Source organism: Phasianus colchicus, chromosome 1, assembly GCF_987193195.1.
Source record: "Phasianus colchicus chromosome 1, bPhaCol1.hap1.1, whole genome shotgun sequence".
Taxonomy (NCBI): Eukaryota; Metazoa; Chordata; class Aves; order Galliformes; family Phasianidae; genus Phasianus; species Phasianus colchicus.
In genome coordinates, this window is record NC_143436.1 from 78378985 (window position 1) to 78604443 (window position 225459).

Sequence of the window (225459 nt, forward strand, 5' to 3'; positions counted from 1 at the left end):
CAATGCGGAGGAAATCATTAATGGTGTTAAGGTTGGAGGCAGCCTGGGTTGCAGTGACCACGGTCTGGTCAAGTTCATGATCTCGAGGGATGTGGACCTGGTGGAGAGTGGCGTCGGGATCCTGAACTTTGGAAGAGCGAACTTTAAGCTGTTCAATGGACTGTTGGCTGAGATCCCCTGGGATGCTTTCTTTAAAAACAAAAATGTTGAGGAGAGCTGGTTACTCTTCAAGGATGCCTTCCTGAGAGCGCAAGAACTCTCCGTCCCTCTGAACAAGAAAGTGGGCAGAGGAGGGAGGAAGCTGGCGTGGCTTGGTAAGGACCTGCTGAGAGTGCTGGGGGCAAAGAAAGGTATGTACAAGCTCTGGAAACAAGGGCGTGCCACCTGGGAAGAATACAGGGATGCTGTCTGGACTTGCAGATGTGGGAGCCTAGATACCCCTTCCAACAGTTTAGAACAGGTGCAAGAGAGTGGAAGAGTATGTTAACGAGTTCCCAGAAACTCAATACATATGTAACACATTTTGGGGAAATCTGATGACTATGTATGTACTTTGCCTTTATATGTACAGCTGTGTACCCCTAAGCATGCATGTTTGACGGGGCAACCCCCCATGCACACAGTGCTGTATTAAAGAAACCTTCTTCACATAATTCATTGGCATGCCAAGTTATTCTACTGAGTTTCTCAATTTCAAGTGCCAGAAAAGAACCTCTGGTATGTGTAAATGAAGTGAAGCATGAGTAGCTGGCAGATGGCCAGGTGACTTACTCCCATCATAGCAGCTTTCAAGATTTGGTTTCCCAGATGGCCTGGAAGAAATGGAGAAACTTCCTGTTAGGAAAATTTCTGCTCCAGTAAGTTTGCTCAATCATCTTCATCCCAAAAAAGAGACAGGGGAGAGTCTTAAACTTTCTTTATTCAAATAAAGGGAGACTACACCGGGGCATAACCCTGTAGGGTTTCTCAAAGTACTGAGGGGCACAGCCCCTCTTTTATCCTTGTACTCCGACACCAGGGAGCCCTTCCCCCTTTCCCCATTGGGTGAGGTACTCAGGGTTCACATTCTTCTCAATTTGCCTATCAGACATCCCCCCCTCTGCAGTAGGTATTCCCTTTTATTTCCTTTGTTTATACATACTTTGTAATCTGGGTTCAGAGTTTGTTGTTTTGCCCAACTACAACTATCTTTGTATCCTGTAAAGTCAATCACTATTTGTTCTGCCCAGCAAACAAGACTCACCTGCAGATGCCAAGCTAGCATCTCCTGGCATATACTTGCAAAATAAGTTGGTTTGATCAGATTGTTGTGATTGAAAATCTTTTTTTCAGCTTTTTCTTATTTTGCAGGAAACCTGTTATCCTTCCCTTGTTCTTCCCAGATTTTATTTTGCAAGGACGCTTTATCCTTTTTTCTCCTTTACTTCCTATAAAATTTTAACACAGTACAGAAAGCAGCTAAAGGCAATCTGGTAAGTAGCATCTCAGCTACAAAAGGATTTTTCTGGGGAAAAAAAAAAAAAAAAAAAAAAAGTCCTAAAAGGAATGAGAAAGAAGCCCCTTAAAAAGGAGGATTTTAGCATGCTAGATTGCCTCAAATGAGTTCTGACATTTTTAGGGAGCTGTTATCAAAAATAAGTAGCATATTTAAAGTCTATGCATGTAGAAGATGAACAGATAGGGGTCAGTTGAAGCATAATGATTTTATGAGTATGGCTTACTTGGGTCTTTATGAATACATGCCAAGATTGTGCAAACAAGATTGAAAGATCACACTACTTCTAGTGAGTCAGAAGTGATCAATTTCCTAGGCTTTCACAGAGTGTTATCACAGGGTTTATTTTCACTGAAATAAACCCTAATACACAGAAAAGTTAGAACACAGGACAGGTGTATGTATACTGAACACATATCTAAGCTTGCAAAAAACCTCTGTGTATACCCTTACTAGAATATTCAGTAGGTATCTGCCTAGATTTTGGGCTTCTTGTACAGCCACAAAATCAAAAACACTAAGCTGTGACAGAAAACAACCCTCCCTCCCTTTCTGTAAAGGAGAACCCTCAGTGTCTCTTTAGGGCTCAGGGGTTCCTGGTCACTCCAATTCTCTTGCTCAATTACTTGGCAACCTCTTCTGAAAGCATGCTTACTTTAAGGGACTGCTGTGTATTAGTCTATATTCAACTAACATTGTTCAGTTTGGAGACAGGGTAACATGCAATAAATCTGCCTTTCTTATTTCTCTCATTTTTAGCCCCTCAAACAGCAAAGAAATACAAAACTTTTGAATAATAAGGCTTATTATTGTGAAACGTTGTACAATATACAGATTCTAAAGTTTATTCCAAGACTTTCTTCTCCTTTTTGAAGTAACAGTAACAGGCTTTTAAAATAGCTACTATTAAGAACTACATGAGACTCCATGGATTCATCTCATCATCTGTACTTTCTCCATGCAAGGTAAGCATGCTTTTAGACTCGCATGCAGTGGCTTGCTAACTTTAAATCTTATTCCACAGGTTATATTTCTGCTACACTCAAAGAGTTACATCAATCTGTATCAACTGACAGGTAAAGCCAAGACATCTGATACATGAATAATTTTTAAGCTTGAAGAGATTTTTTTAAGAATGCCTGACTTTCTTTTGTTAACCTCATCGGATTTATTTTAAGGGTAAAGGATCTTGGTTTATCTTTGACATTCAGAGGCTCCTTTCCAGACAACGGTCTACAATTTGTGACTTCTTGTGTTGTATAGTTTGACAGATAACATCTCAAAGTGGGCTTATTCCCACTCTGCCTGGAGAATCATGCAGTTGAAATGGATGATATGTTGATAAGAAATCTAGTTTATACTGTCCTGACAGCCAGACCCAGTAACACCTGGAAGTTTATTCATATGTATCAGCTTTTGTTTGTTGATCTACTTTTCCTTTCATATGCAGTTCACGTTTTAAAGTAAGTCGAGAGAAGGGTGCCTTCAGGGTACTGCAAGTTCCTGGCGTTAGCTCCTTGGACATAGGCAAAGCATTCTGATAATTCCTTTATGTTTTTTAGCGTCCCAGTTAATGTAGGGAATAGAAAGGTGAATTGGCACGCATTGGCCTGTTTTCTTTTGTAGAATGGGAAACAAAGATGAGGGGATTTGTGGTTGCGGCCTCTCTAGTATCTCTGCTTGCATGCAAGGACAGCCCTAGTTATGGTAGGATGCAGATTCTTAACAGGATCAGTTATGCAGGAAATAAAATATACGGCGAGGAATGGAGGGATAGTGGTTTATAAAGACTTATAAGAAATGCAGGGCTAAAAAGGTCAGAGGAAGACCTACAAAACAGAACAGTCATATGAGTTTCTTCTCAGAAATAGGACCAAATGACTTGCAGAAAGCCTGCTTTGTAATAAAGAGAAAATTGCCTCAGCTTCCTCAGAAACTTACTTGCATTTTTCCAGAAGAGAATATTATAGAAACTGGCTGACATTCAGGCCACATCTTGTAGGAAGGCAGTATTATCTGGAACTGTCAAACTGTCTTCCTTAAACATCAACAGCCCTGTGTAGGAGGATGAATTCAGTTATTCCTTAAGTTCACATTTAAAGAGTTGTGGGAATCAAATGTTGTTTCTGCATTAGAATTGGATAATATATTTTTTTTTTATTTCACGATCTCCACTGTCACATTTCTTTTTGGGAGTCTTTCTACTTTACTTGGGGAAGATCTCTGATAGTTTCTTATCTTCTAGACGAACCTTGAAAACAACAGGACGCCCGGCACTGCAATCGCGAATAAAATCTGCTTTTGTCAGAGATACCGTCCTGACATAAATGTTTCCAACACATTTGAGTAGATGTGAAAAGTGCTTGTAGTGAACTGGTTGGCCAGACACTATGATTCCCACATGTAAGCCATGTTTTATAAGAAATCCTAGGCTCAAAGGTCAGTCTGCTTCAGACTTCTGGCTCCCGCAGCTTTAAGGATTAGCTCTGGATGGCTGAGGCTAACTACCATTACAAGCTGTCATGTTCCTTGGAAGCATGCGTGAAGAATCCAGACTTCTCCATCACAACAGAAAGAATTTTCCACCTGTGATATGTGATGTTGATTATATCACTGCCAGCCTGAAGTGAGTAAATGAGCATGGGTAAGGGAGAGAAGGTGAATGAGATACGCATTTATATGTTTGTACTATGTGAACATGTACAGCACAGTTTGCACTGATCCTTATGCTAAGCAGCACTGCTTACTTATCTATATATGAGGTTCATTTGCAGCCACTGCTTACCTAGCAGCTTCAGAAAAAAAGCCAAAACCAAAGCAAAAACTTGAAAAGTTGCACTTTTCCTGTAGAGCCACTAAGTGTCACTATCACTCTCTAGCTTTTCCTAAAAGCTTTAGTTTCTTTAACAAAACTTATTTGCTGAAAGACGTTGGAATATCTTAGCTTCCTGAAAAGCCTGGAGCTGGGAAAGTCTGCACCTAAAATGTGAGCAAGTGATTGAATGTGGGCTATTGATGAAATGAATTCCGGATTACATTTAAACATAGTGTTAGAAAGATTTCCAGACAGTTTCATGAAGTATAGCATGAGACTTACTGAAAATGATTACAGGATGGAATAAGTGCTTCATGAGGAGATGTAAGAAAGGCTGAATTTCTACCACCTGGTGAGCAATTTGGAGAGCAGTTGAGGAGCTGAGATTTACAAAAATAATGAAAGAAGTGGATAGAGCAAATGGAAAATTGTCCTGTAACAAACGACTACTTTCTTCAGTTCTACCCAAGATAGAATTGAGGACATGTAATATGGTAGGGACTCATTTGAAAAATAAACAAACAAATAAATAAAAATTAAAAAAACCCACAAGAACCTGCTGCTATGAGAGTTTTAGGAACAGGTATCAACAGATTCACAATGCCTGTAGACAAACTAATGGAAAACCAGTTTGTAAAGATAAAAAAGGGGACAGGTAGTAGCAGTGAGTTCATTAAGGTCCCTACTCCCATGCTTTGATGAGGGAATAGAACAACGGAAATGGATTACAGATATCGGCCAGGTGAACCTGCTGTCCCTATAAAGCATTAAGTGTAGCGGAATCTGGTGGACTGAAAGATTCAGAGGCTTCCTTCTGTTCTTAGGCCAATGGAGATGAGCAGGAGCTTCTTACCCATTTCAATTCCTATTAGTAGCAGAGTCGTCAAATTCACAGTATGCATACAAATACAGCCTGATACAGACAGGAGACAGTACTTTAAAGACACTCATATAAACAAAGCACGAGTAGCATGTTTCTAAGGGCAGACTTAGTTCTCTCTTGAATTTTTGACTCCCAAAGCGTTCATCCTACTTACTAACTAGAAAGACTTTAAAGTTTGTTAGTGTGTCTCGTGTGCACACAACAGAACACAGTCAGACAGGATTGAAATAGTTTATTAAGAATACAGTACAGTCTGGTGATCAGGCGCAAAACTTGTCTGCATAAGTGTACTGACAAGAACCTTCTCTCATTAGCAGATTAGTTTAGCCCTCTTCTCATTTTTCATATTTGTTCATCTTGATATCATTTCCCTTTCTGTGATTATTAGCCCAAACTATAGTCCTGCAAATACTCAAGTTCTCTTGTTCTGTCTAAAATCCTCCTCCTCAGTCCATACTAAGTACTGATGCCTCTTTATTGTTTCCTTTTTTTTTTTTTTTTTTTTTTTTTTTTTGCATGGATTCCAGAATGAGTTTAGTGAATTTTGCAGCGGGGACAAATAGCTTAGTCGTTCATGCAGCAGTTGAGTGTTGTAAGAGAAGTTTATTTACAGGGATTAAGTCGGCTGAGTTTCAAGCCTTCCTGTCTTTGTTCCTTTGATCACTCTCAGACTTAAAAAAGAAAAGAAAAAAAAAAGAGAGAGAGAGAGAGAGAAACAGACAGCCAAACACTTTTCCATCTGAATTTAAAACAAAACAAAACCAAGCATTTGGAGCCTCGTTGTATGGTGTTTTTAGTTTTTCAAGCAGCAGCAAATGTTACTGATTCTAAGTCATCTCCTGTGAAATTATATTACTGAATCTGATCAAGTCTTCTTTCCAACGTTATCTGAAATCCGGGAATAAATTCACTAACTCCGAGGTGGTGTTAGTAAGTAGGCATTCTTTGTTTACGACGTCCGACGTGCCAGGGGATTTCTCCGCCCTAACCGCGCGTGTTCTGCTTTTACAAAAGACGTTCAGCTTATATACAATACTTGTGTTACATATGCACATATGCCCTGTTTTCCCGGGCAGTATATGCATATTCAATACTCCCCCCTAAAATCATTAGCATTGGCTCCTGCTTCTTTACACATGCTCAGTGATTTTGGTTGGTAGTCTCATGACCCTCGGGGAATGAAGTTAGCTGTCTTCATGATCGCATTCCTCTTGTTTTTGCAAGTTGGAAGTTTTCCATGGCTCTCTTGCAACAATGAGCAACTTTTTATCACTTAGATGATAGGAAGAGTTCTTTTGGAGTGATGTACTGGAGAGGGCACCCACAGCCACCTAGATAACAGCGATATACTGGGCTCCTTGAGTAGGTAAAGGATGTTATGCAAATGTGGTTTGCTTAGCATCAAACAATTAAGGCAAGTATGTTTCTCTTAGCAAAAGCTAGTTTTGTGAAAGCAAGTATTGTTCAGTTAAGGGTATCACCAACACCAAGCTCAAACTTTAACTTAGTTCCCTAAGCTGGGTAACTGACATAAGTGATGTTCAGCAGAACCAATCAAGGCAAGGGTGACACGCCCGTGCAGATAGCTTCTCTCCTTATTTCTAAATGTGGTGGTTAACCTCTGGCACTTTCTTAATGCACTTGATGCAGATTTCTGCTGTGCATCTGAATCCAGGCAGAGAACGCTCCAGTGATTTGAAGAATTACACAAAATGTTCTGTTAATATATCCTTATAAGCATAGCCAGTGAATTGTTGTATAACATGAAAAACACTTGCCTGAAGCACCATAGTAGCCTTTAGATGTTACGGATGATATTTGTGAGGTAGCATTGTAAATGGGGAGACATGTTGTAAGACTGTTCTGCTTTAACATGATACAAGTTATAACAATATAGTTAAGTTTGCTAGTGTTCATTGATGGATACTCCTGCTCTGCAGTTTGTTTAAATAACAGAAAGAACCCTGCCTCTGAACTAAGGAAATAAGGAAGCTCTGCTGAGTCTTTGTACCAAGGAAATAGGAGGTACAGCTTAGTATCAGTCACTGAATATGCAACATACTTCTGGGAAAACTTGTAACAAAAAAATGTAACATGACTCCTAGAAACTTCTGCATATGTGACATATCTCTTGGAAAATTTCTGCATCAGTAACACCAGTTACGTGTATAACTGAAGATCTTTTGTGTAAGCTACTGTGTAAGATTGGAGGAGCACCTCCTGTAACCAGCACTGTCGGTAAGAATACCTGTTTAACCGTAATAAAACTTTAACCTGTTTAATCTTTACACTGTTAAATCTTTTTGCGTCAATATCTTCAATTCACCAGGCACGGCTCTTTCTGCTGCATCACGCTCATTCATCAGTGTTTTCCTAGGTATCAAGACTTTACCTACATAAAATTGCTGGTGTTTAGTAAGGTTGTTGGAAACATCCAAATAATTTTTGTCAGGACGGTATCTCTGACAAAAGCAGATTTTATTCGCGATTGCAATGGCGGGCGTCCAGCAAGCAGGAGCGCGCCTGTGGACATAGCATGACAGTCTTTATACCCTGTTTTTCCCTTTACCCATCCCCCTGCCCTGTTTCCCCATTGGCTGGGTACTCCAGGTTCACAATCTTATCAGTTTACATTTGTTGGTTATCTGGTGTCAGTCAGTAGCCATCCTGTTGTTTCCAAGATGTCTCAGTGCTCTTCTTGTCGTATTGATATGGTGATTGTCTCCGAAGTCTTCGTTAAACAAAGAGCACCGGGGGGGATGATACCAGGCCTTCCGATGTCTCTTCAGGCGCTTCCTCGGGCATACCATGCCTTGTTCTCTGGTTTGATCTCCTGCAGGATCTTCTTGCAAGGTGTATGACAAAATATACATATATACACCTATATACAGAGCGTGCATTCCTGGGAAGGTTTGGCTAGAGGATAAGCGATGTAAACTATCAGAGATCTTCCCCAAGTTAAGTAGAAAGACTTCCAAAAGGAACTATGACAACAGAGATCGTGAAATAAAAACTATTATCCAATTCTAATGCAGAAACAACATTTGATTCCCACAAGGTTAACCATTCTCCAGAAGAGCTGATTGCAAATTTTCTCAGCAGAGAGCATGCTGTTTAAGCCGAGTGCTGTGCCTGCCCTGCAAAGCTCGGTTCTGGTGGTTATAAAGCTAGAGCTATCCGGCCATTGGCTCTCTTCCCAGAGCCGGTAGAGGATACAGGACGCCGACGCGTGCCCCTCACCCGCTCTGATTGTTGGGACCTGACAGGGCGTAGAGGCGAGAACCACAGGCGAGCGCTGCCGGAAAGACAGCTCTCATACGAGGTTCTCAAACGCCGCCACCAGGCTGCAGCTGCCGTCGCCCAGGCAACAGAAAGCGGCGCTCGAGAAGGGATCATGTGCCCGGAAGTGCCTGCAGGGAGGAAGTGACGAGCCTGGGTGCCCCGGAGGCCAACATTATTAAAAAAAAAAAAAAAAAAAAAAAAAAGGCGGGATAGGCGTGGTGGGAGCGCGCGGAGCATTTACCATCCCCGCCCTACCGTTCCGCTCCGCCAACCCACAACGGCCGCGCAGCGCGCCGAGGCTGCACCGCCGGGACGGGCTGGGCCGCGGCTGTCTGGAGCCGCCTCGAGGTAACGCCCCCGTCCCGCCCTCCCTGAACAACGGCGCTCGTGCCCCGCCCCGCCCGGCCCGGCCCGGCCCGGCCCGGCCTGGCTGCCCGCGCACGGGGGCGTGTCAGGCGGCGGCGGCGTGGGACTTCGGTGGCGCCGGGCCCTCAGGGGTGGCGCGGGGCTAACGCCGGGCGGGAGCGGCGCCGCTGCTACGGGAGCGGCGGCTGCAGGTGAGGCTGGGCCCGGGCGGCCGCGGCTAATTCCTCGGGGCCGGCGAGGGTGCGCCGCAAGTTGACAGCGCCCGCGGAGCGGCCATTGTCTGTCCTACGCCGAGCAACGGGAGCGGTGGTCGGCAGTAACTTCGTCTCGCAGCGGCGATCCCGCCCGCTCGGCAGCTGCCGGCCTCGCCGAGCTTCGCGCCACCAGTTTCGCAGGGATGGGGTCGCGGTCGCGCCTCGTCCCCTGTCCTCCTCCGCCAGCATCCTGCGGCGGGTTCCCCCATCCTTCCCTCCCTCGCGTTCCTTTCCTCTTCCCTGCCGGCGAGGCTGTGTTGTATTGTATCTGTGTGTTGCGATGAAGAGTCTGCAGGCAGCGCACGGGCGCTCTGTATTGGGCGCTCAGCCCACCCTCTGTTGGATGTAACTCGAACTTCGCTCCCTGGGCTGCAAGCCACGCGGGGACTATGGCCGCGCTCGTGCCCCCCTCAGCCTTGGTGGGGAACTGGGCGGGTGGGCTGCGGGGCAAGGTGCTCACAGTGCTTTACTGTCGCACCCGCTGCTGCCGGAACATCTGGAAACCAAGTTACGGGTCCCTACGGTTTCCTCTCTCTGCCTGAGTAGTTCACAGAACGTGCTGCAGGAAACGATGGTAACAGGGTGAGGGGGGATGTCTGGGTAGTTGGCTGTTCTGTCCATATCTTCTGGTCAAATCTGCACAAATCTTGTTGGTTAACTTAGACTCCCAACGACGAGGCTACAAAACCAATTATAAGATTAGAAGATATTCTGCAGGTAGCACCTGTGTGCCAGGATGGGGTAAGCAAGTAAAATTTTTCTAAATCTGATATCGTGTTCAGTGGCTAGAGTAGATGCTTGCTCTAATCTGCTGCACTTGAGAAGGGCCAGGGGCCTGTCGACAGGCCACCTCTGTGTGCTGTTACCAGCAGTGCAGGTTAGACTCTAGGCTGGCTCGTGTTCTCATATTTGCTTGCCTTGTTCTATAAACTAGTTCTGTGCCTTTCTTTCACCTTCCTCTCTGCTGTGTTGTCGTTCTTGTCATGGTGTTAATAGGTCTTTGTATTCTTTCTTGTCTGCCTTTCAGGGTGCAGTTCTGTGCTAGGCATGATATAATTCAGCTATCTAGCTGTTGTTTCAAGGTTAATTTCCAGTGAGGCCACATTTTTACTGCCTTTTTTTTCTTTTTTCTTTTTTTCTTTTTCTTGGGATCTATCAGTTATGCTTGTATAATGGTTTGCATGACTGTTTGGAGTATCATTTAATAATTTTTGGTAGATTATTAATCTCATGGAGCAGATAGTTGAGTCATCTGATAGCTCACTAGACTGACATAAAATAAAGAGGAATGTGACTGGATGATGTGTGTGGAGAGGGGAGAGAGGGTGAAGTCTGGGCTATTTTGTGTGGAAATAGCATGTGTCTGAATTGGATTTACACTAGCATGGAGCTGCCTCCTTATATGTACTTGCCTGTTGGAAATGGAACTTACCTTTTCATTTTTGTGTTTGGAAAGGGTTTTGTCGGCTAATCTTGTTCGTTAAATTCTTACCTCCCTTCTGCAAAGGGAGAGCATGCTTCTCTAGCCATGCCTCCAAAGGCCTTTTGCCTACAGAGTTTTTTGATGCTTCTCTTTCCAGAGGTACTAGTGTTTCAGGAGGATTCTCCTTCCAGGTCTTGATTGTTCGTAGATCTAGATCAGTGTGAATCTCAAAAATGTGTGAAATCTTACAGATTGATGATGTCGTATATGAGGAAACATGAGCTGATGGAATGGAGCACCAGGTTTGAAGCTAGGTTTCTCTTTCTAGTGCAGCTTTTGAGACTAAAGCCATGTGCTACAGCTAGACTGAATCAACATCTTATAGTTACCTTCTCTTCCACACGTGATTGACAGCTGTAGGGTCACAACTGAGCTATGTCAACTCACTGATCTAGTCAACGCTTACGTTTAAAGTGTTTCTTCTTCAAAGTTAACAAGTTGTTTCAACTGATGGTAAGATCTAGTGAGCATCAGAAGTGAAGTAAATGCTGGGAGGAACCTGTGAGGGCAGATTGAGAGTAGGCAAGAGATCAGTGTCTCCTATGGAGAAGTACTTGGTGGTGTCCCGATGAATGAAAAGTTGGACATGAGCCAGAAGTGTGTGCTTGCAGCCTGAAAGGTCAACTGTATCCTGGTGTGCACTGAAAGAGGGTGGCCAGCAGGACAAGGAGGGTGATTGCATCAGTTTGCTCTGCCCATGTGAGGCCCCACCTGCAGTAGTGCATCCAGGCCTGGGGCCTCCAGCACAAGAAAGATGCAGAGCAGTTGGGGTATGTCCAGAGGAGGGCCACAAAGGTGATATGCAGGCTTGTGCACCTCTCTCATGACGAAAGGCTTGAGGGTGTTGGGCTTGTTCAGTCTTGAGAAGAGAAGGCTCTGGGGAGACCTCATTGTGGCCTTCCATTACTTGGGAAAAGCTTATAAGCAGGAAGGGGAGCAACTTTTTGCACAGACAGATAGTGGTGATAGGACAAGAGAGAAAAACTTTAAACTAAAGAAGGGGAGACTTTGGTTAGATGTTAGGAAAAAAATTTTTTATTCAGAGGATGGTGAGGCACTGCAACAGATTGCTCGGAGAAGTTGTGGGGGCCCCATCTCTGAAGGTTCAGAGCCAGGTTGAATGGGGCAATGGGCAACCTTATTAATAGGATGGCTTAGGTTGGAGGGGATTTCAAAGATCACCTAGTTCCAATGCTCCTGCTGTGGGCAGAGTTGCAAGCCACTCACAGCCTGATCTAGTGGTTAGCAAAGAAGGGGGGGGTGGGAGATTGAAATGAAATGATCTATAAGTTAGGGTCCCTGCCAAGCTGAGCCATTCTGTGATACTGTTAGCTGCGCTATAATGTGTGTGGTTTCTCTTTGATTGGCATATTTGTCCTATTCTATGTAGTACTTCTTTGTCCCACAGTCCTTTGAAAATGTCTGTATTCTCTCTCCTCAATCTTTTTTCAGTTGTCTCCTCCAGAGCTTTTATCTTCTAGGTAGGCTTATTGACCAACTGTTTCTATCTGTTGCAGAGTTGTGGATGAGGGCAGTAGTGGCCAGCTAGGAGGGTGTTTCAGCTGAAAAGAGGGTGGCTGCATGGTTGAGTTGGTTGCCTATGGTCAATGCTGAAGCAGATACAGGAGGCTAGTGTTGGACTAGCAGGGAGACACCTAGGCAGTACTTGAAGGCAGAGGTGAAGATGCGCGGGGTGCCAGGATTAAAGCAACATCTACATGTTGGTCGATTAGAGAATTTTACAGATTTCAAGGAGCTAGTCTGGAGCAGCAGTTCCCCTGATTTTGTCAGTTGTTCGGAGTACTGTCAGTGCTATTGTTTTGCTTTAAAGATATCTGCTGCTCTTAACACCATTCTGGAATTTAAAAAACTAATGGAGAATATTGTTTCACCTCCTTTTATGCTTTGCTTACTGACCTGGAAAAAGTTGAGTATGGTGAATGCTAAAAAGCTTGAAATGTTTGGTTTTAAAGAGCTGTAGATACAGGGGCTGTGCTGGTGCTGTGGGATCCTGGAAGCCTAGGGGTCTTATTTAGAGGTCTCAGAGGTAGGCTGTTGGGGAGCCAGCTGGTGGTTTAGTCAGTAATACAGAGACTATCAACAACTTTTTTTTTTTTTAAATCTTATGCAAATGATATTCTTCTAAAAGATTTTTTTTCCAGAGTTCTGTTCCCAGTTTATCATTTTTGTCTTCCTTCTTCTGACTTTAATGGCCCCCCATCTTCCTATATAGTGTATGTTTCTTGATACAAGAAAACCCCGCAACCATCTCCATGTATTACTTTTCTGCTAAGTACTTTTTTTTCAGTTTCACTTCTCTTCCTCTTGGCTGATGAATGCCTTCTTCAGGCTTTTCTCAGTCCTGCAGGCCACTGCAACTCATCTTTCTGCTGCTGGAAAATCTGTCCCTGCATGACTCCTTTAGCAGTTTTCATCTCATAAGCATGGCTAGAGATCCCTTCATCTATTCTGCTTGTGGCTCCATCTATACTTAAAGCAACGCACCACCCCAGATACCAGGTTCCAAACTAATATTTGAGTTATGATCTGTCAGGAACAATGAGTAGCTGGAAATGCATGTTTTCAGAAAAGAAGGAAACAATTGAGAGGGCTAAACTGGAAGAAGAAATTATCCGCAGGGCAGCAGAGTTGTAGGATAATAGTACTTGTGAGACTAGAAGAAGAGGTGATAAGAAGATGCAAAACTGCAGGGGCAGACCAGAAGCACTAATTTTCCTCAGTTCCCTAATCTTGAGGTAGAAGTAATCAGGTCTGTACCCAAATTGTTTCTGAAGGACCTGCAGCTGCTAGTTCACTCTGCTACCTGTTTAAGAATTCAGTATGCTGTAGCTTCCAATTGCAACACGTCAATAAAAATATGAGAATGTGTGTATTACGTTTCAGACTGGTAATGAAAAATATAAACTGTGAGCATAATTTCTGGGTTGTTTCAGCCTCTGGCATCCCTTTACCTTTATGATGTATCAAAGCTGTGGAAGAAGCCTGGTAATGGGACATTCAAGTAAAAAGACTGTGTAACACAGTGCAGTACAGTTTGGCTCTTTCTTTAACCTGACATAGTTCTGAATTCTCTCAATTTAGAGCCAGAGTCAATCTCAGCCAAGCTCTTGGGATTCTGTCACCATGGAGACTGAGAGTGAGCAGAACTCCGGCTCCGCCAGTGGGAGCTCCAGCTCTGGGGGAAGCAACCGTCCTCAGATATCACAGATGTCTCTGTATGAGCGGCAGGCTGTTCAGGTGAGGCGCTACTATGTGCTAGGAATAAATGTGCATCAGTGAAAGGGTGGTGAGCCCTTTTGTATGTACCTGAGTCGTCATGTCAGAGTGGGACCTTGAAGGGGTGTCTTGTTTCTGGATTTAGGATTTTTTGTGCTAGGCTTGACTTTTACTTCATTCTTTTATAAGTTAATTCTCCAGCCTCTTAGTTTTAATCTACTATGATCTAACAGACTCATTTTAGTTCCATTGTTCTAGAGCAAGTTGTTCAGTTTGTCACACCATTTCCTCTACACAGACTTTACCCCGTGAGTGTCCAACCTTTTGGCTTGTCTCAGACACACTGAGTGAATGGGATTTGTCTTGGGCCAAAATGCATAAGTTGCTTTGAAAGTAATGGCTCCTATTTATTTCCATAGAAACAACAACAGATACAAAAAGCACAATAATACTGTTTGATGGAATAAATTCTCAGCTACAGAACACTATTTTTCAATATAATCACTACCAGAAGCAATGTGTTTTTTGCCAGTGATGATATGAGCCTGCATGTTGCGCTCATTAAAAAAAATATTCTTCAGCTGAAGGGAGCCACTGTCACTGCCGCTGAAACACACCACCAGCCACCTCACTGTGCTAACATCCACTGTTTGGTCTCCATAATTGTTCAGCAAGTATTGGTGAATGTCAGTGGGTGCAATTTTTTCCAAATTGAGCAATTCAGTTCCACAGCATTTCTTCATACACACTTCCACATCAGACAGCAGCATACAATTATTTGCCATCACTTGAGTCAGCACTGCGCACTGCACAGCGCTGCCCTCCCCACGTCTCAGCTTCAGTTGACACAGTGTTAATAGTGTTTAGCCATTGCTGAGTGATGAGTGCATGTCTGGGACCACTCTGTGGGGACGCTGCTTTTGTAGCGTGGGGTGGGCTGTGTTGCAGACTGTGCTGGGCTGCATGCAGCCCATGGGTTGGACATGCATGCTTTATCCTATATATTCATGCTGTACTGGAACACTTGTCTGCCTGCTGAACCATGAACACTGCCAGATTCCTGGAGTTTATTAAAATTTTGCGAATGTGCTTTCTGCTATCTTAGAATATATTTGTGATTCAGTTTATCAATTTTGTAGCTTAATACTTATTTTGATGTTCTAATGTGGTGGCCTTGCTTTTTTCCTGGGAACTAGAAATTGTCTCAAGGCTGTTACTTATTTCTTCATTTATCTCTCTAATCATGTTTCAAGGACACGCTATTTTTCACAATTGGGTTTTACTCTTTCTTCAGGCTCTTCAGGCACTCCAGAGACAGCCCAATGCAGCCCAGTACTTTCACCAATTTATGCTCCAGCAACAGCTTAACAGTGCCCAGCTTCACAGCTTGGCTGCTGTCCAGCAGGTGAGTTGTACTGGATCATTTTCTGAGGAAGATGTGGAGGTTCTCTGCTTGTACGCTGAGGTCCTTATCTGCAATTCCCTGAACGGGAATTTGGGGTTAATACAAACAGCTAGTAAACTGTGAGGGTTGATGAAAAGATTTGTTTGCTTTTCAGGGAAAGATAAAAATTCACATCGCCAAATGGGAACCTGCACTTTGGAGGCATGTGACTTGCCATTCCACCTCCTTGAAATAAAAGATAGGTGGTTAAATCACCAGGGAATGTTTTAAAACAATCTTAAAGTGGACTGTGGATGGTTATTTCTCTAAGAATGACTGTGGTTTTGTGTGTGTGAAATTTAATGTGAGATCCTCAGAATAGTTTCAAGATAGAAAATTCAGTTTTCATTACTAGTTATTAGCAAGAAGGATCTGGGGTAGATCTTATCCATCAGTAAGGGTGTTTCCTTAATTGAGTTTTGCTTATTGAGATTATGCTTAATTGTTGAGCAGGTTTTTTTTATTTAGCAACTTTGCTCACCTGTCAGACTTTATTGTCAGTTGAAGATAAATTAAATGTGATGTGACAGTACAGTTCTGTCCCTGTCATTAGCTTTGCCTCTTGGCTGTTAGTCCAAGATTTAATTGTTTTCAAATCCTTACCTGTGGTTCTATAGCATGGAGTGAATAGAATCCTCTCGCAAGTATCATACTAAACTTTTCTGTAAAACCAACTAGACACATATAGTATACTTGCTGTGGGATCACATAGGAAAGGAAGAAAGCATTTAACAGTATTTACTTTCCTCCACTAACCATATGTGCTTCAATTTGAAATTTGTTACTTGCAGTGCTACCATTATATTGTTAATAACTTGCATGACTAGCCCAGCAAATTGCTAATATTGGCAGGGACTATCTGGGTGTTAACAGAGTGGACTGGAGCATCATCAGAGTTGCACCATGTAGCATGACAAACTGAGGCAACAACAGGATATGTACTTAATTGTGGAGGAATGGAGGTCGTGCACTTTCAGTGTTTATTTCCATTGCCTGTGTTGTACAGGACTGAACTGGTTTGGTGAAAAGGAGATGCCTTGCTGAGTTGTTGCACTTGATTTGTTGAGCATGACAGGGATTTGTAGTAGTTTGACTGTTCTCCAATTCTTGAAAATGGGAGAAGATGCTGATGGTGAGATGGTGTTTATACAGAGTCAAATATTTGGACCTTTCTTTCAAATTCTCTTTTCTCTGTCAATCTTTCTTACAGGCTACTATTGCAGCTAGTAGACAGGCCAGCTCACCAAACACCAGCACCCCACAACAGACTACCACCACCCAGGCCTCTGTAAGTTATCACATATCAAAGCCTTTCTCTGCCCCCTACTCTCCTCTGCCCTTGTTCTTTCTCCTCTTTGTCTTTTAGGAAGGCAGTCAGCCAGGGAAACACAGCTTCTAAGAATGCTGGGAGTCCACAAGATACAGACAACTTTGAGGACTTGGGGTGCTGTCATAATTGGTGGGGGTTGAGGAGCCCAGAGAAGGTTTCTGAGTGGGAGAGGCCTCTTAGCTGGAAAGGTAGTCACTGATCTCTTTTTCCTGAGGCTTTGGGGATATGTTGTCATGGTTTAGAAGAGTATCAGGACTTCTTAGAAAGAAGAGTTTTGAGCAGCTTGGAAGGGAATATTCTTTTCTTTGGCAGAGCTCACTGAATGAGTGAAAGTATGATTTTGTAGTGCATATTGGGAAACTACAATTTGTTCAGGGAGTAGGTGAGTTGATAAGGTAGATTACTTTGGTTTTGCTGGTTTGATTTTATTTTTCCTTTACTTGAGAGGCAGGAGAAAATGTATTTTTAGATCTCTTATTGAAGTTACAAACTATCAGAGATACTTGGGCTTAGCTTACAAATGAGTTTAGCATCCAGGGCTTTTTCTAATTTAGATTGCATAACTCATTAAGGCAAGAATTTCTTTCTTCTTGGTCCCCTGCATGATACAGGGAGAATCTATGAAATATTTCTTCTATGCCCCAGTAAGTGGATTTGTTCTTATTTCTTTTGCCCCCATCTCTTCCTGTATGATTTGGGACTTTTCTCTGTTTTAAGATCAACCTAGCCACCACATCAGCTGCTCAGCTGATCAGTCGTTCACAGAGCGTGAGTTCTCCCACTGCCACAACTCTGACGCAGTCTGTGCTCCTTGGGAATACCACTTCACCACCTCTCAACCAGTCACAGGCCCAGATGTATCTCCGGGTAAGAGATATGTACACACAACTTGTCCTGTCTATAAACCGCACTTCCTAGACACTCTTGTTTCAGTTTTTGGAGCTACCAACACTTCTGGACTAACTCCAGAGTTGACTAACTCAAAATTTAAGAGTGTTATGTTCCCAATTCAGATGGGGAAGGTCTTGTCACAGTTTGACTCTGGGCTCAGCTTAAGATTAGTTTTGTATTGTGTACTGAGATACTTAGGAACCATATTTGTCTCTGCTCTGCATAGATGTTAAAGATCCCATGGCACTTCTCACTAGAGTACAAGTGTGAAATACGTTTACTAGACTTGACTATGGCTCACAAAAATAAAACTACTTGTTCGTTGTTGGAACAGATAGATAGTAAATTACGCCCTTCAGCCACTCCACACAGGGACACAAGCCAAGATTCAAGCACGTCTAGGAACATAAATCAATATGAACAAATCATCTTTTTAATCAGTTTGAAGTGCTGCTATATAAAAAACATTAGACTTCACTATTATCAATCTCAGGTTTGGTTACTTACTTGAAAAATATGTTTTTTGTTTTTGTTGGCATTAGATAAAGACTGTAATCTCCTTTTCAAGTAACCCTAGTCTTGGATATGTCTTTTATCTCTGCTGGTCAACCAGTCCCAGATACACGCCTCAAAATTAAATTACATGCAAGTCTTTTAGCTAGTCCTGGACAGTCTGTGGGAGTTGACTCAGGCCCTTTTTTTAATACCAGATTGTTTGTCTCCATAAGGAAATTGCTTCCAGTTTCCTATTCTTGAGGGTTATATTTACTGTTACATTGCAGGGAATGCTGGGATTTTTTTCCAAGCGCAACATTACAGCCCTTTGTTGCTCTCTAATCTGGTTGTGGTTCACTGTCTTTCTTTCTGTATTCTCCTCCGTTCCTTTCATTTTACATCACGTGACCCTTCCCCCAACAGCCGCAGCTGGGAAACCTGTTGCAGGTAAACCGGACCTTGGGCCGCAATGTCCCTCTTGCTTCCCAACTCATCCTGATGCCTAATGGGGCCGTGGCTGCTGTCCAGCAGGAGGTACCACCCACCCAGTCTCCTGGGGTCCATGCAGACACAGACCAGGTCAGTGACACCTCCTTCCTAGAGTCCTTCCCTTCCCCCGCACTCTGCCACCTGCTCTCTGGTCCTTTGCTCCAGCCACCAATGCTTATAAAGAAGGTTGGCTCTGTTTTATCCCCATTCTGTGTCCCTGTAACTAGTGCAGGTAAGACATGTTCTCTTGCCATCATTTCTCAATGTTTGCTTTTTGCCTCCAGAAACAGGATTCATTCCAGCTTAAAATTTCTGAGATGAGACATAACCTGAATCACATCTTCACAGTTACTCGATTATCCTTGTGTGAAAAGCATTGCTGAGATCTATGTCCATTTTTTTTTTTAGTTGGACATTCACTTTGCAAGAAAGAGTCTTTGCCAGCAGTAGCATTCCTTTGCCCAGTTGGTTTGTTGTAAAAATACCTAAGACTGAACAGGTCACAAGATCTTAGCTCCTGCATTCACCTGCAAATGTTTCTACAGGTTGCTGTGGCTTCCCATTTTCCTGGTCCTGTCCCAGTCATGCTTGAGATTTCCAGTAACTTCATATTTGTCTTGTCTGAACCACTTTTTCTGGCCAAGTTAGCCCCAGTTAGACTTGAAGCTAACACTGCATGTGGAGGGGGAGTAAATACAGAAGATGGCAATGCCAAAATACAGAGGAAATAGAGAAAGGCTGCAGAATAGCTGCAGGCATCATAAATGGAAGGCCCTGCATAGGAAAAGAGGCAAGCGGCACAGAAGTTGAAAAGGAATTACTGGTCTTTAAAGGAGTATCAGCACTTTTAACAACTGTGCAAAAGTGGATCATAGCAATGCAACGGTGAGGCAGCTCTGAAGGCTGTTGCGTGCCTCAGAGAGAATGGTGGTGTTCTTACGTGGTGTTCAGAAAGTGCCACGAGATCTTTAACTTCCATCAGAGATGGAGCAAAAAGGAGTTCAGGTTTATATATTTTCTGGAAATAGTTGCAGCTGAGCTTTATCCTGCAGTGTAGGCCAGCTCCACATGTGAGACTTAAAGCATCAAATCAGCCTGCATCCCAGTAGAGTTTATTGCTTATGCATTCTCTTGTTCTCTGCTGTTCTTAGACTTTTAGGAAGTAACGTGCGTAAAACAGACTGTATTTTGTATGTGTTTCTAGGTTCAGAACTTGGCTGTGAGGAGCCAACAGACCTCAGCCACTAATGCCCAGCTCCAAGGCTCTGCTCAGAAGGCAGCTCTGCCAGGAAACTCCCAGGCTTCAGGCCTACCACAGGCCACAAGTACAGGCCAGACTGTGGCAGTGGCTCCAGCCTCTTCTGGCAGCATGGGCCAGTCTCTCAACTTGAGCCAAGGAGCAGCAGGCAGTAATGGTGTCTCTGGGGGTGTGGTTGCAAGTAGTGGGAACCAGAATTCTACAACGTTGAGCCAGACAGCCTCTGCAGGTGCCGCTGGCAGCTGCCAACGGAAAGGAACAGGAGTGGTTCAGCCATTACCAGTAGCATCTGCCCAAGCAGTGACTGTCAGCCAAGGAAGCCAAACAGAGTCAGAGAATGCAGCCACAAAGAAGGGTGAAACGGACAGTGGTGGACAGCAGACTGTGGGCATGAACCTTACCAGAACAGCCACACCAGCACCCAGCCAGACATTGATTAGCTCAGGTAAGTGGTGCTCTCTTCCTTTTCTTTGAATTACCTGGGCTTTTGTGAGAATGCCATTTGAAAGTCCAGCAGTGAGAGGTCCCCCTTGGTGCCTTCCAGCTTCAGTGCTCACACAGACTGTTCTCCTGGGATTATCCTGCTCTGTTAATGACAGAAGTTGATCTCAGCCCATTTAGTCCCCATAGTCTTTGACCTATAGTCAATTTGGAGTCGTTTTGGAGTCATTTTACTGAACCAGACCAGTACAGTGGCTACTTGCTTTTTCTTGTTCCCAGCTGTGCTATTGGTAACCTTTGTTCTCTCTTCTTGTTTGGCTCTGTGTTTGTATATAGCTACATATACACAGATTCAGCCACACTCACTGATCCAGCAGCAGCAGCAGATCCACCTGCAGAAGCAGGTGGTAATCCAGCAGCAGATTGCCATTCATCACCAGCAGCAGTTCCAGCACCGCCAGTCCCAGCTCCTCCACACAGCCACCCATCTCCAGCTGGCCCAGCAACAGCAACAATCATCATCTCTGACCCAGCAGCAGCAAGCTCAACCTCCACAGCAGCAGGCTCCACCTCAAAACCAGCAGCAGACTCAGACCCTTGTGGTACAACCTATGTTACAGTCCCAGCCACAGTCTGTTCAACTCCAGCATGACAGTCCTAGCCAGCCAGCCACCAAGTCACCTGTTCCAATTCAGTCAAAGTCTATGGTCACCATCAAACCACCTCAGCTTGGGCCTGCCAAAATGTCAGCGGCACAGCAGCCTCCACCACACATCCCTGTGCAGGTGGTGGGTACTCGGCAGCAGGGCTCAGGCCAAGCCCAAGCACTGGGTATAGCTCAGATTGCTGCAGCAGTACCGACTTCCCGGGGAATGCCAGCTGTGGTCCAATCTGTTTCCCAAGCCCATGCTCCTTCCCCATCTTCTTCAGCTCCAGTATCCTCACAGGAAGCTCCTCCTCTCACTACAGGGGTGAATTTGGCACAAGTTCAAGGTACAACCCACATGGTGAAGAATCCTACCTCCTCTCCAGTTGTGGCTCAGATGCCAACAGCATTCTACATGCAGTCTCTCCAGTTGCCGGTAAGTCAAGAGATAGAATACCATATGGATTCTCTTTGTTCAGTTCAAGGACATTGTGTCTGGGTCAGTGGGATGGAAGTAATAAGAAGTTTGAATTAGGGAATATGTACGGAGACTTTACTTTCAAAAATGCAAATTTCAGTCCAGCTCTTGGGGTTACTGAGCACAAGCATTTCTCTTTCACATGATCATTTATTCAAAGACTTGCATGAAACAAATGGGGGAGACTCGGACCCTCACTGAAACAGGGTAGGTGTCCACATTACATACTAAATATCCTATTTAACAACAATTGGCCTCTTCATTGTTTCTCTCAGGAGAGAGAAGGCGGCTGTGTGGGCCATGAAGACTGAACTTCCCTCTCCCTACTAGGTGTGGATATCTCCAGGTCAGAGAAACCTTGATGTGTGGTGTCAGCCACGCAGGTAGAGCTGGCCCTAGGCCTCAGAGGATTCTCTAGCAACAGGCTATGCAGAGGTAAACAAAGATGGCTCCTGTTCCACAGGCCTCTCTCATGCTGCTCTGAATTGTCCAACTAGGACCTACCTGACTAAATCCTTGATACATCAACACTTTCCCAGCTCAGATACCCTCAGCTGGTTGCTGTGACTGTACTTTTTAGTGGGGCTTCACTTGTATAGTCAGGGACAGAATGTGCCAGTTTGTTTCTAAACTCTGACTGTTTCTTCAGGAAGTTACCACTGGATTTGTCTGATTTTAAGAATTGGGGGGATGATTCTGCCATCATCCAACATGTTTCCCCAACTGTTTTGACAGATTTTCATTGGATATTATCTGATGTAGACAAAAGCTTATTAGGAAACTTCTGAATGACTGCCATTCCATTTCTTTCTTAGTGGAATAATACCTCGATGTTCTCGGCAGTTTCTTGGTATTACATAAATGTATCAGTATGTCGACTAAGATTCTAGATCTTAATTGCAATAGTCTGACAGTGAGTCTTTTGATGTTTGGCTTCGGCTGACAGTCTTTTAGAAGTTTGGCTCTGTTCTAGACAAACACTCCTAAATAAAGATATGTACTCTGAGGGAGCTGGAGGCATTTCCAGGGTTGGAACCAGACTGGAGATAAGTACGATGGACCAGGGTCTATCTTTGCATTGCCTTCAATCTGTGTTGTTTTCTGCTTTGTGATTTTTCTCTTTGCTTACGTGTTCTACTTTGTTCATGCAGGGCAAGTCTCAGAGCTTAGCAATAAAGCGCAAGGCAGAGTCAGAGGAGGAGAAGGAGGTATCAGCCAGTGTCACTGCACTAATGCCTGCCAGGTCCTCTCCTGTGACAGATAGCCCCAAAAATGTGGAGGAAAAGAATGGCCTTGGAGGTGAGGTACAAAGAAGAGCTCCATCTTATGTGTGCTAATAATCTGATCTCACATTCCACGTAAAGTAGATCAAGCAATAGTAACACTGACTCTTGGGCTGTTAACATTCCAGATAAATCTGATCCTGCTGCTACTGCAACCTCAAATGCCACCTCAAGTGAAGGAGCATCAGTCACCTCCACCTCTGTTCCCGCTGCAAACCTGGCAATGGTGTCACGTCAGACAGGAGACTCCAAGCCTCCACAAGCCATTGTTAAGCCCCAGATCCTCACGCACATAATAGAGGGCTTTGTCATCCAGGAAGGAGCAGAGCCCTTTCCGGTAAGAATTTACTGCTGCAAGGGAAAGACATCTCTTGGAAGGGTGGCGGGCATCCATCTTTCAACAGGTGAACAGATTTTATTTCTCCATGTTCCGAGTCAGCTTTCTTAGCTTGAAACATGGAAGTGAGGAAGGCAAAGGAAGCTGTTTTCATGCATGAAGCTAGGTATCAAGAGTTGTTATTAGAGAACAGATTGGAGAGAGTAACATAAAGAGTGATGGGAACTGTCTTCTCCAGTAGTTCCCAAAGCAATAAATTCTTTGGGAATTGTAAGAAGGTTCTTCTGCCTGGGTTTTAGTGAGGGAAGGATGCACTGCATTGCATTTTGAACAAGCAGCAAGTTTAAGCAAATGAGGGGCAATAAGTCACATGGATAGGATATTCAAGGAAGACTGTACTTGTTGAAAGAACTGCCACATCAGGAAGGAGTAATAACTTTGTTCAGTATCTCCTTTACTGTAGGCAGAGGGATTCTTTCGAGTCATAAAGTGTGAGGGACTTATGCCTTGAAAGGGGGTGGTGAACACAGGGACTCCTTTATTGATGGGCCCAATGCTTTCTCTTCCTGCCCAGGTGGGTTGTTCTCAGCTGCTAAAAGAATCTGAGAAACCTTTGCAGGGAGGGGCTCCTTCTGGCCAGGGTGAAAACCTGTCCAGCAATTCTCCAGGAGGGAACAGTGCTTCTATGGGTGAGTTTCAGCACCAGAACACATAGGTAGTGGTATTGAAAATTTCTTCTAATACTTCATTATTTACTTTATATGGTATGGACTTGTCTTTCTTCCTGCTCTCCTGCTAACTCCTTACAGACTCAAGCTACAGACCCAGGGTCTCTTTTTCTCAAGTGCCAGAAAATATTACTTGTTTTTAATACAATCTAGCACATGTTAGTAGTAAGCAGAATTGGACTGTAATGACTTAAGGCTGTAAAGGATGTTTGGACACAGAAGAGAGTGCAGTGGTGGAGACTCCTTTGCAGCCTTATAAGGTATGAGGGATATGTCATTTCTTGTTAAGTGAAAAGATACTGACAAGGAGAAGTGCACAACTTTGTTCAATATCTTGGGGTCCTAATTAGTGAAGCTTCTGCCTCTCCCAAGCTAATTGCTTTGTAGTTTTGAAAGAGTGCTTGGAATCTGCTCTGAGAAGAGCAGCAGAACGAGGAATCTTTGTATGTGATTTGTTTCAGTTCAAATAATCAAATGGTGTGCATTTCTGTGTCTCACTAGAGCTTGATAAGAAAGCAAACTTGCTGAAGTGTGAATACTGTGGGAAGTATGCCCCAGCGACCCAGTTCCGTGGCTCCAAAAGGTTTTGTTCCATGACCTGTGCTAAAAGGTAATAGCAAGACATCACTTCCTTTTCTTGTGAGTATACATTCTCTGGAATTGGGCATTTGCCCTTTTCCAGGTAGTGTACAGTATTTAAGTACATCTGATTCTCCCTTCATGGGATGCACTGACCACACAGATCCTTTAGGACTGGGTGTGTTTATGTCTTCTGAGTGCTTCTAGGAGGCATATGTGGTGTTGAGTATTAACAGGATTTTTTACTTGCTCAGAAAATCAGATGGGAAGGGAAAAGTTCTTGGGCTCCAGAGAACCTCTGTTCAGTTGAACGTACATTTGGCTGACTAAATTAATGCATACTGATAGCTGTCTTGATACTACACAAAGACACAAGGGAGCACTGGGAGAAAAACCTGGGAAGACATTAACTAATCATTGTTGCTTCCTATCAATAGCAGAGTACTTGTTACGGATTTTCTTTTCCATTAAGGGAATGACTTAATTGACCTTCAGATGTTAGAGCAATACTTTGGTATACAAATATTGCTTGTGTCAGAAGTCTGGACTGGTTTCTTCTAGGGAGAATTCTTAGGAGGAAGAACAGAATTTGTTGGTAAAGATGAATTTCATCCCCATCTAGAGGAAGGAGAAGCAGTAATTTAGTTAATTGCTATTTCCTAATTGCTGCTCTGCTTCTACTTATTTGAGGTACAATGTCAGCTGCAGCCATCAGTTTCGACTGCAGAGAAAGAAGATGAAAGAACTCCAGGAAGCTAACTATGCTCGAGTGCGCCGACGGGGATCACGGCGCAGCAGCTCTGAAATTACTCGAACAAAGATCCAGGGCAAGCGTCACAGGGTAAGGCCATAGTCCTGTCTGCTTCTGTCAGAGCAGCTAATGTAAAAGTTGCTGCTGCTAGACGAACTGGGTTCGCATAGTGTATGTAGTGGTACAGTAAGTGCCAAGTGGATGTTTTGACACAGTTTTTACACAAGGCACTGTAAGCAACTCCAATTGCTTGCTCATCAGCTGCAAAAAGTAGATTCACATTTGTACTTCTGTTTACTCTGTATTTATTCCAACATATGTCACAGATGTCTGAGTGAGTGTGATCAGCTGACAGGCTGATCTGCTTTTTCTGAATGGTTAACTTTATTTCAGAGAAATAATTTGAATCAGATTATAGAAGGATTGAATGATCTTCCTGGACTTATGCAAAGCCTTTGACGTGGTCCCTCACCACATCCTTCTCTCTAAATTGGAGAGGTATGGATTTGAAGGATGCACTGTTCAGTGGATTAAGAATTGGTTGGCTGGTTGCAGCCAAAGGGTTGTGATCAGTGGTTCTATATCAGAGTGGAGGCCAGTCACCAGCAGCTTTCCTTAGGGGTCAGTCTTGGGACCAGTGCTCTTTAACATCTTCATCAGTGACAAAGAAGATGGTACTGAGTGCACCCTCAGCAAGTTTGCAGATGACACCAAGCTGAACAAGCAGTTGATACATTGGAGAGAAGGGAAGCCATCCAGAGGGACCTTGACAAGCTAGAGAAGTGGGTCCATGTGAACCTAATGAGATTCAGCTAGGCCAAGTGAAAGGTGCTGCAGTTGGGCTGGGGCAATCCCAGGTATTTATACAAACTGGGGGAAGATCTCCTTGAGAGCAGCCCTGTGGAGATGGACGTGGGGGTCCTGGTGGTTGAGTAACTGGACATAAGCCAGCAGTATGTGCTTGCAGCCAAGAAGGCCAACTATGTTCTGGGCTACATTAAAAGAGGAGTGGCTAGCAGGGAGAGGGAGGTGATTGTTCCCCTCTACTCAGCTCTTGTGAGGCCCCATCTGGAGTACTGTGTCCAGGCCTGGGGCCCCAAGCACAAGAAAAATGTGGAACTCTTGGAATGAATCCAGAGGAGGACCACTAAGATGATCAGAGGGCTGCAGCATCTCTGCTATGAGGAGAGGTTGAGGGTAGTGAGATTGTTTAGCTTGGAGAGAAGGCTCCAGGGAGACCTCATTGTGGCCTTCCAGTATTTGAAGGGAGAATATAAACAGGAAGGGTAACGACCGTTTATATGGGAGGGTAGTGGTAGGACAAGGGGGAATGGTTTTAAACTAAGAGAGGGGAGATTTAGGTTAAATATTAGGAAGAAGTTTTTCACTCAGAGGATGGTGTCACACTGGAATAGTTGCCCAAGGAGGTTGTGGATGCCCCATTCCTGGAGCCATTCAAGGCCAGGCTGGATGTGGCTCTGGGCAGCCTGGTCTAGTGGTTAGTGACCCTGTACATAGCAGGGTGATTTGAAACCAGATGATCTTTGAGGTCCTTTTCAACCTAGGTCATTTTATAATTCTATTATTCAGAGCTGTCATGAGGAAGAGGAATGGACTGTGGAAGGATAGTGAGGAAAAGGAAGGGAATTTAGAGTCAAGTCTCCCTTTTGTGGCATCGAGCTCTTGTGGCAGCTGCCCCTAGACCAACAGCCTGAAACAGCTGTCACAGTCTGGGAAAACTGCTGCTGTTCCTAGTTGTCTGACTTTTACAGTTAGTAACTGTGAATGTATTTGTTCTTTATTAAAACAAAACAAAAACAGCAAAAAACAAAAAACCTTTTGTTTTCTTTCTTTTTCATGGGCTTATAGGGCCAGGAGGATTCAAGTCGAGGTTCTGATAACTCTAGCTACGATGAGGCTTTGTCCCCTACATCTCCAGGACCTCTGTCAGTAAGGTCTGGCCATGGAGACAGAGACCTGGCAAACTCTAGTATGGCCCCACCTACCCCAGATCTACATGGCATCAACCCTGTATTCCTGTCCAGCAATCCCAGTCGTTGGAGCGTGGAGGAAGTGTATGAGTTCATTGCATCATTGCAAGGTGAATCTATGGTCCATTCCTGCAGTTCTGTGATCCAATAGCATGGGGAAATTTGTTGACTCTCTTTTTGGAAATCTTTGAGAGTGATACCTCATGCTTTCAAACTGCATATGTTTCTGGAGTAGGTCGTGCAAATGGATGAGTTGTACTCCTCTGCAAGTGAGATGGGCAATTGGGACTGTCCATGGCTGTTTCTTAGTGCTGTTTCCTTGCTTTCACAGGATGCCAGGAGATTGCTGAAGAGTTTCGGTCACAGGAAATAGATGGCCAGGCCCTGTTGCTTTTGAAGGAGGAACACCTCATGAGTGCTATGAACATCAAGCTAGGACCTGCTCTCAAGATATGTGCCAAGATCAATGTCCTCAAGGAGACCTAACAGCTCTGAAGCCAGCAGTTTCAATTTTGCTGTGACCCCAGAGCAGCTGCCAGCTTTAAAACATTCTGTTGGAGCAAGGAATGGGACAATCCCATGTGGTCCTGTATTCAAGAATGAAACTCTGAATGAAATTTAACTGCCTGAAACTGCCACGCACAAGCCCATGTCTTGATCTTTGGTGCTGTAACAAGGAAGGAAAATTCCCACCTGGGGACTTTGAAACTTCCTTCCTTCTTTGAATATGCATCTCCTATATACCACATTAAGAAGAGAAGGAGACCTCCTTCTGTTTTAGCAACCTTGTAAAGGGGAAGTGCCCTTGCCCCTTTTTGCTGCAGGTTTGCTGGATCTTGGTTATGCTGGAACCTGAGGTACAGGAAATTCCTGCCCTGCATGGTTTTGGGAGCAGCTATGTTTGGAGTATTTAAAAAAGTCCAAGTGGCAGAGGTGGGTATACAAGAACTAAAGCAAAAGCGGCTGCTTCTGTTATAGCCTAGGTATTTTTTGAACTGTGTTTAATAGCCATTCCAGCACACATATCAAACTCAAAGGCCCATGGCATTAGGAGCTACCTTACCTTAGCTTTACTGTCTCCGGTAAAGACGCAGATTGAAGACTAGGTATTTTGGCAGCTATTTGCTCCAGGTGCCCGTCTTTGAAGCAGAAGAGGATTTATCGTGAGTACTTATGACCAGGTGATGAGAAAATCTAAGTGGGAGGAGAAGTTGTCTTACATTAGAAAACCCTTCACCACTTGGTGTCATCAGTGTGATGGGGTATAATTTACAGATCCAAAGCAGTCTCCAGAAGTGCCAAGGCTCTTCATATAAAAAAAAAAAAACTTGGAATTTTTGTTCGCATTTTTTGTTAAGTTTGTTTTCTGTTCTTCTATCAGTTTGTATTATTTTTGTTTTCATTATCCTCAGGAGAGCTTACAAGACAAAGTTTAAGCTGGCAGGATTGTATCACCTGCCTCGGACTTTTTAAAATTGATGTTGTAAAACAAATACTTCTCTTCCTCAGTATATATATAAAAACAAAACAAAACACTGCAACAACTGATTTTTGATTTTTTTAATACAATTTCTTCCTAAGGGGTACAGTTATGTTTAAAGGCTAATCCCCTGCCACTCAGCTCTCACAGTTTTGTAAAGACCAAGTTCTGACGTTTTTTAGCAGTTTGCCAAAGATGAAAGCATGCAGTTCTCTTCCAGAAGCACCTTCACTTTTAAAAAAGCAAAATGAAAATGAAAACCAAACTCTGGAAGAAATTATACAAAGCATGAAGAGGTAAGTGTCCCCTACAGCTGAATACCTGAAAGCAAGACTTTTTCCTAGGCCAACTCTTTCTTAGGCCATTTGTCTCAGCTTTTTTATTTTCAGAAGTTTCAAATGCGTATTTTAGTAAAACATTAGACTGTTCTATGTGGAAGGCACCTACTGTTGCAGGAGTGTTGTGGCATGAGTGGAGGCTTAATGGCATAAATAAGAAACCATCAGAGATCTCTATAACAGTCTCTGTATTGACCCACCTCATAAGAAGAGGGGAAGTGTTTAGGAGATGCTAAAGTGTAGTATCAACTTTCCAGTTCTAATTGAAGTGTTCAGTCTGAATTTATTTATGACATCTTCATTCTTGTGAGAAAAGGATTCTAAGCCTTCTTGAATCAAAACAGACCCAAAGGAAGCCACCATCTCTTGCACCTTGAAAACACTATTCAGTCCAATGAAAGCTGAGGGGACAAAAAAGGCAGAGGTGAGCACCTCTAATGGCAAAGGAGGGCAGCCTTTAAACTATTTTATTAGCAGGCTGGGTATGGCAAAACTTGTTTACTTTAGCTCTTGGCAGGGTAGGCAGGCAGTATTTGCTGCTTTTGAGGCCTAGATTAACTTCAGTTCATATTGAAAAGTTTCACTTCCTCATGTTATGTTCAGCGTTCTTAATAAAAATTGTTTGTTCAGGTTTTAAAGGTCTGGCCACTCTTTAAACTGTCTGAATCTGACTATTCCTATCAGTCAGATCTTTGAGAAGCAACAACTTTGATTTTCATTCTTACAGAAGAATATAGGGAACTTTTCTCCTTTGTACATGCCTGAACTTTGAAAAGTGTGCATATTCTGCCCTTTCAAGGCCCTACACTAACAGAAGAGAGTCCTGGCAGAACTATGAAGATAGTGCATAATAAGGACCCTTGAATAAGAAGGGTAGTCTAGCACCAAAGAATGCTGTTAAGTTACATCAGCACAACACTTCAGCAGGGTGTTCGGTCATTTTATTTTTGAAAGTTGTTTTGTACAAAAAACAAGTTACCTTAAACATCACCATGAAAAACAGTACCAACTGGCTTAACTTCATTTTTTCCCATGTTATGAGAGAGACTGAAACCATAATTCCTGCTCTGACTTTTGTTGTTTGCCCACTCATCCCCCAGCAAGAAAACAGGGTAATCTCTTCGCCCCTACAGTCATTGGTTATACTGCTTTGTCAGTATAAAAATCCACAAACCTTATCTGTACCATGCCATTAGCAGTATTCAGCAGTCTGTGCCCTCAGGACCAAAGACTAATTTCTTCCCATTCAGCCATATTGTAGATTGGAGTAAGGAGCTAGACTCTAAGCAAAAAGCAATTATGAATCAAAATACCATGTTCCTAAAGGTTCCAATTAAGTCTTGTAACTCAGCTGTACCTGCTTTTCACAAGTGCCTGAGTGGAAGCTATCGCTTGCTCCAAGCAGTATTCAAGTACCATCTGCACAGGGCAAGTGCAGCAAGTAAGACTGGTATACATCATATTGAAGGGGACAGCAACTGGGGTCTCTCAATACAGTTCTGAGTGTGTTAGCATTCTTACTCTTTTTAATAAAAATTTTAGTAGCTTCCCAGGAAAACATTCTGCCAGACAAGGAAGCTTCAGGAAGCATGAGATCACAATTCTGACTATGACTGAGCTGTGTGGGCATAAAGCTTCAAGTGAGGCTTGTTAAAGAACTCAAGTGATAGTTGTCTTCAATTTCCTGATTTTGCCTTGATGTCACTTACGCATTCAGAAAGCATCCCCTTCATTTAGGAGACCATAATTTTTTTTTTTTCTCTTCTGTGATGAAGACAGTATTTTGACTGAATTCAAGAGTAGTGAAACAGCATTTAACTCAGTTCTTTTTAGCATTGCCCCTCTCCCATCTGAGAGGATGGCATGTATCCCTTTACACGTCTTGAAGGAAACAGGTGCTACTTTTCAACACATTGGCATTAGAAAAAAGACTAGAGGGGTGCTAATGCCTCTTCCAACTCCAGTGAGTCCAGCACAGAGCTTTTCATGCAAGTTATGCTGACAAAGACTGTGCAACAGTGCAGGAGCTGGAAAAGCCAAAAATGCATTCAAAGGAAAAAAAAAGTGTCTAACAGATTCTGTAAATCCTAGGAAAAAAAATACACTAGAGACCCCTCTGCTACAGTCTCAGTTTTTTAAACAGAGACTTCCCTTTCTGCATCCATTCGTAGCCCTTTCTTCCTCTCAATGAAGAAACTCCCTTTCCTGCTCAGTGCTGAACACTCACATTGCTTTCTTGCTGTCTTATCAACTCTCAGCACTTGCTCCCTGTAGCTTTGCTGCTTTACTGCATTTTTTTTTTTTTGGAAAAAAAACTGAACAGCATTACAGTAATGAGGCATGCCATTGGGGACCAGTGCTGTTCACACCTAGAGGCATCCATGAGACTTGACACACCAGAGACAGGCAAAGCGTATCATGTAAAGAAAAATCAGAAGAGAGAAGAACTGGCTGGGGGGAGATGGGGAGAAAAGAAGTGTTGAAAGCCTATCACATTGGTAGCAAGTGGTCATCCCGTTCCTCTGATTCATCACCCAGCTGGTCATCACCCACACCACGGTATGCAGCTGGTACGTTTCGAGGCTTAGATCGGCAGACAAAGTCACAGCCATCCTACAAGCACAAGTTGTTAACACTAGAATCAGACTGTATGCAGAAACAGCAGCCATATGAAGCAAAGCATATTCCATTTTTTTACAGGAACATGCCCACCCCAGTGCTATCTGAGGGCAAGTCCACAGAAGTTAGGCTGATAAGAGGAGCATAAAAAGGGATATCCTAGCTTATCTTGAAACTTAAGTCAGGTCTGGGATAGAATGTGGTACTGATTAAGAATATGCAGCAATACAGACAGAATAAACAACACTACTTAAGATGATCAAGCAAGGGTTTCACATAATCAGACCTGAACATTCCACAGTTCCCAGCTGAACATTCCTACCTGAAAAGTCTTAATCATAATGAGCAGTAGGGAACCAGCTGCATGAAGGAATTAAAAAGTGTTCCCCTTACCTAGGGTAAGATAGATACCTTCTTTTCCCACAGGTACACTGTGGCAGGTCTATCCAAGAAACAGTCTATGAAGACAATGCAGGTGCCTTTTTATTATGTCTTAACGCATGGGCTTAGATTGGGAATATACAAGGGTTTTCACTCACCGCCACCAAATTGCCCAAATCTTGCCAGAAGGCAAAGTGAGGGAACTGCTCCATGCCCTTTGCTCCCACTATAAGGCGCTGGTAGAGAAACCCACCAATGATATAGACTGCAATTACTGAAGAAAACCTAGAGGGCAGAATTAAAAATCAGAACAGCAAAATTATACAAGTACTCTCTTATAACCCAGTTATACTTGCCTCAGTTTGACACCAGAGCAAGTAGCTGAACATCACCTAAGAAAAGAGTTGAAGAGAGACCATACCAGAAAAGGTCAAAAACATATAGATCTGCTAGTAAAAATTTTTCAGGACAACTGCGTGAAATAGAGCTCCAAAGCACAGACACAGAAAATGAGAAGTCAAGACCCCTAGTCTGAATTTCCAACTGTGGCAAAGAGCTGTTGTACAATTCCAAGAAGTCACACATTCCGTGTTTAAGTGATCTGTAAGCTACGAAAGGAACAGAGCAGCTTTGCAGCATCATACCTTAACCTAGAATTTGTCTACAAAGCTTGGAGCCACAGTAACATCTAACAGTAACCGAATACAATTATCTAGACTAGTATAACATCTTCCAATAACTCACGTGATTAGTAGAATGGAGCCAGTGCTGAGGTGAGTATCCTCAGCTGGACAAGCCACACTGCTGTCCATCTCAAAGAGGTAGAAACAGTCCTGCTCCTTTTCCCTCTCTTCTGAAATAATGCTGAATGAACTCTGCAATTTGGGAAAAGTTATGTGAAAATACACCCAGACTTATACTAAGCTTCACCAGAAGATAGTTTTAGCGCTATTGGTACAGGTGAACAACTCACTAGAGAATGTAAGAAAACATTACTGCACCATCAAGGCCTTTCCACTTATAAACAAGCTTTGTCTGACAGCCTCCTGTTCCTTTCCTACCTCATATTGTCACTCACCGCTGTAATTCCTCGCTTGCAAGAAATCATTATCACAGCTCTTCTCTTCTCACCACTGCAGTGCCTACCATATGAATCACCTCCTTTATAAATCAGCATGATCCAGTCACCTGTGAAGAGAGAAAGAATATAGGCTGCAAATCCAGATCAGGAAGCAAAAGCTAGATAAGAAGTAAGAGAGATATTGAGTAGTCTTACTTCCATTGAAGACCTGGGTTTCATTGATTCTTCCTATCACTGTAGTCTTTCCAGACTGCCTATCCATTTGTACTACGCCAGCAAAATCATGCAAGCTGCTGTTGACCTCTCTGCATACCCTGAAATGGTAGGCATAGTTTTCAGTTGTTCCAATCTCCACAGTCGTGTTAAATCTGCAGCAGAGAGAGAATAGAAGATAAGCAACAGAATTACAAAGAGCTGAGTTCAAAGCAATTGACATTCAAGACCTGGGAAGCCAGGTCACAGCTCGTGCTAATGACAGAGCCCACCCTAAAGCCTGGCCCTAAATTCTTCCACCCCCTTGACCTATTAGGTGTAAACACTGTATAGCCCTAAGGTCCATAGCAAGTTGATACTGCTGGTACCATACCTTATTTGGCTCAGTGGTTCTAGTTTCTTCAGCAGGGCTTTTTCCATTTGCGACTCAGTACTCTCATCACCAATCACATCACAGCTCTTCTCGGCCAGCGGTTCAGCCCCCACACCAACAGCAAGGGCCATAAAGACTACCAGCACAGCAGAGATATGGGAATGTGATGACATCCTGGATACATATCACAAAGAACACATGGGATTAACTATCTCAGCCTGCTACAAACTAACTACATGAAGTCACTTGATCATTCCCTCAATCTTGACTACAAAAAGAAGTAAAAAACCTACGAGCACCTCTCAGTTCTCTACAGACACTACAATCTCTTGTATCGAAAAACAAACCAGGCCTCTTTGGGATTCTTTTATGAATTTTGACTTAGAACCACAAAAAGTTTTGCTGCTGAGCATGTTAACCAATATTGATTCAGCCACAACAGAGCCTAGCAGGCTGAATGCTGGTGTAAGTATCAGGTACAAACTACTGTTCATTATCACATCCCACTGAGAAGCCAGTCAGCAAATAATAATTTATCAGGCCTCTAATCAAGCCTCTGCAGCTTTTGTGTAAAGAGTCACTGTGACTTGTCAGGCTCTGTCTGCTCAAGCTCCTTAACCCTAATAATTACATTATCCTCCAGTACTACTTCAGCTGAGAATCTGAAAGCATTCAGTAGTACTCAGTTGCAATGCCACAAAACAGTTTTCATCAACTGAAAAAGGAAATTGAAACATCCTATGATTAATTCAAGAGAAGGGGAGTAACAAAGACAAGTGGGCATGGTGGCAATGGGTTGATGGTTGGACTAGATGATTTTAGTCATCTTTTCCAATCTTAATAATTTCATGAAGTCTTGAACTTTCAGCCTTCAGGCTTATGCTAAAATAGCACATGAAGCACTCTGCAGCTGTACCAGGATAACAGTGAGACAGATTTCCCCTTTGCCCTCCCACTGAGGATGTCAGTTTCAGATGCTGGGAACAAACGAACCACAGTTTTGTAAGTACCTCACTGCAACCAGACTAGCAGGCTATTTGGTGAAACATCATTTTTGCCCCTCAGTTCATCCTGTCAAGCAACATCTTCTGAGTTAGTTGTAACCACCATAGAGATAAACGTGAGTATGGAGAGACTAGATACACCACGCTGCTAAGGCCCAGGACACAAGAACTCGTGATTCTCTCCTCACGAGACAAAAGAAGAACTTGCTACTAGAACAGACTTCCTCGGGCAACCTCTCTGCAAACGCCTCCTTTGCACAGACGCAGGAGGAAGAAACTGCACGGCACTGCTGTCGGCTTCTGCCAACTAGTCACCGCTCGGGCTGACGAACCAGGCCTGAGTGGCAGCTGCCCGAAACCACCTGCTCACAGCTGGGCAGTCAGCCCGGCCGCCTCGTCCCCACCGCCCCATGCCCACTACATAGGTACGCGGTAAAAAGCCGGACTCGCTTTTACCGCCACACCCACCTGCTGCCGCGCAGGATCCTCTCTGTCCGCACCGCGGCTCGATGGAGAAGCGGGGGCTGCTCAGGAACAGGCCGTGGTCAGCGGGCAGAGGCAGAGCCCAAGGGCCACAGCGACGGCCATGTCCGCCTCACTACCCTCGCCCGCCCCATGAACCGGAAATAGGAAGAGCATGACAAAACTAATGCGCCGCGCCGCCCGAGAAAACCTCAGCCACGAGCCATAGGCATGCCTATAGCCGCTCTTCAGCCAATCAGAAGCGGAGACAGAAAGGGGTGGCTTTCAAACCCCGTCCCAGCCTATAAGTGGAGCTATTCTGGAGCCCGCCTCCTTTCTCCTCTCCGTTCAATAGACAGGAGAAAAAGGTTCCGGCGTTACTGCCTCCTTCGCTTCCCTTCTAACGAACGTAGAAGGAAGTCTGCCTGGTAGTACCCTGTGGCTGCCCTCTCTCCGTGAACGGCGGCGGAAAAGCGCGGCTGGAGGCGGGAGTGACTCGTCCAGCGGTAGCGAAGCACGCACGGTGGGCCGTCACGGGGCCGTGCCGCGGGGTGCACAGGACGGTGTTGGGATCGCGGGCAGTGGCCGCCTGGGTCCAGGTGGTCAGTACTCGGCAGGTTCGCCCCGTAGCAGCTCTCATCCTCTGGAGCTGAACATCTTCGACGTTCTTCGTATGGGCTGTGCTTCTGAATAAGAGCGTCTCTTACAGCCTCTCCGTGTTCTGTGTCATTGTAGAGGAGTTCCAGTGCTCACAGGTGAGGTTGGTATGCTTGAACATCTTGAATGCGATTAATAAAGCTTTACTTGATCTGAGACTGGCCTATTTAAGTGACGTTTACCCTAACTGTGATGGTGACCGCCCGATTTCTAGTGCTCTGTGTTTTTCTTTTTTAGAAGAGGTGGGACAGCTGTGCCTTGTGTGTCTTTTAGTAAGAAGGAAATGCAGGGTCTGATGACTGTAAGCATGCTAGAGAAGTCACTGGTTTGGGAGGAAGCTTCTGTATGATACACTTGTTGAGCAGAGAAGGACTGGGTAGGAGCATTGCATGTGTCCTGGAAAGCTGATTGATTGAGTCTGACAGTTTGTCAGACTGCTGATTCTACTGGGAGAGTGACACAGGCATCTGCATAAGCTGCATGAAATTTATTTACACATACAGTTAGCTATTAACTGTCTTGTCTGTGTATCTGTCAGTTTTCTGTGTCCAAACTAAGGACTCTACTTTACTGCCGATATTTGAGAGAAAATTAAAAAAAAAAAAATCAAACGAACTCTTAATTCTTCCCCACCAACCTTCACTCTTCCACAGATAACATCTTCCTTTTCCTAATTCCTTTTCAACTGTTGGTCATAGCCTTCCCTCCTTAGTCTGGGTATTTAAGCAGTATCTGAATTTTGTTGATTTCTTTCCAGCCACACTTTATGTTCCCAGCTAAGCTCTCAAAATGACTATAGCAATTTTTTCTCTTACTGAGTTTGACAGCCATTCCTACACTTCTCTATTTCCACTGAAATCATTCAGGAAAGACATCCCTTCTCCTGTGTTGCTCTGATGTCTGAAAGACTGAGGTTGACTGGGACCCTTGGAGGTTACCTGATCACTCTGCTGAGGCAAGGGCCACCTAGAGTGGGTTCACTAGGACCACATCCAGGTGGCTTTTGAAGATCTCCAAGGAGGAGACCCCACAGTATCTCTGCCTATGCTCCATCACTCCCACAGCTCAGAAGTGCTTCCTACTGTTCAGAGAGAACCTCCTGTGCTCCAGCTTGTGCCAGTTTCCTCTGATCGTGGTACTGAGCACCATTGAGAAGAGTCTGGCTCCATTTTCTCTGTATCCTCTTCTCAGGTGTTTATATACTGTAATGAGATCCTTCTGAGCCTTTTCTTTACCAGCCTGAACAGTCCCAGCCCTCTCACCCTCTCATCATGTGTGAGATGCTTCTTAGTCATTGTGCTTAATGGTCCTTTGCTGAACTCTCTTCACTAGCTCAATTTCTCTCTTGTTACTGATGCTGTTGAGAAGTTGACTGTTGGGGATCTTGAGAGATGCCAGCTCTCAGTGCCTATCTGTTTCTCAAGCATGTTTGTACTGGGTGTTGAATATAGAAAGAGATTTCTGTAAAAGTGTCCAAAGTTCACAAGGCTTTTTTCTCCAAACCTACGCTGTACACCTCTATTGAAAACTAACTCTGAAAACTGATCTAACATTGTAATAGGCATCAGAACAATGAACTCTGTGCTAGTGGTGTATTTAGGTATCAGAAGAATAAACAATTAGTATCCTTTAACCAGGGACATCACAAAAACAGCAGACCATGAGAAAGACATTAATCAGGATGGTTTGATGATGTTGCCAACTTGGAAAGAAAAATCAAGGTCCATGTATGCCCAGCTGAATTACTTTCATTATAATGTTAAAAGTCACACTCATAGGTTGAAAAGACCCCTGCCCAGGTGCATGCATAGTAGAGGAAGTAAATGGTCAACAATATTATAATTGTATAAAAATTACTAACCAGTCATCACAAGGAGGATGGGCTGGAAAAATTTCTAGCTTTGCAAGTTTTGTGTATAACTATCATGGTGGGTTGTTCTGTTTGGTGTGCTTGATTTGTGGGAAACCACCGAGCATCTATGCTTGCACAAATCTGGAATAAACAAGTAATGTCTCTCCTGAATGTGTGATTATTGACCTCACACATCAGGCTATTAATCTGTTTTTTGAACAACACCACTGCTTCCCTTTTGACAGCACTTGGGCTTTTGTCCCAGTGGTCTTTTTAGTCTTGTACTATACCTATCCATCTGCTTCTGTCTTGAGAGGGAGCACTTCAGATCTGCACACTCACAATTACTGCTGCAATGCAATTAAGGCCTGTTGCATTGGCATGCAATGAACATGAATTTTGCAAATAACAACATCTTCCACTCAGTGCTGCTTTTAAGATATTCCTTGTCAGCATAAGAAATGTTCTATCTCTAATACTCCCCATGTTGGTATAAATTGAGTTATTTTGCACAGCTTTCCAACTTCACATTTTTTGTCTTCTGAATGTAACCTCAAGTTTCCTGTTTCACAGGCATTATACCCTAGCACTTAGCAGCCTGATTGAAACATCTTGTCATGTACTCTCTTTGCATTGGTGTACGGGAAAGCAGATTAGAGACTTCTTCAGCAGAAACAAGTGTAGAAATAATCTATACTTCTGTCAAATTCTCCCCTACTACTTCTCCAAGAGACAAAGCTAGACAGGAAAGGAGAGGTAAGGAAGCTGGGTTTTACTTCTAGCAAAAGTGAGATCTAATTAAAACATTAAAGCGGATGAGTCAATGACCTGGTGATGTTCCCCTCCCTCCCTTCCTACTTCCACTACTCCTTCTCTCCCTTTATTCCCCACTCTGTCAAGCCCCTTTCAGTGTCTACTATTGAGCATTCAATCTAGACACCCCTTTCTTCAGAACAGGCTTGCACTTTTCAAGTTGTCAGCTTGGCAGCAGTAAGAAATTGTCATCAATAACTCTTTGAATGGCAGATGAGATGTGAGTAAGTAATAAATTAGAGGCATTTACTAATCAGAAATCAGAGACAGAAGAGGTGTCCGTTGTGTGTCTGCGTAATTCTTCTGATAAGCTTCTTTCTGTGTTGTCTCTCTTCTAGTTTTACATACTTCCCAATAAGCAAGTTTCCAGCTTGAGACAGTCCTGTAAAGTAGTTTACTATCAGGAAGATTTTCTTAGTGCTTTCCTTAAATTTCTGCTCCATTCTCTCTGTTTAGGCCTAGCAAATGTCACACTGAACAATTTCTCTTAGTTGAGAAATATCACCTTGAAAGAGTGAGATTTTGCATTGATGGTCATTTTTTTTTTTTTATAAACGTTTCCTTCTCCTGAGCTGATTGTTTTTCCTGTTTATGTGTTTAAGCAAACTACTAGCTGATCTTTGCTGTAACGGCTCTGAAAAAATAGCTAAGGGGACTATTTGGGATAGTAGATGTCTGTTCTCTGCTCAGAATATTTGTGTATATATGTGGTTGGCACAGAACCCCCAGAATTTGTATCCGATAATCTCACTCCATTGGCTTGATAGGCAGTCTTGTTTTTGCAGACACTTTCATCAGAAAACACATCTTAGAATGCATCAGAAAATACAGGGGCATCATTTAATTCCCCATTGTTTGTGTTCACCCCAATCCTGTTAGAGATGGAAATTTCAGGATGCTGTGTTGGAATGCTTGCAGTTTTGCTTTTAATATTCCTCCTATCCAAATTGCTTAAGCATTTGTGTGTGTGTGTGCTAAAATCCAAGAGCCTGAAAGAGCTGATGTTTTAACAGAATTTCTATGCCTATTATTTATTTCTCAGCTCTCTTATGCATGCAGGAAGTCCCCAAGGAGAGCAGTTTAAGTAACTTTCTTTAGAAGACCTTTGTTTTCAACATGCTCCACTCCTCCCTCTCCCTGCCCCCATCACTTTTGAGAGATGTGCTCTCAGTTTTTTATTTCTGTTTTCAAATGCACTAAATCATCTCTGTGACCAGTATAATAGGTGTATCACAGGTGCATAGATCAGTCCTCTGGTCAACCAGCTGGGATTGTCTCATGTGGGCTCCCCAAAAATGAGTAGCTATGCTAGCTGTGTCCTTTCTGGCTTCTGGAGAGCCTGTAATATTCTACACTACCAAAATATCAGTCCTGTGGTCACTTAAAACTGTGTTAGACTGTATGACATGCTTGTAGTAATAGCGAGTTACCAGGTTTGTGCCATAGGGTGGGATTCTTGTTTCTCCCATCCTCTTCTCCCCCCAGTTTCACATAGATACATTGCCCCCATACTGACACAGGCACCAGCTGAGGAAATTTATCTGGGACAGTGCAATTACACTCTTCAGATGGTCCTAGAAGACTTGAATTATAAAATGCTAGCAACTTTCAGTTGCCTCCTTCACTTTCTTTTTTTCCTCCACAAAATTATTTAATGGTATAATTTTTTTTCTGTTTTAAAAACTGAAGAGAACTCTCCTGCTCTGGTTTGTAGAGGTGCTCTGAGATTTTTAGTGCTGATTTGCTGAATAAAGTTTGTTTCTTTTTTTCTGCAGTTGGTTTGAAGCAATAGAGTGAACTGCTCTACTTCTTGCCAGTAGGTACCAGCTCAGACAGCATTTAAGAATTAACTTTTTCACTGACATTCCTATAGCCTTCTCCGGGAGCAGTTTCCCCTAAAATCAGGAATCTGGAGAATGCAAGGGATGCCTTCTTTGAGAGGCAACAGAAGAATAAAAACAGAGGTGCAAATGCTCAATTTTTTCTGAGCATGTAGTTGGTTTCAACAGATACTTATCCTCTTTTGTTTATTTTTCAGTTGTAAAATTGCTCAGAGAAGTTGTGAAGTCTCTCTTCTTGGAGATCTTCAAAAGCTGCCTGGATATGGTCCTGGGCAAACTGCTTTGAATGTCCCTGCTTGAGCAAGGGTTGGACCAGATGGACTCATGTCTTTACCTGTCTTGGATTCTGTGATCTGCAGAGAACCTCTACACCACCTTTAAGTTCAGTTGATTCTATTCTCTTGAGGCTTAATTTGATTATTTGATTGATTAAAAGTATGTCACCTGAGATGCAAAGCTGACTTTACAAGTCAGACACAGAGAACAGCTACCAAGTTCAAGTTCTTCAGTTCTCCCACTGTTCTCCCATGTGCAAAGGTGAGAGTCATTCTATATGACGTAACAGGAAATATATATGGTTTTAAAACAAATACCTTTTAATCTATGAGTGAGGCAGCTAGAAGATCCTGCAAGTCCATGTAATCAAAAATAGGATAGAATAGCTCAGTTGGAAGGTAACTTCAAAGATCGCCTAGTTCAACTGTTCCAGACTGACTAGCTTCTAGAAATGCTACAGAACCTTTGCCTTAGGAAAGATCTTTTTATCAGAAAGATAGTGCTTAGAATTAAACTCCGTCACATTGTACCTTGTTTCTCTTGAAGTTTTTTAAGCCAAAACCAAAGATCTAAATGTAATGCTATAAAACAGAAACAAGTTTTAAAACAACTGACTCTGAAAATCTCTCTAAGAATAAAAATAAATTAATAGAAACAGATCACCTCAGATGGTTCTGAGTACGAAACGTTGGAATGTACTGTCATGAGTGGTAACATTTCCCCGAGTGGTAACATTTCCCTGCCAGTAGCTAACTTCCAGGGAAAGATCTTAGTAGCAGGCTAAATATGGAGTGATAGGTCCCTACAATAATCTCTTTTTCTTCCTGAAATTTCACATTAATTTGCCAAAGTTCATGATTTGGTCTATTTTCTTTATTTGAACTGAGCTTTCAATTCTCAAAGCTGGTATTCTTGTTTTTAAGTTAAGTCCCTTCCCCTTCTGTTATAGCACTGACTTTCTTTTGTGCCTTCATAGTATTTTTGATATCATATGTATTTGTTCTCATCCTCTAGCAAGGGATCCTAAAAATAGTCTCTCCTAATGAAGTTTTCCCTAAAGAACAAATATTTTGTTCTTTTAGCCATGCCTTTTGATTTCTCTTTGACAAACTTCCTCATTTGCCCGTAGCTTCCTCTTTTGAAGTTGTTACATCATCGTGCTTCCATCACCCACCCTCCCACTCCCCCCTTTCTGTTGAAACTCTGTGCATTTGTGGTCACTATGACAGAGAAGCTGCTGGATTGAACTGTGCTAAGCCAGGGCCTGTACACAGTTCACTGCAGTTACAAGCTGATCCTATTTCTGTGTTTCCTGACTTGCCACTCTTGAGCTGGTTTGCTAATACATGACTGCTTTCACCATCCTCGTCTTACAGTCTGTAATATAATTCTGTTCCTGTGTATTTAGTAGTATTTGCCCAATCTGTGAGGTCCCTGTTACTACCGTATATTAATGCAGTTCATTTAATAACCTACTTTGACTTTAATTTTAATTGGATGGAGAACTGCCTTCTCTGTCTTCCCTATGTATTTTGTATTCCATTGTTCTGACATCATAGCCCTTCTCCAACCAAGTCTCTGATGTGCTCGTTGTGGTAGTGTATTTGGTATTCTCCTTCCATTTTATTCCCTAGACTTCTAGCATCTTTTATATATATATAGTATATCTTTTATAATATATTTCTTTGGGTGTTTTGTGACACAATCAATAGAGAAGCACCTGAGATTTCATGAATTCTACTGGAGACTTTGCAGTTCCAGGAGGATCTGCTCCATGATATTCCCAAGCACAGAGGTGAGGCTCACCGGCCTGTAGTTTCCTGGGTCTTCCTTTCTTCCTTTCTTAAAAATGGGAGTAATGTTTCCCTTTTTCCAGTCACTGAGGATTTCACCCAGCAGACATGATTTTTCAAATATGATGGAGAGCTGCTCAGCAATCACATCAGCTATCTCTTTCAGAACCCTAGGATGGACATCATCTGGCCTCATGGACTTACATTCCACGTACATTCCAACATTCAATTGCATGAGGAGGTTTTGGACATGTTCCACTGTTACAGTGGGATGGAATCCTCTCCCTGCACCTTCACCTAGAGGTTCAGGGTCCTGGCAGATGTGGGAAACCTGACCACCAGTGAAGACTGAGGCAAAGCAGTCATTGAATACCTCAGCTTTTTCTTTGTCTGAGGAAGCCAGCTCTCCATTGCCTTTTATCAGAGGGGGGATTTGCTTTCAGATTGGCAAATGTTACTTCAGTGAAAGGATGTTTTCAAGTAATAAACTACACTGCACCACAGCATAACCTCACTAACACTGACATGCAGAATAATCATACAAGCAATGCTTCCTTTAACCACGTCCACATGATTCTCCCTTGGGGATGGTTTTTTGTGGAACGGAATAGCATATTCATACTTATCTATAAATACCACTGCTACATATCAATGAAGGGGAAGAAGCTAATTTTTTTTTTTTTTTTTAGATGGTCTGTAAAATATAGAATGCCCTGGAAAAAAAAATTGCTAAAGAAATAAAAACACTATACTCATTATGTAGGAAAGGTATGTAGATAGAAGGGAAACACTGTAAGTAGCTCAGAGAGATAGATGATTTAAGTTCTGTAGCAGAACAAACATGGAGGAGGGCTCCAAGGGCTGCCTTTTAAGGCAGACAGTAGGACCCAGTAATTGTGAAAGTGCTATTTTGGTGACAGATTTGTGATCATGGAAAGGATTGGCTGGAGCATATACAGAGGATCTAGATGAGGTAGCTAAGGTAATGGTAAGTATTATTAGGACTCAGTATCCTGACTGGAATGATTTAAAACAAATGTAATTTTAGCAAATGCAAAGGAAGAAGCAGAAAGGACCCCTGTCACTGGGACAGCTGTGAACATACCATACCAAGAACCATAGCTCTTCCTTCCCACAATCATACCGAATAGTAATCATGTTGAAATGCCTTTGTGTCAGATGACTGTAATGATAAGGTTAACCACTTGTAGTGTGTGAAAGCAGCAGTACTTGCAACCTCAATAGTAGGTGTACCCATGATGAGCACCTGTAACCATAAACAGCTCAGCACTTTGGCCTGTGTGCTTACCAAAACCATTAATGTTAGTTTGCAAGCTAGTGTTTCCATTGATCACTGCCTGTTAATAGCACAGTATTAGTAATGTAGCACAGTAATAGCACATAGTTGATTAGTTTCTGGAAAGCTACCTGTACATTTAGCAACTCACATGACTCCTTACAGGGTGTGAAGGAGCATAAACCTTCAAATCTGAAGAACTTGGGGTTACTGGTTGATGGGGGAAGCTAAATGTAAGCCAGCAATGTGCTCCCACATTGCCCAGAAAGCCAACAGTATCCTGAGCTGCATTAATAGAAGCGTGGCCAGTAGGTTGAGGGAGGTGATCCTGTTCCTCTATTCTGTGCTGGTGAGGCCTCACCTGGAGTACTGCGTCCAGATGTGGAGTCCTCAGGAGAGACATAGACCCATTGGAGCATGTGCTGAGGAGCATCACAAAAATGGTCCAAGGATGGAACACTTCTCCTACGAGGTCAGGCTGAAAGAGCTGGGGCTGTTCTGCCTGGAGAAGAGAAGGCTCTGAGATGACCTGATAGCAGCCTTTCAATGTCTAAAGGGAAGCTACAGGAAAGAAGGGGGCTGACTCTTTAGTAAGGTGTGTGGTGATAGGACAAGGGGAAATGGTTTCAAACTTAAGAAGAAAGAAGAAGGACAAATCCTCAGAGCATCACAGAATCCACAGTGATGACTTGCTTTTTTTTTTTTCTCTCTCTCTCTATCCCCTTCTCTTTTTCCTCACTCACTCATCGTTTAATAAATAAAGGTACATTTTTGATCAATCAACATTTTGACTCGATTCTGAGTCTTAATTCAGAGGCTTTGGGATCAACGTGACAAACCGCAAGCCACTTCAGCTTACAAAAACCAGCATGAGTGCATGTGACTCATGTACAGAGGTTTGGAAATTGCATGGAGTGTCTGAAGTCCTGTGTTCATGCATTTGTGTTTTTAGATGCTTATCTTGTAATTTCTTCATTCCATCTATCCAGGAGAACTGTGCACGTGCTCTTCTGTTGATTAATAGTAGAGAAATCTGGTATTTTTACAGATGACTTCCACCCACACTGTCCTGAGCAATGGATAGTCTACAGAGGGAGCTGTTACTTCTTCTTCAAGAAGAAGCAGGACTTAATGCAAGCCAGGAATCCTGCTGAGCACAGGGAGCTCATCTGTTTATCAGCAATACCAGCTAAATGGTAATGGTTTTTATGTTCTTTGAGGACCTTCTGTTACCTTGCAGTTATTTTAGTGATAAACATACAGGCAGTGCTCTTTTACTTCAAAGGAGTGCGAGGATAGGCAACTGATATCATCTACCTGGACTTCTGCAAGGTCTTTGACATGGTCTCCCAGGTAATCCCCAGATATTTATACAAACTGGGAGAACAACTTGAGAGTAGCCCTGCTGAGAAGGGCTCTCTCATCTGGCTGATGAAAAACTTAATATCAGCCAGAAGTGTGTGCTTGCAGCCCAGAAGGCCACTGTTATCCTGGGTTCCATCAGAAGAAGGGTGGCCAGCAGGTCAAGGAAAGTGACTGTTCCTCCTGAGGTGCTAACAGGAGTACCGCATCCAAGTCTGGGGCCCTCAACGCAGGAAAGATGTGGAGATTTTGGAGATGGTCCAGAGGATGGCCATGAAGATGATCCAAGAGCTGGAGCACCTCTGCTATGAAGATAGGCTGAAGGAACCAGACTTGTTCAGTGGGGAGACCTCATCACGGTCTTCCAGTATTTCAAGGGAGTTTATAAACGTGAGGGAAATCACCTTTTTTACATGGGTAGGTAGTGATAGGACAAGGGGGAATGGTTTTAAACTCTAGGAAGGGAGATTTAGATTAGATGTCATGGGGATGTTATTTTTCTGAGGGTGGCAAGGTGCTGAAACAGGCTGCTCAGAAAGGCTGTGGATGCCCTGTCCCTGGAGCTGTTTAAGGCCAGGTTGGATGGGACCCTGGGCAATCTAATCTAGTACTTGACCTAGTGACTGGCAACCCTGTTTATGGCAGGGGGGTTGTTACTTGTTGATCTTTGAGGTTTCTTCCAGCCCTAGCTGTTCTGTGATTCTGTGATTCTATAACTTATGACTGCAACACTGTATTGCACCTGCAGTTTCCCAGTGGTCAAATAAGCAGAAGGGAGAAGGCAAGAGAAGTCAAAGAAATACAATTACTTGTATTATTATTGAGTCAGCCAAGAATGCTTTTCCCTCTACACCTTTGGAGTTTTGCACTGCAAAGATAGGAAACAGTGGACTAATACCTGCTACTAGATTTCAGGTGAAATAGAATAGATATGCTAAGACAGGGTAGCATAGAAACAGCAAACCACAAAGTTTGGGACAACAGGCTGTATTTCCATGCACCTGGAAAACTTTTCTCACCCAGAGATTTTGTTCCAATATGGGAAGAGAAATTTTATTAATTTCCAGATTATCATATTTCTCCTAGTATACTCGTGTCAGACTCCAATATCAGTTTATCCCTTAGTCTGGGATTGTAGTTTATATATAGTCAGAGCAGTTACTCGCAGTTACAAGTGTGGAGGAGTGGTAGAAATGAAAAGATAATAAAAGCAAAGAACCAGACAGCATGGTGCTTAGCAGGAAGGTCTGGAAAGAAAGTAATTGACCCAAGTACCGGGGGTTTCATCTGAAAATATTAGATCAAGTGTTCTGTAGGTTGACGGCAAATAAGTTGGCAGTGATTGTTAATGGGATTGTTACTGCTGTGCTACATGTAAATAAGCACTACAAAAAACTTTGATATACAGAAAATGGAAACAAGATCTTGCTTCCAAAAAGAAAGTTACTATGTCCTTCCAATAATTTTATTTTAAAATAATTGAAATTGTTTTTCTATCACCTGGTTGAAAGAAGCAGCTTAATGCAGTTTTAAGGAATCCAGTTGCAGTTTCAACACAGCAGGAAATCTCTGATGCTGTCATTTACAGAATGACTTCAATTACATATCTCTGAGTATGTGAGGCTTGACATTCATAGAGGATGCTACACATGGAGAATGAAGGGCAAATTAAGATGAAAATATAGACCTTAACATACCCAGCTAAGGGGATGTCTGCCAAGACATGTATAGAGTACAGAGAAGAGGAAATTAAGTTGGGATTGTTCCCAACAAGAGTAGGTCTGCTTTTCTTTACCATGCCTGTAACAGTCAGACCTAGGGAAAATGGAGGAAAACAGTAGTATTTTAAGTAGTGTAGTATAGTAAAACGTAAAAACCTTGAGTTTTCATCTTGGATTTTCCAGGTTACTTCGGGTGAATGATTTTGTCAATACTAGAGACTGTTCAACTATCAAAAGAAGATGCTGTTAGTGGCTCACAGAAAGTTGATAAGACTTAAGAAATAATGCCAGACACTTTGCCAGCATTGTCAAAATCTTGTAGCCTTTATGGAAGAAAATCTAACAGTTTACCAGAGAACCCTGGTAAAGAATTAGGTATTCATATTAGAGTAGGCGAGGTTAGCATGCCTCTGAGTTTGACTAGTTTACCATGTGAAGAGTGCAAGAGCTTTGCCTTCCCTAGGATTTTGCAGTGCAGCGCATGCTAGACTGTTTTATTTACCAGCTCTTCAAACACAGCCTCTCGATCTTATCCCAGATAAATGCTTAGGAAATGTAAAACAAATAAATGCATAAGGTTGCTTCAAAGGTGGACCATTCTTCTAAAGGAAGGGATTTTCTATTGGGGGTTTTACTTTTAACAATGTACTTGTGTCTGGGTTCAGATTTTCCCAATACTGAAAGGATTTGAAGCAAGTAATTTATTTTCATGAAATGCATCTTTGCAAGATCCTTTTATCTTCTGTCTAGAGCATGTTTATATAACTGATATGTCAGTCACATATGCTAATTTTCTTGGAGTAAGTTATTGTATGGACACTGTAAGCAGTAATGAATGACTGCTGGAGGACCATGGCCAGCAGATGAAGATTCCCCATTCTTCATGATGTTGCCAAAGCTCCACTTGGACCGTGCTTGGTCTGCAGACTCCTGGGTATGTAAGCATCTACATGACACACCTTTATGGCCAAATTCTCTACCTGGCTAGCAGTATCTTTCCACAGGTCAGCAGCTCAAATAGGGTTACTTCTGCATTGCCAATTGCTTTGTAGCCCCCAGAGGGCATTTGCCACTATCCATGTGTCAGCATAAAGATAAAGCAATGACCATTTTTCTTGTTTGGCATTATCTAAGGCCAGTTGGACAGCATTTACCTCTGCAAACTGGTTTGATTCACTTTCTCCTTCAATAGCTTCTGCAGCTCGTATAAGACTCCACACAGCAGCTTTCCATCTTCGATACTTTCCCACAGTATCAGTACAGCAAGACCCGTTAGAGAATAAGGCATATTTCTTTTCACTCTCTGGTAATTTGTTGTATGGCAGGGCCTCTTCCACATGCATACTGCTTCCCCTGATGATATTCTAAAGTTTTTACCTTCAGGCTAGTCCATGATTACTTCCAAGATTCCTGGATGACTGGGTTTCCCCACCCAAGCCCACTGTGTCATCAACTTACTCCAAGCAGCACCAGAAGCATGGTGTGTAGGGGGCCTTCCCTTAAAACATCCAATTTAGTACCGGTAGTTCAGGTACTAAAATAAGTTGTGCTTCAGTACCAATCACTTCCAAAACAGCCTGAACCCTCTCATATGCTGCTAATATCTCCTTTTCAGTTGGAGCACACTCCTTTTCAGCACTCTTTGGACCCTCTATATCCTCAACTCCAAAACCCAAGGAGATCATCTTGGGTCTCCACTGAGGCTTTTCATCAAAGTCTGCAAGTGGGGCTGTTCTCGACAGCTGTAGTGTAGAGCATGTTTTTGACATCATGTCCCATCCAGTCTGGTCCCAGGGCTATTGCAAAGGCTATCTCTCAGTCTGCTCAAAGGCCTGTTGTTGTTCAGGGCCCCAAATAAAATCATTCTTCTTCCGCGTCAGTTGATGGAAATGACTTACAATAAAGCTGTCGTCTGGAATATGCATCCTCCAAAAACCCGCTGCACCTAGGAAGGACTGTGTTTCCTTCTTAGTAGTTGGCAGAGACATGGCAGTGACTATATTGATTACATTCATTAGAATGTGGCAATGTGTATCCTGCCATTTTATTCCTAGGAATTGAATTTCCTATGCTGGTCCTTTGCTTAATAGTTATACTGAATACCCAGCTAGCTCAGTCAGTAGAGCACGGGACTCTTAATCACAGAATCATAGAATCTCAGGGATTGGAAGGGACCGCGAAATATCATCTAGTCCAATACCACTGCTGGAGTAGGAACACCTAGATTAGGTCACACAGGAATGTGTCCAGGTGGGTTTAGAATGCCTCCAGAGAAGGAGACACCACAGCCTCTCCAGGCAGCCTGTTCCAGTGTTCCATTATCCTTATCATGAAGAAATTTTTTCTCATATTTATGTGGAACCTCCTATGTTCCAGCTTGCACACATAGCCCCTTGTCCTATCATTGGATGTCACTGAGAAGAGCCTAGCTCCATCCTCCTCACACTCACCCTTTACATATTTATAAACATTAATGAGGTCACCTCTCAGTCTCCTCCAAGCTAAAGAGATCCATCTTCCTCAGCCTTTCCATATAAGGGAGATGCTCCATTCCCTTTATCATCTTTGTGGCTCTGCACCGGACTTTCAAGCAGTTCCTTGTCCGTCTTGAATTGAGGGGCCAAGAACTGGACAGAATATTTCAGATGAGATCTCACCAAGGCAGAGTAGAGGGGGAGGAGAACCTCTCAACTACTAATCACACCCCTCCTTATACACTGGAGGATGCCATTGGCCTTCTTGGCCACAAGGGCACAGTGTTGGCTCATGTTCATGCCCAGGTCTCTTTCCCTATGCTGCTCTCCAGCAGGTCAGTCCCCAACCTATACTGTAGACTCTCCTCTTCCACTTGAGTTTACCCAGCAGTTCTCTGTTTAACCATGCAGGTCTCCTGGCTTTCTCAACTTCCTACCTGTTGGGATGCTCTGTTGTTGAGCTTGGAAGAAACACTCCTTGAATGCTAACCAACTATCTTGGGCCCCTTTTCCTTCAAGTACCCTGTTCCATCGGATTTTCCCTAGCAATTGATTGAAAAGGCCAAAGTTGGTCCCACTGAAGTCCAGGGTTGTGATTCTGTTTGGTATTCTATTTCTGCCACATGAAAGCCTGAACTACACCATCTCATGGTCGCTGCAACGAAGGCTGCCCCCAGCCTTCACTGCTTCAGCCAGACCTCCGTTGTTAGTGAAGTTGTCCTTGATAGTGTTAATTCCAGGGTCACGGGTTTGAGCCCTACATTGAGTGCCAAAATAGTGTTGCATTTTGAAGAGTTAATCATGTGACACTCTTCCCTCCCCACTGAGGAGAAAGGAAGAGGGAAAATCCTGATTGAGATAGGAGAATCTAATTTTTGAGGCCTCTGTAGATCAACAAGGAACTCCTGGACTTACTTAAGCATGAAAAGAAAGTCTGTAGGGAGTTGAAAGCAGGAAGGGAATGGGTTACCTGGGAGGCAGACTTACAAAGAAGTTGTCTGAGCAACCAGAGGTCAGGCTAGGAAAGCTAAAACCCAGATAAAGTTAAATCTACCCAGGGATGTAAAGGGGGAACAAGAAGAAACTTTACAGGTATATCAGTGATAAAATGAAGGCCAGGGAAGATATTCCTCTCTGTAAGGAAACTGGAGCCCTGGTCAGGAGGGATATGGAGAAAGAAAGCTGAGGTACTCCATGACTTCTTTGCCTCAGTCTTCACAAGCGAGGGCTATAGCTACATTGCCCAAGCTGCAAAAAGCAAAGGTAAGAACTTGGAGAAGGAAGATCTGCCTGCTCTAAGAAGTGAAGATCCGATGTTTGAGACCATGTAATGAACTTAAAGGTGCACAAATCCATGGGACCTGATGAGATTCCTGTCAACTGGAACTGGAAATCATGTGGAGGCTTCTGGGAAATGCAGTACACTCCAGTGTATCTTCCCCTTGGAAGATAAGGATCCCATTGGATCGTCAGAACTCATGTGAGTCTGCTAAACAGGAAGCACAGCTCTACAGTACACTGTATCTCTATACCAAACAGCCTGTCATATGATGTTATGATATTGAATACTAATAAAACCAGGACAATATCTAAAACAAATGACACAGTGCAATTGCTCACCACTCAGCAACTGATGCCCAGCCAGTTCCCAAGCAATAGCCATCCCACCCTGGCCAACTCCACCAGCATGTTCTACACGATGCCATATAGTACAGAATATCCCTTTGTTCAGTCCTGGTCAGCTATCCTGGCTGTGTCACCTCCCAGCTTCTTGTCAGCCCCAGCCTCTTCACTGGCCGAGTAGCATGAGAATCTGAAAAGCCCTTGACTTAATGCAAGTACTGTTCAACAACTACTGAAACATCATTGTATTATCAGCATCGTTTTTTGCCTAAATCAAAAACATGGCATCATACCAGTCACTCTGAAGAAAATTAACTCTATTCCAGCTGAAAACAGGACAAGGAGTTTTCATACAATCATAGAAATACTTGGGTTGGAAGGGACCTCAAAGATCATCTAATTCCAACCCCCCTGCCACAGGCAGAATTGCCAATTGCTAGATCAGATTGCATGGCCTTGAACACCTCCATGGTGTTTCCTTGAGGACCTCAGAGATAACCTTTTAAAAGTTAGCCAAAAAACTCTGGAAAGCCTACTGATGTTCTCAGCTATACCCTCAGCAGATGGAAATAAAAGGAGATTGAGGGAAAGCTGATTGTCACTGCCTTGTCTATGCTATCATCTATAAAAGTGAAACAGATTGGTCATGCATAAACCCTAGCAATTAGTCTGGCAGAGCCAAAGATGCTATTGGGACTGTTATGGAGGCCAAGCAGCCTGAGGGCAAATTTTGAAAGGTGGTTTGGTATCTGCATGTGTTCACTGGTACCTATTGGAATTTTCAAGCCTTTACAGATCTGCTCCCTTAACTGACAGTAAACATTTCTCAGATTTTGGCTACAGAGTGCACTCAGAACCAAGGAGGATTTTTAGTCCTAAAGACCCTGTTTTTTGATCAGTGTGAGACTATTTTCTAAAAAGTGCAGCTTTGGCTTCTCCTGCTGTGTGCAGTCCTACACCTCTTTCCTGCAACCAGTCAGTCAGTTCAAACTAATGTAAACAAAAAGGCTTTGACCATCCCGTGTACAAACCCTCTTCTGTGTTGAGTGAGGCAAATTTGGGTTACATTTCTCCTGGGCAGACAGAACAACATTAAGGTACCATATAGAGAAGGCAGAGCACAATCTTGGCCTGTGTTTCTTTTGTGAATTCCCCAAGGAACTCAGACATGCAAAAGTATTCTCTTTTCTTTCTCATCAAGGTCACTACAGGACAGAATGAGGTCTCTAACGAAGGATTGTTGTGTAATTGCACTTGGATTTCTTAACTCCAAACTTCCTGAGCTTAGGAAACTTACGATGGTAGTAGGAGGAGGGAAAGACAGACAGGTAATCATTTTATCCTATAGCTTTTTTAATGCCCAAACTATGTTTTACATTCTGTTACACAGATGTCTATTCTTTGGAGTTTGAGTTAGGACTATGAGAAAGACATATACATCCAGCCAATTGCAAGGGTAATAATTACCAGACCTATTGATCTTCCTGTTGCAGACCAAGGTAAAGACAATTGTCAAAAAGAAATTTCCTTCCAGTTACATTACCTATCACACTGCATTACATGGATTTTCAGGTACTGAAACCAAGAAGGACTCCATCAGAGAGAAATAATTTGATCTATATATCCCAATAACTTGACCTGGAACAAGAACTGTGACCCAGGCTGCATATGTTCTGCAGCATGTGAGCAAGTGCTGCTCCGGGAAATGGTTAATGTGTTACATGCTGTTACTTGGGTTGACCTTTTGGCAGCTTCTCCTCGTGTTATTGTCCGTGTTTCTGTAAGGTGAAGGTCAAACTGTCTCAGGTTTGATTGCCCAGCTGCTCTCTGGCCCCTTTTACTGGCATTAGCTATTGTGAGACTAGAAATGGACTGCACAAGAGAGCAGAGTGGGTAGAGGAGTAACGTTTTCACAGTTTGCATTCCCTGATTTCAGATCTTGTAAGACTGACATATTTGTCCTGCTTGTAATAACTGGCAAACCCACTCTTGCTTCCCAAACACTCACTCATTCTTCTCCCAGCTGAAAGGAAATAATCTCTCCTTCTGCAGCCTCCAGGATCAGAGGTGGGTGCAGCCCTACACAAGGAGTCTTGCCATAAATTGAGGTCTTTTTCCTACCCTCTGCTGTCAACCGCTCTTTCTTCTCGATTGCTTGCTGCCCTGCCCCAAAGAGAGACAGCACTATCCTGCAGGCATCCTCCCCCCCCCCCCCTTTCCTTTTGCATCTGGACTTCTGCCCGGATTCAGAGAGCTCCTCCTTGCAGCCTCTCCCATTTCTGGATGGTGCTGGACTCTAGTCCTTATCTCCTCCAGCCCCCGGACTGTTTGCAGCAGAGTATAAAGGGGTTGACTCAGGGACAGAGTAGCAGTATGAGCACCGCTGGACTAGGCTGAGTGGATATTTTACCATTTTACCACCACAGCCTGTTCTGTACCATGGGGAAAGATGGGTCCAGCAAATTAAACATCTTCATTCTCCTCTTCTTCCTCCTTGGAGATGCTTCACCCATCACAGAACCGTAAGCTACACAGGGGAGACTCTAGGCAGACTGGAGACCTGGATTTATTTCTCTGTTTCTTTGTCTTTCATCTTTCAACTACCTTCTTTTACCTTGGAATAAAGACACAAGGGCTGGGTAAAATGTCTTCTACAGACAGCAGCTCTAGTGCTTTTGAGGGACTAAGGAGAGTCTGTGCAATTGAGGTATCAGTAAAACTGCAGCCTAAATAAATAAATAAAATGAAAAGAAGGAGAGCAGAAAGAAAGAAAGAGCTTTTGCTTTTTCATAGAGCTGACAGGATTTTAGCAAAATTTCTTGCACCAAATTGATCATTTACTTAAAAGGCAATTTTTTATAACCGTTTAAACACTCATTTTTTTCTTCAGAGAGACTGTTTTTGAAAAAACAAACATTTCATTCATTTATTACCTTACTTCTCGGCCTAAATGCCTGGGAGATGTTTTTTGATTGATAACTGGAAAAAAAAAAAAAAAAGCAAATGACAGATCTGGCATGACTAAAAATGGTTTTATTTCTTAATTCATATTTTTCAGTTCAGCCAATGGAATGAAAATTTCCTTCTCACCCACGGTTATATGTCACTGTAGAACTGTGGCTGTTAGATCTGTGGGGCACTAGCAGACAGCAAGCAGACTGTATCTTACTGCGTTCTTTCCCCGCTCCCATTTGCCCTATTGGTATGTGTGACAAACATTGTCTGGCAAAGGCAACAATTGGCTTTTTGCTCTTTTTACCACAGCAGCATTCATAGTCTCAGAATCGAGTGTTTCTGTTGTGCTAGAGCCTGAAAAAAATATCCCTTCCAGACATTTGCATTGAGAATTTTCTGTGGTATTTTACTTTCAACAGCAGCCTCTCTGCTTTCTCCTGCTGTTAGCAGACATGATGGAAATCCTTTTCCTGTATGGTGAAGTCAGACTGCTTTATTTGCTCTCTCTATACAGCTCCAGCTACGTGTTTTTGCACATCTCACCTAATCCTCCCTTCCTCTTTCCAGGCAGTACATGGTGCTTCTGCCCTTTCTGATACACACTGATTCCCCTGAGAAAATCTGTGTTCAGCTAACTCACCTGAATGAGTCTGTGACGCTGAATGCTGCAATCGAGTATCAAGGGGAAAATAGGAGCTTGATTGATGATGTGGTGTCGGAGAAGGATTTGTTTACCTGCATTCCTTTCACTGTAAGTATCTTAATCCCTGTAGGATAAACTCTAGCAGCTCTGAGTGGTAATGAACAGAGTAACTCTGAACAGATATTCACTTTCCTCTTGGCCACAGGTATACTCATGTCTATCCTCAAAACACTGTCACTGCTGAGCTCTCCTTAGCAAAGATATCTAAATGAGAAATGCTGAATCCTGGAAAACCTGCCCCTGTTTAGGACAAGAAGAGGAGAGGCCTGGAAAAAAGTGGATTTGGCGAATATGTTAAAAAATATTGTTTTGTAGCTGAGAATTTGCTCTATCAAATAGTATTGTTGTGCCCTATATATCTGTTCTAGTTTCCATGGAAATAAATAGGAGGCATTATTTTTGGAGTGACTTATGTAATTGGTAGTTCCTGAGTCTAAAGCAATAGTCCTGGGCAACTGGGAATGCTGGTAACCTGGCTCACTGTATAGATTATATCTTTGACCTGAAGGCTGAAGAACTGGTTTTCAGGGTACTTAATAGGTTGACATCTATGTCACGCATATGTTGAAGACTGCTATTTTATCACTTGGAAAGAGATGTATAAAGATCTGGTATGTCTGGTTTGAATAAGGAAATATTATGAAAAGACTAGAGATGTTACCTGAAAGAAGAGGGGGATTACTCAATTCCTCTGTGAATGTCAAGATGAAAAGGACAGATTTTCATCAATGCAGGAAGGACTTCTTAAAAATGACTTGCAGAGTTGAATTCCTTTACTGCATAATACTTGCATAATCACTGCATAGCAGTAGGAAAGTAGAGGAATATAGTACAAGAAAAAGTCAGTCTCTTGTTCCTGATTCTAGTCCCTTCATCTCTGTGCTGGGTCTGTCAGGATTATATTGCATCTATTATTTTAGGAAAGCCTGTTCAAGAGGCCTTTACAAGTAGTCCATTACTCAGTTCCCTTCTTACAAATTCTCCAGATTCCAAAATCAACGAGCGAGTCAACAGTCACATTTATTACTGTGACAGTGAAGGGGGAGACTCTGCAGTTCAGAAGCCGCAAGTCAGTGCTAGTCAAGAATTCTGAGAGTTTGGTCTTCGTCCAGACAGACAAGCCCATCTACAAGCCTGGACAGACAGGTATGAAGAGGAGGTGGAGATTTGTACTTGAAACAGAAATTCCTAAAACTGTTGTGCTATTCAGGCCAGATGTTGACTGCTTTCAGTGGAGATTGGAAGATCAGTCTCACATGGCTGAGGCATATGTTTTTAATGCTCCACATGAGAACAATTTGGAGAATTTTAAAGAATATGCATGTAACTGGGGCACCTACACACATTTCCTTTGCCGCTGGGAGTTCTGTCGTTGTGGTCCATGCAGTTTGATCCCCTTTTGTGCAGTTTTGAACTCTTTTGTTATAATCACAAAAACTAGAGCAGTGACTGGATATTTATCTTATAGAAAACAGGGTGAAAGTTCAGGCTAAGTCATGAAATAGTTTTCAAAGTGGCAGCTGATTTTGCACTATGAAGATAGATAAAACCATATAAGCCATTTCTTCTGAGCCATTCATCTTCTAAACTTGGCCTGGGCAGGAACAAATGTTGTAAAAGAGATGCTGAGTTCTCTGTTTATTCAGAGCCAACACAAACTTGCAGACAGGTGCCAAAATGATTTGCTTGCATTCATCCTTCCTGAGAAGTTAATCTGGTTAGAACAAAATTACAAGACACATGTTAATTCCAGTGTGAAAACATGATGTTGCAAAGCAGACAAAGGCAACTTAAATTTAACTTTGGTCTCAATTAAACAGTTTCTGATGCCCACCATCAGTAAGATGTTCACATTGCTGTGATTTTGGTCCTAGCTTTAATAATAATTAATTTCATAATAATTAGTATCTCTTACATGGGTAATATAGCATGATTTAGCTTTCTAGTGAATGGAATTTCTGTAGAAGAGAATTACTCTGTTCTCTCTTGCACCATCTGTGTTTGCAACTAATGTTTTCGGGTTGGTGTCTGCTCTGTGGAACCTCACTCTCTGCTTTGGTCCATCAGTCCTTTTCAGAATTGTTTCTCTGGATGAAAACTTCCGTCCCTTGAATGAGATGGTAAGTATGACACTTCTTTTTCAATCATTATTTGGCTTTAAGTCACCTTTGTGGGAAAGGTGAGGAAAGAGGTGTCTCTTGTGGAGAACTCTCAGTACACAGAGATAGTTGTACAATTCCCAGGTTATTTCAGATCTTGCTATAGGATCTGTTCTTCAGATTTCTGCATTCTTGGAGTGGTTAGAGAATATAACTTCAAATGAATAATGCTGATGTAAAAACCTCAAAGGTGAGAAAATCTGCCATTATCACAGTGGACGTGTGCCACAGTTGGTTTTAGCTGACTTTTCTGTCCTGTGCAAATGCTTAATACGAATGGATGCCACTCTCTTGATGTACATCAAAGTGCTCCATTTCTCCCTATCAGGGGCTTTCTTCCCATTGTATTATCAGCTTTTTCTCCAAAATATGTTTGTAGTCCTAGTCATTTGACTGTATTGTTTGCACTCTGTCTATACATGGATTCTAAATATGTTGTTCCCTTTCTAGCTTCCACTGGTCTATATTGAGGTATGTATATACATAAAATTCATGTTCAGATCTATCACATTCCCAGTTGCCTCAAGATGATTCTTGTCTATTTTATTTATACAGCAGATCTATAATATTTATTCAAAAGCATAAAGTTTTAACTTGTATTATGATTATAACCTATGGCCTAGGGCTCATTTTGTTGTCCAGCCCTGAACTCCCCAAACAATCCTGCTATCTCTGCCCTGCAGCCTCATTTGGTACTGGGGTTGTGTCTACCCTCGCTATTTCTGCTAGGGCTTTTTAATTAGTTATTATTGCAGCCTCACACTGTTCTCACAAACTCCTTGTGGTCTCATTACCTGTAGGACCCAAAGAAAAACCGTTTGTGCCAGTGGACAAAGGCTGAGATAAAGGAAGGGTTAATGCAGCTGTCTTTCAACCTCACTACTGAGCCCATTCAAGGGACTTACTCAGTGGTGGCACAGAAGGCTTCCGGGAAGAAAATCCAGCATCCCTTCACTGTGGAGGAGTATGGTAATTGTTGCAGCATTTTCAGGTTCTTAGCAGGTATTCCAGTAGGGGCATGAAAGAGGAATTGGATGGGGCGGTAGACATGATCAAGATGTTCAGCAGGGCTGGAAAATATCTCTGTGTTTTCTCATTCATGAGCATCATCTGTTCTGAAGGAGTTAAGGCTGAGTCTCTCTCTACTCCTTCCTAAAACCCAGGCCATGCGGTGCCCGTATCAACAAGGCTTCTAGCAGGAGCTAGTATGCTTGTAGCAGTCTATGTTGGTGACTAGTGGCTGTACTTCCTTTCAGAGGTGATTGAAGTCACAGCCTCATCTTCAGCTGGATACACACGTGTTAAGTGTCATACACTGAATCTAGGTCTCCCTCGAGTTGCGAAGTTCTGACCTTCTGGTGTAGGCTGGGGCTGTAAATCTTTCCTGTCCTCTTCCACAAGCCTCTCACGATGCCTCAGTGCCTTCTCTGGTGATCTTATTCCTGTGTCAGTCCAGTCTGCTTGGCTAGGAAATTGAATCCTAGTACAAACTTGCACATGGCTCCTACTTCCCCGTGACATCACCTCCAGTGATCACTCCAGAACACCTCAGCAAGCCAAGTGCAACCTGCATTACATGGTCTGCCATGATCATACAGCCCAGATGAGCCTTCTGGAAGCTCACTGTCCTCTTTAATTTGCATGACTGCCCTGAATTGCTCCTAGTTCACCCAAGATGGTCACTGTCCATGACCTCTCCTGCAGAAGGGTTTGGATATGAGGTCATCCTGTGGTAAGTCAGCAGAGAAGCTACTGGGTCATTCCTGTTTTCCAGACTGGTAAGGTCTATGTGCTTTGGAAATGCAGAGATCAGGCTACAGTCCCATCTCTAAATATTTGTGAGAAACCTTTGACTTAACTCTCTATGTCATTCTGCTGTGAGACTGATAACACTTGTGTTACCTAAGGAGATGCTTTATTTTAATAGATAAGTGTCATAAACCAGTTTTCTTACCTGGCACAGAGGCTGGCTGAATGCCAGTGGTTTACTTTGACTTCTGTGGGATGTGTAGATGACACTGGCCACAAAAATCTGAAGCTAGGATGCAAAAGGCTTTCAGGACATTTGTAGTTATGTGGCCTTCAGGTCTCATTCTTATGTTAATTCCACCCCACATAAACTTTTCTCCTTTGGTTTTGCTGCAGTGCTTCCAAAATTTGAAGTAACAGTGAAAATGCCCAAAGTTATCACCATCCTTGATGAGGAGCTGAAGGTGACAGTTTGTGGTCTGTGAGTATCATTCTTCTTTCAATACTTCTTTGTTTCAGATTTTATTTTAGCATCACTGAAGTCTAGTTGAGAGGTTTTATTACATTTCTCAGTCATTCTTGAGGTCCGAGGACCAATAAGGCTATTCACACCATTAGCAAAAAGGCTTTACAAAATTATTGCTTAGGCCACTTTGGAGTATTTGTTCTGTTTTTTTGAGGGGAGTATTTTTACAGTCTTTTATATAAAAGTCAGAGACTTTAAGATCAGCTGCAATGCTAGAGAAGAGGTCTTCTATTTAGTTCAGCTGAGAATGGCATTTTTATCTGTGGCTTCTACATAAAAAAAACATGTCATGTTTTCCCTGGGCCACATCATGTGATTCTACATGGCATGTTCTACATGCATCTTGCAGGAAAAGATACAGAATGGGATGAAAAATGAGTTGAAAAACCCATTGCATACATAAACAGTTGCATCAGAATTAGGTGGTAGGGTAGATACTTGTATCATGTTCTCTAAGTCTAGGTGTACTGTCAACGAATAAGCATTATGGTAAATGACTTTTGGATAGCTATGTCTTATTCCCAGGAATTCAATCAGAATTATAAGATTCAGTGCTGTACTGAATCTTAGGTTCATTGCCAACCTCGATCCTAAAATGTTACTGAATTTCTTGATGCCTTTTACTTGGTACAATTAGCCTACTATATCCTGGAGGAAGTTCTAGGGAAAAATTCTGGCTCCACCTGTGGTGAACTAACCATTTTCCTCCATCTCTCTTACACTGATAATAGCTCTGTTTTTTCTGTCCTCTCTGCTTTTAGATACACATTTGGCAAGCCTGTTCCTGGCCATGTGAGCTTTCGTGTCTGCAGGAAATTTGAATACCCAGCAACTGCTTGCTATGGTGAAGAGGCTAAGGCAGTATGTGATGAATTCTCTGGACAGGTGAGTTTTGAGTATTCATCGGGTGGAGTGATAAGAGAAAATGTTGTTTATTGAGCCTGCCTTGTAGGCATAAATTTGCTCTGCTACAGTGTGTAGAAACACGAGTGTGAAGAGGGGAGTGATTCCAGGTATTTTAAGGAAGCTTGGAGAAGAAAAGAAGATTGGATGTAAGTTGAAATGTGAAAGGTCTGTGTAGTAAGCAAGATGTGCATTTAAGCAACAAAGTGATACAGAAGGAAGAGAGTAAAGAAAAAAAACCCACATCAGTAGATTAGAGAATATAAGGGACTAAAAAATAAAAAAGATGAGCAGCTAGCTCATCAAAGTGTGTGAGATCAAAATCTGTTCTTTGAGGCAAGAAAGGAACAGAAACTGAGGGATGGGTGATGCAGTTTAAGGAAAGAGGAAAGGAACATGAATTTAGGAGCAGCGGTTAAGACAGAGAGACACCCCACATCCCTCTGACATTGCTCTACAGAGCAAAACTCCTTGAAGCATGGACAAGTGCACCAGTGCTAACATAATTGACAGAAACAGAGGTTGCAAGTTCTTTGCTTTGATGTTCCTGCAGGTACTTCAGAATGCTCAGTGCCAAGTTATTTATGGGTGTTTTCCAGTTTTTATAAAAACAAAGAGAATGACCTGTGAAGTTATGGGCTTCTCTTCCATTTCAAGATAGCACACAGTGATGGGATCATTATGTTGGATAAACATTACAGCACATGAGACTGTAATATTATTATTATTATTTTCTTCCAAAAGACAGACAACCATGGCTGCATTTCTAAACTGGTAAAAACCAAGTTATTCCAGCTCAAGAGAACTGGATATGAGAACAAGCTCCATGTGGATGCTAGGATTGAAGAGGAGGAAACAGGTATGATTGATCTGGGTCAAAGAGCCAGATAATAAGTCCAGGAGATACCAGCAGAGCAGACTGCCAAGTAAGAGGAAGGAGAAGAGTAGACTCTCAGTTCTGGAATTTTAAAACTTTCCTGCCCAGATTCCAAGAGCACCAACTAAATGGTTGTCCAGCAAAAGAGAGCTGGTATGGAGTAAAAGTAATCCTTATCAGGGAGATGCAAATCAATCCTTCATGCTTCTTGCAGGAATTGTGTTGACTGGAACAAGCTTCTCTGAGATCACAACTACCATCAGCAAAATTACCTTTGAGAACTCAGATTCCTACTACAAACCTGGAATCCCCTTCTTTGGGCAGGTAGGAAAACTGAGAAGTGAAGTGTCATGAATGCTTAACAGTCATGCTACTGAATCTCCTGGGTGGATATTTGCCTACTTCTGCAAAGATTCTGGAGCTCAGTACAGCTAATGTCTGGTGGCTTCCACTACTTTGCAAGTTCTGAACCAGAGAATAGCAACTGAGAGCATAACCCAATATTCTTGTGTTTCAAGTTCTGCTTCTCTGGTCTTCTGCTTAATAAGAGGCCTTACTTGATGTTAATGCATGTTAGTCTGTGTCCACTTTTCTGACACAGAGGTGGAGATAAAAAAGATTCAGAAAATCTGCAGCTCTCCTTGGAACATGTAATGTACAGTAAAATGCAGGAAACTTCTGTCTCAGGACAGACGCAACATCTTCACCTTTGTGACATATCAATCTGTACAGGTGGCAGGCATTGCTGTCCTGTATCATTCTGTTTTTACTCCTACAGGTTAAACTTGTGGATGGGTCTGGTGCTCCAATTGCCAATGAAACTGTGAGGATTTCTTTACAAGGAGGCCAGGAAATGAACTACACAACAAATGAAGAGGGCAGAGCGCTATTTGCCTTGAACACTTCCATGTTGTACTTCGATTCTGTTGGAATTAGAGTGAGTCCTAGGGCAGAGAAGGTGATGAATTAACCTGCAGGACTTGGGAGTGGAAAACTACTTCTTAAGTTTCTCCTATAAGTGCAAAAGCGCTTAGCTTCTTGCTCCTGATTGGCTATACCAGTCTTGCCATCACTGTGGTGGAAATAGCCATGCAGCAAACTAGGTTTCCATGTGACAATTATGCTTAACTTGTATTTGATTTATGCTTGGCAATAGCACAGTAGGTTTAGAAGAAAAATGATGAGAACATATAGTCCATTCTGCTCCAAGATGTCACCAACCCTATCTAGACAGATCTGTAACAAGGGTATTTCTAACCTTTTCTTAAAAATATTCTGTGGTGGAGTGCTTCTAGTGCTTCATTGTCTTTTCAATTAAATGGTTTCCTAAGTGTATCATCTAAGCATCTCTCAGGGTTTAATTTAACATTCCATATTTCTAAGCTGTTCTCGTTCTTTTTTTTTTTTTATTTTCCTGCCATAAATAGAAAAACAGTGAAAATTAGTGGATCATTCACAAAAATTCTCTCTCTAGTGAAGAGGTCATTTATCTGGAAAAAATAAGTGCTGCTGAAAAATGCAATATGCACATTTTCCAATGTCACCTTGGAATAGGGCAGTTTGTCTATAATTATATTATTTTAATTATTTTTATTTATTATTATTATTGTTTTAATTATATTGTCTATAATTATATTTTCTTTTCTCCATACAATTCTCTTGCCACAGAATAAAACCATTAAAAATTATCCAGAAGTTACCACAATGTGTCTGTGGGGTGAAGAAAAGCTTATTTTCTCTTTAAACAAACTGATAATTAGAGAAGGCAAAATATTAGGGTAAAGAGCCCTTGAGGTGTTACTGATAGTAAGCAAACAACTGAGACAAATTTCAGCTTCACTGGGAGTGAATAATTCTCAATTATTTAGTCAGGATACCACTGCCCTGTCTTATATCTTCCAGCGTCGTGGGTTGTTTTTTGTTTGTTTGTTTATTTGTTGTTGTTCGTTTGTTTTGTTTTTGTAGAATACTGTTTTATTTAAGTACAAAAAATTACAGTACATCTGTACATCAATCTAAGTACATTTTTGTACTTTCATAGAATCATATAATCACAGAATGGCCTGGGTTGAAAAGGACCTTAGAGATCATCTAGTTTCAACCCCCCTGCTATGTGCAGGGTCACCAACCACCAGATCAGGCTGCCCAGAGCCACATCCAGCCTGGCCTTGAATGCCTCCAGGGATGGGGCATCCACAACCTCCTTGGGCAACCTGTTCCAGTGTGTCACCACCCTCTGTGTGAAAACCTTCCTCCTAATATCTAACCTATTTTCTGCTTTTCCAGGCAACTCACAAAACACACTCCTACTGCTTTGACCATTCATGGGTTAATCCAACTTATGAAGATGGTTATCTCCACCTAAAGCGCTTTTACTCCCCTAGTAAGAGCTTCCTCAAAATTGAGCCTATGTCTGAGACACTAAGCTGTGGCGCCTCAGCTGAGGTCCGGGTTCACTATATCCTTACACCGGAGGCTATAAGAGAGAGGAAGAAAGTCATGTTCTACCACCTGGTAAGCTTGCACTTCCCATGAAGTCAGGAGTCACTGGCAATTGTGGAGGAAAGAGGTGGAGTTGGAAACAGTGGTTTATGGCAGCAGGCTTTAAACACTTCCCCATCATCCTCCACATATTCTTTTCCCAGTAAAATGAGTATAAACGTTTGGAGCAGAAGAGTCCCATGAGCCCCCTGGGTGACCATTGGGACTCTGCTACAGAAGGCAGCTGAGCAGGTTGCAATTAGCTACCTATTGCTCATACACAGAGCTCTCTTGCTTTCCTCTCAGATCCACTCTCCCATCTCTTAAGGTTTATTTCATATATAACTTCAAGCACTGCAGGATTTCTCATTTCTTTCAGGTGATGGCCAAGGGAATTATCAAGCAAGCAGGCACCAGAATTCTGGATTTGGATAAGGAAAGTGGTATGTTTCTCTCCCCTCGTAAATTGTCTCTGACTTGGGGGATTATGCAACTGTGGCAGACACACAACCTACTTCCTTGGAGAATGCAGGGATCCACTTCTCTGTGCTGTTGGAAGAGTTTGAACTTTCTTTTCTGTTTACTCAGTTTTTGCGTAGATTTGTTTTAGCCTTTGTGCCACCTCTCTTTTTATTAACAATGCATTTCTGGGACTTCAATGCATGGAAGAGACACAGTCTGGTGGTCTGTTTTTAAATCTGAACTAAAATTCAGCTTGCTTATATAATCAGTGAGACTTACTTACCTCTGTGAGAACAAATTCAGAACAAATTCATCCTAGTTAAAATCATAGTTTCATTTTCACTAGGATGAAGTTCAGCATGAAGGGGAATCTGGAAATTTGGCTGATCCAAGAGGAAGTTTCCAGTACTTCAATTTTTTGCTCTTGTTTTGTTTGCTAGTCAATGGTGTCTTCATACTACAGCTGCCTGTGGAAGCTGACTTTGCTCCTATAGCCCAAGTGCTGGTCTACACTGTTACCCCCAGCAGGGAGATGATTGCAGATTCAACAAAGTTCAACATAGAAAAATGTTTCAATAATAAGGTAAGTGGCCACTTGTTTGAGAAAGTAGTTACACTATAGCCTGGCCACATGTATATATTTTTTAATTTAGCCTGACCAAGCTCATTTATTTAGATTTACTAACACTGAACAAGCCACCAGTCAATTGTTGTAGGTGGTTTCTCTGCCCAAACCCAGTAGGCACATCTAATACTTACAGTATTTTTCAACTTCTATACATGTCATCTTGTCACTGTAATTTCTGTTCTAAGTAAATGGAGGTAAGCCTTGCTTGAAACTGCCATCTGTAGTGAACAAAGAACTTTAATAGCACTAGTGAGACTCAAAGAGCTGAAAGAGGGCAGAAAAATAAAGCTGCCTGTGAACATGTGGATCATGATCCTCTTATGGCTCCAAATATTCTTTATGCAGAATAGTAAAGTGATGTATGAGCAGCCCTATGTTACTCAGTATAACTTAAAAATAATAGAAAGGCCCTGCTAAAGGCAATGCCTTGTCTCACTAAAAGCCAAGCTAAATAAGTTCTTGAGATTGGTTTTACTGTAAGATGTTGGATACATGAATTTTCTTTATATTTTAGATGCCACTTTACATGCTGTATTATCTGGTCAGACATCAAGTACCAAGTAATATATGTGCTTAGGTATTGCTTTCCTCTCTGAAAGCAGGCTGGATACAAAGCTGATGTCAGTCTATTTAGGACAGTCTTTGGGCCATCTCTGTGTTAGTCATTTTTTCTAGTAGCAAGCTTGCTAGATTCCCTGTTAGGTCATTTCCTTAAGAATACTGTTTTTGCATTCTCAAAGTTTAGACCACCTTGGGAGAGGTGGTGAGTGTCAGCAAAAGGCATGCCATGGTCCAGCTGTGACATGAGGGAGACTGGCAGCTAGTGCTGTTTATTCAGGGAACATGTTTACTCTAAAAATATTTTGATTGGTTTGAAGGGTTTTGTACTGCTGAGAACAGAAAAATCTATGCAGGACAGTCATTTATTGCAAAATCATGTGAGATAAAGATGAAAGCAACTTCTGCTAGCAAAACTTTGCAGAGCAGAGTTTACTAGGAGGTCATTTGAATTATGAGTTAGATTCTGGGGAAGCTACACTAATTTGGCTAGACTCAACAACAAGCTAGTTCTTCAGAACCATTTCCAGCCAGTACATATTACAATACTGCTCCAAGACATTACTGCTTTTTATGTTATGAGAGAATCTGCCAATCAAGATTATTGCAGGTATGTTGTATTCTCACAGGCAATGTCTGGATGCAGCACAGAGACTGAACTTCGTTCAAGACCAGCTGCCTGAACAGATCTAGCCACTATGTGAAATTATATCAATGTTCACAGTGACTGTAAAACCCCAAAATGCCTTAACAATCATAAACAATTATGATAATTAAATTGCTAAGAACTTCTAGGGCTCATTACCACTTTGAGAAGGAAACCTGCTCTTGCAGTAGCACAGGATGGATGTGTGCGTGTGCAGATGTGTGTGGGATTCATAAGGTTGGGACTGGTGCACTCAACTGGTATCTTGCTAAGTTAGGGCATCTGTAACATAATTTTTTCTATGGCTGCAGGTGGGCTTGAGCTTCTCTCCTTCTGAAGGCCTGCCTTCTTCTGACACTCACTTACTGTTCAGAGCCTCCCCAAAATCCCTTTGTGCTGTCCGCGCTGTGGACAGGAGTGTTCTCCTCATGAAGCCTGAAGCTGATCTGTCATCCAGCTTGGTAAGTACTTATTCTATCTCAAAGTATCTCAAAGTCTGGTCAGGGCAAGAGCAGCTCAGTGGAAATAGTGAACAAACCTTGTTAGTGCTGGCACAGAAATGCTGTCCTGTGCAGCTTCTCATCTTGCTTCAGCAGGCAAAAAGCCGAGAACTGAACAGCAACTGTTTGTTAGTGATTTTACATGACTCTAGGGATGGTAACTGGGAAGCCCTCTTAAGGAGGCTGCTTTGCATGTCCACGAACCAAAAGCTGTCCTGTGTTTAATGTTGATTTTTTAGGTATTCTTTACAGCCATGGATATACTTTATTGGAGTAGCATCTAGAAGTGTCAGAGGGTTTATTCCCCTTATGCTGAGCAGCAAATGCCCTTTACTTGGAAAGATAAAAAGGACAGTAACTGAGCCGGCCACTGTAATTTTTAATATATTTGAGCCGTAATAACCAGACTAACGTGCTATTTATAGGAAAAGAGTTGGTATCTCCAAATTCAGATATCTTTTTAGGCTCAGAGTTTCCCTTTGCACCCACTGCAGGGAGGACCATGGCTGTGTGGATTTGATTGTTATGATGCTTATTCTTTAGCAGTGTTTTATGACAGTGGATACTGAAAAATGCAAAATATCTTGGCTTTTTCTGCTCAGGTGTATAGCTTGCTGCCAGTGAAAGAATTGCATGACTATCGCCATGGTACAGACGTGCTCTTGGAGGAACCCCTAGAAGACTGTGTCCCCTTGAAGAAAATAATTCTGAATGGGATCACCTATACTCCAATAGTGGAGATGAATGAAGATGACGCTTACAGCATTCTAAAGGTATAGCCCTCTAGTAAGGCTGGGGAGTAGAATGGGAGAAGGAATGAGAAAGAACACCTTCTGCTGCATGATGCAACATAACAAGGGAAGGACTTGTGAATCTCAGTAGTCAAACACTGATTTTTATCTGGAGGCAAGTAAGAGTTATAAGCTTCATCTGTCTTACCAGCTGTGTTCCTAACTTGAACTCATCAATCTCAGAGTTTTCTTTTTAGCTTGTAGCTCGTGTTAAAAAATTCTGTGCTATTACAGTTACCCCAAATAAATCAGTATATCCTTGAGCAGCACTGTAGCCACAGATGTTTCCTTCCAGAGAGGAGACTTCATATCTAATCCCTGGCTCATCCTGACCCCTAGACTGGAATTGGACTGCAACTAGTATCCTAAAGGCAAGAGATCTATCCTTTAGCATGTCTGAGCCACTCAGGACCAGGACTGAGAGGTCATCTCAGGCATCCATAAGCAATACAGTTTTTACTTTTGAGGCAGTGAAGTATGAACAATACATCTGCTGTGTAAACCTCAATAGGATTGAGTACCCAAAAACATGTTCTGTCTCTCCCCCATAGGAAATGGGCTTAAAGGTTTTCACAAATTCCAAGGTGAAGAAACCTTGGTATTGCAGCACTGAGAATTACGTGCCTGCACCGAGTCGCATTACAGCAAGTGGAGGCCTGGCTGGAGCACCTATGTATGCACTGAGGACAGGTGGTAAGGGAACTGGGCCTAGTTGTCACCTCTTAATTTTGGGGTGAATACTTAAACAAGAGCTGGTTGTGGGCTGAGATCTTAGAAGGAGTTCTGAAGTGGTGGGTCCACAAATGTCAACTTCAGCATGTCTTTGTGGGGCATGTCACTTTTGCTGGGTTGTGAAGGCCTACAGACAAGCTTTCATAACTCAACATTAGATGTCAGGTCTCCAGCTACACAATTTTAATCTAAATATAGAAATGAGTTTGCCCAAAGTAAAGAACTTTTAAACTTTACCTGTTTGGGTGGATTTCTGTTTCCTTTTGTCAGAGCCAAGCACACAATATCAGAAACAGCTGCTTCTTCCAAGCTGCTCACTTTTACTTTATGAAATGTTGTCCCGTACACTGTGAGGTTCGCTGGAGACCAGTGGGTAATAATGAAGGGCTAGCCCTTGCTAATAAACCCTGGAAATCACTATTCATGGTACTGGTGCTACCAGTGTAGCTTCTGATTGTCAGGTAGACAGACACTTTCTTAGAGCAAAGCATGATGCTGATGTAGATCTTGTTTGTTTGGAATTACCAGCCCTAGATTCTAACAGAATGCATGCAACTCCTGAAGAGGTGACAGAGACAATACGAAAGTATTTCCCAGAAACATGGATTTGGAGTTTAGTATCTATAAGGTAAGTGATTTGGGCAGATTCCTTCCTTACTTTTATAATGAAAAGTGATGAAAACATTAATCCCTTGTTTTCCAAGCCTTTTCAAATAAAATAAGTCCTGAATTGTTTGCAGAAATCACTTGACAATCCTTTGAAAAAGAAATGCCTCTGGATGTGGTTAGGTTTGTCCAGAGTGTAGTAGTGAGTTTGGAAGAAAATGTGGAGTGCCCTATGGTGAATACTGTGCCCCCTCATTCACAAAGGCATTGCTGCTCAGAAGATCACAGATAATCACCCTTCTGTCCTTTTTCTCTGTCCCTCACCAGCTCTGAGGGAAATGCTGATCTAGGTGTGACCATCCCTGACACCATCACTGAATGGAAAGCCAGTGCATTCTGCATGTCCCCAGACACAGGCTTTGGCCTGTCACCAACAGTGTCCCTCAGAGCCTTCCAGCCTTTCTTTGTAGAGCTCACCCTGCCTTACTCTGTAGTGCGTGGTGAGGTCTTCACGCTGAAAGCCACTGTTTTCAACTACCTGACAGCCTGCATCAGAGTAAGGAAGACTTAAATCCTTCTCCATACCTGTACCTTCGTGTATACTCTTTGCCTACACCTAGCCTTCTTTCTTATCTCTGAGTAGCCTTAGACCCCTTCCTCCCTGAAATTCTTATACCTTCAGCGTGCTTGAAATGCCCGCATACAACTCCAGCTTCCTGCTCCTTTGCTACAGAAGAAATAGACATTGCTAATTTTTCCTAGCACTCTGTCTTCTCCCTTTCTCTCAAGATCATTCCTTGATTACACCTCTCTACAAATGGCAGGTCAGTGTGATTCTGGCTCAGTCTACTCAATTTCTGGCTACTCCAGTGGAAAAGGAGGAAGACTCTCATTGTCTCTGTGAGAACGGGAGGAAAACAGTGGCTTGGCTGGTGACTCCCAGATCTCTAGGTAAAAGTTGAAGAATGCTGAAAACTGCAGGAAGGAATTCTCTGTGCTGTTCTCCCGTTTTGGTATCTGAAGTTAGAGCTACAGTTTCCTGGAAAATACTGCAGCTGTGTGTATCATCTGAGGTTATGCAGGAGGTAAAGCCTGGGAGACTCCAAGGCCATGTCTAGCACTATAAGAAACATCATCAAAAATCTTACTGCCCCTGGGCAGCATCTTCTGAAGCTATAGGCATTGCTGGCTGGCTGGCAAGGACATTTTGTCAGCTCCATCCCTCCCAGAGATTAGACCTATAAGACCCTCACAACTTGCTTTTGCTGTTGTTGCATGTTGTGGTAGCAGTCATGGGGTGCATGCAGAGTAGCAGACCGCTAAACAGCTTTGGGACTGGTGAGTCCCACCACTATGTGCTCTTAAGTTCTGGTGGATAAAAGCACCAAAACAGAGTCACCGTTCAATGGCAGTGCAGCTCATCTGCTCCAGGATTCATTCTGATACAAATAGCTACGCTTCCGCGGGAAAGTCCATCTGTGATGGGCCTCTAGGCTGAAAACTCCCAGGAATGGCAGCAACTCCTGCTGCGTGGTGCTGCTAGGCAGGACTGACTGACTTGTTTCCTCCAGGGCTGGTGGAGTTCTTGGTGAGCACCGAGGCCCTGCAGAACCAGCAGCCATGCAGAAACACTGTAGTGGAGACCCCTGAGAAAGGGAGGAAGGACACGGTCATCAGGCAACTGCTGGTGGAGGTATGCGGGCTGTGGGCAGGAGAAGGCTGAAGCTGACTCACAAGCTAGACACATTTAACGGAGCTCTGGGTGATGAGCCCACGGTGTCATTGATGCTGTGGTCTTCCATTATACTTGGCAAGAGCGCATAAAGTCTGCAGGTTAACAGCTGTGCAGTGCATCTCCTTCTACTCTGTATTTTAAAACTTCCCCATCCTCTAGGGTAAAACGACTCCTAGTCCAATTCACCCTTCCCTACATCTGCTTCATGTTACCTCCAATTTCAGTATGCTGTCTTTACAGCTTTACCCAGTAGGTTCGCCCGTCAGCGCGTGCTGTCTCTCTGCTAGTCGAGTAGCCAAGCAAACTGCCGGTTGTGCTGAGTGTTACGCACCTTTGGTGGGGAATTCAGAGTACCTGTGGGAGTTAGATGCCTGGATGAAAGTCCCCCTTCCAAACTCTAAATATTATAACAGTCCGGAGAACATGTTACAGTTTTACAGCTTATCCATCTTCCATGGCTGATACCAGGTGGTATGGAATGAAACATTATGTGGCAGTTCTGTACAGTTTATTATAGGAAAATGCTATGTAGATTGTTCCAAAATCAATGCCTCCTGTTTAATCTCATGCAAACTACAACAGGCACAAAAGAACAATAGCACAGTCTGATAGAGCAAATGCTCAGCTACAAAACACTATTTTTCAACATAGTCACCACCAGTAGCTGTGCATTTTTGCCAGCGATTAAGTGCATTCAGCACTTAAAAAAATCTTGCCTGCATTCCACGCTTGTAAAAATGTTGCTGAAATGTTAGCACAGTGAGGTGGTGGGTGGTAGATCCACTGCTTGGTCTCCATAACTGTTCTGCAAGCACCAGTGAATGTCAGTGGGCGCAATTTCTTCTGTTCAGATGCACACCTTTTCTTCGTAGGCACTTCCATGTCAGATGTCATTTCTCACATTGCTCCTCCATAGCATGGCAACAAAATATAATGGAATGCTGGTGGTAAAATTCAGCCTCTACTGCCATAACACCAACATCCTGACACCGTGGGCCAACGTTATAAAATGGGAGGCATTACTTTTGGAGCAGCCCTCATGGATTATTATGCCGGGTGCTGTAACTTGACAGAAGTACACGATGTTCTTAACTTTTGTCGTAAAACAGCCTAACACTTGCCTGTGTTGCATCAATTGCATCACCAGATATTATAGTGCCCATTTTCCCTTTCTATTCTCAACAGATGTTTTTCCTCAAGTGTCTGCAACTTACGATCAATAGCACTGCAGGCGATTTCTGAGCAGCCCTCTAGAGGTGCTATGAACTTCTGCTAACAAAAGTACTCGCTGTAATGCTGCAGCCCTTTTGTTACAAGGATGCAGGAGCCTCACTGCATGCAGTAGTTGCAGGTCACCCACGTGATAGTACTGCAGTGTTGTTGCTCTCCTTTTCCTGTTCTTTCCGGTAATTAGGATTGTTTTACTTGGATTAATAGTTCAGAGATCTTTCTTTATATTACAGGGAGTGTTTGTGACTGCCTCTCCTTCTCCAGTTCATTCACTTTTCACTTACTTATTCCTCTTTCCTTGTTAGGCATCCCTTTGACTGTATTTCCTTCTCAATAACTTCTCACTTCTCTTATTTTCTTTCATTCCACCCAAGCCTGAAGGAGTTGAGAAGGAAACTGTTCAGAACTCTGTGCTCTGTTTGAAAGGTAAGGCCCTCCCTCCCTGCCCCCCATTTGTTTCTGTGCGGGTGATGAGTGGGACATGGGACATGCTTGGAGGAAGAAGACAGCGCTGCCTCTACCGTTTTCCAGATTGGCTGATATTTTACAAATATCATTTTACAAATGGTTATAAGGGGTAATGAGACAAGATGTCGTTCTCTGAGCAAATTGCTATGTTATTCAAATTTCTTCAAAAGTTATTCACGCCAGATGTTGCTGGGAGAGTCTTACATGAATGGCTAGCGAATGAGTTCTGTAGTTCGTAAAATATACAAATGGGGAAGTTTGTGCTTGTAGCACTTGCATTTTTTTTAATTTGAATTCATTTTTCATTATGTGAAATATAGCTTACAACAATTATTTTTAGTATATTTTAGCAGTACTTTGTAGTACTGCTACTTTCACCAAGGACAAGTCCTGGCTGACTAACCTTCTATGGCCTTCCTATGATGGCATAACTGCCCAGACAGGTGTGGTGTATGCCCCGTTCCTGGAGACATTCAGGGTCAGCCTAGACCAGGCTCTGAGCGACCTGCTAGAGCTGTAGGTGTCCCTGTTCGTTGCAGGGGGGTTGGATTAGATGACCTTCCAACTCAGACGCTTGTATGATTCTAGATAATCAGAACAAGACCCTTCACTTGGGGCCCAGAGACATCTTTATCTGTAGCAAGGGTTGAAGGGAAGAGGAAACTTTTCTGATGTTCCACTGAAGGCCCTGCCCCTTCCATTAAGCTTGGACTGAAGCTGTTTCATCTTGTTTCTCTCAGGAGAGTCCGTGAAAGAGAAGTTTTCTCTGGTGCTTCCCTCAAATGTGGTACAAGACTCAGGCAGAGCCTATTTCTCAGTGCTAGGTGAGTCATCTGCCTGGGAAGGATCTGCTGGGAGAAAGAAACGTGGTGTTCCTGCCCATCTGCATGACTGTGTTTGCCTCCTCGCTCTCACACAGATTCTTCTCCTGGTTCCAAGCACACTTCATTCGTGCTTTTCCTCTCTTCTGTCTCAAGTGCTTTCCCTTTCAATTCTGTTCTGTTTGTTGCTCTTTCTGCGTCTCATTCTGTTTGGGTTTCTCTACTAGTGGCCTATCTGTTGACTTACCACCTTCCTTTTTTTCTTCTCTGTTGTTGCTCTGTGTTTCATTCCAGGATTGTTATCAGTACAGATTTTTCTTCTGCCATCTCCTCCTTCTGTTTTTCTTTAGATCCCTCTGGTTTTGGCAGCTAACACTGAATTTCATTAGTATCCCTCTTGTATTCCCTGTTCCTAAGGTGATCTGATGGGCACCGCCATGCAGAACCTGCACCAGCTACTCCAGATGCCATTTGGTTGTGGCGAACAGAACATGGTCTTGTTTGCGCCCAACATCTATGTCCTGGACTATCTGAACAAGACAGGACAGCTGAGCGAGGAGGTCAAATCCAAGGCCATTGGATACTTAGTGAGCGGTGAGTTGAATGTGACTTCTGCTTCTGCTCTGAACTTTTTCAGAACTTGTCTGACTTGCTTCTGTCAAATGCTGGTCAGATATGGAAAGACAGCTTGTCTCTTACTCAGATGGTCTCTTCTGTATGCCAGGGAAGTCCTTTCCGTGTCTTTTTTCTATTCTCTGTTTCTCATGCATTAAAGTACCTAGTCATTTCACCCACTTTTCTCTGCTCCTTAACAGAATTGGAATGCAGTGCACCGATACCAGGTGACCTGCTGCGGTGGCCTTCTGAAGAAAGGCAGATACTGCATCTCCTGCAGTATAAGCAGTATATGGAGGTGGGGTTGTATTTGCTAGGATAGGACTAACCTGTTTCTCTGTTTTGCTGTCACTGATAAAGCTGCTTTTCTCTTCTCCCCTGCGTTGCTCAGCAGACATTCTCTGAATATTGCTTTAACTTTTTTTTTTTTTTTTTTTTTTTTTAAACTCTGCAGGTTACCAGAGGCAGATGAACTACAAGCACCCAGATGGCTCTTACAGTACCTTTGGACCACGTTATGGCCAACTGGGGAACACCTGGTGAGATTTCAGTGTCATCTGTTCCTCCTCCATGTGCTCTCTTTTTCAGCTACACAGCTGTGACAAATACCACCTGATGGTAAAAAGGAAATGTAGTTGTAGACCAGTGGAATTTTCAGAGCTGCTGTGGGCCCTGTGCTGCCTCTTAAGTGAGGAAAGAGGCTGCATCAGCCAGTTGCGTAGCTGAAGCATCTCCTCCCACCTTGCAGCTATGAGGACCATGATGGACAAGAAGGACAGACAAAAACAAACTGGGAAAGAAGGGAGAAGGGATTTCACATCCCAAATGAAGAAAGCTGAAGAGTTGCAGTGGCAGCTCTTCTAGAGTAGGATCTGCTGAGAACTGCTGGGAAAGCTATTTTCATAAGGGACGATAATCCGAAAGCAGTGCTGTATGGTTATCTTCCGAATGTGTTTGTTACTAAACAAAGGACAGTCTGGAGGAGAGGGCGTGCTGCCAGTGTGATTTACTGCAGAGCTCTGAGTTACTCCAGCATATTATTACCATGCATTTTCAGCTTTAGGTAAGGGTAAGAATGGATGATTTCATCACCTTGCTTTTGGCCTCTGAAACAGTACTTGTGCCGTGGGAGTAATTGGCCTCTCTACATGCCTAGTTTTTTTTCCCATAACTGCTTTGTAAAAGCTCTTCTAACATGTTATACTTTATCCACAGTTTTACTGACATATCTGGGGCAATTCTGGGAAGCCCCTGAGACACGGCTATCTGGAGAGAGAGTCCTGCCAGTAGACCATAAGCTTCTATGGATTGATTCTTTCTTGTTATTTCTTTCTGATTACTACTCGCATGCAGGTGTTGGGCTAACTGGCACGCAAGACTCTATTTTTTTTCCAAAGACATTTGTTTGGATACACATTAACGATCTGAAGTCTTCAAAACGGTAGCCTCAATGCAACAGGATCATAGGGTTACATGGGCCAAGAGGCAGAGAAGAAACCAAGGCAAGAACAGGTTTTTGGCAGATTCTTTGAGGTGAAGGCGTACTTCTTGTCTGACTAATTGACCTACAGATCCTCAAGCCTCTTTTCCTTCTTCCAGACAAGTGAAGTGCACATGTGCTCTGTCACCTGGGATGGATAGCAGGCCTGCACAAGCCCTCTCACTGTTCTATCTCCCTTACAGGCTCACAGCCTTTGTCCTGAAGTCCTTTGCCCAGGCCCGGTCTTACATCTTCATAGATGAAAAGCACATCCAGGATGCTTTGATCTGGCTCAGTCAAAATCAGAAGGAGAATGGCTGCTTCCGCAGTTCTGGGAGGCTCCTGAACAATGCCATGAAGGTAGCATGTCTGCCTAGCTGGTTCTTAGCGAGGCTGGCACTTGACTCTAAATCAGATGGGTGCAGCTGAGCTTCTTGAGCACACAGGCCCATGGGGAATTCCCATGTCAATGTCAAGAACTCAGGAGCCAGAGGCCGTTTTTTGTGGGACTGCCATGACAAGATGGAGAACGAGGCAAACCATAAACGGCACAATATGAGCATCAGTGGGGAGGACACGAGCTAAGGGTCTACCTTACAGAATAAAGAATACCCACAGAAATGGTGGAAAAATGAATATGAGAAGGTATGTGGAGTAAGCATCTACTTTTATGTTTCCCTGCAGGGTGGAGTGAACGATGAGGTAACACTGACAGCCTACATCACTATCGCACTGCTGGAGATTCCTCTGCCTGTAACTGTATGTGTCGCCCGAGATGGTTCTAACCTGCCCCACTAGCCTCCGATAGATAATTAGGCCCCTTTATATTTTGCAAGAAGAAATTCTATCTGGATATACTTTCTTTCTTTTCAAGTCCAAGACGGACTGACGCTTTTTCTCCACTTTCCTCCCCTGTCCAATACTGTCGCTTATATAAACATTTTCCTTCATCTTCCTCGAAGTTCTTTTCTGGGGTATCTTGCTATTGCTCATTTTAAAGAGTACTCCGTGGACTAATAGTGAGTTAAATAATATTTAAATTTTAGAAATGACCCAAATAGGTTTTCTACATCCACAAGAAAAACTCCTTTTGTGTCAGAATTATACGTGTCTGTTAGACGACTTGTATGTGCTCCGTGTTGATGCAACGCACCATGCAGAGTAAGTCAGGCAGTGAATTCTTCCATGTGTCTCCATCTCCCCAGCACTCGGTGGTGCGTAATGCTCTGTTCTGCCTGGAAACAGCAGGAAATGAGAAAGAAAACCACGTGTACACCAAGGCACTGCTGGCATATGCCTTTGCCCTGGCAGGAAAGGAGGAGAAGCGGAAGGCATTCCTTGGCTCACTTGAAAAGGAAGCCGTCAAAGAGGGTGAGCGCTGTTGGTGGGACATTGCTTTCTTCCATCCCACAGGTCTTATCTCTACCTCTGATAAAATGGCTTTTGTTGGTGGGGAAATGGGAGCATGGAATGGCTTCTGTGGATGGGGAAAGGTGTATGGAGAGGAAATGCTTGTGCAGTGTGGTTGTGTTTTTGACAGCTCCCCGTGGGTGCCCAGTCCTACCCCTCTGTTCTGAGGGATTCATCTGGAGGCACCATTCACCATTCCCACTGGTGATGAACAAAAGGGTGGCTCTGCTAACGCCACACCTCAGTCTACTCCTCCTGTCATACCAGGCACTGCTTTAACAAAGTCTTAGCAATGTTTATAGCTGCTCCTTCCTTCCAGCGGACACGCTCACCGCAGAACAAAGTTCACCCCTCACAGCGTGAGGGATGATACATCAGAGAAGAGACGGAAGTGCTGAGACAGAAGACGAATGGGTCATTTCAGAGGTCCTAGCATAAGCACTGAGTCTTCCAGGAAACTGTATCAAGACTCAGAACCATTCTGGTAAAGTCAGCCTGGATGGTTCGTTTGCCCAAATGTTGTCTAGCAGGGTTGCGAAGGAAGTACCACTTCTCAAGACGGGGCAGTGTGCCAGCCTGGTGCTCTTCTTAGGTCTCTGTCTCCTTTAGGTGTCCAGAGCTGTAAATGTGTCTGTCAACCTGGAGTTTAAGTGAAAGTGGCACTCAGGCCCAAGAACCAGGCCTTGGCACTCCTAGACTAGTTGTAAACATGCATCGAGTGTGGGGCTATCTAACCCTTCCCATTTCATCCTATAGGACAGGTGCATGCTGGGGGCTCTCTCCTCCCCACTGGCAGCAGGTCAGTAACTCCTTTGCAAGAAACTGCTACTAATTCCTTGCCGTCTTCTCTACATGTACCCTGCCTCCTGTGAAGACGGGTCTGTTCACTGGCAGCGGCCTGGGAAAGAGCCAGAGGCTGATCTCCCGTACTACCGCCATAAAGCTCCCTCTGCTGAAGTGGAGATGACAGCCTATGTGCTCCTTGCTCACCTCACCACGCAGCCAGCACCTTCGCAGGAGGAGCTGTCACTTGCATCTCTTATAGCAAAGTGGATCATTGGTCAGCAGAATCCCAGCGGAGGCTTCTCTTCCACCCAGGTAAGCAGCAGTTTCCCTCCTGTGACCTGCCGTATCAGTATCAGGAGAGTGCCAGAGACCAAGGTGGGAGTACAGTAAGGTTAATCCAAGTGGGGACTGTACCCCCGCAGTATTAGCATCTGCCGCAGCTACCAAGTTCCCGAGAGGCCAGAGGCTAGTTATGTCAGGTAGCACCACAGGGAATGACTGATACGTTGATTAATGACCTGGCTTATTTGAGCCAGTGGGTGAGAATGCTAGTGACACAAATGACGCTGCAGTTTGGAGCTCCCACCATAGTTTGTGTGTGTATGCAGTTGCTGCTTTTCCCCGGCGAGAACAGGTGAAGGCTGCACAGAGCTTCACCACAGGAAGTTCAGGAATATGTGACTGCTGTGCAGAGGACACGGGAAGAAAATGAAAGCCTGCAAAAGCTGATCTTTCCCTCTCAGCATCTCACTTAAGACCAGAGAAAGTGAAGAATGGAGGAGAGGGTGCCTGCTGACAGCAAAGGGCGGGCTGTGGGAGAACAGGATGTGGAACAGGGCTAACCCGGCCATGGGTGTCGGACCTGGCTCTTGCAGGACACAGTTGTGGCTCTGCAAGCCCTCTCCTTGTACGGAGTTTCCACCTATGCCAAGAGCGGAGCAGCTTCCAAAGTGACCCTGCGATCTGGAGGGGACTTCCAGCAAGACTTCCACGTGGATCCCTCAAACCGGCTGCTGCTCCAGCACGTGCCCCTGCCCCAGGTGCCAGGGGAGTACAGCGTAGAGGTGTCTGGCAAAGGATGCGTCTACCTGCAGGTGAGGGTGATGGGGAAAGTGCCGTCCTGGGAGGGGAGCCCTTCCTCAGGCAGGAGCGAGGGGGAGGGCAGAAGGGATAAGGGAAAGGGGGAGGAGTGCAAGGGAAAGCTCCGGGAGAAGCCGGAGGAGAGTAGAGCTGTGTGGAGAACGCAGCGAGAGGGAAAGAGAGAAAGAGCCGTGAGTGCTGGGGAGCTGTGAGAATGGGGAAGGGAGAGAGCTGGGCAGGCAGACGATGATCTCTTTCAAGCGTGGAGCGTGCACACGCGCAGCTGCTGGTTCTCCCGTAGACGAGCCTGAGGTACAACGTGCAGCCCAAGCAGGAGAGCGCGCCCTTCCTGCTGCATGTACACACGAGCCCAGAGACGTGTGAGGACTCCAAGGCTCACAGGGTCTTTGACATAGGCATAAACGTCAGGTAAGTCTGTGTTTGGTTTGAGCCCTCCTGAGTAGCCGAGGGAGCTGGAGGAGGCCTGGTGGTGCAGGGTGAGCCAGTCTGGAAGGGGCAGAGCAGCCCCCTGGACGGTGGGCTGGAAGCAGCCGGGCTGGGAGGAGAGGCTGTGGAGGCAAGAGATGTCCTGTAGGGGATAAGCTGTGCAGGGAGCAAAGCACTGGGCTACTGAGGGGCGGCACAGGTGACTAGGCTGGAGAAGAAGGTGAGGATTGACAGGATTGACAGGAAGTGGTGAGGCATCAAGTGTTACCGAAAAAGTGGAAGTGCCCTAGCTTTGACGTGATGTGCTCTGAATCTCTGTGGCTTGATTCCTTAGTTACACGGGTGAGCGCAGTGTCTCCAACATGGTGATTATCGATGTGAAAATGCTGTCGGGATTCATCCCTGTCAAGTCCTCAGTGAGGAAGGTAGGAACCATGTGAATTGTTTGTCTGAGGATATGTGCCCCTTTCACTGTATCACCTGGGCCACATTCGGTTTCTCCTTTATTTTTAAGACACCTTCCAGGTGTCTGTGGCTTACTAGGGGGCTGTAGGATTGACATCGTCTTGATCCTGCCATTGTCGTCTACACACATGATGTGTGTGCAGTACTTTTCCTTTCACACCTGGCTGGAAGCCAGTACTACGTGATCAATCTCTGTAAAACAGACTATGTCTTTTTTTTTCCTCTTTGGACAGGTGATGGGTTATCTCTGAGTTCAGATGCCTTGCTGAAAACATTGTCCGTGTGTATCACATTCAAAAGCAATACCGGTTTCTTTTTCCTTCTGCTGATCTTACCGTATAGTTTATAGCTTGTCTTGTAATTGTTTAAGCCTCAGATCCCTTTGTGAGATGTTGAGCAAGTGCGTTGCCCTGGAAAAGAGCAGAGATTATGAGATACTGCAGAACTAGCAAGCCTGAAAGAATGTATTGTTATTGAATCCTCTCACTGCTGTGTTTGGACCAGTGATCAGTCCCTGCTGAAGCAGCTTAATACTTAATCTGCCAGGCTGGTGAAGGGAAGACCTGGGGACCATTAATGCCTAATGGTGCACCAAGGAGTCAGTTCCACAGCGCAGGCCTAGTCATTGCTGTCAGTACTCCTAGTGCTTTATCCGTAGTGTGTCCCATCCGTAGGGCTGTGAAAATGGCACAGGGAGACCAGCCTCAATTCAATAACAATTTGGTTTTCTTTCTTCAGCTGGCACACCACCAAGTTATTGAGCGTACGGAGTTCAGTACCAACCATGTCTTAGTGTATCTGGAAAAGGTGAGTCTCCATTTGGGGCTAGAATGGGAAAATAAAAACACAAGCCTTGGGGACATTTGGCCACCCAAGGCAAAGACATGGGTCTCAAAACTGGATCTGATAAAAGTAGGAATGAACTGACTTTTGCTGACCTCAGAATTTACTGGTGCCCTCCTCACAGCCCTCAGCAGGCTTTCCCTCTAGGCCTGCATATGGATCAGCCCACACCTGCCCACCAGACACAAGGTCCCACAGTGTGGGGAAAGGCCCTGGGTTTTCCCCTTGCCCCTCAGCCAGGCCTGCTGAGGGACACGCTCACACACACACACTCCCAGTGCCCAGGGCACTGCTGGCAGCAAGAGCACTAGTGGGAAGAGTTCAATGAGGAGACAGTGGGAGAGCCCAGGGCAGACAGAAAGCAGACACTGATCCTCCATCACTTCCTTTTCCCAGCTGAGCAACATGACCTTGAGCTTCTCCTTCACGGTGGAGCAGGACATCCCTGTGCAGGGCCTGAAGCCAGCTCAGGTGAAGGTGTATGATTACTATGAGACAGGTGAGTGTGGGGCTGAGGGTGTCCCGGTGAGTGACTGTGGGGAGCTGGATTCATGGAGGTGTCTGGGAGCAATGGAAACCCACAGCTGTCCCTGGTGCTTGTCCTTCTGCATTCCTGGGAGAGGGATCTCTGACAGCCCTGTTCTCTCTCCCTTCTGTTTTTCAGATGAGTTTGCCATACAGGAGTACAGTGCTCCCTGCACCACAGGTAGGGTACATAGGAACAGATAGCCTATTGCAAATTATTTTGAATGGAAGTCTTTTGCAAACCTTGGGTTTCCTCTGCCTACAACAACTCTCTGAGCTTGTCTTTACCATGCCTACAGCAGGCTTGAGTCATACCGTAATACAGAGGAGGAAAATAATGCTGGCCACCCCGTGTTATATTTCATTTTATTCACTGAGATTGTGAATCTCAGTGTTATTGCCTAAGTCAGACAGAGGCACTTGTCTTTTCCTGTGTGTTTCACATTGTACAAATGAGACTGACGTCTTCCTTGGGATGGAGCACCATGCTCAGCCTTTGCATATCTACCTTTGTCAAGGCCGCTTTCACCATGCTGCAGATACAGAAGTGCATTGAGGAATTGTCTCCCAGCCACCTTGGTGAAATGTTCACATCTTCAGTGAATTCAAGCTTTGCCCTGGGTTATTTTTTCTAATCCTGTGGGAAATCCAGTGCCACGAGACAACATTTACTGTGATAGCTCATGCCTCTCCTTCCTTCTCTGTAGTATGGCTATAATGAACATGTCCAGCCATTCCCAATATGTTGTCCTTCTGCGGTGTTGCAATTTTAGGTGTTGTAGGTTCGCAGATTTTAACAGGGTTTAAGCTGACATCACACAAAAGGGGCTACCACAGAATGCAGAGAAGTCGTCTGGGGTTCTGGATGTTGCTTCACCAGGAATTCTCTCTCACTCTGTCCTTTCCTCACCTCCAGCTGAAGCTGAACAGGGAAATGCCTGAAGAATACATCTCATCTGTGCCCTGATGGATCACCTGACTTGTTTCTGCCGTTAGTAGTCTTCCTTAACGAGTCCTCTAAAATGTTACATGTAACCAACACCAAAAACAAAGCAATGCAATAAAAATAAATAAAGTCTTGATCCTCCCTATCTGCTTCTGGCCTTATTTTTTTGTTAGCATTTCTCGTGTCTCTTCTCGTCCACGTTGCAGTGAAGATTTAGAGCTGAGATTTAGATAGAGCCGTCCATGCCAACACGGTGTTTGGCAAGTCCTTGGGAATACCAGAAGGTAGACAGCTTTTGGCAGTGAGGAGACGTGTTGTCATGCTTGCCAGTTCTCTAGGAGGAATGGCAATTCTGCCTGATCCATTATGCATCATCTCCCTGCCTATAAATGCAGGTATTTTCTGCAATATAATTAATTGCTGGACATAAGCCTCTCTTCATATTCCTCCTCTCATTCCACAGTGATATGGGTTCTGTGCAATAGGAGGACAGCATAAAACTTGTTCATTCTGGTTTTTCAGAGCAGACCAGAGAGAAATGGAAGGAAGACCTGTGAAGGAAAGTCTGGTACTGAAGACATTGTCTGCTGGTTTCTAAACAGCTGAAGTGAAGTGAAATCAGAGAGGAACAGCAAACTTAACAGCATCATTATTCGGAATTACAATCAAGTACTACATGATGGGAATAAGCAGTTTAGGGGATGACCTGCTGGAAAGATGAAGGACCTAGGTATTCCAGTAAAGCCTCTGATTACAGAGCCCAGAACAGAACACAGTATTCCAGATACAGCCTCACCAGGGCATAGTAGTGGGGGAGAAGAACCTCCCTCAACTTGCTATCCACTCTCTTTTTATTGCACACCAGGATACCATCAGCCTTCTTAGCCCCAAGGCACACTGCTGGCTCATAGAGTCGTAGAATGGCCTGGGTTGAAAAGGACCGCAATGATCATGTAGTTTCAACCCCCCTGCTATGTGCAGGGTCACCAACCACCAGACCAGGCTTCCCACATCCAGCTTGGCCTTGACTGCCTCCAGGGACGTGGCATCTACAACCTTCTTGGACAACCTGTTCCAGTGTGTCACTATCTTCTGTGTGAAAAACTTCCTCCTAATATCTAACCTAAACCTAAACCTCCCCTGTATCAGTTTATCCACCCCGTAAAAAGCCATTCCCCTTCATGTTTATATGCTCCCTTCAAATATTGGAAGGCTGCAATGACGTTTCCCCAGAGCCTTCTCTTCTCCAAGCTAAACAAGCCCAGTTCCCTCAACCTTTCCTCATAGGAGAGGTGCTCCAGTCTTCTGATCATCTCAGTGGCCCTCCTCTGGACCCACTCTAAGCGCTCCAGTCCTTCCTGTACTGGGGATCCCAGGCATGGATGCAGTACTCCAGATGGGGCCTCACAAGAACCTGGTTATTCCTATCCAGATGTAGATTCCTCATAAGATTTTTCTTAGCTCAACTCACCAGTCTGTCCAGGTCTTGTTGAATGGCAGCACAGACTTCTGGTATGTCAGCCACTTCTCCCAACTTTGTATTGCCAGCAAAACCATATGGTTCTGTGAATATGTAATTAGAAACTGTACTGGAGATGCAAATCTCTGTTTGATATTCTAAGCTACATATATAACTTAGAAGAGGTTGGATTAGAGATGTGGATAAGTACCTATCAGAGAGCAACTCAATCAATGCATGGTTTCAAAGCCAGGGAAGAGAAACTTCTTTCCATTGATTAGGCAGTATCTTAAAAATCTCAGAAAATTTGGATAATGAATTTCTACCATAGAAAAAGCTGAAAGGTGTGCCCAGTCTTTACTATTAAAGTGGTCAGAATTTGGCCACCTGAGCTGCCCTGGTGGAGTTTGTGATCTTGAACAATGCAGGCCTGGCAAAAAGTAGATCTAGGATCCTGTGCTAGGACCCTGTGTTTTAGGAGAAAAAACTTCCAGCTGCTCAAGGAAATGCTGAGTGGGATCCCCTAGGAAAGAGATGGCTGATGTGGTTGCCCATCTGCTCTCCATCATATTTGAAAAATCGCTGCTGTCCACTGAAGTCTTTGGAGTGGCTAGCAAGTTGAGGGAGGTTCTCAGTGATGGAGGGCTACCAGCTCTTCAAAAGAGACAGGCTGGGTAGGAAAGGTGGTGGTGTAGCTCTCTGTGTTAAAAAGACTATGAATGTGTGGAAATTAATAATGTTGATAGGGTTGAGAGCATATGGATCAGGATAAAAGCCAACAAGACTGATGTTACTGTGGGAGTCTGCTACAGGCCACCCACCCAGGATGAACAGGTGAACGAGATGCTTTATAAACAGTTGGGTGAGGTCTCTAGGTTCACTCCCCCTGGTTCTGGTGGGGGACTTCAACTTCCCAGACATCTGCTGGAACTATAATACAGCTGACAGGGAACAGTCCCGGAGGTTCTGTGTGTGGGAGATAACTTCCTGACATAGCTGGTGAGGGAGCCGACGAGGGGAAGCAATATCCTGGACCTGCTGTTTGTTAACAGAAAAGGTCTGGTGGGGGATGTAAAGTTGGAGGCCGTCTGGGGCAAAGTGATCATGAGATGCTAGATTTCTCTATCCTTGTTGAACCACAGAGGGGAGTCAGCAGAACTGCCACCTTGGACTTCCGGAGGCTGGACTTCAACCTCTTTAGGACCATGGTTGAGAGGGTCCCTTAGGAAGTACTTTTGGAGAGTGTGGGAGCCCAGGAAGGCTGGAAATATTTTAAGGAAATTGTTTTAAAGTTGCAGGACCTGACCATCCCCATGTCACGGAAGATGAGCCGACGGGCAAGGAGACCAGGCTGGCTGAACAGAGAACTTTGGCTGGAACTCAGGCAGAATTGCCATTCCTCCTAGAGAACTGGCAAGCATGACAACACGTCTCCTCACTGCCAAAAGCTGTCTACCTTCTGGTATTCCCAAGGACTTGCCAAACACCGTGTTGGCATGGACGGCTCTATCTAAATCTCAGCTCTAAATCTTCACTGCAACGTGGACGAGAAGAGACACGAGAAATGCTAACAAAAAAATAAGGCCAGAAGCAGATAGGGAGGATCAAGACTTTATTTATTTTTATTGCATTGCTTTGTTTTTGGTGTTGGTTACATGTAACATTTTAGAGGACTCGTTAAGGAAGACTACTAACGGCAGAAACAAGTCAGGTGATCCATCAGGGCACAGATGAGATGTATTCTTCAGGCATTTCCCTGTTCAGCTTCAGCTGGAGGTGAGGAAAGGACAGAGTGAGAGAGAATTCCTGGTGAAGCAACATCCAGAACCCCAGACGACTTCTCTGCATTCTGTGGTAGCCCCTTTTGTGTGATGTCAGCTTAAACCCTGTTAAAATCTGCGAACCTACAACACCTAAAATTGCAACACCGCAGAAGGACAACATATTGGGAATGGCTGGACATGTTCATTATAGCCATACTACAGAGAAGGAAGGAGAGGCATGAGCTATCACAGTAAATGTTGTCTCGTGGCACTGGATTTCCCACAGGATTAGAAAAAATAACCCAGGGCAAAGCTTGAATTCACTGAAGATGTGAACATTTCACCAAGGTGGCTGGGAGACAATTCCTCAATGCACTTCTGTATCTGCAGCATGGTGAAAGCGGCCTTGACAAAGGTAGATATGCAAAGGCTGAGCATGGTGCTCCATCCCAAGGAAGACGTCAGTCTCATTTGTACAATGTGAAACACACAGGAAAAGACAAGTGCCTCTGTCTGACTTAGGCAATAACACTGAGATTCACAATCTCAGTGAATAAAATGAAATATAACACGGGGTGGCCAGCATTATTTTCCTCCTCTGTATTACGGTATGACTCAAGCCTGCTGTAGGCATGGTAAAGACAAGCTCAGAGAGTTGTTGTAGGCAGAGGAAACCCAAGGTTTGCAAAAGACTTCCATTCAAAATAATTTGCAATAGGCTATCTGTTCCTATGTACCCTACCTGTGGTGCAGGGAGCACTGTACTCCTGTATGGCAAACTCATCTGAAAAACAGAAGGGAGAGAGAACAGGGCTGTCAGAGATCCCTCTCCCAGGAATGCAGAAGGACAAGCACCAGGGACAGCTGTGGGTTTCCATTGCTCCCAGACACCTCCATGAATCCAGCTCCCCACAGTCACTCACCGGGACACCCTCAGCCCCACACTCACCTGTCTCATAGTAATCATACACCTTCACCTGAGCTGGCTTCAGGCCCTGCACAGGGATGTCCTGCTCCACCGTGAAGGAGAAGCTCAAGGTCATGTTGCTCAGCTGGGAAAAGGAAGTGATGGAGGATCAGTGTCTGCTTTCTGTCTGCCCTGGGCTCTCCCACTGTCTCCTCATTGAACTCTTCCCACTAGTGCTCTTGCTGCCAGCAGTGCCCTGGGCACTGGGAGTGTGTGTGTGTGAGCGTGTCCCTCAGCAGGCCTGGCTGAGGGGCAAGGGGAAAACCCAGGGCCTTTCCCCACACTGTGGGACCTTGTGTCTGGTGGGCAGGTGTGGGCTGATCCATATGCAGGCCTAGAGGGAAAGCCTGCTGAGGGCTGTGAGGAGGGCACCAGTAAATTCTGAGGTCAGCAAAAGTCAGTTCATTCCTACTTTTATCAGATCCAGTTTTGAGACCCATGTCTTTGCCTTGGGTGGCCAAATGTCCCCAAGGCTTGTGTTTTTATTTTCCCATTCTAGCCCCAAATGGAGACTCACCTTTTCCAGATACACTAAGACATGGTTGGTACTGAACTCCGTACGCTCAATAACTTGGTGGTGTGCCAGCTGAAGAAAGAAAACCAAATTGTTATTGAATTGAGGCTGGTCTCCCTGTGCCATTTTCACAGCCCTACGGATGGGACACACTACGGATAAAGCACTAGGAGTACTGACAGCAATGACTAGGCCTGCGCTGTGGAACTGACTCCTTGGTGCACCATTAGGCATTAATGGTCCCCAGGTCTTCCCTTCACCAGCCTGGCAGATTAAGTATTAAGCTGCTCCAGCAGGGACTGATCACTGGTCCAAACACAGCAGTGAGAGGATTCAATAACAATACATTCTTCCAGGCTTGCTAGTTCTGCAGTATCTCATAATCTCTGCTCTTTTCCAGGGCAACGCACTTGCTCAACATCTCACAAAGGGATCTGAGGCTTAAACAATTACAAGACAAGCTATAAACTATACGGTAAGATCAGCAGAAGGAAAAAGAAACCGGTATTGCTTTTGAATGTGATACACACGGACAATGTTTTCAGCAAGGCATCTGAACTCAGAGATAACCCATCACCTGTCCAAAGAGGAAAAAAAAAGACATAGTCTGTTTTACAGAGATTGATCACGTAGTACTGGCTTCCAGCCAGGTGTGAAAGGAAAAGTACTGTACACACATCATGTGTGTAGATGACAATGGCAGGATCAAGACGATGTCAATCCTACAGCCCCCTAGTAAGCCACAGACACCTGGAAGATGTCTTAAAAATAAAGGAGAAACCGAATGTGGCCCAGGTGATACAGTGAAAGGGGCACATATCCTCAGACAAACAATTCACATGGTTCCTACCTTCCTCACTGAGGACTTGACAGGGATGAATCCCGACAGCATTTTCACATCGATAATCACCATGTTGGAGACACTGCGCTCACCCGTGTAACTAAGGAATCAAGCCACAGAGATTCAGAGCACATCACGTCAAAGCTAGGGCACTTCCACTTTTTCGGTAACACTTGACGCCTCACCACTTCCTGTCAATCCAGCACCTTCTTCTCCAGCCTAGTCACCTGTGCCGCCCCTCAGTAGCCCAGTGCTTTGCTCCCTGCACAGCTTATCCCCTACAGGACATCTCTTGCCTCCACAGCCTCTCCTCCCAGCCCGGCTGCTTCCAGCCCACCGTCCAGGGGGCTGCTCTGCCCCTTCCAGACTGGCTCACCCTGCACCACCAGGCCTCCTCCAGCTCCCTCGGCTACTCAGGAGGGCTCAAACCAAACACAGACTTACCTGACGTTTATGCCTATGTCAAAGACCCTGTGAGCCTTGGAGTCCTCACACGTCTCTGGGCTCGTGTGTACATGCAGCAGGAAGGGCGCGCTCTCCTGCTTGGGCTGCACGTTGTACCTCAGGCTCGTCTACGGGAGAACCAGCAGCTGCGCGTGTGCACGCTCCACGCTTGAAAGAGATCATCGTCTGCCTGCCCAGCTCTCTCCCTTCCCCATTCTCACAGCTCCCCAGCACTCACGGCTCTTTCTCTCTTTCCCTCTCGCTGCGTTCTCCACACAGCTCTACTCTCCTCCGGCTTCTCCCGGAGCTTTCCCTTGCACTCCTCCCCCTTTCCCTTATCCCTTCTGCCCTCCCCCTCGCTCCTGCCTGAGGAAGGGCTCCCCTCCCAGGACGGCACTTTCCCCATCACCCTCACCTGCAGGTAGACGCATCCTTTGCCAGACACCTCTACGCTGTACTCCCCTGGCACCTGGGGCAGGGGCACGTGCTGGAGCAGCAGCCGGTTTGAGGGATCCACGTGGAAGTCTTGCTGGAAGTCCCCTCCAGATCGCAGGGTCACTTTGGAAGCTGCTCCGCTCTTGGCATAGGTGGAAACTCCGTACAAGGAGAGGGCTTGCAGAGCCACAACTGTGTCCTGCAAGAGCCAGGTCCGACACCCATGGCCGGGTTAGCCCTGTTCCACATCCTGTTCTCCCACAGCCCGCCCTTTGCTGTCAGCAGGCACCCTCTCCTCCATTCTTCACTTTCTCTGGTCTTAAGTGAGATGCTGAGAGGGAAAGATCAGCTTTTGCAGGCTTTCATTTTCTTCCCGTGTCCTCTGCACAGCAGTCACATATTCCTGAACTTCCTGTGGTGAAGCTCTGTGCAGCCTTCACCTGTTCTCGCCGGGGAAAAGCAGCAACTGCATACACACACAAACTATGGTGGGAGCTCCAAACTGCAGCGTCATTTGTGTCACTAGCATTCTCACCCACTGGCTCAAATAAGCCAGGTCATTAATCAACGTATCAGTCATTCCCTGTGGTGCTACCTGACATAACTAGCCTCTGGCCTCTCGGGAACTTGGTAGCTGCGGCAGATGCTAATACTGCGGGGGTACAGTCCCCACTTGGATTAACCTTACTGTACTCCCACCTTGGTCTCTGGCACTCTCCTGATACTGATACGGCAGGTCACAGGAGGGAAACTGCTGCTTACCTGGGTGGAAGAGAAGCCTCCGCTGGGATTCTGCTGACCAATGATCCACTTTGCTATAAGAGATGCAAGTGACAGCTCCTCCTGCGAAGGTGCTGGCTGCGTGGTGAGGTGAGCAAGGAGCACATAGGCTGTCATCTCCACTTCAGCAGAGGGAGCTTTATGGCGGTAGTACGGGAGATCAGCCTCTGGCTCTTTCCCAGGCCGCTGCCAGTGAACAGACCCGTCTTCACAGGAGGCAGGGTACATGTAGAGAAGACGGCAAGGAATTAGTAGCAGTTTCTTGCAAAGGAGTTACTGACCTGCTGCCAGTGGGGAGGAGAGAGCCCCCAGCATGTACCTGTCCTATAGGATGAAATGGGAAGGGTTAGATAGCCCCACACTCGATGCATGTTTACAACTAGTCTAGGAGTGCCAAGGCCTGGTTCTTGGGCCTGAGTGCCACTTTCACTTAAACTCCAGGTTGACAGACACATTTACAGCTCTGGACACCTAAAGGAGACAGAGACCTAAGAAGAGCACCAGGCTGGCACACTGCCCCGTCTTGAGAAGTGGTATTTCCTTCGCAACCCTGCTAGACAACATTTGGGCAAACGGACCATCCAGGCTGACTTTACCAGAATGGTTCTGAGTCTTGATACAGTTTCCTGGAAGACTCAGTGCTTATGCTAGGACCTCTGAAATGACCCATTCGTCTTCTGTCTCAGCACTTCCGTCTCTTCTCTGATGTATCATCCCTCACGCTGTGAGGGGTGAACTTTGTTCTGCGGTGAGCGTGTCCGCTGGAAGGAAGGAGCGGCTATAAACATTGCTAAGACTTTGTAAAGCAGTGCCTGGTATGACAGGAGGAGTAGACTGAGGTGTGGCGTTAGCAGAGCCACCCTTTTGTTCATCACCAGTGGGAATGGTGAATGGTGCCTCCAGATGAATGCCTCAGAACAGAGGGGTAGGACTGGGCACCCACGGGGAGCTGTCAAAAACACAACCACACTGCACAAGCATTTCCTCTCCATACACCTTTCCCCATCCACAGAAGCCATTCCATGCTCCCATTTCCCCACCAACAAAAGCCATTTTATCAGAGGTAGAGATAAGACCTGTGGGATGGAAGAAAGCAATGTCCCACCAACAGCGCTCACCCTCTTTGACGGCTTCCTTTTCAAGTGAGCCAAGGAATGCCTTCCGCTTCTCCTCCTTTCCTGCCAGGGCAAAGGCATATGCCAGCAGTGCCTTGGTGTACACGTGGTTTTCTTTCTCATTTCCTGCTGTTTCCAGGCAGAACAGAGCATTACGCACCACCGAGTGCTGGGGAGATGGAGACACATGGAAGAATTCACTGCCTGACTTACTCTGCATGGTGCGTTGCATCAACACGGAGCACATACAAGTCGTCTAACAGACACGTATAATTCTGACACAAAAGGAGTTTTTCTTGTGGATGTAGAAAACCTATTTGGGTCATTTCTAAAATTTAAATATTATTTAACTCACTATTAGTCCACGGAGTACTCTTTAAAATGAGCAATAGCAAGATACCCCAGAAAAGAACTTCGAGGAAGATGAAGGAAAATGTTTATATAAGCGACAGTATTGGACAGGGGAGGAAAGTGGAGAAAAAGCGTCAGTCCGTCTTGGACTTGAAAAGAAAGAAAGTATATCCAGATAGAATTTCTTCTTGCAAAATATAAAGGGGCCTAATTATCTATCGGAGGCTAGTGGGGCAGGTTAGAACCATCTCGGGCGACACATACAGTTACAGGCAGAGGAATCTCCAGCAGTGCGATAGTGATGTAGGCTGTCAGTGTTACCTCATCGTTCACTCCACCCTGCAGGGAAACATAAAAGTAGATGCTTACTCCACATACCTTCTCATATTCATTTTTCCACCATTTCTGTGGGTATTCTTTATTCTGTAAGGTAGACCCTTAGCTCGTGTCCTCCCCACTGATGCTCATATTGTGCCGTTTATGGTTTGCCTCGTTCTCCATCTTGTCATGGCAGTCCCACAAAAAACGGCCTCTGGCTCCTGAGTTCTTGACATTGACATGGGAATTCCCCATGGGCCTGTGTGCTCAAGAAGCTCAGCTGCACCCATCTGATTTAGAGTCAAGTGCCAGCCTCGCTAAGAACCAGCTAGGCAGACATGCTACCTTCATGGCATTGTTCAGGAGCCTCCCAGAACTGCGGAAGCAGCCATTCTCCTTCTGATTTTGACTGAGCCAGATCAAAGCATCCTGGATGTGCTTTTCATCTATGAAGATGTAAGACCGGGCCTGGGCAAAGGACTTCAGGACAAAGGCTGTGAGCCTGTAAGGGAGATAGAACAGTGAGAGGGCTTGTGCAGGCCTGCTATCCATCCCAGGTGACAGAGCACATGTGCACTTCACTTGTCTGGAAGAAGGAAAAGAGGCTTGAGGATCTGTAGGTCAATTAGTCAGACAAGAAGTACGCCTTCACCTCAAAGAATCTGCCAAAAACCTGTTCTTGCCTTGGTTTCTTCTCTGCCTCTTGGCCCATGTAACCCTATGATCCTGTTGCATTGAGGCTACCGTTTTGAGGACTTCAGATCGTTAATGTGTATCCAAACAAATGTCTTTGGAAAAAAAATAGAGTCTTGCGTGCCAGTTAGCCCAACACCTGCATGCGAGTAGTAATCAGAAAGAAATAACAAGAAAGAATCAATCCATAGAAGCTTATGGTCTACTGGCAGGACTCTCTCTCCAGATAGCCGTGTCTCAGGGGCTTCCCAGAATTGCCCCAGATATGTCAGTAAAACTGTGGATAAAGTATAACATGTTAGAAGAGCTTTTACAAAGCAGTTATGGGAAAAAAAACTAGGCATGTAGAGAGGCCAATTACTCCCACGACACAAGTACTGTTTCAGAGGCCAAAAGCAAGGTGATGAAATCATCCATTCTTACCCTTACCTAAAGCTGAAAATGCATGGTAATAATATGCTGGAGTAACTCAGAGCTCTGCAGTAAATCACACTGGCAGCACGCCCTCTCCTCCAGACTGTCTTTTGTTTAGTAACAAACACATTCGGAAGATAACCATACAGCACTGCTTTCGGATTATCGTCCCTTATGAAAATAGCTTTCCCAGCAGTTCTCAGCAGATCCTACTCTAGAAGAGCTGCCACTGCAACTCTTCAGCTTTCCTCATTTGGGATGTGAAATCCCTTCTCCCTTCTTTCCCAGTTTGTTTTTGTCTGTCCTTCTTGTCCATCATGGTCCTCATAGCTGCAAGGTGGGAGGAGATGCTTCAGCTACGCAACTGGCTGATGCAGCCTCTTTCCTCACTTAAGAGGCAGCACAGGGCCCACAGCAGCTCTGAAAAGTCCACTGGTCTACAACTACATTTCCTTTTTACCATCAGGTGGTATTTGTCACAGCTGTGTAGCTGAGAAAGAGAGCACATGGAGGAGGAACAGATGACACTGAAATCTCACCAGGTGTTCCCCAGTTGGCCATAACGTGGTCCAAAGGTACTGTAAGAGCCATCTGGGTGCTTGTAGTTCATCTGCCTCTGGTAACCTGCAGAGTTTAAAAAAAAAAAAAAAAAAAAGAAAAAAGTTAAAGCAATATTCAGAGAATGTCTGCTGAGCAACGCAGGGGAGAAGAGAAAAGCAGCTTTATCAGTGACAGCAAAACAGAGAAACAGGTTAGTCCTATCCTAGCAAATACAACCCCACCTCCATATACTGCTTATACTGCAGGAGATGCAGTATCTGCCTTTCTTCAGAAGGCCACCGCAGCAGGTCACCTGGTATCGGTGCACTGCATTCCAATTCTGTTAAGGAGCAGAGAAAAGTGGGTGAAATGACTAGGTACTTTAATGCATGAGAAACAGAGAATAGAAAAAAGACACGGAAAGGACTTCCCTGGCATACAGAAGAGACCATCTGAGTAAGAGACAAGCTGTCTTTCCATATCTGACCAGCATTTGACAGAAGCAAGTCAGACAAGTTCTGAAAAAGTTCAGAGCAGAAGCAGAAGTCACATTCAACTCACCGCTCACTAAGTATCCAATGGCCTTGGATTTGACCTCCTCGCTCAGCTGTCCTGTCTTGTTCAGATAGTCCAGGACATAGATGTTGGGCGCAAACAAGACCATGTTCTGTTCGCCACAACCAAATGGCATCTGGAGTAGCTGGTGCAGGTTCTGCATGGCGGTGCCCATCAGATCACCTTAGGAACAGGGAATACAAGAGGGATACTAATGAAATTCAGTGTTAGCTGCCAAAACCAGAGGGATCTAAAGAAAAACAGAAGGAGGAGATGGCAGAAGAAAAATCTGTACTGATAACAATCCTGGAATGAAACACAGAGCAACAACAGAGAAGAAAAAAAGGAAGGTGGTAAGTCAACAGATAGGCCACTAGTAGAGAAACCCAAACAGAATGAGATGCAGAAAGAGCAACAAACAGAACAGAATTGAAAGGGAAAGCACTTGAGACAGAAGAGAGGAAAAGCAGGAATGAAGTGTGCTTGGAACCAGGAGAAGAATCTGTGTGAGAGCGAGGAGGCAAACACAGTCATGCAGATGGGCAGGAACACCACGTTTCTTTCTCCCAGCAGATCCTTCCCAGGCAGATGACTCACCTAGCACTGAGAAATAGGCTCTGCCTGAGTCTTGTACCACATTTGAGGGAAGCACCAGAGAAAACTTCTCTTTCACGGACTCTCCTGAGAGAAACAAGATGAAACAGCTTCAGTCCCAAGCTTAATGGAAGGGGCAAGTGGAACATCAGAAAAGTTTCCTCTTCCCTTCAACCCTTGCTACAGATAAAGATGTCTCTGGGCCCCAAGTGAAGGGTCTTGTTCTGATTATCTCGAATCATACAAGCGTCTGAGTTGGAAGGTCATCTAATCCAACCCCCCTGCAATGAACAGGGACACCTACAGCTCTAGCAGGTCGCTCAGAGCCTGGTCTAGGCTGACCCTGAATGTCTCCAGGAACGGGGCATACACCACACCTGTCTGGGCAGTTATGCCATCATAGGAAGGCCATAGAAGGTTAGTCAGCCAGGACTTGTCCTTGGTGAAAGTAGCAGTACTACAAAGTACTGCTAAAATATACTAAAAATAGTTGTTGTAAGCTATATTTCACATAATGAAAAATGAATTCAAATTAAAAAAATGCAAGTGGTACAAGCACAAACTTCCCCATTTGTATATTTTACGAACTACAGAACTCATTCGCTAGCCATTCATGTAAGACTCTCCCAGCAACATCTGGCGTGAATAACTTTTGAAGAAATTTGAATAACATAGCAATTTGCTCAGAGAACGACATCTTGTCTCATTACCCCTTATAACCATTTGTAAAATGATATTTGTAAAATATCAGCCAATCTGGAAAACGGTAGAGGCAGCGCTGTCTTCTTCCTCCAAGCATGTCCCACTCATCACCCGCACAGAAACAAATGGGGGGCAGGGAGGGAGGGCCTTACCTTTCAAACAAAGCACAGAGTTCTGAACAGTTTCCTTCTCAACTCCTTCAGGCTTGGGTGGAATGAAAGAAAATAAGAGAAGTGAGAAGTTATTGAGAAGGAAATACAGTCAGAGGGATGCCTAACAAGGAAAGAGGAATAAGTAAGTGAAAAGTGAATGAACTGGAGAAGGAGAGGCAGTCACAAACACTCCCTGTAATATAAAGAAAGATCTCTGAACTATTAATCCAAGTAAAACAATCCTAATTACCGGAAAGAACAGGAAAAGGAGAGCAACAACACTGCAGTACTATCACGTGGGTGACCTGCAACTACTGCATGCAGTGAGGCTCCTGCATCCTTGTAACATAAGGGCTGCAGCATTACAGCGAGTGCTTTTGTTAGCAGAAGTTCATAGCACCTCTAGAGGGCTGCTCAGAAATCGCCTGCAGTGCTATTGATCGTAAGTTGCAGACACTTGAGGAAAAACATCTGTTGAGAATAGAAAGGGAAAATGGGCGCTATAATATCTGGTGATGCAATTGATGCAACACAGGCAAGTGTTAGGCTGTTTTACGACAAAAGTTAAGAACATTGTGTACTTCTGTCAAGTTACAGCACTCGGCATAATAATCCATGAGGGCTGCTCCAAAAGTAATGCCTCCCATTTTATAACGTTGGCCCACGGTGTCAGGATGTTGGTGTTATGGCAGTAGAGGCTGAATTTTACCACCAGCATTCCATTATATTTTGTTGCCATGCTATGGAGGAGCAATGTGAGAAATGACATCTGACATGGAAGTGCCTACGAAGAAAAGGTGTGCATCTGAACAGAAGAAATTGCGCCCACTGACATTCACTGGTGCTTGCAGAACAGTTATGGAGACCAAGCAGTGGATCTACCACCCACCACCTACTGTGCTAACATTTCAGCAACATTTTTACAAGCGTGGAATGCAGGCAAGATTTTTTTAAGTGCTGAATGCACTTAATCGCTGGCAAAAATGCACAGCTACTGGTGGTGACTATGTTGAAAAATAGTGTTTTGTAGCTGAGCATTTGCTCTATCAGACTGTGCTATTGTTCTTTTGTGCCTGTTGTAGTTTGCATGAGATTAAACAGGAGGCATTGATTTTGGAACAATCTACATAGCATTTTCCTATAATAAACTGTACAGAACTGCCACATAATGTTTCATTCCATACCACCTGGTATCAGCCATGGAAGATGGATAAGCTGTAAAACTGTAACATGTTCTCCGGACTGTTATAATATTTAGAGTTTGGAAGGGGGACTTTCATTCAGGCATCTAACTCCCACAGGTACTCTGAATTCCCCACCAAAGGTGCGTAACACTCAGCACAACCGGCAGTTTGCTTGGCTACTCGACTAGCAGAGAGACAGCACGCGCTGACGGGCGAACCTACTGGGTAAAGCTGTAAAGACAGCATACTGAAATTGGAGGTAACATGAAGCAGATGTAGGGAAGGGTGAAGTGGACTAGGAGTCCTTTTACCCTAGAGGATGGGGAAGTTTTAAAATACAGAGTAGAAGGAGATGCACTGCACAGCTGCTAACCTGCAGACTTTATGCGCTCTTGCCAAGTATAATGGAAGACCACAGCATCAATGACACCGTGGGCTCATCACCCAGAGCTCCGTTAAATGTGTCTAGCTTGTGAGTCAGCTTCAGCCTTCTCCTGCCCACAGCCCGCATACCTCCACCAGCAGTTGCCTGATGACCGTGTCCTTCCTCCCTTTCTCAGGGGTCTCCACTACAGAGTTTCTGCATGGCTGCTGGTTCTGCAGGGCCTCGGTGCTCACCAAGAACTCCACCAGCCCTGGAGGAAACAAGTCAGTCAGTCCTGCCTAGCAGCACCACGCAGCAGGAGTTGCTGCCATTCCTGGGAGTTTTCAGCCTAGAGGCCCATCACAGATGGACTTTCCCGCGGAAGCTTAGCTATTCGTATCAGAATGAATCCTGGAGCAGATGAGCTGCACTGCCATTGAACGGTGACTCTGTTTTGGTGCTTTTATCCACCAGAACTTAAGAGCACATAGTGGTGGGACTCACCAGTCCCAAAGCTGTTTAGCGGTCTGCTACTCTGCATGCACCCCATGACTGCTACCACAACATGCAACAACAGCAAAAGCAAGTTGTGAGGGTCTTATAGGGCAATCGTCTAATCTCTGGGAGGGATGGAGCTGACAAAATGTCCTTGCCAGCCAGCCAGCAATGCCTATAGCTTCAGAAGATGCTGCCCAGGGGCAGTAAGATTTTTGATGATGTTTCTTATAGTGCTAGACACGGCCTTGGAGTCTCCCAGGCTTTACCTCCTGCATAACCTCAGATGATACACACAGCTGCAGTATTTTCCAGGAAACTGTAGCTCTAACTTCAGATACCAAAACGGGAGAACAGCACAGAGAATTCCTTCCTGCAGTTTTCAGCATTCTTCAACTTTTACCTAGAGATCTGGGAGTCACCAGCCAAGCCACTGTTTTCCTCCCGTTCTCACAGAGACAATGAGAGTCTTCCTCCTTTTCCACTGGAGTAGCCAGAAATTGAGTAGACTGAGCCAGAATCACACTGACCTGCCATTTGTAGAGAGGTGTAATCAAGGAATGATCTTGAGAGAAAGGGAGAAGACAGAGTGCTAGGAAAAATTAGCAATGTCTATTTCTTCTGTAGCAAAGGAGCAGGAAGCTGGAGTTGTATGCGGGCATTTCAAGCACGCTGAAGGTATAAGAATTTCAGGGAGGAAGGGGTCTAAGGCTACTCAGAGATAAGAAAGAAGGCTAGGTGTAGGCAAAGAGTATACACGAAGGTACAGGTATGGAGAAGGATTTAAGTCTTCCTTACTCTGATGCAGGCTGTCAGGTAGTTGAAAACAGTGGCTTTCAGCGTGAAGGCCTCACCACGCACTACAGAGTAAGGCAGGGTGAGCTCTACAAAGAAAGGCTGGAAGGCTCTGAGGGACACTGTTGGTGACAGGCCAAAGCCTGTGTCTGGGGACATGCAGAATGCACTGGCTTTCCATTCAGTGATGGTGTCAGGGATGGTCACACCTAGATCAGCATTTCCCTCAGAGCTGGTGAGGGACAGAGAGCAAGGTTTCAGTCATATTCTGGAGATCATCTATTTTTTTTTCTCAGCCTAATGAACAACAACTACTTACAGCAAATTCCTGTCCAGTTGGGATATGGGCACTATGTTTTGCAGGTCCTCCCAAAACATCCTGTACTTAGCATCCTTTAGCAATCCCTCTGTCTATTAAAAATATTCCCTCACCAAAATATTGAAACTTTTACAGAAGTTTAACTATCTTCTGAGGTTTTGCCCCAATTCCCGTAAACACTTACTTCACTGAAAATATGTCCCAAATCCATGTCTCAGGGAAGTACTTCCGGATGGTCTCCATGGGATGGTCAGCATCCATCCCTTTTAACATTGCATAGTCTGAATCATCAAGGAGTTGCGATGCAATGACTAAAAAATTTGTTACAGGAAAAGATAAGTTAAACTCCATTCTAATCAAGGAGGATACAATGCTTCCATTTAGTGGTTATTCTTTAACATTGAAAGAACAACTTGAATAATTTGATCATAGGAACACTCACAGATTCAAACTCTGGGCTGCCTCTATTTGGAACCAAACACAGCATACCCTGTACTACATTCTTAGCCTCACATCAACTGCTCACTGGAAACAAATGTATTGTTCTTCTGTCATTTCAATATTTCATATTTTCTAAAGCTTCTTCTCTTACAGGGGTTGATGATTCTAATTCCATTTCCAGCAAATCCAGGAGCACCAAATGAGTTGGTTGTAAAGAGGCTATTGAGGGTACTTTTCTGTTGCACTAAAGAAGTCAAATGTGGAACTCACTGCCTCCAGATATTATGGTTGCATATAGCTTAATAAATTTCATTAGTGGATTGTATTTATACATGGCCAGAAACTGCAGTTACACTTATCCTTCCCCTTCTCCATCTAAAATTCTTATGAACTGAATATTTACATCTCAAGGTACAAGCACATAAGCAGTTCCAGGGTAGGGAGACCAATTCTGACAGTGTTTCACAGTGCTGTGCCTTATGAAAGGCTTTCCATCAGTCTTGGAAGACTCTACACCCTTTCATAGTGCACAGTAGTCTCAGGCAATGCTCTGAAGACAGATCTGGCATTTCAAAACAGAAGATCAGATCTGTTATGACTAGGAGTTTCCTCAAGACCAAAGGCTATTGTTTGTAATAGTAGCTAAGCTACTGTACCACAAAAATAAATAAATAAATAAATAAATAAATATTTTTTTAAAAAATCTCACAACTTAGTTATTTAGGAAAAATGGAAAAAATCAGTCATTTAGGAAAAAAAGTAGTATGTTTTTTTCTGTCTTTGCAGTCAGTGATGCTGCAAAGAAGTGAAATGACCTAAACAGACTCTTTAAATTATATGAATGGGAAAACTGGGAACAGAATAAAATTTTCCCACCCTCAGCGCAACACATCAGCCCACAAATTCATATTACCTTCTCATCACCTTGGCCTAGTTTTGCCATAATTATTTCCCTAGTTATTGCTGGAATGTAACTACCATGAAGTAGAGACTGTCATTGTTTAGGTTTCTATAGGTGAATCCTGATTTGGTGGAACAAAGCCTACACTTCATGCTTGGCAGTCCATCCAATGTAGATGGATGATCCTTGCTGTAGTGCTTGGCATGTGATTCACTGAGCACACAGTCTTAACCAGACATTTCTTTTCAGGTGAGGATAAGGTGTATCAGTTTCATATTTCAGGACTGAATCCAGAAGGAAGTGATCCTGAATTAGGCTGACATATCTTAGTACAAAGTTTGATTGTTCTAGTGTAATTAATACTCAAAGAAGTAGAGGAGAAGAAAGAAGCATGATGGTAAACTTTAGGTAGTTGTGTGGAGATAAAATGAAGCAGGTCTTCTTACTAGAACCACTGTAACTCCTTTCCATCATATGCGCTGTGTAATGCTGGCAGACTTCAGGCTTGTGGATCTTGTTGCTAGTGAAGACTTTTAAGCCTATCAGCTGTTAAACAAAAAGAAAGAACAATAAAAAAGCAAATAAGCTTTTGAAATTAAGCTATTTGTAATATGCCAAGCATAGATTTAATACACCAAGCATGACAATCTGGGATTGGTCAGAACAGTAAAGGCTTGTATATAAATGCTAAGTAGGCTGATTCAACCCACATTATTGAAGCTTCATCATGATATATTCATCCTAAGGCTAAATCCTGACATGATTAAATGAAAAGCTTTGAAGACGATAGTCTACCTTGGGGACATCTGTCTTCGTGAAAATGATGTGTGAAAAGCATTGAATTGAAAGTACCTAAAAATTACACGCAGGACTTGGTATTTTTGTGGGTTATTACAGTAACTGGAACTTTATTAAACCACTATCTACACCGAACAGAGAATTTGCATGACTGAGGAAGGGATTTCTGGTATTAGGCCAGTACTCATGACTGTTTCCTTATTCGAGCCCATTCACTGGTTTCTGCACTAGCACTGAGGAGACCCCTCAAGGTTTTAATGGCTCAGAGGAGCACTTACATACCAGCAGTGGGCTATACAGAGGCAGGGACTGGGCCTTGCTGTTGCCTTGAATACACAGATTAGCAAGCTCACAGCAAACTTCATTCAAAAAGACTTTCAAGATGGGGAAAAGGAGGAAAGGATACTGTATTCTAAAAAGAAATAAAGAAGAAAAATTGAAGTCTGGTGCTTACTTTGAGAATTTCATAAGCATCACCTTCACCATCAGGAGAAATGGGTACATAGGTGAATCCATTTAGTAATATGTTGTCAAGTGACACACAGGGGTTTACATCTTCTTCTTCCAAGTAGTAGTCCTTGAAGCTATAACCCCGGAGTTCTTTGAGTGGGAGAAGGTTATACACCTTGGAAAATGCAAACAACCAGGTAAAAATGTGGCAAGTTAGCACTCATAGGGACACAGAAACTAACAATCCAATGATAGAACACGGCTACTAAAACCAGTTATGGTGACATACATGGCCTTGTGTCCATCCTAGTGTTAGCAAGTACCTAGTTAATTTTTGTATTATTTATTACTAGAAACAGCAAAGACTTACAGAGCTGGGAGAGAGCTCATCTTCAGGCTTCATGAGGAGAACGCTCCTGTCCACAGCACGGAGGGCACATAGGGACCTTGGTGAGGAATGGAGTTTCAGGCTTGTGTTGGAGGCAGGAAGTTCTTCCTTGGGTACAAAACTCAAGCTGACCTGCAATACCAAAAGTAGGTTAAAGTAGCTAGTTTTCCTGATGCTGTTACACGCTCTTCGATACTGAAGTATCTAGCTTTGTGAATTGAGTTCTGCTAGTGCTCTACAACTCTTCTAATATATTCAGCTTTTACTAGTGTGATTCATAATGACCAGCAGTTATCTTTGTTATTAAGGTTTTCTTCACTTTTGTAGTTATGGCTTTGTAACCTATTCTGAATATTAGTTACTAAACCTCAGTCAGTGTCTGATGAGACAATTCCATGAACCCATTGTGAATTCTGCCTCCATGATGGAATTAATAACTGAACTTATGGCCATGAACAAACAGAAACACTGATTTTTACTTACTTTATTGAGAAGGCAACTTTCAACTTGGAATTCTCCTGTACTAGCAATGACTTCTCCACTGGGTGAAGTGGTATACACAAGCATTTGTGCCAGGGGAGCAATTGTCATCCCAACAGGTAAGATCAACTGGAATATCCCATAAGCTAAAAGAAAGAAGAAATACTAAGCTATATAACAAGATGCTCCAGCCTATATATTTGTCTTCTTGATATAAAGAAGTTCACTTGTGTTGAACAATTTTAGTTAGCAGGGGCATGAAGTCTACATGACTGGAGTCTATGCTTATTGCTGAAGACATCTGCATTCAATTGCGATAGTGATTATGTAATAGCCAAATTAGATGGTTGGTGGGTCTCAACATGCCCTCTGGATCCTCCACAGCTATCGTCTGGCATTACCTCCTAGCCTCTTTATGCCTCAAGCTCTAAGATCTTCTGCAGTCTACAAAACAATAGATGACCAAAAAAGAACATACATAGAAATTAGAGAGAGTTGTAGCATGCAGCAATAGTCAAGGCTGGAGTATGATTGAAAGAAAAGTTCCTCAAAGTTACTCCTAAGCTAGTATTTACCTGGAACACCAAACTTTTACCCCAGCTACAGTGGGAAATGCTCCTTTATGTTGAAAGGATCTTTCTACCTGGGCCTGAGTTTCATTTCACAGTTTGTATGAAGGTGATAGAAAGTCTCTTGGTATGAGTCAGAATGTTAGTTTAGTTACTACAACTAGTGGATAAGCAGAGTTTTCTAACACCCTCAAAACATCATGTCTTGTAGCAACCAAGATCGTTTAGTTCTGCATACAGTTTATTCCCACTATGGTGCAAATCCTCATAGACTTCCAAGATGGTTTCCCTGGTCTCATTGTCAAAAGACTTTAAAAGATACAGCACAGTCTCAATCACTCAAATGTGTAATCCATGGACATTTATGCATACAGAATTACATGCACTGGTTGGAACATACATACATACATGTTTTCACATTTATAAGAGAGAAATAACATCCACAAAGATAAGTAAAAAAGAGAGACAGAAGGAAAAAGAGACATCTTCCAACTCACCTGTGAATCTTACAACATTGACAAGTACTCACAATCAGAATTGATTACATTGGTCAGCAGGAAAGCATTGGTTTGAGAAAAAAATTCTGTGTATTTTCTGTATATTTTCTAAAATATTTTGGTTAAAAGCATAGCAACAGAAAGAATACAGACAAAACAAAACCAACTCAAACTACTTAATCTAAGAAGAATTAAATTTCATAATGTTCTTCAGTTTTTTTAAATGTTTGAACTGAAATAGTTTCTCTATATCCTCCTATCCCCATCTCATAGTAGATGCTAAAAATCCATATTTCTGCTCACCATTTCCAGGATCCACAGTCAGATCATAGGTGTCTGCTAATATAATACTGCCCTTGGCCATCACCTATGTAACAGAGAAAGATTTCCATAATCACTGCTGGTGTGATGAAGGGAAGAAAAATGAATGTTCACCGGGTAAGCTGTAGGGTATGTGAGTATGAATAGTAGTAACAACTGTGAGCAAAGAAGATACTAAGCAAGAGTCAGACTCAAATTCACTAAGTTTTTAAGCCAGAAATGTTCCCTCCTTGAAAGACCAGTGTTTCCTCCTTAGTCAGACCCAGATTCCCTGTTGCACACATTACATGTATATTTCAGGTTCAAATGCACTTTGCCTCTGAACTCACAAAGGTTTGTGGGTTGATATGCACTTTTCTAACATTTTTGAACAGACTGATGACCAAAGATTGTCCTCACTTTACTCTCACTTGCTTTGTGAAACACAGTGGAGAAAACATGAATCAGAATTATTTCCATAACTCACACAGAGTTTGAATAGAAGAAGAACACAGGCTGTAAACAACAAGTATTTGAATGAAGTACTTGAAGCCAGATTTAAAACAACATCCTGAATGCTGCCTCTAATTTTCTCATTTCGAGGAATAGTTTCCTTTTTACAAGGAAATGCTCTTTATACGATTACTGCACACTCCCATACTCTATGGGGGATATCTATGTCATAGCACTGTATTTTAATTTCAAGGTGTGGCTTGAAAATAATCATATGGATACGTCTACCACAGTTTTCTATTCCCTTTCTTGTAATCTTACTGAGATAAGTCCTTGTAACTCCCCCAGATGTTTTTTATGTCTGTTCCCATGATTTCTTCTAGATCTGCATACCTAGAAGAAATTCATCTCTTCTGCTAGTATTGTTAAATGAAATAGCCAGGAAAAAAAAATTAGGAGGAAAGAAATACTATCTGAGTGTTCACTTGATTCTTTCTCTTTTCCCAAGCAGAAGTCATGGACCATTGTTCAGTCACAGATGAATTAGTTTATCTTTTCTGTCCTCAATGCAGGCATATTACAATTTGCTCCAGTTGCCTTGGTATCCCAAACTTTCCATCACTGATTGATTTATGGGAAAAAAAAGAAAAAAAAAAAAAGCTCTAAATTTATCAAGCTTTTCCAATTCTGTAGCTAGAGGTCTTACTTTAGTTCCTGTAGTCAGCTATCTACCAAAAGACTGAGAAGGAAACAGGTTTCCAGTTCATCTTTCATCTTCTTGTAGAATGCTAGTTTCTGAGCTGTAACAATTTAGGAACCAGAATTTGGAATGGGATAGAAGAGTAATAAGAAATGAGGATCTTGACAATATTCTGTACATCAACATTTTGTCTCTCTTCTGTTCTTAAGCAAACACAGGCAACCTACCCAAGTCAGAAAACAGAAGACAACATGGGACATATTATGGAAATGTGTTCAAGTCCAACTGCTAATAGTCATACTTTCCGTTTCAAGCTCCCTCCACCGTAACTGGCTAAGGGCTAATCACCTAGCAATGATATGTTGCTATGGACATGGATCAAAGTAACCACAAACAAGTCTTACCAAATAGTAAATGATAATATTCCTCTGCTGTTCAATAACCTCTGGTGTGAAGATATAGTGCACCTGGATCTCTGCGGAGGAGCCACAACTTAACATCTCCAACTTGGGCTCAATTTTGAGGAAGCTCTTACTGGGGGAGTAAAACCGACTTATTCTACGCATGGCATGCTCATGTGAAGGCGTGATCCAGTCACTGACATAACAGTTCAGTTCAGGTTTATATTCAGCCTGATAAAGAAGAATAAAAAATTCACAGCTGACTAAAACCGGGTAACAAGTCACATGAATGTCCATGGGCAAACTGGCTATGTTCTGTCTCTCATTCTTAGATGAAGGTAAAGAAAAAGATACATAGAAAAACATGCACAGGAGACAGAGAAGAGAGGTGACCTGCCAAAAAAAACTTGCTTAATCTCCTTTTTGGAAGAAAGGCTGATGACTTATGTAAACATATTTCCTCTGCTGAACAAAAAAGACAGAGACAGGCCCCTGCCCTGTCTCTGCCACTCACTTGGATTTCCAGGGAGGCTTCTGTAAACGTGGTAGTATCAATGGAAAACCAGGATAGTCCCTGCTTGTCTGTAGTATAATTGCCTTTGTATACGTCTCCATTCACAGAAATCCTGATAGTTTCATTGGCAATAGGAACATCATTACCATCTACCAGCTTCACCTAGTAAAGCAAAAGCAAACGTCAGGTTTTAGGCTAGAAACAGAAATAATTCCTAAGTTCTAAAAACCCCTCCCCCTCTTCTTCTTTGCCAGGCTAGATGTTTCTTATGGAGAAGAACAAAATAGAAGAATGTGGAAATGCGCATGGTGAGTCCTAAGTTGCTTGAGGCAGCAGATCTTCATCAGCAAAGCAATCTGATCATCCCACTGAACTCATCTATTAGAACTTGATTTCTTAGCCAGTTTTAATTGTTCCGTTCAGCCTCTTTGATCATGTATCACCTGCCTCTTAGTCCAGGAATTCTGAGTTCAATTAGGCTTGTGCCTTGACAGAGCATTAGACTAACCTGTATCACAGTTAGATCTACACTGAGCTCTTTCTCCTGCTTTTCCCATCAAGTTGATATGACTTTCTTGTTGGAGCTCAGCTCTGACTTGTTGCCTTATATTGCCTGGTGACCACTAGACCGTTGGTGGAACTTGAAATTGTTAACATCCCTGCTCTGCTTTGCTCCTGACTAAGTTTTCCTTGTGGAATGGCCCATGCTTGCTGCTCCCTGATGTTACTCTTGTATGACAGAACGACAGGCTGTCTAGTCTTTACTGTGATGACAGCTGGGAGGTTCAGGGACATGCGTTTCTTAGGTACCCTGGCAGACAATAATTTGTCTGCCTTTGCAGAGGTTATGTCACCTGCACACCCTGCTATTCCAATTGATGAAATTGAACACCAGTGTCATGGTTTTATGATTTTTGTTATCAGTATTCCATATCATAACATAATGTAGAGAATTGGGAGTTAAAGAGTCCAGTTCCGTGGACTGCCAATTTTCTGAGTACCTGGTTTTCAGAAGAGAAGAAGAACTACATACCCCAGAAGACTTTTTCACTTCTGTTTTCTGTTCAGAGGGAAAGATAAAACTGTTCACAAGCCACAGGACATTACTTTTTCCCTTTCTGCTCGTCTCTGTGTATGTGCTCCCTAGCTGTCTCACCTTCAGCATTAGAGTAAGACCTTTGGTTTTTGGACACTCTCTCATTTTATTTGATCTATTAGCTTCAATTCCAATTGTACTGTATTATTGTTATCTTGCATTCCAATATCATATTTAGTAAATTAACTTTCCTCCTCAGATCATTGCCACTGTTTTGTTTTTAGGCCCATCTCCCTACCCTTTCCCTTTCTCCCTTTCCCAGACAGGTCTGTGGGTTCCCTCACCCCATTAGTCACGGAACTGGGCTGAACCGGCCTGTAAACCATTGACAACCAATGAGTTTTCTGTGCCATTACACTTTCCAAGGTCTCAGAAGTTACCCACCCTGCCAAAGAGTGGGATCCCTGGTCTGTAATAAGAGTCCAACAGGTCAAAGCTGACTTTGCTCATTATGGATGTGATTTCACAGGAGCCTGTTCCAGTCACAACTATTCCTGAGAGAGAGCACAGTAAAGAGCGATTATTAATGAACTTTAACATTTTTAGACAAGCCATCTACCTTCCTCATCTTTGCCAAGCTCTCCTCTTGTGGCCTACAGTTAATTTCCCATCTCCATGTGACACATACCTGTACCATCTTCTGTGATCTTGCCTTGCACCTCAATGCTCATCTTATATCCCCTGCGCCGGAGCTGAAATATCTTAGTCCTTACTACAGCAGAAACACACCCGTGAGCATCTGCCTAAGTAAGGGTTTGGAGAGAAAATAGAAACAACTTAGGTGCCTCGTAGAACAGAAACTCTCAATACAACATGCTTAATTTTTGTTCATGTAACCTCAGATTTATGTTCTTAGTACTTAGCTCTCCAGCCATGCAGAGCTTTCCTTAGGATTTAACCTTTCCTTATTGACTCCAAAACAAAACTCAGTTTTGTTTGTCTTCCTGCTTCTTTCATTGACTTTACTCTTCTCACTTTTTTACTTTTTCCCTTCTGTGTTTGACCCATATATATATTGCTTTCTTGTCTTCTCATTCTCTATGCTCTTTGCTCCCTGCCAATCTTTCCCACAGTTATGACATTCTGTGAAAGGTTCTTTGCTAGTTTGGTGATAAATACCAGAGACCTCACAGCTGCTAGTTAGTTGCTCATTTCACTGGGGTCACGATTTCAGCTGTGGGGTTTTCTTCATTTCTGTTTCCAGTCTAATGACCGATCTCTTAAGAACATCTTCCTCTGAGAACATCTGCTTTTTCCTGGACAGTTATCACTGATGTCCTACCTATCATAGATTTGCTCTCTTAATTTAAGCAACACTGCCCATCATAAGGACTCCTGTATTTTAATCTTGTAGCTCACCTGCCTGGTGAATTCTTCACATACAGCTTCTCCTTCTTTTCTATAACAATGTGAAGCAGAATGGGAAAATTTCCGGCACACTTGGACACTCACCAAACCGGGGACTGGTTTTCCATAGGTGTAACTATAATCACAAAGTGTTAAACAATAGACTAGATGATGAGATAAGCAGTCAGAGTCACATTCAGACATACATCCTTAAGAACATATGTGGATTACTTAGTAGTATTTCTTCTTAAAGTTCAGTCTGATACTCTAATCATTCTAGTGCTTATGTTTCCATCATTATAGTGGTGAGATTCCTACATTAGAGTCTGATCTAGGTGGGAGATCTCCATAGCAATGCAGAAAAATATTGCATGGTATTATGTCAGTTGGGAGTATCTTTGTATCCCAAACAGTTAAGGGTTCAGGTGAGCAGGGGCTCAAGCAGAACAATGTATAAGTTACATACTACAACACTGGTTTTACACAACCTGCTTAAGTGATGTCAGATCTGACATCCCCAAGTGCTGGAAGGTTCAGGAATGGTAGAGAAGCTCTATCTGATGAGATGTAAAGACAGAAAGAGAAAATGTAGAATAAACCAAGAAGAGAGAAATGCTGATTGGTTTGACATCATCCTGTAAGGAATTGTTAAGTTAAAGTAGCAGCCTCAGAACATAGAGGGTGGAATAAGCCTGCCTGCATGAGATCTCTTTAAAAAGTATGAAAAACGTTCCCTTTTTCTGATGTGATTTTTGTTGTTGTTGTTGTTTTTAGTGGAAAGGAGGACTGAAGGATGCTTGAGAGAGATTTACTCCAGCTCTGTGACTCACAGACCACAGACGGACACTGGAAGTTCCTTGTCCTCAATAGTGATCATCTTAGGCAGCTTCACCAGGACCTCATACTTGGGCAGCACTAGATGGGAGACAGAAAATCTAATGTGAGAAGAGTGAAAAGCTGTATACTGCGCAGAAACCCAAACAGAATCAGCTCAATATGAACCACCAGGGGTCTTCAGTACCACTCTGCTACCCCCTTCTTATGTTTCTGTTGACTTCACCACCATTTGTTTTTAAAGGGAATTAGGGAGGGTGAGGCTTGTAGCCTCTACCTTCCCTCGTTTGCAGCACATACTTGTGTGACCCTATTGGCATCAGACAGCTATATAGATCGATCAGATATGCCTATTCATATGGACATACTGCTATCTGCATGTTGAGTTCCATGTTTCACAACACATAATTTTTAGTTAAGCCAAAGCAGTGCATTCACCACCTGTGTGATTTACTACATTGAAATTACTACAGCTCAAATAATTGATTCTCTCTTGATGTTTCTTATTGTTCTGGAAAACCCAGCCTGCTATCAAATCTCATTTTTTTTTCAAGTGAATGACGTGGCAATAAAATCTGATATGAAGGGTGGCAAGTAAAAAGCATGTTTTGTTTCTGACTTGTTACATCTCTCTTCCTAGACTTCAGCCTGCAACACTACGTCCCTCAGCTACTCAAGCCCAGGACTATGTAATGGCTTACTTCTGGGATTTGCACCTGAAGTTTTTTTGTTTTTCCTGGTGCAAGGAAGTAAAAGGAGTGAGATTGCACACCTCCTCAGTTCAGTTTCAACACTCTTCAAAAGGCTCGGCATGAGATGTAAAAGAGTTAGCAAAATGGGAGATTCATGGGAATGAGACTAAAGAACAAATAGAAGAAAAAGTAGCTTACCACAAGGCTAGGAAAGGGACAAATATCTTTACTTTGGGGAGAAGGCCTGTGACATCTTTGTGGGAGAAGGCACAGCCCATCTGTCACAATGACAGGGTAGAGCCTATAACCCAGATTCTGTTTAGGTCATTCTTATGACCATAATAGTCTCAGTATCTAACTGTGATCCAGATAAGACAGATCCCAAGCACTTCAGTTACAGTCTTTTTTGGATCTGCATCCTTTGTTTTCCAGAAACTGTGAGTTCTGAGCAATTAGCTGGGTTAATCTAGTTGTTTACAGCCAGGGGAGCCTCAGGGAGAACCAGCATGGAGTACAGGCCCAGAGGCTCCTCAGATGCACACAGGCTAGGCAGAGACACATCTATGCACAACAGAATTGGGGGTTAGATTAGGTAACCCAAACAGCACATTGCTCCTTATTCAGTCTCCACTACCAGCCCACTTTCATTTTCTTATACCATTCACAAAACCATGACACATTTCTCAAGTGTTATTCTTTAAATTGGGGTGCTATGGTTTGTTTCCAACCAACCAGTTTCTAAACTTTTCCAGAAACAAGAAAAAAAGGAAAAATAGAGAGGGCTACAACTGGAGAAACAGAACCGATGCAGAGATTGTGAGCCAGGATCACCAAAATGCTGTAGTAACTGCTTGCTTTGTATCTAGTGCTACTTTCAGCAAACTGCATGCCTAAAAATGCGAACTTGGGGTGGGATTTACAAAGAAGCCATAAACTGAGGAACATCCTTCTGTATCAGCCCCTCTGAATTCCATTGCCTATGTTTTCAGATTTCATGTTTTCTCCATGTCATTCCTGAAAAATCCCAAATCCCAAGGAGGCCAGAGTAAAAGGCCCCACTTGCAGTCCATATCTTCTTTCCTTACCGTATTCCTCGACAGAGAAGGAATGCTCCACGTGGGCGATGAAGTTCTTCTGCACGACTATTTTGTAGGAGCCTTGGATGGGGTCAGAGGTGAGGGGGAAGGAGAGCTGTGTAAGGCCGGTCTCAAGTTCTACCCCTTGCCATTGATAAACACGGTTTCTCTGGGGATCCTGCAGATGAGAATAATTCCATGTTACAAGTAAGTTACGTACACAGTCAGGGCAGTTTGGTGAAGGTTGCTCCCAAAGACAAAGCACTGGAGCGTCCAGGAAATATACATCCAAGCTGGGAAATGCCTAACCTTAAATACTCAATAATCTATGAAGAGCTGTGACTTCAGGATCTCTTACCTGCCAATTCTGCATGACTAGCATGCAATAAAGCACACTGTTTTTAACCACAGATGTCCTGTGCTGTCTCCTCCTCATAAACATGTGCTTGCTTACAAATGATGAAGCCAGGAAATTGGAAAAGAAAGACTGACAAGGTAGCAAGGCATAAAGATGGACAGCAGGAATTAATTGAGCATGGGGAAAAAGAAAATTTTCGGACAGACTCCTTCACTTGTTGTACAGTCTATAACAAGAATTTTTTTGTGCTTGGGATAGAGCATGCTTGAGAAGTAGCGCATACTCTGCTGAGGAATTAGGTACATGGTTTACCTGAGAAACTAAACAAGTCTACATATATGAGTCCAAATGTTGTCATAGGGTGAGGATGCAGAGAAAGGGGCACAGAAGAATACAGTAAGCACATCTGACATATGTGCATAAGCTGAGACCTCTCATTTTTCCTGGCTATTCCTTATGCTGGAACAGACATCACTACAGTAGTTGAGTATAGCTCACTATGTATTGACTGTCAATAAGCTGTGCTCCAAAATCATCAGGTCAGCCCCAAATTTCTCATAGAAGTCACCAAACTAATTCAGTCATGCCCTTTCCAGGCACCTCAGCAACATGGTTGTTTACAGCCTTTCATTTTCTGCTTGCTATATGTGTTATATATTGCTTGTCACCAAAAGCCTATTTATCCTATATAGCTCAAGATAAATAATTTCTGATGGAGTACATTCACTATTCTGAGGTTATATTCCCATGCTCAGGGAAAAGGTGATGTGAATGTCATCTTAGCCAGAGGCCACCACTCAGAGACCAGAAGAGTTTGTTCCCATGAAGCACCCTCTGAATTTGGGGAAGGCAAGGTCAGTAAAGCATCCTGTGGTTCTGATGAAATCTTATCTGTCATAACTCTTAAGCCATGGTGAAAAGATCACCACTTGTTTTAAAGAACACAACAGGGCCTCATTAAAGGAGAAATCTGAAGCTTTTTTTTACAACTGGGCTTGTAATCTTGTTGCCATTTCTGTGATGCATTTATGGAGAATGCATTTATGGCAGCTTGTTTCTCCCAGGAAGCTTTTTGTTTGTTTTTGTTTTAAATGAAGCAATGAGTCAAATTAACAGGTCAGAAATAGGTTCACACTAATACCTGCCTTTGTGACTGGCTATGATTGGTTAGCAGTGTTAAGGGTGGAAGGATGAACATTTGTTTCTTTGGCACTTAGCAGTGCTAAGTTAGCACCTTAAGTTGCCACCTTCCTTCATTCCTGTCATCCTTTCCTTTGGGCCAGTCCAAATTTCATGCAAGTATGAAGTAAACTGCACTAGTGGATCTCATTTAATACATTAAAAGAAACAAAAAATAACAACAACAAAAACAAAAAACAGCAACAAAGGAAAACAAAACAAAAAAATCCTAAGGAAAAAAAAAAACAAATGGATGAATTTGCTATTAGGTAAGTTTCCTATTCTATAAGATTGCCTCATTGGCGTATGTGAAAGCCAGAGAGCAGTACTTCACTGAGAAGCTGCAGCAAGGAAGGGAGAGGTGACGGTGGGAGTAGAGGATGGTGGGACTAGCCTTTGTAAACTGCTGTAAATGCCACTGACAAACACTGTGCCTCACAAGCTGGAAATGAAAGCCCAGAGTGACCTTAGTGTTTTCAAACTAAAGCTTTTAATGATACTACAAAATTATTGATGGCAGTGGATAGGTTCTTCTTCTTGTTCATTTCATAAAATTCCTGTAGTCAGTCAAGTATCAACAAATTGAAAGGGAAGGGACTTGTTCTTTCGGGGCTCCAAACTCATGAGAAAGACTTAGAGACATTTTCCTCTACCTGACACCCCACACCACAATAGCCTCTTACCCTTCCTTTTCTCTTGCTATTAACATACTGTCAGTTGCCTACCAGCTCTGCAACTTCGTTCTGGTAGTTTGCTGAGGGGAAGAGGGAGTGATAGCACTCTGGCAAGAGAATAGAAAAGAGGAAAATTGTGGCCCAGCCTCTGTCTCCCCTGGTCTGGCAACACTCCCAGCTTCAGAAAGACAAATCAGAATGAAGACATCAACCCTAAGCTGCAAGAAGTACTACTAGAACTGACTATGTAGGATCCATGATCACACAGACCAACCTGAGATTCGTGCATGCTAATTTTATCATTCTTTGTGTTGCTATCATGACCTAGGGCATATCACTAGGTCCTTCCCACCAATTTTCCACTGGATGATGTCTCACATGATAACTGCAAGGTGATTTACTCAGCTGCAATAGTGGATATAGTGAATACTTAATCGATTCATTGTCAGAATCATCCTTCTTATTAACTTTCGCCTGTCACTGTTTGACTGTTAAAACAAAAAACAAGAACAAATAAAACAACCAAACAAAAATTAGGCTTGCTTGGGAAGATAGAGGAAATGTTTACTCACATAATTTTATTTCTTTACTTTTATTTATTAAATGTATTTATATGGTTTTGGACATATTTTGCAGACAGATAATCCTAGATCAGCTTGGGAAGAGGAACAAGACATTCATGCGCTCTAGCCATACTTCACAGCATGGCATGTACTCATCAAGTATTTTGGTCCGACAGCACAGAATCCTCAATCACAGAATCAATGTCAGAACTTATTTAGATGCCCTTATCAATGTTAGAACTTATTTAGATATTCAGTCTTCCTGTACACAAAGGAATACTGCACTCATCTGTTTTCACTTGCACCTCAGCATGAAACTACTACTGGGTAATAATAACAAGCATTCACATTCTGTTGAAATAATATACATGCAGTTATGCACTTACCTGAACATAGACGAATGGAAACTATGGGGAAGGAACAAAGGAAAATCAGAGTTAGAAATGAGAGTCACATGGAGATTAAAGCAATTTTCAGTTTTGAACTGAAAGACAGAAAACCAACTTGCTAAGAAGTCCTCTGAGCCATTTTCTGTATTTGCACTGCATGCTCAGTTCTTCATAAATAGTATTTTAGAGCTTCATCTTGTTGTCTTACCACAGTTTGAAAACATGATGAAGTAAGAATTTTCGAATAACTTGTCTGCATGAGGACTGATTAACGAATAAGCTAAAAGGTGGACCTATACCAGTGATCAGTTTCTTCAAACCAAATCCATTTCGTTCTTCTCTCTCGGTCTCTAAATATGTGGTGGCACTTACTGCTGAAAGCATCTGTCACTTTCAATGCAAACTTGTCTCACGCATTTTTTCCCTAATGAAATCTGTCTACAGGCTTATTCCTTTGAAAGTAGTACATTCCTCTGAAGAAGCAGGTTCTAAATATCTATATCCCTTTGAAAGAAATGGAGCAGTCAGTGGAAACAGATGGACTCTGTCCCAAACAGAATATGGCCTATGGGATAGGTCATTGGTGTTGTGAGAAAAGAAGGATCATTTGCTGTAAAGGTTCTCTTTCAGTGGTTATGGATGCAGATAGTAAAGGTGTTAAATGGGAATTAAGCCTCTTGATTAAAAACAAGGAATTATGTGCATACCTTCTCATTCACTGGGTGGAAGTCTTTATCCAGAGAGACAATCCGAAACAGAACTGAGAAGTGTAATGAAAAAGAAGGAAATTTTGTTGTTAAGATTTATAACCATTACCAGCAAACATCAGTGTTTCAATAATTTTAAAATCAGATTAATTTCACTGATCAACAGACTCTGAAATGAGATCCTTAAGTGATTAATTTACACTCACTTTCTTACTGATGGTGAAAGGTGGACAAATTTAGAGGGAGAATCAGATCCTGGCTGAAAGAGTTATCTGTGGGAAGTGCTTGTTCTCCCCTGTTGGTTCAGATGCAGCCAAGGGAGACAATGTTTTGAAGTCAACCCAGATTTGTGCTTATAATTGAGATGGAGGAATGTGAATCTGTGCCTCCATCTGACTGAGATACTGTGCCCAGAGGACAGAGAATACAAACAACAATGGTACCACATGCCTTAGATCTCAGCTGACAGAAGTAAGATTTTCTTTTGCTCTAAATCCCCCCAAAAAGAGCTTTGAAAACTTCTTTAATAAAAATAGTTGTCTGGAGAATTAAGTCCAGAAGATTTTCTGCTTAACACCAACACCAGAGTTAACACCAACCCAATTCTCTGTACCTGTCTGTCCAGGCTTGTAGATAGGTTTGTCTGTCTGGACAAAGACCAAACTCTCAGAATTCTTGACCAGCACTGACTTGCGGCTTCTGAACTGCAGGGTCTCTCCCTTCACTGTCACAGTGAGAAGTGCCACTGATGTGCTGTTGGATTTTGAAAGCTGAGAAAAAAATGAAGATCATAACTGCTTTACTGATTCACCTCACTGTACTGAGCCTTTGGAGGATATAGTATTAGCTAGGTCCAAAAATTCTCTGAAGAGACATGAAAGACACAAGGCTAGAAACAAGGGTAAGGCATGATTTTGTGATGTGTACTTGGAGGGCTCATTGAGGGAGGTGATTCTCCCCCTCTACTTCTCTGTAATGAGATCCATCTGTGATAATGATTTCAGCCGTGGGGCCCTCAGCTTATGAAAACATGGCTCTATTGGAGTGATAATCAGAAGGGTGGAGATCCTCTCCTATGAAGACAGGCTATGGCAGTTGAAGTTGTTCAGTCTAAAGAAAGAAATGCTCTGGGGAGACCTTACAGAAGCCTTCCAGTACCTAAAACAGGCCAACAGGAAAGCTGAGGACAGAGTCTTCATCAGGGAGTGTAATGTAGGGGGAATGATTTCAAACTAAAAGAGGGTAAATTTAGATAAGATATTAAGAGCAAATTCTTCACTGTGAGGGTGATGAAGTACTGGAACATATTGATCAAGGGAGCTTGGATGGATGCCCCATCCCTGGAAATGTTCAAGACCAGGTTGTATGAAGCTTTGGGCAACCTGATCTGTTGGAAGATCATAGAATGACTCAGGTTGGAAAAGTCCAACCACAACCTAACCATACTACCCTAACTCTAACAACCCTCCACTAAATCATGACCCTGAGCATGACATCCAAACAGTTTTTAAACACATTTAGGGATGGTGACTCAACCACTTACCCAGGGAGCCTATTCCAGTGCTTAACAACCCTTTCTGTAAAGAGTTTCCTAATAGTCAACTTAAACTTACCCTCACATAACTTCAGGCTATTTCCCCTCATCCTGTCACCTGTCACCAGTGAGAAGAGACCAACCCAAACTAAACAGCCCCAGTTCCTCCAGTCTCTCCTCATAGAACATATTCTCCAAGCCCTTCACAAGCCTTGTTGCCCTTCTTTGGACCTAGTCCAGTACCTCACTGTCCTTTCTGTATTGAGGTGCCCAAAATTGAACACAGTACTCAAGGTGAGGCCTCACCAGTGCCGAGTACATGAGCAGGATTACTTCCCTAGTCCTGCTCACCACACCATTCCCAATACAAGCCAGGATGCCACTTGCCTTCTTGGCACACTGCTGGCTCATATTCAGCCTACTGTCCATCAGTACACCGAAGTCTCTTTGCATCAGGCAGCTTTCCAGTCACTCCCCCCCATGCCTGTAGGGTTACCTGGGATTGTTGTGACCAAAATGCAGGACCCGACACTTGGCCCTATTGAAACTCATACATACAGTTTACCTTGGCCCATTGATCCAGCCTATCCAGGTCCCTCTGTAGTGTCTTTTTCCCCTGTGCTGGCAGACCAACATTCCCTTCCAGTTTGGTGTCATCTGCAAACTTACTGAGGGAGCACTCAATCCCTTCATCAAGATCATTAATAAAGATGTTAAATAGAAGTGGCCCCAGTACTGAGCCCTGGAGGACAGCACTCGTGACTGGCCACCAACTGGATTTAACTCCATTGACCACAACTCTTTGGGCACAGCCATCCAACCAGTATTTCACTCAGCAGAGTGTATGCCCATCCAAATCATGGGCAGCTAGCTTCTCCACAAGGATGTTGTAGAGAACAGTGTCAAAGGCTTTACTGAAGTCCAGGTAGACCACATTGACAGCCTTACCTTCATCCACTAAGCAGGTCACCCTGACACAGAACAAAATCAGGTTTGTCAGACAGGATCTACCCTTCACAAACCCATGCTGACTGGGCCTGATCCCCTGGTTGACCTTTAGTTGGTCTATGATGGCTCCTGAGATTATCCGTTCCATAACCTTCCCTGGAACCAAGGTGAGACTGATAGGTCTGTAGCTACCAGGATCATCTTTCCAGTCCTTTGTGAAGATGGACATCAAGTTTGTCAGTCTCCAATCCACCAGGATGTTCTGTTAGCTAGGACTGTTGAAGGATGATGGAGAGTGGCTTGGCAACTACATCTGCCAACTTCCTCAGCACTCTAGGGTGCAATCTATCAGGCCCAATGGACTTGTCAATGTCCAGCTTTCGGAGCAGGTCCAAAACTATTTCACTGTGCATCATGCAGGGCCTATTCTGTTCCCCATTCCTATCTACCAGCACAAGGGGCTTTGTGCCCAGGGAGTAACAAGTCTTGCTATAAAAGACTGAGGCAAAAAAGTCATTAAGTACCTCAGCCTTGTCCTGATCCTTGGTCACAGCTTTGCACTTGGCATCCAGCAAGGGATAGAGATTCTCCCAAGCCTCTTGCTGTTGATACATTTATTGAAATATTTATTGTTGTCCTTTATATTATTGGCCAAGTTCAGTTCTAGCTGGGCTTTGGCTTTTCTAATTTTCTCCCTGCACAGCTTCACTATATACTTGTAATCATCATAAGTATCTTGCCTACTCTTCCAAAGACTGTAAACTTTCCTTTTGTTCTTGAGTTCTAGCTGAAGATCTCTGTTCATCCAGCCCAGCCTCCTTGCCTGTTGGCTTGTCTTCTGTGACCTGGGGATGGTCAGCTCCTGCACCTTTAAAATAACTTCCTCAAAGTATTCCCAGCCTTCCTGGGCTCCCATGCCCTCCAAAACTTCCTCCCAGGGGACCCTCTCAACCACAGTCCTAAAGAGGCTAAAATCTGCCCCCTCCGGAAGTCCAAGGTGGCAGTTTTGCTGACTCCCTCCTTCAACAAGGATCAGAAAAATCTATCATTTCTTGATCAGTCTAACTCAGATGGCCTCCAACCTTTACATCCCCCACCAGACCTTTTCTGTTAACAAACAGCATATCCAGGATGCCTCATGGCGATGTGGTTGGAACTTAGATGATCTCCTGCACAGACTCTTCCAATACAACCCAGCACAACCCAACCTAACCCAATCCAACCTAACTCATTCTATGATTCCTTCAGAAACTAATAAGTCATCTTCTCCATTTCCTTGCATTTTCTCCATGGTTCTTCTGCTTCTCCTTCCAAAACTCATTGTTAGCCTCTCAGTACTTTCTCTTACAAACTTTCCTCTTTGAAGTATTGAAACCAATCTTGCACCATCCATCCTATGATTCATTAAAATGGAAATCATCTAAAATTCATTATTTGGGAATGGTACCACTTGTTTACATTACTCACCAACTAGCCTTCTGCAAGAAACATGTATAAGCTCCAGAAAGAGATAAGATAAAACCATGGACTTCAGTTTAAATTCCACTTCCCCATCTTCTACAGTTCTCATTCCAGTTCATTCTTTTTCCTCTGAGTCTTGAGCAGATCAAACCGAGATGGGCTATGTTTTACTTTAAAGTCAAAGTTCGAAGATGAAACATTCCCTAAGTCCTGCATGCACAGTCAGTTTTCTACATCAAATTCTTTTGTTGTTGTTTGGCTCAACTTAAAAGACTCTGATTGCAACACATTCTTTCTCATCTTTGTTTAGTTCTACTGCGTTTTAGCAATAAATATGAAAGATATGCTCACAGAGATTAGATTACTCACAGAGTAAGGGATGCAGGTAAACAAATCCTTCTCTATCACCAGATCATCAATCAGGCTCCTGTTTTCCCCTTGATACTCAAGTGTAGCGCTCAGTGTCACAGACTCATTCAGGTGAGTCAGCTGAACACAGACTTTCTCAGGAGAATCAGTACGTATCAGAAAGGGCAGAAGCACCATGTACTGCCTGGAAAAAGGAACAAAGCAAGAATCAGAACTGTGAAACAGTATTAAGAAAACAGTGGAAGTTTTCTAAAATGAAAGGAAATTAGCAAACCAGCAAGTCTAATCCACTACTATTCCTGTGAATTCAGTGCATAAACATGAGTATACATACTTTGGGTTTATATGTGTTAAGCCACCTAACTAATTTGCCTAAAAACAGGAAAATGCTTCACAGTAGGGAACAATTTCTATGCCAGTAATAGATAGTCCTTTATAAAGGCTGCTTTGTTCAACTTCACAATAGGGAATAAAGATGGCATGAAAAGTTTCAGGCTGTTACTTTTTTTTTTTTTTTTTGTATTCCACAGTCTCATGAGACTGAAAAGCATTAGCTAAAAAAGGTTGGAAATTCAGCAGTTCTAGGGTTGAAAAAACTCTAGCTTCTGTGGCTACTCCTTTTTTTCGCCTGTCCAGGTTTCCAAATCCTCCTCATGCTGAGCAAAAATATGAGTACTGCAGTTCATGACCTTATTAAGATGAGCACACAAAGCATTTCAGAGGACAGTGCTTTATTACAACAGAAGTATACTTGTATCTTCAAAGAACTTTTGGCAAAAGTTCTCAGAGAAAACATCAGTTGGCATTCAGTAAAAGGGATAATTTCACTAATTTTCATTTATAAATTCAATTATTAATTCTGATGCAGATTAATTGGTTAAAAAGTAGGACATAAAGGGTAAGAAATAAGTGTGTTTATACAGCAGAAGGTGGTCACCAGTAAAAATCTCAAGGATTTGTGTAGAGGTCCCTGTTGCTCAGTCTATTGCTGAATAATCTGTGAGGTACTGACTAGTGTACCTTTGAAAAACTTTGTATTGTGGGTTTGTGTAGAAAATAATGGCGAACCATTCATAAAGGGAAAATAATGAATTAAGGAATAAAGTATCACCCCCAACAGTGTACTCATAGCTAAATTTGCTATTACCACTCAGAGATCAGCACTGTCAAGAACTCTTGTAAAATCTTCATTCAGAGATAAGTGACAAATGGACAATAGGGAACTATTCTTAACTCTCTTTTCTTAAATAAAGGAATAAAGAACAAATCAGAACACAGTTTGGCTATTGTATAACTAAAGGTCTGTTGCCATAAAAAAAAAAATTAGGAAAAAATATCCATTGAAAGATGTCAGATAATCTGAAATCTGGAAGATTAACATTCTTTAGCACGGAAAAAAGAATGAAAGAAAGATGACATTGTTCATCACTAAAATATCAAATTAAATTAAGGAACCTAGTCGGATCAGGTACTATAAAGTCCAAAAGATTAATCTTGGTATGACTAGCTTGTGGCTCTTGAACCTTCTCATACTCTCAAGCAATCCAATAACAGCAAATAAATATACTCAGGCTGCATCATGTGATAAACAGCAGCTGAATATCCTTCCATGTGTAAAGAACAAAAGGACCTAACAGATATAAGTGAGTTTGAGAACTGGAGCCCTGCTTGTATGTCCAGTGAGGTGCAGCCCATTAAAAATTACCAGATGCTTACTCCATCACGTTCTTTCACAGCCTTCTCACCACAGCTTCACCCCGTGCTTCCTGTAATCTCATTTCCCCTGCTTCCTAACAGTGGCATTGGCAATCTGCATGCAATGTCCAGTCTACTGAGGGGACAGCTTGACCTACTTCATAGGGAATTTTGGCCTCATTCCTGTTTACTGTTTCACTGAAATTTTGGCTAATGTGCCGAATGCTCCCCTAAACAAACCGCCTTCACTGTCACTGGAGCAAGTTTATGAAATTCACTGTTTATAAATCTCCCTTTAGCTGTTTTGGATGTGCTGGTGTAAATGAATTAAAATACTATGAAATCCTTAAATGGCTTAGGTGTCAAAGTCCACGTGTAGATATTCCAGAACAGAATGCCTCTGGGCTATCAGCAGAGACATCATCAGCCTCAGTAGCAGAAGCAGCAGCTCAGTATTCTGACAACAGTTGCAGTGACTCCGTCAGAAGCAGGCAACAAGAAGGGATAGGAGACCTCAGAGCAAGGGACTGACTCAAAAATGCTGAGTTTATCTATATAGAGAAGGCAATATAAGTAATAAAAGCTTAAAAAGCATAAACTCTCAGCTATTTCCCAGATCAAACTTTCAACAAAAGAAACAAATGAATTTAATGAGCTCTATAAGTCCCATCTATCAATCCTAATACCATAACGAGCTAGCATTTTTTACTACATCCACTATATTATCAAGCATAAGAAGTTAATTGTAAAATAGTTTACATGCACAACCATGTATTAGAATAGGTGAAGAATGCCTCCACTTGAATTCCTCTGAAAGGAAGCCGGAGAAGGAAAAAAAATCCTATTGTCAGTGTATAACAGCATCGTAAATTTTTTAGTTGAAAAAACCTCTGGATGTCTTAAGATCAACTTCTCTCTTGGAAAATGAATGTTACATAGACCTTCATAGAAGGACTTTTCACTGATTTCTGGGAGAGCCATTTCAATGCTGCATTAACGTGATAAGTTTTTTTTTTTCCAGTATCCAATCTGAAACTTAATTGCCTCTCTTTTGCAGCTGGCCACACTGAAGCAGGAAGAACAGCAATTGTTGCTGTTCAAAGAAGCTGTCTCCTCAGGCAAAATGTATCTTGGTTGGAAGCTTCATTCTGTTTTGACTTGGAAGACTTCACACCTTCTCTTGGGTTTCACAGATTCATAGAATGGCCTGGGTTGAAAAGGACCACAATGATCATCTAATTTCAACCCCCCTGCTATGTGCAACCACCAGACCAGGCTGCCCAGAGCCACATCCAGCCTGGCCTTGAATGCCTCCAGGGATGGGGGATCCACAACCTCCTTGGGCAACCTGTTGTTCCAGTACCATATAAATTGGTGATCATGTTCTGGGAAGCTATTCTGAATTCTACTGTGTTTGCTTGATAGACTACACAACTAGTCCCCATATTCTTTAAAGATCAGTACCTATGGCTTGGCTCAGAGGAAGGAAACACCAACTCCCTGCCTGTTGTCATGTTATTTATCCCAAAGATCCATCTTCACTTTGGTTTTTTATGTCTCACAGTGGGCATTACCTCTCCTTATCCCATCTCTCTCAACCTTTTCTCATTCTCTCCTCCTAAAATGGTGCTCAGGTAAGGGAAAAAGAGCAATATGTTGCTCATGGGAGGACTAAACGGTATGGATTCATGCCTTTTCCACCTGATCCCAGGCAGAAATAACAAGAGATTATTGTGGGGAGATCAGAGAGCTCTACATGACCCCAGAAAGACTTGGCTAGCTGATCTTCTCTAGAACCAGTGCAATAGGGAAGGTGAGTGAGATGCTGATGGCACAGTATGAGTCAAAAGTCAAAACTAATTTTAGCCTGTTACCATTTCACCTCTGACCACACAGTAAGTAACAGCAGCATACACTGCACTTTATGCTAGATCTACCACTGCTTGTGAGCATGAAATCTCTAGCAGGCATCATGAGACCAGATTCAGAACCACACCTCCCCATTCTCTTTTCTAACTGGTTTATCCCCTTGCTCCTATTTCTCACAGCAGAAAACTGTTTCTGCAAGCACAGTAATAAGCACAATGATAGCAGCAAGGTCTGAAGAATGAGATGGCTCTGCCTGGACCTGGGACTGTGGAACAAGCCTCTCAGTAGGTGAGATCATGGTGGGGACACTCAGCTATATCTTCTGCTTGGGGCTCTAAGCAGGGTGGATGCTGCAGCCATGCTGCTTGTCTGCAGAGCACTGGGGTGGACACACCAGGGAGAGTGCCAGCGTCTGGCTCAATGGTTGTGAAAGAGAATCTAGGTCACAGATTCTCTTTGAGAACAAGCATGTCTAATGCTGCCAAGGGAAACAAACTATCTTGAAAGAAACTCAAGAAAAGGAATAAACAGGGAACAAAAAGAAAAAGAAAAAAAAAGGAACAGGGAACAATGAGTCAGTGATCAAAACAAGGATACTACAAGAAAGGTAAGTACATGCATGTTCACAAAAGCTGAGCCACCTGAAGATTTCTAGTCAGGAATGTATTTAGGCAGAGGTGTTGTGATGATATAGTGCTGGACTAGCTGAAGGTTGTAGCAGAGAAAATGGAACACTGGCAGAGTTTTTCAGGAGAATCAGAGATGAGTAATGGGATGCAGGGCAGAAGTGGAAGAAATTGTCACAACTGTTTGAAGAATGAGAGAAAGAAAGAAAAGTGACTGGAAAAAGAAGCACTATGACCTCCCTCCCTCCCTCTTCCATATGTGTAGCTTACGGTTCTGCAGTGTGAGAGATATTTCCAGGGAAGAGGAAGAAAAGGAGAAAGATAACCAGCTTGTTGAAGAGCCAGTCCTTCCTCATCATGCTCAGCAGGACGCAGTGACTCAAGCAAACAACCAGACTGGTCTGGCGCTGTTGTTTTCCTGCACCCTGTATTTCCTCTCCACTCTCTGCTGGGTCAGCCTCTTTATAACCATTCTCTGTAAACAGCCCATGGGCTGGAGGAGATAAGGGCTGGGGGCCAGGGCACATGCAGAAATGTGAAAGCTGCAAGGAGGAGCTGGAACAGAGGTACCATATTTGGCTAGAGACATTCAAAGTGGGGGAAAGGCATTTATTGGAGAGTACTTGAATTGGAAATTTTTGAACCACTCATACTCAGATTTCTTTAATTCATCAGGAATCCAGTCTTGGGGAAATTAACTTCATTCAATACAATGTTACTCCCTGAGGGCAGCATTCCATTCCAGAATTCTGATGTGGGGTAATGTCTTATGTTGCAAAAAACAGATTTATAGGTATGTTAAGAACAGAAGGAAACCCTCAGACAAAGACAATGCATGTATTATGTTAACATTACAATAGTAGTTTGCAGAAAAATCTCCTAATAGGACCTCTATAGATTACACAATTAACCTTTTTAATGAAATGACAGTGTGTCTGGGTATGGAAGTAACTTCTGTGAACGTACATAAAGATCAGTCAGTTCTACTGGGAGACATCCTTGCCTCCCCAGCATGGTCATCGTCTTCCTGCTCTGGGGCCACCTGGTCAAGGGTGGAAACATTCCAGGTGTTCCATGTGTTTCTCCTCCTACCCTTAGCCAGATTCAGAGCTGTGCTGCAGGGAATTGCATCCATAACAAAAGTCTCTCAGAAATAGCACTGCTCCCTTAACTCAGTCATATGTGGATCTCTGATTGCAGCACTGTTACCACAAAATGGTCAATCAAAAGCCTCTCTTAAGACTTAAGTTGGAGTGTTAGAAGGTATGCATTCTTTAGTATCAGTGATGGATGTATGAGGGATACAATCCTTCTATCATGCATACCTTGCACAAAAAGGCTTTTAGTTTACATACATTCAGAGGCCCATAAATATTCCATACAAAGAGTCACGAAACCTTCTTTATCTGTACAAAGCCTCTGGAACCTATCTAAATACAAAGATACAGACGCTTCTAATTATCTAAACAAACTGCAGGGTTGTCCACTAAGAAACAAGCTGCAACTTGTATCAGCAGCTTATGAAGAAGTTTTATTTAGTAAGAAAAGAGTTTGCTAAGTTCCAGCTTGTCACTAAAATGAAATATTCAGCCCAATCTTGCAGAACTCCCTGAGTAGACTGAGTACATTGGATATTCGCAGCATTCCACAGAAGACTACAAAACTGTAGCTGTGGGGTTTCAGTTTCTCACACAGTGTCTGTGCAGTGAAAAGATTGGTTAGTGCTCTTTTTAGAGATTTATAACCCCTGAGTTTTGTTGTGTACAAGTGATCCAGGAGAGAAAATACTTTAGCACGAATCACATTGAATGTGTTTACATGGAGCTGCATTAGTGGCAGAGGCTCTGTAATCTGTGCAAAGGGGCTTATAAGATCATAAAGCATAGGCAGCCCTTTGTAAAAGAGTGAATGTTAAGACTGAATATTAACTACATAGTGTCTTGATTCTGATGTAGTAATCAGAAAACTACAGAGAAGAGCAGTGCAAAGGACCAGCAGAAATGTCTGAAGATGAAGGGAAGTCTGAGAATGGTGAAGCCAAGAAAAATTGCAAAGTAACTTGACGCACCAGAGAGTTATATCAAGCAGGTATTCCCCTTATTACAGCTCTGGGTGCATGGGAAATCACTCCACTGAACATGCACACCAAAGAAGTGATAACATATTTAAAAGGCATAAATATAGGTGTTCATTACGTTTCAAGAAAACAGGCTGAAATTCTGAGCAATAATTAAAGTACTGTTCGACCCTCCTGAGCATGTGTTCTAAATACTTGGTGAAAGGCTGACAGTTATGGGATTGGTCAACTAGTAATCATCTTCATTGTGAATTTCCAACCTTTTAAAGGGGGGTAGCCGAAACCAGTTCCTACCGATATTACATTGAGCTGAGGCATCTATTTTGTCATCTTATCTTCAAGAACAGAACACCTATTCAATTGTATCTTGACTTCACAACAATTTGCATGGCCTCAGCATTTTGTTCTGGAGGTTACATTTACACAAGCTTCCTCTTATTTAGCTTATATCCACTCAAGTTATGTGGAAGGCTGTTCTCACAATATAGAAAAACTGTTCTCATGATTCAATGGTGTTCAAAAAGCAGTCAGTCTCCCTTGTTTATTCTACCTTTCAACTCCTTTGGTAAACCACAAAAGTTGGGAAAGCAAGCTAGAAGCAGTCAATATTGGGTAAAAGTATTATAAAAATGTCACACAGAGAAGGGATGAACACACATAAACCAGAAGATCTAGCAGATTATTGGTTAAAGATGGAAATACTGATAAATCAGTTGAGTAACTGTCTTTTCCAGTAAATTGTTGAGTAACTGTCTTTTCCAGTAAATAACTTGTGTAAAGCTGCTGTTGAAAGTGATAGTGTCCTGGGCATTTGTTGAAGACACAACTCACCCCAAGTTTTCTCTCTTTTCAATCCAGATATTGAAAATTGAATCAACAACAACCAGAACTGGCACATGTACAGTATGCTTTGAAGATGAACACATAAAGCTAACATTTGTCCAGAACCATCAAAAACAGGGATTCAGGAGAGGACCTGCCCGCTGTGATCCTTCTTCCACTAATCTATTTACCATCCCCATGTTACTGAAACAAACAAAGAAAAAAACAATTTGAAGAAACTAAACAGCGGAAGTTTTATTACCCTTAAGTAGGTATTCTTATTTGCAGTGCTAGAGTATCAGCGGGATAAATCTCCAAGAAATTTCCACCAGTTGATCATTCATGAAGATATTATGTTTTCACATGCATTACACATCAATTCTTTCCCCAAATCATCATCCTATCCACTCCCAATGATTGTCTAACAAATATTGCCTTATTTGGAGATCCTCAATGCCACCGATCGTTCCTCTAGCATTATGACACTCCATTGTTAGTCCTTCAGTCTTTATTTTTAACCCACTGATTCACCTTCCTCTGTTCACCTTCATTACAGATTCCATGCGTAATGCTGTAAGGTGATGGAAAATACAGCAATGATGGCATAGTACCAAAGTCTTAGGCTGCAGCAAGAGAAGATAAGCTCAAATGGAGGAGTTGCAGACATAAACAAAGGAAAGAAACTGCTTACCCTCAGAAGGCTTCAGGTATGCAAGGATCTCCAACAAGATACCCTTGCCTCCACTGTCAACCCTTAGATGAGAGCTGGGAAGGGGTGGATCCTGGCTCCACTCCTTCATTTCTACTACACTCCACCCCTTCATGGCATGAACAAATGACTGAGCAGATTAAAGGTAAGCCCTTTCCATTACGGTGATCCAGTGCACTGCAACACTTGTACAATCTGCCTGTCATGACATAGATCGACAAAACATATGACAATAGATGATTAGCTCATGGTTGAAATTCGTGTTCCTTCATAGGCCAGTACTGGATAGTTCTCCTGGATGCACATAGTTGCTTGGGCCAGGGAAGATTCAGTTCATGTTCCATCAGTCCCATATTGTCCACCACCAGGTGTCACACTGGTCATACAGTGACAATGGAGCATCTTGATGCCACATTTCTCCTCCCAGCGATTCTGTGGACTGAGAAAGTCTCATGGGGAGACTTCTCAGAGATAATAGGAGAGGTAGGTCCACCCTCCATGGCAAGATACGGGCCTTGTTCCTGTCCTGTCCTGGGTCAACACTTCAGCTTGCACTGGGACATGTCCTGGCCATCTGTACCATATCCTTTGGCCCAATATCTGATACTGCATAACTATATCCGATACCAAAGGGGGGAGTCCTTATTTGCCACAGGGACACGATTAAGATCTCCTTAGTGATGAAAACTGGAATGCTGACCACAATGTCTGCAGACCATGTACCTATTACGAGGAGGGACTACCAAACCCCCAACCTCCAATAATCTCCTCCAAGATGCAGGTAGGTCACATCACTTTGGTCCTACTTGCGCCTTTGAAGGCATTCTATTTTATGGGTACCTGGTTCTAGGTTCTCAAGGGCAAGAGCAGAGGATTATTTCATGTCCTCTATCAAGATGGGCTGTTATTTCAGGCAACGATCTTGGTCTCAGAGCAAACATCGCAGTCTCTGCATGCCTGGATGATACCAGACAGTTGTATGGGCAGCCCCCATGCTTTAGCAGCTGCCCACATTGTCTTTTGCCTGGCATGCCACAGCTTCTGATGTAACCAGAAATGTAGACAGCCCGGGCTTCGGGCTTCACCAGAAAGAGATGATCTTGAATGGTGAATCCTCAATCTATCAGGCTCGAGCCAGGGTTTTGTCTTCATCATTTCCTGGTAACTGTAGACGTTGGTGGCCAGAAGGTGGTGGACATGTATAGTCCTGTATTTAACCACATTTAATGTGTCCAATCACATATCTCTGCCCGGGATTTGTCAGATATGAATAATCCATTCCTGGGTGGCCCACTGTGAGTGAGCCCCTGGTACACAGCCCAACTATCCGTGCAGATGTTCAGGATACCATCACTGGACTCCTTGGTCATAACTATCCACACACCTCACAGTACTGTCCATTGGCTATTCTGACCATTCCCCTCTTCAAACCAGATTGTTTCAGTGGAGGAATAGTATGCCACTGCTCTCCACTTGCTTGGGTTACTCTTGCTGGACCCATCCATATATCAGGCATCTTCAGGAATGGGATATTTCCCTTCCTGAACTGGACTTCTCTCTAGTGGAGCAACTATTGTCTCTTCTGGTACAACTCTGACACATCACTGGGCCTAAGATCTTCTGGCACTCTTCTTTCTATGGTGACAAAGACAGACTATTCCTCTGGCTGAGATAGGTGACCCATCATGCCACTGTCTGTGCTTGGGCCACCCTGCCTTAGGAAGGTGGGTCAGATCTTTCACCCATCCCTTAATTGGCATGGTCATCTTAACTATGACTTCAGCTGTTTGAGTTATTGGCTCTACTGCCTGTAATGCTTAGAAGGCAGCCAATAACTGTTTTTCAATCATACTATACCTCTCTTCTGCTCCATGCCAGACCTGAGACTAAAACCTAACTGGGGTTCAAACGAAATTCTGTTGCTGCCATAGGTCCCAGCCAAACTCATCCTGAGCTACATAGATATCAAGTTTGGCTGGAAGAGTAGGATTGAATATACCCAGCACCTGAGCCGATTTAAGAGATAGTTTTGCTTGCTGTAAGGCCTCTTGCTCCACTCTCCCGCAGTTCCATTTTTGACCTCTCTTTGTAAGCTGGTATAAAGGCCTCAGCAGCTGCACTAAGTGGGGTATAAAGGAGTGCCAGTATCCCAGTATACCCCAAATTTCTTATAGCTGCCTTGGTGCTGTAGGGACTGGGAACACCTGAACCTTCTCTATTATTGCACTGGATAGTACTTTGGTCTTTCCTGTCCAACCTACACCCTGGAATTTCACCAGCAGGCTTGGTCCTTGTACCTTCTGTGGATTTATAGCCCACTCATTCTTTTGTAAATAGGTAGTCAATGAATCTACTGTCTTTCCTAATGCCTCCAGTGAGTCAGACATCAACATGAGATCATCAGCATAGTGATAAAGTTTGATGTTGTGGAGTTTATTACAATCTGCTAGGTCACACACCACTAAGCTATGACAATATGTAGCTGAATGTACATACCCTTGCAGCATGACCTGAAAGCTCCATTGCCTGTCTCCCCACATAAATGCAAACTGATCTTGCGATTCTTCATGAGTGGAAATACTGAAGAACGTATTTGCCAAGCCTAGGACACAATGGTAGTTTTCTATCTCCCTACTCAATGTATCCATCAGGGTGGCAATATCGGGTATGGCTGTATGAATGGGCAGTGTGACCTTATTAAATATTCTGTAATCCACTGTCATTCTCTATGTGCTGTCTGACTTTTGTACAGGCCATGTGGAGATATTATGTGGGCTATGTGAAGGTCTTATGATTCCTATTTTCTAGTTTCTGCACCACTCTGGAGATTTCCTCTTGCCTCCCCAGGAGTCTATACTGCTTAGTATTAGTATTCCAGCACAGATTTGGTAGACGAATAGGCTCATGTTTCACACGGCCTCTTAATATTGCCTGCACCACCTGGATACTAATACATCTCTCTCTTGATCTGAACTCTCCCATGGTTGTCTGGAGTGTCAGACCCCATAGTATATCTATGTCCAGTATATACTACAGAACTGGGACAATAGACATCTTATACTGCTGGAGTGGAAGACGCTCAAAGCCCAACTTCAACCATGTGTGTGTTACAGGGATGGTCTATTCCCCAAACCCATTAATCATCACCCTATCTCTATGGAATTTTGTTGAATCACCATTAAAAAAATTGACATTTCTGTGCCCATGTCTACTCATGCCATAACTCGCTTTATGTTCTTTTGGGATCAAAAAATCGTCAGTTCAACATAGGACATCCTATAGGACAGCCCTACATACAGGAGGGCCAGCACCCCTGTCACACAAGTAACTGTGCAACCACCAATTCTTTTTCTTCAGGTGGCTCAGGCAGCATGGCCTGGGTCACTTGAAGAGGCTTTTTCCTTTTCCTGGGAACTAGGAAATCTTCCAAGTTCCACGTTTTCATCGGTACTTTTTTCAATAACTCTCACTCCTTCTTTTGGGGGGATATTTTTGAACATTTGATTTTCCTCCAATTGCCTCCATAGCTGGAGGAGGACATGGCTATCAATTTTTGAAAGTTGAACCCCAGTCCAGATGAAATCATCTGTTTTTAGGATACACATATGCTCTTTAACATCTTTATCAATGGCATCGATGACAGAATTGAGTGCACCCTCAGCAAGTTTGCTGACGACACCAAGCTGAGTGATGCGGTCGACACAGTTGAAGGAAGGGATGCCATTCAGAGGGGCCTCGAGAGGCTAGAAAGGTGGGCCCGGGTGAACCTGATGAGGTTCAACACAGTAAAGTGCAGAGTTTTGCACTTGGGCCAGAGGAATCCCAGGCATCCATGCAGACTGGAAGGAGCGGTCCTTAAGAGCAGCCCTGTGGAGAAGGACCTGGGGGTCTTGATAGATGAAAAACTTAACATGAGCCAGCAGTGTGCCCTTGCGGCTCGGAAGGCAAATGGTATCCTGGGCTCCATCAAAAGAGGGGTGGCCAGCAGGGACAGAGAGGTGATTGTTCCCCTCTACTCTGCTCTTGTGAGGCCCCATCTGGAATACTGCGTCCAGGTGTGGAGCCCCCAGTACAAAAAAGACAGGGAGCTGTTGGAGAGGGTCCAGAGGAGGGCCACGAACATGATCAGGGGACTGGAGCACCTCCCCTATGAGGACAGGCTGAAAGAGCTGGGCTTGTTCAGCCTGGAGAAAAGAAGGCTGTGGAATGACCTCATTGCAGCCTTTCAGTACCTAAAGGTAGCCTACAAACAGGAGGGGAATCAACTCTTTGAAAGGATAGATAACTGCAGGACGAGGAGAAATGGTTTTAAGTTGAGGGAGGGGAGATTTAGGTTGGACGTCAGGGGGAAATTCTTTACAGAGAGAGTGGTGAGGTGCTGGAACAGGCTGCCCAGAGAGGTTGTGGATGCCCCGTCCCTGGAGGTGTTTAAGGCCAGATTGGATGGGGCCCTGGGCAGCCTGGTCTAGCATTAAATGAGGAGGTTCGTGGCCCTGAATGTGGCAGGGGTGTTGGAGATTCATGATCCTTGAGGTCCCTTCCAACCCTGGCTATTCTGTGATTCTGTGATATGGATGCTGACTGAGAAGTCTGTGGGGTGGGTCTCCTAGTTTTAGTTATGGAGGAACCTCTGCCCCTTCCAGTGTATAGATATTGTGCCTGGTCCAAAGGCACTCAGTCTCCCCTAGATCAGCCACCAACTGTGTGACCTGTTGGATAATGGCCTCAAAGGCTACTAAAGGGTATACTATGGGCACTAATGTGCCAAACTGGTGGGAAGAAGCTTGTAAGCTTGTGAGCAGGTTCCTCATCCCTGCTGAAAACTTAACCAGGTCTGGACTCTCAAAAGAATCATCATAAATGGCCTCCTTTATTCCCAATTCCACACATCACTTTTGTTTTACTACATGATTCTACACGCCACCATTAATCCACTGAATTAGCTAATGGTTTCCCTCATTTATCAGTTGCGTACAGCCTTTGCTTGATGGCCAGATGTGTGGTAATGAATGCAAGTTTAGAAATCTTGGGTCAATTAATAACCACACTTTCAGCCCCCATTTTCATAATCTCAAGAGCCAAGCTGGTATTCTCTCCCATGGTTTTTGCCTAAATCGTTGCAACAGATCCACATGTTCAGCAGCTGTATACAGGCACACTGTTACTTGTAATGTGGTGTGGGCAGGGGACCACTCCTTGAGTGACTGGTCTATCCTGAACTTCCTTCATTTTTTGAGTTATTATTGATCTTATTTCTTATTGATCTTATTTATATAAAGGATCTGAGGTTCCTAGGTCCTCCAGCTGGATTTTAGACTGCTTGGTTTCATCTTATTCTTAGATTCAACTGGGATCCAAGGATTCTGCTGATCTAAGTCCTTTTCCCCTTCTAAAGATACGGTTCTTAATTATAATGTGGAAGCACTCTTTTCACCCCCTCCAGTCACTCAGGTGCATTGCATGAACCTGAACTTCTCTGGGTTGGCTGTGCCTTCCCATCAGGTGCTCAATCACTCTTTCAAGCCATGACTTAGCATTTCCGCTACACTATGCAAAGACTTTTTGACCAAGTATTGCTGTGGAATGCAAGGACAGATGGAGAAGTCTCTACACATGAAGATAACGAAAACAAAGAGGAATGTCTTGATGCTGTCTGTCACGTTTTAGGCCAATTCTACCTAGTGTGTGGATCCTAGCATCCTTTGATTTTGATAAGTGATAAGACCTCCACAGTTTTCCCTTGCTGTGTGTTTCTTCTGCTTTAACATGAGAACAGTCTTATAACATGCATCCCCATCCACAGCACCTAAAGGCTATTACAGTACTGAGTCTATGGCTCACTTCATTCTCTCAAGTAACCTTGAGCTCAGGAAAACTAACTGGTACTTAGGTGGGCCTATGTGAACCTAATTAAGTTCAACATAGCAAAGTGCAAGGTTTTGCACTTGAGTAGAAGTAATCCCAGATATGTATACAGACTGGGAGAAGAACTTGAGAGTAGCCTGGTGGAGAAGGACCTGGGCATCCTGATGGATAAGAAACAGAACATGAGCCAGCTCTCACAAGTGTGCTCTTGCAGCTCTGAAGGTCAATGGTCCTGGGTTACATCAGAAGAGGGGTGGCCAGCAGGGACAGGGCAGGGATTGTCCCCCTCTGCTTGGCCCTCATGAGGCCCCATCTGGAGTACTGTGTCCAGGTCTGGAACCCCCAGTATGCGAAAGATGTGGAGCTATTGAAGAGGGTCCAGAGGAGGGCTGTGAAGATGATCAGAGGGCTGTAACACCTCCCCTACAAAGACAGGTTGAGGAAGCTGGGCTCATTCAACCTGGAGAAGAGAATGCAGTGAGGAGACCTCATTGCAGCCTTCCATTATCTAAAAGGGGATTATAAAAAAGAAGGGAATCAACTTTTTACCAGAGTAAACAGTGATAGGATGATAGGGAATGGTTTTAAGCTCGGAAAGGGAAGGTTTAGATTGGATGTCTGGGGGAAGTTCTTTACAGAGAGAGTGATGAGGTGCTGGAACAGGCTGCCCAGAGAGGCTGCAGATGCTCCATCCCTGGAGGTGTTCAAGACCAGATTGGATGGGACCCTGGGCAATCTGATCTAGTACCAGATCTGGAGGCTGGTTGCCTTGCCTGTGTTAGGGGATTTGGAACTTGATGATTCCTAGGGTCCCTTCCAACCCAAGCCATTCTATAGTTGTATGATTCTATGATTCTTATGTCATTAAGCTCATAACAATTTAACTGAAATTTGCTTGAAAGATTTTAGTTCTTTTTCAGACATGAAAGACTGGCTACTTCTTTCAACAAGGTTAGCTGATCTGATAAGAGATCTCTCTTTTATTAGAACGTGTTCTGTCTATATCTTTTGACCACAACAGTTGTGGTGTCTGTATCGCCATAATTTAACCACTGCTTTGAAAGCTGCATGTTCAAAACCAAGTCATGATGCTAATCATGTAAAGGTATTTCCTCTAACAACAGCATTCCTTCCAAAGAGAGCTCACAAAATGTCTGAGGTCACTGCACATCTGACAAGATCAAAGACAATTTACAGTAGCTAATATCTTCCATAATTAGGTCCTATACTAAGCCAGAACAAAATCCTAGTGGGTGATTGAACCTTAAGTATTGACCGCGAAGAATTTAAATTATGCCATATCACATTAAATGGTTGCTATAATCAAAAGACCTAAAGCTGATTTCCTATTCAAGCAAAGTGGATTTCTGTACTTACAGTAGCAGTGGATTTGACTTCACTGTGCTTGAAAATGAATGGCTACATATGTTTCCTTTAGAAGTAGCAAAATTCCACATCTGGTCTTTCAAATTTCTTATTTATTTCCCCTACTAAATTAAAGCTATAATATTATTCTATTTTTTTTTTCCAAGGAACATTTGGAAAAAAATAGCTTAATGTTAGATAAGGTTTATAATATGGAAATAGGGTAAGAAACTAGGTCAGTTTCTTACAGAACATCTAACAGATGTTACAGGAGCACTTTACCTTGCCTGAAGGCATCATTGTTACTATCTCTTTTTTTTTCAGGAGTATTTCATTGTCCATCACATTTTTGAAGGCTACATTCCACCAGTTTAAAATATATTATTTTGAAGCATAGAAACTAACACAAAAAATGCAATTTGTAAGTTAAAGATCATCAGAAATGTTGATGAATTCTAATCACAGCATGCTTTATTCTGCAAAGATTCCTGTAAGCCTTACAATCTTCACCGTGTTGCCTAGTGTAGTGTAAATGCTTAGCTGAAACAGTGATTGAGCACCTGATAGGAAGGCAGAGCCAACCCAGGGGGGCTCAGGCGCAAACAATATGTGGCTGGGTGAAAGGGTGAAGACAGGATTTATCCCTTTTAAGGGATGACTGTGGAGGTAAGGGTATCTCTCTGGAGATCTCTGTGTACCTGGGATATTTATTTTTTTATTATTATTATTATTATTTATTTTTTTATTTTTTATTTTAATTATTATTTTTTTATTTTAATTATTATATTTTTTGAAAGTATGCTGTGTCTTTCTCCTTTTTTTTTTTTTTTTTTTTTTTTTTTTTTGGTGCATGTTGCTGTTGTGTTTGAGCATGTCCTTACTTGCTGCATTCTATGATTTTGCTGCTTTGCTGTTGCTGTATTTTGTTTTGTGTTACACTTAGCAAAGGTGACAAAGAAATTTGAAGTTTATGATTAAAAGTGTGTGTGTATATATTTGTCTGACTAAAGTAAGGATATTGAATTGTGCAGTTCTAATAACCTTAACCCAATTCTGGTATACTTCTCTCTACTTTCATTTTAATTTATCTTATTTAGTATTCACCTTCCTTGATAATAGCTGTCTCTTAGCAGCTCAGCTTACTGTCCACTGTTTCTGCAGGCAGAAAATGCATCTGTGAGTGGGTTTAGATGTTCTTAGTACTGTCTGCTGTAGCAGTCTTAAGCAATTTTGGAACCATTGTCGCCAAAGGTAAATAAACCCAAGAAAGACATTTGCTTCTTTGCTATCTTGTTCTAATTTTTCTAGTAATGCTAAGTCTTCAAAGAAAAACCAAGGCAATGAACTTAACTTCATCCACTGGTACTCAAGGGGCCCGTGCTAAAAGCAAAAGCTGAGAAAACAGTTCTTGGTAATGCTCATATCATGCTGATATGGCAGTTCAATGCACTTTTTCATTAGAACTTCTAATGAAAATCTTGGAGCATTTGTTGTTTAGAGTTAGTAGCTCTAGTAAGGGAATCTTTCTCTTCAATGCTTACATCAACTCTGTGTGGGAAAAGATTAGAAAACAGTCACTGTAAAATATGAGACCTATTAACAGTTTCAATGATCAAAAATGTTAGCTGTTCAGCTGAGTGCTGAAAGTAATCCTTTATGAGAAAAAAAATCAATCTTATTATTTAGAAGAAAATCCAGTAGTGATAACTAGTTTCCCAGTTCCCTGTATCTAAAGCAAACAACCACGAAGAGGTGTACTTCAAATAAAAAACAATCTTTACAAGAAAAAATACTTGTACAAATTTATAGACTAACAACAATACTCAGAGACTAAAAAAATTGTCTCCTACTGTGTAAAAAAACCAAAAGATTTCACAGCCTGTAGTGAAGAAGAGCTCCTCTAAAATTTATCAGGGGAACTCAAGAAGTATGAGCATCTTAGAAGTTGCAACATGTAGATAAAGCAAGATATTCAATGAAATAAAACATCATAACAAGACTTCATCAACTAAACCTTAAATTTCAGAAAATATCAGAGCAAATAAAGATTTTGCCACTTTAGTGGTCTTTTGAAAATCTTGATCTGATGAAAGGCCTTCATGGCAGATTTAGTGCCTTTCCTGAGAGGTGGACACTTAGGCTGAAGTAACTCATATATATTTCTATGGTGTCATATGAACAAATAAATCAATTCAAGTATAGCAAAGGCATCATGAATTACCCTCATTTTAATCCACTTTGTAAGTTAAAACATAAACCAAATCTGTAGTTGGATTTTACAAAAAGATCTGTGACTGACTTAGTATGGTGCAATGCGAGCCCATTTGTAGGGTAAACTCTATATGATCTATAAACTTTATACGAGGTAGGACTGATCCACATTTCTCAGCTATCTTATAACACGTTATCTCTGTGTATAAACTTTGTTTTGCCTTAAAATAAACTTATGCTGTATGTTGCTAAAAAGGCTGCAAAGAAAACTGTAAACCTTACTTATGAGAAATCAGCAGTGTGTCTGTCTAATGTTTATAGCGCAGAGTTCATATAGAATAGGATTACTTGTTGAAATCTCACCAGACTCATCTCTCCGAGGTGCAGTACAAGTGAAAAATATTAATAATTTAAAAATACATAACCAAGAAACTAGCTGTTGTATGTTGACAGATGTTTCTGCTTTTACAGAGAAATTAAGAAGGTCTCTGTAAATAATGAAAAGGTATTACAGGATCACAGACTTCTTCCCTCCTATTTTGGGATACTATGGATTGGGCACCAGTGATTAGTAGGGAGCAGGATAAGTCTTGAGAGCATGAGGATCTTGCTTAAGCAGCCAAGGGGTGTAAGGAGAGCTGTGCATCCCAGACTAGTGCATAAGGCTTCCCAGAGGAGCTTTCCCATGGCATAGACACCAGATAACCAAGTGTGGACACTTGTACCTTAACAAGAGATACAGCATGGGAGAACAGATTTCAGCTCTAGCCTCGAGATCGTCACTTCCAGAAAAGTTAAGTAGGGCAAAGATGTGGCATGGCTATACAATTGCTTCTGGTAACCCAGCTTTCGCTTTCTAGTGGGTACTAAGACACTTTACAAAATGTGCAAAGTTTGGACCTTGAAGCATGCATACATAGCCCATTACTTAATAGAGGGCATGGTGATTTTTATTCCTTCCATCTCTGCCTACCTTGTTCATACCTACCCTACCTATATTCACTCTCAAATAAGAATTTTTCACTCTCTTATCTGTCAGGTTATTGTCACAGTGTGAGAACAGGCTGAGATCACATTCTTCAGATTGTTTCTTCTTTGTCCAGCAGGGGAACGGGAGAAAAGAGGATTGAAGACTCTAGAGCAAAATCATCAGATTATCTTGCAGGAATATTGGAAAGGAGAAGAGCAAGAAGTTTCCTAGAAGAAAGTTTCGGGGTCCTGTATCCAATGTAGTGCTTAGCTTTAAGATTTCCTTGACCTTGAACAGGTCAATCTTTAGGAGATCAAGCTGAAAGGCTGAAAGAAGTTATGTTTTGCTATTGAGCTGCAGGACTAACTGATAAACTTTTGCTTCTCCATGAATTAAAAAAAAAAAAAAAGAAAGAAAGAAAAAAAAAAGAGGAGATCCAAAACATTTCTTTGTAACTCCGAATAAATAATTTAAAATTGTACATGTGTGAGAAAGATTAAAAATAAATAATTGTATATTTATGAACTTATTCCTCAGGAAATCCATTCCTAATGCTATCCTTCTCACAGCTATTGGTGCCACAGATAAGACCATGCCATTTGTCTGATGAATCAGGCATGTATGGGGTGCGCATACACGCCACTGCCTTCCTAATTGCCCACCAGGTGGTTGGCAAATGAACTCAATAGAGAAATGATCAGAGAGCAAGGCTGAGTAGTTTCCTCAGAGCATTTTAACATGTTATCATTTCTTGACAGATTCTCTGGAATATCTCTGGTCTTCTCTGATCAATTAATTAATTGTTCATCACCCACACTTCATATTTGACAGAAAACCTAAGCAAGCAGAAAACAGAATCTGGAAAACAAGAGAAATCATACATTGTTGGTGTGCCATTGTTTAAGAGCTTAGCACTATTAACTTCTGACGCTACAAGAATCACAACGAATTTGAGCCAAAAGATGAGCAACAGAATGCCCTAAACTAAGGACTTGTTTTACTAATGACAGTAGTGGATAATAAATTGAGAGACCTCAGCAAGAGAGTGCTGCTATACTGAAGATCAAATTTCAAGGAGAGATTCACCTGTTCTTCTCTAGATTTTGAATCCTGATATCCGCACTGTGGCTGAGACCCATTGTTTACATTAAACTTGTTTACATGTTGCTTGTTCAGGTTCCAGAACAAATGTGGTCATTATAAGTGATCACATCAACCTTTAGCTAATACTTCAGTACCAGCTCCACGTCAGCAGCAAAGTCCCAAATAAAAAAAGTCCCAAATAAACTCTACGAAGAAGGCTTAAGGACTGATAAAGCAAGCATGACAGCGCACTTTAGTCAGACATTCTCATGTGATTATACTTTTGTTAGCCATTTTTTCTCATAAAAATCCAATTTTCAGAACAGCTTTTAATGCACCTTTAACAAGTCATACACAAATTCACAGGAGATCTGTAAGATGCAGAGCAGGCATGAGGGCACTGGCAGACCACCATAGTGAATTCTGTACTTCCCATTTCTTGCAGTCATTTCTGACTCAGTCCATGGATCTGCACAACAGTTTCAGTGGTCACTTGTGTCTGTTTCTGCTCTTTGATAGCTTTTTAAAGTGAATCAAGCAACACCAAGTGTGTTAAACCAAGAGCACCTCTGGGGCCAATGGGTTTTATTTACTCATTCTTAGGGAAACTGACTTTGCCTAGCCTGTATATCTTGCCAAAACTAAAACAGTTCTGGTTTTCTGAGATCTATAATACACACAGAGTCATATTTTATGACACTTCAGTATCATTGGACTATGAAAGAAGAAATGATAGTCTAATGGGTGCTTTTGTTTTGCTTAATAAAAAAAAATAAAATTCTTCAGTGTAAGGTATGTGCCATGAAGCATGTAGCTAAAACAAGTTATCCAGGTTATATCCAGAAATATGAGAGGTGTTGGATTACATTTTAAGGAATTTTGCTATTCTCTGTGTGAGCAGGAGCCAAGGAGAACTTGGTCTACGTATAAAAATCTGAAGGAAGAGTCTGAGCACATGATGCTTATTAGATCTGATCGCAAACAGCAATTAGTTGTTGGAACCACCAGCTAAAATCAGGATATAAATATTGCATTTTCAGTATGGAAGAGTCTGCAGTGAGAAATATGCTCTTGATGTTTTAATACTTCAGGTTTGATCTAAGAGGACAAGAATGATAAAAATGCATGTTTCTTCTTCTTCTTCTTCTTCTTCTTTTTTTTTTTTTTTTTTGTCAGGATCTTCTTTATCCCCAGAAAACAATGTTTGGCTGAGCACAATAACATCTCGCCAGACTTGAGGAGTATTTTTTTAAGTTCCATGTGGGATATTGAAGTCGTGGCCTAATTGGCCTCAAATCCCCAAGAAAGATGCACATTCTATACACACATCTACTCAACCCATTCTCCCTTTCAACCCCATTGCTGCAAGTATTGATTTTTCTTGTTTCAGTATGATCTAATGCTAATGTAAACCAAGTCAGATTATAGCTCATTTTCTACAGCCTGGGGTATGTCATGAAAGCAAAACTCACAGCCTCACTTGCCTACCTCTTTCTTCCAGTGAATTTTTATTTTTGTAACTTAGTTTAGAAATCTGCACCCTGCCCAAAGCAATTTCATCCCGCATGAAATAAAAAGTCCCCGTAACATAAAAAGTCTCCCATAACATAAAAACTTTGTGAAACTTAATAAAATGGCTTTTTATAAGCTTGGTATCATGCAGATCTGGGTGGCCATACTTTCGCAATTCTGAAAATCACACTTGGTTGATAGATTCTGTGGGTAGTTGGATACCCTGCTGTCTGTAGAGAAACATCTGATCTCTTCAGGACCTAACACAGGTTCTTTTCCCTTTTGGGAAAAAGAAAACCAAACCACCACCAACAAAATCAAAATGGACAGAAAACAAGAAAAAAAAAAAACACTTAAAAAATTCAAACTCCTGGTTTGGGAAGGGAATTGAGAATTGGGAATTCTATGTTGACATGGAGAATCACTTTCATTGAAAAAAACACAAGGCTCTATTTCCACATGCATCATTAGCAAATTGCCCAATGAAATGAACCCCTTTTCCAGTTCCTTTCAATATACATACAAGCCCTTAACAGTTCTCATCTGCACTTATTATTTACACTCTCACATGACAGGCCCTTTCTCCTCTCCCCCTTCTCTTTTGTTCTTTTTTAAGCTTCTTCAATGTACACCATAAATCACAAACCAGACTATAATCTTCTGAAATAGATTTGTTAAGTGTGAAAATATTGGTCAAAATTCAAATGATACGCAGTGTACTGGGGACACCATGTGGTGTGTTACAATCACACTTGTTTGAGAAACATTAATGTCCTCAATGTACGGATGTTTTCTGGCCCATTTACTGGATAGTTTTAAACCTGACACTATTTCAGACTAGGACATACTTAAGCGCTCTAGGATAAAGTCTGGAAAGGACTTTAATCAGTAATGGAATATTTACTGAAACCCCTCTGGTTCAGGACTATGCCTGTTTAGGAGCTGGTCATACCTACTGAGACTGCATCAGGCAGTCTTAACCTGAGACAACAAACGTATGCTGCAGGGACCAGCGTACACCAGGGTTTAGTGGATGGTCAGCCTGCGGTAAAGACAGCCTGTCAACTGCTACCCTACAAAATACTATAAATAACCGGTGTTGGACTGGATCTCATCAGCTCCTTTCCATAACAACCACCCATGAGCGCTGAGGTGATTTTATTTCAGACACCACTGTTTCTCTCTGACCTGAGAAAGCCGCTACTCCCTGCAAGATGCAGGGGTGCACCAGAGGCAGCAGGGTGACACTGCCTCGGTGGAGCCCCGAGCTTTGTGGCCTCGGCACACTTTTCAGTCTGGTCTCAGTGAATTTGGGTTACTCTGGAGCTGCTGTTTCTGGATAAGACCAGCCATATTCATACATCCCAAGCCCTTCTGCTGCTTGGTACATAGTTGCTCTCCATCCTCATCTCTTGCCCTGCCAGCACTCTCTGTCCTTCTTTCCACTGTGCCAGGACACTGGTAGTTCACATTCCTATCCATCCTGTGACTCTGGTCTGAGCATTTTCCTCTTGCAGAAGCTACCCTGGTGCCACGTGTAACAAAAACAGGAAGAAGTAAGCTGGTGTGGGAAGATCATATCAGTTCTTATACCAGGGCAGGATGATTGAGGCTTACCATCTCTTGAACAGTCAGTCTTGGCTGGAGCAGCTCTGGCATGTGGAGGAACTCTGGCATGCATCTGTGTCCCAAGATGTGGGACCTGGCAGGCATCAAGCCTTCACAGAAATCTGCTGCTTTCATTACTTGCTCGTCTACTTAAGTGTGATGCAGAAATGCTAACCCTAGCACTGTACTTTTATGTCAAAGGTGCAGAGGCCAGGGAAAAGTGACAGGCTGCTCAACAGCCAGGGGAAATGGGAACTACTCATACTACAGAGATGAGAGAGGCTGAGAGTGACAGCACATGCTGCATATTGTGGTAGTTGCCAGTAGTTATCAGTTAAAGCTGGCAGGAGGTCCAATTCAGGACAGAAATGGTTTTCTCTTCTTTCTCCCCCAGCCAGCCATCATAAAGCAAACTGTCATTAAAATGTAGGTTCTGTGACACTGAAAGAAAGTCAATGCCCAGTATAAAAGGGAGTTTTACTGAAAAAAGTTTATATGGTTTATGATATAGATCTAGAGAGATTTGCTATGAAAGAAAACAGAAAGTAAGATACTAGTACAAACAACATCACAATCTCCCACCGTGCTTAGAAAGATGAAATAACCTTTCCTGGGACTTAATGACAGAAGAATATAGGGTGCTTGATCACTTGTTCAACTTTCTCCTGCAGGGAAAAATTCCAAAGAAAATAAACACAATGAGGAAGAAAAAAAAAAAAGAAAAAGAAAAAAAAAAAAAGAAAAAACCATGTATAGAATATAAAATATTTTTTCAGGATGCTGAATAGCTAGCCCATTCCATGCAAAACAGACAAAAAATGGATGAAGAACTATCAGCTAGCTATGTCTACATACCCAGATAATTGCTCAGCAGATAACGGCCAGCATAACTGCTAAACAGAGCAGCATACAGACCTGGACCTCCCCCTACAGTATGACAGCATTGTACATCTGATCAACGCACAACTCTGTGATTCCCATCACATCAAACGTTCTCCTCAGAATACGATTTGACTGGCTAGGATTCCATTCCTTAAGCCTATGTGAAATGTGCCCATTAAACACACAGGCTTTGAGGAATGCTGTAGGCAGAATATTATTTAATAAGTATTGATGTTTTTGAGGAATTTCCGCAGGAATTTTCCAGTGTTTCTATTTTTCTGCACTTTGGCTTTCACCCTATAGAGGGGCTAATCTCCTCCTAAGAACAGCAAAGTGGTCCACAAATGTAGTCCACTGAGCATGTGACATAGGACAGGATCTGTCCACTGTCTCTGACTGCTTCTTGGAAAGCCTGGTGAAGGCTCCTTTCCTGCAAGAATAGCTCTCACTCTAGTCATCCTTCCAATTCCTCCGTTTATACTACTTTATATTTCACCTTCTTACCTTTCTTTTTACTAACTGTTCTCTCTACTTTCCTTCCCCAGTGCTTCACCTTCATTGCTGCTTGTTTTCTTTTAATTTCTCCTGAGTTTCACTTACCTTACTTTCACTTATCATTAGCCCATTTCTGCAACAACATCTCTGCAAAGTGACGTGTATTGAGCAACAGCATATTCTTCTGGAAAAAGCAAAGACTGTGTGAGTCAGCTTCATAGCAGAAATTCGCACCGAGGTAGCCTTTACAGAAAGGTAAACATCGCGAAAAACGCCGTTGCGAAGGGACGTCCCTGACGTTCGGCAGCACTGACGCGGTGCGGCGGAGCCGGGGGTGGCAGCGGCCGAACCTCCCGTAGCGCGTACAAAACCTGCCGCCAGGGGGCGGAGCGGCGGCTCGAGCAGGGAGGGAGAGCGCCGCTGGAGAGAGAAGTTCGGTGGGCGATTATCGCCCGCAGAGTGCGGGGTGTCACGCTCCAAGCGCAGCATTATCACCCTCCGCGGACACAGGCTTAGTCATGTTATCCACGCGAAGGCGAGCAAGGATGTCTGCCCCTGCCAGGAGGGATGCTGAAGCCCTGACTGAGTTTGGAGGCAGCCGTGCAGCTGCCCAAACCTCTGGCTGTGTAGAGTGAATAAAGCCTTTCCCTGACATCGTGGGGCAGCAGTCAGAACAGCTGCGTGAGGTGTGAGCAGGTAGACAATCTACTCTGACTTGTGGCGAGGCTACAGGATGAAATACACAGATTAAAAACTGTCATGGGGGGCAAACAGGGAAACCACAATTCACCCATGCACTGACATTTCAAAGGAATGAATACAAAACAGGAGGCAGTCTGTATCACATCAGGTTGAGGAAAAAAATACAAGACTGGAGGCAAGAACACAAAGGAAAAAAGCAGATGGAGGCAAGTTTGTGCTTGAAGCTGAATACAAAAACCCTCCTTGCCTTCGCCACCTTTCTTCCTTCCCCCCTCCCCCCTCCTCCCCTCCAGGTGCCTCTGTACAGCAGGCATGAGGCCCTGGATGTGGAAGGCTCATCTGTGGGTGATAACAATCCACTCAGTCTAGACAAACTAATGAAACCAAACCACAAAAAGCCTTCCCCCAACATCAAGGCTACATCATTGAGAAATAAGAGGTGGATATTAGCTGCAGGTGATTCTTCCCTACAGTGAACTGAATGTCCAGTATGCTCAGCAGATCCCCTTCTTAGAGAAGTCTGCTGTCTTCATGGGGTTCATGTGAGAAATGTCACCAGAAAACTACCTAGCATGGTACAGCTGTCAGACCACAGCTCCTTACTGCTTTTCCATACTGGGAGATACAAAGCAGCTATATGTCCATCAGGGCTATCAAAAGGGACTTTGAGGCCTTGGGATAACAGCTAAAGTAATTGAATGTACAGATCATCTTTTCTTCTCTGTCTCCTGTATTGAGTAAGGACATGTAAATACATCAAAGGATCTTATCTTTAAACACCTGGCTCCGTCAGTGGTGCCATTGCCAGAACTTTGGCTTTTTGACAGTCAAATGGCCTATATGGCATCAGGTTTGTGGACACCAGGTAGAGTTTGCCTTTCTCAAAGAGGGAGAAAGGTCCTTGGGGAAATGCTTAGTGGGGGTCATTGGGAGGGCTTTAAATTAGGTCTGAAGGGGAATGGGGGGAATAGTGAGTCTTTTCATGATAAGGACAGCATAGCTAGATTAGAGGGACAGGGTGCTAGCAGGGGCCTTGAAGAACCCTCTGCCTTGAGAAGTGGTGGAAACACTGCAGCACATACGAAATCCTTCAATAACAAGGCAGTAGCTGTTGCAATAGGAAAAGACAATGGGAAAAATCAAGGGAAGTATTTAAAAGAGATTAAGGAGTTATGCTTTAAGGAAGTGACAAGACCAGCTGCCCAGCAGAAGTGCCTCTACACCAATACATGCAGCTTGGGAAATAAACAGGAGAAGCTGGAAGCCACTGTACTACTAAAACATCATGATATAGTTGTCATCACTGTTCAATCTGGAGAAGGCTCTGAGGTGACCTGATAGTGGTCTTTCAGTATCTCAAGGACAGCTACAGGAAAGAAGGGGACAGACTCTTTAGCAGGGTCTGTGGTGATAGAACAAGGGGAAATGGCTTCAAGCTTAAAGATGGTAGATATAGGTTGGATATAAGGAAAAAGTCCTTTAGAGTGAGTGTGGTGAGGCACTGGGACACATTGCCTAGAGATGTGGTTGATGCCCCATTCCTAGAGACCTTAAAGGTGAGGCTGGATCAAGCCCTGGGCAAGCCGATTTAGTTGTGCATGTCCCTGTTCATCCAGGAGAGCTGGACTAGATGACCTTTAAGGGTCCCTTCCAGCTCTAAGCATTCCATGATTCTATTACCCTGGAGATCACTTCTTGTTCATTTCCTTGGAGGTGGATACACTTTTTCCTACACATATTTAAGCTGAAGATTCTTGAAATCTCCTTAGCATTGACAAACACATTTTCATAGCTTTCCACCATGCCCACTTGTCATCTTATACATATAACATATACATATAACATATACATATACATATATATATACATATAACCAAGCTTGCTGAAATGAGATGGGTCTCTTCCTTGACACCAGTTCCAATTCCTAACATAGTTCAGAGGAATGTTAGTTCCACGAGAATTGGCTCTTTTTCTCCCTGAAGGCATGTACTGTTTCTGCTCTCCCTGTCCCTTCCCCACACTTTGTTCTGGTTAAAACAAAGACCTACCTGTAACGTAGTAATCATAGATCTGCACAGGAGCTGGCTTGAGATGGGTCACTACAAAGTCCTGTTCAACTGAGAAAGTGACTTCCTTTCTACTCTTTTGCAAGATCTGGGAATGGAAGGATGAGGATCACATAAGACATTTTGTTCATATAACACAATTTGGAGTTGATCAATTGTATATCCAATAGATATATGTAATATATAATTAATATAATATATAAGATAATATATATCCAATCCCAGCTGGTACCCGCTGATACAGATGTGGGAAATCCATTATCTGCCTGCCAAGTTGAGATCAAAAATATTTTTGAAGAGTCCAAAGTGAGATTGAAGAGAAGAGCTGTAGGTTTCCAATCCTGCTTGTGTTATCTTACTTTGTAAGATAAACAAATCCTATTGGCTTGAGGCAAGAGAGAGGAAAGACGTCTCAAAAGACTAGACTTGATTCTCCAAGCAATTGTATTTCTATATGTACATTCTGGTCCAGGAAATAGATTAAAAATTAGAGTTGGGAATGAAGTAAGAGAAGGAATGATTTTTTTCTAGATATCTTAGTAGTGTTCCATGAACTGTTAGAAGAACTGGGATTTAACTGGATCCCACCCAGGGAACATACACATAAAAGAACCTCCTTCTTGGTGTTTATTCACCATTTACTGAAAGGAGAAAGATTTTTGATTAGTTTATTCATGCTTTTTTAATTAATTTCATATATTCGCTAATAGGTATCAGTTTGAAGCTTTGTGGGATGTGTCAGATGTTACACAGTTTGGGGAATAAACAACTTAGTGAGTAGAGAGCAAAGCTGATAGGGAGGGGAATATATTTGGGCACTTCAGAGAATGTAACCTCTCTGTAGGTGGATCTATAACATGCTGATTTTATTGTTTGTTTAAATCAAATATCCAGTGTTTGGTACTTACATTTTCCAGGTAAAGGAGAACATAGTTTTTCTTGTATTCTACTTGCATCACTGTATGGGCATCAATGAGCTTTAAAACAAGGAAATGGAGATAAATCCATGGAGTCATAGAATTATAGAATGGTTTGAAAGTGGCCTTTAAGATCATCTAGTTCCACTCCCCCTGCTACAGTCAGAGACACCTCCCTCTAGACCATGTTGCTCAAAGCCCCATCCAGCCTGGCTTTGAACTCCTCCAGGGAGTGGGAATCCACAACCTCTCTGGGAAACCTGTTCCAGTGTCTCACAACCCACACTAATATCTAGTCTAAATCTACTCTCTTCCAGTTTAAATCAATTTCCCCTTGTCCTGTGGCTACATTCTCTTATAAAAAGCTCTCTACAACTTTCCTGTATGCCCCCTTCAGGTATTGGAAGGCTGCTATAAAGTCCCCCTGAAGACTTCTTTTCTCCAAACTGAAGATGCCGAACTATCTCAGCCTGTTGTTACAGGGGAGGTGCTCAAGCCCCCTGACCATCTTCATGGCCCTCCTCTGAACCCACTCTAACAACTTGATGTCCTTCTTGTGTTGTGGACTCCAGAACTTGTTGTAGTACTACTGGTGGGATCTCAGGAGAGCAGAGGGACGGAATCTCCTCCCTTGACATGCTGGTCACACTTCTCTTGCTGCAACCCAGGATACAGTTAGCCTTTTGGGCTGCAAGCCCAGCTCATGTTGAGTCTTTCATCAACTGATACTCCCAAATTCTTCTCCTCAGGGCTGCTCTCAAGCCACTCTCTGCCCAGCCTGTACTTGTGCTTAGGATTGACCCAACCCAAGTGTAGGACCTTGCACTTGGCTTTGTTGATTGGCATAGGCCACCTCTCAAGCCTATACAGGTCTCTCTGAATGGCATCCTTTCCCTCTAGTACGTCAGCTGCACCTCTCAGGTTGATGTCAGCTGCAAACTTGCTGATATAAACCATAAACTAAAACTAAATGTTACCTCAGAACCTACCACCTTGTGAATTCAGGTTCTATTCCTAGCCAAATATCAAGGGCTGGTACCTGTTTTTTTTAGTCTCAATTTTGCTGAATAGATGGAAAATGCTGAACAAAAACTTATGGGTGAAAATCAGGGATCAGCCCAATAAAGGGCATCTAGTGTTTGGAATTTGCTACAGGCCTCCTGATCAGTGGGTGCCTGTTGACGAGGCCTTCTTGCTTCAACTGCAGGAGGTTGTTGTGCCCATGGGCTCTTGTCCTGATGGGGGATTTCAACCACCCAGATATCTGCTGGGATAGTGGCACAGTGGTGGCAGACAATCCAGGAGATTCTAGAGTCTGCTGGGGATAAATTCCCAGCCCTAGATGGACTGACCCGAGGTGAAGCCTTATTGGACCTGGTGCTCACCAATGAGGAGGAGAGCATTAGATAGGTTAAGATTGGAGGCAGCCTGTACTGTAGTGATCATGCCCTGGTGGAGTTTGTGATCTGGAGGAATGCAGGCCTGGCAAAAAGTAGAGTCAGGATCCCAAACTTCAGGAGAACAAAATTCCAGCTGCTCAAGGAACTGCTGTGTGGGATCTCCTGGAAAACTGTCCTTGAGGGCATAGAAAAAGAACAGAGCTGGCAGCTCTTTGAGGACACCTTTCTGAGGACAAAATGGCTCTCCAGACCCCAGCAGAAGAAACTGAGCAGAAGAGGTAGATGACTGGCATGGCTGAGCAAGGATCTGTAGCTTAAACTTAGGGAAAAGAGAGAAATATACAGAAAGTGGAAGCAGGGTTGTTAGCCTGGGAAGAATGCAAGGACATTGTCGCATGTGTAGAAATAAGATCAGGAAAGTCAAGGCATAGATAGAGATGAACTTGGCAAGGGATGTGAAAGATAACAAGAAAGGGTTCTACAGGTACATAGGCAGAAGGAGACAGATCAAAGAGAGTGTTCCCCCTCTGATAAATAAAGATGGAGAACTGGCTTCCTCAGACATGAAAAAACCTGAGGAGTTCAATAAGGGCTTTGCCTCAGTCTTCACAGGTGGTCAGGCTCCTCCCCGCGTCTGCCAGGACTCTGAAGCTCTAGGTGTGGGTGAGAGGAGTGGATTCCATTCCACCATAACAGTGAAATAAGTCCGAGACCTCCTCGTGAAACTGAATGTGTCTAAGTCCATGGGGCCAGATGATGTCCATCCTGGGATTCTGAAAGACATGGCTGATGTGGTTGCTGAGCCACTCTCCATCATGTTTGAAAAATCATGGTTGCTGGGTGAAGTTCTAGGTGATTGGAGAAAGGGAAGCATTACTCCCATTTTTAAGAAAGGGAGAAAGGAAGACCTGAGGAACCAGAGGCTGCTGGGCCTCACCCCTGTGCTTGGGAAGATCATGAAGCAGATCCTCCTAGAAGCTGTGTTAAGGCACATACGAGACAAAGAGGTGATTTGAGACAGCCAGCATGGCTTCACCAAGGGCAGATCGTGCTTGACCAGTCTGGTGGCCTTCTATGATGGAGTGACGGCATCAGTGGACAGGGAAAGGGTGACGGATGTCATCTACCTGGACTTCTGCAAGGCCTTTGACATGGTCCCTCACCACATCCTTCTCTCTAAATTGGAGAGGTATGGATTTGAAGGACGTACTGTTAGGTGGATTAAGAATTGGTTGTCTGAGTGTAGCCACAGGGTTGTGATTAATGGTTCTGTGCCAGAGTGAAGGCCGGTCACAGGCGATGTCCCTCAGGTGCTGGTCTTGTGACTGGTGCTCCTCAATATCTTTTTCAGTGACACTGATGATGGTATTGAGTGCACCCTCAGCAAGTTTGCAGGTAACACCAAGCTGAGAGGTGCAATTGATAACAGTAGGGGGAAGGGAAGGCATCCAGAGGGGCCTGGACAGGCTGGAGAAGTGGGCCCATTTGAGCCTAATGAGGTTCAACAAGGTCAAGTGCAAGGTGCTGCATTTGGGCTGGGGCAATCCCAGGTGTTTTTACAGACTTGGTGAAGATCTCCTTGAGAGCAGCCCTGTGGAGAAGGACTCGGACCTGGTGGACAAGAAGCTGAATGAGAGCCAGCAGTGAGCGCTTGCAGCCCGGAAGGCCAACCGCGTTCTGGCTGCATTAAAAGAGGGGTGGCCAGCAGGGAGAGGGAGGTGATTGTCCCCCTCTATTTGGCTCTTGTGAGGCCCCATCTGAAGTACTGTGCCCAGGCCTGGAGCCCCCAGCACAAGAAAGATGCAGAGCTCTTGGAATAAGTCCAGAGTAGCATTACTGAGATGATCAGAGGGCTGGAGCACCTCTCCTATGAAGAAAAGTTGAGGGAACTGGGCTTGTTTAGCTTGAAGAAGAGAAGGCTCTGGGAAGACCTCATTGTTGCCTTCCAGTACTTGAAGGGAGTATATAAACAGGAGGGAGATGCATTCAAGACCAGGCTGGATGAGGCTCTGGGTAGCCTGGTCTAGTGATTGATGACCCTGCCTGTTGCAGGGGGGTTGAAACTAGATGATCTTAGAGGTTCTCTTCAACCCAGGCCATTCTATGATTCTATGATTTTATGAATATCCATCTTGTGGTGAGGAGCCTAAACTGAGCACAGTACTTAAGGTAAGTTCTAACCATTGCTGAGTACAGAGGGAAAATCACTTCCCTGATCCTATTGGCCACACTATTTCTGATAGGTCCAGTATCCTATTGACCTTCTTGTCTGCCTGGGACACTGCTGGCTCATGTTCTCATGTTCAGCTGGCTGTTGACCATTACCCCCAGGCCTTTTTCTGCTGGGCAGCTTTCCAGACATCCTTCAGCAGGTCTATGCCACTGCAAGGGGTTGTTGTGAAAAATGTGGGAACTAGCATTCAGCTTTTTTGAATGTCATGTGACATCACTGTAGCCAATACAGTTCTCCCTGCAGAGCCTTACTGCTCTCAGATGGATCAATACTCCCACCTAACCTGGTGTCATCTGCAAACTTTGCACTTTTTGGGTGAGTACTTTTTGTACTATGCCTCTGTTTTCATCCAATTCCTATAGTCAAAACCTGGTATCTCCTATGTACCTGGGTGACTCATTTAATCATGTTTCTGTTGTTTACCTTATCCAGGGAAGATTTCACAGGAACAAAGCCAGAGAGCATCTTCACATCAATAATGACCATGTTGGAGCTAGAGCGCTTCCCTGTGTAACTGAAACAACAGATGTCGCAGTCAGCCTGGTTTGTGTCAGGGGAAGGAAATTCCCTCAGCTACTGGTCTCATACAACACAGACAGAATGGGGTGAATCACATGCACTTGCTGACTGGCTCAAATGGGAGACACTGTGGGAAGGACCCTGGGATGAGGGGGCTAAGCATGTGCTAGCAATTTATGTACTAATAGTGTAAGTATCACATGGTCTTTTGGGAAATATGTCATATTGGTTGATACCATCAACACTGTCCAGCATAGATCAGCTCATGGTTCATGACTTTAAGCAAAATTGAATACACATAGTGCTCTACTTGGCACGTCAACTGTGCAGCTGGTTTGTTGGTGGCACATTACCTGCTTATGAGTACAATATCAAATTTTCCTGGTTGATCCTGGGGGCAGGAAGCATTTGATGTCTGTACTGTGAGAGAAAATCCAAATGCCCCCTCTGGAAGGTGAATGTTGTATCTCAGTACTGTCTGGAAGAGAAAAAAAAAGAACCCTTTTAAATATGCCAAGGATTTTTCTTTGAATTCTAAAATAAAACATCAGACTGAGTGAAGTTTTCAGGGCATGTGAACGATTCTTGATTATGTTGAAGATCGACACATCTTCTGCATTTTGTCCACAAAGGTGCTTGTACCTGGGCACCACACATTAAAAATCACTTACTGATTACAAAAACTTTTTTTGCCATGTTGTGATTTCATAGGAGTTAGAATATGGAACAGAGAAAAGATTGTTTAAAGAGTTTAGGAAAATCAAATAATTAGGAAAAAGAAAGAGGTGGAAAGTCATCAGAAACACAGCTGCATTGCATGCAGAATGTAGGATACAGTAAAGAGGAGAGCAGAAACTTACTTGTATAAGTACACATCCAGTGCCATTCACTGTTAAGTTGTATTTCCCAGGGACTTCAGGGAGGGGAGTCTGTTGCAGTAGGAGCCTGTTCTCATTATTAACAGTAAATACTTTCTCGAAAGTGTTCTTGGAAGTGATCTTGATGGCATTTTGTGTAACAGAATTATAGGTGGCCTCACCATAAGCAGCAAGGGCTTGAAGAGCAATGACTGTGTCCTGAAAAAAAATAATAAAAGACAGTTAGTTATACAATGTGATTATGTGGAAGAAATCAGTATTACGATTCTAATACAAAATGAAGCCACTTTGACCTGGTTAAAGAAACCCAGAACTTCTATATGATTCCAAGTTTCCCACATAGAAGGAGGCATTTCCTTCTGATGTGCATATTTTAATGTGAAAGAAATCTCTCTACTTATTATAAAGGTTTCAGAGTACAAAATATGAGCACTAGAGCACACCTCAATAAGATATTTCAAGTGAAAATGCATGTATTTCCCAGGGGACTGCAGAGAACTTCTTGGTCATATAGCAATTAAGACCTGGTAATAAAAGGTTTTTTTAGGTTTACTGCTAACATGAATATCTGGATTTCTTACTAGTCCAATTACTCCTTATGTGTTTAACTTATGTATAGTTAAGAAGGGATAATAAAAAATAATAATAATCAAAAAGGTTTTATGACTCGCTAAGAAAAAGACTTGGTCTCTATATACATGACAGCAAGATACAAGAGAGAAATAAAACTTGTCAGTGAGTCATAGCCTCACTGACAAAAGTGCTGCAGTAGTGCGCCAGTTCCTAGGACCAACTGGGGAATGGGAGTTTGTGCACCTGTGTGGAAGAGAAACCTCCATAGGGATTCTGTTGTCTGATAATCCACTGCACAATTGCTGAGGCCTTTGTGAGATCCTCTTGATTGCGATTTGGTTTGTAGAGCAATGCCAACAGCACATAGCTGGTGATCTCAACCTCAGCTGATGGAACATGGTCTAAGAGGTAGGATTTTTCAGGTGGGGATCTCTGCTTCTGCTCCCAGTACATTGAACCATCTGAATAAACAAAGAGGGTGAAAAGCAATGAGAATGGAATATTGATGTCACTGTTCTATGCTGTCCTGGAGACATACTGTGACCTGGTCTTTCTCATAACTACTTAATGTAGAGCAACAGATGTGCTGTACGTTTTCTCTGTAATTACTTGGAGATGTCTGGTTTCTAATTCACTGCCTATACTCTCAATATTGTCAAGGTGCATGTCATCAGTAAAATGTATTCCATCTTCCCACCTCCCAAATCCTGAAATGGCTGAAACTTACCAACTTCCTTTGCTGATTTCTGTAGTTCTCTAAGGAATGATTCACATATTTCTGCTTTGCCAGCTAAGCAGAAGGCATAGGTCACAAGTGCCTGAGTATAAATGTCACTGACATTTTTCTCAGATGCAGTCTCCAGACAATAGAAGGCATTTCGGATTACTGTGTACTTCAAAAACAAACAAACAAACAAATAAAAACAACAACCAAAACAACATCTGTCTGAATTCTGAACAGTTGTCCTCCCTAGACCTAAAGTTTCTTTAAACCTCTTGTTCATCCTGTCATCATCATGGCAATAAGACTTAAGATCGTAAAGTAACCTTGGGAGAGAGAATACAAGGAAGGATTGAAGACTGAAATTCCATACAATTAGAGCAGATTTTCAGTGTGTTCTTGAAGATGTAGGTGGATAAACAGAAGACTTCTCTGCTTCTTTCACATCTAATTCCTTCTGCTTACCTCTCTGGTAACAATTCACACTGTACTTTTGTATTTAAGAGTCTGTTGACTTGAACAATTCCAATATTTTCAGAATAGTCTCTATCCTCATTGGATCTACTGAAATTTTAATTCAGTTCTGTGGAGTTGTACTACACAGGTTGTGTTGAAAATAATGCCTATTTATTTTCATTGAAACTACAACAGCCACAATAAAACTATTTGACAAAGCAAATTCTCAGCTACAAAACACTGTCAACATAGTTGCTGCTGTTAGCTATGACTTTTGCCAGTGATGAACAAGAGCCTACATACCATACTCATAAATTTGTACCAGCTGAGATGACCCACTGCTGCTGTTACCACAGCTGAAACGCACAACCCATTGTCTCACTGAGCTCACATCCACTCTTTGGTCTTCATAAATGTTCAGCAAGCATTGGTGGATGTCAACGGATGCAATTTTTTCTGCATGGAGGAATCCAGTGACACACCTTTGCTTCACACGCACTTCCATGTCAGACCTCATTTCGTCACACCACCCATATGTTGCACAGCAATAAAATTTGATGGAATATTGGCAGGGAGGTTCAAATTCTATCACTATACCACGAACATCCACCTCTGGCTTCATGAACCAGCATAATAAAATAGGAGGCATTACTTCTAGAGCAGTTCTCAGAGGTTTACATTAAGTGAAATAAGTTTACTGTTGGACTCTATGTCCTCATTAATGTTCTTCTTAATCAGGAAGTTTCTCAAAAAGTACATGACAAACTAGAGGCAGAGAAACTGATACACTGAAGTCTAACATCTCAACTGTACTCTCCTCTGTATCAGTAGTCACTTTCAAAGAAGATAAATCTGCTTTTCACTCTGGTGGATCTTCCTTTTCCCAGTATGGCTTTTAGTTCCATTTAGATTTTACAAATTTATCCTTAATGCTTTATCTTCTTGACTAAGTCATATTTGAGGCTAAGCCATAGTGTGTGTGCTACTACCTAGAAAGAATTTTTAACTGAAGGTGAACAGTGTCATTGAAAGCAGGGTAATGTTAACTGAGAGCTTTCTCCCTCCATCTCTTTGTCTTTCTCTACTACCTAGACTATTTGTAGCAGGAACAGAATACAAAGTAACAACTGGGAACTAATTCCAGATGAATAACAGTAGTGAAAGGCCGCCTTACCGACATAGAGTACCCAGCTTCTAGCAAGGCAATGGTGATATAGGCAGAAAGCGACAGCTCATTATCTACTCCTCCCTGAAAAGGATATGGAGAGAGGAATTACCAGTGAATAGGATGAATGAAAAGCTTTCAAATATGAGTTGCCATATCCCAGCTGAAGACTGTGGCTGTTTCTGCAGGCAATCCAAAAATAAAGGAGAATACACATATAGCAGAGATAGATTATAAGCTAAGAAAAGCCCATTACTATTTAAACATATATATATATATATATATATATATATATAAACAAAAACAACAACAAAACAACAAAAACAACAAAATCCTCATTGTCAACAGCTAACAAACTACCATCAGTAGCAATACAAAATCCTCAAAAAACACAAATTCCCTTAAGGAATCCTCTCCTGTAATCCTGCCCTGTAATCCTCTCGCAGGTGTGCAAGATATGTAAAAGAGAGTGAAGAAGCTGACTGGTCTGGAAATAGTTACTGTAAGGTGTGGAGAAGTATCCCTAGGCAGAGAAGAGTAGAGCATTTAGAGGAAAGTATAGGTTTTGGTGGTAATAAGAAAGGATCTCAATGATAAGAGCATAAATTTAACAAAAGTAATTCTTCATCACCTTCAAGGCATTGTTGACAAGTATCCCAGCACTTTGGAAGCAGCCATCTGTCTTCTGTTTTCTTGCCAGCCACATCAGGGTTTGAGCCTGGACATTGTCATCAATAAATATGAAGCGACTAGCTTCTGCAAATGATTTGTACACAAAAGCAGTGAGCCTGCAAGGGAACCATGAAGCTGTGAGCTGATCTAGGAACAGAAAAACTCAGCCTTTTCACTCATGCTAGACACAAGCCTGAATAATTACAGACAACAAGTTGGTGACTTGCTTTCTTCTTGTTACTTCTCCAAGGAATGGTACCAAAAAGAATTGTATCTAGCTAGAATCCATGGAGCACACTAGCACACTCTGAGGCTGATCCTGGTTGCAAAGCACTGCAATGCATTGGGTTCCATAGGAGAAATGAGGAGCAGGAATCAAGTTTTTAGTCTACCTACTATCAGTATGCACTCCCTGATAGGAACTGGAAAGTCATTTCACTTAGTACTTAGAGTTTCACTCCTAGCAAGTTCTGTACACCTGACTCAGCTAGCAAAGGTGTCTTTTACCTACACCATGTGATTTCAATGCAAATTCATTTCTAGGCCATTTCTGCTCCCAGTCACTCACCAGGTGTTCCCTTCTTTATCTCTAATACCAAATGCGCTGTAGGACCCATCAGGATGTTTGTATGATAGCTGCTTCTGGTAGCCTGAAAGAATGTGAAAGAGAAAATGTTATCTAATTTAAAAACAAACAAGCAAAAAACCCCAAACAAGCCAAACAAACAAAAAACCCACTGATTCTATTTTCCAACAGATTTACGTGGAATCACAATGGGAAAGCACGAAAAGGTGAAATTTATCTGCCATACAGTGGGGAAGCTCTGAAGAAGCTTAAGTGTAGAAGTACAACATCCTGTCCTGTAGGAACATTGAGTCACAGAATAGGTAATGCATGTCTGCTCTGTGCTCCACCTAAGCCAGCAGGATTAGGGCAGGTGCTGTGCTTGTGCAGAAGAGGAGGAAGGGACTTAAAGATGGAACCTCAAAGGAAACATGATGACCAAGTTTTGGTAGAGCAGGAGAAGGAAAGAAAAAAAAGCAAGGCAGTGGATCTCTGAGCTGTGCTACAGCATCAGCGCCATACTGCTTGAATTGCCATGCTACTGCTTCTGCTCACTAGGCCTCAATAGTAATTCAGCACACACTGTAAAAAGATGCACAAAACTCTCACCGCTCACTAAGTATCCGATGGTCTTGGATTTGACATCTTCACTCAGCTGTCTTGTCTTGTCCAGATAATTCAGTACATAGATATTTGGTGCAAAAAGGACCATGTTCTGCTCCCCATTGCCAAATGGCATGAGAAGGAGCTGATGCATGTTCTGCATAGCAGTGCCCATGATGTCACCTGGTGAAGAAAACATGCCAGGGGAATTAACATAACTCATGGCCACAGAAACAGGGAGAGCCATGGAATACCTGGCTGGGTTAGAAAGTCTCTGTTGGAAAGCCTGAAGTATTTTCTGAGTGATTTGTTCCATTCTGCTTGACAAGTCAACAAATAAATACTTGCCCTGTCTTTTCTTAATTAGATTAAATTGCCCATTCCAGAAATACTACCTATTTTAGTGCCACTTTAAGCAGACACTTGATGTCTATTAAAATAATGAAACCAAGGCCAGTACAAGACCAAAAACTTTCCATTAGCATCTCTGGTTTGTAGATAGGTGAGTGGAAGAAAATCTTATGGGCATGAATCTGGTAGCACACTCAGAACTGTGCTACTTGTGGGCAAAACATTCAAATGCAGTGAGTTTAAACAGAAATGTGAATAAGGATGTCACTGATTTTTAGATGCAGCAAAAAACATTGCTGGACAAGATAAGAATCAATGTATTTGCTCAAGATTTCCCACAGAAAGAAAGAAAAGCCCAACAAAGCTTTCATTTCATAGTTTAAAGTTTTCTTAATGTTTCATTAATTTTATGTTTACCAACAACAGAAAAGGAAGCTCTGGGTGATCCTTCTACCACATTTGTAGGTAGATCTATTACAACATCTTGAGTAATGACATCATCTGTGGAGAAAAATATTAAGTATATTGTGGATATTTGTATGGAAGATTGGTTACAGCAAAAATATCAGGGGAGAAGGGAGCACAGCTAAAACTATCGAGTGAAAAATAGCTCAAATTATGCAGTAACTCATTGCACAACAGAAATCGTTTGAACAAGGTAAGGCTGTTGCTCACAGACTGTAATGTCTGTGAACTCTTTGAATTTCTTCAGTGGAGTACTGGGGAGAGATGATTGGTGAATGTCAGGGTTGCCTTTACGCCTCTTATAGCATTTTTCTAGGCAACCCTGTGAACTACAATAAGCATCAAGATGGGATGGAGGGTAATGTTAGTATTCCCTCTTCCATTCCCATTATAAGAAGAAAGCTGAAAGCTGCAGTTATCCTTGAAATAGACAACAGCAAACATGACTGTGTGCAGTCCAGAATAGATTTTGCAAAAAAAGGTAATCTCCTCTTGATCTCTTCATAGGCCTTCTTTCTTATCTGAGCACTTTTGACTGAAGCATAGACAGTGCTTAAGTGACATGCACTAGATAACACAGATTTTGTAGCTGTGAGTTGAACACTAAGCACTGTGATTTAGTAGCTACAATACATAATCAACTGCCATTTAAACACTTCCTGCAAAAATGGGGGGGACAGAATCAACGAATGAGTGGAAAATCCAACCTCCCCTCTCTTCTCCTCCCCTCCCCTCCCTTCTCCCTTCCCTTCTCCTCTACTTCCCTTCCCTTCCCTTCCCTTCCATTCCCTTCCCTTCTCTCAGAAGAACACTGAGCATTCACCTTTCATGCAGATCAAGGAGTTCTGGGTCTCTTCCCTTCTTATGCCTTCAGGCTGGAATGGTGATGGGAAAAAGAGTCATATGCAGCAGGTGAGAACAAAGCATAGAGAAATAAAGCAGTGACAAGAGTATTCATAGTCAGCCTCATCCTCCTCCATCATAAGATGGCTGTACTGAAGCAATAGTTTACAGGTTCATACTTGTTATGGCTAGTACAAAAAGTGAGTTCCCATCAGACAAAGTCCCTCGTTTCCAGCTTCTCCTCTGTGAGGAAGATGTGCATTTACCAACACGCAGTGATCCTCATGGAAGAGGACATCAGATGGGTGTGGACTTGAAATTAGACTGAACAGCCCAACCCGGTCCCAGCCAGATGAATGTGGAGCCAAACAAGAAGTTTGTTAAGGAACCAGAATAACTTTTGCTTCCTTTTTGTACTTTTGCTGCAATTTCCTTTTCTTGTTCTAGGAAGTACAGGGCAAAAAGGAAGTGCTGTCAGCAATACCTCAACCAACAATGCCCTGCTCTGGGTGTCCCTGTAGTCAGTACTGATGTTCCTAAGTGCTTCTTCTTCACAAGCTTCATCATTATTGGTCTCAGCCGTAATGCTGAATAATACATCACCTTAAATAGTAGCAGAAAAGAGGGAAAAATGACCTCTGTCAAGAAGATTTATGGTTAAAGTGAGAAATTGCATCTGATAACAATTATCTATAGAATAGTAGAGTAAATAGTGTAGCACAATGAATGATCAGTTACTCTAGGTAAGACATATGGGAAGAGAACTGATCTCTAAAAATTGAAATGATAAATTTACTTCATTTCTGGAGGGGCCTTTTGGCCTGGACAGCTGGAATAGGGGTAGACAAAATTATCCAGGTTGAAAAAGAATTATGTTTACAGATGAGGTATAAACTGATCAGTAACAGTCTCAGGAAACCAGATAGATTCCAAGCCATTTACCAATTCCTTTGGGGGAAATATTCCAGACATAGGACTTTCTTTTTTTGGTACATACACATCCATCATCTTCTGGGGAGATGAGTTTTGCCTGATAATCAGGGGATTCTGACAGCAAAACGTCAATCTGAGAACAGAGAGAGGAATATGATGTGATAAAGATTTTATACCATAGAAAAATAGTGCTTTATCGTTGAGAGTGGCTGGATCACCTGTACTTATGTCAAGTATTAACAGCATAAAGCAGATTGAAATCTGGGATAACGGTGTACAGGTGAATCATCTATCAGATGTGACTTTGGCAGTGTACTCTTCTGCTCCTCTTGACATTCTCCACTGAGATATTAAATATCCTATTCGTATATCTGTTTCTGGATCAGGATATGGAATTATGTTCAGTTGACCTGGCGCTGACTAACTGGCAAAGGAAGATATCATTTAATATTTGCTTTGTTTTTGTTGCTGTTGAAGAACAAGGTGAAGAGATGAAAGCCTCAATAATTGATATATTTTTTACTAGGCTGTTTAAAGCCCTAGGCTTTTCTTTTTCTTTTTTTTTTTTTCTTTCTTTCTTTTTTTTTTTTCCTAGTCAAACTGTTAACAGAGTTTGAAATAAAAATTACTAAGATGTGTCTTGATTTTTCATCCTTTTGTGATGGTCTCCTTTTGAGACCAGAGAGCTGATTTTCAGCAAATAAATTAAGCAAAAGAAGTCTAGACTTTGTGGTTGCCTCTCATTTTAGGATTTAGCGTCAGAAACAAGAAATCAAACAAAAGAGCTCTGTTTTTCTTTCTTCAAGTGTGTGTAAGCTCCTTCAATGTAGAGATACAGCGCACCTGTGGTCTGGAGACATTTTACCTGGAAAGTACAGAGCACTGAGAGCACAGCCAACCACTGTCTGTGACAAATATTCTTTGCTGCACATACACTCTTTTGGGTAAAGTACTGAGACTTTGATACTCCCTACTTTTGAGAACCTTTGTCCCAAGGAACAAAGGTTTTTCTGTTCTTCACTTGTTGCTCTTCCCATACGCTTCTGTTTGGGAGGTAGAAGCACTTAATTCCTTCATAACATCACATATCCTTAAAAAAGGACCCCAATGAACCGTGATGGCTTACACAACATTGAAAAGTGAATGATACTCCACAAAGCACTTGTTCCCTTCTTTCTTAGATCTCAGAAGACAGTTATTTGTACAAACATCCTAGACACAGTTCACATAGACCTCCTCCTGTTTTTAAGTTATTCAGGAAGACAAATTCCAGACACAGTTCACATAGATCTCCTCCTGTTTTGTAGTGTCTATCAGTCTATCAGTCTATCATTAGATAGAAAGAGCAGTACCTCAATCAAGCACAGGCAGATCCAGTCATTTGCATCCATCATTTTGATACTCTTTTTTGTTTGATTGTTTGTCTGTTTGCTTGCTTTTCCAGGTTACAAAGCCTGCAGATTGCTTGGAGGTGGGATAGGGATTAGAAGGGTGGGCAGAAGTACATACCTTGATGCAGTGATTGAGGTAGTTAAAGACATTGGCTCTAAGCAGGAAATCTTCTCCGTGAATGATGGAGTATGGCAAGGTCAAGTCCACAAAGAAAGGCTGGAAGGCTGTCAGGGTAGCAGGCACAGATATACCAAATCCAGCCAATTCTTCCACACAGAAGGCACTGGCCTTCCATTCAGTGATGGTGTCAGGGATGGTGTATGAGACACTAGCTTTTCCAGTAGAGCTGGTGGGAATATACAAAGAATGAGTTTGGACAGATGAAGCATCATATAACTTAGTTTTCTGTAGAAACTCTAAGTTTTCAGTATGAATGCTATCACTATTCTATTTGTAGAAGTCCCACATCCAAGTCCCCACAGAATTTACCATCCAAGCCTTCTCAGAAAAATCAGTGTGGAAGTTCTTCTGCCCATCATTTCCCTAACTTTGGAAAGAAAACTCAGATTCCTTGTTTTGCAGACCAGTGTTTTAAAGAGAGGTTTTCTCTTCATAGGGAGTATGACTCATAGTACACACATTGTGGAAATAGATGTTTTGGAACAGGTTAATATTGTCATGAAAGTAGGGAGGGCAGATGGTCAGAAGACTGAAAAATATGGTTCTTCCAGGTCAAATAGTAAGAAGAGGTGGCAAGAAATTACAATAATGCAGGAGAATATATGGACATTTAGTAACTTTTAAAGTACAGCAAAGAGGGAGAAGAAGCAGTACTCACTTTATTAGGACAATATCCCAAATCCAAGTTTCGGGGAAGAATTCCCTAATAGTCTCAAGGATGTGTCTCTTCACATGTTCTTCTCTAGCTACTTCAGCTGTTAAGAGATAGTGGAAATTTTGTCAGTCCTCATTCATGTAGTAAAGACTCTCAGAAAGGACAGGCTTTGATTTGCATGAACAAGAATGAAGGGTAAGTAGGGTTCACCCATTTCTTTCTACCTGAAACTCTCAGTATTTCCACACAAGTATTAATTAATGTCACTAATGTGTTCATGAGTTTGGTATAACCTTATATTACTAAGAAAAAAAAAAAAGCATTTATTGAACTGCTCTTGGTCTCTAAACATGAGCATAAGAACTAGGACTCAGGACACTTGGCTCCCAAATCTGTGTGATGGCCACACTGACGCACTGTCTCTTCAGTAACCTCTGGAAAGAAAGGAATCACTGTCAACAGTGTCACTTTTGTTTGACTCTCTCCCAGTTGCCAACACTTCCCAGTATTAAACTGGATATGAATCAGAAGTGTAGGCCTGAAAGGGTTTTTGGGGTACTTGTTATAGTAAGCCATCTCATTCTGAGCCATAGTATTCAAAAGAACAGTTCTGAACGCTGAACACTGACAAAGGAGATTTGTGAGTACTGTCCACATCTGTTCCAAAAAAAATTCTACTTTTTAAAGAGAAAAATAAAACCTCTTACCTATCCCCTATACTACCTGATAATTTGACATGGTGTGTAGAAGCTGTGAATCCTGCATTCAAGAAATATGATGGAGGTCTTACTGTTCCACTAGTACACACAACTGGTTGGCGAGTCTTTGAGTTGGTAAAAAATTTCATGCCCATATCCTGTGAAAAATATATTTTGGTGTGAGCCATAACCATATTGCTGCTGAGGTTTATTTTATTCCTCCCTCTCCCCATTTCTACCTTTCCACCACATAAATGCCCAGAGACTTAGATGCAGACTTTTAGGAGTTCTGTACACAATGGAAAATCACAGAGTCAGAATCAGAATCAATTGAGAATGGATGTCAATTCAGAGAATTTTCCACATATGAGTTCTACTAAGAGCATTGCAAAATTTGTAAAGCTACTACATAAGTAAAACCATAGAATCATAAAATTGCCCAGGTTGGAAAAGACCCTAAAGATCATCAAATCCAACCAAAAGTAGAAACTCACTTCAACAGATTTAAGTTATGTATGGGATATTTACCCTGAGGAACTGATATACATCTGGGCCTAATCCAGAAGTTAGAGGTCTGTAATATAAGCCTTTGTGAAAGATGTTATCAGGTGCGATGCAGGGGTCTTGTGGATCATCTTCTAGATTGAACCCATTGAATATATAGCCTTGTAGGTCTTGAATGGGGTGCAAGTTGTATATCTGTGAGGGAAGGAAACACATGATCAATTTTGATTACATAGTCATGTGCTGGCAATTACCAGCACTGAGATGCTTGCCTGTTTGAAACCATGCTCTGTTACTTGAACTGAAAACTCTTCAACAGCCAGGCCCAGAAGGTGGTGATCACTGGTGAGAACAAAGAACAGTAACTAATGTGTACCCCAGAGGTCAATACTGGATCCAGCCCTGTTTAATATCTTCATTAATAATCTGATGATGGGAGTGTATCCTCATCTAGACAGGGAAGACAGGGAGCTGTTGGAGAGGGTCCAGAGGAGGGCCACGAAGATGATCAGGGGACTGGAGCACCTCCCCTATGAGGACAGGATGAGGGAGCTGGGCTTGTTCAGCCTGGAGAAAAGAAGGCTGCGGGGTGACCTCATTGCAGCATTTCAGTACCTAAAGGGAGCCTACAAACAGGAGGGAAATCAACTCTTTGAAAGGGTGAGTGACAGCAGGACAAGGCGAAATGGTTTTATGCCGAGGGAAGGGAGATTTAGGTTGGATGTCAGAGGGAAATTCTTTACAGAGAGTGGTGAGGTACTGGAACAGGCTGCCCAGGGAGGTTGTGGATGCCCCGTCCCTGGAGGTGTTCAAGGCCAGATTGGATGGGGCCCTGAGCAGTCTGGTCTAGCATTAGGTGGAATGGTTTGTGGTCCTGCATGTGGCAGGGGGGTTGGAGATTCATGATCCTTGAGGTCCCTTCCAACCCTGGCGATTCTGTGATTCTGTGATCTAGTTTGATGCCATCCAGAGGGATATCTGCAGGCCAGAGAAACAGGGTTACAGAAGACTAACGAACCTGAAAAAAGAAGAAGTGCAAACTCCTGTCCCTGGGGAAGAATAGTCAATATATGCTTGGGGTCAATCAGCTGGAAAGCAGTTTTTCAGAGAAGGATCTGGGTCCTGATGGACAAGAGTCAACAAATATGCAAAATCCCATTGTTTCCTGGGCAACATTATGAGGATAGTATCAAGTAGGTTGAGGGAGGTGACCCTCTCCCTACACTCAGCACTGGAGAGGCCACACCTGGTATGCTGAGACCAAATGTGGGCTCCTCAGTATAAGAAAGATGGGAGAGCTGCTGGAGAGACTTCAACAAAATGTCACAAAGATGAGCATTTTGCAGCTAGGACTGTTTAGTTTAGAGAAGAATAGACTCAGAGGTATCACATTAATGTAAATAATTACCTGAAATGAGGGTGCAGTGAGGACAGAGCCAGGATCTTTTTAGCAGTGCCTATTGCTATGACAAGAAGCAGTGAGCACAAACTGGAATACAAGTTGTTCCCTCTCTACATCAGGAAGAAATTTTGAAGTGTGCTGGTGATGGAGCACTGGGACAGGTTGCCCAGAGAAGCTGTGGAGTTCTTTTCTTGGAAACATTCAAAAGGCATCTGTACATGGTCCTGGGCAACCAGTTGTAGGTGATCCTGTTTGAGAAACGTGTTGGACTGGATAACCTTCACAGAGTCCCCTTCCAAATGTGGATATTCTATGTGAGACTCTGTGATTCTTACAGAGCATAAGGATCATGTGATTGCTACCTGCAAAGTAAGCTGGGGCTTCCACCTTCAATTTCAATTTTTACTCTTTCTCAAGTCTTTTCTTGTCCTGCATCCTTCAGAGGATATAGTACCCAGGATAAAGCTGTCTCTGTGCGGTATGCTTATTGACTTGTGATCATCTCCTGAAGCTTCCCAAATGACTGAGTCACTGGTTAAATCAAATCCTACGTCCTTTACAGGACGTCTGACTGCTAAGAAATGAAGTCTGAGTATTATGTACGTATTATTATGACCAGCACATGTAAATACTGGAGGATGTCCAACACATACTAACAATCTCTAGTGAAGAAACTGTAATAGAGAATAAAGCAATATTGCAAGGAAGGAGAAAATGTACTTGTCTGGGTAACTTACTGTCTCTGCAGACAACTCTGTCTCAGTCTTCAGAAGCAGCACGCTTTTATCCACTGCCCTCACAGCACAGAAAGAATTAGCAGCAGCTTCAATCACTAAACTGACATTGGAAGTGGTGAGCATCCGCTTTTCAGAGAATTGCAACTGGACCTGAAATTTATCAAACGCATGTTGGTATGGCTAATCCTTACTGCTTAAGGCTTCTCAGGATGTTGAGAAGAATAATGTAAGATTCTTCTGTTAAAGCACCGTGGGTCTTAGTAGAGGGTGTTGGTCTCCACTGCCTCTGTTAACCAGGCCTCAACTATAACGGAGGCTTAGGCAATAAGCACACTTAAATTCCTATGTTGTGGTAACTTAAATGAGGACTACCTGAAGTTATTCAAAATAAAATGTGATTCTGTTGCTGCTTATGTCAAACAAAATCTTATTATGACACTTGACTGCATGTAATAAGAACTACAATGAGCAGATCATATTTTTACTACATGTTTGTACTACCTTAAAAATTACAGTGCAAATAATTCTGTTTTGAATCTTTTCAAAGCAAAAAAAGAACTTGATACTTGTGTTAGATAAGAGGGAAAAAATAGTTGTTGGAGATCAAAAGAGATAAATGAAAACTTTTGCTTAGCCCCACTTGTTTTATCTTCTTGATTGTTTCATGTTTGAATATCTTTTATCTTTCAAGAACAAAAGATAAGAAAAAACCTTAAAATTGAAATCTCAATTCAAAATTACGAATCAGTGCCCAGGTTTTGCTAAAAGGGAAAAAAAAAAAAAAACAAACAAAAAAGGAAATAAAAGAAGTTAAATCCTAAGATTTTATTTTATTTTTTAAACTTTTTCTCCTGTATGTATGAGGGCTGCCCTGAAAGTAATGCCCCTTATTTTATTATGTTGACTCACAACCTCAGAAGCAGATGTAGGTGGTATGGCAGTAGAAGCTGAATGTTCCCACCAGTATTTTGTTACATTTTGTTGCCATGTGACAGATGGCAGTGGAGGGGCAGTCCAACAAAGTGGCATTCGATGTGCAAGTACATATGAAGCAATTGTGAATCACTGAATTCCTCTAGGTGAAATAATTGCACCCACTGACATTCATCAGTACTTACATGAATGTTTATGAAGACTATAGACTGGTTGTTAGCACAGTGAAGCAGTGGGTGGTGCATTTCAGCAGTAGGAACAGTGACATGAAAGACAAACCATGTTCAAGATGGCTGTGCATATTTTAATGGCATGCAGGATTTTGTTTTTTGCTGGTGAAAATGAATAACTAGTGGTGGTGACTATGTTTTGTAGCTGAGAATATTATTGTTATGTCAAACCATATTACTGTGCTCTTTGTACCTGTTGTAGTTTCCATGGAAAAAAATAGGAGGTATTACTTTTGAGCAACCTGTGTATTTAATTGTGATAAACATAAACTGCATTTCTATTCATCAGAAAAAGTGTAAAAAATTAAATTACACTGTGAAGTGGAGTAAGACTAAAACATATTTTAATGGTTAAAAAACAGGCACTCCAAACTATATAGGACACTAGTATAGTTTTAGAGAAGCAGCTAGAATTTGAGAGTAGTGTGTTTTCAGAAAAGTAGATTTTAATTTTAGAGGATTTGCCCTTTGGCAATGAGGATAGGTGGAAGTAAAGAAAAGATATAAGGCCAAAGAGAAAAAAAGGAGAATGAAGAAGAAATAAAACTGTTGTGTATGTGTGCACAAAGGATTTGTATTCATTTGGCAACAGGTAAGAATCATTATTAGTGCTTCTCACCTTGTTTTTGAAGCACTTCTCAATTGGGAATCGGACACTGTCTGCTACCAGCTCCTTGGCAGGGTGTAACATATATACAAGCAACCGAAGGGCTGGAGCCATTTTCTCGCTGACCACAAGTGGAATCATGAAGGTGCCGTTTTGATCTGTTATTTGAGAAGAAGAGATTAATACAGAGACAAACACAAAGGTCTGCTGTTGTAGCTACCGTACAGACAGACAAGCATCTGTACCAGTCCATGGAGCAATCTGCAGTTGGACTATAAACTGAAAAATGCTGGAGTAACAGACAGTGGCCAGGAGGTGACATGTCAGAGTTTAGATCCAGATGCCTTCAGATTTACTGTGAGTTTGAACACGTGGCCAAACAGCCCTCCAGACCAGACCTGCATTCCCTCCATAATCCTTTGGAAAGATCTTTACATGACACTGCTTCTTGACTCACCTGAAACTGGTTTCTGAACTACACCTGATTTTATTATTATTATTATTTATTTATCAATTGTAGTGATAGAATCATGCACACATGCATTGGTGAAAGGCAATACAGCCATCCCATAGCTGCTGTGCACATCCAAGAAATGTTGTCTTGGTCCCCATTTCCCCAGTTTACCCATTTATTTTTTAAATGCAGAAACCTGATGATGACAACTTAACTTACCAGCCTGGATATTAACTTTAATTTCCCCTGTGAGGACAATCTTGCCTTTTGCCATGCCCTATAAAGAAAATGGCAATACATTTATGGACTATTAGAGGTTGGAAGAAGAAAGTGACAATCAAATTCAACATGCATCAACATGACAATTGATACACGCACATTAGCATGGCTTCAGATGTTTAGATATCAGCCATAAGGCATGCTAGATGCTGCCACTGCTGCTGCCGCTGGCCAGGAAGCAGCAGAAAAAATGACATAAGGGACTAGGGTAAGGAAAAAGTTTATTGGACAGAAAGGAAATGAACCATGGCCTAAGACAGTATAAAAATGGTTAAACGTGGTTACTTGCTATAAAATAAAGTAACCTGGCCAGATATGTCAGATTATTTTGCCTGAGTGAGTGGTTTTTTCTAAGTCAGTTTGGTACTGTTTCTGATCCTAGGTTACTGGTCATTGAAGTGGCTTCCAGAAACTGAAAGAGCTCACTACCATAACTGCTGTAGATGGACTGCCAGAGAGGTTCCTGGTAAAGCCCTTTCAGTGAAATTGTGCAATAAACCTATACTCACCACATAGTAGAAGTTCACGATACTGATATTCTCATATCCTTCTGTGTTCAAGATGTAGTACACAGTGATCATCCTCTTCTGCCCACAGCTCATATATTTCCACAGTGGATCAATCCTCACAAAACTGCTAGTCCAGGAGTACAAGCGCTGGACAGAGAGAGATGCATCTGGGTAGGAAGGCTCTATCCAGCCTTCAGAATGGCACTGGTCACTGGTTTTGTATATTGCCTGATTAGGAGAGGTAGAAGAGAAGAAAAGGAAAACAAACAAGCTCACTAGGGAAATCATTGTCACATACATCAGAAAGATTAGTTCACAGAATCCACAAATCTAAGAATCACATCTAAACTCAAACAGGTAAGGAAGAAGTAGCACAATGACCTTGCAGCCTTGCAGCAAGACATTGTATTGCAACAACTCAGGTGCTTTCCTCACTTCTTTTATGGCTTTTTTTTTTTTTTTTTTTTTTTTTTTTTTGAGAACTCTAGAACATGAAGTAAGACAAAATATATTTTATTACCAGAAGTCAAACCTCATCCCATCTTTTGGGGTTCAGTTTAAGATCAGTTTTCTCTGTCTCCGTTTCCATCTCCCTCCCCCTCTCCTCCATCCTATCCCTCCCCTCCTCTCCCCTCCCCTCCCCTCCCCTCCCATCTTTTTCTGTACTCACTTTCAGACTAAGCTCAGGATCAAACATTCTGGATGTGTCAATGCTAAACAGAGCAATACCATTAACATCAGTGGTGAAGTTGTGCGTATTCTTGTTATTAACAAATAGCTGGATAACTTTATTAGAAATAGGAGAGTTGTCTTTGTCTACCAGCTTGATCTATAGGAGAAGAAAATGATAAATATATTTATATTGTTATGTTTCTGTGAATAGATATGCATAACTTATAGCCATTCTTTCTCAACAGAGCAGAATTGCTTTTTCTCCTCCCTTCCAATTAATACTTTAGAAAAATGTGTATCTTCACTGTCTGGCTGCTATCTAATGCATGCAAAAGAAGCTTCCTCAGAGGCTGTTGCATCACTGAATGAGGAGCAAGAACTTCTTAAGTCTCATCTCTTTAAACATCACTCCTTCCTGACTATACATTTCCAGTTTAAATATACAATCACTTTTCTCCTTTTTTTCCTTTCTTAGTCTCTGATGCTGTTACTTTCCAAGTCTGAAGACTTTTTCTTCACATCTTTGTTCTGAACATTTTTCTCATTCTGTCTCCAGTATCTGTTCTATTTATGTATTAAACAAAGAAATAACGAATGCCAGAAACAATTCAATAAATTTTAGGTTGCTTGAAATGAGCATTCATTTTTATTAAAAACAAACAAACAACAACAACAACAACAAAAAAGAGCAGAAGGAGTAATGATATATTAAATACACTGACTACCCTCACTGTCCAGATACAGAGTGAAGAGAAATTACCTCTGAAGTAAAAATGCACATAGAGAACTGACAGTCATTCTGATAAATGTTGACGATAAATGTTGACTTCAGTGGACTGAATGCAACAAAAGTGAAGGCATATCACGTAGACACACAAAAGACATTTCATAGTGCTGGGGAGAATTGCAAATGGCATGAGGTGGAACAAGTACAGGATAAGGAAGGGATGCATTTTGAGAAAGTTTTTTTATGGCAGTTGCATTGACATTAAGTTCTACATTTTTTGTTTCTTTTTTTTTTCTTCCACAGAAGCAAAGAAAATGCCAAATGATTATAATTGAAAAAAATTTTGTCTCTGAGATGGAGACATCCCAGCCTCCTATCATATGTCATTCTACATTCAAAATTTAGCATGTGGGAAAATGTGTGTATTTCAGGAATTCATTGTGGCACGTGTTGACCACTCTCCTTCGGTAAGTAATTGTAAGATGCACAGCGCTCTGAAGAATGGGGTGGGAGTGGAGAACAAGTGAGAAAGTCATATGAGTATCTTCCAGAGGGGAAAAATTCCTTAAAAGACAATCACTTCCTTCCTTTCAGTGCCACTGATAAAATGACCCCTAATCCTTTCCTCACTGAAAATAAAAAATCTGAACCGGATGTAAGAGGAAGAAAGATAAATTTATATCTACCCTTTCAATCACTGAGAATGATATGGGATTTGTCTTTAAACAGAAAATCATGAAAAGGCTTTTGGAAAAAGAAACTGTTGTTAATTCCTTTTTTTTTTTTTTTTTTTTTTTTTAAGTAATTTCTTTCATTCTATCTTCCATTATATCCCAGTATTTTTACTTTTTTTTTTTTTTTCCATTTGTATTTGTCACTTTTGAAGAGAGAAGCAGTAATTTATATAAAGTTGAAAATACAAGTTAGAAATATGCTAATTAATGGATTATTTTGATCCAAAGTATTTCTGGCAGACACAAACCCAAACAATCTTATACTTGTCTGTGTTCAGAATTACTGATAGGGCATTATATATGTAAAGAAAGAAGCCTAGGCAGAAAACAGTTCCCCAAAATAATCCCCCAATCTTTCCCATCACTGTTACCTTGTTATTTCACCTCAGTCATCTTCAGTACAATCACTTTATGCTCTCATTTACCTGTCCAAAATAAGGAATTCCTCTTCTGTAGTGATGATCCACATTCTCAAACTGTAAACTGCTCATCACTTGAGTTATGGAAATAGACTGAGTAGCTGTAAGTTGCAGACCTGTAAGACATGTGCAGACTTTGTCTTGTATCTTGTATCTTCTTATGACTTAACATTTGCATGGAAATATGCTTATAAAAATTGACATTCTTCTTCAAAAATACATCTTTGTGCTCAGAAAACAGGAGTTGAATACTCCTTCCTTTCTTTTTTGATCATACCACCATTGTTGTTTCTGACTGTGTAGAAGGGATTACCTGTTCCTTTCTCCGTTACAGTGGCTTTCACATCAAGATTCCTCTTGTAACCAATGCGATTTAGTTCAAAGACCTTGGAGCTGAGAACCTGGGAGAAGCAGCCATCTGTATCCAGCTGGAAAGTGAAGAAAACTAATCCTGTTAGAAGGATCACAGTTTACAAAAGATGTTGGCAATATACAAGACCTTTATTTACTGATGTCTTTAACCATTACTGAAGTCTTGTGCAGATGCTTCTTGTGACATTGCCTTACACCTATGACCCAGGACAGTATGCTGCATCAAACTCCCATTTTTTCTGTCTTACGAAGTGTCCAGCATTGCCTGGAAACAGTGGGAGATGAATGACACTCCCATCAGTTTCGACATGAGAGGAGACCAAGAAACTCTTGCAAATAGTTGTTCTATCTTACTCTCCCTGTCAGGCAGATCTTGACTCTGGGGAGTCTGGGAGAATACTGATGCATACAAAATCAATCATGAGTACATTGTATGCTCTCTTTTCTTTCCATTATTTTTTAATTTCTTAGTACACTGTCTTAGAAACACAGTGTTGCATAGTATTGAATGGATACAGATAATCTCTGCTTATAATGATTTATAACCAGTGAGACAAATGAAAGTAAAGTTATTGGGTCTGTATACTTCCCATATCTGCAGATCACTTATTCCACCTGATAAATGACAGGCCTTCCACAGCAGAGTGAAAATGGGCAAAAATTGTTTACTGAATCTTATCAGTTGAGTTCTCTGCTGTCAAGTGGAGAATTTTCCAAAGCTTTCAAAAAGGAGTATTCTCTCATTACTTTCAAAATTATTATACAGGACAGGATCATTATGCACATTTCAGGTGGGAAACTGAGAAAGAACATGTCAGTACTTCATCAGGCCTAAAACCAAGAAGAGAACTAAATGCTCTGAGTTCCTGGAAGTGATCTAAGCAAATAGACGAATAGAGTAAAGTGAAGCAACAATGAAAGGGAAAAAAAAGTGCAGCAAAGGAAGAGATGCAGGAGCACTGTGGAGAGAGCAAGCATAAAGAGGAACAGTAATTATGCATCATACATCTTTGGTAAATGATTGACAAACTGGGCTTTTCTTGCACCTCCCATATGAATCAAAATCCCTGCACACACTGAGCTGGACTTTACCCTCAACAGGCTGGCCATAGGTGTACCTAGGAGAAGAAGAAATAAGTCTATGAGATGATGCTTGAAAAACTGACTTAAATTAAGCTGTTCAGGAATAGATCCAGGATGAGCAATGACCTGGCAAGCCAGGGACTGTAGTAATTTCACGGGCATTTTCCTAATTCTCCTTCTGTTCCAGAAAGATAATACAAATGTGAAGTTGAAAAACTGATAAGTTTTACTTCACTCACTAACCAAAGCTATACTGTAAATCTCAAAATAAATACATCTATAAGGTTGTTGGTCATAAATGACTACTAAATTATGACTGTTTTCTCCACTGTTTATCTTAGAGTGAAGTCCTAGACTTACTGAGATCAAAATGAAACTTCTTGTAACTGCAAGTGGTTCAAGATTTCAGCCTTCTATAATAAATTATGAGATCTCGTATCTGGGTCATGGCAATCCCCACTATCAGTACAAGCTGGGGTATGTAAGAATGGAGAACAATACTGTTGAAAAGGACTTGAGAGTACAGGTGAATGGCAAGTTGGACATGAGCCAGCAATGCACCCTCACAGCCTAGGAAGCCAACCATATCCTGGGCTGCATCAAAAGAATCATAGTCAGCAGGTCAAGGGAGGTGATCCTGCCCCTCTGCTCTGCTGGTGAGACCTCACCTGGAGTACTGCATCCAGAAGTGGAGCATGTTCAGAGAAGAGCTACAAAAATGATCCAAGGGATGGAACACCTTCCATGTGAGGACAGGTTAAGAGAGCCGGGATTGTTCAGCCTGCAGAAGAGATTGCTCTGGGGAGATAGTGGCCTTTCAATATCTATAGACAGAAGAGTTCCCAGGTCTCTCAGCCTTTCCTCATACAAGAGACACTCTAGGTTCCCAATAATCTCTGTGGCCCTTCACTGAACTCTCTAGGAGATCTCTGCCTCTTCTGAACTGAGGAGCTAAGAACTGGACACAATATTTCAGATCTAGCTTCACCAGGAGAGCAGAGGGGAAGGATCATCTTTCTCTGCCTGTTAGCCGCACCCTTTTTAATACGCTGCAGGACATCATTGGCCTTCCTGTCCATAAGTGCACACTTCTGGCTCATGGTCAACATGCTATCCACAAGAATCCCTAAGTCCCTCTTCTCAGAGTTCATTTCTAGCAGATCATCCCCTAACTCATACTGGTGCATATGGTTATTCCTCTCTAAGTGCAAAACCCTAGATTTGCTCTTACTGAAGTTCAGTTAGGTTTTAAAGACAGCCAGAACTTTAAGACAACTGCTAGGATTTAACAGTGGTCTGCCATATGAAGGCCTTCCTCTGAAGTGAGTTGCTGAGAGACATCCTATTTTAAAAAGGATGGGTCAACCCACCAAATACCAGTGTGAAGAGAATACTCGCACAATAAAATGAGAAGAGAGCACAAGTAAATGAAGGCTGTAGTCACTAAATGAGCCCTGACCAGTCTCTTCAGAGAATCTATTAGTTTTGGTATCTCCTCTAAGGCCTGTCTCTTTCCCCAATATCTGATAAATTCTTGCTTGCTGGCATATTTTCTAACTGCTCTGCACTTGGTACTTACACTGCGCAGATTTTCACTGTCAATTCTGAATCCATGACTGTAAGACTTTCTGGTGCAGTGAATGTAATATCAAATTTTGGCAACACTACAACAACAACAACAAACCAACATTGGCATTATTGTCAACATGCAGGTTGAGATAAAATAGCGAATGAGGTTATATCATTAGTAAGAGATGGAATGCAAGCTCAAAACTGGGGTGTCAATATGCCTCAGAAGCAATATGACACGTGAAGACTAATATAGCTGTTTTTTTGAAAGCTTTGAAGAAAAGTAAAAACTTACGAATAATGAATTCTGTGATGTCTAGAAGCATTGCCCAGCTTTGGCCAGGAAAGTTGATGGACCAGGCCGAATGAAGGTTACATTGTCACCATGGATTTTTCCATCAGTTTATTGATCTGTTATGCAGATTCTTTTCCCAAGTGAATCTGGGCAAAATGGTTAATTTCTTTTCCTTGTCTTTTTTCTTCTTTTTCTCTCCAGTTTTTAATGACAGCTATATGGTGTTATATTTGCTAGAGAGCTGTTTGAAATGTTACCAATCAAAAGGATTTCTTGATGAAGATTTATCTCTATTGATGTTTTCTACTCTGACTTAAAACCAGAAGGTAGCATTTACCGTATTCCTCCACAAGGAATGAATGATTTGTTTTCTCTCCTGACTTCTTTGTTACAATAATTTTGTAGTTTCCTAGTATAGGGTCTTCAGCTAGCGGGAATTCAATCTGGACAATGTTAATCTCTGATGTCACATTTTGCCACTGAAAGATCCTGTTGCTCTGTGGATCCTGAGGGGAAAAAATACAGATTCACAATTTCTTTGCATTTGAAATCTTCTGCAATTAGCTAACAAAACCAGAAACAATGAAGCAAATAGGCCAAGTTGCTTATACTCGCTGAGGGAGGAAGTTATTTAATGCAAATACCTTGTACTTATTATTAATGTTGCTAGATTCTCATCTATTGATTTCAGATTAAACTATCCTTTGTTGTGTCTATTTATTAGCCTCAATGATCAGAAAAGGTTACACTATACTTTTCTTTTCCATGCTGAAGCATAGATTTTCTGGCTTCATGTTGAAGGAGAGAAAATCCATCCCTTATGCTTCCCCTCCAGCCTAGCTTTTTTTTCAGATGCCAGAAGAAGGAAGGAAACGTTTCTTCTGCAGTGAGGTGTCATTTTACTCCAAGTGTATTTTATGCTAGTCAGGTTAAAGAATACTCATTCACAGCATTTCCTTGAACTCTTTAAACTAGGGACTGAAACAAACAAACAAACAAAACCTGTGAAGCTCCAAATATTTATGATTCAATGTAGACGAAAGGATAAGTTATAACAAAACCTTTCAGGAATATTGTCTAGATGTGGGCTATGCTTGCTATTTAGAAATCACTGCAAAACGCCACAGCAGCACCAATATAGCTACTAATTTTATCCGCTGCCTATATTTGTTCATAGTTTTCAGGAGGTTTGAGTTATGAAATTATTTACTTCCAAACAAGTTGAAAAAACTGAAGGGAGTGGAGTAGGGTCAAAGTCAGGCACAAGAACAGTTTGACTTTTAAGACTGCTGAGATGAAAGTAGATATGTTTTCCGTGATAGTAAAGTTTGCTTGAAAGTATCATGGAAATTTACAGTTTCAGTTAATTTCTGCCAGTGTACTTAGGATAAGATTTGGCTGTGCATAGATGTGTGCAAACCCATGTAAGCATACGTCTCTAAATTTTGTCTTTATAAGCATGATATATAACAAAGAGAAAAATCTCTTACCTGAATTGCAATCAAAGGGTACTGAAAGAAAAAAAGTGGAGAAGAGATTAGATGTCTGAACAAACACAAATTATTTTTCCCCCAAGATTGTGAGAAATACCTAACTAATAACAGTGATAGTCATCTCTTATTACAATCAGCTTAAGTAGTATTTCCTTCAATAAGATTTCATAAAGAGAACTGATGAAATGAGGATGCTGGGGCAGATTCCGATCATACTGGATTTAGTGCTATCCAGGACCATTGAGCATGTAGAATCAGTAGTGCTTCTGATAAGATAAACAATCATAGTATTTTCCGTTATATTTCCCCATTCAAATACAGAGGGATATTTCAGATCACTCACCATCTCTTGAACAGGTTTAAAATTGAAATCCAGAGCAACAACACGAAACATCACTGGAAAGACAAAGAACAAGGCATTAGAATTAACCAGTTTATTTAGCTGAGCATGAGTTTCTGCATTTGTTAGCACTTCCAGTTTCATCGGTTCTTCTAAAAATCCAGCTTGCACAGGATGTAGATAATAAAATGCATCTGGAGGCAAAAGAATCCTACTTTGTAGAGACTTTGCAGAATGCACCTCTGCCAGCATTATATTCTCATACTTTCACATTAAAGTTTGCTTAACCTCAGAGAAAAGGGATGGCTGCACTGCTATGCAGGTCACACACTCTCAAGTGAGAACTATAATTAATTTAGTGTCTGCCTGCATTAAGTAGACAAATTTATTCCTCTTTAGTATACCACCTCAAAGTGAAATTTGTTGCTTTGCATATATGACAGCCTCAAATATGCTGGTGACAAGATAAACTGACATTTTTTTTGCTAATGCAGACTAATTTTTGTTAGTGCACTTTGTTCTCATCTTCTACAGGATTTTAGATTTTTTTACTTTACTAAAGAAAACTAAAAGGAAAATGATGAATTACTTCATAATGAAAAACAAAAAACATGCCTCAAAAATATCCTTAAAAAGCATTTAATTTAATCTACTTTCCCACCTCACAACCAAATAATCTGACAAATAATCAGGCTGTGTTTGTGGGACACCTTTGTGGCACCAATTTCTTTCCTTTATGCTATTTATTAAGGTAGTACTCATCCATAATTAAAATATAGCTGATCCAGTCTAATTACTATGCTATTTGGTTGACCTCTGGAAAGAAATAGTCTGTCAGTGTTTTCTACAATGTTCTCATGCTATAAACTAAATAAATATTCACCTCTCTGTCCTGGTTTGTAGATAGGTTTGTCTGTCTGCACAAAGACAAAGCTCTCCGTGTTCCAAATCATCACTGACCGCCGCTCTTTCAGGTCAAAAGTTGTGCCCTTGGCTGTGAAGGAAATGAAAGCCAATGGGATAGAAATGACAGGAGGAATCTGAGGAAACAGAAAAAAAGGGGAGGATGTTAGTCTTGAAGTCAATTTCACCAGACTTTGTGGAACACTTCTATTTATGGACTGAACAGCTAAAAAGAGAAATCTATCTCACTCCCATCACTTGATAAATCTTTCTTGACTCTTTTTCTTTTCTTCTGTCAATTAAAAATCTCTCCTTTTTTGTCACCACATCTCTCCTCTACTTCCTTTTTAATTCAGTGTGTTTTTTTTCCTTCCAGCGCTTGTTTCTCTTTGCTAATCCTTGTTCTATCTTTCTTGCCCTTCCTTATATATCCTCTTACATTAGCTATTACAACAACTTTGACTTTTCCCTTGGGACTTAATTTCAAATAAATTTACCGTGAAGTTCAAGCACTGTAGACCATTGTTTGCTGTTGTGTTTTTCTCAAAAATAGTGGTGTTAACAGTACCATACTCCAGGACGACTCTGACAGATACTGTTTGATTGAGGTTGAAGAACTGCAGGCAAACCTGACTTGAAGAATCACTTTGGAGAACAGCAGGCACCATTAGGACATATTGCCTGCAAGATCCAAACAGCACTGTAATCAATCTTGTCATAGAGAATGGAGCCTCAACAGGAACAAACAAAATATTTGTACTGTTCAACACTCATTAATAGGTTTGGAATAAATATTGGACAGTCTTTCTGATGCCCATCACTCCTCCTGTGCAGCACCCAACAATCCCAGCCTGGGTTCCCCACACAACTCTGCCAGCACCCATCACTCTTACCCTTCAGCTTATTACTAAATTATATTTCTACTACTACTGCTACTGTCCTTCCTGAACATGAATATCCATTTCTATGAAAGTTCTACAATAGGCAAGAGTCTAGTTCATATTAAATGAGAGCTATTCACTTGCTATACACATTTTAGTTTAACTTAATTCTCCAAACATGAAAGATGAGGTTTCACAGTATTTAATATTTAGAGTAGAAGTAATGGCATCAACTAGCCTTGTCTTCAAAACCTTACTAGTACTTAGTACTACTATTAATAATACAGTAGTTCTTACGGCTCAGGTTCCTTTCCAGCTGTTGCATGCAGGAGAAGAATAGCCAGAAGAAACTTCAACCACATTCTTCTTACTGTTAGACAGAAGAAAGAGAGAATTTCTCTTCCCAAGAAACAATGCATTGCCTACTAGTTTAACAGCTTTGCAGCATTCCTCGCTGAGAGCTCCAGAGGAAAGGAGCTGGCCCTTCAGCTCCTCCCTGGCTCCTTCTATAAATGCCAGTGCATTTATAATTGCAGCAAGGGGTGGAGATCCTAGTCTGTCCTTCTTTGAAGAACCTCCCCTAACTCCACTGCAACCTAAACCAGTTCACTGTCTTCAGATGGCAAGACTTTACAGTGGTTCTTTGAATGTCCTTAGCAGTCATATTTTTCTGGTGAGGGGCTTCACTTCTTATGATGATATTTGGAACAGAAAAGCATGAAGGGACCTAAAACAGAAATGATCTGTCAAACTACATTAATATTTTGAGAGTTTGTCTCATCGTTCTTGTAATCTACCTCCTGGGTTCCCAGTCTGAGTGAAATAAACCAAATTCCTATACTTTGACACCTGATTCTGATTAAATAATATAGTGGTTTCTCTTTTCACTTCTTTTGTACATATTTAGAATATTGAAGATGCCATTAAGCACTTTGCACTGTTGTTTATTTCAGCTTGAAAATAGCCAGCTGATGAATCCATCCACAATATTTTAGTTCCACAGGGTTCTAGCTTATACCTGCACAGAAGTTACATTTTGCTGTTGTAGTTTTAGAGGGGAAAACCATCTGCTTTCATCCAAAGAGCTATTTATTTATGTATTTATTTAGTAATATAAATAATTATTGTCTCCTTTCATTCTGTCTTGTGCTGAAGAGAAACTAAAGCATTCTATGTTCTGCACCCCACAAGAAAAGCAATGCTGGAAAGTGGTTGATAGTTATGATTTCTTTTTTTTCCATTCATATTGGAATGTGTACTGAATCTGACTAGGGTGAATTTATGAAGTGAGATTTCTTCATAGTATCTTGTATGGCATTGTGTTTTGCATACATGGCTAAATATATGTGAAAAAACATTAGTGTTATACCTTGTGGTGAATAGTGCTTGCACAGTGTCAAGACTTTCTCTCTCTCCTCCTCCATCCAAAAGTCAGTAAGTTGAGCATGTAGCCAGAAGGAACTAATGAATAAATTCCTCTTTTTTTTCTTCACTTTTGTGTGGGTATTTTTGCTTTTCTTAATAATCTGTCTTTATCTCAACCAAGTCTTTTCACCTTCCTTCTGTTCATTTCTTCCAGTGTGCAGGGAGAAGCATGTGAGCAAAAGGCAGAGTGGATGCCAGAAGTGCCAAACTTCATTGCATGTTAGCAGTATGGTTAATTTTATAGACCTGAAGCCAGGAATATATAGTTTCAAAGGCAGAGCATCTTCATAGAAGCATAATTTTCTCCTGAAAAAAAAAAAAAAAAAAAAAAAAAGGCATAAGTAACTCTTCTTGTTTACTGCTAGAGTATGATGCAGGGAATGATAATATGTGCTACCCATGACAACTATGAAAATGTCTTCCTTCATGCCTGTAAATTTTTAAAGAAGTATCAAATCACATGAAAATGAAACAGGGCAGAGTAACCCAGAGTAACCAGTTGTCTGCCAGATTTCTTTATCACATTTGTGGTTGCTTAGACCACAGACCACACAATGACATTCTGCTAGGAAAGCCCAGCTCCCTGTCATTTTAATTGAAGAGGACCTCAACCACTCTTAACAGTTCATAGAATCATAGAACTACAGAGTGGTTTGGGCTGGAGGGGACCTTAAAAACCTTTCCAGTTCCATCCCCCCTGCCCCTCTCCCCACTTTCCATTGTATCAGATTGCCCAGAGCCCCATCCAACCTGGCCCTGAACATCTCCAGGAATGGGGCATCAACAGCTTCTATGGGCAACTTGTACTAGTGTCTCACTACCCTCCGAGTGGAAAATTTCCTCTTAACATCTAACCTAAATCTTCCCTCTCTTAGTTTAAAACCATTCCTCCTTGTCCTGTCACTATCAGATGCAAACAGTTCAGGAGCTTCACTTAGAATCAAGTTCCTGAACAGTTTTCTCTGCCACAAGATACCCACACCACAATCTGTCAAGAATAGAAAATCACTGACAAAGGCTTCATGTTGACATTTTAAAATAAGTAGCTAATATATATTGCATATTCTTACTCTTCCTGACTTTCTCAATGATGGTATTGAGATAATGATGTATTGCAACATAATGAAATACTCATCCCCAACAAGCCTATTTTGTTACTATTTGTTACTCATTCCAGTTCCAGGTGTTTATGCAAAGAGAAGTTTCCAGAGACTAATTTTAAGTCTAAACAAAATGTCAAGTGAGGTAGGTGACGTTCAAATATTGTATAGATGGGCAGGGTAGCTGTGAAAGTTGTAGCTTTCTATTACAGTGAACTTTTTTTTGCCTGCATATAGGTTGGACTCACTATGTTAGTTTAAACTCCCCGCTAACCATAACAGAGAAGGGAAATCTAGTCATGAAATTATCCAGAAAAGAGTATTATTGGACTTGCATGCACATAGTCAAATACCTTGAATGAGAAAATGCTAGCTATTACACTTTATCACAATAAAGAAAGCAAAAGGCCAACTCATCAGCTTGGTTATAAGCATTACCATAAACCAAACAACATTCCACTTGATATAACAAAAGGATCATTTTCAGGATAAATATTTACAAAATCATTGTTACACTTTTTTCTTTTTTTCTTTTTTTACTATATCTCTTTGTTCTTTAAACCCTATCCATTCTGTTTGACTCACCTGTACATACGCAAGTTGCACTATTTGAGGTGCTGGATATTTTTAATCACTAAAATGTTATCTTTGCTAATAAAAACTGTCTTAATATGGTGTACTATAGTGATACTACTCAACTCTGGTAATAATACTCAACTATTCAGAGCGCTGGCACATGATTCCCAGAGCAGTTATGTGGAGAACTTCAAAAGTCACCTCGACCTGGTCCTGGGCAACCCGCACTGCTTGTCCCTGCTTGAGCAGGGGGCTTGGACTAAATGCCTCCCAGAAGTTTCTTTCAACATCAACCATTCTGTGATTCTGTGAACTGTAAAATTCTTTTCATGGAGGTATGGTCCCAATGATTTCTGTGTCAATGAATGATCTGACCTCAATTTTCATTCATTATTATTACTGTAAAGAGTCCTATTTTCTTTTACCTGTGGGTAACAATTTGGCTTTAGAAAAACCCAGTAGTCTCTGGAGCTCTGTGTTGTTGTTGGGTTTTTGTTGTTGTTGTTCTTTCTCTTCTTTTCTCTTCTCTTCCTTCCTTTCTTCCTTTCCCTTCCTTTCTTTCTTTCCCTTCTTTTCCCTTCTTTTCCTTCTTCCTTCCTTCCTTCCTTCCTTCCTTCCTTCCTTCCTTCCTTCCTTCCTTCCTTTCTTTCCCTTTCTTTCCTTCTTTCTTTCTTTTTTCACTGCTGCATTCAAAGGAGGATCAACACAGAGAAACTTAGTTGTTAGAGCTGTGAAAATAAATTTTAAAGCACTGATATGTGTCTATGACTGCTTCCTATAAAACCTTTTCCAAGCAGATTAGATCATAACGATTTGAGTAAAGAGTAAAGAGTAAAGGTCGAAATGCTTGGTTTGGCCCAGGTGGCTGGGGAACAATGCTGAAATATACATACAATACAAACTGCAGGTAAAGTCTTGTTTGGCCAATAACCTCTCCAGTCAAGCATACAATATTTCTTTCATTGTTCTAAGTGATGTTTGATCTGGAAAAGTTCTCATCAGCAAAACTAGCTAAGAGGGTGGTGAGTTCATTAACAAAAATATGTGAATCCCTGGAGGAAGAGTGACAATTGGCAGTAATATGTGACAGAGTTTACCTCAACAAAACATGGTGAAGGAAAGGCTGTAACAGTTTATTTCAGTGATCTATATTTACACTCTTAGAGGAGGCAGTGGTGTAAAAGATGGTATGTGATAGTCGAACAGCTGCAAGGAATCTGTCACAGCTGTAACTCACATGAGTGCTGGTGAGTTCTACATCTTCAAATTCCTTTGTGTAATGAAGCCTAGGTCTGAGCAGAAATAGCTGTGTATGAGCTGAAGTAGTAAGACGACAGTCTTACTTGCTTGTCCTTGCTATGTCCTTGCAGTCCTTCTGGTAAACATGCCTGTCAAAGTTGGGTAGAGTTGAAGGCTGATTATTGACAATACATCTGCATAAGCATGGGGGTGAATACAGGTTTAAAAAAGAAATTATGTTTCCTACATACACACAGTTTACCTGAAAGAACTTGGGCTAAGCTATGCACGCAGTAGTACAGTCAGGCTACCATGTTAGCCAGCGCTTGATTAGGAATGACTTTGCTGTTTCACTGCTCTCCTTATATGTGCAGGACCAAGAGTTATTTAACACCTTCTGCTTGAACTTGACAGGCAACATCAGCAATAGTTGAGTTCAGATGTAGAGACATTACTAATAAAACAACTGAATAAGTCTCTCAAAAAATACCTAATACATAGTAAGTTCATCCCTCATGTAATTGTGAACAAAGATTTTATTAGAGGGAGAAGGAAAGAAAATACTTAATGACATATATAAAGATGGGAATTTTTGACATGTAATTCCAAAACCATGGCTAGTTTAAACCCTATTCTCTGGTGAAACAATGAGTTGACTGTACACCTCTTCTCTAAAACTCCCATGCTAGCATTCAGCTCATGGCTGATATTGAGAAATCTTCTTGTTTACAAAAAAGCTGACACAAGTTGCACATGATTTTTCCATATATTTCACTCTCTTGGTTAGCAAGATACATGAAGCTAAAATAGCCCTCTCCAGCATGATAAACACCACCAAACACATTCTCTGACATTTCACCTTGTTAGGAAAATCCTAACTCACTCTTCGTCATATTCAAAAAGTCATGGCTGTTAGGTGAAGTCCCTGGTGACTGGAAAAAGGGAAGCATCACTGTCATTTTTTAGAAAAATAGAAAGGAAGATCTGGGAAACAACAGGCCAATGAGTGTCACATCTGAGGCTAGGAAGATCATGGAACAGATCCTCCTGGAAGCTATATTAAGGCAAGATGAGAAGGTGATCTGTGACAGCCAGACTAGCTTCACCGAGGGTAAATTGTGTCTGACCAGTCTGGTGGTCATCGTTCTATGAATCTATGAACTCGTTCACACTTCCTCACCACAAACAACTCCCCTGTCTTCTGAGCCCTAACTTCTGCACTCTGTAAGTAGGTTGAGTTGTTTTGAGTTGAGTTGGCAACTCCTGACTGTCCCACGTAGAAAGAACTAGCTGCTTGAGGCTCTCAAATTGTCGTGACTTTTCTCTACTTTTTGGAAAACCTGACACTTCATTTTCTTCTGCAAAATGCCTCACAAACACATAGTAACAATAGTTTTAATATGTAAGTGTTCAGAATTCTTGGTTAGTTCCTGTTGTTACTTTCTCCTTCCCTCCACTGTTTTTACAGAGTACTCTTCCGTGGCTGGGCTTCCTTCTTTTCTGGATTTGAGAGGGAAAATCCAAGAGTTTTGCTTCACTTTGAGATCTTATCCATCGAGTACAAAACCTACAGAGGCTTGACTGATATAATTGTATCCCTATGATGAAATTGTGGATGCTATTGACATAATAGATCTCCACCATTCCTCTGAATAGAAACTTGATCTGTGAAAAGCAAACAGTGTAGTAAGAATGTCTTTAAATGCTTCTTCAAGTATGTCCACTTGAATGCAGCTTTGTAGCTTCACAAAATGAAATATCACTTTGCCAGGCTTCCAGCTTCATTCCTCAGGCATTTTTTTTCCATTTTTAGGGTGGCAAATGCTGTCTGGTTGTTCTAGCAGGGAGATGTGGATATTGGTGTAGTCACTTCAAGGTCATCGAATGGTGTTTTCAAAACCAAGACTTCATAGAAGACAAATCCAAGAAATTAGACTTCTATCTTTAGGAACAGATGCTGAAATTTCTTTCATCTGTTTTATATATAGTCATGATATCGCTGTGGTTCCAATGTGAAAAATGAGAGCAGCTCTCTTAGCTGCTTGATAACATAAGTGTTGGAGACTACAGTCCCTTTATGATCACAAAATCACAGAATTGTGGGGGTTGGAAGGGACCTCTAGAGATCATCAATTCCAACTCCCATGCCAAAGCAATCACCAAAGCAGCCTGTACAGGTAGGCATCCAGATGGGTCTTGAATATCTCCAGAGAAGGAGACTCCATAATCTCTCTGGGCAGCCTGTTCCAGTTCTCCATCACCCTTGCCCATGAGATACCTCCAAGTAGGTCCTGGAAAAGGTCAAAGTTGGCTCTCTGAAAGTCCAGGGTAGCAATCCTACTTTTTGCCTTACTTCTTCCACTCAAGATCTTGGACTCTACCATCTCATGATTGCTGCATCCCAAGCTGCCCTAACCTTCACATCTCTAACAGACCCATCCCTGTTAGTAAGAACAAGGTCCAGAAGCACTCCCTGCCTTGTCGGCTCCTCCAAAACCTGCATCAGATAATTATCTTCAACACACTGCAGGAACTGTCTGGACTGCATGTGCCTGGCTGTACTACTTGCCCAACGAGTGTCTGGATACTTAAAGTCCCCCATGAGAACCAGTGCTTGGGATTGTGAGGCTACTTCCAGCTGCTTGTAGAAGGCCTCAGCAACTTCCTCCTCCTGATCTGGTGACCTGTAGTATGGCCTCACAACGGCGTCACCCATAGCAGTCTGCCAATCTGGTGGCCTCCATCAGAAGAGGGGTGGCCAGCAGGGACAGCGAGGTGATTGTCCCTCTCTACTCTGCCCTCGTGAGGTCCCATCTGGAGTAGTCATCCAGGTCTGGGATTCCCAGTACTGTTGGGAGAGAGTCCAGAGGAGGGCCATGAAGATGATCAGAGGTCCAGAGCACTTCCCTATATGAAGACAAGCTGAGGGATCTGAGCTTATTCATACTGGAGAAGAGAAGGCTGTGAGGAGACCTTATTGCAGACTTCTAGTATTTAAAAGCTGATTAAAAACTTTTTACTCGAGCAGATAGTGATAGGACAAGGAGGAATGGTTTAAAGCTCAAAGAGAATCATAGAATGGCCTGGATTGAAAAGGACCTCAAAGATCATCTGGTTTCAATCCTCCTGCTGTGGATAGGGTCACCAACCACTAGATCAGGCTGCCCAGAGCCACATCCAGCCTGACCTTGAATGCATCCAGGGATGTGGCATCCACAACCTCCTTGGGCAACCTGTTCCAGTGCTTCACCACCCTCTAAGTGAAAAAATTCCTCCCAGTATCTAACCTAAACTCCCTTGTTTCAGTTTAAAAGCATTTCCCCTTGTCCTATCCCTATCAACCCATGTAAACTGTTGTTCTCCCTCCTGCTTATACACTCCCTTCAAGTACTGGAAGGCCACAATGAAGTCTTCCCAGAGCCTTCTCTTCTTCAAGCTAAACAAGTCCAGTTCCCTCAACTTTTCTTCATAGGAGAGGTGCTCCAGCCCTCTGATCATCTCAGTAATGCTACTCTGGACTTATTCCAAGAGCTCTGCATCTTTCTTGTGCTGGGGGTTCCAGGCCTGGACGCAGTACTTCAGGTGGGGCCTCACAAGAGCCAAGTAGAGGGGGACAATCAGCTCCCTCTCCCTGCTGGCCACCCCTCTTTTAATGCAGCCAGAACGCGGTTGGCCTTCCGGGCTGCAAGCGCTCACTGCTGGCTCTCATTCAGCTTCTTGTCCACCAGGTCCGAGTCCTTCTCCGCAGGGCTGCTCTCAAGGAGATCTTCACCAAGTCTGTAAAAACACCTGGGATTGCCCCAGCCCAAATGCAGCACCTTGCACTTGACCTTGTTGAACCTCATTAGGCTCAAATGGGCCCACTTCTCCAGCCTGTCCAGGCCCCTCTGGATGCCTTCCCTTCCCCCTACTGTTATCAACTGCACCTCTCAGCTTGGTGTTACCTGCAAACTTGCTGAGGGTGCACTCAATGCCATCGTCAGTGTCACTGAAAAAGATATTGAGGAGCACCAGTCACAAGACCAGCACCTGAGGGACATCGCCTGAGACCGGCCTTCACTCTGGCACAGAACCATTAATCACAACCCTGTGGCTATACTCAGACAACCAATTCTTAATCCACCTAACAGTACGTCCTTCAAATCCATACCTCTCCAATTTAGAGAGAAGGATGTGGTGAGGGACCATGTCAAAGGCCTTGCAGAAGTCCAGGTAGATGACATCCGTCACTCTTTCCCTGTCCACCGATGCCATCACTCCATCATAGAAGGCCACCAGACTGGTCAAGCACGATCTGCCCTTGGTGAAGCGATGCTGGCTGTCTCAAATCACCTCTTTGTCTTGTATGTGCCTTAACATAGCTTCTAGGAGGATCTGCTTCATGATCTTCCCAAGCACAGGGGTGAGGCCCAGCAGCCTGTAGTTCCCCAGGTCTTCCTTTCTCCCTTTCTTAAAAATGGGAGTAATGCTTCCCTTTCTCCAATCACCTAGAACTTCACCCAGCAACCATGATTTTTCAAACATGATGGAGAGTGGCTTGGCAACCACATCAGCTATGTCTTTCAGAATCCCAGGATGGACATCATCTGGCCCCACGGACTTAGACACATTCAGTTTCACGAGGAGGTCTCGGACTTATTTCACTGTTATGGTGGGATGGAATCCACTCCTCTCACCCACACCTAGAGCTTCAGAGTCCTGGCAGACATGGGGAGGAGCCTGACCACCTGTGAAGACTGAGGCAAAGCCCTTATTGAACTCCTCAGGTTTTTTTCATGTCTGAGGAAGCCAGTTCTCCATCTTTATTTATCAGAGGGGGAACACTCTCTTTGATCTGTCTCCTTCTGCCTATGTACCTGTAGAACCCTTTCTTGTTATTTTTCACATCCCTTGCCAAGTTCATCTCTATCTATGCCTTGGCTTTCCTGATCATCTCTCTACACATCAAGATAATGTCCGTATATTCTTCCCAGGCTATAGCAGGCAATCAGGGAGTTCACATTCTTGTGAAGTGTGTGTTAGGAAAGCCAACTTCCAGTTCTTCAGGGAGTTAGTCAACAAAACCCACTGGGAAACTGCCCTCAAGTCCAAGGGAGCTGAGCAGAAAACCAACCACATCCTGGGTTATATGTGGCCAGCAGGTCGAGGGAGGTGATCCTGCCTCTCTACTCTGTGCTGGTGAGACCTCACCTGAGTACTGCATCCAGATGTGGAGTCCTCCACGTAGGAAAGACGTGAACCTCTTGAAGTACTTCCCACGGAAGGATGCAAAAATGATCCAAAGGATGGAACACCTTCCCTATGAGGACAAGGTGAGAGAGCTAGAGTTCTTCAGCCTGGAGAAGAGAGGGTCCCAGGGAGATGGCCTTTCAGTATCTACTGGGGGGGGGCTATAAGAAAGTCAATTGCTGTTACCGAATTGGGTTGTACATCTTTTCCTGCTTTCTTCCTAGTGCTGTCCAATGCAAGAAAAGTTATTTACTGCACACACCCCCACATCACCTAAATCACAGAGGCAAGGCTTATAATGAAGCATATTACGTTTGGCTAAACCAGGCACATCCAACCCACGCCCTACCGCTGCTTGCGGCCCAGCTCAGCTCGCACTGCAGACCGCGCCCCCTGCTGCCCCATCATTATGGCAGCAGCTCTGCCGTGGCAAGCGGCCCAGCCCGACTTTGAAACATGGGGAGTGGAGTGCAGAGCTGAAAAATAATATGGCACTGTGCTTAATTTGCAAGGAAATCGCGTCAGTTTTCATATATTACAATTCGAGAAAATATTATACTTAGAAACATGAACCGGAAAAACATCTTGGCTCAACAAAGTCTTTTTTAAAAAATTAAACCTCAAATAGACTCTGTTATAAAAACTAATTTGGTGACAGCAAATCTGATTGAAAAAACCAAACCAAACCAAACCAAAAAAAAAAACCAAAAAAAACCCCAACTATTTCCTTAAGGTGAGTTTGTTAAAGAATGTATGGAAACTACAACAGATGCAATGTGTCCCGATAAAAACAAAACAAAAACAGATTTTTCTAGAATCATTTTGTCTAACCAGACTACAGCCAGGTAAACTGGAAAAAAAAAAAAAAAAAAAAAAAAAAAGGAAAAGGAATTGAAGACTAAAAAAAGGAAAAGGAATTGAAGACTAAAGCTGCTAATTCCAAATTTTACGCTTTGGTGATAGATGCTTTCATCTCTAGAGAGATGCTACAGATATGGCTCAACTTGCCATTTTCATTAGAGATATTGATAATAAAAATAATGTCACTGAAGACATTCTTTGGTGCAATTGAAGAACACAGCTTAATCTCTTGAATTGTATGAAGCAGTAAAAAAATAAATTGAAACAATTTCCTTTAACCTTTGTCAACATATCTGGTATAGCTACTGATGGTGCTGTGGTAATGGTAGGTAAAAAAGAGAGATTTATAAAATTAATAGAAGATGATGCAGTTAGCACTGGTAGCTCACGTTTGATGAAATATCACTGCATCTAACATAAGGAAAATTTATGTCCAAATGGTTAATGTCATGCAAATAGTCATCAAAGCTGTGAATTTCATGATGTCAAAGGAATGGAATCATCACCGAGTGTTCCTTAAAAGTATGGATTCTGATTATGGGGTCATCATTTATTTTTCTGAAGGAAGGTGGTTATATAAAATGCTAGAAAAAACTATGCAAAGTGACATCAAGTCCTTTATGAAATCAAGAGGAAAATTTGTACCAGAATGTGAAGATTAAAAATAGCTTCCAGATTTAGCATTTTTGGTGGATTTGACTGCTTATTTAAATGAGTTAAGCAAAAAGTCTTCAAAGTGGAAAATCACCTTATCTCTGCTATATTTCAGACAATAACAGTGTTTGAAATTAAATAACGGCAAGCTCAAGTTATGGCAAACAACTTCATGCATTGGCTAAATACAGTCCTGCAAACAGTGAAAAATCTATAGCCATGCTTTCCACTTTGATAAAGAAATTTGAGAATAGGCTTTAAGATTTCAAAAATAGTCTTTTTTTTTTTTTTTTTTTTTTTGTATATTTGGAACTCCATTTTCAGTCAACATAAATACATACTTCTATATTTACACATAGAATGTACAGAGTTGCAATCAGACATTCAACTCAACAAAAATTTGGTCATATTTCTTTACCAGACTTTCATAAGCCCTGTCTTACCAGAAAAAAAAATATTCCTTCCTTCACAGTCACACCTTATTCATGTCATCATGTTTGGCAGTACATACATTTGTGAAGAAGTATTACCAAGGATGAAGAACAGGAAGAGCAATAGTTCCTCAAAAATCTCTGACAAACACCTTAAGAACTCACTAGATATGGCAACCACTGCCATCAAACCAGTCTGATGCATTAGTTTCACAAAAACAAGGTCAAACATCCCACTAGTTTCATGTTTTTTTTTCCTCCCTGATTTATATTATAATAAAAACTACATTAAAAAATAAGTTTTGTTACTTATATACATTAAGTTTATTATATATTTTATATGTGGCCCAGGCAAGTCAAAAGGTTGGACAACCATGGATTAAATTGAAGAAAGTTGTAATAACCCAGTCCATGCTGGAGGACACGAACCCTATCGCAGGTCTGAACTTGCAGAAAACTGCATTCAAACAAGTCAATGTTTGGTACCCTGTGATATAATTCAGTGATATAATTCAATTGGCAGATTTATGCTCACATTGTTACGGATATGTTGATAATTTCTACATCCTCTCACCAGTATGGGCTAGTCAGGAAAAAGGTCATTTCTGGTTACTACAGACTGTGAGGGGCAGTAGCCACAGTGTGCGGCTGTCTGCTGTACTTGTTCATTAAATGAAGAAAACATGACAGGAAATCTCTTGCAGTTCACCCCTGCCTCATCTTAAGTTCCCTGTGGCTCTCATTTTTCTCTCTCCAAACACAAATTCACTGTTCCTCCCTAAAACATTCTCAAAAGAGTTCCTGTGTTGCAGCTCTGTTTTATTCTACACTATCATGCTTTGGCAATAAAGCTCCCATCACAAAAGCCAAAGCCCTGATACTTTGTGTCACAAGACGTTACTGGTGTCAAGATGCCAACGATTGGCCTATGAATGGTATGAGTTTTTTAGCTAATGAAAAACGTTATAGCACCCATATAACAAAGAGTGAGGACTGAGAAAAATAGTATTTCCAATCAGAACATTTTATTTCAAGCAACAGTAAAATATGAGATATTAATCTGGAGGTAATCTTTCTAAATGGAAGCAAAAACTGCATAAAAGTTGTCTTCTTGTAACTAGAAACTTAACATCTGCAAGCAATGCTCCCCAAGTTCAATCACAGGAAACGTGGAAATCAATGTCATTTCTTGAGTCTTTCCACAGGATAATAGAAAAAGCAAAAAAACCAGCAGCAGCAGATTTTTCTGTTAGGTTTTTTAAGAGGAATCTGTGGCCAAGAATCCATTTTCAGGAGTTTTCTTCTACATAAAGCTGCCACTGAAATTATGGCATGTATTTCCAAAAAGGTGGATGACTGTACAGATCCTCTTCTATTAGGAAACCCACATTATTTAGAGTTTCTGATCCACACTGACCCAAAGGTTTTTGGTTTTTTTTTGAAGCCTGGGCCAGTATAAGTCATTTTAAAAGACTAAAAGTTGGGATTTGCTTATTCCTTATTCCTCTATATGCTTTCCATTGTCCTCACCAGAAAAAGGTCCTTTACAAATGTTTGTCTGATACCTTCTATCCCATTACTTCGGCACATATCTGATTTCAGTTGGAAGGTGGGGAGCAAGGTGTTTTATATTCTGCAAAGGCATATTCATCTGGAAAGAAAAAAAGAAATCTGACAGTTGTATTAAAGTAAGAAATCATTCTGACCCCAGTCCATGTGTACCATGCTGAATCAGAAAACATTTGATAGATTTTGTGATGTTCTTCCAGTTTCAAGGTGCTCACTTGCAGGCCTACGTGGTCAGTGCATAATGCACTCCTCTGGCAATGTTTGTTAAGATGCATTATTTTTGTGACCGCATGATATATACGTAAGGTGGCTGAATAGGCATTCGGGAAGAATTCTCTGGATATTACTGCTACTCTGCTGAGAAGTTACACCAATCTTGAGAAAAGCTTATGGAACTCAAAGCACAGTTTTGATAACAAACCTGCCACAATTGGTAATGTCTGATGCATTTATAGTTCCTTAAGGCTGGATGTAGAAAGGTGGTCAGGCACTTCATATTCTATTCATATTCATAGGTGCTTAAACTCCTGCTGAGTTCAGTAGAACTGTCATTCCTACTTAAGCTATAAAGTCCAGAATAGTTTTTTGACCACAGCCTATTGTGGCAGTGTTAAAAAGATGAGACAAGCTTGGGGAAGTTGGGAACACTGCTGCCTTTGTGTTATTATCATGTCCAAGCTGGGGAAAGAAAGTGGAACCATACTTCTTTCCATATGTAGTTTGCTAGGAAGCAAATCATGACACATCACTTTCTTATCTGCTTTCTGCCTAAATGAAGCAAGAAATGAAAAGATGGAGGACAGCTTCTTTATGGTTCTGCAAACTCCTTGCAGTCCAGTAACATAAAGCAGAAAAATTGCTAGTTTGCTCTCTAACAAAGAGAAATAAAAGCTGCAAATGCAGAAACATAAACAGATGCTTGCACAGAAGCAGTGAAGGACAATCCACTGTCCTCACCTAGGAAATGATGAAATAAATACCTTGATTTCATAGGTTTTGTAGGTCTACAGAGGTCACCTACCTGTTTCGTAGTAATCATAAATATGTACCGGTGCTGGCTTGATATCTGACACAGGCAGACTTTGTTCTACACTGAAGGAGAAGCTGACTTCTTTCTGGGAGAGCTGGAAATGGCAAGACAAAAAGATGCAGGCCTTTTCTTTTCATGTCTGTTCCCATGCGTAAGGTTCAGTCACATTTTTGGGTCAGACGGGGTGACAAAGTGCCATCCTACAGTCCTCTCAAGATCATAAACTTCATGTCAAATCAAATAACTGTTTAAATGCTGTTACTGAATATGTTTTGTTGCAAAACTTCTGTGCTCTTTTCTTGTTCATATTCCTAATCTGCTTCTGATGACATTTTTTGTTATTTGGGAGCCTATTTTAAATTTCCAGTTTAACAAAACCAAAGAAAATACCTCCAAACCTACCTTCTGAAGGTAGAAGATGATGTGGTCATTCTTGATGTCTACATGATCCACAACAGAAGGTTGGTATTGAAGCTATAAATAAAAGATTATATCAATTTTAGCATGGGCAACTTGCCAAGGAGGAGTAAAAATATTAATTGATTAATACTTAATAATAAATAAAAAAAAATTACAAAAATTGTGAGGAAAATATGTCTGAAGTGGCTGCCATTCTCCAGTTGTGCCACCACGACATCTTGTGACCAAAATAAAAAAAATACCAGAAGTTTACTTTTCACAAGATGGGAAGTACAAACCAATTACCAGTGAAAAAAAATATCCTGGTTTACTAGTCAAATTTGGGATGTATTTCTCTTGTTATCAGCTTGAGAGTTGTCTCATTTCAGTAAAAATCTATGATTGCATGATCATTTCTACAAGTCAAAATGACTCATTTTCTAGTGCATTATGTAATTTAAAAAACCAAAAGTTTAAAAAAGTTTTAGAAAACCATATGATAAAAATTATTTTACTATGAAAATACATGAAAATAAAATGTTCAAAATACTAAAACCATTCATTTTTCCCCATGTGGATGCAAAGGGTAGGACGTGAAACAGTATAACATCTCAATGCAAAAAAATCTTACAAAGAATTTCTTACAGTTCCAGAGGGAGGGGAGGAATTCAAACCTGAATAATTATTGGTTTTAAATGCACCAATGCACCACACTATGAGAAGATTGTACAATGAATCGCATTCTTATTTTTATCAACTTTGTGGGTAAGTTTCATGACTTGAAGATGATATATTTATTATAAAGCCTAAATCACTCCAGAAAGTGAAATTAAGTTATCAACAATACTCTCTGCACTATTACCAACATCGTGACCAAAGTTATGGATGAAGGAGGAGGAATACCTGCTTCTTTTCTACCCATTAAACTGTGCTGTATAGGCATAGATAAACAAATCAAAGAGCTAAACTTGTAAAATGCTCATTTACTCAAGTTCTTCCTACCTAGATTCTATTAGGCTGTGTGATTAAGTAATCATATCCACAAACACAAAGGAGTGCAAAGGAATGGAGAAAAGTTAACCTGGCTCCTTCTAGGGCTGCCACAGGTGAGTGACCAACCCCACCATGCATACTGAGTGAGGCATACTAAAGGAATCAACAGCAGAAAATTGCTGGATCACCTTACAGAGTGAGAAGGGAATGCTGCAGGGGCAGTGAGTATGTGAGTATGGGATGCTGGTGGTTGAGAAAGAATTATTATGGAATGCTCAGAGAAAGAAGTAACAAAGAAAGAGATAAAGTTAGACTGTGAGGAAAAAAGTATGGGGAAATAGAAGGAAAATAGGACAAAAGAGGCCAGTTACATTTAAACAGAACATTTCTGTTCAGTACACTAGTCTGACAGCATCCTCTCTAAGATCACTGCAGACTGTCCTGCCTTCTTATTAAATTCAAACTCTTATTCTTGGTGAGGGACTGTCTGTTCTCTATATGCACAGACTACTAGATGCTGAAGAAGGAAACATGGATCAAAGAGGAACATATGCATGGGGTTCCAGTAGTCCAGAGTGCATGTAAAGTGTGTGCAGGCATGTAAATGAGCGTGAGATTGCTGGTGGATATAAAAATGGACTAGCATGTGAGTGGCTTGGCAGCCCAATATGGAAGCAGGCATAAGTATCAGCCAAATGCTGAAGAAAATAGGATTTGAGTCACCTATGAGGACGTCTGAACCTGTCACTGGAGAAACCAGTAGGTTCTTGAGGCTCACATATTGACCAGTCACCTGGACTAGCTAGGAGAGAGACCAATCTTTGTGTGTTTGCATGTGTGTGTTAATAAAACAACTGGGAAAATGGGATCCAAACCCCTCTGAATCAGTGTGTCTAAGGCCAGCTGATGGAGTTACCCACTATACACATGTTTAGGTGCAAGGGTGCATATATATGCAGGTGTAAACATAAAGCAATATGTATCAGACCAAGAATTCAAGGGCAGCTATTGGTCAGACTGACCTGGAGCCAGCTACTAGAGAGAACCACATTGTGTTTATGCAGGTGTAGAAAAAATATTTTCCACAGATAATCTTTTATCTTGATCAGACAGAAAGGGGAAGATGACAAGTTCATCTGTGCTAAATATGTTTGTATAAATGCTCTTTTCTGTATATGTGTATATTGTGTATATGAATACAGATGTATATGTCTGTTGTGTGCATGTACCGACTGGAAATACATCTTTAGCCTTACTATTGGCTGGTCACGGCAATAACATTTTCATCTCTTTTGGGCTACTGGACTTGGCAGCTCCTAACAAATTTGCTTTCATCAGATGAACAGCTGCAAGTCTGACACAGAATTTATTATAATTTAGAAGACAGAGGTTTTGTAGAAGTCCCATGGGACCGCAACTTACTGATCAGACATATTTTTATCAGTTTCCTATATTTCTAGGGTTTACTATTCATTTTCCTCTCATTCTTTACCTTTTTCAGGGAAGATCTATCGGGATTAAATCCTGAGAGCATCTTCACATCAACAATAGCCATGTTGGAGACATTACGATTTCCTGTGTAACTGAAATGAGAAAAATTCTGTTAATCTGCAGTTGGAGAGGAGACCACTGAAAGACATCTCCAGCTCCAACTCATAGATAACTCAGGTAATCTCCTTATGGGATGGTCCTGGTGTCCCAGTGATGTATAGCATATAGGAAAAATTTAGCAATGAAGGACAAAAGTGTTTCAGGATATATCCTGTTTGTCTTCCTGCACAGTAGCAGTTAACTGTCTATACTTAAATCCTTCCTGAGATGCTTCACCAAACTGAGAATGCAAAAGGGTAAATCAGTAAAAGGAAATTACCTGGCAGTGAAGACAAGGTCAAACTTTGGTGGGAAGTTGCTTGTACAGGACACATTGGCTGACTCTACAGAGAGAAAAAACCCTGCAGCTTTCTTTGGTAAATGGATGTTGTATCTCAGGGTTGTCTAAAAGAAATGAAAAGTGTGAGATGGTCACAGATTCTAGTGGCTTAGCTATGAGAAGGGAATGAGGCAGAGATGACTCCTACTTAGTCTTCAGCAGGGTGGTGGTGAGTTTCAGCTTATTTACCTGCATATAGACACAGCCAGTGCCATCCACTTCCACACTGTAATTCCCCGGAACAATGGGTAGGGAAGTTTGCTGCAGTAAGAAGCGGTTGTTGTCATTCACCTGGAAAGCCCTGTTGGGGATTCCCATGAAGTTGACCTTAATTGTATTACTACTTTCCTTAGAGAAGGTGAGGTATCCATACTGGGCTAAAGCTTGGAGGGCAACAACAGTGTCCTGAAAAGAAAAAAGTATTATCCCTAATTAGGTAGATATCCAGCTGTGAAATAGCACATGAGATTAGCAAAGCTGCTATTTTCCTTTGTCAGGGCACATAAATGGTGGAGGACTTTGTAAAGAGACAAGGAGAGAAGCTACAAGTTCTGGGGCACTGGGCATGAATTATCCCAGGATTAATGCTCTATCAACAGTTACTGTTGTCTTCTGCTAACTTGAAAATCAGATGAATTGCTATTTCCTACTGTATATATATATATATATATAATATATATAATATATAAAAAAGTAAATTTTATATATGTATATACACACACACACACACATATATATAAAGCTTCCAAGAAAGAGCTCAGTGTGCTCTAACAAGACTTATGTAGGCACCACTTATCAAATACTGTTCAACTGAATGTACAATGAGGAAGAAACCTTGCAGGCTGCACTATTCCCAACAGATATTCTCTTCACCACACCCAGTTGTCACCTGGCTGGAGGAGAAACCACCATATGGGTTCTGTTGTTTCACAAGCCAGTACACAATGCGAGAAATATATGATAAGTCATCTGGTGTGAGTTTGGCTTTGTTGAGCAAAGCCAGAAGCACATAGCTGGTCATTTCAATCTCAGCAGAAGGGGCACGGGAATAGAAAGCAGGGAAGTGTTCTGCTGGTGGCTTATTTTCTCTCTGCCAGTAAACTGAACCATCTGAAAACAGAAAAACATAACCATCTGAATACAGAACAACAATAACAAAAACAAACAAAAAAAATGCAAAAAGCATTAAAAAATACTTGCTAGTTAATTCACTACAGTATCACATGGGAGACAGGCATATAATTCCCACCCTTCCTTTATCTAAAAGGGTTTTTTAGCTCTTAATGTTCTAAGCTATATGAATGTCAGTTTCAAGGAGGAAAAGAAAACAGGAAGGAAATTAATAAAAGGGAGCAGTACAAGTCAAAAAGGGGGATACCCCATCCTAGAGGTGTTCAAGACCAGGCAGGATGGAGCCCTGGGCAGCCTGGTCTATCACCAGGTCTGGAGACTGGTGGTCCTGCCTGTGACAGGGGTAATGGAACCTGATGATCCTTGGGGTCCCTTCCAACCTAAGCCATTCTATGATTCTATGATGTGAAAGCAGTGCAGCAGAAGGATGCCAAAATGGTAATGAGCTGGAGTACATGACACAGTAAAATGAACTAATCAAGCTTGTAGAAGAGAAGGCTAATGGGAAAACTAGATGCAGTCTTCCATAATGTTGGACTGGAGTCTTCCTGAGGTCTTTTCCCATCTAGATTATTTAACAATTCTAAGAACATCAGTCCACAGCTCAATCCATAGTGAGGCCAAAAGACAGAGAGAAGTTCATAGAAATAAATTCAGACATGAAATGGGAAGGGAACAGCATGAGAGAGAAAAACATATATTAGAATAACTTACATCCATAGGCCATTCCATTAGCTTTATTACTTGCATCATGGCCAATTGCACTCACCATTTCTGGTAGCTCTTTGGTCCAACTTTTCAAGAAAGTATTGGTATCTTTCCTGTTTGTCAGCTAAGCCATAAACATAGGCAAAGAGGGCATAGTTATACAGGTTGTGGACCCCATTGCTAAATGCAGTCTCCAAACAGTTCATGCCACTCCAAACCACAGGATGCTAGGACAAAATACAGTAGAGTCATCAGGTACTCTGGTTTGTGTCTCAGCTTCCCTTTAAAGACCTTCATCACTTCTCAAGCTATCATATGATTCTTCACTCTAAAATATACAAAATCAGTTCTACATTTAAGGGCCTATAATGTGTCTCTTTTAAAATATGATATTGCAGCAGTGCTACTTTGTTTCTGCTTTCATTTGGAGAACTAACAGAGTACTGTTCTTTCTCCTGACCTGTGAGATGATCTTTTGCAAGAGAATCCTTTGACTTTTGGTTGCTTCATCTAGAAAGAAAAACTGCTTCATCAGTTTTACAGAGTTCTGTAAAGTGTACTGAAAAGTCATGATGAAGCAAGCTCTCTCATATTGGTGTTATTACTCATTTGCAAGCTATAGCTATCAAGATAACTCTTCAACCTTTTATCCCTATAGATTATCTTTGTGAGCCCTGGTTCAGATTAGGTATCACATGCACACTAATAACTATAGTAGCAGTTTGTCTATGCAGTCTCACTTAAAGAGGTTGACACCAGGCTTTGGAGCTTCTTATAAAAGATATTGGGAACTAAGCCCTCAAAGGTACAGAATTATTCAGTGCTGCACAATGCTTTTGTCTTGTCTACCTTAAGTACATAAATTATGCCCCATCCCACAGTATCTGAGGGTCTTGTAAAACTCAGCATGCTTAGAACATATTTGTAAGAATGGGAACAATTATAATCATCCCTGTTTTACAGAAGAACAAAGAATCAGGTCAGGATCTCAAGGATATTCAAGAAGTATATTACAGAGAACAAAACTCATTTCTCATTCTCCCACACTTAGTAAGTATTCCAACCAGTAGCTCATCATTTCCTTTCATTTTTAACAATGACACACAACATGGACCTAAATGTACAGAGATGATCTGTAGAACTGGAGATTTGGATATCTTGGATTTAGAACTGGGCAAATCCAGAGTGAATTTCAGACTGACTCTGAATGGAGTAGGTAAACCCAATATGGATTATGCATACAAATGGACTACTATTGTTTATCACAATTGAATTCCTTAGGGATTCTATGCAATCAGATGAATCCATACAGATTGGACAAATAAACAACCACCACGCTGATGGCAGCTGCAGGGTTCTGGAAACAGTGCTGTGCTGACCATACTGCACAAGAATTTAAGATATTAAAAATAAATTTATGTGAGTACAAAGACTTGTTCATTGTTTGACATGTGGCTGACCAGACTAAAAAAAAAAAAAAAACGATAACTGCATCAACTACCTACCTGAACAGAGTGTCCAGCCTCCAGCAATGCTGCCACAATGTAGGCTGTAAGTGAGTATTCACCTTCTTCACCACCCTGAAGAAAAAAGCCACAAGCAAAAAAAAGTCAGTACAAATGTCCTAGAAAACAAAAAATAGATTTTACTAATAGTTTACATAATGGTTAGAACAGACGTCAGAATCAATTTCTGCCTCCCTGTGTGCACAAGAAAAAGAAAGTTCAGTCAGGATAAAACCAAAATTATTTTGTGCTTTTTCTTGGCTTTACATGTGTAATAAAGCATATAATATCTTGTGTAGCCTGTGGCTAAATGCAATGGTGGAAAAAAAAAAAACAAAACCTGAGGTGTCTAACTTAGAAAATTCTATTTGTTTCTACCTCATCTTCAATGGGAGACAATACTCATGCCCTCCTTTTATAAGAGACATTAGAGAACGGGAGAGTATGGGTCTGGTGATTAGCCTGTGTCTAGCTGAAATTATCCAAATCAATACCAATGGCAGGACTGGAAGTTTGAAAGTATTCTGAACTCAATTACCTTCAAAGCATTGTTGAAGTGTGACTCAGCATTTTCAAAGCAGCCATCTGACTTCTGCTTTCTTGCCAGCCAAATCAGAGTTTGAGACTGGACGTTTTCATCAATGTAGATGTACCGTCTTGCTTGTGCAAATGACTTGTATACAAAGGCAGTGAGCCTACAGGTGAACCAGAACCAGAAAGCACATAAAGTGTGAACAAGATTAAGAGAAGGTATACCAGTAACTGGATATGAATAGAAATGGACATAGAATGAAATCCATAATGCCTGTGGTAAAAGAAACAAGTGTTTTGTACATTTTAAATAAATAGTTAAAATTCTGGTATTACAAACTGACCTGAGATTTCTCCAATTACTGTGCTGAAACCTTTCTTTCAAAGCTGGAGTAAAGCATAGACGCAGCTTGATGACTGATGGTAGTAATTTCTTACTTTAACCAACACAGCTATGAAACAAACTGGGTGAGAAGGGACTTCTAGAAGTCTCCAGTCCCATCACCTGCTTAAACTAGGATCAACATCAAAGCTCGGTCAGATTGCTCAGTGTCTTGTCCTGCCACGTGGCGAAAATCTGCAGACATTGAGGATTCCACATCCTCTCTGGGCACCTGCTTAAATGCTATACCCTTCTTCTAGACAAGATTTGTTTTCATTCTATCCAACTTTCCCTGTTGCAACTTGCATACAGAAAAATTGTTTTCCTTATTCTGTGCACCTCTGACAAGGGTATGACTGTTTTTTCTACAGTCCTGATCTAGGTGGTAGAAGTCTATATCTAGATATCCATTAGCCTCCTACTCTATGGGCTGAACAAATTTAGTTCTTTCAGTCTCTCCTTGAACTGTGCTCCAGACCCTGACCTCCTTATTATCATTCTGTTGCAACCTCTGCAGTTTTACTCACATCTCTCTTAGTGGGAGATCCAAATTAACTGAATTATATCCATTTAGTCCATTAAAAATAAGAATCATCTGAAACATTTCAAAGCCTAAAGATTCTGAGCTAGGGAAATAGAAAGTGTCATCATTTACCATACATTTCCTTCCTTGTCTCGTGTCCCAAAGGAGCTGTAGGACCCATCCTGGTGTTTGTATGACAGCTGTTTCTGGTACCCTGAAAATACAATAAAGATGTTTTCTTATTACAGATAAGAACTAGTTATGGTCTTTATTCAACTGAAGCACACTGTGTTTTAACGCTAAGATTCTAGCCACTTATGCTCCTGTTAGTACAAAATGCTTCTTTAGCGTGCTGCCATCACAAGCTTCTGTGCAATACATGGAATCACAGAATTGAAGACACAGAAAGGGACACTTAAATAACATCTAGTCCAGTGCCCCTGCAGGGAACAGGGACAGGCTTCTCAGAGCCGCATCCAGCCTAACCTTGAATGCCTCCAAAGACAGGGCACCCACCATCTTTCTGGGCAACCTGTTCCAGTGGCTCACTACTCTTATTGTAAAAAAAAAAAAACAAAAAACCCTTTTCCTTATATCCAATCTAAACCTCTCCTCTTCTAGTTTGAAACTATTTCCCTTGAAGGCTCCCAAGAATCTGCCCTTTTCTTTCTTATAGCCTCCTTTAGATAATGAAAGGCTTCTATCTAGTCTCTCTGAAGCCTTCTCTTTGGCTGATGTCCAGCTTGCAATCCATCAGAAGCCCAAAGTCCTTTTCTGCAGTGCTGTGCTCAATCCTTTTGTCCTCCAGCTTGTATTAATAGTGAAGTTTGCAGTAAGCCAGGTTCAACACTTTGCACTTGAATCTTTTGAATCTCATTAGGTTCTCCTGAGCCCACTGCTCAAGCATGTCTAGGTCTCTCTGGATGGCATCCCGTCCTCCAGGCATATCAATTGTACCACACAGCTTTGGTGTCACTGGCAAACTTGCTGATGGCGCTCTCAATCCCACTATCAATATAGTTGATGAAGATACTAAAGTCTATCCAGATATTGATTCATTGACCACTCTCCTCTGGGTACAATCTTGCAGCTGGTTCCTCATCCATTGAATGGTCCATCCATCCCATCCATGTGACAAAGGCCATACTGAAGTCCCAATAGATAATATAAGAGGCTCTTCCTTTTTCCACTGATGTACTCTATCATAGAAGACTACTAAGATGGTCAATGAGGACTTGTTCTTGGTGAAGTCATGCTGGTTTTCTTGTATCATCTCCCTCTCTTCGACGTGCCTTAGCATAGCTCCCAAGAAGATCTTCCCTGGTACAAAAGTCAGTAGTTTCCTGGGTCAACCTTTCTACCCTTCTCAAAAATGGGTGCAACATCTTTTTTTTCTTTTTTTTTTTTTTTTTTTTTGGGCCATCAGGGATTTCACCTGACCACCATGACTCTTCAAATATCATGGAGAGAGGCCTGGCAACTATGTCAGCCAATTCCCTCAGGACTCTGGGACACATCTCACTGGGATCCATAAATATATGGGTGTTCAGGTTTCTTGGGTGTTATGAACCTGATTTTCACTTACAGCAGGAGGAGCATTGCTCTCCAAGTCCCCACCTTTTGACTCATCTACGCAAGGGTTGCGCAAAGATCTATCATTAGTGAAGACTGAGGAAAACTGTCAATTGCCTCAACTTTCTCCCTGTTCATTGTCACTAAGCTGTCCTGTATCTCTTGGACTCTCCTTTTCTAGTTGATGTAGCTGTAACCATTCTTGCATCGGTGTACAGGCATATCAGCTGGGCAGCCAGTCTTGTCACCTTCTTTGAGGATAAGTCCTTAATTCCTTTGAATTACTTACCTTGAGTCTTCCTCTTGCCTTCATCACCACAAGATCTCAAGTGTGCAGCAGGTTGCTGGCCCTCTCTAGCACCCTGTTCCTCTAACCTAACTATGCTGTCCCACAACTTATGGGCAGGCTCATAAGAGCCCCCCTCCCCCTGAGAATGAACCCTGACAGCTTTCTCCCAAGAACCATCTTCCCCCTTTCAGAAAGGATAATCCCATCTGGCTCCTACAAGCCTGGTGCCATATAGGCCACTCCACTTTCAAAAAACCCAAAGTTCTAGCAGAAGCAGTCACAAAGACAGCTGTTTATCAATAGGATCTTTCAATTTCTTTTTTCCTTACCCAGAACAGAAGATTATCTGTGCCCTCTGTTCCTTCGACTGATGTTCCAAAGTCCTGAAGTCCCTTTTGATGGCCTTTGAACTGCATGTAGCTGTTTCATCACTTTCCAAGAGGAAAAGCAGTAATGTTGGCCATATCAGGCTAGGTAATTATCTCATGATATCCTTTTCCTGAGCCCCATAGAGACTTCTCTAAGAAGGAGATCTGCCCAGTGTATTGGGCATTCAGTTCCCTGCAGGGAAGAGCTGTCTGTAACTAATAACCCTCTCTTCTTCTTTGAAGATGTAGACTTGATAGTGGTGGAAGGCTTTTCTTGTTCTGATTTCACTGATTCCTCCAGTGTAAATGGGCTGTTATCAACCAAGAGACAGGCATTCTGTATCCAGAGCCTTGTACTGTTACACAGAAGCACTTGGGGAGCTAGAGTGGGTGAGGAGGAGTTCTGCAGTTCTGAGAATAGACTTTCCTCCAGCTTTCCTTTCCTTTCTTTTGAGTTCTTTCCTTCAGCCTTGCAGTGATAGGATACAGTCTTCCTTGGATCTTCTGCTTTCTTCTGTTGTAGACCTGCTTTTGCAAGGGCAGTGTAGTTCCTCTGCTCAGTCCTCTTGGTCCCCATGACACTTTTTAACCTATGTGTTTCATCTCGTAAACTCTCCACTAAGCTGAACAAATTATCCACCTGCTCACACCTCACACAGCTGTTCTCACCTCACACAGCTGTTTTCATGGCTGCCAAAGGATGTCAGAGAAAGGCTCAGGCACTCCATGCAGCTGGAGGCCTGGATGACTATATGCTTGCCTTAGAGATCAACCTGAGTTTTGGCATCTTTCCTGATGGGTGCTAATGCCCTGGCTTTCCATCGGGTGGATACCTTAACTAGGGTCTCTATTCTTGGGGGACGTTAATCCTGTACTCCAATCACAGGATTGCCCTGTATCTAGAAGGCAATAATCACCTACTGAATTTACCTTTCTAGCCCACAGGGTGCTGGCTCTGTCTAGTCACTCTTCCTGAGCAAACTGCCTTGTACAGTGCCACAACATTCCCTATTGCTGCACCATACCCTATTTGCCTGCTCCTAGTCACTAGTGCTCCTAGGGGCTGCCTTTGTACATGTGGGCAGGTTCCGCCGTTTCTCCTGGCCCCATCCACGCTGTATTATAGCTGCCTCTCCTCAGATGCTCTAAGGTTCTTGAGTTAGCGGTTTTCACTGTGGTTTTGCCTCACTGGGAAAGGGCCTCCGGCGCAAGCCTGCACTCTGAAACCAGTCTCTACACGAAGTCTTTGCTGAAGTGGAGGTTGCCCTGACTTCTATAGTGCTGCCGTTCCTCCTGGTTCTGTCCATGTTGTCTCAGAGCTGCTTCTTGTTACAGCCACCACGCTTCTGATTTTGCAGTTTTAAACGTGGTTTTGCCTTGCAGGGAGAGGACCCCGATGCAACTCTCTGCTCTGCAGCTGATCTCCTCAAAGTCTAGTGCATGTGGTGCTAGAATTCAAAGATCTGTGTTCATCAATTAGAGTTCTAAAGTTTAATCACAATACTAGATGAAAGAATGTGAAAGGCTGTCACCTGTGGTTAAATACCAAATACTCTTGACTTTAATCTCTTCAGTCAGCTGCCCAGTCTTATTCAGATAATCCAGGACATAGATGTTGGGTGTGAACAAGGCCATGTTCTGTTCTCCACAGCCATAAGGCATATGGAGGAGGTTTTCCATGTTCCTTAAGGCTGTACCCAAAATGTCTCCTGAGAATTAAAGATAGAAGGGTTAGGTCAAACATATTTTTTAATTACACAGCTTTATACATTGCTTTATGTTACATTACTCCATTGACTTTGAGTCCATAATAATCACAGTAGTCAAAGAATATTATGATTTTTGATTTTGATGCTGGGCACCTGAGAAACTGTAAATTTGAGAAGGAACCGAGCACTGATACTGACTGGAATGATTTCTGAGAATCAGCTATCAACCCCTCTGAGTTAGTATTCCCTAGCCTTTCCAGTGTGCTTCCTTTTTGGTGTGCATATGTGAAAATGACAGTTGATCGTATGTTGCTGATGGGCTACGTATGCTGTATTCCACAGTACCAGTATGTTCCACACTGTGTCTGGCATGGAAAACAACTGTTTTTAGAAAGCAGACTGTGTTCAGAATCTCATAAACTTTTCATTAAGGAGAACTTTTATTCTTAATGAGTTTAAGATTAGTAGGTCAGACTGGGATGTGAAAGTCTCATTCTATGGATATGTGTAAACAGACAAATGTTTTTCATTATGCAAAAGCATTATTTGAATTATGCAGACAGCATATTTTTGAAGTCTTCTATCCAAAAAATCAAAACAATGTGATTTTTTTTTTCAAGAAGTCTGCTTTTGCTTACTTTTCAGTTTTACTACAAAGAACAGGATAGCTAAGGCAATATCATCTGAAATGAAATATAGATGGAAATAATTTGACTGTTTTGTTCTATCCTTTTTTGATACAATCGGAGAGAATTTTGGCAAAGAAAGATAGTTGTTCATTTCAGAAAGTAGGAAACATTTGTTTAAAATCAAGGTGAAGTCTCTCCTCAAGTTTATTTTAGTTTTGCATAGGTATACATGATAGCACTGGAAGCCACACAGGAGGAAAAAAGTACTTCACTTTTAATTTCAGTCTAGGTGTTACACTTACCAATGACAGAGAAATAAACTCTGGCTGATCCCTGCACTACATTTCTTGGCAGGCTGAGAAGCACTGGTTCAGAAATTGTTGTGCCTAACAAGAAAACACAACAGAAATCGCTGAAAATATCATTTTTCTGGAAGCTTTTGCTTTCTAAGCATGACTACAGTTGGAATTACTATTTGCTGTTTTGGTAAAGAGACTGCTGAAGAGTCCATGCCCAACGCGTCTGAGATATCTCTTAAAATCCTGAGCTGTAGCCATCTCCTCAACCCTGAGACCATTCTTCCTCCTCTGGAAGGGTCTCCGATTTCATAGGACAAAAACAACAAAGCAGTGAATTATTTTCACAATTTCTTGGATTCAGTGAATAAACTTGCCTTACCTTTTGTACAGATGAGGGAGCTCTGAGTCAATTCTTTTTTAACACCTTCAGGCTGTTTGATTGCAGACAGGTGGTCAGGGAGAATTAAAAAAACATCACCATGAAACCAGAAACAATTAAATAGTGTAAGATATTACATAGATGTGGCTATCCAGAGGGTGTATCCCTGTACCCTGTACCCAGTTCTGCCTCATCTCCATTAGAATATCTCTTCGTCCATGTCCTACTTCATTATTACATTACAGCCTGTGCAGAGCACTATCTTTCTTAGAAAGCATTTATATAATAGGCAGTTCCAGCCTCTGAGGAGGACTTGGGGAGAATTGTGTCTTTTCTACTTTAGGATGTTTAAGACAAATCTCATTCCTTTCATATCTGCCCTCTTTTCCCCAGTATTACAGTTACAGGCAAAAGGCACATGTAGATAAGGAATGTTATCTCTTCCCCTCTAAATACAGTTCTGCTGACATCCAGAGAGTGTCACAGCATTTATGCTCTTTGTTCTAGAAAGAACAGTGGATACCAAATTGTTCTGAATTCCACTCTCAGTTTCATATAGAGAAGCCTACTGTACACAGCTCCATCTGTGTCAGCTTGCTTGTCTCTTAACATCAAGCTAATATCTTCCAGATCATAGGTAACAGAACTGAATTTCCAAAAAAACAGAAAGTACATGAAAATCTTGTATTGTACCTCAACAAGCAGCATTTGAGTCAGGGTGTCTGTGCGAATTGTCTCCTCTTCTGCTGGTGTGCTATTTTCGGCAGCTTTAGTATTCAGTTTGGCTTCAGCAGTAATTGTGAATTTCACCTCACCTGAAGAGCCAACCACCAGTCCAAGAAAAAAAAGTTAGTTTCTGTGTCTATAGTTACCTCTGGCTTTCACTGCCTCCTCCTAGTCTTGTGGTTTGTTGACCACATGTATCTCTCTAAAGGCAGCTCAGTAGAAACAAATTTAGTCAAAGCTCCACATCTCTCCAAGGATGGCAAGGAACAGTTGCCTAGAGGCTCAGCACCACATGGTCATTTGCTCACTCCTCCCCTTCCCAGTGGGATGGGGGGAGAGAATCAAAAGAACAAAGTAGAACTCATGGGTTGAGATAAAACTATTTACTAAGATAGAGAAAAGGAGAAGGAAAATAGTTATGACTATATATATATACACACACACTATACTATATATTATATACCCTATATATAATATATATATATATATAAATGTATGCAGCAAGTGGTGTACAAGCAGTTTCCACTGAGTTTGAAGGAAATCAGTGACGCTGATTTAGAAACATTTTAAAGAAAAGGCTTATCTGTTGTTCATTTTCAGAAGAATTTTTCTAAATAAAGTTTTTTTATACTTCAACTTTTGATGCAATATCACACGCATGCTGCTGTAAATGCTTCTTTTGAAGACAATGCTGACTCAAAGACAGTGTAAATTAACACAACTGTTAAACTGGGGAGGAGCAATGTCCTCTACACTCATTCATTCTTACTGAATAGAATTGATTTGATATAAGACTGTCAACTGAATTATTATAGCCTCATGAAGTCCTGACAGTATTCCATGCATAAGAAAGCAAGTGAACAATTCTTCCTAAAATAGACAAGAAATAAACTACTGAAATTAGAAGAGATAGAACACCAGAACAAATAGCTACTAATTCAGTGCATATATTCATGCATAGGGGAACTTTAGCAAAAGTCCAATACTAGATTTATGTAGTAACTAGTGGAGTTGTCCAGAAATGCTTGTGTGTGGATTATTGATCCTTCATTAAAGAGTGAAATGACAAAAGTTGAAAGATAAAATTGAGATGAATTAGGGTGACCAAAAGACAAAATTACCAAGACTGAGGAGGCTAGCAGCCCAAATATAGGTTTTTCTTTCATTGGCACACACCCTTGCTGTGTTTACTTCTGGTGAGAGGACTTCCACCTTGTAGTCGCTTGACTCTGCCAGTATGGCACTGATCTGAGATGCAGAGAGAAAGAGAAAAATTACAAACGAAGTAGGCTCCCCCTGAATTTAGGCTTCAGGGCACAGGAAAATGTCACTTTCTGGTGAAACCACATCATCTGATTCTGTAAGATGGTACCTGGAAATAAGAAAGGGACATTTGTTTGAGGAAATAGCAAACCTATCTAATTTGTACCTTCTGTTACTGGCTGCATTTGAAAGAAGTATGCCAAGATGTCTGTGCTCATTTTATCAGTCATATCTTCTTATGATTTTCTGCTATATGCTACATACTCGGTACATATTATTTGGGAGATCACAATACCCATACGCTCTGTTCAAATTTCTCTTTCAGGAGCAAAAATAACTGAACTACGTAGGGATAAGAAGCAGGTCCTTATCTTCTTTGTACCAGTCATAGTGATCATTGGCCACACTATCCTAATGATGCAGGAAAGGATCCTGTCAGAGATGGTGAGAGAGTACTGCATCAGCAGAGTACTTGTTTCTACATTTTTAATGCAATATGCATGGCAGATAAACATTGCTGGGAACTCTGGGGAAGAGGCAAAGCATAATTTTTGAAAGGGAATTTTACGTACCTGGATGCACTTGTCAAGGTAGTTGAAGATGTTGGCTATTAAATTAATTCTTTCCCCTCGAATGACAGAGTATGGCAAGGCAAGATCCACAAAGAATGGTTGAAATGCTGTCAGTGAAACAGGTGAGGAGATGCCAAACCCAGCATCATCCTGCAAACAGAAAGCACTGGCTTTCCATTCTGTGATGGTATCAGGGATGGTGTAGAAGATATTAGCCTCTCCAGTGGAACTGAGCAAAACAAGAAAATCTGAATGAGAAATGATCTTTGGAATTTTCAGAGCAAATTACAGAATAGGCCCATGACAGAGTTAATAATTCAGAGTTTTCACCTCAGTTTCTGTAGGATTCTTCTCTGTATTTAAAAAGAAATTATGAAATTGGAGGTAAAGATGAAGGCGTTGGTGAACTACATGTTAAAAAGCACTTGGAAGAATACTTGGCTTTTTAAATTTAGAAATAACATTTGTTTAAATGCCACGATGTCCAAACATGCAGATTAGAACCAATACATTTGGATTCATGTTCTATCCTCCAGCATTCATCTCAGCAACAACTCAAAAATCCACGTAAGAAGTGAAGGTGTAAACACTCACTCTGTACGAACCAGATCCCAAATCCAGGTCTCAGGGAAGTATTTCCGAACAGTGTTAATAACACCAGCAGCAGTAATCTTTGAAAATTCTAGGAAAGATTATGAGAATAAAGAAAAAAATGTATTATCTATTCTCTCTTCCCATGGGAAGAGAGGCATTTCACAATACAATTCACCTTTTTTTTTTCACAGTGAAAGGCACATCACCTAATTAGTAAGGCATTTTATACTTCTCCTCTATCACTACATCTCTTCAATTTGCAAATGGACAACAGAGGCCAGAATTGTTACCAGAGTATATATTGCTTTAAAAATTCCCCCTTATGACTCAATAATTTTACCCTGTCCAGACAAATAAACTGGAGCTGAATTTTCATTGCATTGGAAAATTAAACAGCAGGACTGTATGGGAACTCCTGAATCACAGCCTGAACCTCTGATTGATCACCTGAGATGAGCAATGAGTCAGCCACAGGAGCACAGGTGAAGGAATTCACCTGTGCTGCCAGAAGGGGTGGAGCTTGGCTCCACCTCTCCTAGACCCCATTTAAGAGCTGACTACAAGTGGGGAAGGATTTCTTTCTAGAGATCCCTCATTTTGGAGTTTTCTAGTGAGCCCAGGACAAGGGTAAGCCCTTTATCTATTCTTTTTGGTGTAATGAACTGCTTAGTCAGGCTCTCTTGTATATTTCTTAATTACAACACCTGTCTATTCATTGATTATACACAGACCAAGACTAGGAACCCAGGACTTACTTCCATGATTTTATGGCATCAGTTGTGATGTCAAACAATCAATTTAGCATAAAGATGCCCCAGGTTTCTTCAGGCTTGTTTGCTATATCATGGAAATGACCATAAAAATGTCTGTTAATGTTAGTTATTTTGTTGATAAAATCTAACTTGGAGGAACATTATCTTAAATCTTGCTAACTTATAAAGTGCTTTCAAGACTATGTGCTAAGTATGTTAGGTGCTGTGTGAGTTCTTAAAATCATTAATTTGCATAATATTTTCTCACTGGTATTTCACTTAAAATGTATGATTGAATTGTGAGTTGCACAAAAGTTTTTATGTAGAAAACACTAAAAAGCTGATACCAGTTTATGAAATTAATTCTCTCTCTTCTCCATATGCATCCTATACCTAAGAGAGCAAGAACTGATTCCAATTGTGAGGACTGTCAGCAAACGATTACTAGAGGCAGAACATGAGACAGAGATCTGTTCCCTAAAACCTTAACATTCTGTCTGTTATTTTCTATATGCACAAGTTTTGAAGACCAGACATACTGGAAATGGAGATGCAGCATGAACCTTCTGTTTTGGGACCTTCAACATCTTCATCAATGACATCGGTGATGGGCTTGAGTGCACCTTCAGCGAATTTGCTGATGACACCAAGCTGAGTGGTGCAGTTGACACATTAGAAAGGAGAGATGACATCCAGAGGGACCTTAACAAACTCAAATGTTTGGCCTACGTGAGCCTAGTTAAGTTTAACATAGCAAAGTGCAAGGCTTTGCACTTTAGTAAAGTAATTCTAGATACATATACAAGCTAGAAGAACTCCTGGGAAGTAGCTCCCCGGGTAAGGACCTGGGTGTCCTGGTGAATGAATAACTGAACATTGAGCCAGCAACGTGCTCTTGCAGGTTGGAAGGCCTCGTGGTGCTGCAACTCAAGTGTGTTTAAGGAAGGACAGCAGCTATGTGTCAAGGAGACACCTGAGGAAGTATTCAAGAACATGATTGTGAGAAAGAGGGAGGAGAAATGAAGACACACAAAGAGATGTTTCTGAAAGGAGAGACTCCATGAGAGAGAAAATACCCCTGAGAGACCTTGGAGTATGGAGGATACCACAAGTGGACAGGAATGACCCTAAAGGGACTGTGGATCGAGAAGTCTGTGCCAGAGTGGGGACACCACAATGTGTGGCCTGTGAAGATCACACCAGGGCAGGGATGCACCAGAAAGGACAGTGAGCCATAGAGGAGCCCACACTGGAGTGAGGAGGGCCCTAAAGGACTGTTGCCCATGTTGTTGAAGAGGAAACAATTAAGGAACGTAAAGCAGCAAAGGAAAATTAGTAAAATTAGAGATGTCAAAAATAAACGAGTACTAATCTCAATAGCCTGTTTTTCCAGATCCTAATAAAAGAGATTAGGAAGGAATGCATTTAACCTTGGAAGAAACAGGAGAAGTTAATATTACTAAAGAGAAAGGAGATACTGAATAAAAGCTGAGCCTGAGAAAGATGAAAGGAAGTTGTTTCTCTGTGTTTGTCTATTATTTGTTATCCTTTTTTTTTTTTAATTTCCATTAGAAGAGGGGTGGACAGGGAGGTGATTGTCTACTCTGCCCTCATGAGGCCCCATCTGGAGTACTGTATCCAGGTCTGGGACCCCAATGCAGGAAAGACATGGAGCTATTGAAGAAGGTCCAGAGGAGGGCCATGAAGATGATCAGAGGGCTGGAGTGCCTCCCCTACGAAGACAGGCTGAGGGATCTGGGCTCATTCAGACCGGAGAAGAGAATGCCGTGAGGAGACCTCATTGCAGCCTTCCAGATCTAAAAGGGGATTATAAAAAGGAAGGGAATCAACTTTTTGTAAGAGTGGAAAAGATAGGATGATGGGGAATGGTTTTAAGCTCAGAAAAGGAAGGTTTAGATTGGATGTCAGGGGGAAGTTCTTTACAGAGAAAGTGATGAGGTGCTGGAACAGGCTGCCCAGAGAGGCTGCAGGTGCTTTATCCTTGGAGGTGTTCAAGACCACATTGGATGGGGTCCTGGGCAATCTAGTCTAGTACCAGATCTGGAGGCTGCTGCCCCTGCCTGTCTGCGGGGAACTTGATGATCCTTAAGGTCCCTTCCAACCCAAGGCATTCTATGATTTCATGATTTTCTGATTCTTTTACCTTTGCCAAAGGCACTGCCACCACTGGCATCATGTTCCAAATAGATACGATTATCTTCCCAATCCAACCTGTCTTCATTGCACAGAACTGGCTTCCGTAGCGTAGAGTTGGTGAAAACCTTCAGGCCCATCTCCTGCATGTAAAAGAATCGATCATGTCACTTGGTGCACGCAGTAGCTACCAATATGTGCCACGTTTCCCATCCAAGTTAACATCACTCATCTCTCTCCTCACTTCTCACATTCCAGCCTTTCAATTCCAAATGTCACAAGTAATTCTTCTGCTACATGCAGGTAGTGACAACTGTTGTTCTGTCCCAAGTAGTAGTGGTGGTGCTCATGTTAGGTCTTTTGCAACTGGACAGGGTAAGTGACAAAGACATAGGATGAGAGAGAGTGGAGAAAAGTGTATCAGGAAAGCAACGGTCTGCATAATATACTCAGATCCTTATTAGGAATGCCTGAGGTTGTGAAGAAAGTTCATGGTCCTGCTTAAGAATAATCTACTGAAGTATGGACTGGATTCCAATGAATATATCAAGTAGTGATTCTCAGTCTTCCTGAGTAAGAAGTGGATATCAGATTGTACAAATTGAATGACTCAAGAGTGAGGGCAGTTGAGGGATCAAAACCACACCTTAGAAAACTTAATGCTAGTGTGCATGAATTCTTCTGGAACATTTGGAAAAAAAAAAAAACAGAACACATACCCTGAAAATCCTGTAAACATCACCATCATGGCTGACATTGACAGGTTCATAGTACAAGCCATCAAAAAAAGTGGTTTTGACTGGGGTACATTCCTCTGGCTGGTCGTCTTGCAGGTTGAGTCCATTGTAATAATAGCCATACAAATCACTCAAATGAAGCCGGTAGTACACCTGGGAGGTGAGAACAACTGATGTAAAAACAAGGAAAGGTCCTAGGGAGGTGCAAAATTCTGTCACACCATGAAAATCTTTCATGGCTGTAGAGTGAGAAAGGAGAAAGTTCACTGAAAACCAGTGTGTGACTGGGTTTGCAGTGCAGCTTCTTCTGTCATCCTCATTGTGCAGCACATATCCACTTTCCTGCTTCAAGACAAAACTACCTCTCTTAAAGTATGAAATGAGCAGGGTATCTGTTTATTGTTTTTTTTGTTTTTTTGTTTTTTTGTTTTCAGATGCACTACATATATCTAGTATATATATGTATATATAGTTTTAATCACAAGGATTTGTTTCTTCCTATGCTCCTTTCTCATTTGTATTTCAGTAGTTATGGTAGCATGTGAACAGCCCCATATAGTATGGTGGGTTTACCTAGCGATGCCTACACAGATGAATAAGCAATTTGGCTGATGTTATGCAAGAAGGTCTAGACTCTATCCCTCTTTTTCTGAGTTGTGATGGCTTTTTAGGGTGAACTTGAACAAAGAGCATGAAGAGGTACTGCTGAGTTATGCAGATTTGAGTCTGACAAATTACTAGCTGATATTTGCAGCTTTTGTCTGCATCAAAGGCCTATTTGAGCCACTCTCAGATGCTGTCAAAATTTGACAGTCATACTCTGTTTAACACTGCTATGCTTTCTAAAAGTAAATATTTCACCATCAGCTTTGAAGTATAAAGCTGCTATTTCTTTTTTTCAATCACTGAAATGTCTGTTTACCTGTAAAAAAGAAAAACATAGCCAGCAGAAGAGATATTAGGTGGGCATAGGAACTGTCATTCTGGATGTCCCTAGATTGAAAGAACACAGCACTGGGCATGTGGCTTACACTCTCAGCAGATAACTCTCGCTCAGGCTGAAGAAGGAAGACACTCTGATCTACAGCTCGCAAGGCACAATAGGAGTTGGCAGCAGCTTCAAGGTGGATGTTGATTTTAGAGCCTGGGAGAGCCTGCTTCTCAGAGAACTCAAACTGGAGCTGTAAATGAGTAAATTGAAAACAATAAAATAGAAATTAGGAGAATTAGCTTGGCAGATACATCTAAATCTCACCTTTCACTGATATTAATGCTATTCTCTATTGGGCAAAGCTCCTGCTGCTTAACAGTCCTTCTGAATCCCTGTTTCTACAAAAATTCATAATCACATAATCCCCTAATCATTTTCCCCCCACTCCACTGACAGCTTAGCATGAGTTTGAGTATATGCATGAATGCCAAGGATAGATTCTTGTGTTATCAGGCATGCCTGTATCTTTTCCATTCCTAAACGCCAAACTGAGTGGAGTGCTTGTGATGAAGTAATTTCCTATCTTTTCACTCAGCAAAAAAACAAAAAGAAAACTAGGAAGGACATTGAGGTGCTGGAGCAGGTCCAAAGAAGGGCAACAAGGCTTGTGAAGGGTTTGGATAATATGCCCTAAGAGGAGAAACTGAAAGAACTGGGGCTGCTTAATCTGGAGAAAAGAAGACTCGGGGGAGACCTTGTTGCTCTCTTCCAGTGTCTGAAAGGTGCTTACAGTGGGAGTAGGGTTGTTCTCTTCTCTCTGGTAACAGGACAAGGGAAAATGGCCTGAAATTGCATCAGGGTAAGTTTAGGTTGGATATCAGGAAAAACTTCTTTACAGAAAGGTTTATTAAGCACTGGAATAGGCTCCCCAGGGAGGTGATTGAGTCACCGTCCCTAAATGTGTTTAAAAACCATTTGGATGTGGTGCTCAGGGACATGATTCAGCAGAGGGTCATTAGAGTTAGGGTAGTATGGTTAGGTCGTGGTTGGACTTGATGATCTTTAAGGTCTTTTCCAACCTGAGTGATTCTACGATTCTATGATTCTAGCAGATATAGCCCTTGATAATAAAACAAAGATTTTCACCTTGTTCTTGAAGCATATATCACTGTGTATCCAAGAGCTGTCAGCCACTATCTCTCCATTAGGATGGACTGTATAGAGCAACAATCTGGCGCTGGGAGCAAGCTTCTCAGTAACAGCCAGTGTAATAGCAAAAGTGCCCCAGGAAGCTGTGGAAGGTACATGGAACAGGGGAGGAAAAGCCAACAAAAGAGATTAGATAAACTTCAGCTTTGGTGGAAGGATAACATATTTGTTCATAATCTATCTGCACCATTACAAAAGGGATGCTGGCTACTGGGAGATTAATTTCTCAGTGGCTGAGGAAAAACTCCCATCAGCAAGGTACCAGATGCAAACTGGACAATGCTGAGAGCAGGGTGTTTTGCAGAGAGGGAGCTAAGCTGAGCAGAAGTTGGACAGAAAAATCTGTAATCTGATTACTGCAAGAAGAGCAATACTTTGCCTTTGGAGCTCAAACCTAGAACCTTCTACACCAGATTAGATAAACCTAAGCTAAGACAATGTTCTCTTAACACTGGGAATTATGAAGTTCGTGTCAATACAGATGACAATTACTAGAGCAGAGACAGGAAACTAAGCTTCCTTAGTCACACTCTATCACACATCTTGCTATTGGTTAGCCACAGATATATGGAGAAACCACATAACCTCAAGATATTTTAATGAAGGAAAAATTGTATAACAAGGCTGCCTTTTGATGAATAGATGCCCCTCCCAAGCACATGCCATGCAGCCACAGCGCACAGATACCTGGAGAAAGACCAAAGATGGCCAATACTAAATAAGTCCTATATGTAGAGTGAGACTTACTTAAGTCACTTACTGAACACCTGGTTCTGCAAGAAAATACATTTTTTAAATGAAAAAATGGAATTCAGTTTGCTGAATCATGGTATTCGGAATCTTCTAAAGCTCCATGAATTCCAAGCATCTAATTGCTCTGTCAAATGAGGCACCCACTATTTAAAAATTTTTGGTCTTCTGATTGGTGAAGATTTGGATGTCACAGAGCATCTGAAACCTTAAATACTCTTTAAAATAAATAATAAATAATACCAAAAATGATTACATTCCTCCTATTCAGTCGCAACCTCTCAACTCAAAAGATAAATTTGATTATGTTTAGGAGCTGCATCAAAAGCAAATAATAATGTGAGTGGTGAAAGACGTTTAAGAATTAATACCCTATTTAGCAACAGTTCTCTGCTTTCATCTCATCTTATATAAGTTACTAATGTTCTGGTGATAGGAATGATGCACTGAAGTACCAGTATTAATACAGTCCAGAACTTACCATGAGTGATTCTTACTTGCTTTTGGCCACTGAGAACAATTTTTCCTTTTGCCATCACCTAGGAATAGAAAAAATCACAGGACGGAATCAAAAGCACCTCCTCCCTTCTCCCACAAAATCACTGATATTGAGTGGTATTCTGAGGGGCTTGAATCAAGCTGTGATCCGTAGCCACAGGCTGATCTGAACATTTCTGTCTTATTTAGTGTTCAAGAAAAGGTGGAAGAAAATATATGTTTTGGGAACTGAGGTAGTACGTACCACATAGTAGAAGTCTGTGTGGGTGGCATTTCTGTAGCCCTTTCTATTCAAGACATAGTGAATATTAATCATTCTTTGCTGGCCACAGCTTAGTTTCTCCTTCACTGGCTCAATTCTCACAAAGCTGTTGGTCCGTGAGTAGAAACGATGGACAAAGAATAAGGCTTGGGACTCATGATCGTTTCTCCACATAAAGAAATCTGCACAGTCATCTGGTGCTTGTGTGGCCTATAATACAGGAGAGGCATATACGAGGAATCAACAAAGTGGAAATTAAAAGATCAGCAGGTAAGTGAGAGGCAAAAGCATCTCCCCTCTAACATACTTTGTTGGAAAACAGATTTTTTGAGGCTGGTGTGAAAAACTTGCATTTCAGTTGTCCAGAGTGTGGGGATTGCAGAACACATTATATTCATGTTCAGATGACACCGAGCTGGGTGGAAGTGTCCATCTGCCTGGGAGTAGCAAGGTCTGGACAAGCTGGACCACTGGGCTGAGGCAAATGACATGAACTTCAACAAGATGGAGTGCCAGCTTTTGCACTTTGGCCATAATAACTTCAAGCAATACTACAAGCTTGGGGTAAAGCGGCTGGAAGACTGTGTAGATGAAACAGACCTGGGGGATGTTGGTGAATGCTCAGCTGAACATGAGTCATTAGCATGCCCGGGTGCCCAAGAGAGCCAGTGACATCCTGGCTGGTATCAGAAAGTTTTGCCAGCAGGAGTAAGGAAGTGATCATAGAATCATAGAATCACAACCTATAAGATCATCTAGTCCAACCATCTCCACGTTACCACTGCTAGCACAAGCTACTAAACCAGATCTTGCAGCTCCTCATCCAAAATCCCTCTACACCCAGCACTGGATCATCCCTCTACACTCAGCACTGGAGAGGACACAACTTGAGTACTGTGTTCAGTTTTCAGCCCCTCAGTATAAGAAAGACACTGAGGGTCTGAAGCATGTCCAGGAAAGGGCAATGAAGCCAGCATGGGGTCTGAAGAACAAGTCTTCTGGGGAGTGGCTGAGGGAACTGAGATTGTTTTGTCTGGAGAACTCTACAACTATCTAAAAGGAGGTTGTGGTGAGGTGGGGGTCAGCCTCTTCCCTCAGGTAACTAACAGTAGGGCTAAAGGGAATGGCCTCAAGTTGCACCAGGGGAGATTCAGGTTGGATATTAGGAAAAACTTCTCTAAAAGAGTGCTCAGGCACTGGGACAGGCTGCCAGAAAGGTGGTGGAGTCACCGTCTCTGGAGGGTTCAAGGGATGCTTAGATGTTGTATTAAGAGACATGGTTTAATGAGGAAATAGTGGTGGTAGTGGATGGTTGAACTGGATGATCTTGGATGCCTTTTCCAGCCTTGGTGATTTGATGATTCTGTGATCTATGTCACATTGCACTAGGGAGGTTATTTTAGATTCTTACTAGTTTGAGACAGGTTGTTAAAACTTAGTGTGATTTGGTACTGCTTTGTTCTCAAACAGCCTGCTTTTTCTCATCTCTTCCCATAGCACCAGAGAAAACACATGATAATTTGGGAAGACCATGTCATGGTAATGGCATGAGTGTCAGCAGAAACGTTGGGAAGCAGATTGGCATGCACCCAGCCTCGGTCAGAAAAGCAGGGCAGGCTTTCAGAAACGTTCTCTAGTTCATGGAATGAAAAGAAGGAAGATGACTGCAGAAAGGGCTTCAGAGCTGAGAAAAATAAATAGAGAGGTGCTGAAGATCACGCTTGAGGTATGGTCTTCTGCTTCTGAGGCATTAGAGTTTTCTCATACTAGATTCACAGAGGTTGCATGTGTTGTTGGGCTAATTGCCCATTTTTCTCATCCAAAATAAACCTGCCAGCATCCACTGCTTGCTTCTGATTCTTCTTTCTGTTGCAGAAATTTTTCAGGAATTAGACTAGAGCTTATACTTACTCTAAGTTGAACACTGGGATTAAAGAAGTTGGATGTGTCAAGGGAAAAGACTGCCGTGCCATTCTCATCAGTGGTATAGTTGGCCTGGTATTCTCCATTGACCTCCAGCACGACAACCCTACTGGCAACAGGCTTGCCATCTGCATTTGTCACAGTGATCTAAACACAAAGAATACACAGAAGTTTCAGGTTAAAAAAAAAAAAAAAAGAAAAAAAAGAAAAGGATGATAAGTGTTCTGCTCACCAGAGAACAGTAACTTAACCACTATGGACATCTGCAGAGAGTAGAACTCAAGAGAAATGCATGCGTATTTAAGAGGCAAATGTGTAACATAGGGCTCGTTAATATCTCCTGTCTTTTGAGATCCACACACTACCTTCCTTCTGCACTCTGAATCAGGAGAATGCTGTACATTTCATCCTTCTTTCTGTGCCAGGGTTTATATTGGGTGTACAGGTTGGGAAGAATTTGGATGTGTTCCAGCAGTTACACTGTTTTAAGTACACATCCACAGGACGGTGTGATACAATGTAAAGTAAATTCTACCTTCAGCTTAGGCACTGGTGTTGTGAGCATAGCTTTTTGCGTATCTGTCTTCATCACCTGTGGCCTTTCATTTACTAATTTCTCAGGCATTTAAAGGACTCCCTTACACACTAGGCATTAGGGCATAATTTTCTGATTTTCTCTAAAAGTTTCTAACATAATGACAGACATATGAAGCAGTCATTTTTATGTGACATTATTGATGGAAGCTGTTATTACAGAGTAAGGGACGGCCACAAACGGGGCAATGTAGAGATCCTGCTGGACTTCAAGTTCTGCTCTACTGTATCTTCTCAGCTACTCACCTCACCAAAGTAAGGAATTCCCCTCCTGTAGTACTGATCCATGTTCCTGAACATCACTCTGTCATTTTCTTGGCTGACTGCAACATAGTCGTAGTTTTTCATCTGGATACCTGTGAGACACACCCATAAGAAAGGGAAGGAAGCAGAAATCAGAAATGCGCAGAAAACAGTCTCTTTTGAAAAGCAGTATGGAGATGTGATTTTCTGGACAGAGAGCTACACAGATAAAATGGTAGTTGTTCATTATTTGATGAAAAGATCAGAATCCAGGAGATTCCTCTGAAGAAGTATCACCTGTGAGATTTAGGGTACTTCAGTTTAGCTACTTCCCTATTTTCACTTAGTATTACCTGTACCATTTTCAGTGATGACTGTTTCTATGTTTAAGCTGGCATACATCCTGGAATAGCTGCGGTACAACTGAAAAGTTTTGGTGGAGACAACAGTGCTGAGACAACCATTGTTTTCCAGCTGAAAAAGGAGTAAAAAGAGGAATACTTATTTTTCTCAAGATTTGGAAAAACGCTCCTAAGCTTGTATTAGTGGGTCCCTGTAGAGCTTCATGCCTCTGCTTGCATTTCCTTTAGCTTTTATCACCTACTTGCTCTCCTCTTATCTTAAACTTCTTACTCCTTGGCTCCCCTCACAGTTCATTGTTGCAAGCTCATACACCTACACACCTGAAATCCTTTCTCCTCCCTTCTCCCTTTACTCACATCCCTTCTTAAGCACATTTTGCATGATGAATGAGCTCTCTGATAGGAGCTTAGTTCTTTAAAGTACTTTGAATCTGATCTAGATGAGAAATCAAATATCAATTTAACACTGTCCTCAAAGACTCCCAGTAGAGGTCTGCTGATTATCCTTGGCAAGTACACACATACAGTGTTTCAGGAATGATCATGAATTCATAGTTTTATAAGCTCTCCTCTCTCCTACTGACTCTTCTGAGACAGAACTCAAATTTCTAATGAAAAATAATTTCTCTTCTCCTGCCTTCTTGAGGAGAAGGGGCAAAAACCAGTCTCCTGATGAGGTCACTGGTAAAAACTACATTTGTGTTCTTTCAGAATTATCTGTGAAACAGTGAGAAAAATATGCCTCTGGGATTATCTGTCTGATGTTCTCCAGGAAACAAATGTGGTCTCCAAACCTTGCACAGTGTGTTGAGTAGTAAAGTTCACTGGGAAGAAGGGCATAGCCCCATATCATACCAATCCAGTGACAGCTTCACAGGTTGGTTTCTGGCTTTGCTGACATCGTGGATTATAAAAGTGTTGCTGACACACATTGATTCGGGCAATCCCCTGCACTGGTTGGCCATAAGTGTACCTAGGAGAGGATGAGACACAAGAATCCAATAATGATCAACTTAAAGGTGGACTTAGCATGAAACAAGAAAGACTGCAAAGCGGTGCAGACTCTAAATCCCTTAGGAGTGCCGAGAGTACAAACAGAAAAGTAACTGGGAATTAGAACTTGTTAGTCCTACCTGAATTCTCCTCAATTATTTTTAGGCAGACTTTGACTTAAAAAAACCTACTTTACCATTGTCTTGGTTGAATCATTCTTTAAGGTCTGAAGCTGGAAAGGGATGCTGGGCTTGTGTTTGGGATATCATTTCCTTCTGCTTGCTTTTTTTTTTTTCTTATTATTGCCTTACATGAAGCAAGATGTATGGCAGTCCTTGTTTCTCAGGCTTATGCTACCCTGCCCCTTGGCAGTGTCGCATACAGAAATCTTAATGATAGTCCTCCACTATTTCTCTGCTTCTTAAACCTAGCAAGTTTGTACCACTTAATACCTTCAGACTGTTAAGACACACTAACTCACAAAATTCTAATTCTGCAGTGTAGCAGAGTTATCATTATTTTTCATGTCATGGAAGTCATAGCTAAATAAATTGCTCTAGTCTATACATGAATCAGTAGTGGGCTCCCTATTTCACAGCATTTCACACTATCCTCTTTCCTGTGGTCCTTGTTTACACATGTTATTCTCAGCTCTTTTACTTACAAGGCACAAACATTCACCCTGATTTCTTCATCAAAGAAAGAGATCCTCCTGGGCGTGCTGGTTGTCACTTCAAACTTTGGCAGAACTGGAAATACAAGGTGAATATGACTGAGCAGCAGTAGCATACCATAGACAGGTGCATAAGAGGAAGACAGTAAAAAAAATTAAAAAGAACCAGCAGAAGCATTTTTAAATGTTTGAGAGAGAAAAGTATATCTGAGAGTTAGCTGTAGGATGTTATCAGGCAATAACTTTATGGGTAAAATCAAAAACTTATTTAAAATGCAAGAATAATCATAATAATAACAACAGTCACAATAAAAACGTTTTCTTTAGGGGCAATGTGGGAGTGACGTTGATGTCTCTGAAAGTACTTAGTCCCTGTAGAACAGAAGATATTATGCAATCCAACCCCACTCAAGTAGGAAGGCAACAGGGTAAGTAAAATAGTGGAACCAAACAAGTCCCAACACACTGTCACACCCTCTTTTCAGCCTGTCTTTTGTCACAAGTTACCAGCAATGATGACAACACAGCCAGAATAGAATTTTTCTTTTGCACCTGTACACAGAGAACTGGAAGGCTTGAAGAAAGTCCATAGGGCAAGCAGGAATGGTGCTTTACTGTCATTACACACACAATCAAACAGTAAAACAAACAAAAAATAAATAATCTAGGATCCTAAGGAAAATCTGCCACCATAAGTTTTAAAACATGTAATATTAAAATGAATAGTCTGACTCCCATGATATGGTCTATTCCAGAGTAAGCAGATTATTATGGGGTCTCTCTACTGCCTGTTTTTTTTCCTTCTTGTTCTTCCAGTGGTTATCCAGCCTCTTCAATAACATGCTGATAACCATCATCTGATGTCTGATAGAGAATATTTAAAGATTTCTGCTGCATATATTATTCTATCACTCTTCCTATGTTGCTGATCTCCATGAAGCATGAAGGAATGATTCGTGACTCATTTGTTTTACAGGTAGAGAATGTAATACATGGGTGGTAGAATATGGATTCCAAACTCACACAGTGATTTTGAGCCAAGCTCAGAGAAGAATTAATTTCCTAATTTAACTCCTGAAAAATGCTGTCTTTCTCACTATTTCTTTTTTTTTACTCTTTGCTTTTACTTGTTCATTCAGCTCTCACCATGTCTTTCTTTTTTAAACATGAATAGGAGATTTCAAAGCACTTAAGCTCTGCTCTCACAGCTCCTATCAGACTTAGACAGAGCCAGCCTCTGGGGAAGTTCACAATTCTTGCTTACCATATTCCTCCACTGTGAAGTATTCATGCTCCTTATCCCCTGACTTCTTCTCCACAATGATATGATAAGACCCCAGAATTGGCTCCTCAATTAATGGGAACGAAAGCTGGATAATGCCATGCATAGATGATACATCCAACCACTGGAAGATCTGATTTTGCTCTGGGTCCTGGGGAGTGGGATAAAGAGAAGCGTCAAAACTTTTCTCACCCTTTTTCTTGGCTTATTTTAAATTTCCTGTCCTGGTATACTGGCTTAATGTTTTACCGTATGAATGTGAGTATGAACTGATGGCATGTGTGATATGACTTACCATTCGTTTTCCAGATCTCTTTGTGCCTTAAACAGGCCCAAGTCTAAGTTTACCTGAAAATTACCTACACTGCCAGATGATCTCAGATCATCCATGAATAGTATCTGATTATGACTCAGGTTGCTTATCTGTAGCTCTTCTAGTATGAGTATTTTTGATTCTGTTCTTCCTTATGTCAAATAGGAACATTGTGCTAAACCCCCTTGAAATGGAATGCGGTAGAACACTGACTTAATGTTTGCCTTGCTTATAGCAGAAGATGACATTTCAGAAAGACACTCTTTTTTGCCTGTATGCAGGTGACTCTATTCAATATTCCAATTTGCTGCAGTCCTACCAACATAAGACCATACTAAACACCCATGTTTGAATCCTAACAAAAGGAACACCAACTTTTTGCCACCTTCAACTAACACCTCTGGTTCTGCTGACTCCTCCTGTTCTTTGTCTTTAGATTATGTGCTCTGGATAAGCCTTTGTCAGATACTGACACTCAGATGAGCTATGTCTAAATGCCAGCACCTGCATGCACACTTTGCTGTGGCACAATGGGGAAAGTGTTGTGAAAACAAATGGGAGAGATTACATAAAGGCAGAGTTGTAAAGAGAGAAGGGTCTAGATTTGAACCTGTAAATTAAATATGTAAGCAAATAACAAACAAACCATAAACCAAAAATTCTGTTTGATTGTGTGGTTCATCTAATTGTTAAAATTATTTGAGAAGTAACCTGTGCAGCAGGGCATATTTATTTTCTATCCAGGTTAACACAGTGAATGGAACAATGTATTTACTACCACTATGCTTTACAACTACATTTTCCATCGTCTAAAGATCATAGAATCATATCATAGAATCATAGAATGGCCTGGGTTGAAAGGACCTCAAAGATCATATAGTTTCAACCCCCTGCCACAGGCAGGGTTGCCAACCACTAGACCAGGCTGCGCAGAGCTACATCCAGCCTGGCCTTGAATGCCTTCAGTGATGGGGCATCTGCAACCTCCTTGGTTCCCTGGAGCCTTCTCTTCTCCAAGCTAAACACACCCAGTTCCCTCAACCTTTCTTCATAGGAGAGGTGCTCCAGCCCTCTGATCATCTCAGATGGGGCCTCACAAGAGCCGAGTAGAGGGGAACAATCAGCTCCCTCTCCCTGCTGGCCACCCCTTTTTTAATGCAGCCCAGAACACAGCTGGCCTTCCCAGCTGCAAGCGCACACTGCTTGCTCATGTCCAGCTTCTCGTCCACCAGGACCCCCAAGTCCTTCCCCACAGGGCTGCTCTCAAGATGTTAAGTCATGCTGGAATACATCAGTGATAAGTTCCAGAAACTCTGGAATAAAATGTTCAGTGTCAAAATCGTAACAAATCAGTTGTAACAGTAACAGTAACATCTGACTCAGACACTAGACTGCGCTGTGATTCTTGAAACTGCTACACTACTATTAAGAATAAATGATTTGTATTTCCTTTATAATTCTGTTAAATACTTTTGCAAAGGATTAGTTATGAATGAATTTCACATAGTGACAGGCATCTGAAAGCGCAGTTCTTGCATACTAGAGATGGTATCATCTAGGAACACTTTTCTGTGAGCCTTCTGCTACAGTGCCTGGTACTTTTCCTAAATGAAGATGGGAATCACAGAGTCACAGAATCGTAAGAGTTGGAAGGAACCTTTGGAGATCATCTTGTCCAACACCCCTGGTTCCCTACATTAGGTTACAGAGGAAAGCATCCATATAGGTTTTGAATATTTGCAGAGAAAGAAAATCCACAGCTTCCCTGGGCAGCTTGTTCCAGTGCTCTGTCATTCTCAAAGTAAAAAAGTTATTTCTCACATTCATATGGAATTTCCTATGTTTCAGTTGGTGGCTGTTGCCCCTTTCCTTTTACTGGATATCACCAAAAAGAGGCTGGATCCATCCTCTCAACACTTGCCCTTTAGATATGAGTGTTGATAACATCCCCTCTCGGTCTCCTCCAGGCTGAACAATTTCAAGTCTCAGCCTTTCCTCATAAGAGAGAGACTCCAAGCCCTTAATCTTTGCAGTCCTCCTGAACTCTCTCCAGTAGTTTTCTGTCTTTCTTGAACTGCAGAGCCCAGAACTGGACACATCAATTTCACTTGTTCTGGATGCCTAATATTGACAGTTGAATTAGTGAGGAGCATGCACTTCAAAAGGCAAATGAGAAAGTCATGTTTTGGAAATGACAGCACTGACATTTCCAAAGAAACTGTCACTTTAATGACAGTGCATCTCTTACCTTAATGATGATTCGGGGATACTGGAGGAGAAAAAAAAAGGAGAAAAAAGAAAAAGTTATCAAAGCATAAAGAAATCAACTGTGGAGCTTGAAAAATACCAGTTGAACCCCTCTGAATACTGCAAACTGGGTTGAGGAAACAATTTGAAATTCATGTCTGTAATTTAAGAGATAATTTTAGGATACAACCTGTTTATGAATCTATCTTTTATATAAAGACATCCAATCTCTTTCTACATATCAGGGGCATTTGAAGAGAAGTGACTACAAAATCTGAGTACTGAGAGATTTCCAGGAGTGCTTTCAGAAACCTTGCCTTCTATAAAAGTAGGAAATTGATAGAGTATGAAGTTACAGCAGTTCTCTAAGAACACTGGGAACAATTCCAGCTTCCTTTTACTCAATATACAAGTGAGGGAGTCTCTATGAACAGTATTTCAAGGTCATGCTCAAAAAATCTTGACTATCACTCTTACTTACTGTCTCCTGAACAGGTCTGAACTGGCTATCCAAAGTGACCACACGAAACATCACTGAAAAAGATGGACAAAAGAGAATCATTTGCTTTTGTAATGGTAAGTTCGTCTCAGTGTATAACTGAAACAAAATTTGTGCAGGCTTTTAAGAAGAACTAATGAGTCCTCAGAGAACTGGAGTGTTAGAAAGGACTTGATTATTTTAGATAGTGAAAAAGGAAAAGAAAGAAAGAAAGAAAGAAAGAAAGAAAGAAAGAAAGAAAGAAAGAAAGAAAGAAAGAAAGAAAGAAAGAAAGAAAGAAAGGAAGGAAGGAAGGAAGGAAGGAAGGAAGGAAGGAAGGAAGGAAGGAAGGAAGGAAGGAAGGAAGGAAGGAAGGAAGGAAGGAAGGAAGGAAGGAAGGAAGGAAGGAAGGAAGGAAGGAAGGAAGGAAGGAAGGGAGGGAGGGAGGGAGGGAGGGAGGGAGGGAGGAAGGAAGGAAGGAAGGAAGGAAGGAAGAAAAGAAAACAAGCTTATTATCTGAAGTGTCCTTAATACAAACATTTTTAAGGACTCAGTACTTTGGAGCATTTCCTAAGAAACTATCTTTACAAACCAATTCAATGAAAAAATGAAAGACAGGGAAGAAAGTGTGTTTATCTAACTGTAAACCTTGTGAAGCACTGAAACATGATTATACTAAAAATATAACTAACCAAACCACTGATAGTAGTTATTTAAATATGGAAATGAAATCAGCTTTATGAAATAGATTAGCAGTTAAGTGTAGAGAGCTGTTGACAGGAAACTATATGCTTTTTTTTATTTTTATTAATTCTGAGCTTAACCTATTATTTTATGTATTTTTAAGGATATTCTTTACATGACTGACCTCAGTAAACCCAACAGAACTCAAGATTCTGTAAACGAAATTAACTTAGAAAAGACAAATGAACTCTACTCATTTCTTGCAGTTTGATGAATTGATTCTATTTTTCATAGACTTTTGATAAGGTCATTGTCAGACAACATACACTATCTAATGACAATTATGCTCAATATGCTATACACTGCTATTGCAGTCTGCAGACTTTTCCTCCACAAAAGAAGCGTTTGTTATTCTTGACCCAATCTTGCACTCAGTTTCCTAGTTCACTAGCTGACTCCAGCTCCCCAGCAACCTTTTTGCCCTGGTTTGTAGATGGGCTTGTCTGTCTGGATGAAGAGAGTGTTATGCACATTCTCAATCGCCACTGATCTTCTCTCAGTTAAGTTGACTGTGTTGCCTTTGGCAGAGAAGGATATGAATGCCAGGGGATCAGATGTAGCAGGAGGAACCTGGAGAGAAACAAAACCCCAGAAGAAAAGTGGTAAATGAGGCATGCTGAGGTGCCCTGATGATCCAGATTCTTTAGTTGACTGTCAAATGAATCATTAACAGCTTCTGCAAAGTCATGGGAAAACTCACATTTGCCAGTGACAGAGCATTTGGGAATCTATGCTCTGGAAATCCTTCAATCTGTCATCAGGCAACAAGATTTTAAACTATGTTCTGTCCTAAGCATTTCCTCATCTCTTGTAGCTACCTGCCTACAGGTAGATTCCCAGCCATATAGCCCTGTTCTAGAAGACCTAATCTTGGCTATTTTTTTGACATACCTGTTCTGATTTTGCAGTCACAGAAAAGGCATGCACCTGGGACAGCAATCAAAAGAATTTTCCTATTTGTGAACGAAGATGGAAAGCCATTTTCCAGCACCCCCATACAGACCACATGGCTTTCTTTTTTCTCTCTTTACTGGCAGCTTTTTCATTAAGTTATCTTTTTTATGTCATATTCCAGGACTGCACTCTTTACATTCTTTCCATCATTGACAAAGACAGTGGCACTCAGAAATATTTCAAGCCTCTACATCCTCTGCAGTGTTCTCAAAAAAGAAAATACCTTGAAGTCGCAGCACGTGAAATAATCATTTTCTGTCACAAACTCCTCAAAGAGAGTTGTCTGTACATTGCTGTATTCCAGAACAACACTCAGAGACAGAGGCTCACTGAGACTCTGAAATTGCACACAAGCAGTCTGTGGAGAGTTGCTCCGCACCACGGTTGGCACCAGCAGCACATATTGACTGCAAGAAGATGAGAACAGATCAGTCATGGAGGAAGGTGAGGGCAAACAAGAGAGAAAATACCATAGAAATATTATACATGTGAAAGAAGATGTGGGACTTGGGCCAACACTTGCACAAACTATTGGGAGGATTTCCATTTATTTCAATTAATTTTGGATAATATTCCAAGTACAAATGACAAATTTCTGTTCCTCATTGCTCTTTGTGAGCTGAAGGACTGGCATCATTTTATGCAGTCTCTTATCCAGCATGATATTGCATCTTTTCATTCCAGGTGTTTAGACAGTTCCAGTTAATAATATGTCTGATCAGTTAAAAGGCATAAACGTATTTATCCTCTGACAACCTATGTGTATACTTAACCCTCTGGAACCTCCCATAAAAAAGAGTGACAATTTTTTTTAGATCATTGGCAAAAATACTAGTTAATTGTTACAGTAATTTTTTAAGTTCTTTTTCTCTGGATAACTCTCCCTCCAGATAAGAACTAAAATATCATAGGACAGTCAGCATAATGCAGAATGTAGAATATTCCAGGAAATGTTCCATATTCAATCTAGCCTGCATGCTCTACCCCTTTTCTGTTTTTCTCTTTGCTTCTTTCTTCCATTAGATATTTTTAGATATAATGCCCTCTATAATTAGTGCAGCCTTTGTTCCCCAAACTCTTCCTCTAAAAAAAATATTTCTAGAGATTTGCTATATTTGACTAAGTTTCTGTTGCTGGTTTACTGTTCTCTGATGTCCAAACTGGTCTTTCCAAATAATGTATGACAGAATTGATGAGTTTGGTGTTCATGAATCACACAAAATTTTCCGGATCATATGATCCCTTCCCTTTTTCCCTTCCTAGCTTTGCTCATTAATATTATACTTACTGTTATTTTCACTTGCTTACGTTAGACTGTATGATATGCAAACACCAAAAGTAAGTTTATTGAAACCAAAATTGTATCTGAGAAAGCAGAACCATCTGACTTTCACAATGTTTCCCTTCAGCACTTTTGAGAAAGGGACTTAAGCTTTCATGTTGGTGTATTTTTGAAAATTGTGACTGAAATTTTCTGTTTTCATAAAGCCATCCACACTGACAGTGCTTTATAAGCATCCACAGCACAGCAGGTGTAACAATAACATTAAGAATAACAGTAACAGATTTACAGTTCAGCATAGCTCCCTGCTACCAGCCATTATTTGTCTTGAGGACCTCCTCATATGCCATGCTCTCTATGTATTTCCAGTGCATTCCAAATCTGATCATCACTTGCTAACCTAGCCTTGAATCTCCTCCCAGTCTTACCCACGCACTTCAGGTTTAATCTTCTCCAGTTCTAGGTTTCTGTCACTCAGATTTTGCAGAAGCTTTGTAATGGAGATCATCATTTTAAATCACGCTTCAGTATTAGATATTTTCATTTCAAACACATTTCAGAATCTAGTTCTTAAAAGCCCAGCGTATTACATAGCAATAAATTAACTGAAGTGAAACAAACTTAACTATTATGTCATAAAAGCACAAGGTATATTCTCTTACAGTTCAGAAGACACTGCGACAATCCAGCTCAAGGTGACAACACTTGGAAGAATCCTTGACCACATCTCTGTCCTTGAAGAAGAGAGTCTTATATCAAATGGACAGACTGCCTTCTGGCTTTTAAACTGTCCTGAAATGATGCTCCTCCTCCACAGCTTCCGTCACATTTTAACAAAAGATAATACGTAAAATTTGCATAGGTTCATCTTCCTCTCTCCTGCCTGT

General features: G+C 42.0%; 6 protein-coding genes across 10 annotated transcripts; 2 read left to right on the forward strand and 4 right to left on the reverse strand.

The window, feature by feature from the left end:
* Window positions 1-8694: 8694 nt before the first annotated feature.
* On the forward strand, window positions 8695-28943 carry PHC1 (polyhomeotic homolog 1). Of its 3 annotated transcripts, none has more exons than XM_031611511.2 (15): window positions 8695-8823; window positions 13681-13836; window positions 15110-15220; window positions 16470-16547; window positions 17307-17456; window positions 18399-18554; window positions 19669-20167; window positions 20500-21245; window positions 22439-22586; window positions 22699-22907; window positions 23482-23596; window positions 24137-24245; window positions 24905-25055; window positions 26835-27066; window positions 27288-28943. In XM_031611511.2, the coding sequence occupies exons 2-15, from the start codon at window positions 13723-13725 to the stop codon at window positions 27440-27442; spliced, it is 2973 nt and encodes a 990-aa protein (XP_031467371.1). In that variant the 5' UTR covers window positions 8695-8823; window positions 13681-13722; the 3' UTR covers window positions 27443-28943. The 3 variants fall into 3 exon arrangements, with proteins under 3 accessions (XP_031467371.1, XP_031467370.1, XP_090004739.1); XM_031611510.2 differs by lacking the exon at window positions 8695-8823 and adding an exon at window positions 8883-9032; XM_090148613.1 differs by lacking the exons at window positions 8695-8823; window positions 18399-18554.
* Window positions 28944-29693: 750 nt separating this feature from the next.
* Window positions 29694-35104, reverse strand: M6PR (mannose-6-phosphate receptor, cation dependent). The gene is made up of 7 exons (XM_031611514.2): window positions 34914-35104; window positions 33442-33615; window positions 33051-33223; window positions 32853-32962; window positions 32519-32649; window positions 31933-32059; window positions 29694-31387 (listed from the first exon to the last, which is right to left on the reverse strand). Exons 2-7 carry the CDS (start codon window positions 33612-33614, stop codon window positions 31265-31267), a joined length of 837 nt encoding a protein of 278 aa, XP_031467374.1. The 5' UTR covers window position 33615; window positions 34914-35104; the 3' UTR covers window positions 29694-31264.
* A 17889-nt stretch (window positions 35105-52993) lies between these two features.
* A2M (alpha-2-macroglobulin) lies at window positions 52994-80888 on the forward strand. 2 transcript variants are annotated; one of them, XM_090148585.1, is made up of 36 exons: window positions 52998-53138; window positions 54139-54322; window positions 55261-55420; window positions 56342-56394; window positions 56884-56904; window positions 57234-57402; window positions 58579-58663; window positions 59470-59593; window positions 60356-60470; window positions 60703-60812; window positions 61267-61425; window positions 62775-63002; window positions 63349-63412; window positions 63872-64014; window positions 65575-65724; window positions 66366-66536; window positions 67106-67247; window positions 67815-67914; window positions 68220-68448; window positions 68717-68843; window positions 69464-69585; window positions 71232-71283; window positions 72066-72149; window positions 72564-72740; window positions 73216-73300; window positions 74445-74601; window positions 74926-75000; window positions 75447-75612; window positions 76526-76749; window positions 77313-77531; window positions 77819-77946; window positions 78299-78389; window positions 79168-79236; window positions 79669-79771; window positions 79937-79978; window positions 80714-80888. In XM_090148585.1, the coding sequence occupies exons 1-36, from the start codon at window positions 53056-53058 to the stop codon at window positions 80737-80739; spliced, it is 4437 nt and encodes a 1478-aa protein (XP_090004711.1). In that variant the 5' UTR covers window positions 52998-53055; the 3' UTR covers window positions 80740-80888. The 2 variants fall into 2 exon arrangements, with proteins under 2 accessions (XP_090004716.1, XP_090004711.1); XM_090148590.1 differs by lacking the exons at window positions 79669-79771; window positions 79937-79978; window positions 80714-80888 and adding an exon at window positions 79397-79639 and having other exon boundaries at window positions 52994-53138.
* A 2909-nt stretch (window positions 80889-83797) lies between these two features.
* On the reverse strand, window positions 83798-121279 carry LOC116239262 (alpha-2-macroglobulin-like). 2 transcript variants are annotated; one of them, XM_090148622.1, is made up of 36 exons: window positions 121117-121276; window positions 116657-116840; window positions 112958-113114; window positions 112345-112397; window positions 111635-111655; window positions 108484-108652; window positions 106703-106787; window positions 105885-106008; window positions 105154-105268; window positions 104910-105019; window positions 103430-103591; window positions 102919-103146; window positions 101365-101428; window positions 99999-100141; window positions 99498-99647; window positions 99132-99302; window positions 98326-98425; window positions 96722-96848; window positions 96222-96450; window positions 95827-95953; window positions 95078-95199; window positions 93381-93432; window positions 92530-92613; window positions 91939-92115; window positions 91377-91461; window positions 90076-90232; window positions 89677-89751; window positions 89065-89230; window positions 87929-88152; window positions 87147-87365; window positions 86732-86859; window positions 86297-86387; window positions 85450-85518; window positions 84915-85017; window positions 84708-84749; window positions 83798-83972 (listed from the first exon to the last, which is right to left on the reverse strand). In XM_090148622.1, the coding sequence occupies exons 1-36, from the start codon at window positions 121203-121205 to the stop codon at window positions 83947-83949; spliced, it is 4428 nt and encodes a 1475-aa protein (XP_090004748.1). In that variant the 5' UTR covers window positions 121206-121276; the 3' UTR covers window positions 83798-83946. The 2 variants fall into 2 exon arrangements, with proteins under 2 accessions (XP_090004748.1, XP_090004758.1); XM_090148632.1 differs by lacking the exons at window positions 83798-83972; window positions 84708-84749; window positions 84915-85017 and adding an exon at window positions 85046-85289 and having other exon boundaries at window positions 121117-121279.
* Window positions 121280-139324: 18045 nt separating this feature from the next.
* Window positions 139325-174994, reverse strand: LOC116239260 (ovostatin). Its single transcript, XM_031609326.2, has 36 exons — window positions 174873-174994; window positions 174192-174375; window positions 173675-173831; window positions 172795-172847; window positions 172449-172469; window positions 171296-171464; window positions 170674-170758; window positions 169018-169129; window positions 167953-168067; window positions 167646-167755; window positions 165758-165916; window positions 165088-165315; window positions 164519-164576; window positions 163858-164003; window positions 162076-162225; window positions 159961-160131; window positions 159458-159590; window positions 158738-158834; window positions 158017-158245; window positions 156517-156640; window positions 156059-156177; window positions 155555-155606; window positions 154684-154767; window positions 153922-154098; window positions 153316-153397; window positions 152707-152863; window positions 152085-152159; window positions 150461-150626; window positions 149977-150194; window positions 149143-149358; window positions 148636-148760; window positions 148187-148277; window positions 144122-144190; window positions 143196-143301; window positions 140551-140629; window positions 139325-139733 (listed from the first exon to the last, which is right to left on the reverse strand). Exons 1-35 carry the CDS (start codon window positions 174992-174994, stop codon window positions 140568-140570), a joined length of 4422 nt encoding a protein of 1473 aa, XP_031465186.2. The 3' UTR covers window positions 139325-139733; window positions 140551-140567.
* Window positions 174995-187113: 12119 nt separating this feature from the next.
* LOC116239258 (ovostatin-like) lies at window positions 187114-221739 on the reverse strand. The gene is made up of 32 exons (XM_031609324.2): window positions 221596-221739; window positions 221116-221136; window positions 218537-218705; window positions 217264-217348; window positions 216462-216579; window positions 215598-215718; window positions 215248-215357; window positions 214396-214554; window positions 212467-212694; window positions 212206-212263; window positions 210912-211057; window positions 209866-210015; window positions 208817-208987; window positions 208108-208240; window positions 205192-205279; window positions 204598-204826; window positions 203884-204010; window positions 202730-202851; window positions 202037-202088; window positions 201661-201744; window positions 200553-200729; window positions 196924-197005; window positions 195894-196050; window positions 195356-195430; window positions 193912-194077; window positions 192901-193121; window positions 192201-192416; window positions 191952-192076; window positions 191574-191664; window positions 189092-189163; window positions 188681-188783; window positions 187114-187741 (listed from the first exon to the last, which is right to left on the reverse strand). The coding sequence occupies exons 1-32, from the start codon at window positions 221674-221676 to the stop codon at window positions 187689-187691; spliced, it is 3990 nt and encodes a 1329-aa protein (XP_031465184.2). The 5' UTR covers window positions 221677-221739; the 3' UTR covers window positions 187114-187688.
* Window positions 221740-225459: the final 3720 nt, after the last annotated feature.

Coding starts and splice junctions, on each gene's coding strand:
- PHC1 (XM_031611511.2), top strand. CDS start 13,723: ATGGAGACTGAGAGTGAGCAGAACTCCGGCTCCGCCAGTGGGAGCTCC. Junction 16,548..17,306: donor CTACCACCACCCAGGCCTCT/GTAAGTTATCAC, acceptor CTCTGTTTTAAG/ATCAACCTAGCCACCACATC. Junction 25,056..26,834: donor TCCAGGGCAAGCGTCACAGG/GTAAGGCCATAG, acceptor ATGGGCTTATAG/GGCCAGGAGGATTCAAGTCG.
- M6PR (XM_031611514.2), bottom strand. CDS start 33,614: ATGTCATCACATTCCCATATCTCTGCTGTGCTGGTAGTCTTTATGGCC. Junction 33,224..33,441: donor GAACCACTGAGCCAAATAAG/GTATGGTACCAG, acceptor TCTCTGCTGCAG/ATTTAACACGACTGTGGAGA. Junction 32,060..32,518: donor GGCTCCATTCTACTAATCAC/GTGAGTTATTGG, acceptor TCTGCCCTCTAG/GTTTTCTTCAGTAATTGCAG.
- A2M (XM_090148590.1), top strand. CDS start 53,056: ATGGGGAAAGATGGGTCCAGCAAATTAAACATCTTCATTCTCCTCTTC. Junction 55,421..56,341: donor CTACAAGCCTGGACAGACAG/GTATGAAGAGGA, acceptor TTGGTCCATCAG/TCCTTTTCAGAATTGTTTCT. Junction 69,586..71,231: donor TCAGGCAACTGCTGGTGGAG/GTATGCGGGCTG, acceptor ATTCCACCCAAG/CCTGAAGGAGTTGAGAAGGA.
- LOC116239262 (XM_090148632.1), bottom strand. CDS start 121,205: ATGATGAGGAAGGACTGGCTCTTCAACAAGCTGGTTATCTTTCTCCTT. Junction 112,398..112,957: donor CTACAAGCCTGGACAGACAG/GTACAGAGAATT, acceptor TACACTTCTCAG/TTCTGTTTCGGATTGTCTCT. Junction 95,954..96,221: donor ACCTGACAGCCTGCATCAGA/GTAAGGAAGACT, acceptor TACAAATGGCAG/GTCAGTGTGATTCTGGCTCA.
- LOC116239260 (XM_031609326.2), bottom strand. CDS start 174,994: ATGCATTGTTTCTTGGGAAGAGAAATTCTCTCTTTCTTCTGTCTAACA. Junction 173,832..174,191: donor TACAGTGCTTGAACTTCACG/GTAAATTTATTT, acceptor CTGTTTCCTCAG/ATTCCTCCTGTCATTTCTAT. Junction 153,398..153,921: donor CATCGGATACTTAGTGAGCG/GTGAGAGTTTTG, acceptor ACATTCTTTCAG/GCTACCAGAAGCAGCTATCA.
- LOC116239258 (XM_031609324.2), bottom strand. CDS start 221,676: ATGATTCTCTTTTGTCCATCTTTTTCAGTGATGTTTCGTGTGGTCACT. Junction 216,580..217,263: donor AGGGTGAATGTTTGTGCCTT/GTAAGTAAAAGA, acceptor ATCCTCTCCTAG/GTACACTTATGGCCAACCAG. Junction 214,555..215,247: donor GAATTCCTTACTTTGGTGAG/GTGAGTAGCTGA, acceptor CTTTGTGTTTAG/ATCACTGTGACAAATGCAGA.